Consider the following 267,731-nt stretch of genomic DNA (forward strand, 5'->3'; position numbering starts at 1 on the left):
TGGTGAACGTCTTCTACTTCAAAGGCAGCTGGGAGGAGCCATTTGAAGTGGGGATGACCAAGGAGATGCCGTTTCAACTCAATAAGGTAACCACAGTGCTTAGTTCCACCTTCCTTCTTTCACCCGTCTGTACAAGATGCATTTAAGGTGACGTCCTCCAACAGGTGCACCAGCTTGCGATTGCATTCCAGGTCAGGTTTAGGGCTCTGGTTTTAAACTTTAAGGCCATATGTAGTCTGGGCCCAGTGTACCTACGGGACCACCTCTCCGAATATGTCCCGGAAAGAGCCTTGCCCTCAGCCGGTACAAACAGACTAGTAGTCCCTGACCACAAAGAAATCTGGCTGGCCTTGACCACACCTTCTTGGCCTTCGCTGGTGCTTGGTGGAATGAGCTCCCAGAAGAAGAAGAAGACGAAGAAGACGAAGACGAAGACGAAGAAGTTGGTTCTTATATGCCGCTTTTCCCTATCCGAAGGAGGCTCAAAGCGGCTTACAGTCGCCTTCCCATTCCTCTCCCCACAACAGACACCCTTTCGGGTGGGTGAGGCTGAGAGAGCCCTGATATCACTGCTTGGTCAGAACAGTTTTATCAGTGCCGTGGCGAGCCCAAGGTCACCTAGCTGGCTGCATGTGGGGGAGCGCAGAATCGAACCTGGCATGCCAGATTAGAAGTCCGCACTCCTAACTACTACACCAAACTGGCATCAGGGCCCAGTCAGAGAACAATACATTTTGCAGAGCCTGCAAAACAGAGCTCTTCCAGCAGGCCTGTGGTCGGGGCAAGTAAAACCACCACTAACAACATCTTACTGGCCTTCCTCCTGTACCTGTACACCCAACCTTAGTTCGGGGGTTACATCTCTGGGTGGACTTTGTGCTTTAGAAATTATTTAATAATGCTGAATGGTGATTTCAAGGATACTGTTTTTCTGCATTTTGTTCACTGCTCCGAGTCCACTTCAGCAGAAAGGGCGGTCTAGAAAAGAAATAAATAGAAAAATACATTTGTGAATGGAAACCTCCTTTTCTACACAGGTCTCTTGGGCTGGACTGAGGCCACGATTTCGGTATTTTATGCTACTCACCAAATAAGTACCCCTGCTGCCATTTTCAGTCTGGTTATATTTTAACCAAAATGCACAGTATAATACTTTATATGGCTATAAAAACCATCTAAATGTAACACTGAATATTCCTGCATTAGGTTCTTTGGAGCCAGAGTTCAATTTAAATGCTTTTTGACCCAAAGGATGGATGGATTTTGATGAAGCCAATGAATGTATTCATGCCTTGTCAACCTCCTCACCAAATGGCCAGTGATGGCGTGGAAGGGGTGTCCACAGCTCTGCTTCCCAACCATATTCTGTCCCACTTCTGGGGTTTCTCAAAGCCTGAAGAATGTCTCAGGGTGAAAAAGTTGAGACAGGTTGCTAATCTACTTTCATCCACTGGCCCCCCAGGCTGAAAGAGAAAAATCAGGACTCAAAAGCAGCGCTCCAGGCTTGATGTGAGATTTATACATGATTGTCAGGTTTTAAGTTTAGCTTCATTTGACTCTAGCAGGTTCTCTGAAAGAGCTTAAGAATTGGTTCAACGAGACGCTGTGTCTTCAGGCAGTCACCCCAACCGTTGGTGTTACGGTTGATTCCTGCGTGCTTTTAAAGGCCTGGATCTGGGATTTTTATACTCAGAGTGGTGTGAGAAGGACAAAACTTTGCTTGATGGCTGAAGGCAAGTGGGAACGCGGAACTGGTTAAAATTCTAGATACCCCTATTTGTCCCCCATATCATGAATGCTCCCTAAGGTTTGGAGGTGGCCTACTAGGGGGCTGGACAGGAACCCTGAGTATCCTTGGGCTGTGTCTCGTCTTAGGCTGAAGGAACCTTCTGTAACTTCAGTGGTTCTGCCTCTAGAGGAGTACTTAATGGCCACTGGAAGCTACAACACATAACTTGCTTTAATATATTTTGGGCAATATTTTTCCTGTCTATGTCCACTTATCAATTGTGCACCTACAATCTCTCTGCCCCATTTTTTCATTCCTCCCTCCAGAAAGAAAAGAAGACCGTGAAGATGATGTACATGTCCAAGAAGCTTCCTTTTCGGTACATCCCTGAATGCAACATGAGCGTCCTGGAAGTGCCGTACAAGGGGAAAGAGCTTAGTATGATTGCCCTGCTGCCCGACGACATTGAAGATAACTCCACTGGCATGGAAAAGGTGATCTCCCCCCCAAAAAAAGACATATAAAATATTTTGCCTAAATAGTGATATATCAGATGTATGGAAAAATGCAGAAACAGAGAAGCCGGCAATACAGTATTTTGCTTTTAATTCAGAAATGTAGACAGGAACAAGGGGAGTCTTCAATGGTTCGGAACATTGCTTCATCTGGTCCAGTATTTCATTCCATTCTTCTCATCTTATCAATCAATTCCATTCCATTCCTTCATTCCTTCATTCATTCATCATTCACTGCTCCTCTATGTATCCTGGCTGAGGGTGGTGTATAACATGTTTGCAACAAAGTTGAAATCAGAATACAAAACTTTACAACAAATAATTAAAACTCAGTCCCAATGCTCTGCCTCCATATATCTGGGTGGTGTGGATATTTTTTGGGGGGTGGGATTTGTCTCTGCAACCTACTCTCAGCCAAATGCCTGCTGAGAAGAGCTCAGGCCTGCAGGCCCTGCTGAACTTTGACACAGGGCGTGTGTCTCTGCAGACAACATATTCCACCAGGTTGGGCCCAGGGCCAAAAAGGACCTGGTTGAGTCCAGTTGTACTTTGAGAGGGCAGGGACCACCAGCACGTTCACATATGGAGATCTTAGAGTTGGCCTGGGGATATTTTGGGATAGGAGGTTTCTTAGATATGCGGAGTATTCTAATGGCTTCTGGAGGACTCAGAGAGGACTCTCCAAATTCTTCTACTCAAGACCCCTTTTCACTTACCTGTCCTGTCTGAAGGAATATGGTCGGCCACTGAGCTGTAGCATCTGTGACAGCCACCCCAGTAGGACCCCACAAGCTCTCCTCCATAAGCATTTTTCAGTTGCACATTAGGGTTTATACTTTTTGCTAACTGAGTGTAAATTTTTGTCTCATGACAATATTTTGAAATGATGTCTTGGTTCTCTCTGTGTCTGTCTCTAATTGTAGCTGGAGAAGGAGCTCACTGCAGAAAACCTCCAAGAGTGGATAGACCCAAGAAAGATGTCCGTCAGTGATGTTCACGTGTACTTCCCGATACTTAAGCTCCAAGAGACTTACGATCTGAAGCCATATTTATCAGCATTGGGACTGCTGGATGTCTTTGACAGCTCCAAGGCTGATTTGTCAGGGATGTCGAGATGCCGTAAGCTCAACTTGTCCAAAATTACTCACAAGTCATTTATAGAAGTGAACGAAGGAGGTACAGAAGCTGCAGCATCAACTACTAGAATATCAATGGTTTGCAGTCAGCCTAGGGAAACGGTTTTGATATTTGACCATCCCTTTCTGATTTTAATCAGTGTAAAAGAGGAAAAAAATATACTTTTCCTCGGAAAAGTTGCTTCTCCATGAAACAGGAAACAAAAGGCAGAACCATGGAGGAAAAATCGCCAAATTAGGTATCCTTACCTTGATTGCAAGAGAATTAAGATCTTTTACTCACTGTACAATCCTGTGCAGTTAGGCCAACTTTAAGCCCTACTGCTTTCGGTGGCTTAGGTGGAAGGAAGCCTGCCTTGGCTTGATTTCAATGCAGCTTGGCTTCCCTTGTGCTTGTTTTGCTGATTATGCTTGCATGTTTTAACACTGTGTCCCACCACTTCTGTGCTGAATGTTGCCTGTAAAATGGAGTGAGGCATTAATTGCTTGAATTGAAGGGATGTTGCCCCAAAGGTGGACATGAACAAATTTTGGAGCAGTTGTTCCAATTGTGGTCTTTCCTTAAAGCTGATTGTGATTATTTCTTAGGATCAGCTGCTTTTGCTCCCAAAATTCAGTACCGTTGAACCTGAAAACTGGATTTTTTTTGCTCTTCAGAGAGCCAGCGGTCCTTAATCTGGAGAACTGGTTTTGATTCACAGCTCATATACATGAAGCCTGCTGGTTGACCATGAGACAGTCACATCTCTCTCAGAGCCCTCTAAGCCTCACCTATCTCACAAGATGCTTGTTGTGGGGAGAGGAAGGGAAAGACGATTGGTAGCTGCTATGATAACTCCGTAAGGTAGAGAAACATGAAGTATAGAACTCTTCGGAGTCATTTTGAAAGGCAAGAATGAATAATATAACAATTAGGGCCTAAGAAAATGCCTATGAATGGTAGAAGCACATTTGGAAACAGTTCACCATTCAGTGCTGGGAAGGTGGGAGGTGACCCCCTTTGGATAGGGCAACAGTATTTTCTTTGCTATCAACATGAATATGGTATCTAACTCCTTATTTTCACAATGAACTAATCTAATAAAGCTTTTCCATTTGTCACAGTCACTCTGGTCCAGTCTGATTCAGGTACAAACAGGCATTGGAGAAGCCTTGGGGGTCTATTTATTTATTTAATTATTCAATTTATTTCCCGCCACTCCCTAAGCGGCTCATGGCGGGTCGCAATGTCTTAAAAACCTCATTAAAACTCCCATTAAAAGACTTAAAATCCATCACAACATGGCAGCAGCAAAAAAGATCCCCTTCCTACCCCCATTGCTAAGTGGAGGCGGCGAAGAAGGAGGTCAGTGATGTACAAGAAGCCCAGGGGGGGAGCCATCAGTGTACCTCGCCGACCCCAGCCTCAACCATGGACCTGGCGGAAGAGCTCCTTTTTGCAGGCCCTGCGGAACACCGAAAGATCCCACAGGGCCCGCAGCTCACCAAGGAGCTCATTCCACCAGCTGTGGGCCAGGACCGAAAAGGCCCTGGCCCTGGTAGAGGCTAGGCGTGCTTCCCTAGGGCCAGGAACGACCATCAAGTTTGCGCCTGCAGAGCGCAAGGCCCTGCGGGGTGCATAGGGCGATAGGCGGTCCCTCAGGTATGTGGGTCCCAGCCCACGTGAAGCCTTAAAGGTTAAGACCAAAACCTTGAACCGGATCCGGGCAGCAATAGGCAGCCAATGCAGCTGCCTCAGTACAGGCTGGATATGGGCCCTCCAAGGTCCCTAGCAGCTGCATTTTGCACTAGCTGAAGTTTCCGGATCAAGGGCAAGGGTAGGCCCGCATAGAGCGAGTTACAGAAATCTAGTCTGGAGGTGACCGTCGCATGGATCACACTGGCCAAGTGTTCAGGGGACAGGTAGGGTACTGGTAGTCGGGCTTGGCGAAGATGGAAAAACACCTGGCCAGCTACTTTCTTGACCTGTGCCTCCATAGTCAGGGAGGCATCAATAGTCACACCCAAATTCCTGGCCTGGGACGCGATGGTGAGTTGCACCCCTGCCAGGGTGGGTAAGTGTGTTTCCTGGTCCTGCCCCCTACTACCCAGCCACAGGACCTCCGTCTTGGAGGGGTTGAGTTTCAGACGACTCTGCTTGAACCATTCTGTCACCGCTTCCAAACATCTGGCGAATGGTTCTGGAGGAACCAGCTGGGCCAGAGGACGCGTGAAGATATTGAATAATATATTGAATAAGATATTTTGGGCTGTATCAACAGAGGCATCACATCAAAATCACAAGATGTCATAGTCCCATTGTATACGGCACTGGTCAGACCACACCTGGAGTACTGTGTGCAGTTCTGGAGGCCTCACTTCAAGAAGGACGTCGATAAAATTGAAAGGGTACAGAGGAGAGCGATGAAGATGATCTGGGGCCAAGGGACCAAGCCCTATGAAGATAGGTTGAGGGACTTGGGAATGTTCAGCCTGGAGAAAAGGAGGTTGAGAGGGGACATGATAGCCCTCTTTAAGTATTTGAAAGGTTGTCACTTGGAGGAGGGCAGGATGCTGTTTCTGCTGGCTGCAGAGGAGAGGACACACAGTAATGGGTTTAAACTTCAAGTACAACGATATAGGCTAGATATCAGGAAAAAGTTTTTCACAGTCAGAGTAGTTCAGCAGTGGAATAGGCTGCCTAAGGAGGTGGTGAGCTCCCCCTCACTAGAAGTCTTCAAGCAAAGGTTGGATACACACTTTTCTTGGATGTTTTAGGATGCTTAGGGCTAATCCTGCGTTGAGCAGGGGGTTGGACTAGATGGCCTGTATGGCCCCTTCCAACTCTATGATTCTATGATTCTATGATTCTAATGTGGGGGAAAGAACCGTGCCCTGTGAGACCCCACAAGGGCACGAGAACTCATCCCCCACTGCAACCCTCTGGGTCCGGTTCTGGAGGAAGGAGCATATCCAGCGCAAGGCTATGCCCTGTATCCCGGTGCCGGCGAGGCGGTGGACCAGTAACTCATGGTCCACGATGTCAAAGGCAGCCAACAGATCCAAAAGGACCAGCAGGGCTGACCCGTCTCTATCCAGCTGGCGACTGAGGTTGTCCAGCAGTGTGACCAACACCGTCTCAACACCATGGCCAAGACAGAAGCCAGACTGATATGGGTTGAGTGCCGAAGTTTTTTCCAAGAATGCTAGGAGCTGGTCTGCCACGGCCCTTTCCACCACCTTGCCCAGGAATGCTAAGTGCGACACCGGGCGGTAGTTGGCAGGGTCTCATGGGTCCAGCGCTGTTTTTTTCAGGAGAGAGCGAACCACCGCCTCCTTCAGCCGCTCAGGGAACTCCCCAGAACTCAGGAAGATGTTGATAATGTCACTAAATTGGCCTCCTATTCCTTCTCCGCCCACCTTGAGGAGCCACGAGGGACAGGGATCGAGGGGGCAGGTGGTTGCCCTGACCGAACCCAGCAACTTGTCCACTTCGGAAGAAGAGAGCCGTCTGAAGCCATTGAACCTCGCTACCAAAGGTGGCCAACAGGCCTCCAGTTCATTTACTGTATTAATTGTGGCGGGAAGGTCACGGCGGAGCAACAAGACTTTGTCCGCAAAATAGCTCACTAATGCCTCACAGCCGAGTTCCAATTGGCTAATATTTTGGCATCCCTGAAGGGCGGTGAGGGATCGAACTACCCTAAATAATTGGGCTGGGCGAGAGCTTGCAGACGCGATTTCCATGGTGAAGAACTCCCTCTTTGCCACTTTCACCGCCATCTCATACGCCTTCATAAGCGTGCGATAAGATGTTCTTGCAGCTTCGTCACGAGTCTTCCGCCACACTTGCTCCAGTCGTCTCACCTCCCTTTTCTTCTCCCGGAGCACCCCCGTGTACCAGGGGGCCCGTTTGAGTTGAGGTCAGAGAGGACGCTTAAGAGCGATCTCATTTATAACGGCTGTCAGACTCTAGTTAGTGTTCCTGTATCATTAAGTTCCTGGGAAATGGCAAAACTATTCCTGGTTCTTTTTAGATATGGCCCACAAAGAAAAATTAGACCTCCAATTCATCTTTTTATCAAAATATTTGTTTTCCTCTTTAACCTCAACTGACTTCAATGAATATAGACGATCCTAGTCTCCATAGATAAAATAGAGCAACTACATGAATCCACTTAAATATATGATCCCCAAAGTTAGCAGTTCACATTTGGGAAGCCCCTTGGAAGAAGAAACAGCTCACGGTCAATTCAGACTCTCATATTTAGAGGTCTTCCAAACCTCTTTTCAGCAGCAGCCAGCTGTCCCTCTTGGCAGGGCTCATGATTGGTTTACAGAGTTCAAACCCCAGGCAGAAGTCTCTGTGCACCTGTACCTTCTCATCTGTTCCTCTTCATAATTTGCTAAGGGGTGAGTGGGCAGAGAGTGGGCAAGGCCAGTCCACCACAAGCCAGGGCTCAGGGCCAGCAGCTGGACCGACCACCAAGAGTAGGTGGTAAGCCCGGCTGCTGGCCTTGCCATTGGGGAGGGGGCTGGGGATGGCTTTCCCGGGGCCCTTCAAGCAGGTGCGGTGGGCCTGCTTGGAGGCCCTCCGGGAAGCCGGGGCCTTGGTGGGGATGGGGGCAGGCAGGGGTGGCTTCCTGCTCGGAGGCCTGTGGGGAAGCTCGGGCCTCAGTGGAGAGGGGGGTGGGCGGGGGGAAGCTGGGGCCTTGGCTGGGATGGGGGTGGGGGGTGGCTTTCATTAGGTGGCAGGGGAGCCACCAGGGGTCCCCATGTCGCCGGCCACAGGGTGTGGGTGGCTCTTTGAAGCTTGTCCTTATGGACAGGCATTGATCTAGTCTTATATAAACTCTCTGTCAATGCATTGTGTGGCACCCCTGGAAATCCCACGGAAGGCTCTCCCTATTTCACAGGGCATGAGGCACACCTGGAGGACCGCATCAAGGGGAGTGAATGGCCACATTGGGGCAATCCTTGCCTTTGACCAGGGGAGGGGGGAGAACTAGGAGAGAACTGTATGCCCCAGGGTGGGGTGGGGGGCCCTGAAGCAAATGGGGTCCTGTTCCATTCTTGGGTGCGGTCAGAGGATGCAAATGTAGCAAGGGTGTGTCCAAAGGAGATCTGGGAGGAGTTTAGCCCCTCAAAAAAGATTAAATAAAAGAACAAACACAAAAGGCTACAATTTGAACCAACCTATTAACAATTATATAAGAGATTCAAGATTCAAGGAAGATTCAAGAGATTCAAATTCAAGGAAAAGTGAAAGACAAAGAATAATGAACTTGCATGAAGGTTCTGGAATGAAAAGTAAACCTCCTTTAAAAACCTGTGCAGGCGCCTGAAATCTCTGGTGTGCATCTTGATTTTTATTTCATTTATTCGATTTGTTACCCGCCACTCTCTGCACACTGGCTCATGGTGTGCTACATGACAATCCACATACAATAAAACCCACCATTAAAACCCCATTAAAAAGCCCAACAACCTTCCAGAAAAATACAGTTCAACTTGGTGGTAAAATAGATATAAGGCCTCCCTACAACAGAAAAAATGGAGCAGTGAGAGCATACGACAGCCACGCCAGTGTGGCATCTTATCTTCCTGGGGGGAGCCCCATCTGACCTTCCTCCAGCACTGGCCTCATCTGTTGACTGGCCTCATCCCGCATAAAGCAAATTCCTGCAGCAGACCAGGAAGGCTGAATGAGACCAGGGTGTAAACTGCACGGAGCTTTTATTCCAACCCCAGATTGATTCAGTCCCTGCCCTCTACACAGAATGCGATTTCCGTTTGGATTTGGGGCAATTTAAATTTTCCTTCTGCAGCAAGAAGGATTGATCCAGAGTGACCCTACCTTTATTATGGGATATCTCAGACTGCTGCTAATCCTGAATATATTCAGAAAATCGTGATTGGCTACAGGTGGTCATGTGACAAGCCTGCCTCAAAGGAGAAGCCCCTAATTTCTCTCAACTTCTGTCGGCCTTGGATTTTTTTTTGTGCCTTCTTTGTTCCCCCCCCCCCTTCAAGAAAAGAAAGGATTTTTTCCTCCCTCCTCTGACTTCTTTGATCCTTTCCCCCTTCAAGAAAACAAAGAAAGAGTCTCCATTTGCCCCCCCCCTCTTCTGAGCCTCCCTAACCACGTGCAGAAGACTTTCCTGTTTCAATGGGGAGGGGGGGGGGAGAGGAAGACCCGAGTTCAAAGCGATCTGAATTCAACAGGATTGACAATGGAATAAAAAAAGTAAGTGCAGACTCTGCCCAGGACTCCCTGTGCCAGAGAGCTGTATATAATCCATCCATACACTTTCAGCAACTTTTTTACAGCAATCTTCAATTTTAAAAGGATTTTTAGTCACCAGGCACGTAAAAGTTGTCACAAATATCTTAAATGTCACCCTGACCGTTTATGCACTGGAGGTTTCATGCTGGGCTCCAGACTGGAGTTTTAGTCGTGGCAGGTTGCTCCACCTCTTCCTGCACCCACATGGGGGAGCATTTGGCCTGGTGCACCTCATCCACTCCCTATCTGTGCTCCTGATAAGGGGGTGGGGCAGTGAAGTTCCCAGTGCATAAACGGTCCCTGTGATGCACATGAAGATCTGGTACACTTCTGCTTCTTCACTGGATTCAAGAAACCAAATAAAAACAAGGTCTGAATGGTGCCCAAGGAAAGGACCTCATAATTTAATTGTCCTTGAAGAATCCTTCATATTTTTTAACTGAATATTTGTTTTATTTTTATAAGGAAAAAAGTAGAAGACACAGGAATAGAATGTCCGTTATGGAAAGGGAAGGTAGATTCATGATTTTTTCCATTTCCTCATCCTTAAGTTACAACACGTTGTTCTTTATTAATGTTAGCACTTTAGTAGACATTCCCAGCATTGCTGAAACTCTTCTGATGACTCTTCATTTAACATGTTCATCGGTTTTGCTGTTGATACCAATGTATTCAGTTTGTCTGTCCATTCTCCTGGTCCCGGTAGGGATGGTTGCCTCCATCTGGTCGTAACTATTAGTCTTGCAGCAGCTGATGCATAAAATAATAATAATAAGAAGAAGAGTTGGTTCTTATATGCCGCTTTTCCCTACCCGAAGGAGGCTCAGAGCGGCTTACAGTCGCCTTCCCATTCCTCTCCCCACAACAGACACCCTGTGGGGTGGGTGAGGCTGAGAGAGCACTGATATCACTGCCCGGTCAGAACAGCTTTATCAGAGCCGTGGCGAGCCCAAGGTCACCCAGCTGGTTGCATGTGGGGGAGCGCAGAATCGAACCTGGCATGCCAGATTAGAAGTCCGCACTCCTAACCACTACACCAAACTGGCTCTCTAATGCAGTCCTCTGGAGGCCGCACTTCAAGAAGGACGTAGATAAATTGAAAGGGTACAGAGGAGAGTGACGAGGATGACCTGGGGCCAAGGGACCAAGCCCTATGAAGATAGGTTGAGGGACTTAGGGATGTTCAGCTTGGAGAAAAGGAGGTTGAGAGGGGAAACAATAGCCCTCTTTAAGTATTTGAAAGGTTGTCACTTGGAGGAGGGCAGGATGCTGTTCCCATTGGCTGCAGAGGAAAGGACGTGCAGTAATGAATTTAAACTAGGGTTGTGCAGGAAGGCCCCGATTCGGACCAATTCAGACCTGTCCGAATCGATTCAGGGCCAATACAAATCAGTGGAGGCCATTGACTTGCATTGGAAAGCCTCCCAAATCGTTTCGGATGATTTGGGGCCAATGCAAGTCAAGGGCTCCATTGACTTGCATTGGAAATCCTTCCCCCGCCTTCCCTGGGGGCTGGGGGGGGAGGGGGTGTAAGTTGCACAAGGAAATTGCCAATTTACCTGCTGAAATCATTGTTTTCTCATGATTTTGGGAGCCCCTAGGATGGGACCCCTTGGTCCAATCTTCTTGAAACTTGCAGGGGAGCTCGGGGGGGGGGGGGTCTTCCCTGAGTCCCCTGCAAGTTTCAGGAAGATTTCACCAGGGGATCCCATCCTGGGGGCTCCCAAGGAACATTCCCCATAGAAGTCTATGGATAAACATGTTCAGACTAAAGAACCTGACACTCCATTGTATCCAATGGAGCAGATAGGGGCATCCTCTTTGGGAGCCCCTAGGATTGGACTCCTTGGTCCAATCTTCTTGAAACTTCCAGGGGACTCAGGGAAGACCCTCTCTGAGCTCCCCAAGAAGTTTCATGGGTGCCACTTACACCCCCTCCCACCAGCCCCCGGGGAAGGCGGGGGAAGGATTTCCAATGCAAGTCAGTGGAGCCATTGACTTGCATTGGCTCCAAACAGAGCAGGCCAGGAAGGGACTCTCTCTCCCAGGTGCAGGGGAACCTGTGGCTGGCAGCCTAAGCAGCCTCCAGGTGAGAACTGCAGAACCAATAAGGTCCACTGAGTTCTCACCTGGGTTCCCCTGCAGAGGAGAGGGGGGCCCTGCACTGGCCTGTGGGGGGGGGGATATCCCTGCACCACTAGGAACACTAGTGGCTCAGGGATGTCAACCTCCAGGGGAGACCTGGAGATCCCCCCAGAACCCCCCAGTGAAGCTGTAATGCTTCACGGCACCTACGCACTAACCCAGGAGAGCCTCAGAAAGCAAATGGAGGAGCTCAGAGGCGAATCTGGATGCTCCATCCATGCTGTGGACTCATCACTGGCTCTCCCATCCAGCCTCCCCCCTCTAACAAATACAGAGCAAGAGGAAAACTTGCTTTTCACAACCCAAATGGGTATCAAAGCAGCTTCCAGTCACCTTTCCCTTCCTACGCTTGGGCCACTGTCCTCAAACACCACAAATCCAACTGAAATCCAACTGCTCTACTCAGGCCACATTATGGGAGAACAGCCCTGGCAGCAGCAAAAAGGCATGTTCCCTTCCCCAGATGTCCACACACAGCGCAGTGGACACTGGTGGGGAATCCAACAACCTAACAGCAATAGGCCACCGCCTCAAACCACCTCTAATCCAACCGCTCTACTCAGGCCACATCCTGAGAGAGCCCTGACAGAGCTGTTCTGGGAGAACAGCCCCGGCAGCAGCAAAAAGACAAATCAGCGCACACACAACAACAAACTCCTCCTGGGCACCCACTGAGAAATGCTCAGTTACTTCTTGGGTTTAACATGAGCTCTAAGGCTCACTTTGGGGCTGGGAAAAGTTTTCCAAATGGGTGGCATGACTGAGGGACCCAGATTTAATCTCTGGCCCTCTGGTGATTGCAGAATTTCTGCGTGTGGGGTGGGGGGGCAATTTAGATTGGCCAGGGCACTGGTCCTGTCTGAATTTTTACCTTGGGCGAGCGTTTTTCATCCCCGCCACCCAGAACAGACTCAGAGAAGATGCAGTCACAGCAATTCTGTGCTCACCTCAGTCCTCCTCCAAGAATAGTTCTGGATGGTCAAGAGCCGGCAAGTTGACCTTGATGAAGACCAATTGCTGGACTCTTTCGGGTGCCAGGCGGGAGCGATACTCGCAGACGGTGCTGCTCGCATGAGAAAATGCCCGCTCGCTCTGGACGCTCGTTGGCGGGCGCGAAAGGTAGACACGGGCCAGGCGGGAGAGGGCCGGCCAGACCGCCTCCATCCTGGCCCAGTATCTCAAGGGACAGGCGTTCTCGGACTCCTGGGGCTCACCGAGGTAAGCCCTCACCATCCCAGATGCACTGTCCTCCCTCGGGCACCCGCTGCCCTCAAGAGAAGGAGTGGGCTGGAGGAACCCCAGCAAGAAGTTGCCCTGCTCAGCCTTCTCGCTAGGGTGGCCCGCAGTGGCTGATGTGCCAGCAGAGGCTGGGGGGGGGGGGAGGACGTGCTGGCTCCTTCCTCCCCTGCCTGACCTGACACCTCAGCCTCCCTGGACTTCCACCAGACAAGCCTCTGAATGAGCAGCTCGCACCATTCAGGAAGGCTCCTCTCCCTCTCTGCTAAGCTGCCCTTGATGTGCGGATCACACATGGCGGCAAGCCTGTATGTCACTGACTTGCAGAGGGGCTCAAAGCGGCTGTCAAGCCCTCTCAGAAGCCTCCTTGCAAGCGCGCGCACGGCTGGAACAGTGTCTGCATGTCCTCGAGCCGGGGCCAGGAAGGGGGCCAGCATCACACAGGCCCTGTGGACCATGGGCACGACCAGACCCAAACTTGCCATGTCAGACGAGAGCATCTCCGTGAAAGTCTTGAAGGGCCCAAGAACTTCCACGGTCTGAGAAATGATCTCCCACTCTCGGTGGGTGAGCCACTCCCCAGGCATGAACATCCTCGTCTCCTGGACAAGGGCATCTAAGGCTCTCCTCTGCTCCACCAAGCGCTCAAGCATGGCATGGGTGGAGTTCCAGTGTGTGCTGACGTCTCTGATAAGGCAGTGCTGCGGCACGCCCATCAGGACCTGCTTTCTCTCCAGCCCCGAGACGTCATACGAGCTGTGAGATAAATGCATCATGATCTTCCGGCACTTCTCGATGAGATGCTGGAAGTCAATGGCTTCGGCGGATGAACCGGTTCCCTTGGAGCCGATCCCAAGGGCATCCTTAACCACGAGGTGGAGAAGGTGGGCCGCACAGGAGATGTGCTTCAGACCCATGCCCTTGACCGCCTTGGTCATGTTGAGGGCACCATCTGTCACCAAGAAGCCCTTGGTGACCCCTGTCCCACTACCTACCCACCCATCTACCATTCTACGAATGGTGCCCTCGATGTTGTCTGCCGTGTGCCGCACATCGAAGGGCTCGATGTGCAGCAAGGCATGGTGATAGCCTGCTGGGCAGCCCTCACCCTGCCTAACAAGCTCGACCCCACCCAGCATCTCCCGAACGTCCCACCAATGCGCAGTCAGTGAGATGTACTCATCCTGCGCATGACATGACGTCCATATGTCCGACGTGAAGTGTACGGTGATGCCTGGGGACATGAAGGACAAGCCACTCATGTCCCCAAGGCTCACCCCGAGGGTGAGATCAGGCAACTCCTCCTGACGCCCCAATGCCTCACTAGCAAAAGGAGCGACACAAGGGGCTGCCTGATCAGCAGCCCCCGCAGAAGTGCCAGCAAAGACCCCTGCCTGACGCACCTTAGAAGGGGGCGCCCCGGCAGCCGCCTCAATAAAGAGACCCTTGCGGACACTCTTTATTGCACCACTCCGGCCACAGGTCGGAGTGGTGGAAGGTTGACCCAAGACAGGCCTCTTCTCAGGTGGGGGGAAGGACGCTTCCTTCCCCCTCTCACTCCCCTCCACCCCTCTAGTTTTCTGTTGGGCCTTTCCCCCAGGGCCCCTAGCCTGATCTTCCTTCTTGCCACTCATGTCTGCGTTCCCTTGGACAAACTGTTTCTAATCTAAGAGACAGGGAAATTTGTGGCCCTACCACTAACTGCCCTAACACCTGTTTCTAAAGAAAACTTGAAACTTATAAAACCCTCCCACCAGCTACCCGTTTAGTTTTTCTAGACCCTAAGCTGACCTAACTTCTATGGAATTTTCCTGTTCTCTCTCTCTCTTGTTTTTTTTTTTTTTTAATTAAAGGAACCTGTCTGGGCCTAGCTAAGTTTAACTGGCCCTACCTAACCAACAGCAGGGGGAAATTAGGAACAAAAACCCTTTTTACACTTTTAAAGTGTTTTAAGCTACCTGAGTGTTACTAGCTAGAAGGAAGGCTGGAGCAGATTTGTGCACCAAGCCCCCACCTGATCTGCTAAGAAGAACCCCTAAACCTGTTGGCCTCTTAATCAATTCCTGTCTCTACCAGGAAAGCTGGCCTTCAATAAGGCACAGCCCCTGCTGGTTTAAAGTTTTTTAAACCACTAAGAAAGTCCTTTTAAACAGTCTGGAAGAGATATAAAAACAGGATAGAACCTCATACCCCATTATGGCTCTCTCCAGAAGGAATGTCAAGATTTGGGGATTAAAGCAAACCCCTAATTGGTATACCTATAGGGAATTGATTTATAATGATGGAAACACTGTTAAACTGGAATCAAGAGAAGACCTTTCAGATCATAGGATAGATTGGTTTGTATATTATCAAATGGCAGAATTGTTTAAAATACATAAAGAAAAGGGTTTCAATATACAAAAATCTAGATTTCAGAAAGAAATATTAGAACAGGAGGATAAAGAAATTTCAAAAATCTACAAGCAGCTGTTAGAATGGAATATGGAAGACGAAAAAGTCTTCCATATAATGATTTCTTGGGCTAGGGATTTTGGCAACACGGTGAGTTTGGACACTTGGGGAAGGTTATGGAAGTTTGATATGCGATTCACCCCATGTTACTCTATTATAAAGAATATTTATTAAATGATTTACCGTTGGCATCTTACTCCAGTTAAGTTAGCTAAATGGAATTACAAAATAGGCGACAAATATTGGAAATGTAAACAGGAGAGGGGTGACTTTTTTCACATGTGGTGGGAATGTAAGAAAGCAAGACAGTATTGGGAGAATATAATTGTGGAATTTTAAAAAATGTTAAAATTTAATTTTGAAAAAAAACAGAGTTATTTCTATTGAACCTTTTGGATGGCAGGGTCCACAAAGATCATAGAGTTTTATTTATGTATGCTACTTCTGCAGCCAGAATTGTTTTTGCTTCTAAATGGAAGAGCCCTGATATTCCCTCAACTGAAGAGTGGTTAAGAAAACTGGTGGACTATGCTGAAGTTGCCAAATTGTCTGCCATCTACAAAGATCCCGATCTTGGAAAATATGCAAAGCAATGGACATTGTTTTGGAATTATATGAAAAAAAATTATCCAGACTTTGTGAAGATTTGTAAAATTTAACATAGCAACAGCAGGTTCTAAGCATAGTTATGTCACAGATTTAGGTTTACTATTGCATTTGTTAGGACTAGGAGAGAAGTCTTGAATGTATATTTGTATTTATTTGTGATTGAATGTTAGATTGATGAATTTATGGATTAGTGATGGGTATGGATATTTTGTTTGATATCACAATAAAATATTTGAATTGGGGGGAAAAAGTTCTTTTTAGCCTAGATCCCAAATCACTTTTTTCTTATAAAAATGCAACCCTATCTAGCTACTTAGGAAAGAAACTATCTATTCTAAAAAATTAGTAGCACTTTAAAAATTTTCCTGAAACTATGGATTTTACTGCCTATTTAAAGGGTCACTAATTGGGCACCCCAAGAAGAACGCAGCAATTCCCCCCAGGAAACAATCTCTAAAACACCGACCAGCTGCCAGCCACCCAGGGCACTCCCCCAAAGGTGGCAACTGAGGAAAAGTGGCCCTGCAAGGCCCAAACTGCCAAACAAAGCAAGCCAACTCTACCTAGGCCAACCAAAGAAACAGCTTCTACAAACAAACAACCAGCAGCCATCCAAGGCACTCCCCCAAAGGTGGCTAGCAAGAAAAACTTGCCCTGCAAGACCCTAACAACTAACCAAACAAGCTAACTCTACCTAGGCTAACCAAAGAAACAGCTTCAACAAACAAACAACCTTACCAGCAGCCACCCAGGGCACTCCCCAAAAGGTGGCTGGCAATCAAGATAAACTGGCCCTGCAAGGCCCTAACAGCTAAACCAATCTAAGAACAAACACAACCCCCCCCCCAACTGAAACTAGCCCCCCACCAAAAAACGCCTACAACTGACAAGCAACCAGCTGCAACCCAGGGCACGAAGCCCAAAGGTGGCAACTGAGAAAACCTGGGGAAAAAAACCCAAAACAATCAAACAACCCCCCAAAAAACAACCAGAAAAGGTACAACTTCAAAATACAAGCCCCAACCCCCACCCCCAAAATTGGTTTTAAAGAAAACCAAACAGCAAACAGTTTAAACACAATAAAAACATCAAATACAATTCCCCAACCCCCCAGGCCCCCACCCACAGAAACCCAAAGGCAAAAAACTTTGGAAAAGAGGAGGGAGAGAGAGGGAGAAGAGGGAGGGAAAAAGAGAAAAATAGGAATGAAGAGAGAAAAAAAACCCTAAAACAAACTATTGGATGTCTTCTCCAGCGATGTCCAGTTGTCCACAGGCGAGGTCCAGGAGTCCAGGAGGCAGGCAGGCAGGCCACTCTACCAAGCAGGGAGCTTGGGAGCAGCACAGCAAGCCAGCCAGCCAGAGAGCTCAAGTGAGCTCCAGCAAGCAGACCCTTGATTTAAGTAGCCTCCTCCTGGGCAGGCTACAAGGGGATTTTAAAAATAAAAAGTCTTCTGTGAGTGGCCAGAATGCCTGAGCTGAAAAGTATTCTGGTTGGCCACTCACTCCCCCCTCCCTCCCGCCACCATTTTCAGCGGGAATAAAAAAAAGGGGGGGGCAGCCAGAGGCTACAGGCAATGGCTGCCTGAAGCCTCCGACTCAGCTGAATGGATTCGGGCCCGTTTTTGGCTTGGAAACATCCGAATCGGATCAAATTTGGGCGATTCGGACATTTCTGAACCCGAATCGCACATCCCTAGTTTAAACTACAACGATATAGGCTAGATATCAGGAAAAAAAATTCACAGTCAGAGTAGTTCAGCAGTGGAATAGGCTGACTAAGGAGGTGGTGAGCTCCCCCTCACTTGCAGTCTTCAAGCAAAGGTTGGATACACACTTTTCTTGGATGCTTTGGGCTGATCCTGCATTGAGCAGGGGGTTGGACTAGATGGCCTGTATGGCCCCTTCCAACTCTATGATTCTATGATTCTATGATTCTATGATATTTCTTGTAGCTGCTTCGGTAGGTTGGTAGGGAAGAAACATAGCCACATATATTTAGCATTCAATGGAAACATGTATTTCATATTTTTTTTGCATCGTCTGGTGCACCTTCACCAAAATCTTTGAACAACTTCACATCTCCACCACATATGATAGTACGATCCTACTGTCTTTTTGCACCTCCAGCATCCGCTATCTAAATTTGGCTTCATTTTACCCAGCACTTTAGGGGTAATATACCATCTATAAAACAATTTGAACCATCCCTCCCTTAACAATTGACTCTTTGTTATCTTAATGTTTCTCCTCCAGAGTTGTTCCCATTCCTCTAAAGTTATATTTTGTTCTGCATCCGAATTCTTCATATTTTTTGAAAAACGTTGTAGCCCAAAAGATCATCTCTACTCCTAGATGCTTAGGAATGATCCGTTTCTTAAGAAATTTGCGTGTAATATTTTTAAAAGATATTTTTCTGAGTGTTCCTGGATTGATTAGGCAGGGCTAGGTCTCTAGCACAGGGACTTCTGGTCTATTGTCAAAGGTTCCTGCCTTCTCAGCAGCACAGGTGGCCCTTCCTTGCAGTCCTGGGAGTGCTCTTCTGGCAAGTTCTCCTTTGTTTCCCACTTGTAGGTTGGCGACATGGAGCCCCATGAAGTGCAAATGGGTCTTTCACTCTCGGTCTCTACCAAAACTTCAGGGAAGCCCACCCGACAGGAAACTGCTTTTACTCCCCAGTCAGCATCTCTACCGCCTGGCCATGGTCTTCATAGGGGCCAAAGGGAACACAACCATACAACTCACAAAAGTTAAGCAACCCTCCCCCCCCCTCCCACTCCTGTAGTTTTGGTGGTAACTTCTTCTGCTGGTATCTGCCGATTTTGTTACTGGGCACCTGCTGTCAGCTCTAAATAAAATCTTCCATAGCCTGTGAGGATGGAGTAACACCAAGAAGAGAGTCCAGTAGCATCTTTAAGAAACTGGCTGACAATTTCATTTATCAAATGGTAGATGAACCCACAAGAGGTTCAGCCATACTGGACTTAATACTGACCAACAGGCAAGAGTTGCTGGATGAGATGAAGGAGGTGGGGGCCCTAGGGGGAAATGACCATGTCCTCATAGAATTCCTTTTGAGATGGGGAGCCGAGGAAGCTTGTAGCCAGATGCGGATGTTGGATTTTCGTAGGACAAACTTTAATAAACTCAGAGACATGATGAGTGTCATACCATGGAGGAGAATACTGGAAGGGAAGGGAGCATGTGAAGGGTGGGGCGCTACTCAAACAAGAGCTATTGCATGCTCAATCAATGACTATCCCAGAAAGACGAAAACACTGCAGGAGCTCTAAGAAGCCTATTTGGATGAACAGAGAACTTCAAGAGGAACTAAGAAAGAAAAGGAAAATGTTTAGGAAATGGAGGGAAGGACAGAGCTCTTAAGAAGAGTACCTACAGGTTACTAGGCACTGTAGATCAATCATCAGAGAGGCCAAAGCTGAGAGTGAGCTAAGATTGGCCAGGGAAGCCCATTGTAACAAGAAAAGATTTTTCAGTTATGTGAGGAGCAAATGTAAAGTAAAGGAGGCAATAGGCACATCTAGAGATGGCAGTAGCCAAAGGATAGTGTCTGGGTGGCAGGTTAACATGGATAGAGAGGTTGTCGAGAGGCATTTAGCTGCACTGGATGAGTTCAAATCCCCTCGGCTGGATGAAATGCACCCGAGGGTGCTCAAAGAATTTTCCAAAGAACTTGCAGAACCCTTGTCCATCATCTTCGGGACCTCTTTAAGGACTGCAGATGTCCCAGAGGACTGGAAGAGAGCAAATGTTATTCCTATCTTCAAAAAAGGGAGGAAGGATGACCCGGGAAACTACAGACCAGTGAGTCTGACCTCTGTTATGGGGAAGATAATGGAGCAGATATTAAAGGGAGCAATCTGCAAACATCTGGAGGACAATTTGGTGATCCAAGGAAGTCAGCATGGATTTGTCTCCAACAGGTCCTGTCAGACCAACCTGGTTTCCTTTTTTGACCAAGTAATAGGTTTGCTGGATCATGGAAATTTGGTTGATGTCGTTTACTTGGATTTTAGTAAAGCTTTTGATAAGATTCCCCATGATGTTCTGATAGATAAGTTGAAGGACTGCAATCTGGATTTTCAGATAGTTTAGTGGATAGGGAATTGGTTAGAGAACCGCACTCAAAGAGTTGTTGTCAATGGTGTTTCATCATACTGGAGAGAGTTGAGTAGCAGGGTATCTCAGGGCTCGGTGTTTGGTCCAGTACTTTTTAACATATTTATTAATGATCTAGATGAGGGGGTGGAAGGACTACTCATCAAGTTTGTGGATTACACCAAATTGGGAGGACTGGCAAATACTCCGGAAGATAGAGACAGAGTTCAACGAGATCTGAACACAATGGAAAAATGGGCAAATGAGAACAAGATGCAATTTAATAAAGATAAGTGTAAAGTTCTGCATCTGGGTCAGAAAAATGAAAAGCATACCTACTGGATGGGGGATACACTTCTAGGTAGCACTGTGTGTGAACGGGACCTTGGGGGTACTTGTGGATAAACTAAACATGAGCAGGCAGTGTGATGCAGCGGTTAAAAAGGCGAATGCCATTTTCGGCTGTATCAACAGAGGCATCACATCAAAATCACAAGATGTCATAGTCCCATTGTATATGGCACTGATCAGACCACACCTGGAGTACTGTGTGCAGTTCTGGAGGCTGCACTTCAAGAAGGACGTAGATAAAATTGAAAGGGTACAGAGGAGAGCGACGAAGATGATCTGGGGCCAAGGGACCAAGCCCTATGAAGATAGGTTGAGGGACTTGGGAATGTTCAGCCTGGAAAAAAGGTGGTTGAGAGGGGACATGATAGCCCTCATTAAGTATTTGAAAGGTTGTCACTTGGAGGAGGGCAGGGTGCTGTTTCTGTTGGCTGCAGAGGAAAGGACATGCAGTAATGGGTTTAAACTACAAGTACAACGATATAGGCTAGATATCAGGAAAAAAATTTCACAGTCAGAGTAGTTCAGCAGTGGAATAGGCTGCCTAAGGAGGTGGTGAACTCCCCCTCACTGGCAGTCTTCAAGCAAAGGTTGGATACACACTGTTCTTGGATGCTTTAGGATGCTTAGGGCTGATCCTGCGTTAAGCAGGGGGTTGAACTAGATGGCCTGTATGGCCCCTTCCAACTCTATGATTCTATGATTCTAAGACCAATAAAGATTTATTCAGGGCGTTAGGCTTCAAGTCCAAGCACTCTTCCTCAGGCAACAAGAGTGGCTTTCTTTGGGTTTAGCTGGGAACCTGGATTTTCATGGGAATTCCTTTTCGTACTCTCATTTTAGTATTAACAGACAAGGGCAGTGGAGTTGTTTCTCCCTCAATAGGCTTAGACGTTACACAGAAATGGTCTATGTGCCAGAAGGTATTCATAGTGCTGAAGTTCTGGACCTGGCTTCGGAGGGAGCACCTTGTGTATTCTTGCATCAAAATGGCAATACTCCAGCTAACAGAGTGAGTTCTCCTTGTGTCTGGGTTGAAAGGGCATCTGCCCTTTAAATTAAATTAAATTAAATTAAAAGCAAACCTAGAAGAAACTTCAACCCCGGATCCATTCGAGTCCAGCTTCTGACCTGGCCATGGGGCGCAGATGACACCCAGCTCTATCTGTCAATGAGTGACCGGCTGAATACCCCACGTGAACCCTTGAGCTTCAGGAGCCGTGACGGAATGGCTCCAGCAGTGTTGTCTGGAACTGAATCCCACTGAGAGGGAAGTCCCCTGGAAGAATGTATGACTAGCCACCCTGGACGGGGTACAGATGATAGTTGCACCTGCTGTCAGGAATTTGGGGATGATCCTCAGCTCCTCCGTTACGATGGAGACTCAGCTCACTAGAGTAGCACAGCAGGCAATTTCCCACCTACACCAAGCAAGGCTACTAGCACCCTATGGGGCCCTGGAGCACCTGTCCCCAGTGATCCGCATGACAGTCACCTCCAGGCTGGATGGCTGTACGTGGGTCTTCCCCTGATGCTGCTCTGGAAATTACAGCTGGAGCAGGATGTGGCTCCTCAGGTCCTTACGAGGACCACGTGGAGGGACCATAATCAACCTGCCCTCCAGGAGCTGCAATGGCTCCAGTTTAGTTCTGGGTCAGGTTCTAAAATTTGATAAACAATTCATGAATGATATAACCATATATGTTTATGTCAACCTCCTCCCCCTCCCCAAATGACCAGTCATTGTCCTGGAGGGGGTGGGAAGGGGAGAGGCCCCCTGTAGGCATGTCCACATCTATGTTTCCCAACCATATTCTGCATGGTGGCACTACTTCTGGGGTTTCTCAGCTGAGGTAGGTTGATAACCCATTTTCATCAACTGTCCTCCCAAGGAGCAAGTAAAAAATGGACTCCAAACTTGATGTCGGATGTATTCATGATAGTCAGGTTTTAAGTTTAGCTTCATTTGAATCTAGTAGCACCCTCTGAAAGAGCTAAGAATTGCTTCAACAAGACACTGTGTCATATGGCTGTCACCCCAACCCTTGGTGTTCTGGTTGATACCCATGTGCTTTTTAGTGGCCTGGATCTGGGATTTTTATACTGTACGAGGATAAAACTTAGGTTGCTGACCAAAGGCCTCTGCAAATGAGAAGGCGGAACTGGTTAAGATTCCAGATATGCCCATTTGTCCCCCAAATTATGAATGTTCCATGAGATTTGGAGGTGGCCCAATAGGGGTCTATACAGGAACCCTGAGTATCCCTGGCTGTGTCTCATCTTAGGCTGGAGGAACCTTCTCTCATTTAAGTGGCTCTGCCTCTAGAGCAGGAGTTAATGGCCACTGGAAGCTACAAAACATAACTTGTGTTAACGTAATTCAAACAATATAGTTCCTGTCTGTGGGCACTCATCAATGTTCAGCCAATGGTGGACATACAATCCCCATCCCCCGTTTTTTGTTCCTCCATCCAGAAGGAAAAGAAGACCATGAAGATGATGTGCATGTCCAAGAAGCTTCTTTTTCTGTACATCCCTGAACACAAATGACACATCCTGGAACTGCCATACGAAGGGATAAAGCTCAGTATGATCGTCCTGTTTCTTGATTACATTGAAGATAATTCCACTGGCCTGGAACAGGTGATCTCCCAATCCCCAAATATAAGATATTCTGCCTAAATAGTGATATATCATAGATATGGGGAAATGCAGAAACAGAAAAGTAGTCAATAGTTTTGTTTTTAATTCAGAAATGTAGGCAGAAAGTAGAGACTCTTCCATGAATCAGAAGAATGCTTCATCTGGCCCTATACTCTGTCATTGATTGATTGATTGATTGATTGATTGATTGATTGATTGATTCATTCATTCATTCATTCATTCATTCATTCAGTTTATTGCCCCTCTATGTATCCAAGCTCGGAACAGTTTACAGCACATTCCACAACAAATTTAAAATCAGAATATGAAAACTATACAATAAACAATTAAAACTCAGTCCCGATGCTCTGCCTCAATATATCTGTTATAGGCATTCTTGGGGGGGGGGGGGGGAATGATTTGCCTCTGTGACCTAGTGTCAGCCAAATGCTTGTTCAGAAGATCACTGGTTTGCAGGCCCTCCTAGACTCTGACAGCTGCGTCAGGGTGTGTGTCTCTGCGGGCAACGTAATTCATCATGCTGGGGCCAGGGCCAAAATGGACCTGGTTGAGGCCATTTGCACTTTGAGAGGGCAGGGACCACCAGCATATGCCCATCTGGAGATCTTAGAGTTGGTCTGGGGATATATCGGGACAGGAGGTTTCTTAGATGTGCAGTGTACTCTGATGGCTTGTGGAGGACTCAGAGATGGCTCTCCAAATTCTGCTGCTCGAGGCCCCTATTCACTAAGCTATCCTGTCTGAAGGAATATGGTCAGCCACTGAGCTGTAGTCCCTGTGACAGCAACCCCTTTCTGTAGTAGGAACCCAAAAGCTAACTGAATTTGATGGTTTCCCTCATGACAGTACTGTTACGTACCAGGGTTCTTGCACGAGTGAGACCCTCTCTCAGATGAAAATCCAACACGACTTCATAGAGTAGAAAAGGCCAACAGTCTTTATTGATAAGATCCACTAAGCACAACAAAATATAGAATGATAAGAATAGGAATCATCGGCAGACACAGAATGATGATCTCCCTGACATTTTATAGGTTAGGGGTTTAAGCGGGAATATCAGTTCACATAGAGAGGCCTTTGATCTTTAGGCGCGAAACACAGGAGACATCCCACTTCCTAAGCGCTGAATAGACCACAGCTGGCCTCTAGCCACTCTCTTGTGAACCAAGGACACTAGGAGATAAGGCAGAGTTCTCAGTGGGGGGGGGGGAATGAAACAACCGGATGGCTGGTTGTAACCGCGGGATGAAAGAGAAACCAGGAATTCCAGAGGAAGGACGGCAAGTTAGGCTATTGGCCTAAAAAACAAAACAGATAGGGGGGGCAAGTACTTGGTAATGATTTCCTGGTTCTCTCTCTGTCCCTAATTTTAGCTGGAGAACAGGCTCACTTTAGCAGGGCTCCAAGAATAGACAGAGCCAAAAAAGATTTCTTACTTCATTGATGTTCATGAGCACTTCCCAAAATTGAAGCTGGAAGAGATCTATACTCTACAGTCCAGTTTTTCAGCTTTGGATCTACTGGAAGCCTTTGACAGCTACAAAACCAACTTGTCTGAGAAGTCGGGATCCCATATCATTTCATGCCCAAAATTCCTGGAATAATATCTTGCTGATGGAAGTAGATTTCCATGCTGATCTTCCCTTTCTGTTTTTCACCCATCACAAACCGACAAAAATATATTTTCTTCATAAGAGTTGTTTCTCCATGAAACACAAATCAAAGGTCAGAACCATAGAGCAGACCTCCCCAAACCAGATTTCCTTACCTGGACTGATCATCTCACTGAGTGAGCCTTCAGGTAACAAGTCAAGGAATTTACCTTCAATGAAAAGGTAGAAGAAACACTAGACTAATGTTCTACCCAATTCTAGGCACAGGGAACATTTGTTTGGCCATTTATAATCCACTCTTCCTGCAAAGGAGCAATGATGCCCCAAAGGATTACATCAAAGTAGTTTGGAGCAGTTCTTCCAGTGCTGGTCTTTCCTTAGACTTGATTATTATTGCTCAGGATCAGCTGGTTCTGCCCCTGACATTCAGTAACATCAAACTTGAAAACTCATGCTGGGAGGGCAGGGATTCCCAACCAGGGGTCTGTGGGAGCTGGGGTCTGTGACATTTCCCCTCCTGTCCTAATGGACTTGGCCACGAACTAGGGAGCTGACCATTTTGCTGGTTGGTTTTCTTGTGGTTTCTGTGCCAGGCAGGGGGCAGAGCCTGTACACCTATTCCCACCTTAAACCTGTCCTATGCCCTCCCTGCTCAGACCTCCTTGAGACTGTCTGTTAACACAGGCCATGATGTCAGTTCCAGTGACATGCCATTTGTGGGTGCTTGGCACGGAGATGTGTCCAGCTGACATCCATTCCGAAGTTCCTTGAAACCTCCTAGGTCAAAAGGCTGAAAAAGGCTGGTCTGGGCTCTGCAGAGAGCCAGCAGGCTTTTCTCTGGAGTTCCAGGTTTGATTCCCAACTGCTCCACAGGAAGCATGCTGGATGACCTTTGGATGTTCACAGTTCTCTCAGGGCTCTCTCGGCCTCACCTACCTGACAAGATGCCTGTTGTGGGGAGAGGAAGGGAGAGGGGATAGTAAGCTGCTTGGATGCTGCTCATGGTAGAGAAATATGAAGTATAGAAACCTTCTCTTCAGAGACATTTTGAAAGACAGAAAAGGATCACATGCAGGAGGGAATACCTGTAAAAGAGTTAGAAGCACCTTTGGACACAACAAAGCAAAATCAGAGTCCGGTGGCACTTTTAAGACCAACAAAGATTTATTCCAGGCGTGAGCTTTCGCGCACAATCACTCTTCCTCAGACTAAGTAGTTCTTAGTCTTGAACTTCCCCATTCAGTGCTGGGAAGGTGGGAGGCGACCCTCTTTGATAGGGCAGAAGTTCTCTTTTTTTGTTTATTTGTTTCAACAGAACTTTGGTGTTTAACTCCCAGGTCTTTTCCAAGCCAGAGGGACTAGGAGAGGGGATTCTTCCTGGAGCCAAGCCCCGGAGGCGCCTCCTAGGCACGGCCCCCCCTGGGGACGGGCCCCCCTGGCAGACCCCGAGCGAGGAGGGGACGAGCTTTCCCTGGGGCTTTGCCCGCTCTAATCCCTCCCTCCCTCCTTCCCGCCCGCGGCTGCCCGGCCCCCGAGACGCGCTGTGCGGGGAGGCGCCTCCGCCTTGACCTCGCTGCACCTGCTCGGAGACCCGCACACCGGCGCCGCCGTCCGGACAGGTAAGTCCGTCGCCTGCTGCTGCGCCCTGCAGTCCCGCCGGGGGGCTCCCTGCTTCGCGCCCGCGTGGGCTGGCCTCAGGTGGGGCTCACCTAGGTGGCCGCAGCGAGGGGGGCGCAGGGCCACGTCGGGGGCGCTCTCGACTTGGAGGGGGGATGGAGGACCCGGGAACCAGAGGGCTTTGTGGGGGTGGGGGTGGGGGTGGGGGGTGCAGTCAGTTGTTGGAGAAAACGCAGGAAATCGATTCACAATGGTGGGAGATAGAGAAAAAATAATGCAAAAAGTGTTTGACCATTCAAGGAAAAGTGAGAAAGAAGGAATCATCTTCCTTCCTTCCTTTGGAGGAAGGGCTGTTTTTCCATCTCTTTCATCTGCATCCCATCAAACTTGCTAGCTTTTCCGAGGTGACGGCGTTGCTCTGAGGACAGCCTCACCGGTCCCACCGTCTTCCTTTCTTTCCAGTGTGTCATCCGCAAAATCACCCCCAAAGCAAGAGACGCCATAAGAAGAGCCAGCTGTGCTTGTGGATCCGGTAACTCTGTCCTCCTCCTCCTCCTCCTCCTCCTCCTTTTGCCATTTTCCATTTCCTTTTCTTGGCAGGGTAGGGACTCCACCACAGGTGCGGGGGGAGGGGGGTGCCTGCTTTTTGCCAAGAGCCGCAAAGGGAGAGGTGTCCTCCAACAGGGTCCATTCTTCTTCCAGTGAAAACTGGCCACCCAAGCCAGGCCCTCACTTGGCGGAAGAGAACCTTTGCAATGCTGTGTAGCTAAAGGGGTAACCCATCTCAGCCAAGTCCTTCCCCTCTGACTTCCTCCTACGTGATCCCTTAGAATGGGCAGGGGCATTTCGGATTGTGTGTTGGAGACCCACAGATGGAGCATTCTCTGTTTCCCGCTTGCAGGTTGGCAACATGGAAGAGCTGGCAAAGGAAATTGAGCGTTTTGCCATCGATCTGTTCCGCAGATTTGTGGAAGCCAACCCAACAGGCAACTTCATTTATTGCTCACTCAGCATCTCCATCGCCTTGGCCATACTCCTCTTAGGGGCCAGAGGGAACACAGCCGCAGAACTCGCCAAGGTAAGCAACCCCTCCCCTGCTCTCCCTTCCGTATTTCTGGTGACATCTTCTTCTGCTGCTATCTGGCTGTTTTGTTACTGGGCACCGGCTGCTCGCCCTAAGCAAAACCTTCCATGGCCTGTGGGGATGCTTTGAACTGTCACATCCACAAGAGAGGCTTCCCTTGCACTGGGTCCGGGTGTAGGTAGCACTCAGCTAGGGATGCCAGCCCCGGAATGCCACTTATCAGGAAAGCAGATGCTGACCTTACTATCCTGTCTAGCCCGCATTCTTGCTGCCCCCTAGTGGGGAAGTTACATTTTCACAGGGTTCAGCCAAAGAGGTCCAGCTAAGCAAGCAACTCACCAGTAGAAGCAAGTTCTTCAGTCATTAAGTGCTCATGATCAAGGGATGTCACTATCTCTGCAAAAGTTCCAGATGCAAACGCTGTGGCTTTGTTCTTCCTGGCTCCTTATAGCAAAGGTTGCATCAAAAGACTGCAGTCAACACATAGCCAGTCCAGGCAGGCCTCCTCAAAACTGCACCAGACGGAGCAAATGGAAAAGCAGCCTTAACAGGCTTTTAACATTACTGCTACCTTTTTTATCTCGGTCTACAAGCATCAGGCTGTGATGTTGAAGGAGGGATATGGGTTAACAGTTACTTTTGTTATGATGCAAAAATGCAGACTTCTGGAGACTCCGCTAAAAGTACAAATGGAATGGGCTTTTCAGAGTTTGTTTGTTTTTTGCAGCTGGAGTGTCCTGTGTGAAATAGGGAAATCAGCTTCTAAAGTGCTTTAAAAGTGTGGAATGGGCCTCGGTCCAACATTTCCTTCAGTTCTCTATTTGGCCTTCACAGACATGGCTGCCCTGTGATTTATTCACCTTTCCCCTCTTCACCCCTAAAGAGTTGGCTTCTCTTCTTTTTATTTTCATTTATTTATTGATATATTTATATCCCCCAACACTCCAACAAATGTGTCTCATGGCAGAACAGTTATTGACTGACATTAAAATCCCTCTAAAATAATAATAAAATCTCTGTAAGCCACCCCTTGGTGGCTGAAATTCCCACCTCCCCCTGGTACCACAGACCCTGTGATAACAGTGCCTCAGGGGGTAAATCTAGGGGCGTCTGATGACAAGGCTAGCCAGCAAGAGGCTCAGATTTAGCCCACACTGGCCTCAACCAAAGAACTGGCCGAAGTACTATGTCTTGCAGCCCCTGTGGAACTGAGGAAGTACAATCAGGGCCCTCAGCTCTCTTGGGAGTTCATTCCAGTCGGGGGCAGGACCAAGAGGCCCTGGCCCTGGTCGAGGCCAAGCAAACCTCCCTTGGACCGGGGACCTCCAACAGATTCATACCCGCAGAGCTTAATGCCCTGCGGCAGGCATAAGGAGACACGCGGTCCTGGAGTTATGAGGGACCAGACCAAGGATGGTCTTAAAGGTGAAAATAAAATCATGATCCAGGTCACGACTGGCAACCCCTGCAGCAGCCTCTTCTTCAGCTGGAATGGGCCTTCCAAATGTACCTGTGAAGACCCTAGCGGCTGCATTTTGTATCAGCTACAAATTCCGGGTTGGCCAGCATAGAACAAGTTACAAAAGTCTATTCTGGAGGTGACCGTATACCAGACCTTGCATTCTCTGACACAGGATCACACAGCTGGCTACTGACCTTGCATTCTCTGACACAGGTTCACACAGCTGGCTACTTCCTACTTGAGATTATTCCCATGAGGAAAAGGAAAGGAAGTAGGATGTAAACTGGACACAGTGGCTCTTGCATAATGGCTATTTCTGTGAGGGTTGAAAGTCAAATGTGGAACTGATGGCCTAGCGTTTAATTCATGAACAGTGTGATGCAATCCTAAGAACACTGGAGCAAACCCCATGGAGTAGAACTTCGTAGGGTTGCTCTGTAAAGTATCTTAATAAAATAATACGAATCATATCAAGGTCTAAAATTACCCTATATACTCGCATATAAGCCTGAAAAAGCCCTCCTTGGCTTATACCCGAGTATATACGGTAACTTGAAATAAAAGCCTGCTCATAGCCAGTCAGTCATAGCATCGCCTTCTGCAGAGGTCTTGAAAGCTGAGCTTGCTCTGGCAGCTTGTAGGACACCAGCGGTTTGACTGAGGGACTCTGATCTTTTTTCCCCTTTTGCCTTCACTTCTTCCTCTTCTTAATCACTTCTTCCAAACTATTCTTTTGGTTCCTGTGGGTGAAAAGTGGGGTACAAAAACCAGCTGCTATTCATCCTTTTGACTTTTCTGTATTTGTTGGGGGGGGGGGAGGCTGGATGGGAGAGCCTGTGATGATGGAGCATTTCCCACCCTCGGCTTATATGCAAGTCAATAAATTTGCCCAGATTTTGTGGTAATATTAGATGCCTCGGCTTATATGTATATATGATAAATGCCCTTTATTTCAGAGTCCTATCAGCCCCCGTTCAACTTATTGGCCAGAATGGCGAAATCTAGAGGGAAAACTTCTTACAGAGCAGTTTATAAGGCAATGTATCTTGCACATTTTTGACATTTGGGCACACAGATTCCTCTATCCCCCAGATTGGTGGAAGTAACAGTATGCTGCTTTCTTAATATTCCTGATTCCGGAAAGTGAGACTGAAAAAGTAAAGGTCTTGTGCTACTGCAGAAGACTTCTGGCCTGTTCAGGAATCTCCGTCTTGCCCTTGGTGTGTTTGCAAAGAAAAGGATTAGAGCCTCAATTTTGAAAAAGGAGAATTGACCATTTGGCACTGGGCCAAAACTGCAAACCAATTGTGCCACATCTCTGTACATCTGGAGACCAGAACTTGCCCGAATTTTTGTGCAATGGCCTACTGGCGGATTCTGATCTGGAGAACCAGGTTTTATTCCCCACTCCTCCATAGGCAGCCAGCTGGGTGACCTTGGGCCAACCACAGTCCAGTCAGAGCTGTTCTCACAGAACCAGATCTCTCAGCCCCACCTACCTCACAAGGTGTCTGTTGTGGGAAGAGAAAGGGAAGGCGATGATAAAAACCAACTCCTTTTTTCATATGTGGTGGAAAAGTTTATAAGTTCTGGGCAAAAAATACACACCATTGTGCAGAAAATGAGGGGTCTTAGATTTCCTATGAAAGCTGAATCTATGTTATTAAGTATACCTCCGCAATGCCTCCCAGCCCAAACTCAAAGTCTATTATTCTATGTGACGACGGCAGCAAGACTAGTTCTGGCCAAGAAATGGAAAACACAAGAACTACCTTCGATAGAAGACTGGTTGAACAAACTAGCAAACTTTGCAAAGATGGCCAAACTGACACTGATAGTTAATGGAAAAACAGAAGAGGCGTTCCAGGAACAATGGGGCCTTTATCTGAATTATTTAAGAAAATAAACTAAAAGGGGACACGAAAAGGGTACTTAAGTGTAACAAATGAAGAGCATAATCTATCTTTCTTTGTATTAACAACTTATATTATCTGTTCTGTTTCTATAATTTTATCTTTATGAAAATAAAAATATATATTTAAAAAAACAACTCTTCTTCCTCCCCCCTTGCAGATGCTTCATTTTGATGGAGTCAAGGACCTTCATTCACATCTCCAAAAGCTCAATGCTAAGTTGAAAAGTGACGCCCCCAATACATTGAAGGTTGCCAATCGGCTCTACGGGGAGAAGAGCTGCAGCTTTCTGCAGGTAAGTTGATGCTGAGGGCATAAAAGAACTTTGGCTTTTGACTGGCCTGCAAGCAGCATCTGGGATAGTTTTTTGCAGTGAGAATCTGGGATTGAAAATTGTTTGATCCCCAACCAAGCTCTGCTGTTCGGCCAAAGAAGAATGAACAGACAATGCAGATTGTTAAGAAAGCTTCAGAGGACGTTGGGTTTTTGGTGTTAAGGAGGCAGTGTCTTTTAGGATGTTGGGATTTTGGTGCCAGTTGCCAATCAGAGGATGCCCAAAGGTTTGCAGTAACACAGATCGCAGTGAAAGGATAGGAATTGTCCTTTACGGGGAGACTTGGGGGGGGGGTCACATCCTGTGAAATGCTGATATTGTTTCACTGCTTATTATCCCTGATGAGAACTTCCCTGCAATGTGAGTTATTTTGGCCATTGAGGATGAATGCAAAGGAATGCAATTCCTGCTGGCATCCAGAAATGTGATTAATTCAGTCTGCAGTTCCTAGGGGCGAGGGTCACTGACACTGTTGAAACAGATCCTTCATGATTTCTCCAGGACTTTTTGATGAACATTCAGAATCTATATGGCACTGAGTTATCTGCCGTGGATTTTCAAAATGCTGCATCTGAAACCCGCAAGCACATTAACCAGTGGGTTGAAGAGCAAACTGAAGGTGAGACGGTCATAGACTTCCTGTCCTAACCTCTTGTCTTTCTGAGGGATCTCAGGTGAGTCTGTTCCTGGTTAGCATCATGTGCCATTCTGTCCACTGTCCTTCATCATTCTTAGGGAGAGGCAGAACCCAACCTCTCCCATGACAATTACTTACTATGGCAGAACCATTAGATAAGAACCAAGTTCCCCTTCCCATGAACATGGCGTAATTCTTCAGAGGATTTGTCACTCCGCTAGGCTAGTAGTTGTTGGCCCTTTACCATGCTTCAGGCAAGCTGTCTGCCTTGTTGTTATTGTTATTCAATTTATTCCCTACCACTCCTGTAGACCGGCTTATAGTGGGTGACAATGGTCCTGTGATAAAAACCCCAAATAAAAAACCCATTAAAACAGGACACACAGAGAGAGAGCAGACTGCATGAATATTTGTGGGGCTACTGTTTAGTTTAGTTTATTCTTTTAAAACTTGTTTAGTTTATTGTTTTAAAAGTTTACTTAAAGAATCGCAGAGCAGTTCTTGGGGGAGGAACGAGGTTTCCTGGTGACAACCTGGGAGTTAGCAGCAGTAAGACAAATAACTACGTACCTAGCTGTCTACGTAGCTGTCGTCTGTAGTCATTCTTCTGCTGTCCAACAGTCATTCTGAAGGCAACCAGGAGGGGGCAGTGCACTCAAGAAGCAGGAAGCCTCCTGTTCAGCCAAACAGGGCACTGGAGGAGATAATCTGAAAACCATCAGGAAGTTCCCATCTGATCAATGGTAAATCTGCAATCCTCCAGTGCCCACTGCAGGACACTGGTTTCTGCCTTATCATGCTCACTGCAGATCTTTTATATGGTGACCGATTAGGCTGAACACTGTAAGCCAAGTGGACGGCACAGTGACAATAGCCAGCCCTGCCATTAAGCCACCAGCCCACACTCAATTCTTATGCACTAATTTTCGTTTTACTTGTTTCGTCATTGGTTTCCTTGTAAGCTAACTTGGGCCTCCTTTGCAGGAAACGTGGATTATAAATGGCCAAACAAATCAATGTTCCAGATGCCTTATGTGTTGAGTAGATAATTACTCCATTATTTCTTCTGCCTTTTCATTCCAGGTAAAATCCTTGACTTGTTATCTGAAGTCATGGTCAGCGAGATGACCAGACTCGTTCTGGTGAATGCCGTCTACTTCAAAGGCAGCTGGGAGGAACCATTTGAAGTGGGGATGACCAAGGAGATGCCGTTCCGACTCAATGAGGTAACCACAGTGCTTAGTTCCATCTTCCTTCTTTCACCCGTCTGTACAAGATGCATTTAAGGTGACGTCCTCCAGCAGGTGCACCAGCTTGCGATTGCATTCCAGGTCAGGTTAAGGGTTCTGGTTTTAGCCTTTAAGGCCATATGTAGTCTGTGCCCAGTGTACCTATGGGACCACCTCTCAAAATATGTCCCCGGAAGATCCTTTTGCTCAGTGCGTACAAACAGGCTAGTAGTCTCTCACCACAAAGAAATCTGGCTGACCTTGACCAGACCTTCTTGGCCTTGGCTGGTGCTTGGTGGAATGGGCTCCCAGAAGGCATCAGGGCCCAGTCAGAGCACAGTACATTTTGCAGGGCCTGCAAAACAGAGTACTTCCACCAGGCCTGTGGTTGGGGCAAGTAAAACCACCACTAACAGCATCGTACTGGCCTCCCTCATGTATCTGCACGCCCATCCTCAATTTGGGTATTACATCTCTGGGTGGACTTTGTGCTTTAGAAAACCTTATACATCCATTGTTCCTCTTAATATTTGTGAAACAGCCCTGGGGGTGGAGAGTGTCCTGGCTGTCTGAGTTGGAACAGGGCCCTACATCAACAGCTCCCTCCCTCCCTCCCTAGATGCTAGCTATTTTGCTCTCAGATGCTGCAGGAGCCAATGAGCAAGAAAGAGAGACAGAGACAAAGAGAGCCCTGCCAAACTGCAAACCAGCCCTGATTACCTGCTATGGCTCTTGCTGTCAGAGAGAGAGAGAGACAGAGACAGAGAGAGCCGCCCAAAGGAGCCCTCATTCCCTGCTACAAACAGCCCTGATTATCTCCTATGGCTCCTGTTGTGACAGAGAGAGAGAGAGAGAGAGAGAGAGAGAGAGAGAGAGAGAGAGAGAGAGAGAGAGAGAGAGAGAGATCTGCGTCTGCCGTGTCCCTTGGGTCCTAGTGCCCATTGCATTCCTGGTTGCAATGGGCTTTCTTGCTAGTCTTTTTTTTTTTAATTATCAATTTTTTATTATTATTTGTTCTTATAAAAAGCATTTACAGAAAAAAAAAACAAAAAAGCGACCAGCTGATAAGTATCGTCAATACACGTATATCATACTTAATGTAGTCTGATATTATCTCAAGAGATATATAGTCAGTTCCCATTACATATTGGTCCTAATCTAACAGTTACTGCTGTCTTTCTTAAGAAAGTCCAAATAATCACTCCACTGTTCATCATATTCTTCCGGAGATCTCTTCTTAACCATGTTAGTGAGTCTTGCCATTTTTGCTAAGTCCGCTAATTTATCAAGCCATGTAGAAATAGTTGGAGTCTCAGTCGCCTTCCAGTGCTTCGCCCACACCAACCGTGCCGCCGTAGTTGCATGGAAGAAGAGGATTCTAGAGAAAGTTGGTAAAGCATTTGGGTGGAAGCTTAGCAACATAGATTCAGGCTTCATTGGGTATCGCATTTTAAGTATTTCCTGTAACACCATATGTATTTTAGCCCAATACTTTTTTGCTTTCTCACAATTCCACCACATGTGATAAAAAGAACCTACTGCTTTATGACATTTCCAACATTTATTATCAAACCTATCTGAGATTTTTGCAATGACCTTTGGAGTAATATACCATCTATAAAACATCTTATACCAGTTTTCCCTTAAAATTTGGCTGTTGGTTTGTTTAGGAATTTTGGTCCAAACTCGTTCCCATTCCTCCATATCAATTATGGAGCCCAGGTTTTGCATCCATTTAATCATACAATTCTTTACTTGTTTTGACTCAGTCTCGTATTTCAAAAGAAGTTTATAGATCTGGCCCTGTAGGTGTGGTTTTTTTGAGCAATAACATGTTTTCAAAATCACTAAGAGGCGAGTTTTTGTCCACTCGAATCTCAAAGTCTGTTTTTAGTCTAACTTTCAGTTGGTTATACTCCATCCATCGTAGCTCATATCCTTCTTTGTTTAATTCTTGCAGACTCTTGAGCTCACCTGTTCTCGTTAGCAAGTCCTTGTACATTGGGCATGTTATTCTTTTTTGCTGCTGTCTGGAAAAATACGCCTCTATTGGCGATTTCAGTAAATATGATGAGGAGCAAAGTCTTGTTTTGTATTTATTCCAGATCTTTAGAAGGGATCTTGTCCAAAAGTTGACCTTAGGTTTTTCCTTTCCTTTTGTTTTCAAAGAGGGCCAGAGCATTTCATGGAGGCTTTGCTTACTATCTACCTTTTCCAGCACCAAATCTCTTGTCATTGGATCAATTATCCAGTCTGCCACTGCTGTCAGTGTTGCCGCATGTAGGTATAATTTTAGATTTGGGACGCCCTGTCCCCCTCTCTTCTTGTCATCTTGTAGAATTTTAAAGGCAATTCTTGGCCTCTTATAGTTCCAGATGGACTTATTTATTTCAGACTGCCATTTATTTACCACAGAGTCGTTAATATCTATTGGCAGGGTTTGAAAGAGGAAGTTAAATTTTGGTAATATTGACATTTTTACTGTGGCCATTCTTGCTGACCACGAAAGGTTCAAGCTGTTCCACTTCTTAATGTCCTGTTGGATTTGTGACCAGAGCTCCCCGTAGTTGTTAGCAAACAAGGTATCAGAGCGGTTTCCAATTTGGACTCCTAGATATTTGACCTTTTTAGGGTTAATCTCACACCTTAGTGCCCTTTTGGTTATCTCTATATTCAAGTCTGACATGCCAAATAGCATAACCTTGGTTTTAGAGAGATTTATCTTGTATCCAGAGTGTTTCCCAAAAGTGTTTATCTCTTCAAACAACAATTCTAAGGTGGTGCTTGGATTAGTTAATACACAGACAACATCATCAGCATAGCTTTTAAGTTTAAATTCTTCTCCAGCAATCGTAAGTCCCGAGAGCTTTGTGTTTGCTCGAATTTTACGAGCTAGTGACTCCAATACCAGGTTAAATAGTAGGGGGGATAGCGGACATCCTTGTCTGGTTCCCTTCCCAATTTGGATAGGGTCTTTAGTTAACATTCCATTAACCAAGATTCTTGCCTCTTGCTTTGAGTATACATGCTTAATTAGGTTCCAAAAATTGTCCCCACATTTTAGTTGGGTAAGCGTGGCCAATAGGAACTTCCATTGCACCTTGTCAAAAGCTTTTTCAGCGTCCAAAAACACAAAAGCCGCTTGGATTCCTTTAGTGCGGACCACCTCCATTGCATTAAGGACAAATCTGACGTTGTTTTTCATGTACCTTTTGGGCATGAATCCTGTTTGATCTGGATGGATGATTTCATTAAGGCATTTCTTCAGTCTTTTTGCTAAAGCCTTTGCAAAAATTTTATAATCCACGTTAAGTAGTGATATTGGTCTATAAGCATTTGGCGATAATGAGTCCATGCCTTCTTTGTGTATGAGTGTTATCGACGCTTGCTGCCACGATTTGGGGAGTGATTTTCCAGAATTGTCCACTACCTCATTCACCATCTGTGTCAGGACTGGTAGTAATGTAAGATTTAATTTCTTATAATAAGTTGCGGAGAGGCCATCTGGGCCTGGGGCCTTGTTTAATTTCATAGCTGTTACCGCTTCGGCCAATTCCTGAGCTGAGAATCTCTGATTTAATATCTTTCGTTGCTCGTCTGTAAAGGTTAAGGATGGAGTACCTCCAAGATATTTCATGCTATCAGGTACAGTTTCTTCGTCTGTTTGGTATAAATTTTGGAAAAAGTTTGAGAGACATTGTTGTATTTCCGGATCTGTACGGAAGTGGTTGTCTCCATATTTAAGGCTGGATATAACACTTTTGTTATGATTTCCTTTTAATTTATATGCCAGCCATCTTCCAGGTTTGTCAGCATGTTCAAAATTCTTTTGTTTTATCCAATCCAGTTTTTTCCTCATATCTTCGGTTTCCAATGCATCTCTTTTTAGTCTTAAGAGCGTTATTTGTTTGGCTGTCTTCTTAGACAGATGGGCTTGGTGCTGAATTTCTAATTGTCGAATTGACCAGACAATTTCATTCAGTTCTTTTTCTTTCTTTTTCCTTTTGGCGGTGTTCAGGCTTATCAATCTTCCTCTTATATACGCTTTACTCGCATCCCAGACCGTAGATAATGGAATCTCTTTTGTGCAGTTGAGTTTGAAAAATTCTTTTAAGTCCGCTTTGCACAGATTCAGTTTCTCTTTGTCTTCTAGAATATATTCATTCATTCTCCATCTTCGCATACCAGCTCTGCAGAAGGAAAATTCTGCCCATATTGGGTTGTGATCTGCAAAGGTGTTGGGGAGAATTTCCATATTTGCCACTTTTGGTAATAACAATTTTGAGCACCAGCATTGGTCTATTCTGGAGTATGAGGAGTGTCGAGAAGAATAAAAGGTGTACTGTTTGCTTTTGGGATGGAGTTCTCTCCAGAGATCTATTAATGAATTGAGGTGGATGTTGCGCTTGGCCGATTTCGGAAAATATGCTCCCTGTCGGTTATGTGATTTGTCCAGCGATGGGTTCATTACTGCATTGAAGTCTCCGATTATGATCCACTGTTCGGTAATAGTTTCTGTGTGCTTCTAAAAGAATTCTTCGAAAAACATGTCCTTCGCATTGTTGGGAGCATATATGTTTGTCAATGTATATTTCTGACCATCTGGTAGTTGTATTTCAAGTGTTAAAAATCGGCCATCGTTATCTTGGATTTTCTGCTCAACCTTAATGTTGGGGTTCGCAATGTAAATTGTCACCCCTCTTTTTTTCACTGTGGCAGAAGCTGCAAATTCTCTTCCTAGTTTTCTTGTTGATAATATATTTAGATTTTTTTTCTCACATGTGTTTCCTGTATACAGTAAATATCTGCTCTCAATTTTTTCAGTTGATTGAAAAATTTGGTGCGTTTGGCCGGTGAATTCAGGCCATTAGCGTTTAAGGATAGCACCTTTAGCTTCTCCATTCTTTCGTGTTGGAGCAGTTGCTCCTTGTTCTGCTTGAGGAGGGGTGGCTTGTGTTCCCATTGCTTGTGTTAGGTAGGAAGATCTATTGTCGCAGAGTTGAACTAATCGACGCGTAGTTTCCGCTCTTGTTGGGGAAGTCTTAGGTGATCCTGCCCCTGAGGTGCCTTGAGATAAGTTGTCGGCAAGCTCTTGAGCCTGTTGGAGCGTTCGGATAGTTTTTCTTCCCGATGGTAATATCACTTCCAGGGCGAATGGGATTCTCCAAAAGTATCTTATCTCTTTGGCAATTAGGATCTGTCACAAAAAATGAAATTGTGCTCTTTTCCGTAGTGTGTCTGCTGGCAAATCTTGAAAGATTTGTATTTCTTGGTCTGCCAATTTCAACGGTGTCTCCCGATGCTTTTGGAGCAAGTTATTTCTTACTACTTTGCTATCAAAACTTACAAGAATATCTCTTGGTTGTTTCGGACGGGCTCTGTCCGGGATAAAAACTCGGAGGGCCCAATCTGGAACCGTGATGCGTGAAGCGACTCCTGATTGGGCCCTCTGAGTGTCCATCCAGGGCCAAGCCGCCAATGGGGAGCCGCACGGCTTGGCCCGGCCTCACAAGTCCTCCGGCCCTGCCACTCCTCTAAGCCAGACTTCAATTTAAATGCTTTTTGACCCAAAGGATGAATGAATTTTGATGGAGCCAATGAATGTATCCATGCCGATGCAGGCTGGCAGCCGAAATGTCTCTCTTGTTAAACACCGAGAGTTCCGTTTTTTGATTCTTCAAGCAATAAATCCACAACCCAAATTGCTTTTGTATTAATAATGATGAGCTTATTTATACCCAACACATTTTCTGTTGTATTTAGCTTCGAACTCTGTAGACCATGTTCCTTTTATATTTTTAATCGACCAAACCGATATTTTGGTGGCTGAAAAATATTATGCTGCCCTAGATTTCTGATAGTCCGCACAGGATGCATGCAAGAGAATAAAGTGAAAAGGTTAAATCAGAATTGCTTTTGCTACTCAGATAACAAAATGCAGCTTCACATAAGCTATCAATTATGCCTATATGCTCTAAATCAGTGTTATTTACCTTTTATCCCCGGCTTTCCCAGCCAGGGTTTGTGAACAGCCCTAAAAGGGGGTTCCCAAATGGGTGGGAGTTAATTTTTAAAGGCCTGGATCTGGGATTTTTATACTCAGAGTGGTGCGAGAAGGATAAAACTGTGGTTGTTCACCATAGGCCACTGCAAGTGAGAAGGTGGAACAGGTTAAAATTCCCAATGCCCCCATTTGTCTCCCAAATCATGAGTGCCCCCTGAGGTTTGGAGGTGGCCCACTAGGGAGCTGTGCAGGAACCCTGAGTATCCCTGGGCTGTGTCGCATTTTAGGCAGGAGGAACTTTCTCTAATTTAAGGGGCTCTGCCTCTAGAGGAGGAGTTCGTAGCCACTGAAAGCTACACCAAATAGCTTGTTTTAACATATTTGGGCAATATTGTTCCTGTTTGTGTCCTCTCATGATTGTTCAGCCAATGGTGCACATATGTCCCCCTCATTTTTTCATTTCTCCATCCAGAAGGAAAGGAAGACGGTGAAGATGAAGTATAAAACTTTGCTTGCTGACCAAAGGTCACTGCAAGTGAGAAGGTGGAACTCAGGAACTCTGAATATCCCTGGGCTGTATCTCACCTTACGCTGGTGGAACCTGCTCTAACTTAAGTGGCTCTGCCTCTAGAGCAGGACTTAATGGCCATTGGAAGATCCAAAGCATAACTTGTTTTAGCATAATTCAGACAATATTGTTCCTGTACCTATACAATCATCATTGTTCAGCCAATGATGAACATAATATCCCCCCTCCCATTTTTTCATTCCCTCATCCAGAAGGAAAAGAAGACCGTGAAGATGATGTACATGTTCAAGAAGCTTCCTTTTCGGTACATCCCTGAGCGCAAATTGAGCGTCTTGAAACTGCCATTCAAGAGGAATGAGTTTAGTATGATTGTCCTGCTGCCTGAAGCCTTAGAAGATAGATGCAGTGGCCTGCTCTGCATTGGCCTGCAACAGGTGACCTATCCCCCCACCCCCCAAAAAAAATCTGTAACAGCTTGCGCTGTATAAATAAAAGGGTAAGGGGTAGGGGGGCGGAGAGTGGGCGCACGTCCCGATTGGCCCGAAGTCCAGACAGGCGAAGGGAAAAAAGGTGTTTGTAAACCGCTTTGAGACTCCTTTGTGTAGTAAACAGCAGGGTACAAAAATACCTCTTCTTCTGAGCAACTGTGAAAGAAGCATGTGGGCACATAACATTTTATCAACATCGAAAAAATGGAGACAGAAGGAGCAGGGTGGACACCTGTGTACTGTGACTACCCCATGTGTATTAGGGCAGGGGGACATTTTGGTGTCTGTGCCCTAATTCACACAAGAAGGAAAATGATGTTGAATGCAGAACGGGGAGGATTTGGCTGCCATGTAATCTCCTCCTAAGAAGAGTCTCCAGTCTGATTTTCCCTTCACTTATCTAAAGACATGGCTAGTGAAAGCTCACCTGTAACCACTATGCGACAATTCCCAAAGGTCAGTCCTCTTCCACACTCTACAAACATTCCAAACCAAAGGTTTTTGATACCCATCTCTCTACACCGATGCCCTCATTTATCACCATGCCACCACAACCTGCCGCACAACACACACATTCAACCCCATGCCCTTACAGACTGAACAACTCCTCAGCTTCCTCTTCCCCCCACCAAGCTCTAACGTCCATTGTATTCCTGGATACAACGGGCTTTGCCCCTAGTATAAAATATTCTGCCTACCTAAATAGTGATAGAGATATGGATAAATGTAGAAACAGAGAAGTAGGCAATAAAGTGTTGTGTTTAATTCTGAATTGTAGGCAGGAACAAGGGGAGTCTTCAATGGTTCAGAACATTGCTTCATCTGGCCCAGTATTTCATTCCATTCTATTCATTCATTCATTCATTCATTCATTCATTCATTCATTCATTCATTCATTCATTCATTCATTGCCCCTCTCTGTATCTTAGCTGTATCCAGTATTTCATTCCATTCCATTCTATTCATTCATTCTTTCCATTTCATTCATTCATTCACTGCCCCTCTCTGTATCCTGGCTGAGGGCGGTGTATAACATGTTTACAACAAAGTTAAAATCAGAATACAAAACTATACAATAAATAATTAAGAGACTCTGCCTCACTATGTCTGGGTGGTATGGGTATTCTTGGGGGGGGGGGTTCATCTCTGTGATCCAGCCTCAGCCAAAAGCTTGCTCAGAAGAGCTCTGGCATGCAGATCCTATTGAACTTAGATAGTTACGTCAGGGCCTGTGTCTCTGCAGGCGAGGAATTCCACCAGGCTGGGGCAGGGCCAAAAAGGACCTGGTTGAGTCCAGTTGTACTTTGAGAGGGCAGGGACCACCAGCACATTCGCATCTGGAGATCTTGTCTGGGGGTATATTGCAAGAGACAGTCCCTTAGATACGCTGTGTACTCTGATAGTTTCTGGAGGACTCAGAGAGGACTCTCCAAATTCTTCTGCTCAAGGCCCCTTTTCACTAACCTGTCCTGTCTGAAGCAATATGGTTGGCCACTGAGCTGTAGCATCTGTGACAGCCACCCCAGTAGGACCCCATGAGCTCTTCTCCATAAGCTCTTTTCAGGTGCACATTAGGACTTAGGTTTTTTGCTAACTGAGTGTAAATGTATGTCTCATGGCAATACTTTGGAATGATTTCCTGGTTTTCCCTGTGTCTGTCTCTAATTGTAGCTGGAGAAGGATCTCACTGTAGAAAACCTCCAAGAGTGGACAGATCCAAGAAAGATGTCCGTCAGTGATGTTCACGTGTACTTCCCGAAACTTAAGCTCCAAGGGACTTACGATCTGAAGCCATATTTATCAGCCTTAGGAGTGCTGGATGTCTTTGACAGCTCCAAGGCCGACTTGTCAGGGATGTCAAGATATCCTAAGCTCCACTTGTCCAAAATTGTTCACACATCACTTATAGAAGTGAACGAAGGAGGTACAGAAGCTGCAGGAACAACTGATACCATACCAATGCTTTCCAGTCTGTCTAGGGAAACGGTTTTGATATTTGACCATCCCTTTCTGCTTTTTCTCTGTAATAACGAGACAGAAAATATACTTTTCATCGCAAGAGTTGCTTCTCCATGAAACATGAAACAAAAGGCAGGACCATAGAGCAGAACTCCCCAATTACCCTGTTTGAGAAAGGATGAAGATCTTTTACTCACTGTACAATCCTATGCAGTTAGCCCAAGTTTAATTCCTACTGCTTTCGGTGGCTTAGGTGGAAGGAAGCCTGCCTTGGCTTCATTTCAATGCCGCTTGGCTTCCCTTGTGCTTGTTTTGCTGATTCTGCACGGATGTTTTAACACTGTGTCCCACCACTTCTGCACTGAATGCTTCCTGGAATATGGAGTGAGGCATTCGTTGCTTGAAATGAAGGGATGTTGCCCCAGAGGTGGACATGAACATATTTAGGAGCAGTTGTTCCATTGGTGTTTTCCCTTAAGGCTGATTGTGAGTATTTCTCAGGATCAGCTGCTTTTGCTCCCATAATTCAGTACCATTAAACTGGAAAACTGGTGCTGCTAAGCTCTTCAGTGGCCTCTAACCCAGAGAACTGGGTTTGATTCACGATTTGTCCACGTGAAGGCTGCTGGGTGACCTTGAGCCAGTCACATTTCTCTCAGAGCTCTCTAAGCCCCACATATCCTACAAGATGCCTGTTGCAGGAAGAGGAAAGGAAAGATGATTGGTAGCTGCCATGATACTGCTTAAAGTAGAAAAATGTAAAGTATAGAATATTCTCCAGAGTCATTTTGAAAGACAAGTATGAATAATGTAACCATTTGTGCCTAAGAAAATACCTAGAGCTTTTGGCATTTTAGGACACATGTCACCATTCAGTGCTGGGTAGGCAGGAGGCTACCATCTTTGAATAGGGCAGCAGTACTTCTTTCTTTGATATCAATAGGACTTTGATATTTAACATCATATTTTCACAATGAACTAATCTAATAAAGCTTTTCCATTTGTCACATTGACTTTGGTCTGGTCCCATTCAGGTACAAGCAGGCGTCGGAGAATCCTTGGGGGTCTATTTAGTTATCCTGTATCATTACGTTCCTGGGTAGAGGTACACGGCAAAACTACTCCTGGTTCATTTTAGATATATGGCACACAAAGAAAGAGATTAGAAAGTCCTAACCTCCATATTATCTTTTTATTAAAGATACCTATTTTCATCTTTAAGCTCAACTGACTTAAAAGAATATAGGAAATCCCAATCTCCGTAGGTAAAGGACAGCTATTACAGGAATCCACTTAAATATATTATCCATAAGCAAGTAGGGCACAATCAGGAAGCCCCTTGGAAGAAGCAGCTCAGGCACGGGCGTGGGGTACACCTGGAGGACCACATCAAGGGGAGCAAATGGCCACATCAGGGCCATCCTTGCCTTTGATGGGGGGGGGGGGGGGGACTGGGAGAGAACTGTGGAGTGTATGCCACAGGGTGGGGTGGGGGACCCTAGCAGCAAATGGGGCCCTATTCCATTCCTGGGTGCGGTCAGTGGATGCAGATGTAGCAAGGGTGTGTCCAAAGGGCATTTGGTTAGAGTTTAACCCCTCAAAAAAGATTAAATAAAAGAAAAAACACAAAAGGCTACAATTTGAATCAACCTATGAACAATGATATGAGAGAGAAAAAGAGTTTGAAAATTCAAGGAAAAGTGAAAGACAACGAAGGACGCGCTTTCATTGGGGCTTAAGTCCGCCCTGTTCCCTCCCTCCCTGCCGCCCGCGGCTACCCGGCCCCCGAGACGCGCTGTGCGGGGAGGCGCCTCTGCCTTGACCTCGCTGCACCTGCTCGGAGCCCGCACACCGGCGCCGCCGTCCGGACAGGTAAGTCCGTCGCCTGCTGCTGCGCCCTGCAGTCCCGCCGAGGGGCTCCCTGCTTCGCGCCCGCGTGAGTTGGCCTGGCCTGGCCTGGCGTGGGGCTCACCTGGGTGGCCGCAGCGAGGGGGGCGTAGGGCCACGTCGGGGGCGCTCTCGACTTGGGGGGGGGGAGGACCCGAGAGAGAGGGCTTTGTGGGGCGGGGGTGGGGTAGGGTGCAGTCTGTCGATGGAGACGTAGCAAGGCCGGGCACAAGTTAGGGGCGGTTTGGGGCAGGCTTTAACCGCCCCCCCCCAAAAAAATAGATTAATAAAAGAAGCAATAAAAAAAAGCTGCTCGTTGAATCTCTGGAAACCGATTCACAATGGTGCGAGATAGAAAAAATAATGCAAAAAGCGTTTAAACATTCAAGGAAAAGCGAGAAAGAACGAATGTTCTTTCTTTCTTTCTTTCTTTCTTTCTTTCTTTCTTTCTTTCTTTCTTTCTTTCTTTCTTTCTTTCTTTCTTTCTTTCTTTCTTTCTTTCCTTGCTCCAGCGCCCTGCCTGTCTCAAGGGACTCCGGAGTTTCACAAAGGCTCTGTAATGTACTGTGCTTGTGGATCTGGTGCTTGTGGATCCTCCTCCTCCTCCTCCTTTTGCCATTTTTTGTTTCCTTTTGTTAGCAGGGCACTTCAGAGGATTCTTCAGAGGATTCATCACTTGGCTAGGCTAGTAGTTGTTGGCCCTTCACCATGCTTCAGGCCAGCTGTCTGATTTGGGATAGAGAGAGCAGACTGCATGAATATTTTTAGGGCCATTGCTTGGATAATTGTTTTAAAAGATTCTCTTGAGGAAAACAAGCTCCTGCAACACGCCGGGCGAGCCCATGTTCTGCATGAGAAATGGCCAGCCGATTCTGCAGAAAGCCACAAGGAGAAGGGTGCCGGGTTGGCATATAAATCAACAGAAACATTCATTTAATTGTTATCGAAGAGTTTTCTTAACAAATCACACCAGGTTGTGGCCAAAACCGGTCCCAATACTTAGTTGCCCGCTTTCAAGCCCAGAAAGTTTCATTAGAGGCTCAGTCGTGTACTGGTGGCATAAACATCAGTGGTTACCCTGCAGTCCATAGTTCCAATTGAAACCAAATCTCACTTAATAACCTCTTGATGTGTGATGTTCTTTCACCATTTGTTCACTCAACCTTCCTTGAGCAATTCTGCCGCCTCAGGCATGGGGTGAAGGACACCCCCCCCCCCTTCAGCATTTAGAGGAGAAAGGACAGAAGCCGACGGAGTTGCGTTTCTTCGGCATTGGACAGATGCACACCCACTGACATCACCATCATAGAATCATAGAATCATAGAGTTGGAAGGGGCCATTCAGGCCATCTAGTCCAACCCCCTGCTCAACGCAGGATCAGCCCAAAGCATCCTAAGGCATCCAAGAAAAGTGTGTATCCAACCTTTGCTTGAACACTGCCAGTGAGGGGGCAGTATACAAGCAGTATAAAGTGCTATACTTTGTGAAGAATTCCAAAGACACAGAATAGAGGCAGAAGTTCCAAACCTCAAGAAAATCTAACTCCAGAGGGAAAGTTTCTGCATTTTCAATCTGGGAACATTGGGTGTGAAGGGCTTCAATTCACCTTAGGGCCTTTCATCTTCCCCTTGAACTGCGCCTTTAATGCACCTGTGATCGCGCCGAAAAGTGCTGATTCAGCGTTTTGAGGATCCTGAACGAAGCGCCCGTGCCTTTTGCCTCCTTCATTTCGAGCCTCTTGAGGTATCACAGTTGGCTGATGAGCAATTTCTCAATGCCTCAGGGCTCGTCTAATTATGTTGTTACGGGTAGCTTGACATTTAAGACTTGAATTCTGGAACTCTTGCTCCTGTGCAGATGAGCGTTAGAAACCACTAGGAAGGCTGGTTGAACGAGTGGTGGAAAGAACATCATACATCAAGAGGTGGAGATCAATTTTGGACTGATCATTACATTGATACGTTTTGAAATTGGGAATAGGGAATGCAGGAGATTCATAGGGTTGGGCCACTGACGAAAGACTTTTGTGCTTGAAAGCGGGTAACTATCCAGACCCCGTTTTTGCCATGCCAATATTAGTTAGGAATACTCTTAGGCAATGATTAAATGAATATATCTGTTCATTCCAATGCCCACTCAGCAATTCATCTACTTCTTGTTCTGCATAAAGTCAGATCCTGCAATAAGCCAGGTGTGCACATTTGCTGCATAAAGTCTGTTCCTGCAAGAAGCCTGGCCCTGACCATGGAAGACATTGGAAGACCCATTGAAAATAAGGGGAGGAAAGAATGACCGTTGACTTGTATGGGCTCCATTGCAATACATTACAGTAGGCAAACAGTGGCCAAGAAAACATGGAATGGATTTTCGATTACACTCGGAAAGACTATCCTGAGTCTTTGGATACTCCCAGGGGCTGTCAATCCACTGTGGGGCCTGCCATTCCAGATCAAGAACCCTTGTGGTACTCCCAGGGGGGGTGTCATTCCATCTTGGGACCTGTTATTCCAAGCCCACATCCCTGTGGTTCTCCCAGTGGCTGTCATGCTACTATGTGCCCTGCCATTCCAGGCCCGGAGTAGTTTGAGTGGAATGGATGATTCATTCCATGTTTTCTTTGAAAATGTTTTCCAACTATAATGAATTTCAATGGCACCCATGCAAGTCAATTGGCATTCTTGCATCCCATTATTTCCAATAGGTTTCCAGGTGTCTCTCATAGTTCCCAATGGTTCTGAGGGGTCTGGGGGTAGCCTGGGTGGTTGCGGTTGGGGGGTCCTTGCTCGTACTGGAGGGGTGGGGGCAAAGAGGAGCCTTGCACAAGAGTTGGGGATCTGCACTGAGGACGGCCACTGGCCCTCCTGTGTGCGGGGGAAGCCAGCAACTGGTCCACTCATGGGAGCAGTCTTAGATGTAGCAAGGCCGTGTGCAAGGGGGGATTAGGTGGGGTGCTAACCCCCCCAAATTAAATTAGAGAAATAATACAGAAACCTACTAATTGAATCGATTCATTAACAATGGTATGAGATAGAAAAATCATGGGGGGGGTTAAAGTTTCAAAATTGAAGGAAAATTGACAGAGAATGAACGAATGAAGAGTTTTCACGAAGGTTCTGGAATGTATTGTAACCCCCCTCCCTTAAAAATCCTGCATAAAACAGCTTCCAGGAGTAAACCAGGTGTACAGATGTTCTGCCTAAAGCAAGTGCCTGCAGTAAGCCAGATGTGCACATGTTCTGCATTAAGCAAGTTCCTGCAATAAGCCAGGGGGTTTCATTAGACCAGGAATCACTGTGCTAGAGGGCTCTGTATAATCAATCCATGGGATGTACTAAAAGAAATGACAAGAATGCCCCTTGGAAACCATGGGAGATACTGGAAATGATGGGTGGGAAAATCCCAATTGATTTGCATGGACTCCACTGAATTACATTAAAATAGGAAAACAGCTGCAAAGAAAATGTGGAATGGATTTTCCATTACAGTCAGATCGAGTACTCTGGGCCTGGAATAACAGCCCCCACAGTCCAATGATGGTCCCTGGGAATAGGGGAACATATTTGGGGCTGGAATGACAGGCTCCAGAGTAGAATGATGCCCCATGGGAGTGCCACAGGGTTTCTGGGTGTGCAACGGCAGGCTCTACATTGGAATGTGAGGTCCTGAGAGTATCAGGCTGACATACTGGAGCGAAGTCAATGCTCTACATCTTTCATCATAAACCTGGAAGGCATGTAAAAGGTAAAGGTAAAGGTATCCCCTGTGGAAGCACCGAGTCATGTCTGACCCTTGGGGTCATCTAAAGTCTTGACCAGTAAGCCCAAGTGGGAAGCCTTCAAAGGAAGTGCAATCCCACCCAGGAAAGATTGATTCTGCAGTCCATGAATGGGTGCAGCAGAGGTTCTTTCATCAGGAGTCTTCCAGTTGAAGTGGATAAGAGTGGCGGCCTCTAATCGGGAGTGCCGGGTTTGATTCCCCGCTTCTCCTCCACATTCCCCGCTTCTCCTCCAAGCTGGATGACCTTGGACCAGTCATGATTTTCTCAGCACTCCCTCAGCCCCACCTACCTCACAGGGCGTCTGTTGTGGGGAGAGGAAAGGAAGGTGATTGTAAGCTTCTTTGAGACTCCCTCGGATAGCGAAAAGCACAGTATAAAAACCAACTCTTATTCTTCTAAAATCCAAACTGGAGAACAACCGCCATGGGACGGCCATGGAGAGCAGTGGGTAAAAGGTAAAGGTATGGTCTCATGGCCAGAGCCTCAGACAGCATGTCGGCTGCTTTACCACCCTGTGCCACAAGACGCTATTGCCAAATGAACTTTCCTTCATTAATTATCCTTCCAGATCCTCTTTCTCCTCACAAATCTATGAGGCTGATGTGAGCCACCTCCTCTATTGTGCCCATCATGTGTCACATCAGGCCTGAGTTCCTTGTCAAATTTTACCCCCTCTGTTGAACACTGACCCAGAGCACCCCCTCCATAATGTCTTTGTATACATTCCCATCTCGTAGTTTAGGTTAGGGTTCCCCAGTCTTTTAGAGTTTGTGGCACAGCATGTGGGATGAAGACACAAAATGACCACTGCAGCAGGAAGAGCCAGCCAGGGAAGCATGGCTACAGCATACCTCTAGTCGCATAGTGAAGATCTTTAGAGCATGGGGGCAGCTGCTGCCAGAGGAATGTTTGCAAATGTCTGGACAGCCTATCAGATCTCAAAGGGACAATCGGAAGGCCTGCCAAAATGTATGTATGTATGTATGTATGTATGTATGTATGTATGTATGTATGTATGTATGTATGTATGTATGTATGTATGTATGTATGTATGTATGTATGTTTCTACTTATATACCACCACTCACTACTGGTCACCTCGTGGCGGTTTACAGGAAACGTTAAAATTGCAATATAAAACCCCATATAAAAAGATATGCAAGTAACTCTTGGCTTAATTCCATACATTCCTCAGGGGGTGTCATTCTACCACTGGGAATGTCATTCCAGGCCCAGAACCCTCATGTTATCCCCAGAGGGCTTCATTTCACTGGGTGGGGGACCCGTCATTCCAGGCCCAGATCCCCCCATGGTATTTAGTGGCCGTCATTCTACTCTGTGCTCTACCATTCCAGACCAAGAGTATTCTATCTGACTGTATTGGAAACTCCATTCCACGTTTTCTTTGCAACTCTTTTCCTACCGTAATGTATTTCAAGGGAGCCCATTCAAGTCAATTGGCATTCTTACCTCCCGTTATTTCCGGGGGGGGGGGCTTGCAGTTCCTCCCACAGTTTCCAATGGACATTCTTGTCATTGCTTTCAGTACACCACTCCATCGATATACATTCAGCAAAAATGATTTTACCAAAATATTAGTCCTTTTTTGAAACAATTTTTAGTCTAATACGATACGATAACATTTATTGTATGTAGCCAAAGGCCATTACAAAACACAATTAAAACAATATGGCACAAATATAAATAAATAAAACAATATTTCCTGCATTGTGCCGAGGGTTGGACTAGATGACCCAGGCGATCCCTTCCAGCTCTATGATTCTATTCAACACTTAAGGCATACAGAAGAGTTTTGTTTGGCCATTTATAATCCAGGTTGCCTGCAAAGGAGACCCAAGGCAGCTTACAAGGAAACCACTGTTGAAACAAAATGAAAATCAATGCAAAGGCCTTGAGTGTGGGTTGGTGGTTTAATGAAATGCAGAGCTGGATGTCATCACTGTGCAGTACGGGTGACTTACTGTGTTCAGCCCAAACTGTTAAAATACACAAGATCTGCAGTGTGCCCGAAAGAAAATTAGTTTATTATTTCTTCTGCCTTTTTATTCCAAGTAAAATCCTTGACTTGTTACCTGAAGGCTCCCTCATGAGATGACCAAACTTGTTCTGGTGAATGTCGCCTACTTCAGGGCCCGCTGGGAATAACAGTTTCTGGATGAATTTACAAAGGAGATCCCTTTCCAACTCAATAAGGTAACCAGAGCACGGAGTTCTACCTTACCTTTTTCAACCACGTGTACAAGATGCATTTTGAGGTAGTATAAGTGGAACCAGCTTGGTGTAGTGGTGAGGAGTGCCGACTTCTAATCTGGTGAGCCAGGTTTGCATCCCTGCTCCTCCACATGCAGCCAGCTGGGTGACCTTGGGCTGGCCACAGCACTGATCAAGCTGTCCTGACCGAGCAGTAATATCAGGGCTCTCTCAGCCTCACCCACCCCACAGGGGGTCTGTTGTGGGGAGAGGAATGGGAAGGTGAGTGTAAGCTGCTTTGAGCCTCCTTCGGGTAGGGAAAAGCAGCATATAAGAACCAACTCTTCTTCTTCTTCTCCTTCTCCTCCTCCTCCTCCTCCTCCTTCTATATCTTGGTTGGTAAAATATATCATGCTGCCCTCGATTTCTGAGTCTACTCACACAGTGCATGGAAGAGAATACTTAGGTGAAAAGGTTAAATCAAAATTGATTTAATTATTACCTTTCACCACTCATCTCCACATCTTATCCACGGTTCCTCTTAATATTTGTGAAACCGGCCAGGTGGTGCAGCGAGTCCGGGGTGTCCAAGTTGGAATAGGGCTAATCAGGGTGCGACCTGCGATGACCCACCTGCCCAAGCACCGCTTTCCACGTGGCCGTGCCACCGTCAACATGTCTGGATTCGAATCCGGCCTGCTTTGCCTCGGCGCCTGCTTGCCTCTCTGGCAGCCGGGCTGCAGACGAGCCTGGCTGCCAGGGGCAGCACCTCTCCACTGCACCACACGGCTCCTGGTGCCACAGAGCAGGCAGCCATAGCGTCAAATGTGAGCCGCCACGAGGAGCAGGTGACGAACCCAAGGAGGGCAAGGCACCACCGGCCCTGCCCACCAGAAAGCTCACCTGGCCTTGAGGACATGCTGCTGGCCACCAGCAGGCCATGCCGCTGCCTCCAAATTTGTAGCAGCAGCCATGGAATCTAGGCCAGCTCTTTAATCTTCTGCCTGCTCCGTAAAGCTGCTGCCATCCGTATTAGAGGGCCCACCCACACCAAGACGGCTGTGCCCCACTTTGGGAGCCTGCTGCCCACAAACTGCCTAGCTGCCAACAGATAGCCCTTAGCCCGTGCCAGCTCCTGAGCTGAGACCCAGCCTCCTTGCACCTGCCCCACGGGAGGGCTTCCATGCCCAACAGTGAGTGCTGGGGGGGGGCAGCTGCTCTCCCCCTGGGCTGCTAACCCCTTCATCTGCATCCGCTGCAGTGGCCTGCATGGAAATCAGTCGATCCTTTTGATGAAATTTGCCCTTTTACTTCCTCATCTACCGACAGGTAAAATTTTCTGAAACTGAGATTACTCAGTCTTTGCAATAACACTTACTAGTGTTCAAAGGAGAAGCAAGCAGAGGCTACTCTGATAAGACACCAGTGGTGATATTTATAGGGATTCTATGTTTCCAGGTGAAACTTGGAATAACACAAGAGATTTTGAAGAGTCTTAATTTCAGGCCACCAGCATACAATGCTGCTATATACCTCCTGGTGGCAGCAGAGAGTAGTTTCTAGTTTATACTAATAGCTTGAATATACTAAAGAGGTTAAATCCTCAGGGCTATGAACCCTGGGGCACCTAAATAAATTCCTAGAGGGTCTATTTAGTTGTAGGTACTACATCCACCTAACCAGAAAAGCAGAAATTATGTCAGTATATGACAGTTTACCCCCTCCCTCCCATTGTACGTTATTTAGCCAAGATTGAAATTGTCCAAAGCATCCTTTACTTTAAAAAATGTCAATGAAAAATCAAGATAGATTCAAGTGGGTAGCCGTGTTCGTCTGAAGTAGCACAACAAAATCAGAGTCCAGTAGCACCTTTAAGACCAACAAAGATTTATTCAGACTGGGGAAGAGTGCAAGCACTCAAAAGCTCACACCTTGAATAAATCTTTGTTGGTCTTAAAGGTACTGTTGGACTCTGATTTTTGTAATGAAAAATCAAACTATTTTCAAAGTGAGCCATAAATATGTTGGGCGACAGAAAGGGCAAACAGGACAGCCCGTGGCAGCGTCTTAATTCTGTAAGTAAAACTGATCAGACACACTAATAATTTTTAAATCATTTTTATTTATAAATTCATATCAAAAATAATTTGACGTTTAAATTTTAGTTACACTGGCTTTTTTTTCACCCTTTTTTCTTTCTCAGCCTTTCACAACTTAAAAGTAATTTTTTAAAAAGTGCATGATCCAGAGGAAATAATTACTCTATTTAGGCCCACCTCATTTCAATGAGAGTGCTGTTCACAGTTTTTAATCAGTCTGTTCATACAGATGGAACTTAACAGTGCCTAACTTGAAGCATAAAGGTTTTAACTTTAAATTAAATGACTACTACCTAAACAATATATGCCGGTTTATGATCCCACCATGCCTAGATATTCTTGATTTTAAAATTGCAGGGCAGGTGCAGCCAACACAAATCCATGTAGCCTTCAAAGTTTCCTTTATATATTTTTTCCTGCTAGGACAAATTAGCTCTGCCTCTGCCAAACTGCCTTTTGCCATGTTACCAAATCACCAGTCCTTATATTTTTTAAAGGAGCAAGTTATTATGCGCAAACCGATTCAATACAATCAGCTCAGGAGATGCAGGGAGAACTCAAACGGTAAGAAATTGCAGAATTAGTATTGTCTGAGCATGTGAGTGCAGCGCTGGGGGAAGACAATCAGTGGTAACATTACATTCTTCTCTCCTTAAAAAAATCCACCCCTTTTAGTTCTTTAGGCAGGTATTCCTGATCAACCGGCTCCTTGTACATGGGATTATATTTATAACCTTTGCTGTACCCAAGGTCCTTCATAAGCTTGGTTGGCGCGTTCCTTAAATGCAATGGAACGGGTGGAAGCGGTCCTTCGTGGTTCCTTAGGCATGCCTTGACGTTGTTGTATGCGCTGTACATTTCTATAGACTTTGGCGCTCTGGCAAAGTAGACCACGCATTGGGCAAGGAGGACCTGTAAGACACAATCACCAAAGGTCTGGAGTTGGTCAGAAGGCAGGCGGCTGAGACTCCCAGCTCAGCTGAACCCGGGGAACTGAATCTCGGCCTCAGCCTATTTAAGGTTCTTGCAACTTGCAAGCCATCTGATTTATACACCGCCCCTCCTGGCAAGCTGGCTTGGGGTGGTTTCCATCATTTAAAGAATTCCTATAACACAGAGATAATAAATACAATTTATTGCAGATACAAACATTAAAATCAACCATATCGGGTGGTCATGGGGGGGGGGGGCTGTTCACATAGAGGGGGCCCAATCGATATTTTGTCCAATGTCATCATGTCCCCAATCAAATGCCTGGCGGAAGAGCTCAGTCATACCGGCCTTGTGGAGTTGATTCATTTCTTTCTGCTGTTCCAAGAGCTCATCCTACCAGGTGGGGGCCAGGATTGAAAAGTCCCTGCCCCTGGCTGAGGCCAAACATACCTGTTCTGGGCCAGGGACCACCAGTTTATTTGAGTTGGACAATCTTAATTATTCCACAAAGGATGAAGAGTAGTGTGCCACCAAGTGATGGCAGCATACAATCAGTATCTTTCGTTTACTGTTTCACCCTGGGGCTGTCAGTGAGGTTTTGCGAAAACAGATAAAAGATTAGAAACTCACTGTCCACTCAAAATGGCAGTAAGTACAAGCTCAGATCTAAAACATGGCAGCAGAAAGGCCATATGGGGGAGATGGTCTGCTGCCAATGTATATAAAATACAATCCAGCAATCTGAAGTGGTACAGCTGTACTCTGTGCATACTGGGATCACGCGTTTCTCTTTTCCGTTCCTAATACAAACTACACCAGACCTAGAACGTGGCCCTTGGGTTATTAATAAGGAGGCTGAGATGCCTGATACCAACCCAGTCCTTCACTAGTTCTCGGTTGCTTAAGCCCAATTCAAAGGAACAATTTTGACCTTTCAAGCCATAAATGGCCTTACAGAAAGAGGACCTTCAAGATTACCTTCCGTCAATGCAGCTACACATTGAGGTCAGTCAGCAGGCTTCCTACCCCATGATCCCCTGGTGTCAAATTCATGCACCCCAATTACAAGGACTGAGCACTGTTTGATGGCGACACCAAAGCACAACAGCCTCCTACCCCTATCTGAGTTTGACCTATAAAGCCCTAAATGGTCTGGCCCCAGGTGTGGGACTGCCTCTCCCAGTATGCCCCCCTCCCTTGCCTCCTTAGGGCAACCTTGCAAAGCTTTCTACAAGTGTCTGGCCTACAGGTAGCCTGTTTGTTAACCACCAGGGCAAAGGTGCTCCTTCTCTCATCAATCAGTTCCCAGGGAATGTCTGGGCCCTGCAGGGTCTCCCAGCATTCCACCGGTCATATAAGGCGGCTTTGTTTCTTGCCGCCTTTGGGTAGCATTACGAACCAGGGAGCTGGCCAGCTGTTTTAATTTCTCCAAGCAGTTTGTTATTCAGGTGATGCCTAATTGTGGGGGTTTTTGCTCCATTTATTGCGTTTATTTATTTGTATTATATTTGAGTGTATTGTATTTTACAGGTTGTAAATCACCTCTAGTTCTCTGCAGGGAGAGGATGCAGGGTATAAATTAAATAAATAAGTAACATAAATAATAATAAGACCTTTCCTAACCTTTGGGTAAATCTATCAGGCTATCCCTCTCCAACAGGCTTCTGATACGAATTCACTTTTGCTTTCTTTCTTTGCAGTCCTGAGGACAGTTAAGCCTTTCCAAATCTATTGATTTCAACAGGCGTAGAAGTGTGTAATTCTGCTCATAGTTGTCCAATTGTTGTCCTCTGCTTGTTATCTTTTATACCATATGGGATGCCTTACTCACCTTCTTCACCAGCTCCTGAAACATGCTTGGTGGGTTAAAATTGATGATGATTATAGACTATTACTTTACACCGGGTTTATGCTTTACTGTTGTGAGCTTCTTTGGGGATCAGTAAACAAAAAAAAAATGTGATACCCATTTTTAAAAAGTAAAAAATATAATTACACCAGAAATAAAAGTCTTGCTTGAGGTCAAGAAAAGATGGGAGGATTCAACAGGAAGAACTGACCCTATAAGGCAGCCTTTCTCAACTTTTTAACCATTGAGAGCTCCCTGAAACATTCTTCAGGCTTCGAGAAACCCCAGAAGTGGGGTGATCATGAAGAATATGGTTGGGAAGCATAGCTGTGGACATGCCTACCTGGGGCCCCTCCCCTTCCCACCCCCTCCAAGCCCATCACTGGCCATTTCGGGAGGAGGGGCAGGTTAACATGACCATATAAGGTCATATCACCAAATACATTCAGGAAACCCTTCCAGGGCTTCCAAGAAACCCCAGGGTTTCACGAAACCTTGGTTGAGAATGCCTGCCACAAGGTAAAGTAGAAGGAAGCAAGACCAACAAGGGGAAAGTAAAATGAAGCTGTTAAAATGTAGATAATGACATAAATGGATCTGTAGCTACCTCACATTCTGGCATCCCAATGAAGTGGCAGCCTTGATACGCAGCCACTGCTTGTGTCAATGCCAAGGGATCAGCCAGTCCTACAACAGAAGAGTAAAAGGACACACTGAAATTGGGAATGAATACTCCAAGCATACCTGGAAGTGTACCTGTTTGGGATTGCAATCAAAATCTATCACACTATTCAAGCACAAAGTAAACAGCTTGAATTGGACATGATGATACTGCTAGTTACCAGTGCTCTACTGAAGTGGGGTGTCCAAAATCTTACCCAATTACAGAGGTGTGATTAACATACAACCAGGAGAGGAGCAGCATAATTTTGAGGGCAGTGCTTTGTCAAGCGCAAATCAATAGACAGTGTCTAAGAGAGAAATATCTGAAGAAGCAGATGCGTATATAGTACAGATCTCTTGAGCTACTCACCTATATCTTCACTAGCAAACCTCACCAATCTTCTTGCCACATACAGAGGATCCTCCCCACCTTCAAGCATTCGGGCAAGCCAGTAAAGAGAAGCGTTTTCATCTGAGCCTCGCATGGATTTATGGAGGGCGGAAATACAGTTATAATGCTCTTCACCTATTTAGCAACAGAGGGAAAAGAAACAAAATGTGGAGTGTGTTGCCAGAACTTTAAAAGGGGATTGCATAGTTATAGTGACTGAGAGGAATCTCCACATTAAGAGCCAGAATCTCAGAGGAAACATCAGAGGACGGCCTCAGCCTCTCTGCCATGTTGTTGGCCCTCTAGAGGAACTGGTTGGCCACACACACACACACACACACACATATATAATAAAAATATATTTAAAAATTATAAACTCGCACTCAATCAGTGAGACCCCTCCGGGGCCATTGCGAAACCCTAGTTGCGAAAGCCTGCTCTACAGTGTGGTGGTGGTCACTCTGCATTCAAAGGCAGCACACCTCTAGCACTGTGCAGACTACCCATCCATATGGGTAGACTCACTGCGGGGAAAGGGAGAGTGGGTATGTGCATACTGCCCTGCCACCCATATGACAACCAGGTCATCGACATATGTAAGAACATGGAGTAACTGCTCATATTTATGTCCCCTCCTGTGATTAATGATGCTGTTTTCTGAGGGTGGCTCATCATGGGAAGGGTGAGTATGCACAGTACAGCACAACAATGTACCTCAGCAACAGAAGGGCCTATGAGAACATAGCCCTGAATCCCATAAGCTAGATGATTAATATAACCATTATCCTTAACACGCCTGCGGCGCTGCAGCGCCACAGACTAAATAATTTGCTAAGCCCTTGGTGGGAGGGCTTTGTCCATGATGAGGAAGGGGCCTGATTGGCCCCTTCCTCTGGATAGACCATCGGCCGGGCCAATCGGCAGGTGCGAAGCGCCTGCCGATTGGCCCGGCCGATTCCCACCCTGCTGACAAGGAAGCAACTGCGAGCCGCGCAGAGCGCGGCTCGCAGTTGCTCCCTTGATGGCAGCCTGACGCGTCGGGAGGCGCGAAGAGTTCAGATTGCACAGGAAAGAGGTTTAGCCAGAGACTGGAATTTGGGAGTGAGAAACAAATGCTTTATCACCAAAAGTGTGAAATAAAGTTCTGTAGGGGTATCAGGTGTTTGTTTAAGTTCCCTTGTTTGGGTAACTGTCTATAAAAAGCTAATAAATATTTCAGCAGGGCTCTTTCGATGTGAAACTAAGTGGCAAAAGAGTGTGTATTTTATATTCATTCATTCGATTTATATAATGCCTCTTACTATGATGTCTTGGGGCAGTGTACATAGAACCAATGGGGAGCGGAAAGGGACATTGTAACATTTGGAATGTTGAACAATATCTTTAAACAGCCCGCGGCGCAGCGCACCGCGGACTGAATAATAGAGTAAGGGCTGTCTTGGAGGAGTTAGGGCGGGCCCTGTCCGGGATAAAAACTCCTGATTGGCCCCTCCGAATGTCCATCCCGGCCCAAGCAGCCCATTGGCTGCTTCCCCCGTCCGAAGACTCACCGCCCAGACTGCACTCGCAGCCGACGCCGTGAGTCCTCCGGCCGTGGTACTCCTCCTCCTCCTTCTCCCGGCTGCAGGGGCGGTCTCGCTCCTGCGGCCGGGAGAAGCAACAGCCATCGTCCTGGGTCCGGCGAGAACACTCCAGCGGCCGGGAGAAGCCGCCGATTGCCGCCTCCCTATCCGCCCGCATAGCTCCACCCGCATTCCACCAGGGCGGGGCGGGACGTGCCGGAGGCCGCTGCCCGGCCTGGCCCGCCTCCTCCGTTACCGGCCGCCACTTCTGGCCACTGCGCCGCGCCCGCTCTTCTCCACCCCACCAACTGCACCCCACGCCCATCAATAGCACGGGGGCGGCCACTGCCAGCGCTAGCCCGCCCGCTTTCTCACCATTGCGGACCAGCCGCCCCAGCACCCGCTGCATCGTCGGCGTCGCTGCCTCCAGCGGCAGCCTCTTCCTTCAGCCCTTGGCCCTGGCCTGCACGGCCGCCAACATGCCGCCCCACCACCCGAAGCCGCCAGCAACTCTACCCACACCGTCACCGCTGCCCGACCCAGACGCACCCGCCACACCTTGCCATGAAGGGCCCACCGACCCGGTAAGCCTCCCCACCACACTGAGAGCCCCAGCTAGAGCCCGCTGTATTTATCCCACAGCGGGCTTATTTTCTAGTAACAATAATAACTGTAGTAATGATTGTGTATGTACAACAATTAACGACTAACAACTGGGTGTCAGGAGTTGCCTGGTAAAGGACCAGGTTGAGAGCAGGTCCTCGTTGCTGGCCTTCACCTGAAAGCCCAGCAGAAGAGCTCCACGTGGGATGGACGTTAGTACGTGGGATGGGAGACTACCAAGAGAGTCCCAAGTTACTACAGAGAGGAAGGCAACAGCTGACCTCCTCTCCTCTGCTCACCATGAGAAAGTTGCAACTTGATAGCATGTCCTGTTCTTGCCAAGCCAGGCTTGGGCAGGTCTATCCCAAGGTCCAAATTCTATCACCTCAAACCTTCTAAATTGGCTTCTGGTAACCGCAGTGCAGTGTGGTAGGTGGGAAACGATGACAGGAAGAATCCTGTGGGATGGTATGTCTAATAAGCAATAATGAATGGTCACCACTTTATGCCCTGCTTGTGGTTTTTGGAAGGCATCGGGTTGACTATTCTTAGATACAAAATTCGAGACAAGATAGATTTTCAGTCTGATCCTGCAAGCATCTCACGAGCTGAAGAGCCACAATTCCTTAAAAGGGGATCTGTTGTCCCCGTTTGCTTGCTCAGTCCGAAACGGCTTCCTGTTGTAGAACGCCCCAGCGCATGCAAGGACAGCGCAGCCATCTCTACGGGAAGGAGCCACGTGAATTCGGCTCCTAAGATTAAAAGGTAACGTTTGATCTCGACTCTCAAAAGGTGCAAACCTCTTTCGCTGTGATTTCCTACAGCTGTCCCATCCAAATCTCTCCTCCTGGAAACACACCAGGCCTGTAGACAGCTATTTTTAATAGTCTTCCACACAAAGAACACCCTGGTATGCTGTCGTCATCATCAGGCCAATATAAACAGCGTGTCTGTGGCCTGCCACAACAGCTTTCAACTTGAGCCGGCGGCAATAAACCAAGCAGCTGGGAGTCTCGTCGCACTCTTGGGAATGGCGTCGCCTGGTCTCCGGGAACACTCACACAGCCTTTAAATACGTTAAAAGGCAAGGGTGGCCTAGATCGTTCATTTAGCATCTTCCTTTTTGCGGCATTTAAAAGCACGAGGATTTATTTTTTTAAGCATTAGGGTAAAACGGGAGGGGGGGGATCGAAGATTTACAGCAGGGGTAGTCAAACTGCGGCCCTACAGATGTCCATGGACTCCAATTCCCATGAGCCCCTGCCAGCGAATGCTGGCAGGGGCTCATGGGAATTGTAGTCCATGGACATCTGGAGGGCCGCAGTTTGACTACCCCGGATCTACAGAAATATCAATAAATGTTTCTCAAACAGCCGAGCAGTAAGAAAACATTCTTCTTTTCCGATTTATCCCCCGGTGAGGGGACTGGAATGCTGAGAGCTCTGGGAGTTAATAACCTCAGAAGCCTTTTAAAAATGCTCACCTGTTAACAGTTCCAAATTGTGTAGCCCAGGGGTAGTCAAACTGCGGCCCTCCAGATGTCCATGGACTACAATTCCCAGGAGCCCCCTGCCAGCATTCGCTGGCAGGGGGCTCCTGGGAATTGTAGTCCATGGACATCTGGAGGGCTGCAGTTTGACTACCCCTGGTGTAGCCAATCAAATGGAGAAGTGGATAAAAACAAGCGCTCCCAAAGATCCAGAAGTCTTTGCACCAGACTTAAAGAGCCAGCCTAAGCAGAGTTACCTTCTATGCCCATTAACTTCCACGGACTTTGAAGGATGAAATCCATGCTTTGGATTTCACTCTTCAGGGTCTTTTTTTCTCAGCAAAAAGAGGCAAACGTGATTTTAAAAAATGTTCCTCGTGACGCCCAACAAAATGGCAGAACTTAATTTAGATGAACATCTGAAGAAAGAAATAGTTAAGTTCTCTGGCTGTATGAGAATATAATAAGGTGTGGTGAACTGTTCTTCATCTACATACTTTAGTATCCAGAGAGGCCTGCAAGTTCTGTCTGTCAGTATGGGATATTACACTAATTTTTGCAAGATTCTTCTTAGAATTCTTATTTTCCATCGATGCTGACCTGGCTGGAATAGTTCTGCCTGGCTGGAGAAAGTTTGCCGCCGCTTGTGTTTTGGCTTCTTTTTAGCTATTGTATTTTTAATATGTGGTGAACCTCCCCAAGACTTTTGACCACCACCACTTGTGTCTCCAATATCTTTGGTGTTGGAACTGGAGCACTTCAACAAATGATTTTCAAGTTAATTTTTAATTAGATATTTCCCATTGAAATGTAACTTATTTGGAACACAACACACCCAACTATTTTATTAATACAGTAGATTGCTTGAGATACGATGGATTGAGCTTGCTTGAGATAAGATGGAAGCACTAAGCTTGACCTTTATTTCTACTGGAGGCATAGTTGACATCAAGCTTAGTTAACAGCAGCCTTCAAATTATCACAAACTATCTCTGAACTGTTAAACGATAATCTGACGTATTTTACCTATTAATAACGGGTAGGAAAAAAATCCTGGCAAGAGAATAAAGCTTACTATCATACAAACACAAAAATGCATTTGTTCGGAGGTTATTTGAACACCAGCAGCTAAGAAGTTAAACCCAAGACGACAAATTTAATCCTAAATGTGCAGTCTCCCATTCCAATTGCCACCACAAAGACAGAGACGTCTGGCGTTTGTGACCCAGGAGGGTGCCAAGTCACGAATTGAGCAAGAGCGGGTATCAAATGAAGAAGCTTTATATGCAAGCGGCCCGACATCAGCAAATTTAAGAATTCATTTCCCAAAAAAAGAACACCAAAAATAAAACGATAAACTAAAATACCGGTTCAAACTACAACCTTGGGGGAGGGTTGTGTGGGGTTGGTTGAAAGTAATATCGTTAAATAGATCAAAACAAACGAATCCTGAAAATATATATATTTCAGAATGTTCTGTAAGTATTTAATATCTAGCAGAAATCTGAGTAACAATTGGGCACCAAGCCAAAAATCACTGCCGTATGGTCCTCCAAGAGCCACGTTAGAGATTTGATAATTGCCCTAAGGACTACATAAATGATGGAGGAATGGAAGGTCCATTTTTAACATCAGATTGCCCTGATCTTGTGTCAAGCTCCTTGCTGTTTCTCAAAGAAATAATGGAGTAGAACAAAGTTTAATTCCAGTGGCAGCTTTAAGAGCAATAACGTTTAATAATAATGATGATTATGATGTTTTTAGTTCTTGGCCACCCCTTTCTAACAATAGTCTCGGGGCAGCTTCTGATGACTAGAACAAGCGGGGAAAGTGGGGAAAGTTATAGAATAGAATGCCATCTTTTTATTGTAATAATGGGGTATTTATGGGATTTTATGTGATTTTACTTTGATTTTATATTTTATTGTGAACCGCCGTGAGACCTTTTGGCGAACAGCGGTATATAAATCCAATTATAAATAAACTAGTAATCAAGCCCGCTGCAGGGGAATGCAGTGGGCGCTAGTTCCTTACTGTAGTCGGCTGCGGCGGCGGTGGGCTGGTCGGTGGCGGCGGGCTGTCGGCGGGGGCGAGCTTCTTTTGTTGGCGGGCTGGTCGGCGGCGGGCTGGTCGGCGGCGGCGGCGAGCTTCTTTTGTTGGCGTCAGGCCGGGAGGAACTGCGAGCCGCGCTGTGCGCGGCTCGCAGTTCCTGGAGCTGGGGCTCCCTGGGTCGGCGGCCCAACGCGGCGAGAGGCGCTTCGCGCCTCTCGCCGCGTCAGGCCGAGAGGAACTGCGAGCCGCGCTGCGCACGGCTCGCAGTTCCTGGAGCTGGGAATCGGAGGGACCAATCGGCAGGCGCTTCGCGCCTGCCAATTGGTCCCTCCGATTGTCTGTCATGAGGAAGGGACCAATCTGGACCCTTCCTCATCACGGACTAATCCCACCTCTACCCTGCTTAATGAATTATTTAGTCCGTGGCGCCCGTGGCACCACGGGCGGTTTAAAGATAAATAAATAAATTTAAAATACAGACATAACCACATACAATTTAAACCTATTAATTTTTAAAATGTTAAACAATTCTGAGGATAAGCTTTTGTCTTCAGGAACGCATTGTGTGCAAGTATCTGAAGAAGTACGCTTATATGTAGAATTAAACTTTGCTGGTCTTAAAGGTGACGCTGGACTCAAACTTTGTCTACTGCTTCTGACCCACCTGAATCTAAATAATGGAACAATAACCGTAATGTGATCTCCAGGTCCTACATCTATGTAGTTACCTTGTCATGTGTCATGTCAATTTTTTCTGCTTTCTCCCAGATTGGAAGTGGTAGCCTCCAATTCATCCCTCCCAGTCCCCTGGTGCTGTTCCAGCGAATCCTGTGAAATGCAAATCACTATCTCTCTGTACTTGCTTTCAGGTGTAAACATCTGAGCTAGCTGCTAGAGGCAGCTGGGGCAATCTGGCTTTGCTCGTCTCCAACCTTTACACATTTGTTGACCTGCCTTCAACAATCCCTGGTTCTGTGAGTTTCATCCTCAGAATGCAGAGTGTGGTTCTGGGTGTCCCGAAAAGCTTCCGTGCCCTTCTCAACCTTTTAACCCTTGAGAACCTCCTGAAACATTCTTCAGGCTTTGAGAAACCGGGGAAGAGATGTCAGCAGGCCACACCTTCCTGCCATACCCCCAGAAGTCACATGTCACTAGAACTGACATCACACCAAATGTGACATCAGAACTGACTTCCACAACAGAACTGATTTCCACCAAATGTGACGTCACCAGGCTACTCTCACAGCAGAGGAATATTTTCAGATGATTTGTGAACAGATTCGTACCTGTACTCTGGGCTGGCTACCAGTTTCCTCTTCTTCACCAAAGAAAGCATGCAGAAACAGGGCCGGGGAAGGACTATGCCTCTCCCTCGTCTCCACCCACTTCAATGCCAGAAACAGGGCCAGGGCATGCTGTTGCCTCCACCACCCAACTCTAGAAACAGGGTCAGAGCAGGCCTAGGCCACTCTGTCCGCCACTCCCACAACGTTAAATTAAAATGAGAGTACTTACCTCTTATTCTAATTCTAATCACTGCCTCTTGCAATGAGCCTCGGCCAGCAAGGATTTGTATGGCCAGGGCCCCTCCCTTTCCCACCCCCTTCAGGTCATTTTGGGAGAGGAAGGGCGTGTCAACATGACCATATATGGTCACGTCACCCAATAATTGTTTAATTTAATATATATATATATATATATATTAAAATTAATTAACTCCCACCCAATTGGAGAAACCCTTCTAGGGCCATTGTGAAGCCACAGGGTTTCATGAAACCCTGATCTGAGAGAGCCTGTTCCATGGCCATACAAGATTTGAATCCAGTTCTCCCAGATCTTAGTCCAAGATCTTAACCACTATACCACAGCAGCTCTATACCAGATTGTTAAGATAAGACACCAACAAATTAAGCTTCATCATGCAAGATGAGTTCCAGTAAGATGGCACCCCAAAAGTCACAGTCGTATTCTGGGGTGTGGGTAGGGAGAAAAGACAACAGGGTTTTCTATATTTGAACGTGCGTCCATATATTCGTCCGTAGAAAAACTAGTGCGTCTGGCAAAAGTGTTTGTACAGCCTTCTGATTCACGCACTGTTGCCTTATGTAGAGGTGAAATTTTTACAGGAAACCGTATAACATGCAACTTGTCCCCCTGCCACTTCCTGATGCGGGTCAGCCCAGGAAAAACCCAGTCACTTGCTACTGTTCATCACCATGCAAGCTGAGAAACCAACATGCTATTTTGCATGGAAAATCTCAACCCAAGAACAAATAAAGAGCAAAAATAGAGGAAAATCTCAACAAAACGGCAAATGTGCATAAATGCAGGCACTCTTTGGAAGATTACAACAATGATTTTTAAAAATGGGGCACGCTTGCCACAGCGTATCACTGAACACACCCTAGGGAAACACAAAAACTGTCACCAGCTATAATTAGAGAAGAACAAAGCCATTTCATTCAATTGCCATGCTGTCCATGCTACCCTGCCCGTCTTGAGCTAGTAGTACAGAACTCACAGTCCATTCTGTCTGCCAATCTCCTCTCATCTGGCAGCCCTGCCTCAACTCATTCAACACACTCATTGTTGAGACAGGTGCAGAAAGCGGTTCACTGGGCAGCTGGCCCTGGTGGGTTCTCTCTCAAGCAATGGCTATCTAGGGCACCTGTCTGTCTAATGCAGTCTTTCTTAACTTTCTTACCGTAGAGAAACCCCTGAAACAGTGTCCAGGCTTTGAGAAATCCCGGAAGTGGTACGATTGTGCAGAAAATGATTGGGAAGCCCACCCGAGGCCCCTCCCTTTCCCACCTCCTCCAGACCCATCATTGGCTATTGGGGGGGGCAGGTCAATGTAACCATATATGGCCATATCGCCGATAACATTTCCTCTATATATTTGTGAAACAGCCTTGTGGGAGGAGTGTGTTCCGTGTGTCTGTGAGGGAATACGGGCCACAGCTGGCCACACCCTGATTGGGCCCACCTCCTTCACAGTGCCTATTATGGGGAGAAGAAGGGAAAGCTATTGTAAACTGCTGAGAGACACCTGAGGCCTGCAGGGTGCTTATGGGCCATTCCCATGTCTAACAAAGCTCTCAGCTCCACATCCCTGACAGGGTGACTGTTATGGGGAGAGAAAGGGAAGATTCTTGACACCCATCTCTCCACACCCACACCCTCATTTGTCACCATGCCACCACAACACCCCCCCCCCAACACACATATTCAACCTCATTCCCTTACAGACTAGACAACCCCTCCCCTTACTCTTCCCGATGCCAAGCTCTCTCTATCTTAATCACTCTCTTCCTTTCTACCTCCCTCTCTCTTTGCTATTTCCCCCCTCTCCCCTTGCTAGCACCCATTGTGTCTGCTACAACAGGCTTTAATTCTAGTATATATATAGAGAGAATGAATTAACTCCCATCCATTTGGGAAACCTTATCAGGGTTGTCAAGAAACCCCAGTGTTTTATGAGGCCCTGGTTGAGAAAGCCTATCTATCTGAACCATCATTGGAAAGCAATAATCTGGGAAGTCGTCAGAAGCAATGCCGATCAAATCTCCAGTAGCCAACCAGAAATCTTGCTGAGCAAAAGCCCTTCTTGACCTCACCCACCTCTCTGACACATTTGGTGAACACCAGAAAAGATGTCACCAGGTGACATGGTGCCCATGGAGACCACATTAGGGGCCTCCTGATATAATATTTATACTTGGCCAAAAGTCTAGATTTATTCAAAGAATTGCCTTTAATGGGCTGCTATTTCTGTTACTCACCTGCTCGATCATACAGAATGTGAGACCGCTGGAGTCCTTCCTTGACATGATCTTCTGTTATGACAATTCTATTAGCAGAAGAACTGAGTGCGTTACTCTGATGGGGCGGTTGAGTTAGCTGGGCCTGGACAGCCATCTGGAGCCCATTCAGTCCAGTTCTTGCATCACCATCGCAGAGGTAGGCAAGCGTGCTTACAGCTGTCTTCTCAATACACATGCCCGATCTGGAATGAAAATTATGCCAAACTGCTATTCATTGGTACATGAGCTCCAAGTACTTTACGCATTGTTCACAAGGCTACATTGCTTTTGCACTGACTACACGGAGCCAACTAGATCTCAGCTTCATCCTTATGAAACGCTATAGTGGTCAAATGTTACAAGGATTCTGCAGCTGGCATGTAATCTATGCACCATGCCCTAAGCACTGTTAAAATAGCCGGGCCCATTTTATCATCCCAAACCTGGGCATACTTGCGGCTGCACAATGAACAAAGAGACCAAAGTGAACAGTCGTTTATAGACATGATAAAAAAATACAGTCAGAATGGAGAGAGAAATAAGAACCTGGGCCAGCCAAAGCAAAATGTGATTTTGGGGGGACCTGAAGCATACTTGAACTATTATCTGAAAGCTTCCATTGCATCTTGTCAGACTTCAAAAAATACGGTACCTTCTCCTCTTCTGCTTCAAACCCTACGCCCAACCCTAAGATGGTACCAGTAAGAAATGTACATTACTTTCCCCCTTTGTGAAAGTAATGTACTTTAGAGAGAAAGGTTTAGAGAGAAAGTTCCCAGAGGAAATTAGGTCCCTGTTGGAGCTGGCACAGTTCCACAGTTCCTGTAAGATGGAGCTCTTCCACCAAGCTTTCGGTTGGGACCAATGATCTGGCAAAATCCATGGCCCTCCCTGACAAAAACAAACACCCCTTTAATAATATCAGGCTTGGGATAAACCTAATGGCAATGATAAATTTTTCGGCTGGTAATGATATTGCTGTTTTATTGCTATTTTAATTATTAATCGGTTTTAATTGTTAATGTACTATAAATGTTTAATGTTCTATTGCTTTAACTGGATTTATAATAATGCATGTACGTTGCACCGAGCCAGCCTTAGAAGGGCGGTTTAGAAATGTAAATAATAATAATGATAATAATAAGTAAATAATAATAATATGCACAGAAGCTAACATCTGGGAAATGGCTCTACACGTTCTATATTTCTTTGGGCTTCTGTCCTCTTTGATAACTGCAGCTCAGCTGTCAGGATAAAGGCCTGCTATTTGCAGCACCCTCCTAAGCAAAGTCACACCCTTCTAAGCCTTTTCACTTCAAAGGTCTTCAAAATACCCCTCTGCTCATGATGGCCCTAACCTACTCCATAACCTACTCCAATTAAAGGAAAACCATAACCTACTACAATTAAACGGTACTGCATTGTGGAGAATCTCATGGGATGATCTTGCATCATATATTTTGTTTTATTAGCAAGAAAGGAGAAGCCACAAGCCAGACACCTGTGTAAGAAAAGGGGAGGCATAAAGGTGTGTTTGAAGATACCTGTAGGTCACATATTAAATATCGACATAGTATTTTGTTTGTTTAATAGACATAAAATACAATAAAATCCCCACCAGTATTCATAACTCCCACAGACCAATAGTCCTACCCTCCCCCAACAGACTCAATGGTGCCTTCAACCCAGTGCCTCAGGGAGGGTATTCGGAGGAGGGACCCAGCAGATCTTCCTCGCTCTGGTCTCAACCAAATGCCTGGTGGAAGAGCTCCGTCTTGCAGGTCCTACAGGACTGTGATTGCTCTGACAGGGCCCTAAGCTCTTCTGGGACCTCATCCCACCAGGTAGGGGCCAGGGCCAAAAAAGGCCCTAGCCCCGGTCAAGGCCAGGCGCACTTCCTGTAGGCCAGGGATCACCAACCTATTCAGATTCGCAAAGCGAAGAGCTCTGTGAAGGGGCATAAAGAGGTAGACAGTCCCTCAGATCGAAGCTGTGTTTGACAAATTCTCTGCAAAAGACCCATTAAAAAGGAATACAAGACAGAATAAAAGAGAAAACTAATAATGAGTTGGGTTTCCAAATCCACAAGACTGTGATGGCCCTGAGATTTAATGTAGTCTATTAGGAAATGCTGCTTTTTGTTTTCGAAATTTGCTTCCACTTTGCAAATACACTGGAAAGCACATGCCGGGGCATCTGTCTTTCCATTTTTAGTTATGATGCACTGACTGTGAAGACGTTAAGGAAGCTCGTCAGACAAATCCCCTCAAATTATTTTTACGGGAAGAAGCAACCATGCTTTGGAACACCAAGTTCCCCAACAGGAGCTCTTGACTCACGCCGTTCCTCTAACAGGGATTAGGCCAAGGAGCCTGGGATAAGTAGCCATTCCTTACCAAGTACATTGGCACTGCAATAAACCCCTGGTGGCCAGAAGCTCTTGAACTCTGTTCAATGGAAGATGTATGAAATTGTCTAGAAACAACGAAGGGGTGGGGGGAGCCTAAGTTGATGCCATCTAAACTTTGACTGATCAAGTTTCAACAAGAGTGCATATGGCCCAAGCCTGAAGAAATGTGCTTTGTAACATAATGAAGAAAGTGTGACTTAAGGCATAAGGAAAAGCATTCAAGCAGCCTTTCTATCTATCCAGAGGTCCTTTGCTTCCTCGCAAGACTGCCATGTTTCTATCCCGCTCTTTCTCCAAGGAATTCAGGGCAAAATCCATTAACTTTCCCTTCCCATTTTAACCTCTCAACAATGACACAACTTATGTTAGGATGATAACGAGGCTCACGATCATCCAGTGAGCTTTGTGGCAAACTGGGGATTTGAACTGGGGTCTTCCATATCTAGTCCAGTACCCTAACCACTACAGTTCATTTCCCTCCAAGCTTCTTGATTAAATATGAGCCATCACCTATGACTGGATATTAACTTTTTTTTTTTTTAAGTGTTGACATTAGGCAAGGATTCCCGATCAGGAGTGCGTGAACCCCTGGGGTCTGCAGGAGCTGCAGAGGGGGTCGGTGGTCTTTCCCCTCTTGCCTTAATTGATTTGGGGGGGGTCTGGGCTGTCTTCTTAGCTCCTACTACAGAACCACCGTAGTAGTAGTAAAGGGGAGGGAATGAAAAGAGGACGAAGACTACGGGTGATTATGTAACTTCTGGGGGTGTGGCAGGGAGGTGGGACTAGGTGACATCACTTCCAGGAGTCCTCGAAGCCTCAAAATTTATTGCAGGGGGTCCTCTATGGCCAAAAGGTTGAAGAAGGCTGCCATAAGGTAACAATAACAAGGAAAGAAGGCAGCACAGTATAGTGTGATCTCGGATGCTAAGCATGGTTGGTACTTGGAAGGGAAACCTTCAAGGGAGACTCTGCAGAGGAGGGCAATGGCCAACTACCTCTGCTTCTCACTTGCCCTGAAAGCCCCTTTCTGATGTTTGTTTATTTATTTATTAATTTTCTTAGCTTTTTATACCACCCTTTGCAGATGGTTGCCATAAGTTGGTGGCAACTTGATGGCATTTCACACTCTTGCATGACAGTAACAATGATGACCAGTTGACAGAGGCTAACATGTTTACATCACCATTGGAAATCCCCTTCAGTGACTATCAGAGGAAAATAGAGAGGTACATATAACGAAATATTGGGCTAGTCACACTCTTCCGTGACCCTGAAGGCGTTCTCTGCCTGCCATGTTGTACAAGCCCATAGATCAGGGAAGGGTGTGACCTTCAGGTGACTTGAGAAACCAGGTAAGTTTTAAGTCACCCATACAAACTATGGATTCTAAGCATTCCCCCTGCAACAGTTAACATTTGGCAACAACTCTTCTCTGTCTATCAGCCCAGCATTCACCCAAACCAAGAGACTATTACATCGTAATCACTTACAATTATCTCCTAAGCTTACTGAAGCAGCTGGACTATTTCCAGTTACCTTCCCCCAAATTTGGGAGGAAGTATAGCAAATCCCATATTGCTAACTTCAGTCACACTTCCCGAGAGTGGATATTTACATTTGTGGTTTTGTGGAAGGCCAGGATGTAATACCTTGGCTGATTCTCAAAGATGCTGCAGAGATTGGTTAGACGAGGCTGACCAAAGGGTTGTTTTCAATACCGAAGAGGGCTGCAAAGGTACCACCAGGCCCCAAATATTTGCATGAAATGAAGACGAACTTCAAAAATAAAGTATGATGGCATGAGCTTGCTGGAGAACCGGTGGACTCTCAACTAGATAAATGAGCAATCTGCTGGCTACTTCCAACAGATTAAGCTGCACTTTGCCCTGTTGATCTTAACTCCCCAAACTACCTAGTCTTTTTCTTAATTCAAATTATACAATTAATTCTTAATTATACAACACTGGCCGTTATCCTACTGGCAGCAAGTTGCATAGCTTAGCTATGAGCCATATAAAAACAGAGCACATTTTTTTTCCTTTTAATATCGTGATGCACATTAATGTTGTGCTCAGGTCCCTCCCGAGTAAAAATTACATAAAAGGGCAATCGACTATTCTCTGCTGTCTTATCTCAGCCCCTTGAAAAACAGCAGCAGGGATATTAAACTGTGACTTGAGAATGCCTTTTGGGTGACAACAATCTGTCATGCCCATAAACTTGCCATGCCATAAAAACGCTGTGGCTTTAAGAGGCTACCTTAGCTATTAATCATACTCATTCCCTTCCTTCATTCCCCCATTAGCTCATCCACTTAGGTCCCCCTGACCACAGCGTTTGGCAAGAATGTTCTCATATATGGATTTATAGCCATCACCACCACCCCGCCCCCGGAATACCAGCTCAGGGCACTTCACAACATAATATATTAAAACACACCATAAAATAATAAAACAATACAATGTAAACCTATGTATTGTTAGCAGGGTAAATAAGTCATAGATATGCACACACAGTATTTTAGGATAAAGGAGATAAAAGGATTTATTTATGGAGCGACCTACTGTGATAGTGCAGAGGAGAGATAGGGACAGGCGTCTGCCTACATGGCTACCTAAGGAGGGAGAGACCGAAGAAGCTTCTGAGAAGAAGGAGGATATTGCCCTAAGAGTAGCAATCTAGGGACAGACAAGAAAGCACACTTAATAGGAGGGAAAGGTCCTGAACTCTCTGACCTATCTAACAGTCTTCTTGATGCCCCCTTCAGGGTCTTCTTCTCTTCTCTTTGTACACCAGACATTGTCTATTCCAACATGCATAAGACAACTAGAATTCCAATTCAGGACACCATACCTACTGATATTAGATCCCTCAGATCTTATTTATTCCAGCAGGAGTTCTTCTGGGGTTTTATGGGAGGAAGCCAGTAAGATGTTATACTGCAGATCATTCATTGGCCCCCAACCAAATGCCTTGTTGGTACAGTGAAAAGTATTTTGTGTAACACCTGCCGCAGTGAGAGACTATTAGATTTCTCCCCATGGGCAACTGTAATTTACAACAATGCCCAGGGAGAACCATGGGCTTCAACTGTCAGAGCCTTCTTTGCCTTCTTCTTCCCACCCCTCCACCCCTCCAGTCCTATGCATGATCCAGCCACTTCACAGTGATCGTGAGTGAGCCAGAAATAATGAACTAAGGAGAGTCATTTTCTACAACTACTTCTAGGAAAAGACAAGATGGGCAGCAGCTGGCTGGAGAAAGCATCTCTATTCCCTACATCAGGGGTAGTCAACCTGTGGTCCTCCAGATGTCCATGGACTACAATTCCCATGAGCCCCTGCCAGCGTTTGCTGGCAGGGGCTCATGGGAATTGTAGTCCATGGACATCTGGAGGACCACAGGTTGACTACCCCTGTCCTACATGGTTCTGATAAAAGACAGGTCTGATCCCAACAGCCCTTCCCCCAAGTTACAGAGTAAAATTACACAGTCTTACCAGCACTGAGTTAACGTTAACAAAATTCCTGTGTCCTGCATACATACAATCAGTGGTTCTCAGTGTCTACCGGGTCTCAACCCTAACCTTGTGCATAGTTTACCTTACAACGAAATAAGATTCTTTAAAAAAATGCTTGACATGTTCGGTGTCTTGAACCTTGAGCAGTCTTCATGATCACATTCGCAATACAATTTAGAACTATTCTGGGCAATGAAAAATACAAGTGAAACACCCCCTCCCAGTAATCAAAAGTGCTGTTCTCCATTATTTGGCAAAGTGCTATTCGTACTGATGAACTTTCACTTACCATTGCCTACAAATGCCCCGAATTCCGGGCTGTTGTACGTTGAAGGAAAAGGTTAGTAGTGGTGGACCAGCTAAACATCAGTCCCCTTTGCCAGTATAGCCTTCTCTATCCTGACCTGCAGCAGCTCTCAAAGATCTCAGCAGGGGTCCTTCCTGCCCCATGCTGTCGGCCAGCCTTTGAACCAGAGATGCAAGCATTCAAAACCTGGGATGCTCTTCATGCCAAATGTCAACTCTAGCACTGTGCTAGGCCTCCCTCACCTTACTTGACATTACCAAGGAATCCCTGAGAAGCTTCCAAGTGCTTTCCAGAAAACCACTTGCATGCCAAACAAAAACAGAACAAGACTAAGGCAACGGTTTGATCTGAACAGTCTAATATAGGCTTTCTCAACCAGGGTTTTGTGAAACCTCGGAGTTTCTTGACAACCCTGGAAGCGTTCCCTGAATTGGCGGGAGTTAATTCATCTTTATATATTTTTAAAATGTGTTGAACATTTATCAGGTGATATAATCATTTATAGCAGGGGTAGTCACATTGCAGCCCCCCCGATGTCCATGGACTACAATTCCCAGGAGCCCCTGCCAGCGTTGGCTGGCAGGGGCTCATGGGAATTGTAGTCCATGGATATCTGGAGGGCCGCAGTTTGACTACCCCTGATTTATAGCCATGCTGACCTGCCCCCCCCCCCATGGCCATGGCTCGAAGGGGTGGGAAGGGGAGGGGCCTCGGGTGGGCGTGTACACAGCTCTGCTTCCCAACCATATTCTGCATAATTAGACCACTTCTGGGGCTTCTTCAAGCCTGAAGACTATTTCGGAGGTTTCCCAGTGGTAAAAAAACAGTTGAGAAAGGCTGGCCTAATAAAATCCTTTGCAGAGTTTGCCAAGTGTCACGCTGTCCGTTTGACACAAAGGATAGGGGGACAAAATAATTCCTAAGCAAATTGCTGGAGGCCAGATGGAAGTCAGCAGAACAACAGGCAATCAGTCTGCAGAGATAAGGCAGAACATAAATTTAGAGAACAACAAGAAAAGAGAATGTTCTTTAGCTGAACAGGAAAAAAAAATGTAAATGCTAATTGCATGATAAAGCATTTGAGATCTGGGTACTGAAAACTGAATTACTCAAGAGGACTTTTGTGGACAACAGGATGGCACGGTACAAAATGACTCACAAAGATATTTGGACAAATTTATAGGGATTGGGGCAGCTGGCAGGGGCTCATGGGAATTGTAGTCCATGGACATCTGGAGGACCACAGGTTGACTACCCCTGGTATACAGCAGTCTTTCTCAGCTTCTTTACCATTGAGAAATCTTTGAAATGTTCTTCAGGCTTCGAGAAACCCCAGAAGGGGCATGATCGTGCAGAATATGGTTGGGAAGCAGAGCTGTGTACATGCCCACCTGGGGCTGCTCCCTTCCCACCCCATCCAGGCCCATTCATGTGAGGGTGGCGGAGGCACCTGCGGGCCCGGCCAGCCTGCCTGCCTGCCTGCCTGCCTGGCTGCGCGACGTCGATGTGAGTGGCGCCCGGCCCCAGCTGACAATGGCGGTGGCCGGGCGGCTGTGGCAGGTGGAGGCCCCCCTGGGCTGCGGCTCGTCGGCCGCCGTCTTCCGGGCGCGCTGCCTCGGCCATCCCCCCATTCCCACGAGAGTCGGGGGAGGTCAACATGATCATGGTCATATTACCCAATAGGCTCGAGAAGTGGGCTAAACTGAATAAAATGAAGTTCAATAAAATGAAGTACAAATGTAAAGTTCTGCATTTAGGTAGGAAAAGCCAAATACACCGATATAAGATGGGGGAGACTTGTCTTGGCAGTAGCATGTGCGAAAAGGATCTAGGAGTCTTAGTAGACCATACATTGAGTCAGCAGTGCGATTTGATGGCTAAAAAGGCAAATGGAATTTTGGGCTGGATCAAACGGAGTATTGTGTGCAGATCACAGGAGGAGATGGCACCACTTTACTCTGCTCTGGTTCGGTCTCCCTTGGAGTACTGTATTCAGTTTTGGGCACCCCAGTTGAAGAGGGAAGTAGACAAACTGGAGCGTGTCCAGAGGAGGGCAACAAAGATGGTGAGGGGTTTGGAGACCAAGACGTATGAAGAAAGGTTGGGGGAGCTTGGTCTGTTTAGCCTGGAGAGGAGACGACTGAGAGGGGATTTGTTAACCATCTTCAAGTTTTTAAAAGGGTGCCATATGGAGGATGGAGCAAAATTGCTCTCTCTTGCCCCAGAGGGACAGACCAGAACGACTGGGATGAAATTAATTTAAACGAAATTCTATCTAAACATCCGGAAGAAGTTCCTGACAATTAGAGCGGTTTCTCAGTGGAACAGGCTTCCTCGGGAGGTGGTGGGTTCTCCATCTTTGGAAATTTTTAAACAGAGGCTAGATAGCCATCTGACGGTGAGGCTGATTCTGTGAAGGCAAAGGGGTGGCAGGTTACAGTAGATGAGCGATAGGGATGTGAGTGTCCTGCACAGTGCAGGGGGTTGAACTAGATGACCCATGAGGTCCCTTCCAACTCTATAATTCTATGATTCTAAATGTTTAACTAATTTAAAAAATGTATTAAGAATGAATTAACTCCCACCCATTCCGGAAACCCTTCCAGAGCCAATCAAGAAACCTCAGGGTTTTATATACTTTTACAATTGCCCATATCCTAGTGTCACGAGCACCTGACACCTAGAACAGAAGCAGAATATCAACTAAATTGAACTGCGTGTGATACAGAAGTGTCCATTAAAAAAAGAAAGACAGAAAGCAACTATTCTCCTTTATTCCCTAGTTCTCCACAGGAATTTCCCAATAAGTAAAACATATTTCAGCCTTGTGGATTCACGGGGGAATATTACATTGTTCCCCCTTCCTTTCCTCCTGCTCTGTATTCAAATTCAGCCCTTCCAACCCCGCATCCATGCAGGCAGGCAGCCCTTTATCCCACATGAGGTAACAATTACGAGACAAGACGCAACCTCCTTGTGACCTCTGGAGGGATCTATACTCTCATCTTACACTTGCAGTATTTAGTATTTTTGCCAGTCTCCAAAATTAAACGCAGGACATATCGGACACCGGGCCTTCATGTTCGCATTTTGTAACCAGTGATACTAAGAGACAAAAATATAAACAAACAGGCCAGGAGGACACCCCAGGACTCAGCACTGGCTGACCTCAAGATTGGGTATCATCTCAAAAGGTGAAGGAAAACTACAGGTCGTGTGTGACCCGTGGGGGTCCACGGGGCCAGCAGTAGGATTAACCAAATGGCTGAATCTTTCAGTGACTAGAACAGACGCAAACTAAAAGCCTACCATGAAATCGATGGTTGTTTATTCCTGTCTTCGGGCACAGACCTACTGTTGAGAGGTTCAAGTGATGATCTTCAAACATGTGCCAGATATCCTTATGAGGCATTGAACATGCTGGCTTCGAATCGTGGCGACTTCAGGGGGAAAAGTAACTCCCCCCCACCCCAAAATCGCACCCTTCATTTACTCTGCAGCAATCTTATTACCGCATGGGATTCATATTCTGTCTCCTAGGAGCATTATACCTGAGGTTTGCTTTATTCTCAGCTTATCACGTCATTAGTCAGTGGGTCACATGTGCAAAAAGAAAGAAGAAGGTGCAGAATAAGACCACCCTCTGTCATGAACAGCCTCACACCTTTGTAGCTGCACTGCCATTATTGGTCTCCTACACCGCCCTCCCCACATACAGTCTTGGGGCGGTTCACAATGTATTTCCCCACATAGCACCATAAAAATCACAATTAAAACCACATAATGCTCTGCTTCTCATCTATTTATCAATCCATCCGCTACTTTCCACATTGCGTCTTCATATTCAGTTTTGCGGTGGGAATAGCCTAGAGGTGAACTGGGAGAGGCCTGTTGTTTTTATTGGCTGTATAGTGAAATACAACTAAAGTTTCTTTTAATCATTCAAACAACCGCATGGAAAATGTTTCATTCGTGGCGCTCTTTCACCATTTACGGACCTGGTGTGAACATGTGCAGCTGGTCTTAACAATCCTTTCCATGCAATCATGGCTCAGGAACAATCAAATTGGTAAGGAGGGTTCAGGTTGGTAAGGAACAGGCTGGCGATCGCTGACCCTCGAGGCGTACATTTGACCTTGACAAGGCCCAGGACTGTTTCGGTCCTGGCCCCTACCTGGTGGAACAAGCTCCCAGAAGAGCTGCGGATCCTTCAAGAATTAACTCAATTTCAAACGGCCTGCAAGATGGAGCTCTTCCACCAGGCATTTGTTTGGGACCAATAATTAATAACAATTTGAGTTGGCCCCCTCCTGTGACGGACCCCCCCCCCCCGGTAATGAAGGTAATCACTGGTAAATGTTTGATACTGCTGTGCAATGGAATTTTAAGGAATATATAACTGGTTTTAGCTGATTTTAATTAATATTAATGGCAGTAGTGTTGATGACTGGGGAAGGCACTGGCAAACCACCCCGTATTGAGTCTGCCATGAAAACGCTAGAGGGCGTCACCCCAAGGGTCAGACATGACCCGGTGCTTGCACAGGGGATACCTTTACCTTTAGTGTTGATTTTATGTAACTATTACTTTGTGGTAATCCACCCCGAGCCGGCTTGCCAGGAGGGGCAGCGTATAAATCGAAAAATAGGCAAACATACAAACAAACATGCTGTGCCACCCCTTGAAATGCCAGAAGCTACAGAAAGGTGAATCCTTTTTTCTAAAGGATCCCCGCAAGCAGCCCTGTTATTTTGTGGCTCGCTCATTCCTTGCTTAGTAGGTGACCTTGAGCAATCCCTGTTAAGGATTCTGTGCTGCTGTTTATAACATGTTTACCCAGCTCACAGAGCTGAGAGGATAAAATAGAAATGGAAGCAAAGCATGTTGATTTCCTCAAGACAGGTGACATTACGCAACTAGCAATTTAACTCATGCTTCACAAGAAATACTAGGGCTGCCTCACGTCTTGTGAAAAGCCATTGCAGAAATTCTCATCTGTCGTGTTTCATGTTTGGCATGCACAACTGGGCATGGGCTACCGGCATAGGTACTTACAAAGAAGCAACTGTATTTGTGTTATTATATACAGTCATGCATAGAGACGTTTCCTGTATTGTCTGAACTGCCCCCAAATGGTTTGTGATAGTCAGTATCACAAACTATGTTCTGAGGCAGGCATACCAAACCATGGTTAGCGATAAATATGGTTTGCTGTTATAGCTGAACCGCGTTAGGGCTCATTGCTCTACTTCCTCAGCTGAGCAGCAGGCACAAGAACCATTTTATCAGCTTATGAAGCCGAACCCTGAAGACAGAAAACAAAAGCAGAGAAGCAACTCCAAACCACGGTTTGTTTGCCATTTGGAAGCTCAAACCAATTTTCAGTGACTTAGGAAAGCCCGTGCCCTGCCACAAATTTTCACTAGTCTTTCAGGTGCTCCTGGACTCTTTTCTATGACTTTGGATCAGTTATTGTTTTGTCCACCAACCTCCAAGCAGAAACTGAGACAAACAAGGCTTGGGTTTGAGGAAGGAGCTCATCTCTTGCATCTGTCATTTGATGATGTTTACGAGGTAATAATATTTCCAGCGTGCACTTATGATGAAACATAAAACCCTGCACAAGTGCAGCTGCAAGGGCAATTTCCCTTTGCCTACATTCTCTCTGGAAACGTGAGCTTCCAAACCTCAGCCAGGGAGTCACTGCTGCCCCAGCTGCGCCATTCTTCTAAGCCTGACATGCAGCATCCTTCTGCTCTGCTCCTCCTGCGCACAGCTTTTATCCTGGGGCAATAAAAACCACAAATGGCCACACAATGATAGACAAGACAGTCCCTAAATAAAGATAGCCTTCCTTTGTTCATTTACCCAACTCATGCAATTGAGTTAGGAACTGAAATGTCTCTACTTTATTACACCTGAAAGAATAAAACCATATGCTTCCTTTAAAAAATAACAAGGAAAAATCTACACCAGCATTTCTCAACTTTTTTACCATTGAAAAACTCCTGAAACATTCTTCAGGCTTCAAGAAACCGCAGAAGTGTTGTGGTTGTACAGAGTATGTATAAGCTGTATATACACCCTTCTCTAATCTGTACATTATCCCTGAAGAAGAGCCTAATGCTGGGAGCGATTGAGGGCAAAAGAAGAAGGGGACGACAGAGAATGAGATGGCTGGATGGAGCCACTGATGCAGTCGGTGCAAATTTAAATGGACTCTGGGGAATGGTAGAGGACAGGAAGGCCTGGAGGATCATTGTCCATGGGGTCGCGATGGGTCGGACACGACTTCGCACCTAACAACAACAACACCCTTCTCAGGGCACCTCCCCCTCCCTCCAAGCCCATCATTGGCCATTTTGGGAGTGGGAGAGCGATTAACAGATTAAAAATATATATTAAAATTAATTAACTCTCATGCATTCAGAAAACCCTTCCAGGGCCATCAAGAAAATCTTTATTGAGAAAGCCTGATCTATACATTATGCCATTTCAAATATGATTAATTGCACCCATTCTTTAGAGCTCCCTCCAATCTGTTTTAAAGGCAGCTTTTCCAGGCATTTTACTCTTTTCTGGTCACTGAATGGCAACATTCATACTGTCTTTAAAATCAGGCTGTCACTATCAAAGAGAAGCTCCAGTCCTGAAAAAGAAAATGCTTTAAAGGCCCATGAAATCCATGGGCATCCAATTAATCCAATGCAGCTTTTTCTGGTCTGGCCAGTTTCTAAATCTGGAAATCTCTCTCTCAAATCTTTTATTACATACAGTGATGGTACAATGTTGAATTCTGTCTGAAAAAATATGAAGGAACCTAACAGAGGCAGATTGCAAGACATAATCGTTACAGTGCTGGACTAGGATCTGGGGAACCAGGTTTGAATCCTTACTTTCCCTCAGAAAGGTAATGCTGGACCAACCACTCAGTATTTGAGGCTGACTCATCTGCCTTATAACCCCCCCCCCCCCCCCCAAGTATTAAGTTCAGGCAATCGAATTCTGCTCAGGGTCCCCGCCCCCAGGGAGATAAACTGGCTTCAAGCAGGGCCAGGGCTTTCTATGTATTTATGTGTTTATGTATTTGTATTTCTTCAATTTGTATCCCGCCACTCCCCAATGGGCTCGTGGCGGATAACATAGTCTTAAAACCCCATTAAAACACCCCCATTAAAAGATTTAAAAATCCATAACATGACAGATAATCTCCCAACCTACTTCCCCCATCCCAACTAGGGGCAGCCTATCTCCTCCACTGGTCCCAGCCTCAACCATAGGTCTTGGCCCCGGCCTGATGGAATGCTCTGCCTGAGGAAATCAGGGTCCTTTGGGGTCTCACACAATTCCGGAGGGCCAGCAAAACCAAGCTGTTCTGCCAGGCAATGGCAAGAAATATTGGCCTCCCCACATGAAACATCTGCCAGTGGAGACCCCTTCAAACTCTGAAGGACAATTTGGGAAATTCAAAACCAGGAGGTGGGTTTTGATGGTAAGACTGAATTTTACAGGGTGGAGTGGAATAGAAATAAAATACATATTTATCTACTCTTTTAGGATTGTTGTGCAGCTAAAATGGAAGAGGGAAGAAAAGTGAGTGAGATAAAAATGTACTTTATTAATGAAACATAGTCATGTTTTCCAAAGTCTGTCTTTCCAGACTGAACTAAACTGATCTTTCCTCAGATTTTTAAACTCTCAAACCTTCTGGGTGAGTTTGGAAGCGAACAGGGGAGCCTGGCATCTTAACTGAAAACTCTTTGGGATACTAGTTCTTACTGTCCTGAAATGCTTGGGTCAACATTTAAAAAATGGACCCCCGATCCATTCTCAACTGCCTCTCTATGATGTGGACACGATTGTTCCTTTGCTCGTAGTCCCACAAGGCCCCTAGCACATGCCCCTGTTTTGACTGACAGGATCCAGACAAGTTAACACAACGAAGGCCTGGCTAAAGGTTTGTTGTAATATGAGACGCCTGCCATCCACAACGAGGACTGCAGCATACAGAGAGAGGAACCTGACAATTCTCAACTGCAGAGCAAATTGAAAGATCCTACGGGCAGCTCCAAAGTTACCCTCCAGGCAGCCAAGAAATTTTAAAAAGCAAAACAGCCTTTGCATTATTTTTTTTTACCACTTAGATTCAGCACACGCACACGTTTTGGGGAGAAGGGGTCTCTTTACTAAGATTTAAAGAAAAATTCCCTCCTACTCAAGTGCTGCTCTACAACCTCTTGTTCGCTTCTGCTCTGGCAGGATGTCAAAGGATTCTTTGGGTGGTGTGTATTAACAGAGTGCCGCGCATGAAACATACTCAGAGGTCTTGCTGTCGCTGCCATTCACTGAGCCAGCGCCTCGCTCATCTGGGCTTAAAATCCGGATCCCCAAGGACTTGAGAGCTCTCGTCAGAATCGCCTCCATCGCCTCCACTGAGAGCTTCTGCAGGACAATAACGCGGCAACGGCTCAGAAGGGCAGAATTGACCTGGAAAGACGGATTTTCGGTGGTTGCTCCAATCAAAGTCACCGTCCCGCACTCGACGTGAGGAAGGAAAGTGTCCTGGCCATGGGAGGGAAGCAGAAGAAATTGGTCCCCATCAGTGACAGCATGAGGCATCCAATGTAAGTGCGTTCTTTCGTAACGGCAACTGTATTTCTCTTGGTTTTTGCTGGCTCACAAATTTGACAGATGTACTTTTGACAATTCAGCCTGCTTAGCCGAGTAAGAGCTCGATTCATTCCATCTTACTAACGTATGTTTCAGGAAACTCCTTGGGTATCCCCATCAAGTACCCAAAAACAGTGCTGATATGAAGCAATCATTTTGAGGAAGCACCATTCATTTCTGTCCTTTGTTGTTTCTTTGTTTGGAACACAATCAATCGCCCTATATGCAAAACTACTGAAATGTTAGATTCAAGTGGGTAGCTGTGTGGGTCTGAAGTAGCACAACAAAGTCCAGAGTCCAGTAGCACCTTTAAGACCAACAAAGATTTATTCAAGGCGTGAGCTTTCTTGTTGGTCTTAAAGGGGCTACTGGACTCTGATTTTGTTGTACTGAAATGTTAAACAGAGAAAGGGAACATTGATGGCTCATCTTCTGCCTCCAACCCCCTCCCCCAAAAAAGGATGACTCTATGTTAGGTACTATATAATTCTAATACTGCGTTTGAAACAACAGTTTTTCTTCAGAATTCATGGTCACAAACTTTGGAATATATCTTGTAGATCAATTTGTCATTCCATACCTATTTTATAGTTTCCGACCCTGGCCGTTGCTTTTAGGTTCACTTGCAGTTACCAAATTTCTTAAGGATCCAATTGCAACATATGTAAAATCCTTCAAAGCTTCTCCCCAGAAGATGGGGAAATATGCTTTTGCTGGGTTGACTGGGGAAGGGGGACACGTTAAAAGATTGCAGTGCTTGCCAGATTTCCAAGCTTGTGATTTGTACTACAATGTTGTTAGGATTGCAAACCAAACGATAAGGTGTCAAACTAGAGGAATGCATTTTCAATACCGAGCAAAAAAAAAAAAAAAAGTTTCTAGCTTTAATATTTTGCATTGGGTCCATGCGGTCTTCTAGATCCAAGAATTGGAATTTGATCAGAGGGACCCAGAATTAGGTCCCGCTCTCTCTAAACTTAACCTGCTTCCCCAAGACAGGGATACAATGGAACTGCTGCTGATCACCAATGTATACAATTCTGTCCTTTATCTCAGGGCAGCACGATAGGAGACAAATCTGAATCCCAAGAGACATTGCTAAGCACACCTAATAAGCAACACATACACAGAAGGAAGCATTCCAAGCACATCTTACAGAAGTTGAGCAAATACCTGCTGAGCCTTATTGAAACGGTGTATTTCATCTATGAAAAGGATGGTTTTCCTCTTGAAGAGCCTCTTTTCGTTCTGGGCTTGGGAGATGACTTCACGGACCTCGTTGGTTTTGGCACTTGTGGCTGATAACGTCACAAACCTGGTCCCTTTCTTCTTGCTACCTTTTGCTATAATATGGGCCAGGGTGGTCTGAAAGAAAGGAAGGTCAGCAGATTGATTTTACTTGGGGAACAGATAGCCCTGGGCTCAAGGTTGTCTGGAGGTAGAATGCGCACTGAAGAGAACCCAATCTTTATCCAATGTATAACCCAAGTAATCGTGCTAAGGAGTTCTTCCAGTTGTTATTCGTTTTATTAATGATTGCACACCTCCAGTAGCTGGTGCCTTAGACATACATTCGGGAGGCACCATTTGTTTTCATCTTATTGTGAAACATCAAAGGCCTAACTCAGAGCTTGATATGAAGACTTAAGAACATAAAAGGAGCCATGATGGATCAGACCAGTGGTCTATCCAGTCTAGCCTTCTGTCTTACACAGTGGCCAACCAGTTCCTCTGGAGAGCAAACAACAGGGCAGAGAGGCTGAGGCTTTCCCCTCATAAGAACATCAGAAGAATCTTGCTGGATCAGACCTGTGGTCCATCCAGTCCAGCTTCCTTTCTCACACAGTGGCCAACTAGTTCCACTGTAGTGCCAACAAGTGGTTACATGTCACTTCCTGGTATTGGGATTCAGAAGTTGACTGTTTTTGATTGTGGAAGTTCTCATCAGTCAAGGAGAAAAATTCCTCTTTGTCTACCCTCTTCAACTCAGGCAAAACCCCTTTCATGTTCCCTTGGTAGCCTCTTTTCTAAACTAAAAAATCCCAGATTCTTCAGCCTTCCTCATAGACAAGGTGCTCCAATCCCCTAATCACTTTGGTGACCCTCCTCTCGACTTTTTCCAGCTCTGCAATGTCTTTTTTGCAATTCAGTGACCAGAACTGGATGCAGTATTTCAGATGAGGCTGCACCACAGATCTATACAGGGGTATTATCATATCAGATGATTTATGTTCAACCCGTTTCCTAATAATCCCTAACACAGTTTGCCTTTTTCATTGTTGTATCACACTGGGTTGACCTTTTCACTAAACTGTCCACTATTTCTCTCAGCCTCAGCAAGTTCAGACTTCATTCGTGTATACTTGAATGTTTTTGTCCCAATGTACATCATCTTACAGCTACTTAGCTTGTGTATGTTTGCAACATCTAGCCATCTAAGCATTACACGTATCAGTAGTATATTGTGTAGACATAATTCTAATAGACATGCATCCTAAATGTATATGTACGTTCTGTTAAATGATTTCCTGGTTGCTTAACGCTTGGCCTACACAAATGAAATCTAATGCCTACACTTTATTGGCTGCCGGACAAACTGTTGATTTATCTTAAAGGGTGGTTATTTTGGTTTCCTCTCTTTGCCCTCTTGATTGGACACCTTATTTATATGTCAGATATTATTTATGGACGGTTTGGGGGTAGTTCTTATTGCAGGTCTCAACAGTCCGGGTTTTGTCAAGCCAAACGTAGCCACCAGCCACCAACTGTGGTCCGCCATTACTTTCCACCACCAAATTTTGTGATTTCACCTTCCCAAAGCGTGATAGAGTCCCAGCAGGCCACCACACAAGGATGGTGAGCTGCATCTTAGACAGCTGGCTATATGTTGTGCATACCCTCCCGTGTTATAGGAAACTCATTTTAGGTAAAATACGGTGCTTACGGGAAAATTTAACCTCAGAGTGCTGAAGAAGAATGGATAATATCAAAGGGGTACCTATCAAAGGGAAGTCCTGCCTTAAGAACCTTTGGAATTTCTCAGAGAAAGCAAACAAATATTTAAATAATGCTAACTGGTAAAGGTAAAGGTAAAGGTATCCCCTGTGCAAGCACCGAGTCATGTCTGACCCTTGGGGTGACGCCCTCTAGCGTTTTCATGGCAGACTCAATACGGGGTGGTTTGCCAGTGCCTTCCCCAGTCATTACCGTTTACCCCCCAGCAAGCTGGGTACTCATTTTACCGACCTCGGAAGGATGGAAGGCTGAGTCAACCTTGAGCCGGCTGCTGGGATTGAACTCCCAACCTTATGGGCAGAAAGCTTCAGACAGCATATCGCTGCCTTACCACTCTGCGCCACAAGAGGCTAACTGGTAGATATTGGTATACTCGGGACGTTCAAAAGGCTTGTGACAAGGTTCCTCAACAAAGACTCCTGAGTAAGCCTTGTGGACATGGAATAAAAGGAGAGCTCCCAGAAGAGCTACGGATCCTTCAAGAGTTGGAATCCCTGCCCACCTGCCTATCTACCTATGTAAAAGATTCATTGTTCCATACAGTCACCAACCGACCCTCTAAATCAGGGAGAATGGGAGCTCATACCTTTGGGCACATTACCTTTGGGCTATAAAAGTATCACTGTCAACAAGGAGAAATAAAGAAACAGGCCAACAACACAGACCATATGGCAATCTACCCAATTTGTATCCTGCCCTTCATCAAACCAGCTCAGAACAGCATTCATTCAGGAAGAACACTAGTCAGATTCTGTGGAATAAAATGAGTGGGTGACCAAAGTGGAGGAAAAAGGCAGCTAGAGAATCCCCCCAAAGCCCTTCCATTATCCAGCCAAACTCGTCTCTATTTGTTCAAGGAACTACAGCCAGATAAATGTGAGTGAGGCTATGGGGAGGGGGAGCGGGGAGACATTCTTCAGCCAAGTACGAGAAATTTCCAGAGCAACAGGTGTCGAAGAAACAGCCGTTAGGATAATAAATGCTTCAGCAGTGCTCAAGGAAGTAGCAAGAAGTCTTTTAGAATGTGTGGAGATGGTAGCGAGGGGAGATATGCAATATTTTAGAGTTTGACTCAAACACCATGAGTTGGTCCACCCTGCAGCCTGCAAGACCCAGGTCTACAAACCAGATAATGCTTTCAGGTTTCAGTTTTGTAAAGTACGACTTGGGAGAAATCTGTTCCACTTAATACTTCTGGTAAGGCCTTGGAGGAGGAGCGTGTCTCTTGGCTTAAGTGGCACTTAGCACTTAACACCCATTCAGGTTACTTGTCCCGCCCCTGAGTACCTCCTCCTCCAACTGGCTTGACTGTCCAGCAGCCGGCCAATCGCCTTCCGTCCCCCACCCGACCACCCCCTCCTCCTTCCACATCTCTCTGAGGTTTGGAGGCTGCAGATCTCTGCTGCACGAGAGTTGCACCTGCCGGGTGAGTTCCCTAAAAGCTGCCTGCAGCCTTTCCAGGTCCTGGGGGGAGGCAGTCCACAGAGCTCTTCCACTCCAGCCCCCTACTCTAGCGCCCGTTGTATTCCTGAATGCAATTCCTGAGCTTCCAGGGAGGGCGGCATATAAATAAATAAATAAATAAATAAATAAATAAATAAATAAATAAATAAATAAATAAATAAATAAACAAACAAACAAACAAACAAACAAACAAACAAACAAACATTGGGGCTCACTCAGACATACTGCAGACCTTTGACTACCAAATCGTATAATCCCTGTATATAGAGAAACCAGCTTGCACACATTAAATAACACAGTACAACTATAGTGTAATCCTAAACAGAGACCACTTTCTAAATCCACTGACTTCAGTGGATTTACAAGGGTATAAATCTGTTTAGGAATGCACTGTTAGTCAAACAAAAAAAGTTTCCCCATAAATCAGGGATGACCAAACTGTGAGTCTTTAGATGCCCTTGCTATATAATTACCACTGGCCCCTGCCAATATACCAGCATGCTAGCATGGAGACCCAAAGTTTGGCCACCCCAACCATAAATAAAAGGAGACAGAAGGTGGAGACAGAAGACAATAAAACTATTGCGTTAAGTTACAAGGTGGCTTTACCTGTCAGTACAACCACAATCAGATATTTGACCGTTATGGGTAAAATGACATTGTCCTACATCTGTAATAATAAAGCAAGGCAACTGTGAGAAAAAACCTGAAATAAAGTTCAAGTTTAATCTGGATTTTGCACAAGGCCAAAGAAATTCTGAACCCATGTAGGTTCAAATCTCACTCACTTTGTACACAATCTAAAATGGACATTACAGAAGCTATGAGGTGAGAGAGAGAACAGGGAAGGCAGAGAGAGAACTGACTTCTAGACCAGGGGTAGTCAACCTGTGGTCCTCCAGATGTTCATGGATTACAATTCCCATGAGCCCCTGCCAGCAAATGCTTTGTAATCCTTGGAATTGTAGTTCATGAACATCTGGAGGACCACAGGTTGACTACTCCTGTTCTAGACTGAAGAATATAAAGTTTTCCATTCTGGCTTCTGGTATAAATTCAGCCACCCACAATCAAATAAGAAGGGGGACGCCAGGATTAAACTGAAGACTGGTAGTGTGTAAACTTTATGCTCCTGCATGGTCTTGTATTGGGAAACCTGCTAGACTAGACTTTCTCAACAAGGGTTTCATGAAACCCTGGAGTTCTTGGCAGCCCTGGAAGGGTTTCCTGAATGGGTAGGAGTTATTTATTAATATATATTTTAAAAATGTTAAACTTTTATTGGGTGATATGACCATGCATGGTCATGTTGACCCGCCCATCCCTTCCAAAATGGCCAATGATGGGCCCGGAGGGGGTGGGAAGGGTAGGGGCCCTGGGTGGACATGTACACAGCTAAGCTTCCCAACCATATTCTGCACAAACATGCCACTTCTGGGATTTCTCAAAGCCTGAAGAATGTTTCAGAGGGTTTTCAATGGTAAAAACTTTAATACAGAATATCCTATAGTCCAGGTTCTTTTTATACAAAAAGAAAGAAAAGAAAGAAATCTTCAAAAAAGAAAAAATTCCCTCCACCCCACCAGCAGTTGGTAGCTTTACAGTACAATATGAACAGAATTGCCCCTTTCCAAGTGCATTAAAGTCAATAGGTTTAGAAGGTAGGATTATACCATTTCTTTATTCAATTAGCAAGAGATTCAAAGAAAAGAAATACCAAGATACAGTTGGGGCAACCAAAACACAACGTGGTGGATCAATGAATTAAAATCCAGATGATTAATCAACTAATTTTTTTCTACTAATGGCTAGAACTAGCAAAACAGGAAAGATGATGTTCCAACTTCTAGGACTAGAAAGTAGAAAAGCAATACTATAAAGTTAGTAATGTACTTTTTGTAGGTAGGCCGACAGGCCAATATGGGGTTACTGCAAAACGACTTCTAAAGGCCCATCACACCTAACATGCAGGAGTGGTTTAAGGACTTGTGGGGCCAGTAGCACCAGAGCCAGTTGAAGGATTTGCGGAGTCCTAGCAGAGAACATCTGCACCGGGAGCAACCAGACTGAGGGTGGAGGGGCCCTCCATAGTGGAAAGGGGTGTCACTCCGAGTGTTCTTAAAGAAGGAAAGGGGGAAGGGGAGAGAGGTAACGGCCCTGGTCCATGGGGGGGGGGGGGGGATATGCACTGCACAGGTCCCTTGGAAGTGCAGGGCCAGTAGCATGTGCTACATGGATAAACCAACCCTGACAACACGCGAACATCCACTAACACCACCCCAAATGACATCCAGAGAATGGAAAGAAACTCTTCATGTTGTTCTAAACCCATCAGCAGAGAACCAGAAAGCTGCCTCCTCCAACTTCTCCCTCCCTCTGCTGACCCAAAAGCCAAAGAGATCCTCAGCAGCCAGTGTGGGTAGGTGGTGACAGGCTTAAACACTGCCTGGAAAGATATTCCAAAAGATCAGGATTACCGCAGCAGGTGCTCTGAACATGATCCTCTCCTAGATAGAGATTCTGACTCATTGGGGACTATTCAAAGGAGTAACAGACTCAATATTTTTTTCCTTTGCTGGCAGCTCTTTCCCTTTCATCGGTCTAGAGGAAAATTTGCTCGAAGTAAGAAAGCAGTGGCTAGCAGGAATCTGGAATAAAAGGCCAATAGATGTCCCAGGCCAAATTCTTCTCCTCCTAGGGAAGGAAAGCCAAGCCACCCATATAGATTGCTTTGCTTGATGAGCATGGGATAACTCGCCATGTGAATGAGCTACCACACAGAAGACCAAACATCACAGACCGAACTTCGTAGAACACAGGATGCTTTGGAGCACAGTCAGATTACACATTCAGCTGACAATGATCAAAACTCAAAGTGGATGCAATCTGGGGGCGTAACACTTCCAGGAGAAACGGAATTCTCCCAACACATTTATTTATTGGCTTTATTACCCACTGCTAAGAGCCTCTTGTGGCGCAAAGGGGTAAGGCAGCAGACATGCAGTCTGAAAGCTCTGCCCATGAGGCTGGGAGTTCGATCCCAGCAGCCGGCTCAAGGTTGACTCAGCCTTCCATCCTTCCGAGGTTGGTAAAATGAGTACCCAGCTTGCTGCTGGGGGGTAAACGGTAATGACTGGGGAAGGCACTGGCAAACCACCCCGTATTGAGTCTGCCATGAAAACGCTGGAGGCCGTCACCCCAAGAGTCAGACATGACCCAGTGCTTGCACAGGGGATACCTTTACCTTTTACCACTGCTCTCCATAAACGTCCCATGGCAGTTGTTTTCCAGTTTGGATTTTAGATGCAGGCACAGTTCTCCTTGTTGCTCACATTATCAGCTGACTGTTCCTAGAGAGGCAGGATTTTGCCCACAGCCCTTTGTGCACTGATCACATCCACATTCGATCACTCAGTGCTGCCCTTCATTCAACTGGTGAAGAACACAACACAGGTTACTAGCTGGAGCATCCCACAATGCTGAACCAATGGCATGGGCTTCCCATCCCGGTCCCAAGGGCTGGTTACTATTCTTCAAACCCTAAACTACATGGGATCTGGATACCTGAAGGAATAACATGTTGTTAAATGTAGTTGTTGTCAGTGGAGATCTTCTCTAGTGGTCCTGCTCTGTCTACCCTAGTTTTTGGAGACAAGGGTGGTTGGTATCAGTAACAAGCCCTTCTAAGTCATGGCACCGCAAATGAGGAATGTCTTGCCCTCAGACATCCGCCTGGTACTATGTGTTCTGAGCTTTTGCCCCCAGGTATAGTCCAGGGATGGCCAAACTATGGCGCTCCAATGTCCATGGACTACAATCTCCATAAGCCCCTGTCAGCACATGAGAACTGTAGTCCATGGACATCTGGAGAGCCACAATTTGGCCATCCCTGGTATAGTTATTTGCCTGGGCCTTTGGCTGCATTTTTTTCAAGACTTAGTATTTCTCTCATTTGTAAATTACACGTGGGCTTATATAGCCCACTGGTTTTTAGATCTGTTTTTATTTGGTGCACCATATAGTTAGCTACTAGGCGCTATGTATAGATATAGGCCTGTATGCTGTGTTTTATTTATGATACTGCCTTGCTGTTCATGCTGATCTGAGCTTATGGTGTCTTTGGGGCAGAGGGATGGATGCAGCTGCAGCCTGTCAAATCAGACCTCAAGCCGAATAGTAAGAGACCTCCCTTAACCCGTAGGGTGATGTAATATCTGAACTGAATCTGAACTGAAACTTCTGAATCTTTATCTGTCCAGAATTCAAAGTCAATTTAATTTTAAAACACAAAGTAGAATTATATTATGGAGATAGGCTGACAGCACAAATTAGAAGCTATGACGGATGAGTAGCTACGATGACTAGCTATATTGGGTCAACCTACTTTCTTTTTACATGATGGCCAACTAGATATCTCTCCCATCCAAGAAGACAGGACATGGAAGTATATAATGCTACTAGAACTGACATCTGTCATAAGGTGACCAGATTGTCCCACTTTTGGGGGGACATCTGGGGGTACCTGGCAAATTGTAATTATGTTGAAATTAAAAATATATAGATTACAATACTATTTTTGTGTTCTATGCACTCTATGAAGCTTTTTGTTGCTCCATATAGACCAAATTTTTAATCAAGACCCCCCCCCCCTCCCCGGTCAGTGGTGTCCTGCTTTACCAATGTTAAAATCTGTTCACCTTAATCTGTCTGTATTATAAGGAATATTATTTCTTTTAGATTTATTGTTGGCTGAAGTTTTATTTTTTCATGGTTTGCTTCCCATGCTTCAATGTGCAATCCATTCCTAAAGCATATTTGCACACAAGAGCATTCCACGACAAACACAGGTTCTTACTGTAAGGTATCAATGTAAATAGACTGCTGTCTTAATTACATACAACAGGTGTAAGGCACACTTGAGGCTTTATAAACCAAATGCATAAATAGATTGTAAATGGAGAGGATTTTTTTTTAACCATATGATATACAGCAGTGAGCATTCTCCATTCTGCCACCTTCACTCTTAGAAATAAACTGTTGGACTTTTCCCCCTGGTTATCCAACATGCTTCTCCCTGTCTAGTTTTCTGTCATCTCTAAAGCATTTTATGGAATCCATCTTTCTTCCTTATCCGGCATGTAAGGGTTAAAAGAATCCCAAGTTAAAAAGAAGGCTGTATACTTGGAGTTGTCATCCAGCTGGCTCCTGGGAAGGAACGCTATGGCAAATCTAGACAGCATCCTAAAAAGCAGAGACATCACCCTGCCAACTAAAGTGCATCTAGTCAAGGCTATGGTCTTCCCAGTTGCAATGTATGGCTGCGAAAGTTGGACCATAAAGAAGGCCGAGCATCAAAGAATTGAGGGTTTTGAACTCTGGTGCTGGAGAAGATTCTTGCGAGTCCCTTGGACTTGTGATCCCCAACCTGTGGGGATCTCCCAACCTCATGGACAAACAGCTTCATACAGCATGCCGCTGCCTTACCAGTCTGCGCCACAAGAGGCTCTTAAAAACAATATAGCGAACCCCAAATCTCTGCCCCCTTCCCCCTTGAAAACAGCAACCTTTCAAACCTCTGAAAAGCCTGGGCAAAGGGGCCCACCTTGCAGCATCTCTTGAAGGAGGGGCCCCTCATCTCTTTGGGGAGCCCATTCCACAGAGATAGAGCCACAAGGGGAAAGGCTTGGGTTCTGGTCAATGTCAGAAGGACCACCCCAAGTGGTTGGATAGCCAACAGATGTCTGCCTCATTACTTGGCACCATAGTAATTGGCACACCATCGTGTGCCATAATAATTGGCACACAGGGACATGTGGAACGAGACTCTCCAGAGGTCCGTGGACTACAATTACCATAAGCCACTGCTAGCATGCTTGCCCAGTGCTGGCAGGGACACATGTTAATTGTCAGCCAATGATAGTAATCATGAGACAAATACTCCATGTCCTTTGGGGCTGTAATGGTTCTTGCCACCCACAGACCTTCAGAGCCCTGAAGGAATAGGCTACCATAGGGATTCCCATCCAAGACTCCCTGAAACACTGGGGCTCTGTGAGAGCTCCCCGGGTCTTTCTCCTATATCTTGCTTGAATGGATTTAGCCACAAGTTATTCCTGGCATTGCCACAATAGCAGGGAACTAGTCACTTCCATTGACCTAGAGCTGGTGTTCTTGTGTGGTTATCATGCCTGAGAAAGGGGGAGAAGGCTGGATTCCTACTGCTGCTTCAAACCACATATTTTCTCTTCTCCATTCAGTCCTCCTCGCGCATGACAGGGAGGGGTGGACAGCTGACCACTTCTGGCCCAGGTCTGGGGCTTCTCGAAGACTGAAAAATATTTCCGGGGCTCCTCCATGATCAAAAGGCTGGAAAAGGGTGGGTTAGGAGAACTGCATTTATTACAGTGGGATTTTGCCAGCTGGGAAGGAGTTGGGGTTGCTAAATCACCAAGAAGCTAGCTGCTGCATGCATTTTGCTACCCCTACTCCCAAGGGCAATGTGCATATTTAAAAATATTTGAGTCGGTATGCCATTAGATCAGGAGTAGTCAAACTGCGGCCCTCCAGATGTCCATGGACTACAATTCCCAGGAGCCCCCTGCCAGCGAATTCTGGCAGGGGGCTCCTGGGAATTGTAGTCCATGGACATCTGGAGGGCTGCAGTTTGACTACCCCTGCATTAGATGAATTTGTACAGTGGGTCAGTATCAATACTCCCATATTCCCGTATTTAAATTGGGAGGTGAGGTTGCACAGACTCGAAACTGGAAGATGCTAGCAATCGATCACAATCAGTCAATTGTTGGCTTATAGACATGACCCCACCCTGCACACCATATAAGATGGGATATGGCAAAATTAAAGATGTCATATGAGTATAGGCCTAAATGCCACAATTCTCTTAATTCAAACAAAATAGCAGAAATGTGGAGCATCACCTTGCTCCATTTCTGCACAGTGGGCAAAGTACATAGCTCGCCTGCCTGCATCTCCTTGTACATTTCCATTTTTGAGATTGTGCGAACTGGCCCCAAGAGTCCCTTTCTGAGATGAGATTTCATCTGGGGATTTGCCGGCACATAGTTCATGTTCCGCTATACCAACTGGTGATTGAGATTGCTGCAAAAAAACAAATCCATTAAAGAGTAACCGACACCTTCACATGCTATCCTATTACCAGCGCTCAAGTTGAACTGGCTCAATAACGATGGTACCGATAGCTATGAAAAAGGGGGCATCATCATTTGATTGACAGATGGGCAGAAATTCCACTAGATTAACTTGGGGATAAGGTCACTTAATTTTAAAGGAACCAGAACCTTCAGAGCAGTGTCTTATCACAAAGAACACTTTCCTGGAAGCAAGTTCCACTGAATAAAATGGGACTTGCTTCTGGACTTAATCTACTAAGGATTGCTCCTAAAGGTCTCTGTCATGTGCTAAGGCCCTGGTCAGCAACTATTTTTTTTACTGAGACATGCACTGGAAGTAGGCTGAAGTTCGTTGTTAACCCTGCCCCCCTCCAAAAACGCATGCTATTATTTACATCACTCTTCATCTTCCAGATCCCCCAGAAAGTTTCTCCTCAAGCACAAATTTGAACCTGGGTATGTCTAGGCCAGGCTTTCTCAACCAGGGTTTCGTAAAACCCTGAGGTTTCTTGACAGCCCTGGAAGGGTCTCTGAATGGGCGGGAATTAATTGGTTAATTGGTTATATATTAATTGGTATATATATTGGTATATATTTAAATTTGTTAAATGTTTATCAGGTGATATGAACATATATGGTCATGTCGACCACCCCCAAAAGGCCAATGATGGGCTTGGAGGGGGTGGGAAGGGGAGGGTCCCTGCGTGGATGTGTACACAAGTATGCTTCCCAACTATATTTTGCACGATCGTGCCACTTCTGGGGTTTCTCAAAGCCTGAAGACGGTTTCAGGGGTTTCTCAATGGGAATAAAAGTTGAGAAAGGCTACACTAGGCCTAGATCAACCCTCTCACCACCGTACCACACAGAACCCCCATAAACAATTTATGACTTCTTGAAATGCTGCTTTCCGGTTTGCGGTTCGACTGAGTGACTAATATCATCCTTGCAGGTATTTCGGGAACAAAGGCATACTCTTGTGGTCATGCTGTCACCAAATGGCATTGCCACGGTGCTGCTGCCCAGAGCTGTACGTGTGTGGCAGGAAGTCCCATGAAATTACAGTTATATAAAAAAAGGAATAGCCAAAGTCTCTAAATTTACCTGTGCTAATCTCCGTGACTGAGTGACCTCACCTTATCATCCTGCTACCCCTCTGAACATGCATACAAAGAACAGCTGGACATATGGTATATGCACTCTTTACAAATGCCCACTAGCAGCATGTCCACCCCAAAACTAGCAAAATAAACAGCTCTGCAGGAGCTCACAAATCCATGGGGGGGGGGCTTCATAACCCCATGTGATTGACCCAATACACAAGTTAAAGACCACTGGTATAAAGAGTTGGAACCATGTGCTAACACATAAACATTCGTGTGAACTCTACACAAATCATTCTAGTGTGTTTTCCGTGGTGATATATATTCTGGAGTATTGTCATCATAAAGGAAGCACAATTGGGGGGGGGGGCGGTTTCCATTCTAGGATCAATTGAGTTGGTAGCTGGCCTCAGAGAACGGCTCCTTCTTATATTTTAACCAGCTATATTACACAACTCTTATTGTTGACTGGCACCCAGGAATAGAAGCTGTTCCTTCCAGCGACGCACACGTGGAAGATCAAGTTCCATTCAGTCCCGTGTCAGTATTCCAGAATTAATTCCTTTGATTATCCTCTTCCATTACTCCATGGAACTTTTACCTGATCACACTCTATCCACTTGCTTCCTGTATTGAAAGCAGTGACATCCTGTTTCATTCATGCAGATCAAGAGAAAGATCAGAATGACACACAGTCTGAACTACCGGTACTACACTGAAATACAACCTTCCAGTCAACCTTAGCCTTGGTTCTCGATACATACAGATAGGGCCATCGTCATATTCTTTCATCTCTTATAGATGAAACTGACAACCACAGTGGCAAGCCAGAAGGGTCAATAAATACTACAGTGAAACCGCATCTCCATCTGTGAGAGGCTACGGGCTAGAGCATGCTGGTCCTTTTGTGATGAACAAGCAATCCCAATAAAGCAGGGGTCCCCAATATGGTGCCCACCAAGTGGATGGGGCCAGGTGGGGATTTTACCAACTTACTGAAGATGTGATTGGCAACCATTTTGTGGTTGGCTCCGCCTCTTTCAGCAGCCATTTAGTTGCTGCATCTGTCGTACCATTCCCAAATTATAAATGGACCTGCAGGCTCAAAAAGGGTTGGGAGCCCTGCAATAAGAGATTATTAAGAAAGGAATCCAACCAAATTTAAATTGTTTAAAAAGTTCAAAACAATGGCCTGGTATGTGTGCCCAAGGTCTGAACTTCAAATACCTTTCCCTTTGGCATAAGGAGATTTGGTCTAAAACACAAAGAAAACCAAAACATAAAAATACTCCAAGCGAAATGTAATACAAATAGCAAGGGGATACATATTACTTTGAAAATAACACATTCCCACCAACTCTTATTCATACTAATTTAGCGTAAATAAATGTTTGCTGTCTTCTAGACCAGAGGTAGTCAACCTGTGGTCCTCCAGATGTTCATGGACTACAATTCCCATGAGCCCCTGCCAGCATTTGACCACAGGTTGACTACTCCTATTCTAGCCAATTTCATAAATAATAATAATATATCAGAAATTGATTGATACTGCAATCTAGTTCCTGGAATCTAAGCCCACCAATTTCAGTGAGCTCAGTTCCCTAGCACTTTTTTAAAGTGAATAACTATATATACATTTACAATAATCATCTGTTCCACTTAATATTTCTGGTAGGGCCTTGGAGGAGGAGCCTGTCTCATGCCTTAAGTGCCTCTCAGTGCTTAACACGCACTCAAGGCTGCTGTCCCGCCCCTGAGTGCCTCCTCCTCCAACCGGCTTGCCTGTCTGTCCAGTGGCCAGCCAACAGCCTTCCATCCCCCACCCCTAGCCACTCCCTCCTCTTTCCACTTCCCTCTGAGGCTCGGAGGCTGCAGATCTCTGCTGCATGAGAGCTGCCCCTGCCAATGAGTTCCCTAACAGCTGCCTGCAGCTTTACAGGTCCTGGGGGGAGGGGGAGGCCATCCACAGAGTTCTTCCACCCCACCCCCTAATCTAGCACCCGTTATATTCCTGAATGCAACGGGTGTGACACCTAGTATACTATATATATATAAAACTTATCCATGTGAAAATACCCACCTTGGCTTTGGCAACCCCAAAGTTCAGTCGCAACACTGAAGTTATTCTCTGCTTGGGTTACAGCAGCAGACCTTCCTCGGCTGTCTCGCAACTAAAATTGGGCACCTCGTGGCAGACAAGCAAAAATCTTAATCTCGAACATTAAAGGGTCATAAATCACAGCACCGCTTACTCGGAATGCAAGCTTGTGTTTAAGCAGCTGGGCTATTAGAGACAGCCATGAAAGATTTTTTTTTAAAATTAAGTTGCAGTCAAAGCCAACAAACGACACTCACTAGTTTGTAAGGCATGTCCTTGGATACATCCATAGCACTGGGTTCAGGTGTAAACAGCAAATCAGAACTTTTCTCCAACTCCTAGACCAGCCTTTCTCAACTTCTTTACCACTGAGAAATCCCTGAAGCATTCTCCAGGCTTTGAGAAACCCCAGATCTGATTTCATGCAGAATATGGTTGGGACATATAGCCGTGTACATGCTCACCTGGGATCCCTCCCCCTTCCCACCCCATCTAGGCCCATCATTGGCCATTTTGGGAGGGTGGGGCAGTTGACATGACCATATGTGGTCAAATCACCGGATAAATGTCTAACAAGTTTAAAATAAATAAAAAAATGGATTAACTCCCACCCATTCAGGAAACCCTTCCAGAGCCAATCAAGAAACCCCAGGGTTTTATGAAACCCTGGTTGAGAAAGCCTGCCCTATACTGTTCTCATGTATCATCATCACTTGTAACCTGCAAGGCTGATGATCAGCCCAGGCATTTTTAGCTAACTTCCCAGGCATCCTGGAAGAAACCCTTCTTGGATGCAGCTTTAGGAGTCACAGCACCAAAACACAGGGTGCTGCATCCGGATTTGTCCATTTTGCGATATTGCTTTATATCCTACTTTTCTCTCCACTGGAGACTCAGAATAGCTATCATACCTGATGGGCATTGAGTGGCAATGAGCAGACTGCTTAATTAACCTAGTGTGTGCAGCATGTGTTGGTGGCTACTGAGCACATGTAAGTCAGCAAACAACCACAAAGAAAGCACAGACTCTGGCTGTGCTATTAAACTAATATATCAACTATTTATAACAGAACTGCATTCTAGACAGGAGAGGTAAGGGAGTTAATCCCTAATCTAATGGAGCTAGTTGGATGGGGAGAGATGCAGGAGGCATCTCTCCACCCAGCATACTGCAGGCAGGAAGGAGAACGAGATTTCTGAAGAAGTTCCTGACAGTTAGAGTGGTTTCTCAGTGGAACAGGCTTCCTCGGGAGGTGGTGGGTTCTCCTTCTTTGGAAATTTTTAAACAGAGGCTAGATAGCCATCTGATGGAGAGGCTGGTTCTGTGAAGGCAAAGGGATGGCAGGTTAGAGTGGATGAGCGATTGGGATGTGAGTGTCCTGCATAGTGCAGGGGGTTGGACTAGATGACCCATGAGGCCCCTTCCAACTCTATTATTCTATGAATAACTGAAATAATTAAAACAATAATAAGATTGTTCTGATGATTTTGAAGAGAGTGGGTGCAAATAGAATAAAGAAAATTAATGCAACATTTGGGACAGATGGACATTGCAGCAAAAATTCTACATTTAGCTTGGATTTGGGAGAAGCTTGGTGTAGTGGTTAAGAGCAGCAGACTCTAATCCGGAGAACTGGGTTTAATTTCCTGCTCCTTCTCCACATGCAGCCAGCTGGATAACCTTGGGCCAGTCACAGTTCTCCCAGAACTCACAGGGTATCTGCTGTGGGGTGAAAAGCAGGGTATAAAAAACAGTTCTTTCTTCTTCTCTACTCTGTATCTGTGGGTACCTGGCACTCAAATGTGACAGAAGCATTAGAAATCAGAATCAACCACTTTGATGTCTTCGACCTCAATTCCTCTCTTCATGCATTCTTAATGTGAACCTGGTCTACCTAACTTCTCCCATACAATATAAATGTCATAGCACTTGCGGGCCAAGTTACCCAAAAGCTGTGTGTTATTGAGACCCATTTAGGGGAGCTGAGTGGTTAGAGAATGGAAGCTGGCAACGTTGCAACTTGATACCCCAGACAGATTTCTCCTCATCATGCAGGAGGGTCCCCTTACTCCAGAGGTAGTCAAACTGCGGCCCTCCAGATGTCCGTGGACTACAATTCCCAGGAGCCCCTGCCAGCGAATCTTGGCAGGGGCTCCTGGGAATTGTAGTCCACGGACATCTGGAGGGCCACAATTTGACTACCCCTGCCTTACTCTAATCCGCCAGGAGGCAGCAGCTGGTGACTTTGCATGTGTCTGAAAGTAGAATCAGTGCCTGAGTCAACTTTGGAGCAAGCAGGCCAGCAGTGCAGTTCTTTCCTGGGAGAAAGGCCCACGGAACAGACCTGAGTAGAGTTGGGGGGAAGACTTGTTTAGGATGGTACTTCAAGGAACTGGGAGCTCGTGTTTACTCAGAAGTCCCATTCAATGGGATTTGCTGTTCTGTAAAACCCAATGCCAAGTCATCAACAAAAATCTTTGAGGGAAACGCTGATTTTAATCACTAAGCTGACTGGCCTTAGGTCTACCTCAGAGAAGACAGACAAGATCCAAGATTGATTCAGGCAGGTCTGAAGCAGCAGAACAAAGTCTGAGTCCAGGGGTACCTTTTAAAACCAACCAAGTCCAATTCTGAGTATACGCTTCTATGTGCATGAACACTTCGCCAGATACATGGAAACAGAAGTTACTAACCATTACATATAGGCAGAGGGTGTTGCCAGGAAGGGCTAATTCAAGCCAAGTAACTGAACAATATAGGTAGCTCAGACTGGATGAAGACATTTGGTAAAACCTGTGAATAGTAGCAAATTAGCATACAAATAACAGGCTGAACAAACAGAGGTGAGAACTAAGTTTCAGTCCTATGACCAGTGAGATAAAAATCCTTTATATGCCATTAAAGGGTTTTTTTAAATTTTTGAATAAGAACTCAATATCTCTGTTAAGTCCTGGGGGTTCCTCAGTACTATAATAACCTGTAATTCAGCACTTTCTTGTTCCAGCCTGTTTACATTACATGAACTATGTACATTACAGCAGAAAATATACATGCACTGACTTAGCCCCCACTGAATTCACTAAGTCTAAAAAATGACTAAACGGGCATATAAAACTGCCAAAAGTAAACACTTCATAAAAAGAACTATAGATGATTTTTCCTTTTGTGTTGAAAAGGGCTGAATAACCTCATGTCAAAATACCCTCTCTTGCCCATCAGATATTAGTCAGTCTCTGTCCACCAAAGAAATTCATTCCTGATTGTTAGGTACTGTTTTATAGGATGAGTAATTCTAAATTGGAAATGTTCCGAATGGTAGGCCCCGATCACTCTTCTGCACATTCTCCAGAGATCACCTAACAAATTATTCAACGCTTTCTTCACTCCACAAGCTTAGCACCCTTTATTTAGATTTCTTGCTTGCGTCACTTGGAGAGATGACAACTGTCAGCAAACAAGCCAAACAAGAGCAAGAAGAAAGCCTCGCTGAAATGTAATATATTGTATTCTATGCACTGAAAATGTACCCATTATCAACTTAACCCCAGATATAAAAAGGTGACCCAAAGAAGAAAGATTTACACCACAAGAGAAATATTCAGAGCTGCTTCATACATTCTGGAAGTCAACAGATATATTTGCTAATATTTTCATAGGGTAGCCATGTTGGTCTCCAGTAGAATGGTCAGATTTGAATCCATTAGCACCTTAGAGCAGGGATTCCCAACCAGGGGTCCGTAGACCCCTAGGGGTCCGTAGGAGCTCCAGAGGGGGTCCATAGCCTTGACCCCTCCTACCTTAATGGACTCAGCCACAAGCTAAGGAATTGGCCACTTCCATTGTCCCCCCCCCCCCAGCATGTTTCTCTTGTGGTTTCTGTGGCTGGGAGGGGATGGAGCCTGCATGCCTACTCCAGCCTTAAACCACCTCCTGCTTCTCCCCCCTCAAACCTGCCTGTTAGTGCAGGTGGTGATGTTACTTCCAGGGGTTTAGCAGGGAGTCACAGCTAGCTGATATCACCTCTGGGGCTCCTTGAAGCCTGAAAAATGATCTCAGGGCGTCCACCATGACCAAAAAGTTGGAAAAGGCCGCCATAGCGACTAGCAAGAATTTCAGGGTATGTGCTTTTGAGAGTCAAAGCTCCCTTCATCGGACACAGCAGAGTAGAAGTAGAGATCTGGATTTTTTTTAAATCCTAGTCAGTAGGTGGGAGGGGAGGGGAGGTGTTGGAAAGAATGCTTGCAAAGCATACAGAAGTACAGTGCATGTTGTATTCAACTTGAGGGGAAATCTTAGGGACCGCCTCTTTAATTATACCCCCCAAAAAGCGCTTTGCTCCACTAGCGCCAACTTGATCCCCAGCCCCAGAGAAGTGCCCTTGCCCTGGCTCCAGCCTGGTGAAATGAGTTGCCAGCCAAGATCTGTAAAACAGAACTCTTCCACCAGGCATATGGTTGAGGCCAAAGATAACACTCACTGACATTTGGATGGGCCTCCCTGCCACTCCGTCTCTTCTCCATGTAGGCGTGGGTTGAAATGTTGATCCATCTATCCCCAGGATTTAGTGATGGAACATGTTTTTTCTTTGTTTTAATTGACTGTTTTAAATGTTTATGGTTTTAGCCTCTGTATGAATTTTTAACTGTTGTTAGCTGCCCTGAGACTGTTGCTAAAGAGGGGCAGCCTAGAAATAAAAATATCATAATGCCTGGGGACATCTGTAGTGAGATAAAAATCCCATGCCATGTTCAGATATATGACAGTATACTCTGTGGTCCATTCTGCACGACTTTAATGTAGGAAGAAGGCTTGCAAATTGTAAACGCTAGTAATTTGCAGTTCTGCAAGACGTCGCACACAATCTGCAACACTCCTGAAACGGTCCCGCGAAAAGCGATTCGTTGTAGCGCTTCTAGGGAAATCGGGAAAAGTGGATTCTCTCCGAAAAGCGCTACACTCTTGCGAACAATCTGCAACACTAGCGAAAAAGACCTGTGCATTCCCATTGTTGTGGTTCCAACAAAGTCCCTCCCCCTGGTTCTCTCCTCCGAACTTCCGGCGAAGCGATCGCCATTTTTTTTTCTCGGAGTGAGCGGAAAGCAACGAACCAGCGAGGCTTCATTCACCCAGCGAGGCTTCTCCGGCTACAGTCCCTCCACAGAAGTGCTTTAAAGCTCCCCTAAGTCCCCAAGCACAACACAGCCCCCTGTTTGCCAGTTGCCTTTATTTTTGGCCGAAAATCGCGCCCGTGCAGTGGGGGGGGGGATTTTTTTTCATTTGGGGGAGCGTGGCAATGATGAATCGCCAGCTCACATGACAGCTAGATGGGTCTCTACCTTAGGAAGAATCAAGGCATATTCGTTGCAATGTGTGTTTTTCTTTTTAAAAAAAACCTGTGCTTAAAGGGAAAGGGGCTTTTCGGGAGCGTGGTAACAACCGCCCATTGGCTGTTCATTTGATTGACGGTCAGGGGCGGCACCAAGCACAGAAAAAATTGTTTCCTTTCTAGCGATTTTTGCGAGACCGGAAACCTGTGGGGAACGAATGAGACGCTACTGGATTCCACTACAAAGGCAGGTATGCGTAACGCCGAGTTTGCACTTTTAAAAATAGCATTTCCACTTTGTGGAACCAATTGGCAACATTGGTCCTGTGTGTTCCTAATGTGCTGTTCCACCTGAGAGACAAACAACCACATTTTGGCTACCTGCACACTGTGAGTACAAGCTATAAGAAGCCTTATAGGATCCCTCCAGTCAAAAAAGTGTGACTCCCACACAATAATGCTGAATGCATGATAACATCTTGTCCTCTACACTGATTAGTATTAGTCGCTACTTGGAGGGTTGTTCTTGCCAATTTTAATCTGCTGTTCTATCGTCTCTTTCTTTGATTTATTACTGTTGATTAGAAATGTTCTCGTTTTCATTTGAAAGGTGTCTTGGGCATATTTATTAATGGAAAGGACAGCTTGAACATATCAGCATCTTCTACAAAGAAATAAATAGTGAGGCTGCACCAGAAATGCACACCACGGAAAAGAATAATTCTGTTGTTTTCCCCCCAGTCTGTGTAGCATATAAGCCTAAATGCACAGAAGATTCTCTTAGCAAGTCTCTTCAAGAAATGTACAGTAACAGGACAGCCTCTCAGATCACTTTATATGCTTCTTAACAGATATTTTTCTACCCTTTAACTGCTTATGTTGAACTTTTGATCCATGCAATGATTCATGTCTAGAACTGTATTTACAAGAACACCCGTGAATAGCTTTACCTACTTCCCCAGGTAAGCTTTACCTACTTCGACAAATAGCCATGCATAATGTTTCTCCCCTCCCTCCTCCCCAAAGACATGGAATATCCAAAAATTATTCACACTCATAAGGTGCAAAGAGTAGGCAAACAAAAACTTTCCCTCCTCCCCCAAAATACAAGAACTCGAGGCCATCCAATGACAAACAAAAGGAAAGGCTATTTTACGTAGAGAGCAATTAAAATGTGGAATTTGCAGCAAGATGTAGTGATGGCCACAGGAATAAACAGCTTTAAAAGCGGATTAGATAAATTCATGGAGGATAAATCTGATCAGTGGCTACTAGCCGTGGAGACTGAGGGGAACCTCCACATTTAGAAGCACTTAAACCCTCGAATCCCAGAGGCAGGAGGCAGCATTAGGAGAAGGCTTCAGCCTCTCTGCTCTGTTGTCTGTCATCCAGAGGAATTGGCTGGCAAATGTGTGAGACAGGATGCTGGACCGGATGGACCACAGCAGGGCTCCTCTTTTGTTATCTGCTCCCTACTTTAGAAATAGCATTGTATAGGATCCCTATTTTTGTGATGTTTGGATGAACCAGGATTACAGTTCAGGAACAGCCTTTGCAAAGCGACAGAAAAAGAACCTTCCCTCGCCTTCCTCCTCTCCAATCACAAATATCTCCCTCAGATACCGTGTCATGGAATGGATCAGTTCATACTTATAGGCAAATTCATGGAGTTGTCTCTGAGGAAGGGTGCATGCACGTGAAAGCTCATCCCTTGAATGAAGCTGATTTTTCACCTTAAAAGTGCCACTGGATTTAAAATCTGTTCTACTACAGAGGTGAGCACAGGCGGAGAGTTCTGGAGATCAAATATTAGATCTTATTGGGCCTTGGGAACAGCTCTCCCGTACAAGGCCTGTGGAAATCTTATTGAGATTTCTTTAAGACCATCCCTTGTTTGGACTTAAAGGTGCCGCAGGACTCTAAATTTGTTCTGCTGCTTCGGACCCACATCGCTACCCACTTGAATCACACCTGTACCAGTTAGCAGACTGGCCTGCTAATCTACACCATGCTCTCGCAAACTAATATTTTAAGAGCAACACTAGTATGAACCGTTAAAAGGTGAACTAGGTTTCAAATTTAATTTATATTGTATGGAATTCTAAATATACTGTGACGCGCCCTGAGTCGCTCAAGACAGGGAAGGACAGAAAGAAATAAAAATAAACTCGAGAACTCACAGTGTGTCTGTTTAGAGGACAGCTTTGCACAAAACCAGGAACCCTTTGCTTATCTGGCTCCGCAGCAGGGCAGCTTGACAACTGGTACAACTAGGAGCCAATTTGGTGTCGTGGTTGAAAGTGGGGGGCTTCTAATCTGGAGAGCTGGATTTGGATCCCTACTCCTCCCCCCACATGAGGCCTGCTAAATGATCTTGGGTCAGTCCCGGTAGAGCTGTTCTCAGAGACCAGTTCCAACAGAGCTCTCTCAGCCTCACCTACCTCACAGGATGTCTGTTGTGGGGAGACGAAGGGTCAGAGACCATAGGCCGCTTTGAGACTCCCTCGGGTAGTGCAAAGTGGGGTATAAAAAACCAACTCTTCATCTTCATCATCCTGTGCTCTGGACTGATCCCCGCCCCTAAATGGGACAAGTGCGTATAAGAAGTGGCTACCTCAACAGCCCTGAGAAGGAACTCTGCATACACTCAGAGGCACTCCCATCCAATTATTATTACACCTGAAAAGGTCCTGGCTTGGCAGGTGAACTGAGACTGTGTCAAGAGGCAAGGCAGCAGGGACGGGGGGCAGCAGACGAGGGGGACACTCACCTTGCCACAGCCGGGTGGTCCCCAGAGAATGAGGGAGGGGATCTCGTGGGCTTCCAGCAGGGACCGCAGGAGGGTCTGTTCTCCCACCACCTGCTCCTGACCCACGTAGTCCCCCAGCGTGTCCGGCCGCAGCTTGTCCGCCAGGGGCTTCCCTTCCAACTTGGGCGCCAGACTCTCCCGGCTCACGTCGGGAGCCGAGGCATCCGGGGGGCCGGCGCCAGGTTCCCCCTCCTCTCCATCCTCCTCTCCCCCCTTGCCCCGCACTGCGGAGCACCTTCCCTTCTGGAAAAGGGCGAAGGGGGTCGGGGGGCTCTTGCCCGGCTCCTCTGCACGGCGGCTGCCCTCCGGGGACTCGCAGAGGCGCATCTTCTTGCAGGGCTGCTGCCCCTGCAGACACCTGTCCAGGTGGGCGTTGATGCTGGCGGCGGGGAGCTCCCGGGAGCACACGGGGCAGCTCACCAGCAGGGGCGCCTCCTGCCCGCCGCCCGCCCCGTCCATGCTGATCGGCAGAGCGAGAAGCGCAGGAAGGGAGCGCGAGCAAAACCCGCCCGAGGCTACCTGGAGCGAGGCGCGCAAAGGGATTTGCCCGGGCAGGAAGCGCAGAGGAGGAAGGACCGCCTCGGCCCGGGGCGCCTGCGTCCTGCAGCCTGTTGGGAGTTGTAGTTCTTTGGGACGGGAGGGGGAGGGGCTCTGGGTGTTTTTTTTGGGGGGGGGGACGGGAGAGTGGAATTAAGCGAGGCTGCAGCTGCAAGTCCCCTCGGGTCCCAGCCGCGCTGGCCTTTGAAAGAGGAGCGCGGGAATTCAGGATTCTGCATGATTTGTGAAAGAAACAGGGCTGTGGCTCGGGGTGCCAGCCTCCAGGGTGGCCCTGGGGATCCCCTGGAATTAGGGACCTCCTCCAGGGGACGGAGGCCAGTTCCCCTGGGGGACAGGGATGCTTCGAGGGTGGTTGTGTTGGTGGTTCTGCCGAGGAGGCAGGATCAAAGCGGGCGATGAAATTGACCAATGCACGGCTAGATCTCCACTGCAGGATCCGGTCAGTTCAAACTGAAACTGACCAATAGTGTGCATGGTGGGAAAATCCTATGTTTGCCACTGTATGTAAGTTGGGCTTGTTCCCGGTCTTCTCAGTTCAGTTTTGCCCCTTTTAACATGATGCTGAGATCACGATAAAGAGCTGACCGAAATCTCAGCGTCCCTCATTTCCTTCAAACCCACGGATTTAACCAGGGTGAGCTAGGGATGCCAGCCCCCAGGTGGGACTTGGGATCCCCTGGAATTATAGCTCATCTCCAGACTAATATCTGTTCCCGTGAAGAAGCTGGCTGCTTTGGAGGGTCTTTCAGGAGTTCTGGGATGCTTGCTCTTTTCTACTGCAACAGAACAATGTTTGAGTCCGGAGACATCTTGAAGACCAACAAAGTTTAAGTCTCATGTAAACGTTACTGTGCTTATACCCAGAATTAAATTTGGTTGATCTTAAAGGTGCCACTGGACTAAAACCTTTGTTCTTTTGCTTCAGACCAACACAACTACCCACCTGAATCTATTTTTATAGGAGATAATCAGTTTGTGTAGCTAAAGTCATAATCAGTTCCTGTCATGATCAGATATCAGAATTTTTTTTTTTACAATAGAAGTTCAGTTCCCATGCCAGGAACCTCAGTAGGCTGAATTTCTGACAGAGGAGGTGAATAAACTGGCTGTGCAGTATGCAAGTTACTCAGAAGAACCTGAATATGGTTCTATGAGACTCCTGCCTGGACAGGTTCGTAGACATGGGATCCTTTATGCCAGCTGTCCCCAACCCCCAGTCCGGAGACCGGTACCAGTCAGTGGATCAGTCGGTACCGGGCTGCAACTCCTCCTCGTCCTCCTCTCCAGCTGCTGCCTCGGGGGCTGCTCTGCCACTCTGACGCCAGCTCACCTTTAGTGTTCTCCAGCGGCTGCCATGGCTGGGGCTCCCCCTCGGCATAGCACGGCACAGCTACTGCTGGCAGCGCCCCCCAGTGGGTGGTGAGAAGTCAGGAGCGGCAGCGGCAAAGTAAGCAGAGCAGGGGCTCAGGCGTCGGCGACAACATCCCTCGGCAAAACACTATCCCCCCCCCCTGGGCCTCAGTAAAATTGTCAAGCGCTGACTTGTCCCTAGTGATAAAAAAAGTTGGGGACCACTGCTTTATACTAGTAAAGGTAAAGGTAAAAGTATCCCCTGTGCAAGCACCGAGTCATGTCTGATCCTTGGGGTGACACCCTCTAGCATTTTCATGGCAGACTCAATACGGGGTGGTTTGCCAGTGCCTTCCCCAGTCATTACCGTTTACCCCCCAGCAAGCTGGGTACTCATTTTACTGACCTCGGAAGGATGGAAGGCTGAGTCAACCTTGAGCTGGCTGCTGGGATTGAACTCCCAGCCTCACGGGCAGAGCTTTCAGACTGCATCTCTGCTGCCTTACCACTCTGCGCCACAAGAGGCTCTTTTTTATACTAATAGTGAAGCCCATTTTTAAAATGGTGGCCCCCCAGCTCTCCTGATGTCTAGGAGGCTGGCAAGAGTGGCACAGCGGATATGGAGAACACCCACTTGGCCTTCCGCTTGTTCCCCTGTTAGCCAGGAGGGTGGTGAGAGCAATGGGGTCAGCACAGATCTCACCTGCTCAGCTTTCCTTGTTCTCCCCCAGCAACAAGGAAGCTGGTGAGAGTGGGGTGTTGCAGGAGGGCCTTTCCTGGCCTCTCGGCAGGTAGGAAAGCAAGACTGTGCCAGGGCAGAGGGATCATGGACAGCTACCTACAGCCCTGCAGCTTACCTCCTGCTGGTTCTTCATCCTCATGGGAAGTGCCAGCGGGAGGATGAGGGCAAGGAAGAGCCTCTGATTGGCCCTTTGTGGGGGAGAGTTCTCATCCTAGTGGGCCCAATAATTGGGGGAATGCTCCCCCCGAGAGGGCCAGTTAGAAGCATACATCAAAAGGACCCAATGCTGTTTATGTAGTATGGTATTAATTGTTCTTTGTTCTGTTATATTTTGATTTTGTCAGGTATTTTATACATTATAACCATAATACATTGTGCATGTGTGTGTGTGTGTGCCCACTTCCATCTATTGTTTTTCTGAGGGCTAAAGTCACATTCATACCAGTGTTTTCTGTTTGTTTCCTTTTGTTGCAGACAACAGAAAGTCGAAATCAGGCCTCATTCCTATTCATTGTTCTATGGAGCCAAGATGGAGAAGTGTCAAGACGGCAATGTGATGGGCTGTGCTACAAAGTTCTATAACATCAACCGCCTGGAAGAAATTAGTACACGGTACTATAATAGCAGACAGGACAGAATGGCCTTCTTCCATGGCTTGGAAACAGTGAAAAGTCACACTGAGGATGAAGAGGTATGAGTTACGAGCTGGCTATGCTAATTGTTGTGTTCCTTTTTGAGGCTGTCTTCGTATCACCTGCTTGTTTTGCTATGACGTCAACCGTTTGATTGGCAAGGAGTCCTTCCTAGACCGTTGACTTGGTGTGATGTCATAGAATGTTCACCAACAGCCTGGCCGCTTAAGAAGATGAAAGGTTCCAAAACATGATCTAAAAGTGGCCATTCTCCCTCTTTTTAAAACAACTTCAAAGGGAGAGTGCAGTGTGAAATTGCAAGGTTAATATTGTTTTCCCCTCAGACCATAACAAGGATTTGGTTTCCCACTCACTATAAGGGACAGTATATTGGCATATTCCACCTTTACAGATGTTGATTGATTCAACTCTACCATTATACTTTTCTAACTGGATCTTATCATGTTTCATCTTGCACTTCCCTAGATGGAACCTGTTTTTATGTTAATCCTACTTCACCCATCTGTCCACAGTTGGGTCATCTGAGTGCAGTGATTACTCTTTTGATATATATCTCTTTAAACTGGCCTCTCCTTGTCACATCTCTGACCTCAAGGGCTGCTAGATCCGGATTGGAGAATACCTGGAGATGTGGGGGGTGGAGCCTGGGGTGGGCGGGGCTTGGGGAAGGACTTCAGTGGGGAATAATGCCACAGAGTCCACTTTCCAAAGCAGACATGTTCTCCAGATGAACTGACCTCTGTCACCTGGAGATCAGACATAATCCCCAGTGATCTCCAGCTACCCCCTGGAGGTTGGGAACTTTACCCCTCACATTTGTCTGTCTACAGTTTTCAGTGTAAATGGATCTGCCAGACAGATAAATATATTAACCCTGACTCATGGAAGGTTAAACTGGAATCAATGTGGCCTTTAGGGTGCCACTGGAACTTTGTTTTCACTGCTGAAGCAGAGTTCACGCTACTAGATCTCTGTTGATGGACTGTTATTACTGATTTATTATCTGGGGTAATTTAAAGCTCCCCATAATGTTGCTGCTGCCAGTGGCAGCCCAGATGCTGAGGCTATATTATAAGAATGTTAAAATATTTTAGTATCTTGGCGAGAACGAGAGGCTTAAGCATCAGAATGCTTCATTTTGAAAAGGATCACGTAGAAGATGCTTAATTTTGAAAAGGATCACGCAGAAGAGCGTTGGGGTTCTTGTTTGCTTATGTCTGTGCCGACCCGTTTCTGCTTAAGAATTTTGGGCTGCCGATTAATATGGAACGTGTAATACGGAACACAGAATTGGTATCTAAAGGGCTTTCTTTTTGATTAAATAGACCGCCCTGAGCTGGTCTCAGAAGGGCGGTCTAGAAATCTAGAAATCTAATAAATAATAATAACTGGAACACACAGAAACAATGAAATAGAATGCATGGGATTGATGGGTTTGGCTTAACTTGAGGCATAAGTGTAGAACCTAAATTGGTTTTACAAGAAGGGCGCTCTGAGAGTGTGGCTGAGGGTAAGCTGGGGTCTCACCTGCAGCCTATAAAGTGTACTATCATCAACAAGTGCTGTTGCAATATCTAGGGTAATTTGTATTGGAATCGTTATGAAATCCTGGTGGGTTGGCAGAGAGTACAACTCTGCAGAGTTACAGGGAACTCCATTCTAGATAGAATAGTGGAGAGAGAGAGAGAGAGAGAGAGAGAGAGAGTTCAAATCTAATCTAATTACGACAGATGGAGATGCAGAAAGCCATGTCCTTCTCTCATGATGCATTGTCCCCAGAAGAATGGAGAACAGGCACAGCATGGAGAGAAGGGGTCAGAAGTGGAAGGAAGGATATTTCCCTGAGAATACCAATCCAAGGGATAACCACAGAGCAGAGACTCAAAGTATGTTCTCTGTGTGAGCCTATCTATCTCAACTCTTATAGTCCCCCTCTGAAATCCAAAGCTAAGAGACAGCATAAAGTCCTTCACTCCCAACACTCTTTCCATAATACTTTTTCATTAAGGTTTACAACTGGAGCGACTACTTTACAGCATCAAGTTTACTAGAGCAGGGGTAGTCAACCTGAGGTCCTCCAGATGTTCATGGACTACATTTCCCATGAGCCCCTGCCAGCATTTGCTGGCAGGGGCTCATGGGAAATGTAGTCCATGATCATCTGGAGGACCACAGGTTGACTACCCCTGCACTAGAGGATATATGCTTGGGAGAGGGAACAGGGGGCTGGAGAAGACAGTGAGGTGGCAATGGAGTGGAACGTGGTTCAAAGCATGTGGGTTAATCATGACAGAAAGGACCAAAGTGAGAATAGGGCAAGTGAGGACAGAAGCCAGGGCTCTCCTCAACGTAAGATGCAATTCAGAAGATGAGACAAGAGCTTGGTTACCAACTCTGGGTTGGGAAATTCCTGGAGATTTGAGGAGCAGAGAGTTTTGAGAGGGGGGGATATCAGCAAGGTTATAATGCCATGGTCTACTCTTCAAAGTTTTCATTTTCTCCAGGAGAACTGACCTCTGTCAGTTCTGGGAGATCTCCAAGTTCCACCTGCAGGCTGACAGCCCTACATTGGTATATCATAACGTTTTTTGTACCAAGTTAGCCGTACGATTGCAGTCACTTTAGACCTGCAGGACTACTGGCTTGACAGCCTGTGTGGTGTAGTGTTAAAGAGCATCGGACTCTAATCTGGAGGACTGGGTTGGATTCCCCACTCCTCCTTCACATGCAGTCAGCTGGGTGACCTTGGGCCAATCACAGTTCTCTCAGCCCCACCTACCTCACTGGGTGTCTGTTGTGGGGAGAGGAAGGGAAGGTGATTGTAAGCCGCTTTGGCACTCCTTCCTGTAGATAAAGCAGGGTACAAAAAATCCAGTTCTTCTTTTGCTTGACTGGCTTATACTTAAAGATCTTAAATTGGGAATGGGATCCTACCAAGTTCAGAGTTACAAACTGTAAAGTATCCCCCTTCCTTCCCCAAATATCCCACTTCTCTGCCCCTTGTGTTCCTCCCTTCTGATCACCGCTTAGGGGCTATAACAATGCCTTCCTTGTGTTTGTAGGGTAAAGTTCCCATTCATTTTGGCCCTCGTCAGTATAATAGAAATGCAGTAGAGTGGGTGAACAGATATCTGCTCTTGCTGCTAAACTGGCTGCAGGAAAGTTGCACAATCTGGCAGGGTTATTTTGGAGACATTGCTGCATGTGTACCTTTTACATTTTGGGCAAAAGAATGTTTGAAAGCAGATCTAGTTCAACTGTCAAGAACAGCTGTAAGATTTCAGTGACCTCTAGGTGGCGCTGCCCACTGTGTCAGAATCTTTGAATGCAAGGATTTGTTGTAGAAAGTGGGGAACAAATTACACCTAAAACGCCACTACACTACCATGGTGGGTGGGTGCATTTCCTGTCCTGCTACCCCTCTACCCATCCACAGGACCTCTAGCTTAGAGGGGTTGAGTTCCAAAGGGCTCTGTTCTAACCATCCAGCTACACTGGAGGAGGGGTGTCTAGCTGTTCATCCATGAGGAGATAGAGCTGGGTGTAGGAGGAGATAGAGCTGCAAGAGGAGATAGAGCTGCATATTTTTAAAATAATCTTTATAAATGGGATGATGCTACCTATTCAGTAAGATTCATTTGGCTTTAGAGGATTCAGTGTTGGTAAAAAAAAGTGTCAAGTACCATCATGTTGCTTCTAACTTATGACAACTGTATGAATTGATGATTTCCAAAACGTTCTTTCATTAACAGCCTTGCTCAGGTCTTGCAAACTGATGGCCATGGCTTCTTTGATTGAGTCAGTCCATCTCTGTTCCTTTAATGTATTTGATGCAGTATATTACTGCTTATGAAAGATCCTCCTTGTAACCTTGTGCAAGAGGGGGCTAGTGAGGGGAGAATGGGAGAAAATGGGATTTTCCTTCCCTCAGGAGTCCATATGGGACCCCATAAGCAGGTTATAAAAAAACAGAGTAACGTATTTTACAAAAGATACCTCATAATGCACTGTTTTTACCTATTGTTCATACAAAATTGAAAATGTATGTTATTTCATGCATTGAGAGCCAACTTGCTATAGTCGGTAAGAGCACTGGAGAATCAGGTTTGATTCCTCACTCCTCCACATGCAGCCAGCTTGGTGACCTTGGACCAGTCCCAGTTTTCTCATAATTTTCTACCTCACAGGGTATCTGTTTGGGGGAGAGGAAGGGTAGGCTGCCACCTCTTCTACCCAGCAAACTTCTGAAACCAGCAGGAAGTTGGAGAAAGAGACTCGAGGCACAAAAAAATCTCTTCTTCTCTTCATCAGGCCTCCTATCGATTTCCTGAGTTCTTCCCTTTTGTTCTCCCTATTTTTTCCTTGCCCTCGCTTCACTCTTGACAGAAAATCCCGTTCAGCAGCACTAATGTTTTAGTCGCAAAGATATTCAGCAGACTTCAACACTTAAACCTAATACTTGTCCCAGTCCATTTGTTCAAGTCTGAAATTTAAGGTTTGAAAATGTAACCTTCTTTCTTTGCATAACAGCCGCACCCCTCCCTTATTCCTTTCACCTCTAGCTCTTTGTGACAATTAAAAGGAGCAAGTAGATGAGTTGGCGCAGGAGCTGTTAACGCCCTTAGCTCTGGCCCATTTGAGAAGTGCTAGAGTGTCAAGAGGAATTATCTGCCCGGCAGTGCTCTGCACATCATATCAGGAGTCCACAGCACCTGTTTTGGACTTGTCACTGGCCCATCACATCGCTTCCCTTATAGGTACAAGGGAGAGTGTTGATTGCTGTGATGGGGTCCCTTCAGCCGGCTGCATATCCATGTCTTCTGCAGTTAGGTAGTGCTGGCTGGCCCAGGGAAAAGGCCCAGCAAGGGATTTCTAGTAATGCCAAGATTCCAAAGCTAAAATATCCAAAAATGGATTTCCTTTGGAGTGGAAAAGCTGTCCGGATTGCTGATAGCTTCTGCTTCCTAGCTTTGTTCCTTTGGTACCTGCTGCGGACTGTACTGATACCTGGGAGAAGGAGAAAGCCTGGCTCATCGGAGGATCTCCAGGTAGTAGATATACTATTAAAGCTGCAGGATTCCTTTCCCAAAGTAAGATGGATACAGATCCAAATGTTGATTATGGGGTTAAGACAACATTGTCTTTTTATATCCTATAGCTTTTCTTACATACTTTCTTTGAATCTAGTGCTAATTTGTTTAAAGTGTTTAAAAAGACAGAGAAAAGGATAAAGGTCAACGTGCAACAAGATATCATTAATGTGTTTGAATAGCCTTTGTACCATTCTAGCCCAACCAGCATCATGTTACTTCACTTTTTTTGATGATTGCATCCTTTCATTGGTCTGTCCTATAGCCCTGGGGACAATTACTTTTAAACTTAAATTCTATTTGTTTAAATTTTATATACAACTTTGTACGCCACCCTGAGCCGGCTCACCAGGAGAGCGGTCTAAAAATCTAATAAATAAATGAGAAATGAATAAATTCAGATGTATATTCATTTTTCTTCTGATAGTTTGGAGTATTCTGGGGATGCAAATATTAGACTGAGATGTATTCATTAAGAATACATCTTAAAATTGTATGAATTTTCTTTCCTTCTGAGAAATCTAAGTCAGGAAAGAATTATGGTATGCTGAATAATTGATTTTCCGTAGTGATCCACCACCAGATCAATACTGCTGCAGAAGGTTCGGAAACGAAAGCTAATATTTCAGCACTTACAAGCGGGACCTGAGCATCCTTTGAAACACCACTAACCCTCCCTGTCAAGAAGATGCTTAATGCCAGTAGGATTTCTTAAGGCAAGGGTAGTCAACCTGTGGTCCTCCAGATATCCATGGACTACAATTCCCATGAGCTCCTGCCAGCAAATGCTGGCAGGGGCTTATGGGAATTGTAGTCCATTGACATCTGGATGACCACAGGTTGTCTACCTCTGTCTTAAGGCATACAAGGAAGGCTCCAGTGAATTAATAACGGTGGTTATGTTAGTGTATACTGCTTCATACAAGGCTACAAGGAAATCCCTGAACAAGCTGGCTATCCCACAAGAAAGATTTGAGTTCTGCTATGAGCAGAAGCAGAGTATCCATGTAGCACACGTAGAACATGCTACGGGCGCCACGGTTCCAGAGGTCCCACAATGCTGTATAGTTAGACAGCCTTCACCCTGTGATTGTTAAGAGGGTTTTCATACTTTTGTGACTTGGGAACTGCAAGAACTAAAAAAGGGCGATGTACACGCTCTGTTAGTAAGTGAGCATGCGCATAGCTCATTGAGCATACATGCGGAGCACAAGCCGCAGAAACATGAAGGTCTCCTTAGCTATTGGGGTATTGCGCCTGCGCATTCTTCCAAGGTTCAAGAAATGTTTTCAGCAAAGTGAAGAAGCTGTCAGTTGCTTCCCAAGTTTCACCCATCCTGGGAGGAGGTCCCTGCAGTGACTTGTGCAGCACAAGGAACAGCACCAGTTGTGCTCTGATAAGGCCCCAAGGCAGGGGTAGTCAAACTGCGGTTCTCCAGATGTCCATGGACTACAATTCCCATGAGCCCCTGCCAGCAAATGCTGGCAGGGGCTCATGGGATTTGTAGTCCATGGACATCTGGAGGACCGCAATTTGACTACCCCTGCGCCACGGATTCTTTAACTAGCTCTGGTGGTACAGGCCCCGCAAATCCTTAAAACAGGCCTGGCTATGAGAACAGTGTTTTCATGTATGCACAGACCTACAATGCTGCCCACAACATATCTTTGACCGATTATGCACTGGAGGTTTCATGCTGGGCTGCAGGCTGGAGTTTTAGTTGTGGCAGGTTGCCCCACCTCTTCCTCCACCCACATGGGGGAGCATTTGGCCTGGTGCACCTCACCCGCCCCCGATTTGGCCTCCTGTGCAAGAGCTGGGGCAGTGAAGTTCCCAGTGCATAAACGGTCTTTGTGAAGAAAGCTAGCAATTTGCAGATCCCTCAAATTATGGTTCTCATATCTGCTTCCTTGCCTCCTAGGCCACATCCCTAATGCCTTCCAAACGCACACGTACAAACACATACCTCTTTCCTGGTGTTAGTTCCACTGCAAATTCAAAACACTACATTGCCTACAGTTTTAAGGAGTTTTATACAGTGGCCATAGAATCATAGAGTTGGAACATACCTCCTGGGTCATCTAGTCCACTCCCTGCACTACACAGGACATTCACAACCCCATATTTTAGTCTGGAAAAAATATATATAAGTTCTTTGCAAAAGTCCTTTGTAAAAGCCACTTTGGATCCTCATTGGGGATACAGAGAGACAGCCAGACAGATGGGGGGGGGGGGAGAGAAGAAAGTAATGCAAAATCCCATGGCCAGGAGCAAGTAGAAGGAGGCTTTCCCAGCCTCACAAAGATGAAGACTTTTGGGGAAGGGTTTCTGAGATCTGAGATGGAGATCTGAGATGGAGCCTGGCAAGGGGAAGGAGCTCAGCAGGAATATGATCCCATCCAGCTCACCTTCTGAAGCTGTTGTTTTCTTCAGGAAGCTAAGCAGGGTTGGTCCTGGTCAACACCAGGATGGGAGACCACTAAGGAAGTCCAGAGGCAGGCAATGGCAAGCCACCTGGAAATGTCTCTTGCTAGGAAAAGACAGCTGTATTAGGAAGAGTCAGACTGCTGCCCCTCTACTGCCCTAAAATTCCTCGTCAGCGCCCTACTGCCCCCAGATTTCTCACTACCCCCTGGATCCTTCCAATGCCCCTGGGGGGGGGGAGGTAAGCTGCCCTAGTCTAAAACTTCATCTCTCATCACCTCAATTTGACTCAGTTCCTCAGACTCCCCTCCTGAAAATAATGACTGTGTACATGCTCCACATTTTACATGCCTAACTATTGACTTACATTTCTATTGGCCAGCACCTGTAGTCCTTTCGGGCATAATCTTCTATTTTAAAAACAAGTTTATTTACTTTCTATAACTTCCTTGGCTTGTATCGCTAACCACACGGGTATTCTTTTAGACTTGGCAGTCCCTTTTCCAACCTGTGGCATATGGTCTATCTGGACTTCAATTAATGAGGTTTTAAATAGCTTCCAGGCATCCTCTAGGGTAGGACTGGTCAAACTACAATGAGCTGGCAGGGGTTCTTGGGAATTGTAGTCCACAGACATCTGGAGAGCCACAGTTTGACCACCCTACGGATTTGAGTCTTTTGGGTTTCCCTTTCAGTTTCTTCTTCATTCCTCCCATTTTTGTAAAGTTGCCTCTTTTGAAATCCTGTAACAGTCTTGGACTTTTATGGGTAACTTTCCATAGACATGAATACCGAACTTAATAGCATTGTGGTCACTGTTCACAATTGGCTCAATAATCTCTACATCTCTCATCAGGTCTCTCACCAGCCCCACTCAGAACCAAGTCCCTCCTCTTTGCTCTATGACCAGTTGTTCCTGTTCACAATCATTTATGAAGTCTAGGAATCTTATTTCTACAGCATGACTCAAGTGCATCTTGGCATATAGGCACTGCAATGTGTTTCCCTATCCAGCAACCCTCACCTACCATGGCCCTTAGTTGCCATATATGACCCTCTTTTGCCATTGTACCCTCATTCACAAGTCCTATTATGCTCCTGTCAATGTTTCTTTGTGTGTTTCCACAACTGTCCCTTTAGTCTGCCTTGTTCTGAACTGGAGGCTCCTTAGCTGCTGTTGGCTTTTCCCTGGGATCAGGTTAAAACAGCATTTTCCAACTTTTTGACCCTTCAGAGAATTTGGCATGGAGGTAAGATGGAGGAGCCAGCCAGCCAATCAATCAATCAATCAATCAATCATTTACCATTTCCACTGTGGAGAAAGACTAAATCTGTACCGCAACAGGGAAAGTGGGCTCCAGTGATGTCTAGTGATGTCAGGGGCCATCCAAACTTCTGGGAAAGACCATGTAACCTCTGGGGAGCTCTTGAATGACCCCGGGGCTCACTGGAACCCTAGTTTAAAAGCTTGATTCATAGACCTGACTAATATTGAATTCCTAAAGAGCAGCTTTTCCCAACTTTTTTTTACCATTGAGAGATCCCTGAAACATTCTTCAGGCTTTGAGAAACCCCAGAAGTGGTGCGATCATGCAGAATATGGCTGGGAAGCATTGCTGTGTACATGCCCACTCAGGGCCCCTCCCCTTCCCACCCCCTCTATCATTGGCCATTTTAAGAGTTGTGGGCTGACAGAACTATATACAGTGAATATCACCCAATAGAATACATTAAAGATTAATTCCCACCCAACCGGGAAACCCAGGAACATCAAAGAACCTCAGGGTTCCACAAAACCCTGGTTGAGAAATCCTGCTAATGAGGAACCCATTCCTCTTTTGGCAGTCTTGAGGAGAAGAAAATGGGCATGCTTCTCCTTACTCTTCTCAACTGCAGGCAACAGCAGCTGATGTCAGAGAGAACGGGGAAGGAACAGTCGGCAAGAAGAAATGAGGATGACAGCTGTTCAGCAGCTGTACTCCCTTTTCATTCATTCATTCATTCATTCTCATCAAAAATAATTTATTGTCCCTTAGTTCAAGTCGTCCCTGTGAAATGGTCTACAAAATAAAAGGTCACAGTTGGGCCCGAAACGGGGTGCCCAGTCACAGCTACGAATGGTGCGTGATGCTAGTGCTGGGGTCAGTGGAATGTTCGGAGCGGGAGGAAGGGGGTCAGGTGGGATGAGGGATTATTGCTAATGCAAGAGGCTGGTTATTGCTCGGTGCAGGAGGTGGGGAACCACCGGCTGACTCTCCCGCTGCACGTCTGCCGAACCGACTGGTTCGAGAGGTCACTCCTAACCGGCGCTGTCTCGTCCACTTCCTGACTCCCTTGCGGTAGACACAGGAGTACGGACTGTTTCCCAGATCGAAGTGAGAAGGCAGCTGTGGTGCAGTCCGGAGAATTCATAAGTCGCCTCCTGGTGGGTGACGAGGCTGCTCTGGCTTCTCTGGTCTGTGAGGTTTCCCCTGCCTGTTTGGACTCAAGAAGGACAGCAGGGAGAGGAGAGAGGGACACAGGAGGTGAAAAGATAAGATATTTATTTATTTAATTTATATACCGCCCTCCCCGGGGGCTCAGGGTGGTTTACATGGAACATATGAACAATACATAAAACAATGTATAAAATATGAATAACCATACAATAATATTAATAACTTAATAATAATAATTTATTAATTATTAATAATTTATTAATCATTAGTAACAATAAAACAGTGTAAACAGTGCTGCAGTGCAACAGTGCAAACAGGTCCATAGCACTCTGGTGGAGTTCTGGGGGGGGGGAGCAGGGGCCCTTCATTCGCTGTTGGTTATGCCTGGTCTCAACCAAATGCCTGGCGGAAGAGCTCCCTTTTGCAGACCTTGCGGAACTGTTTAAGCTCCATCAGGGCCCTGATCTCCTCCGGGAGCTCATTCCACCAGGTGAGGGCCAGGACAGAGAATGTTCTGGCCCTGGTCGAGGCCAGGTGGACTTCTTTTGGGCCAGGGACCATTAGCTGGTTGGTGGCGGTGGAACATATGGCTCTTTGGGGGGGGGGCATAGGCAGAGAGGCGGTCCCTCAGGTACACTTGGCCCTGATCCCGTATGGCCTTGAAGGTAATTACCAGCATGCAAAGTGAGGACGAGATGGAGCTTCTTCAGCTATGAGTGCCTGTCATGGCTTTCACATTCTGCAAAGGTTCTATATGCTCAAGGCATCATTAAAGCCTTATGCAGAAGAGTGCTAAAGGAGGTGCCTTTCCAATACTACTGGTTATAGACGTCAAAATTTGTTCAGCGGCTGTTGTTGCAAATCAAATTCTTGCCCACTTTGGTCTTTATTGCATTTTTGCATTCCTGTCCCAAATTCCTAGGAAAGGATCTCCTCCATCAACGACTGGTATGGCTTCTATGCTATACAGAAGGAAAGGGCAGCATAAAAAACGTTTGCGTTGACCCAACTGAATGTAATTGTGTTTTTAAAAAAATCTCTATACCATAATGAAAAATAGAATAATAGAATATTGGTGCCAATGATACTTTAAAAGGAATGGAACTTGCAGAGAAGAAGGGTAAGAATTTTGTATTAGACACTGTTTTCTCAATAGAGGATTATTAGAGGAGATTCTCCATATGTGCTTGTCAATCAGAAGGAAGGTATATTCCTTGCATTGCTCAGAACGTGGCACCGGTTTCCTGTTACATATCATGCTTGCTGTGAGTTAGGCACTTGTCTGCCGAATAAAAATGAGATGTAAGAATTTGTTAATTAGTCCCACCAGATGTGGGTGTTGGCGTACGGTTGCTTGATCACTTCATTACTTTTCATTCTCTTCTCACACCAAAACATTGGCTACTCTTGAATTACAGACCGTGACCCTGAAGCAGACTTGGCTCCATACAGACGGCAGCAACAAATGTACGTCATTCTGATGTATAGAGAGCAGGCTGTTAAGTCTGTGGGTTTGGGAGACACAGATTCAGTAGTTCTTCGAAAACAGCTCTCTTTATTAGAAGTAATAATCACTCTCAACTCCAACAATACTGAATGAAAAACAAGGGAATGCATCCCAATGTATATGTTTTTAGACAGCTCGCCAAGATCCCCACTGAGGGGTTCATACGTTCTCAGGAATTCCTTTTGTCCATTGGGTGGTTTCTCAAGCCCTGTTTTACATATTTTATTTATTTATTTATTTATTTATTTATTTATTTATTTATTTATTTATTTATTTATTTATTTATTTCCGCAATTTATTTCCCGCCACTCCCCGAAGGCTCGTGGCGGGTTACAAGTGTGAGATAAAAACCCAAAAGATCCCCATTGAAACCCCTGACATAAAACCGGACAATACACAATATCAGCTATGCAATAAAAACATCTTTCCCATTCCTAACAATCCTCAGAAATACCTCTAAGGGGGGCAGGAGGGTGAGGAGGGCGCAGATAGAACTTGCAAGCCACCACTCCTATGGGGGGCCATGATCTTCCTTGCGTGCCCAACCTCAACCATAGACCTGGCGGAAGAGCTCCATCTTGCAGGCCCTGTAGAACGCTGAAAGCAATAAGTATTGCAATAAATATACTACAGCAGTGGTCCCCAGCCTTTTTCAGGCCGGGGACTGGGTGGGGGATATGGAGGCCCAGGGACCAGGCGGGGGGAGGGAGGTGCAGGCTCCAGCGCACTGGCAGGTGCAAATGCAAACGGGGGAGGTACAGACGCAAACGTGCAGGTGCGGAGCTGCTGCGCCTGCGCATTTGTGCCTGTGCTTCCCCACTGCAGTGCGGGCCATACCATGGAGGGGAGGGAGGCCATGCCTCCCTCCCCCCCACTACGGCCTGGTATCGGGCCTTGGACCGGGCCTGGTATCGGGCCTTGGACCGGGCGTTGGAGAACACAGGACTACAGTGTCTACATACATTACACAAACCATTTGTAACTATTATTCACATAGTAAGGAGAGTTATAATTATCATACAGATATGAAAATAAATTGCCTTCACATAAGAATGTCAAATACCACATTGAAAACGTTTCACAGCCAATCGGATCAGTGCATTGACGAGAAACAGTTTAATGAATTTGTAGATTTAGTTCTAAAGTGCATACATTACAATAGAAGAAGAAATGGTTTTATGCTCCATTTTTCACTACCCGAAGGAGTCTCAAAGGAGCTTACAATCGCCTTCCCTTCCTCTCCCCAGTCTCCTGTGAGGTAGGCGGGGCTGAGAGAGGCCTGTCAGGACTGCTCTGTGAGAGTAGCACTATCTGGATTGTGAGGAGCCCAAGGTCACCCAGCTGACTGCATCAGGAGGAGCAGGGAATCAAACCTGGCTCCCCAGATTAAAAGCCACAACTCTTCACCACCACACCATGCTGGCTCTTGTAAATTTGCTTTTAAAATAGTTTCCATAAAATGCACCATATTAAAGCCGCATTTTGTGTTGCTTGGAGATTCATGGTCTCCAGAACATTTTGGGCCTGAAAAAGGAGCTACGTTGCTGTAACCCAATAAAGCAAATATGGGGTTCCTCCAACACTCAGCAGGGGAGGGTTAACAATTTTTTTCTCCAGTTGGGTAGCTGTTCTGTAGTAGAAGAGCAATAGGCATGTCCAGCAAAGACCATCAGTATTTCTAGAGAGGTTGAAGCATTGAACCACACATTTTTCTGCATAGACAACAGGGAAATTTTAAAATAATGAAGCCACTTTATCACTGAGTGTATAAGCCTTAAAAACAATTCTGCAAGAAAGCAGAGACTTTGGGCTTATTGTTATGGAGAAATCAGGTATAAATACCTTAAATGAATGTTTAAAAACTCTGTGGGAGACAGAAATCAGCTTGAGGAGGGAAACGCAAGTTTAAAAGTCTTTCATGTGACCCACTGCTAAGGCAGAGGAATGTTTGTCTGTTTCTGAACATTTTAAATGTAGTAAATCTATACAGGGATAAGGCAATATAGAACACTCATTGTTAAGTTTCCCATCTTGGCAAAGGCTACAAGACAAAGGATTTATGGGCTGCCTGAATCCAAGCAGCCGCAAACACAGCCAGGAACCTGGGAAGGAAAACAGTAAATTTAGATTACAGTGTCCTCTAGTGGTGGAAGAAAATGCAAAGAAAAATTCAGAGGGTAGCTATATTATGCAGTACATTTGATTAATGAAGTGGATTCTAATCTGTGGAAGCTTTTCACCTGCCACAAGGCAAAGTAAAATACAGGAAACCATGTTATTTACCCAGGGAATTAGCACAGAGGGGGGAGAAGCAAAGGAGTCAGTACCTTCTCTGTACATTTTTCTCAGGTATTCTCAAAATAAAGTAAATGTTAGAAGATGAAGAGTTGGGTTTTATACCCTGATTTTGCTACCCATGGTAGTCTCAAAGCAGCTTACAATCACCTTCCCTTCCTCTCCCTATAACAGACCCCCTGTAAGGTAGGTGGGGCTGAGAGAGTTCTGACAGAGCTGTTCTTACTTACAGGACTGTGACTAGCCCAAGGTCACCCAGCTGGTTGCAAGTGGAGGAGCAGGGAATCAAACCTGGTTCTCCAGATTACAGCTGCCTTTCTTAACCACCACACCAAGCTGGCTCCCTTCATACTTTCTGATGATTCAGCCTATTTTTACAGTTTCTGAAGTGCAAAGTTTTATTATCATCGGTCTTTCTGAAGGGTTAAATATGGGACAGTGAATACTTGTTTAAGTGATTGCTGTTTCTGAACAAGAAAAGATCTCCATCGGAGAGGCTAGAAAGCCCAGTTTCTCTCCCATTCCGTCACTGGGGCCTTCCCACCTTATCTTGGCAAGTCAGGCTGTGAGTGCGAGTCAACATAGCCCCTTCCTTTTCCTGTCTCCTTCCTTTTCTCATATTGTGATGACGCAGTCTCTGAGATTGTGGGACTGCCCACCCAGAAATAAAAGCACGCACAGGCCCTTGAGGTGGACTCTGAGGGCATCCCTCTCTGAGGTCTGGTTTTCAGCCTCCATAGCCTTAAATGGGCAGCTCAGGCCTTTCCCAGATTTGCTGAGCAGGACTCCAACAGACCTGTTATTGGCATTGGTATTGTTATTAACCACTGCCATCACTTCTACGACGTTATTTGTATAGCCTGCTCTTCCCAGCTGCCTCAGGGTCGGTAACAACAAGGCTCAAATGCTCTAAAAACTGCTACCGCTGTTGCTGTATTCTGGAGGCGACTGTCACATGGATCACCGCGGCCAGGTGTTTGGAGGACAGGTAGGGTGCTAGTAGCCATGCCTGGTGAAGGTGGCTAGCTACCCTCTTGACCTGTGCCTCCAAAGTTAGAGAGGCATCAGCGGTCACCCCCAAGTTTCTGGCCTGGGGTGCAGTCATAAGTTGCATCCCTACCACGGTGGGTAAGCTCGCTTCTTGGTTCACAAAGTGATTTCATGACGCTTGTGGCCAATTGCACACAGGGTTGCCAAACTGCAGTTGGTAGCTGGAGATGTCCTGGAATGACAACTGACTTCCAAGAGACAGGGATCGGTTCCCTTGGAGAAAATAGCTGCTTTGGAAGGTGGTCTCTATGGCCCCATTGAAGTCCCTCCCCTTCCCAAACCCAACCTTCTTCAGGCTCCACCCTGAAAATCTCTAGGTGTTTCCCAGCCCCCAGCTAGCAATATGAATCGTACACCGTGTGAACATTGCATGAGTAATACCTAATGGAAATTACAAGGCATTTGAGATGATACTGTTGTGTGTTATTAATGCTATGCATCCAGATTAGAAAACAACCAGAAGAAGTTCTGTGTGGAACCACTGGAACGACTATCTCATTTCTCCCTGGCCCACACCAAATCCTAGAGGGGACTGCAGTAGCCTAAATTACAGGGAAAATCAACCTGTGGTCCTCCAGATGTTCATGGACTTCAATTCCGATGAGCCCCTGCCAGCAAACGCTGGCAGGGGCTCATGGGAATTGTAGTCCATGAACATCTGGAGGACCACAGGTTGACTATCCGTGGCCAAAAACACCAACCTGGATTAAATGAACAGGAATTGTCAAAACACCGCAGATGCTTCCCAGATTGTGGACTGCATTTGGAGCAGCAAACTATCTAAATAGTACAGATGGTTTTCCCCACATGCGGGGCAGCAAAGAGACGCTAATCGCTTCATGCACTGGTATGCTGATAGTACAAAATAACTCAACAGGGGCGACAAAGGACTTTTTTGCCTGGCGTGAAAAGTATTTCCTCTTGATTGCAGATTTCTGCGGGGTTAGGAGAAACCTGGGATTTGCATTCCCCGGCAAGTTAGGGAGAAAGTGAGATGGAAGAGAGCTAAACTGGAGACAATCCCAGATAATCTAGAGCATTTTGCTCTAAACGGCATCATCTTTACACCTTGGGGATTTGTGGGATTCAAAATTGCTTCTGGCAAGATAAGTGGAGACATCAGTGCTGTTTTGTAAGGTGGTTAAAATACCCCAAGCTCTGATGGGGGGGGGGGGGGTTAACCTATTGAAATCATGCCAATAACTTTCAATGACTGGTCATTGCAAAAGGTATCCCCTGTTCAAGCACGGAGTCATGTCTGACAATTGGGGTGAAGCCCTCTAGCGTTTTCCTGGCAGACTCAACACAGACTGGTTTGCCATTCCCTTCCCAGTCATTACCCTTTTACCCTCCAGCAAGCTGGGTACTCATTTTACTGACCTCGGAAGGATAGAAGGCTGAATCAACCCTCAGCCGGCTGCTGGGATCGAACTCCCAGCCTCATAGTCAGAGCTTCAGACAGCATGTCGGCTGCCTTACCACCCTGCAGCACAAAAGGCTTGTTATTTGTAAGGCTACTGGGCCATAAATAAATGATGTTGTTGCCTCAGTGCTGACTAAAAATTTCCTGGCTAGTCATACAGCATTTTCTTCCTTTCTTAGTAACTTAATATCCGGGAGCTCCTAGACCATGTTTTCGTGCAGAATTGAAGGATGAAGCTTTGGTGCCCACTTAACCGGTTCTAGAAATAACCTGTATTTTACCGGAATGTGAAGCAGAGAAAGATATGACTCATCTGAGTACTAGAATGAAAAGGCAGCCAATGAAACCCAGCCTTCGTTCAATCCCAGATGAAAATTCTGTGCTTCTTGCTCTGTGAGGTTCATACAGCTGTAATGTGGATGTTGGATTCCATGTCCACGTGAGAGATTATGGATCTCTGAAGAGTTGCTGACAGTTTTCGTGCATCATGGAAATTTACAAACCTGGAGCTGTCAACAGGACAGCAGGTGCTGCCGTAGGAAAGGTCCTAACCTGTGACTTAAAGGTGATGTAGCCTTGTAGTTAACTCCCGTACTATGGCATTCCAGTGAAGTAGTTTTCAAACAGCAATGGAACAGAATGGTTTGGGGGTGGTTATTTCCATTCTGGCTCTCACTAGGATTTGCATTCCTGAGTATTGCAGGTGAGCATATGTCACTGCATGTTCTGACTATCTCCATCCAATGCTAATACAGATAACTCCCTGATCTTTGATGGGTTGTTAATCACTCATTAAATGTTTTTCTGGCACCTAATGCTGAAAAATGCTCAGTGACTTAGTGATTAAGAGTGGGGGCCTCTAATCTGGAGAGCTTGGTTTGATTTACCACTCTTCCCCCATATGCAGCCAGCTGAGTGAGCTTGGGCTAGTCACTGTCCTGTTAGAGCAGTTCCCACGGAGCAGTTCTGTCAGAGGTCTGTCAGCTCCACTTTCTTCACAGGGTTTCTGTTGTGGGCAGAGGAAGGGAAGGCAATTGTAAGCCACTTTGATCCTACAGGTAGTAAGCGGGGTATAAAACTTACTCTAATAACAAAGATGCATTCACTGCTCTGTGCATCATTAAGTAAGTTAATTAAATTAATTAATGTAACCTCCTGGAGCTACAAGGGAGGGAGGTATTAAAAAGTAGTTAATTAAATTAATTAATTAAATTAATTACTTTTTATACCGCCCTCCCTTTTGGCTCCACGTGGTTCACAACATAGCAAATATACATACTGCCAAGAATAAAGTTGGGATGCATCAATATTGCATCATTACATCAATATTATTAAACATTTAAATCACTGCAACATTTAAACCGTTACAACCAATACTGCAAAATTACATCAATATTATTAAGCATCTAAACCATTACCGCCATTTAACCATTATTCAACATTTAAACGATATCAACATTTTAATCATTGCAATCAATATTTCAGAATTGCATCCATATTGTTAAACATTGAACGCATTATAAACATTTAAAAGGTAAGAGTCATGGAGCTGTAGCAGTGCATGCAGCTAGCTTAGCTCAGCTCAAGAATCCTCATGGAGCCCACTGAGACCCAGAACTATTACAAAGACTAGAAACTATGGGGGGAAAGGCTGTAATGAACACCATGTTCAAATATCAATTCATTGCAAATTAACTCAGTAAGGAAAGGCTTTAAATGGAGTGAGAGACAGAACAAACAGAAGCTTCATGCTTTCACTTTCTGGTACATTGTGGGAAGGGGCTGTGGCTCAGTGGTAGAGCATCACCTTCCAAAGCAGCCATCTTGTCCAGGGGAACCGAGTCTTGGTTGACTGGAGGTCAACTATAATAGCAAGTGCTCTCCAGATGCCACCTGGAGATTGGCAAGCCAACTGATCACCTTCAGAAATGTATATCCCCATGCATTTTTGTAGATCACGCTATTTCCAAGCTAATGTATTCTGTTTGTATCTCAGTAATAATTGACTTTACTATTTGTTTCTTAACGGATGCTTCATGCTCTTGGAGGTAAAAGTCCAGATCCCTCACACAACTGTTTTTTTAGCCAGACAGGAGACCTGATATTTGAGGCCACATCCAGGACATTCCATTCTTTATCCCTGACAGAATTCTGATCCCTGATACTTGATCTCTGACAGCAGACATCCCGAAATGTGATCTTTTGATGCTTGGTCCTCACCAGTTGATCTTTTTCAGGGAAATCACTTAAATTTGATCCTTAAAAAAAAAACCCAACAACTACTGAATGTGACATGGATAATATTTCCTCATGGGTGCCGTGCTACCAAAAAAAGAGATGCAAATGTATATTCAGTTAAATCTGGAACATATTGCATAAATAGGGGAAGAGCATCCAACAAGTTTAAAGATAAAAATTACAGGAAAAAGCTGTGGGAACAGGGGGGGGAAAGAGCAAACGCCACAAAGAATTGGATCAAGTCAATGATTAAGCCATCCTTTCTTAACCTTTTTTAACATTAAGAACCCCCTGAAACATTCTTCAAGCTTCCAGAAACCCCAGAAGTGACACAATTGTTCAGAATATGGCTGGGAAGTATAGCTGTGTACATGCCTGCCAAGGGGCCTCTCCCCTTCCTACCCACTCAATGCCCATCATTGGTCATTGAGGGGGGGGCAGGTTGCCATGACTATAGATGGGCATCTCACACAATAAATATACAACAGTTTCTTAAAATATATTAATAAACTCCCACCCATTTGGGAAACCCTTCCAGGGCATTCAAGAAACCCCGGGGTTTCACCAAACTCTAGTTGAGAAAGCCTGGGTTAAGCCCAGAAGTCCAAATTTTGTTGTTCAAGTACCAGGATGCTCTGCCAGTTCCATCTATCCTGCCTGTGCCTGTGTCCCTTTTGAATTATGCACATGACTCCCAACTGCTGTCCTACATGGGTCCTCATATGGTTCCTATCTTCTGTGGCAGTTTATGCAATCGGGGGGAGGGGGTTTGCGGTAGGGAAGAGTGACTATCTAAAGGTATAACTGTTCTCTCTCGCTCTCTGGCTGTGCCCAGAATTAGCACAGAATCATGTGTAACAAACAGATGTCACTCAAGTCCTTAGCAAGAGTGAAACCGTAGCCACTGGAGTAAGTGGATACCAGGTCCCACTAAGTGACATGACTACAATCTTTTGTAAGACTGTCCCCCTCCAGAGGTCAAGGAATAAAAATAACTGCTTGGCCACCACTTCCTCATGCTGCGTTTGCACGTGACCCAGGAGACAATAAGGAGCCCAGCAGCTAAATCCCAGATAAAGGCACACCCCTACAAGCCCATTGGACTTCAATGAACTTAGAACGGTCCCTAGGATGGTTCTGTGAAGCACCTGTAATCCTGTTTGGTCTGGAAACCAAACAGAAAGCTGCAGGATGGCTTCCACATTCGTGATATGCAAGCTGTAAAGAAAACAGCAAAATGGAAAATCATCTGGAATATTGATTGAGTGATGAAAAGTACATCAGTATTGTAGTCATTTAGGGTTGCTAAATCTAGGTTGGGAAATTACTGGAGATTTCCCATGAGCAGGTGCCTAGGGAGCACACAGGGAGTCAAGAAGGGGAGGGACTTCATCTGAGTTGGATGCCATAGAGTTCACCTTCCAAAGCAGCAGCATCTCCAGCCGAACTAATCTCTTTGAGCTGGAGATTAGTTGTAATTCCAGGAGATCACCAGGTCCAGCCGGAAGCTGACAATCCTATGGAGTCTGAAAAGGAAATGAAGGAACTGGAGTTGAAGATACTCAGCAGGAGCACCTAGAACAGGGGTAGTCAAACTGCAGCCCTTCAGATGTCCATGGACTACAATAGAATCAAGGAGTCTCTTCATTGGTGAACCATTCAATGACACAATGTGGTGGAAAGAATAGGAACATAGCGGGGTAATCTTGAGAAGCCTGAAATGAAGTTTCAAAGCACACTGATTGGGTGAGGAGAGAAAACTATTGAACATTTTAGTGGCCCTTATTGCCAGTTTGGTGTAGTGGTTAGGAGTGCGGACTTCTAATCTGGCATGCTGGGTTCAATTCTGCCCTCCCCCACATGTAGCCAGCTGGGTGGCCTTGGGCTCACCACAGCACTGAGAAAGCTGTTCTGTTGTGTCCGTTGTGGGGAAAGGAAAGGGAAGGTAACTGTCAGCCACTTTGAGTAGAGAAAAGCGGCATATAAAAACCAACTCTTCTTCTTCTTCTTCTTCTTCTTCTTCTTCTTCTTCTTCTTCTTCTTCTTCTTCTTCTTCTTCTTCTTCTTCTTCTTCTTCTTCTTCTTCTTCTTCTTCTCCATATATGCAGTGCAAACCGGGGCCATTCTGCTGAATTGAGGGTGGTGGGATGTATAGTTTAGCAAGAGAATAGGATCCAGTCATACCGTGACACACAAATACTTCTGTCGTGACATCTCAGATCGTATGGGGCTATGAAACCAAACACTGTTTGCCAGTCTTCCTGTTTCCCAGACTAGAGGAAAGAGTTACAAAAGTCAACTGTGTCTGCAACACCAACAAAAAAAAGTATATTATTCATCCATTTATTACTTAGTCCAGGAGTCAAGTGAAGAAGGGAATGAAAGAGTAAAATTTGAATTTAATCCTCTCGTAATTGTTTCAAGGCCACAAGGGACAATTACGCTAATCCAGGGTGCTCTTCTTCACAGATCACACAAGCCCATGGAATTTTCCCTGTGACTTCTCTGTATCAACAACTTGTGGCTGAAGTAGTTTGAGTGCATCATTTTAATGCTAGAAATAGAATGAGACAGGGAGAGAGAGCAGATGAGGCCAGATTAGGGGAAGGAGAATAGGGCTTCTGAGGTAAGTGGAGAGTCGGTTTCATAACAAGAGTCAGCTTGTCTCAAGTTTCTCCATTCCAAGAGAGGGACCTTTTGACACAGCCACAAACTCATACCCACTCACCAACAAAAAATAGATTTTGAAAATAATGATTCTGGCTTTTTTCTTGCTGCCCGTCAGTTCTTGTGCCTTGTGAGCCAACGAACCTGGTTCTCCTCTTGAGTTGGGGAGAACGCTTTCTTGGGAGTAAGCCTCACAGAACAGGCTAGAATACGATTCTGAGCAGTCACCACTAGAATTGTTCTCTAATGCCTAAAAAATGGATGTCTTTTTCACTGATAGAAAAAAGGCTGCACACCCAAATTCTGTGCTGGACCCCATAACAGCCTTGCCCTGACACAGCTAGGTTTATTCTTCCTCCTTACTTAATGGAAGAAGGCATATGTCATTGAATCTCATCATCTTGTCTATGTATGTGTGTGAACTGCCATCAACTGCCGAATTATGGAGACCCTATGAATGAATGAATGAATGAATGAATGAATGAATGAATGAATGAATGAATGTCCTTCAGAATGCTATCAGCCTTGCTCTGGTCTTGCAATGTTAGGGCCATGGCTTCCTTTATCAAGTCCATCCATCTCTTGTTGGGTCTTCCTCTATCTTTGATGGTTTCAGCTTTTCCTAGCATGATTCTCTTCTTCGGTGACTCTTGTCTTCTCACCATGTGGCCAAAGTACAATAACTTCAGTTTAGTCATTTTAGCTTCTAAGGAGAGTTCAGGTTAGATTTGATCTAGAACCCACTCTTCTCCAACACCACATTTCCAAATAATCGACTTTCTTCCGGTCAGTTTTCTTCATTGTGCAACTTTCACCCCAATACACAGTAATAGGGAATAATGTGACATGAGTTAACTTGATTTTGGGCATGTGAAGATCTAATGCCATGTTATCCTCATCCAATTTGTGTATGTGTTGCTTCCTCATGCTGCCTCATACCATCCATTCATTGTTATTTGTTCCCTTAAATTAGCGAGAACATTCTGTTCTCTCTGAAGATAAGGATGCAGTCTTTCCCCCTATTTAGTTCTGTAGCCACTATATTCCAGCATGGTTTTAGCAGTTCACAAAATGCCTAAATGGGTATAGTTGTCTTACAGACTACGGATAAACTGTGTTGATGTATACATGTATGTCCAAGGAGTATAACAAAGCAGCAGAATGAAATGGGATGTAGAGTTGGTTTCACCAGGTTTCGGGATGCTGGACTTGTATTGCTTGTGCATTACCACAGTCTGTGTGTGTGCTTGCTTTTGCACCCCTATCATAGCTGTTGAAGAAGATGACGAGTTGGTTCTTATATGCCACTTTTCTCTACCAGAAGGAGTCTCAAAAGAGGCTTACAATTGCCTTCCCTTCCTCTCGCCACAACAGACACCCTGTGAGGTAGGTGGGGCTGAGAAAGCCCTGATATTACTGAAGAAGAGTTGGTTCTTATATGCCACTTTTCTCTACCCGAAGGAGTCTCAAAGCGACTTACATTCACCTTCCCTTCCTCTCCCCACAACAGACACCCTGTGAATTGAGGCTGAGAGAGCCCTGCTATTACTGCTCGGTCAGAACAGATTTACTGATCTATTGGTCAATTTACTGTTGATATATTGAATAACGAGGACCATGGTTAATAATAAAACTTTTGAGAAGATACTACAATTTGCCATTTGATTTCACTTCTTGATTAGACTTCATTTACAAGGAATCTATAGTGTTTTTTCTGCAGGTTTTAATATAACCAGGAGATTCTAGGATTGTCTGGCTGCCAGGTCAGAGATGTTTGGAGGCAATTTGCCATTGTCTGCCCCTGCGTCACGACTCCGGTATCCCTTGGAGGTTGCCCTTCTAAGTGCCAGCCAGGGACCCCCTTGCTTAGCTTACAAGATCTGATGGGATGGCTTGCCTGGACTATCCAGGGTTGGGTAGAAACAGGCTAAACTTCCAATTCAAATGGATTCAAAATCAAATTAAAATTCCTGGATTAGACTTCTGCGTGAGGGGTAGAGATTCTGGCCTGCAGGTGGGACCTGGGGATCCCCTGTGATTACAGCTCATCTTCAGATTACAGAGATCAGTCCCTCTGGAGAAAATTGATACTTTGGTGGGTGGACTTTGAGGCATTATTCCTCACCGAGATCCCTGTACTCCCATCCCATATCCCCAGGAGCTTCCTAACCTGCATCTGGAAATCCTAACCACTCCCCCCCCCCCGGTGGCTGTGGGGAGGGACCTGATATCCCTAGTGAGGGGAGAAGACTAAAGCTATAATTGCATAATCTATCAACCCGTCTTTTAAAGAGAAATGATCGGCTGCAGAAGCAAATTTATTTAATTGATATTTCTGGCTTTCCCTTCGCTTGATTCATAATTTTAAAACTTTAGTTTATTTTAAACTCTTTTTATTTTGCCCTAAAATCACTGACGTCCTATTTAAACATCTAAGACACAGACATATCTGAGACCTGCATTCATTCAGCATGGTCTTTCCTTGCTTTTTAAAAGTTAAATCTCTCCCCTTGGTTTAATATGTTCACATTTAAATATGAATGTGAGATATATTTTTCCTATTGAGGGGTCTTTGTTTACCCAGGCATAGAAGCCAGTCTGAAATGTCCCTCCAGGTGCAGTACACAAATATCTTCTAATGTTCCACAGTACTTTAACTATGCTTCCATTGTTTTACAACATGATAGCTCTGTAGCATAGCTGATTAATATGAACTTTGTTATGTATATTTGTTATGCAAACACTGAAAGACGGATGTTTTTCTTATCCCGAATACTTCTATTCCTTTTTTGAGTCCATAATTCATATACATCCTCCTCACCCCATCAACACTTCCCAGATTCACACATGAAGTTGGCATAAGAGAGCCAGCTTGGCATAGTGGTTAGGAGTGGCAGCTTCTAATCTGGCAAGGTGGGTTTGATTCCCTGCTCCTCCACATTGCAGCCAGCTGAGTGACCTTGGGCTTGTCACTGCCCTGATAGTGCTGTTCTCACACAACAGTCCTATCAGAGTTCTCTCAGACTCAACTACCTCACAGGGTGTCTGTTGTAGGGAGAGGAAAGGGAGGCAATTGTAAGCTGTTTTGAGATTCTTTTGGACAGTGAAAAGTGAGGGTATAAAAACCAACTCTTCTTCCTCCTCTTCTTGTTCTGGATTAGACAGTTGGTTTATTAGCTGCTCAGACTGGCAGTGACTTTTCAGAATCTCAGAGGCCGTTCATAGCATCTACCACCTGATAACTTTTTTACCTGGAGATGCTGGGAATTGAACCTGAGACCTTCTGCATGTCAAGCAGATGCTCTACCATGGAAAGATTGAAGGCTATTAATAGGAAAGACTTTGTGGTAAAGTCTTACTATCCTGTAAGCGCAGATGCAGCTGAGTGCATAGGGTCAGAAAACAACAAAGAAAAAACACATTCAGCTTGGTTGTACTTAACTAATATCAGAACTATTTATCAGTAGATTTAATACTACACAAAAAGAGGTAAACAGAAGATTCCTATTCTAGTCTAAATACCTGGATGGTAAGAGATAACCACTAGTTGATGTCCTGTCTGAAAAATCACTTGCCCAATCAGTGTCAGTAAAATCTTAAGTCTGGGATACCAACTAACTGGCAGTTCAAGCTTAAGATCTGCAGTACCTTTCCAATATTTGACAACTTTCTTAAGAGGATTCCAGTCTTTAACAGTGGGTTTCTCTGTCTTTCTGCACAAGTGGACTACTGCAGTGGAAATGCCTGATCTAGACAATGTGGATATGTATAGGAGCTTACCTGAGGCTTGACAATATCTAATGTTGTCTGTTAAGAGTTTACTCACTTCTGATTGCTGTGTATAGTTCACATTCATAGGCATTGGTGCATGAGAAGAATCTCAGAGATTTAGAAGTGTCACTAAGTATCTAATTTTCTGCCCTTGGTGGATGAAGAAACTTCCGTTTTCATTGCTTTGTACATGAATTCCTAAGTAGTGGCTTATTGGTCCAGGATTCTTTATCTCCACTTCTTTTCTTAGATGATGCATAATTTGCTTGCTGTCGTCTGGATTTTTATTAGCCAAAACCAGATCGTAGAATCAGAGAATCAGAGAATAATAGAGTTGGAAGGGTCCTCATGGGATGTAGACATGACCACAGCTTGAGGTACACATAGAATCACCATAGAATCATAAAATCATAGAATCATAGAGTTGGAAGGGACCTTATGGGTCATCTAATCAAACCCCTTGCACTATGCAGGACACCCTATCGCTCATCCACTGTAAACGCACATCCCCTTGACCTTTCAGAGAATCAGCCTCTCCCTCAGATGGCTATCCAGCCTCTGTTTAAAAATTTCCAAAGATGGAGAACCCACCACCTCCCAAGGAAGCCTGTTCCACTGAGAAACCACTCTGACTGTCAGGAACTTCTTCCGGATGTTTAGATGGAATTTCTTTTGAATTAATTTCATCCCGTTCGTTCTGGTCTGTCCCTCTGGGGCAAGAGAGAACAATTCTGCGCCATCCTCTATCTACATAAACCAAGATATAAGTCCATTTGACCTCATTGTACTTGGTGTACAGGCATGCATCAGCTTCGTTTCTTTTAAAGTGAGCTTATAACAACAAGTCATTTAGTTTCATATTCCAGGCTCTGGCAGACTGCTTGAGCTCAGAGATGCTCTTCCACAGTTTACAGACGAGATCTGCTTTGTCTCTATCTATAAAGCCTGGTGACTGCTGAATTTAGATTTCTTCTTTTAAATTACCATGCAAGAAAGCAGTTTTGACATCTAGGCAGTCAACTTGCATGTTCTTGTTAGTTGTCACGATTAAGAGTATCCTTACTATGGTGTGTTTTACAACTGGAGCAAAAGTTTCGTCAAAGTCAACACCATATATTTTTTGAGTATCCCTGCACAACAAGTCCGGCTTTGTAGCACTGAATCTCACCTTCTGCATCATGTTTCAGTTTAAAAACCCATTTACGAACGATAGCTTTCCTCCCTGGAGGTAGCTCCGTAAGTGTCCATGTGTTATTTTTGTGGAGTGAGCATATTTCCTTACGAGCTTCTTCCTTCCATTCCTGTGCTTCTGCCAATGGAGGTAGTGATACTGCATTCCATGATGCTGGTGTAGTCGGTTCTGCCACTTTTGCAAGGTAGGAAGTTCATCTGATGGAACATTCTTGTTGGAGTGTTGGGATGGTCTCAGCTGAGTTTCTGTGCTTGGTTGCATGTCGGTAGGTGTTTCACCCTGGTGTTTCACCCAAGGCCCCCTCTGCTTCTTGCACAACACTGGAATCTCCCTCTGCTGGATTGGGATCCCCCTCTACAACAGGTGCAATGTCTGGAACATCTGCAGGCATCTCTGCTGGATGTGGAGTCCTCTGTGTCTGTCTGTATTTGGGCTAGATTTCCAGTATCTTCCTCTGCACTGTAGCTGTCATCTGGGTATACCATCAGGTCTTCTGCTTCAATGGCTGCCCCCTCTGACACTTGGAGTTGCTGACTTTCCTCTTTAGTGATAGGGTCAAGGATTCTATGAGCCTTAGATTGATCTGCATAGCCCACCATAATGCGCCCTTTGGCCCTAGCATGTAGTTTGTGCCTTTCCTGTACTGGTATGTTTGCAAAGGCTGTGCACCAAAGGTATATAAGTGTTCTACAGACAGCTTGCACCCGTGCCATAGTTCATAAGGTGTTTTCCCAGTGGCTTTTGTGTATGGTCTTTTTTGTGTGTATGCAGCATTCTGATGGTGAAGCATCAGAGCTCTCTAACTCCTGAAAAAAGTCTTTTCATCTCCAACATATGCTGATCAAAAGATTCTGCTTCTAAGCAATGCATGCTATATAGCCTTTTACTTAATTCAGAGGAGTAGGGCCATGCCTTTCTAACAAGGACTGAGTTCGGAAACTGTAACATGTCATGGGCACAGTTTTGCATTAATAGATCAGGAAATTCAATTGTATTCATGCAAGAGACGATGATGGCATCTTTTTCTTTGGCTTTGGCATCTTTTTCTTGCCAATTTTCAAAGTTGTCCTTGAGCTGCTGCAAGGCATCTGCGTTTGGAGCAATGGGAAGGGTTTCTTCCACAATCTTGATTAATTTCTCTGCTCTCAACACCAATTTCAGGCATCTCAACCAGTCTGAGAAACTGTCCTTCTTCAAGCGGATGAGTCCTGCTTTTAACTCTGATCTGCCTGTTTCATTCATGGCTGCACAAAATAGAGATCAATCTGTGTTCTCCAAAAAAAAAGAAACGGAGAAAGCATATTGATTTCTTTCTCTGATGACTTCTGTCAACCATGCTTCTTATTACTAGACTGTTAAGCATTCACCACGTGCCAAAAACTTTACTGTAGCAAATATCCTCACTTTTTGCAAAAAATCATAAATTCATAATATTTTTAAAAGAGCCTGGGCCCATAACCTGAAGGATATTAATAGGATAGACTTTGTAGTAAAGTCTTAATATTCTGAAAGTTAGCAGGATGTCTGGTTTGGCTGGTAACTGCAGATACAGCCGAGTCATATAGTCAGAAAACAACAAAGAAAAAACACTTGTTTGTTCTTAACTCATATAAGAACTATTTATTAGTATACTTAATACTACACAAAAAGAGGTAAATAGAGGAGTCCTATTCTAGTCTAAATACCTGGATGGCAAGAGATGCAGGATGCACTTCTGCACCTTCCATATTGCAAGCTTGGAGGAGAAAAAGAAGTGAAGAGAGAAGACTCAGGAACAGAAAATTACCCTTGAGGAACAGGTCAATGAGATGAGAAAGGTAGGCGAGGTCAGTGTTCCTATCTGTCTCATTAACTCCGTGAGAGTTTCCTGTCAGAGCCTTATCAGGAGACAATGCACAGAGAGCTGTTTCCAACAGTTCTCTGATTACCTAATTGCTTGAAATGCTTGAAATGTTAGACAGAAGCTGTATATTGGGCTGGCAATATTTTTTTTTTACTAAAAACAGATGCAGACCACTGTAGTATCTTCAGTCAACTTGATTATATAGGATACATTTTGGTCAAAGGTACACTTTTTAACTGAAAATGAAACACAAAAACTCAAATACTTTGGCCACCTCATGAGAAGGAAGGACTCCCTGGAGAAGAGCCTAATGCTGGGAGCGATCGAGGGCAAAAGAAGAAGGAGACGACAGAGAATGAGGTGGCTGGATGGAGTCACTGAAGCAGTAGGTGCAAACCTAAATGGACTCCGGGGAATGGTAGAGGACAGGAAGGCCTGGAGGATCATTGTCCATGGGGTCGCGATGGGTCGGACACGACTTCGCACATAACAACAACAACACTTTTTAAAGACCTGTTGAGTACACTTGGAGGATTAACGGTTGTGTAGAATTTCCAACAAAATTATTACTGGATCTTAGCTTGATCGTGCTCATTTTTGGAGATTGCTTTAGACTCTTTCAGCAAGGTCATTATTAAAATTCAACAACTAGGAGTATTAAATCTTTCTAAGTAGTTGGTTATTTCTTGCATCCCATGAAATGATGAAACATCTGTAGTTTTCATGATATTTTCCCCAGTGTGAATGAGAGTTGAATTCAACATAATTAATTTAGGGCTCCCCCAATTCAGTTGGGATACAATTTCATCTTCACAATAATATCTTGATCAAATCTTCCATTTCTACTGCTATACAGTGCATAAATCGAATGAAAATATCTATAGGATTATCCATCAACAATGATTTATTTGTGTACTTAGACTACTTCTATTCCATTACAAAGGTGAAGTGCCGCCATAGAAAATGCCCTGTCATTGGTCTTAACAGAGGCACCCTTCAAGTACTGAACTTTTCGGAATACATTGCCCCCAAGTGATGGGGCTGTTTCAGAGCAAATCAAAATATTTCTACAGAAAGTTTCATCCGCGTAGCTTCCCTTCTCATGGAAATCACATTTGCTGTATTTTTAGTCGATCCCGACAGAGCGAGAAGCCATAACTTGCCTCCAGTTTTCCACATAACGACTTCTGACTGCTCTGCCTTTTAAAGTCTTTTCAGGCTATCCATCCAGAATTAACTTTCTTTTAAGTAAAGGCCTTTGGTGGTTTATAAATTTTTAATACAGGATGCAAGCTGCCAGAATGACTTTGGATGGCAACCAAAGATTTGAAGCCGTCTCCCGAACATGAAATGAGGTACGGCCCTCGGTGCACCTGGACACAGTGCCTCTTTTCATTCCCCTCCCTCAGAATTATGACACCTCTGGCTTTCACCTCAGAACATCAGGAATTTTCCTTCAAACTGGCTTCTTGGAACTAGGGTTGTGCACTATTAGAGGATAATTTATCACATCATTTCTCTACCTTGAGAAATTCAGCCCCCCCCCTTTTTTTTTGCAACTGGATGATTTCTTTAAAAAGGGAAAGAAACATGACTACAGGAACTGCAAGATTCATGGAGACAACGTCAGCTGGGACCAGATATAAGGGGCAACTGGGAGTAAGTTAGAGCTAACTGGCAGCAAAGGAATACGAGTCCTCATCCATTATACTCTTAGACATCTGATTATTTCTGTGCATAAAACTTCTCATTAAAGTTCTGATCCCCCACTTTTGGCCTGTAACTCACAAAAGTGTTTCGTTGGTATTATTTAGATTGGTTTGAGAGGACTTTTGTCCTGAGTGAGTTACCCCTTGAAGGACCATGCTGATTTTCTTTCGTTAACGGTAAGAAACAAGTCAGTGTTCCTACAGAAAAGTGGACAGAATCTTAAACAAAACTTCTCCTCTGCTCAAAATCTCCCTACCTTACTGGCCTTCCTTGCCCTGTTTTTGGTCCTTACGAATTTGTTTCTAAGGCACTTAAAATTCATTGAGTACTTGAGAAGCTTTCTTATAATCAAATTCAATACCCTTAAGCAGGAGTGGCCAAATTGTGGCTCTCCAGATGTCCATGGACTACAATACCCAGCTGGCAGGGGCTCATGGGAACTTGTAGCCCATGGATATCTGGGGAGCCACAGTTTGGCCACCCCTGCTTTAACCTAATTTTTTATTTCTTCCCCTTTCAGCTAGGAAAGCAGATGATTACTATCGAACCTAGACAAAATTTCCAGGACGCTAAATTTTGAAGGTTAACATTCCTTAGTCTTTTTTTGGGGGGTGGGGGGTATTTCCAATGGGACTTCAGGATCTATTATGTAGTTTAATGTCATGTTAGCATTCAAGCTATGCTTCTGTTTCTTTTTGGAGATCCAAACTTCAAATATCCTAATGCATGTGTTACTGAATGTCCTTTTTTGCTGAGTGTCCTATAATCTGGCTTGAATTCCTGTGAGAAAAGAGAACTTTATATAATGTAAATAAAATAAATCACATGTTTAAATGTCCTTACTTAAGTATGTTTGGAGCCCAAAATGCACATACATGTATACCCTGCTTTAGTTCATGTCATTTGCATTTACCACTTATGGTTTTCCCCACTATAAATCTAATGAAGGGACCTTTGCATTTTCAAAGTCTATACCCCAGAAATCTTGTTGGAATCTAGATCTTCCACTATAAATGTCACCTTAATTCATACAGATAGATTCAGGTGGATAGCTGTGTTGTTCTGAAGTAGCAGAACAAAATGTGAGTCCAAAGGCATCTTTAGGACCAACAAAGTTTTATTAAAGGTGTGAGCTTTCGTGTGGAACAAAAATCATAACAGTACAGATACATGGCAAGAGTAAATTAGTAGTAAATTAATAAACAGCATCACAACAAATATGTAGCATGATAATGAAGATTGGATAGTTCCTTGGGTTCATTTGTCGTTTACAAAAACATGGGGGAAATAAAAATGTTAAGGATAGCAATAAATGATAGATGCTTTCCCAGTTGTGGAAAGAAGTAATTAAAAGAGACTTGTTGTTAGTCCCATCCATCTCCATCCAAGCTTGTCCCATCTGTTTCTACCTTAATTTGTACAGCGACTGCAGGAAAAGTCACTCATTCTTCTGCCTAGCATAGATAATATTCCATACTATTATGACTAGCCTTCTGATGCAGTCCCAACAAGGAAAACAACAACCTTCTAGAAGAGTAACACTCCACTTAGAATGCCAGGTGCAGTCTTATGGAGATTCTTCTAGCCATCCCCAGTGCCATGTCATTCAGTGCCCCTGTATTCTGATCTCTGACAAATCTTACACAGCAAGATTATCTATCTATCTATCTATCTATCTATCTATCTATCTATCTATCTATCTATCTATCTATCTATCTATCTATCTATCTATCTATCTATCTATCTATCTATCTATCTATCTATCTATCTATCTATCTATCTATCAGTAATACCATCTTGGGACAGTTTACACAATTTAAGTTCAATAAAACTAATATAAGATTAAGATAATTGTCACTGTTGCATCAGCAGAAGCAATAAGTTGTTCGTGGCCAGCTAGATATTAGAATTGGAGGAATTCGCCGGGGGGGGGGGGGCACAGAGGATGAAAAATGTACTTCAGATAGAACATGCCTGTTTACAGGTGACCCAACACAAACCTAGGAACTTTCACTCTATTACATTAAAAAGGTAAAGGTAAAGGTATCCCCTGTGCAAGCACCGAGTCATGTCTGACCCTTGGGGTGACGCCCTCTAGCATTTTCATGGCAGACTCAATACGGGGTGGTTTGCCAGTGCCTTCCCCATTCATTACCGTTTACCCCCCAGCAAGCTGGGTACTCATTTTACCAACCTCGGAAGGATGGAAGGCTGAGTCAACCTTGAGCCGGCTGCTGGGATCAAACTCCCAGCCTCATGAGCAGAGCTTCAGACTGCATGTCTGCTGCCTTACCACTCTGTGCCACAAGAGGCTCTTTCTATTACATTGCCAATCATTATTTGAAAACCTAACTGCTTACAAGGACATTTCTGTCTTTCACATATGTACTACAACTGAAAAAGAAAGGCCCAAAAGTGTAGTGAAATCTACCTCAGGAATGATTCTTTCAGAGGAGTAGCTGGTTATCAGTGATGATGCCTAATTTTCTTGCCCCAAGAACCTAATAATCCAAACTTTGATAGTGAACAGAGATCACGGGGGAAGAGAAGAGGAAGAGAAGATAAAAGAGGAAGAGGAAGAGGAAGAGGAAGAGGAAGAGGAAGAGGAAGATAAGGACCAGGAGAGGATTTGAGCAGATGCAGTAATTTCATTTGGGGATGGAGGACTATGGAAGCATCATGCTTCTGGATCCCAATACTTGTGATGTTTTCAGTAAATCACCATGTGTTGAAGGACATTTTAAAGAACAGAGAAACTGACCCCTGGAACAACGGAATTGCTTTTACGGAGGAGTTGCCTCACATTTTTAACTGGCGTTGTGTTTGCTGTTGGAAGAAAATCTGAGCTGAAGTAGATCTCAAAGATGTTGGGGAGAAAACACGCTCCTTGTCGTTCACGTCACTGTAGTAGCAAATTCTTTTTTTGCCATCGCCTCACAAAGAAGACTGGAACAAAAGATCCCACAAAATAGTAATTGAACCTTAGATGTCCTACAATGATTGATCACCAGAGGGATTAGAAGAACACCCATATTGCCAGTTAGTGTTTTTGAAGGGAGGTCAGGATTTGTAATTGATTAACAGGTGGTAGAACCATTGTGAACTGAACCCACACCGATGCTGTAAATCCCCTATCTCTGCCTCATTTAACTTTGGGCCTGAACAGCCTCTCTCACCGTGCTGTAAACCTCTGTCATATCCTTTGGGCAGAGAAGGAGGAGGCTAAATGGAGTTCCAGACAACCTTTTGGGATAGCTCTATGGACACTACGGTCATATATCACATCAGACACAGCATGTCACTTACTTTCAGCTATTATGCAATAATTTTAACTGTCACAGTGAGAGATTCCAAAATGCCTTTGCAGTAAACAGATTTAGGCAAAGGTGTTGATGTCTGCTGCAGTTCGGCAGCAGTTCGCTTTTGACTGCAAAGGTGCCTTTCTAATTTTGCCACCCACCACCGGTGTTTTCCCTTGAGTCTCATGGGCTATTTTCAGAGAACATCTTTCCTTTGACACAGTGCGCTTCAAGCCGTGTTCTAGCCAGGGGGACTCTTGAATGTCCTGGAAGCTTATCAAGAGTTTCTTAATTGTAATTGTTAAGTCTGTGGATTCAGTTCTTTTATTCAATCCAACACCAATCCCAAACTTATATACACTTTGGCTTGCCCACCAAAGAACCTGATTGGTCGATTCTTGATTGGCTGCAGTCGTGAAGCCTTCATTTACATAATGCCTTGTAGCATAGAATGGCAACATAACACTAACATCAGTAATAGCCAACCATTGTTCCGGAAAGGCAGGTTGCTCACTGCTTTATCAGCCATACACAGGGACAGAAGAGGAGTTTAATTTTTTTTAAATGTACTCTATTCAGGCCTAATGTACTCTATTCAGCAGTCATCATTGTGGCACATCTGGTTTAGTCTTGTGGACATGCTCCAACATTCCTCCAAGAGTAGAGGATGCCTTCTGGTCATCATCTGTCCACTCCCTTGCTGCCTTGACCAGCCCTTCACAGTGGCCTAAATCAGGGGTAGTCAACCTGTGGTCCTCCAAATATTCATGGACTACATTTCCCATGAGCCCCTGCCAGCAAACGCTGGCAGGGGCTCATGGGAATTGTAGTCCATGAACATCTGGAGGACCATAGGTTGACTACCCCTGGCCTAAATAGTATTTTGGCTGACGTCAGATCTGAACTAGTATTGCTCAACTGAAAGCCAGTTATGAATGAGGGTTGCATAATTTCTTCTCTGTGTGTGTATGTGTGAAGTGCAATCAAGCGGCTTCTGCCTTAAGATGAATTAATGTCCTCCCAAACATGATACCGTTAATAGGTTTTAATGTAATATTATTGTGCAAGGTTGTTTTATTGCTTTTATGAATGAGATGCTGTTCCATTGAAATGTAAATAGTGAATGACAGTGTGTACCAATACAAAGTTTGGGTCCAGAGGCACCCTTAAGACCAACAAAGGTTTATTCAAGGTGTGAGATTTCATGTGCATGTAGACTTCCTCAGACAATGAAATAGAAATCATCCGAGAACATATATAAGAAGAGAGTAAATTAGCAGGAAATTAGTAAACAGCATCATGAAGATCTCTGACAATGAAGATATGTAGCACAATCAGATGCCTTGCTACATAAGAGTTCATCAGTCCCTTGGGTTGAATTCCTGTTGGGGGAATAAAAATGTTAAGGTTAGTGATTAATGGCAGACACTTTCTTAGTTGTGAAACAAAGTTGTTAAAAGAGACCTGTTGCTAGCCCCATCCATCTCCACCCAAGCATGGAAGCATCCCCACAAGTGGCAAACCATGCTGAGTTCGAATTCCTGTCCTAAGACCAGAGAGTTAGAGTTTAAATTACATTGCATACAACTATTCATTGGTGTGTACCAATGTGTGGCTTGTAGCCAGAACAAGCTAGGACTGGATTCTGCTACGCAAATATTTCTCCTTGAATTCCCGTTTGTCATGTTTGATGCCAGTGGCCATAAATAATGAGATGGTTGGTCTAGCCTTCATCAAATAACACTCTGAAGTAACAGGTCAGAAGTGCTGAGTCAACACATACAGGCACGATTGTGTGAGAGGGATCTCCATGCTATGCTTCCTCCAAATACTGACTCTAGGCCACGAACAATGGAATTAATAATCTGGACAATTACAGTGACAAATCTAAAGGTTGTTCAGCATGAGATGTTAGGCACCTGTGAAATTCTTTACAGTGAGATGCTGAGGCAATCAAAAGTTATTACTGTGGTTTCAGGATGTATCATTGAATTCATGATATGTTTTCTAATAAGAAGTAGCTAATAAGCAGTAGTGAGTGCCTCTTGTGGCACAGGGTGGTAAAGCAGCTGACATGCTTTCTGAAGCTCTGACCATGAGGCTGGGAGTTCGATCCCAGCAGCCGGCTCAAGGTTGACTCAGCCTTCCATCCTTCCGAGGTCGGTAAAATGAGTACCCAGCTTGCTGCTGGGGGGTAAACGGTAATGATTGGGGAAGGCACTGGCAAACCACCCCGTATTGAGTCTGCCATGAAAACGCTAGAGGGCATCACCCCAAGGGTCACACATGACCTGGTGCTTGCACGGGGGATACCTTTACCTTTACCTTAGGGTGGTGACTGGCCGTTTCTCATGCTAAACAGGGGCATACCTGGTGAGTTGCAGGAGCTTGCTTTCTGCCAAAAATATGCACCCCGGATATTTGGGGCCTGTGCGAAGGATTTTTTTTAATGGTTTACAGTACCTTCCAAAACCTTTGTGCAACTTCTTCATTAGTTCTCACTTTTCCTTGAATGTTGCAACTCTTTTTTCTATGATTTCTTTCTCATACCATTGTTGATAAGTCGATTCCTGTATTATTTCCTTTCTTTCATCTTTTTAGGGTGGTGAGCCCCCCATCTCCGCTTGCGGCCTCGCTCCAACTGAAATCACTGACCCAAAGAGTGGAGCAGGACCGCATTTTCTGGCTCCCCCACCCTCCTGAAGACCCCCCCCCCCCGCCATCCTCAGAGCAGAGCCCCGACTCTCCTGCACGGCTCCTCTTCAGCCCCAGCCCCCTCATGCGACCCCTAGGCCAGCCCACGCTCGGGGACTGAGGGAGACCCTGCATGGTAATAAGCAGTAGCATCTTCAGCCCATAGCAACTGACCAGCTTTTACAAATTCTTATTCAGGACTTGATGACAGAATCTCAGAACATTAGACTAGAGTATACAAAAGCTCCATGGTGCTACATTTTATTATTGACAGAGATCCCTCTAAAGCCGCCTTTCTCAACTTTTTTACCATCGAGAAACCCCTGAAACATTTTTCAGGATTTGAGCAATGACAGAAGTGGCGTGACCTTGCAGAATATGGTTGGGAAGCAGAGCTGTGTCCACCACCCTACTGAGGCCCCTCCCTACCCCCTTCAAGCCCATCATTGGGCAATGGTCTTATCGCCCAATACATGTTTAGCAAATGTTAAAAATATATTTAAAAACCATTCACTCTCACCCATTCAGGAAACCTGTCCAGGGCCGTCAAGAAAACCCAGGTTTTCAGAAAAACGTGGTTGAGAAAGCCTGCTCTAAAGGATGGCTGGAATTGCAGAAAGAATGGTTAGAATTGCAGAACTGTTGGGATTTCAGGTGAGGGCAGGAGGGTGGGTATCGGAGCTTCATGTATGTCTTGTACAACGCATTTTGCAATTGTCCCAACCTAGAAGCATGGAGCAGGAAAGTTGCCTGCAAACTCCTCATCCTTGAGGGCTCTCCAGTGGGACTTCTCCCCATGCTGAGCAGTCCACCACAGTAGCTGTCTTCCTTCATGGTCGTTGACATAGGACTGACCTTTGGCCTCGAAAAGTGAGGGAGAAAATACGATGTTGGAACTGTACATGACCCTTTGGCCCTGGTGTCATTTGTGAATCACCCAGATCCCTCAGAGATGGATGTTTCTGTGAACTGGGTTGTTTTACAGATGGTGCAAACACCTCTCCTGGAGCTTTGTGGCTGGTGAACGGGGTCTTTTGCAGATGTCCGAGTGTCAGGAGGATTTAGCTATCCTTTTAGCAGACATACTCTGAAAATCCCTAAACATTTTAAACATAACTCTTTTTTGTTGGAATTTGCCTGCTTCTGGCTTTCACGGTCTTCTCAGGGATGCCTTAAGTATTATTCTTTCCATGAAATAGGGATCCCTAAACTCTGGGTTGTTCCCTCGTCCAATTTCCTGCTTTTAAATCAAAACCGTTTAAATCAATGTAGGAAATGCCCTGCTAGCTGTGTTTGCGTGTTAAATCTTACAGCTGTCTGCTCTGAACAAGAGGAGGTCTTAATGCGGGGTCACGGTTGGGCAGAGATGGCCACAGAGAAAGGAGACTTTTCATTCTCGGTTTTCCTGTCAACCCAAGATTCTAATTTGGACAAAAGTGAATGCAGCTGAGGTCCAAGGAATTCGTCTTTGGGACGGCATTAATGGCCTGCTCAATGCATGCTGCGTAATTAAGTTGTTTGGGGGGTGATTATAGCACTTTGGGTTGCCTGCAGAAGGTAACTTTTTGAATATTACTCCCAGCAAGTAAAGAAAATAAAGAAACTAACAAGATTCCAGCACATTAAGGGAGAAGGTTCTAAATCCAAATACTAACAAGCTAGCTAACTAACTAAACTAATATATAACATAACATCTGTAAATCGCTTGGGGAGTGGTATAAATAATTTGCTAAGGAGGGTGGGCCAAGTCCGCGATACACTAACGGGACAATCAGAAGGCGTGATGTGCCTTCCGATTGGCCCCTCACCCGGACTGACAAGAATTCCGGCCAGTCAGATGACCTGATTCCCTGGAGTTTGCCGCGGCCCCGGGGAGTTGGCAGGTAGGCGGCCGGCCAGGGGAGGCTTCCGTGTGGGCCTCAGAGCAGCCCCCCCTGCAAACCCCAGATCATTTTTGAATTGCTGCCCGTGAAGCCCGGTACCCATACAACTACTTATGATGTAGCTAGGAGCAGCAGTTTCAGTAGTTAAAACCACTCAATATCTGATCATTCAAACTTGGTAAAGTTAACACAGAGCTCAACATTTCCTTTGGAACCACCGTTCAAGTTTTACACTTAACAAAAGATGCTGATGAGAAAGAAATTGAAAGCTTTTACACTTCTGTCCAGGAAGAAATTGATCACACACCCAGACAAGACTGATAATCAGAAGGGACCAGACTGCAAAAGGAAACAAAACAGAATAAAATATTGTTGGCAAATTTGGGCTTGGAGCTTGAAACGGAGCAAAAGAACAACTCCTAGAATTCTGTGAAGACAACAATTTACTCATTGCAAACACATGTTTTGGGTAGCCAAACTGACATCACCAGACAGCCAGTCAATAGACTGCAGAATCAGATAGTGGAAAAGCTCTATTCTCTCGTCTAAAACAAGACCAGGAGCCCATTGTGGTGTAGAATATAGACCATGAATCAGTAATATCAAAAATTAGAACAAAGCTGAAGAAGAATACCTAAACACAGATGCACACATGCACATACTCATCTGCTTATTTATTTGGGCTGTCTTATGACCATCATCATTCTATGACCTGTGGTTTTGCAGGTAAAATTCCACCACCTCAACTTCCTGACAATACTATGTTAACTGCACATATGTGTACATGACTACCAGATGAGAAATCTGTAGCCTGTGAGTCTACCACACTGAAATGGTTGATGCTGTGTACAGAGGCATCAGATGGTAACCCAGTTTTTACATGATAGCTGCTAATTATCTGGCACTTTGAAATTATCTGGGAAAATATTTCAATCTGGCTGCATGGCCATCATTTTGCAACTTCAGTCATCAAATGCTTCCTACTTGCCTATTTGAAGGCCCATCTCTCTGAACAGGAACCAATATGGTGCCTTTGATTTTCCAATCAGATTCTTCTTTCTAGCAGGCTTTTTCCATGGGCCACTGCTCATTCTGGATCTTTCTCTGCAGTGATGGGTGTGAATTTTCTTGAATGCGTCAGGAAGCCCCCCCACCCCCAGTCATTTAAGTTTTAGGAAACATTTGGCAGAACTGTTGGAGAGCATTTAGCAAGTACAGCTTTTTTGAGCTCGAGGACACCTTTGGAATTCTAGCACAGGGTGGTGGGAAAAACAAAATGGCTGCCATGGGAGGCAGAGCCAACCACAGTGAGCTTATGCATAACTCTCATGGTCATCCTATAACATGTAAGGCAGAAGCTCTGCTTGAGAGGATGCTTTCAGTATGCACAGCCAATGTGAAGCCCTGCTTGTCACAAATTCCACTTGCCCCTTCTCTTTTTCTAAAAATTCTTGGTGGGTTTCAGGGATATGTCAACAGGCTCTATGTCACTCACAGAAACCATGTTGGGGACCACTGACCTTGTAGAGTTATTGTGTATGTGGATTTGTATTGAGGTTTTTAAGCTCTTGTTCTTGGCTGCTTTGAGACCTTCATGGGGGACAGGTGGGGAAAAAAAAACCACCCAAAAAACAAATTACCCACCCACTTCCTCAGATACCATTCATGTAGCTGAATATGTGTGTGAGAGTGCTCCATTACACATATGGAGCTCCTGATCATGTGGTGGGTTCTCCATTTAATTCAAGGTCAGGAGCATCTACCTGGCTGCCTCTCTTTTCATACTGACATCTCATTCTAAAGTATACAGGGGCTTTCACATTCACCTCCATAGGAGAATTATCTGCATGTCAGAGACAAGACCGAGAGCCAAGCCAAGCCGATTTCTATGTTTTATACATATTCAATGGTTTAAAAGGCAACAAAATATTTTATTATTTTATACATACGAGCTAGAAGCAATCTAGCTTCTTCTTTTTAATCAGCCATCTGCAGCAAACCATATACATGTGTTCCAATGTTCATTTCCAACCGATGCCGTTGCTCCACAAAAGCCATTAATTGTGAGCAGCGGGGAACCAAGCCAGCAGGTTTTAACAGAGGATCATTTTGCGTGATGCAATTCTATGGCTATTCGACTATATCATCCCATTTGGTATTGGTTCGAAACGACTGTTTGGCACAGCTGTTGTTTTGAGCAGGACTCTGGAAAGGAATGACAGACACAAAACGAAACATTTTTTTACTGTGTTCACTGGTGGTGGTAGTTCGTCAGAAAGCAGAAGTTCAGAAAAGGTATTGTGTATTTGTAAGCTATAAGCAACGGGATTTTTAAATGTTGTGAATAACTGACATGGTACACGCCTGGGGGGGGGGGCAGGGCAGCAAGAAGTTTCTTGAAGGACCCAGCACATTAATCTGAACCGTTTCCATGAAGTGAGAAGAATCCCAAGCAGCCAGAATTAGCTTCTCCTTTATGGGTTCTTCATTTATTCAGATGATACCCGAGGCATATTTCTGACAATCAGCAGAGCAGCTGCCAAACTGTCTCTGGCTCCGAGGGGTTCTCAAATGTCCTGTAGCCTTTCTGCTGTCAAATTCCACTTGGGTGCAAATAGTTCTACCCTCCCCCGAGGCCCGACGTCACCAACTGCGAGCGCATTTAGGATGCTCAGCCTATGTCTGCTCGGACCCTCGTTTTGTTTTATATGTGCTTTTTTAGCAAGAAGAAAGTTGGTGGTTTTCTTTCCTAGCGACTTCTCGCTCACATCTCTCTGACTTATGGAATTGGTGCTGCAACACCTGAGGAAGCGGAAATGAGGGGGGAAAAAGAACCTTTTGAAGATGTTCTTTTCCTGTGGCCTCTGTGTATCTAGGTAAACTGGCATCATGACTACCTCCAGCAAAAAGACTTCATCGGTGGTCAACTCTTTGGCCAAAATATTTGACCCGAATGCTTTACAAAACCAGCAGCCTTTGACAGAAGAAGAGAGTTTACTGGCTTCCCATTCTTCAGGCAACAATATTAGCTGTCCCGAACATGTGAGCGGGTCAGATCTGAAGTTTGTTTCCTTGGGTCAGAAAATAGACAAGATTCTGACTGTGCAAGATTGTGTTCTCCAGAAGTTAGACTGTGTCTCTCAGGAAATCTTCTGCATGGAAAAGGAGATGGAGAAGTTGAAAGGGGAAAAAAGAGACTCTGAGGGACCACGCTTTATCACATCCCCCAATCCCAGTCCTTCCGACGTGACAATGTTGTGCATAGAGATCAACAATAAACTGGAAGATATGACCAAGAATGCCGAACAGCAAGCGGAAAAGTTAGACGGGCTGGAACAAGTTGTCCTGGGAGTGCAGCATCTTGTTGGCTGTTTGCTGGAGAAGCTGAAGACCTCGAAATTCAGCAGTCTCATGCGTAGAGACGAAATTCCTCGTAAGCTCCTTAGAGTGGGTGGCTACTTGAGAAAAGATAAATCAAGCAATCTTTTCAGGATGCAGACATTTTCAGACAAGAAAGACATTTTGTTCAGGAAAAAAAATGAAAAGGTAAGCCCAAAGGTGCCTTTAAAAAAAAATCCTGACTTTCCCGCCTCCCGGCGCTGCGCTGAGTTAAATTTATTTTGTTGTTAGCAGCAGCAAATCATGTAGCTTTGCCCTTAAAATTTATTGTACTGAATTAGAAGTAACACAAGCCAAGATTCACCGATATTTAAACATAAACAAAGATGTTTTTTTTAAAGAATAAGAAGCAATGAAGGGAACATTTCGTGAAAAAAAAAACCCTGCAGTCTGCTGATGATAAATGCAGATTCTTTTTAATGCTGAGCTGACATAATAGAAATCATAATGTGTGTGTGTGTGGGGGGGGGGGCTATCTCTATCTGCTTCAGTGTCAAAATACTTCCAAACATTAATGCAATTGGGTCCTTCCAGTTGGTGTCTGCCTGATTTTATTGTTTAAGTCTAGGATATAGGATTGCTGGATCTCATTTGGAAAAGTCCTGGAGATTTAGGGATGGAGTCTGGAGAGGACAGAGACCTCAGTGGGGTACAATGCCATAGAATCTACCCTCCAGGGGAACTGATCCCTGAAGTCTAGACATGAGCTGGAAGTCCAGAAGATCCCCAAATCCCACTCTACAACATATGCTTATAAACATCTCTTTAGGCATTTTATCATAGGAGCTAGCAACCTTCATCTGAATGTCCAGAAGTCTCTTTTTGCCTTAGATTGTTTATCATCTATGGGGGGACCCTTCCTATTTGTCAGTTGCCCCAGATCATCTTCTAACTCTGGAAAAACTGAATATGCTCTATGACTAGGACTGTTGGTTGTAGATATTCTTGCTCAATTTGTTTTAATTGTTTTAAATGTTTGGCTTAATTTCAACTTTAAACCTCAGTTAATCGTTTAAGCTTATTATATGTCACGGAAAACGGACGCGACCCTGAGCTAGCTTGCTGGGAGGGCAGCATGGAGATTAAATTAATAAATAAATAACGAATACCTAAACAAATGAAATAATTTTATTTGTTAAACTAGAGAAGGAACACTGTTCGTTGAAGAAGATATTTCAGGTCGGACACAGGTACAAATTAGTTAGTGGTGGATGGATTCCTTTCCCGATCTACATTAGTGAGGTCATTGGGAATATGCCCAAAGCCTTTTGTATGTTTTTGGACAATTTTGATAGGCACACAGATAAACTGGCATGGGAGGGAGAAAATGGTAACTGACCTATCACTGATATTAACTAAAATGAAATGGGTTGATTGAGAAGCAGTCCTATAATAACACTTATGATCTCCGAAGTTCAAGGTGCTTTCTGTGCCTTCTCTCTGGAATCCTTACAGAAGATGCAAACAAGCACTGTCCTGTCCATTCTCTGTAGGAAAACCAGGGCTTGTTAAAGTTAACTTGTGGCTGACAGGAGGTTTGAATGGGGGGTTTCCTGTCTCCTGCTCTTCTTGTTACCTGACTCCCTCATTGTCCTTTAAAGTGCTCCACATGAATGGAGAGCTTCTCACTTTTGAGTTGAGGTTCTTTTGGAAATCAGTGTCCTTAAAAAGCCTCATTTCCTTGTTAGGAAAGGAAAAAAAAAAGGCACGCTGGAGTAAACATATGTAATTCAATATAGGCCATGGGGATGGGGGTGGGTGGTGGGGGAAGCAGCAGGACAAGATGTGGCATTGCAAAGTGATTCCTTTCAGAAATTCGGGCCATGTAAGCTAGACAATTCTGCAGGGACGACTTTAAAATAGTGATAACCAAGTGGAAAAGCAACATGCTGTGTCAAAGAAGGAAACCATGGAATGTTACAAGCGGTTTGAGGGTCTTCAAGAGGCTTTGCCTCCTTTTGTAAATAATCATTTGTGCTGTGTGTGACTTTTATCAAATGCACGTTAGTATTTCACTGGAAAAGCAGAGGCTTTTGGATGGCCAAAGAGGGTGCTCTCCTCCCTTTTTCTCCACAGAACAGCTGGTTGGGTCCAACCCAATGTTTTGTACCTCGCAAGTTTTAAAATGCATTTTAAAAAACTCAGGCACACTTACACAATAGGTCAGGGGTGGCCAAATTGTGACTCTCCAAAAGATCATGGACCACAATTACCATGAGCCCTTGCCAGCATCAGGCAATGGCTCATGGTAATTGTAGTCCATGGGCATCTGGAGAGTCACAGATTGGCCACCCCTGCAATAGGTTAAAGACCATCTATTAACAGAATCCAGGGTCAGTCTAACTATCCTTAAAAACCCTCTGCCTCCGTTTGGTAAACCACAGCCGGATTTACTAAGCATGCATCTGTATTCTGTTAAGCAAAACCAGGCTGTAACTCAAGTTCTTTTCAACAAGGGCTGAACGGAACTCCCTGTAATACCTTACAGCTGGGCTCTCTGTTTCTTTTGCTGGAACTGCCTGTCATGTTAGGCTTGGTATTTACTGTTGTTCTGAGTACAATTGGGCAATTAGAATCTCATCATCCACTCCATTGGGAGAAAAAAACAGTGGTTTTCGGAGAAAACTACTGGAAAACGACGAGGCCGGTGCCAAACTAAATTGTCGTTAGGATCGTGCAATATGTCACCACTGCTTATTTCTGTGCTTACCATCTATACTCTTTGGAGGCACACAAACACTTCCGTGCTGATCTCAGTGGGACATGAAAATGCAAAGCAGATAATTGATATAAGCTCAGGTATGGTCTGTTCGAATGTCCATGATATAAGGAGACTAGAGATTAATGGATTGTGCCACTTCTGTGCCAGCGAAATGAGCTTCCCCAAGATGTTTTAGTTACTATTTTAAATGGATTCTAGGCCAGCAAATATGGGTTTTTTAAGCTTCAGTCCTTGTTTAGACCACCAAAATTCAGGCAGCTCGTGCCAAGACATCTTCTCTAATATGGTATAGCCATTCTCTTTGGCTTGAATCCTTCCTTCCTTCCTTCCTTCCTTCCTTCCTTCCTTCCTTCCTTCCTTCCTTCCTTCCTTCCTATTTGGGATAGTTTGATACTAGGTCAGAGGAAGGAAGGAAAGAACAATCCTTTTGCTCAACTGTCACCCCTTCTTTTAGTTGTATAATGTCCTTTTCAGTGTCCATATAGATCATATCTAATCACTACATTGTCACCCTCACTTGCTTTAAAGTGAGGACTTCCAGTCCTGGCATAATCGTTTTCTCAATTGAGTTGGATTGCATGATATGGCCAAAGTAAGTGAGCTGGAGTTTCATGAGTTTGCCTGCTAGCACTGGAGTTCAAATGAATTGATTCTGCTCTTGTCCAGTTTTTTCCTCCACAACCACAAGTGTCTATTGGAAATATGGTAGATCGAACTAATTTCCACTTGGTAATCAAGCTTATGTTCTTGTTTTTCCATGTTCAGTTCAAGCTCATTATTGTTGAAAGACCCAAAGCAATACATGCATGCATGCATGCATGGTGACCTCCCAAACATCCTATTCTTAACAGCTTTGTTCAGGTCCTGCAAACTGAAGACCTTGACTTGAGTCAATTTGTCTAATGTTGGGTCTTTCTCTTTTCCTGTAGTCTTCAATTATTCCTAACATTAATGTCTTCTCCACTGACTCTTGCCTTCTCATAATGTGACCAAAGAACCATAGCCTCAGTTTTGTCATTTTTGTGACTATGGAGAGTTTAGGCTTACTTCGATCTAGAACTGCCTTATTGGTCTTTTTGGCAGTCCACATCATCCATAAAACTCTCCTCCAGCACTGCATTTCCAGTGAATCAACTTTCTTCCTGTCAGCTTTCTTCATAGTTCAACTTTCACATCCAGACATAGCAATAAATTAACTTGATCTTGGTCATCAGCAACACATGCTTATACTTAAGGATCTTTTCCCGCTTCCTTATGGCTGCCCCTTCCAATCTCCTTCTGATATTATGGGTATAGACTCCCTTTTGGTTTATGATGGAGCAAAGGAAGAGAAAAATCTGGAACAATGTACACAAATACCCAGTTGTTTCTGTGCATTTTTCCATAGTCATTTGTGCATTAGGACTAAGGAAAGGGACATGAATCTGCATGCCACCTTTCTTCCTCAAGGTGCCAAATATTTCCTTCAGCCCCTTTTATAACTTGGCCTTCTTTTCATGAGATGTCAAATACCTCTCTGTAGTACTGCCTGCCTTCTGGAATGCCAAATAGCTGTCTTTGCCTGCTTTTAAAGTGAGAAACTTAATTTCCTAGAACATTTGTACTCATTCTTCTATTTCTGCGTATGTTAGCAACCATAATCCTTTGCATGAAAGTTGAAATTCCCAGAAAATGTCAGCCATCTGAATAAAGACCTGACCATCTGAAATATATGTTTCCTACTGGAACCAATGAAAAACAAAATCAAATTCATGTAAAAACAAATGAAATCAAAATGAATGAAACTCATACAACAAAAATTGTAAACCCCTCACTTGGAGACCTTCCTGTGAAATTTCCATTTATTCTTGGTGAGATGAAGTTTCCATGTTTTGTGCACTCTGAAAGGGATATCACATATCCTGGAATTAACACCTCAAGCACAAGAAGATAATCGTGATTTGAAGAGTTGCCAACAGGTTTGGAAACAACAAAGAGAAATGGGCAGCTTGTTCTATAGGATTACCTTTCAATACACTATTTGGCTGGTCTCCATTTCCTTCCAAAGATCATTACTTTGGCTTTTCACAGTTTTTCTCACAGTAGTCTAAAAACCAATATAACAGACATTTTATTCCTATTTGTGTACTCGATGACAGTACTGCATCATCCACATACAATAATATAGGAATGTGGACTGGACCAAATTTAGGGCTATGGATGTCCACTAATTAAAAAAAACTGATTAAATCGAAAGGGCATTGATATGCACCCGTTTTGTCCTTTGCTAATTGGTGTTTCTTGGGTTAGATCACCAGACAAGGTACCTTTTACCTGGCAGGTAGTAGAAAGATGAAGCTTCCTAATAAGGTATAGCAATCTCCTATCTACCTCTGTTTTCATAAGTTTTTTTCTACAAAAGCTCCCTTGATATAGAATCAAAAGCTGTTTGCAAATCTAAAAAGGCTACATATAATTTCATCTGTTTGCCATTATAGGTCTTATTAACAAGTTGAGAGAGGATGGAACATTGATCATGTATAGATTTCCCTTTACAAAACCCAGTTTGTTCATGGCCTAAGACCCAGTTTGTTCATGGCCTTGTTCATGTTCTGCCATCCAAGAAGTAAATTAGTTTGTTAAGAATCTGGCACTTATCTTCCCCATTATTGAAAGCAAACTAATGGGACGATGAAATGCACAGCTAAAGCTTCCATGATCTGAAATTCAATAATATCCTATTAAGCCTCTATGAAAGGAACAGAACATTTATTTCTCCAGGTAACTGGCAAGCATATCTCATCTTACTGAATTCTCAAACACCTTAGAAAGCTACAGATCTCATGGTTGCTTGCTCACCTGCACATGCTTGAATCTGACTGAAATTTCAATGCATAAATCTAAATAAATTTTCCATCAGCAAAAATAAACCTCCCCATATTCCCTCCCTCTTGCTGATACCCACTGATCAACACTGCTCACCCTGGGGGATGAGGAATGACATGAGGGAGGTTTGCAGCAGAAGGGGAAATCACTGGGAATTGCCTGTTTCGCCTGGATCCAACTCCTAGTTAACATTTGGAAACTTCCTGGAGGAATTGCGCTTGTTCTGAAATGCATCCAAGCATTATTGGCTGGAGAAATGTATTTTCCAGACCAAGTAATACCAAACTTTGGCCACATCAGTAGTTAGAATCATCTGTACTTCACACATTTTCCTGGACCCACCTCATTTTTTCCATCTTAGGGCCCATAAATCACCTGCCACTGTGTATGCGATTCCATTTAATGTCAGTGGACAAAATCAACAACCAGAAATACTCCAGATGAACAGATAATTTATATAGATTATCCCATGGGTATAATTTTGACATGGGCATAAGAATGGTGTATTCATATTCATGATTTAATTACTTTGCTGCTGTTTAAATATAACTCCACTTTTCTTCTCTTATATATTGTAATGCTGTAGAATGCAAATAAAGGGAATGAATGAATGAATGAATGAATGAATGAAATTAATCTGCCATACACATTGTTTCCATTGAAAGCATTGAATTTTGGTTGAAAATAAAGAACTTGCCATTGTGGTCATAAATGGTAATGGTTTACACACATTCATAAAAGTTGTGTCTTGATGCTACAGTTAATGGATGACTGGGAAATCAGAGGCAGTTTTGAGCTAATGTGTATGTAGAAAGTTTTTGTATTTGATTATTGTTTTTGTACATGCTGTTAGCCACCCTTTGAGGAAAGGCAGGATAGAAATAAACATTTTATTGATTACTAAGTCAACATCAAATTTTATTGACAGTCGTTCAGACCAAAGTTCAAATACACCATTAAAATATCAAATAAATACAAAAATGAATATTTGAATACAAAAGGGGTGTTTAAAATCACAAATATAAAGCGTGTCAGGATAAAAACCTCACCACTGAAACAGCATTCGCTAAGTAACAATCCAGTATGTCATTCAGTTGAATAGGAAACTTTCTGACTTACATAAATACCATGTAATTTAATGGCAGCTGCACAAAATGTTGAAGTGTATAAAGTTATTTGACGGTTTTCTTCAATGAGAAATGTTTAAACTATATCTTTTGAAGGTAAACTTTGATATTAGTCTAAAGTTAGCTGGATTGGGTTGGTTCTTATAACATTATAGATGGGACAATGTAGCAAAATGTGTTTGAATATTTATTACTATTAATAAAAATGTATGAGGATTCTGATGGAAGTTGTGCCTTGCTAAAGCAGCCAAATAAAGATAGGGGATGGAAAAGTGGAGTGTGACTTAGTTGTGGACGTGTCACCCACCTTTGCGTAATGCCCGGTTCAGGAGTATGGCTTCCTTGTGAACAGTTATCTACTCAACTGCCAGCTTTGTGTTGTGGTTAATCTAGTGAACCAGTTTTGATTCCCCTCCACACGCAGCCAGCTGGGTGACCATGGGCTAGTCACAGTCCTGTTATACCTGTTCTCAAACAGCAGTTCTATCAGAGCTCTCTCAGCACTCACCTGCATTGGGTATCTGTTGTGGGGAGAGGAAGGACAGGCAATTGTAAGCCATTCTGAGAATCTTTCAAGTTGTGAAAATTGGGGCATTAAAAAGCTCTTCTTCTTGAGTAGGTAGGGTGGGACTGGGAAGCCTTAGGTAACAGGTAGAGGAAGATAATGGAGAGCTCTGAAAGGAGAATATATGGGGTGCACATAACCCCCTTTTCTATGGTTGAGGGCAAAAGGATCCAATTCCTCACATGTCTCTTAGCATTTAATCAATTATATCCTATGGTATATTTTCAGTAAATATTTCAGATTTTTACTGATAGATCCAAGAAGCTCTGGCAAAAATTAGCTTTGTCTCTGCAAGTTCCCATTTGATGCTAGCTGTGGAAAGTGGTGACTTGGGTGCATGAAGGAGCCACTGTAAAACTCAAGCAAAACTTTCATATCTCCTTAGGTCATCATCTCAATTACAACGGTGTGTTGAATGATCAAATTGCGAAATCAAGCCGTAACTTTGTAGGAGTGGTGTAATCAACCTTTAGGATCATTGTTTTCATCCAGGCAACTCAGTAAATACTGACAATTCATAAATTATGTGCAGAGCTTATAAGACTGCTTAAATATTGGAATCAAGTGTTACTGGAGTTATTCCAAAGTCGGTGTTATATCTATTGTTTTCATGCGATGCCTCGTTTTGCTCTTGCCCATTCTTGAGGCATGGAACTGCAGAAATGATCATTTAAAACTTTATCCAATAGTATAGGAAGGCTGATACAAGCTGCATCATTTCTATCAAATCTTGTCAGACATTCATAACACATTTTCAGGGGGGGGTTGTTTAAAAGGTGGCTATTTTATGACCATTTGTAACGTTTATACATTTTACATGTTCAGAAAATATCCATCTGTTAAGCAGGAAATTGAAAATGGCTTATGAACCCCTACTGTTTTAGTTGGGGTTTACTGATTGATATCCTCAATGCATGCATAGATATAAATGGAATCTTACTGCATGAGGAGAGCGAAATGTCAACCCCCCCTTTTTAAAAAAAGGATCGAACTTGAAAGAGAAGACTGTATTTATGCAGTCCTTAAATTTTTGACTCAAGTTCTTTCTGGTATCAAAAATGATAAAAATCAGTGTTATCGGTGCTTCAGTACAGTTGCCTCTGGCTTGGCTCCAGGAAAGCATGCATGTGCAAAGTCTATGTACACTCTGTGTTGACGCTTATATATCAAAAATCCAAGATGTTGCTTTGGCTGGGAATGACACACTGCAGTTCTTGGTATCATCATCCAGATCAGGTAACTCAACCACAACTATTAATGGGACTGACACAGAAGTGAGATATCTGAGCCTAATAAATCACAGAGAGCATTTTTAGGCAACCTCGGTAGGAAGACTCATGTGCAGGCAATGTGGTATTTACAGATGCAAATTTCTATATATTATGACTTGTTAAGTGCAATTGAATTGAAGCCACAGAACAATTCAATTTGGCACCCGATTCAACCAGATGGGATGATAAAGGGGGCAGAAACCTGGAATCGTTTCATGAAAATGCTCATTCCAGAATTCGAGCAGTCACATGAAAATCAAAAAAGTTTTATTAGGTGATTTTTTAAAAGTGAAAGTTGGATATTGGAGACTTTGCCAGGCTAGTTCTAGTGGGGCATAAAGAAGGAATTCAATGACTCTTCTTTTCTTTTTTTTTCTCAACAAGGAGTCAGATGTTCATAAAATGACTAAGTTAATTTTGGACTCAATTTCAAATTATGACTTAAAATATGATATTTATGTCTAAGGACGCCTTAATGTCTAATTCCTTTTTTTTTCATCACATATTCCTTCAAATAATCTCATCCAAGCATCAGTTCAGAACAAGGCAGTTGGAAAAGGAAATTGTATGGACAGAATTAAAGGCGACTCTTTAGCCTTGGCTGCTCAGAGAACACATTTCCTTAGCAAGAATTTAGGCAAATATTATGCTCTGGAAGGACCAGCCAGAGACCTCAAAGAAAGAAGACCCTGTTCAGTACAGCACAACACTCACTCCCTTTTGAATACCACCTGCTCCAAAGCTGCCAAATTTGGCAGACCTGGATGCTTGAGAGAAAGTGGCAGATAGAAGAAAACATTTAATTCTGTTGGATTGTGGCCAACTTCTCACAACGGCAGAAGAGGTTGTGTCAGGGCTGTACCCCTTCAGACTGCAGGTGACAGCCATATTTATGAATGTTCCTCCATTTTTTAAAAAAAGCCTCAGTTCACAAGGTGTTAGGGCCCTAGTCTAACCCATCCCCTTTAAGTCAGAATGTTTTTTGTTGGGCAGTATCCAATGACTGGGGAAAGAAATGAAGGCTGGATTGTAGAGTGGAGAGGTAGTTAGTTAATTCGCTTTATTAGCTGTTAGGCAGAAAGCTGGTCAAATTTTAGTATAATTTAAATTTATAATTTTTATTTGTAATTAATGAAGCATATTGCCTATCTATTTTAACTATGTTGTAAGCTGCTTCAAACTCATTGGGAGAGAGACAGTCTAGAGCCAGCTTGGTGTAGTGGTTAGGAGTGTGGACTTCTAATCTGGCATGCTGGGTTCGATTCTGCACTCCCTCACATGCAGCCAGCTGGGTGACCGATGGCTCACCATGGCACTGATAAAGCTGTTTTGACCGAACAGTAATATCAGGGCTCTGTTGAGGGGAGAGGAAAGGGAAGGCAAATGTAAGCCTCCTTTGGGTAGAGAAAAGAAGCAAATAAGAACCAACTCTTCTTCTTCTTCTTCTTCTTCTTCTTCTTCTTCTTCTTCTTCTTCTTCTTCTTCTTCTTCTTCTTCTTCTTCTTCTTCTTCTTCTTCTTCTTCTTCTCGAAACTGAATAACAACAGGAGCAACAACACTAATAAATGAGCCCCCCCATCCCTGTCCCCGCCACAGCCTCACGTCTTACCTTTCACCTCCCATGTTTCCAAAATCATGCCTGGGATTTCACTGTCAAATATAGCCTTCCTCAACTTTTTTACTATTGAGAAACTCCGGAAACATTCTTCAGGCTTTGAGAAACCCCAGAACTGATGCGATCGTGCAGCATATGGTTGGGAAGCATAGCAGTCCCTCTGGAACACTGAAAGCACTTTCTTGCCATAGTTAAAGAAATGGCTATTCGTTGGTATAAGAAGTTACTCAAGCTACATTCTTTTGGAGAAGAGTGATCGAAAGCGTCGTTTCAGCTATTCTGACTTAGAGGTAGATCCTACCATCTGAATACAGTTTTTTTCCAGAATGTGAATGCAGCGTGTGTGTGTGTGTTTTTTTTTTCTTTTAATGATGTGTGTACTCACACCCAAAATTGAATGCTGGCTGCTTCTGCCTCGGATTCATGTTTTCACCATTTCCCCTGCAGTCCTGTAGATGTCACTCTAACATTGCAGACTGTGGGAAAAGATGTGCTAGGCTTTGCTTCCTCTAAGCACAGAACCCTGATAAATGTTTCATCAGTCCACGATGGTAAATTATATTGGTTCAGCTTTAAAGCAGTTTCTAATGCAGTTTCTCTGTCAAAAGCATGCATCTGATTGGAATGTGAATGTAGGGCTCAAATACTTAGCCGATTAAAAAGGCTATAATTTCCGAGCTTACTTCACTCCCAGTCATTAATTGAACTAATGACATGTGCAGAATGTTCATAAATATTCCAGTTGCTGAGGAGCGTATGAATACACGTTCATTCTGATTTTGTATCCAGCGATCGGTAAATCCATAGTCTGGATTATATTCATACTGAAAAAATACATGTGTGGTCTTGTATTTGTATTTGTATTTGTATTTTTATTATCGATAGGCTGTCACTTCTGACCTGTTGGCTCATAACAACAGATAAAATATGATACAATAAAATACATTAAAACCTTACAACTCCCAAATCTTTACAATTCCCAAATCCCACAACCCCAGCCTGCCTCCTCCCATCTGCCAAGTCTCCAGGGAAGGTGCTACAGTGGGAGACAGGAGAGTACCTCAGTCATGAGAGTACCTCGGCAGGGATGTGTGTTCGGAGATACCTGAGCTAAACATATATTTGAAAAATGCCTCATTAGTATCTTTTAAATATAATGTAGTCTCCCAAATCCATCCAAGATTTTTCAGGATACATAAAAATGGTCCTTAAAAATAGGTCCTGAAATGTTCGAAAATATTCAGGGCTAACTGGGAATACTGGGAGCCAGCATTTGCAGACTCCTTGGACTGCCCCCTCCCGGCCACCCTTTCTGTGTCTCCTGAGACTTGGTATTGGCTTGCTGGCTGATTTAGGTATGATTCTCTCAGTCTCAAGTGTTTTTGTTGTTTTTTAAGAAGGTCATTCTTTGCTGGAGTTGGTTTTTGTAAGGTTTGCGGAGGTTTTATTTATTTGGAGTAGTAGTTAAGAGTGACGGCCTTTCATCTGGAGAGCCTTGATACCCCATTCCTCCATATGCAGCCAGCTGGGTGACCTTGAGCTAATCACAGTCCTGTTAGAGTTGTTCTGACTGATCAGTTCTGTCAGAGCTCTCTCAGCTCCACTGACCTCACAGGTTGTCTGTTGTGGGAAGAGGAAGGGGATTGTAAGCCACTTTGAGACTCCTTGGGTAGTAAAAAGCGATGTATAAAAACCAGCTCTGTATTTATTTATTCTTTTGGTGAATACTCACATTTAACAACGAGAGTCTTGTGTACCAAAAAAGTAAAATAGATTTATATGTTGTTCATAAGGTCATTTGCCTAAAAGGGGGTAGGGGAGAATCCTATGACAGGGATTGGAAACATTTAAAGATTCCACTTAAAGCTCAATAAAATCAGAGTCCACTGGCAACAAAGATTTATTCCAGGCGTGAGCTTTCAATCGCAAGCATTCTTCCTCAGACTATGAACTGACCATCATGGCAGTCAGTTCATAGTCTAAGAAGGAGTGCTTGCACTTGAAAGCTCACACCTTGAATAAATCTTTGTGGGTCTTAAAGGTGCCACTGGACTCTGATTTTATTGTGCTACTTCAGACCAACACGGCTACTCTTTTGAATCAATCCCGCTTAAAGATGTAAGTGGATTGGAAGAACAAAGGCAAGGACATGTGAAAGAAGAAGAAGAAAAGCAGAGCTGATATTTATATCCCACTTTTCACTACCCAAAGGAGTTGCAAAGCAGCTTACAAACACCTTTCCCTCCCTTTCCCCATGACAGACAGCCTTGTGAGGGAGGTGGTTCTGAGAGAACCTTAAGAGAAATGGTCTTTGAGAACAGCCTTAAGAGAACTGTGACTAGCCCAAGGTCACCCAGCTGGCTGCAAATGGAGGAGTGGGGAATCAAACCTGGTTCTCCAGATTAGGGTCCACCACTCTCCACCACTTCACCACTCAGGTGTATTAAGAGGTCTAACCACACATTTGAAAAAATAAGTGAGATCTGGTTACAGAACCCTAATAAGACCTATTAGAATAGTACAGAGTTTTATTAGCTGTGCATGTAGACAACTCATTCTTTGTATTTTGCGCCACTGAAATGTCATTTTTCAGTGGTGGTGCTTTTACAGAGCTTTATAGCGCTCCTACTCTTACAGGGATGGTGGTCATTAAAGCGTACGTAGAATTCAATTCCATTTCATCTGCATTTGTTTCCTTGCGAGACTTGGCCATCACCAAATGAAACCATACAAAGTATAAAGTTAACACACATGGCAAAGCCTGCAGCCAGTGAGTTAAAATGACTTTTGCAGCAAAACGGTCCCCTTGACAGTAACATTTTAGACGTCTAATTTATTTCTGGTTTGGTGCTGCTTGAACAGAACAGCAATTTAACATGGTGCAATGGCCAAATAAGACTGGAAGAGAATTCAGATTCCCCCCCCCCACCTCCCCACCCCCAGACCTCCCTAACAGACATTCCAGTGGCATTTCAGATTCTGCTTTGGTTTTGGTGAGACACACAGTGGGCAATATATAACAGTGAGTAAGGTCCTCAAACACATTTAGACCACAAAAACATAGACAGCAGTTCGTGAGAGTTCTTGCGTGCCTTTGCTTAAAAAAAAAACTCGAGTCCTTTTTTGGGGGGTTGGTGTTTTGTGAGGGTAGCGTTCAGATAATGGCCGTGAAAGTCAAAATGGACTACAGATGCTGTTAGAGCTGGATTTTGATTGGACAAAACCTGTGATTTTCTCCCAGAAAAATTTGCAAAGCTAACAGGTAATTAAATATGGATTAAGGGTTAAACTTTAGTGTGTTTTCTTGCTTTTCCCATACAGGAGAAGTCCCATTTAACTACAAAAATGATTAAAAAGAAGAAGCCACCCGATTCTTCAGGTTAGAAGTTTTATTCTTTTTTGAGATCTCATGTCAAGACATTGTCAATGCAGATTTCTTAACCTTGGCATTTTGCTCATGGGGATCTGTGCCAGGCTTACACCTCTGCATGGTGGGATTGTCAGCTGGCTCTCTCGCCGGCATTAATGATGTTTCCTCCTGTAATCAGATCACTCATTAATTAAAATATCACCCTAGTGTTTAAATAGATGACGCAGAATTATACTTCAGCCAGCTGGTTATCGGTTGCCTTAGCCTATATGTGATTTCAGTCTTTCAGAGTAAAGTTCAAAGTAACTTTAGATTAACTTTGTCACTGGGATATGACAAAATGAGGCAAAAATGTACTGATGCTGAAATCACCACTATATTCTAGTTCCTGGGAGACTGACATGATAACAGGACTGAAATCCAGAAGGATCTTTTTAAACACCTCTTTTGATGGACCAGAGAACATTGTAGGGGTTGTTAAAATATTAAATTTGACAAAAGTGAATACTACTGGAACAGGCTTGCCAGATTCTGTAATCTTCAGGACCTGAACCTACATACTGTAGCTCATGATCAAGATCTAACTGGAAAGTTGATGAAAGAAGCCCTTCTTTGTAGGTTTAATGGTCTGTTTTCAATAATCACTTAGGGCAAGCTTTTTCAAGTGGTTTTGTGATACCCAGGGGTTTCTCAACAACCCTGGAAGGGTTTTGCTGGTTGGGTGGGAGTTAATTAATTTTAAATTACTTTTTAAATTTAAAAAATGGTGATATGAACATATATGATTATGTCAACCCGCCCCCCCTTCCCGCTGCCCCAAATGGCCAATGATGGGCCTGGAGGGGGTGGAAAGGGGAGGGCCCCTGATCAATCTGAGGCTTGTCATACTTGGTAGCGACTGGAATCCAGAGAGGTAAGTAATTTCATTCTAACTTAACTGCATGGGGGTTGGGGGGGGGGCAAGGAGCAATGGAACGATGAATGCCTGCCCCAGCCCTGATCCCAGTCCAGCAAAGTAGGCTGCTTGGCCCTTTCTGGCATTGGAGGATGGGGATGTCACTTCTGGCCACTTATGACTGTGATGTCACTTCTGGCCACTTATGACTGTGATGTCACTTCTGGTGACTTATGACTTACAGAGGTTTGATAAGGAAGCTGGAGGGGGATGCGGTGAGGGGCAGGACACCTTCCTGATTGACCATTCATTGGATGACCAGCCAATCAGGGATGGGTCAGCTGGGACAGTGTACCTGATTGTTTGGCAATGAGTGCCAACTCCTCCCAGCACCCTCTTACCACTTTATTTATATGGAAAGATATTACCTGTGTTGAGCCTCACGATGGCTTAGAAAAATAACATCTATTATTATTATTACGACTCTCAGGTCCCATAATTAGGAATGCATCTGTCCATTAATCTTTAATTGTGATATTTTAATTTACTATACTATGTTACCCCAGTTTAAACCAAACAAACTTTGTTTTGATGATTTCATATCACTCATCTCATTGACTATGGGAGAAGACGGAGTTGTTGTCATCACACATCTCATCTAGCCAAGTATTCGGCCTTCACAGAATAAAATATTTTATTGACTAGATGATATATCTCAGTGGTTAAAAAGTTGGGGCTTCTGATAAGCATTCCATGCCTTTTTCTTTGTGGGAAATCCAATTGCTTCCAAAAGATACGTGACCTGTAAGCAAGTGAAAGTATACCAGACATGTAACAGTTGGTATTTTCTGTTTGGTTCCAGAAGAATCTGATGAGAAAACTCACACAGAAAAAGTTCATAAACTCAACAAGGAGAATACAACCACCATTTTTGCTCAAAAAAGTTCCTCCATCTCTTATAAACATGGATTAATGCAGACAGAAGAAATCAATAGCAATGGCTGGAAAAGCTCTCTTCAGAAGACAACAGAAAAAAGCCAGGGAAAAGCAATGGGGGACGCTACTCAAAAAACCTGTGGTCGGGATCTTAAGGGGGGCTCACTCAGATTTGTAATGAAGCAGGAAGTGCCTGAAGGAAGTCAGAAGAAAGCAACGGAAGAGGCTGAAGGAAGAGATTCTAAGAGTGCTGACGAAAGGAAAGTCCCAGAAACCACATCCTATAGTGAAGATACAGCAGAAGATCTTGAGGACCCATCAAAACCCCAGGGTCAATGTGTCAAGTATGTTGTAAACATTCATGCAGTAATAACAGAAATTATGTATGCCTTCATAGAATACAGGTGGAAACAACATTCACGGGCAATAGATTCAGAAAGGAAGAAATAATGTATTTCTTTAGTTAATGAGTAATTAAATTATTGGTATTTTGGGTAACATAAAAATTCCAGTTTGTGTCAGCACTCTCTCACAGGTGGACTACAAGGCTCAAACTCTGAGCTGGGAAAGATGGCTATGAGAAATCTATGGAAGCCACAACCCCCACCCCCACCCTTCCATGGCAGACGTGCTTTTCATAATTCAAGGGTACCTTTGAACGTAACCTAGTTTCTGAATCCACATACTGAATGCTTTTAAAAGTCTGGATGATGGTACAGTATATTACATGGTACAGTTTGGATGATGGTACAGTCCAGCACACTGGCTTGCCCCACCCCTCCCATGGGATCTATCCTAATACCCCAAATTGCCAACAGTGACAGAAAAAAACACATATCAATGCTTGGACAAAATCCATAACCCAACCATAACAAATTCATTCCCTAACATGGAAACAGAGGGTGGGCAGCTCTTTGGATGAGACCAGAAGAGGCTACAGAGTGGCATTCAGGTCCTTGCCCTGCTGCCTCCCACACATCATGGCCATGTTGAGACAGCGTGGTGGGAATGCTAAGAGCCCAGCCACACTCGGCTCCTCCCCCTCCATCTCTCATGGCCCTGAATGCCACTATGTTCCCTCCCCCCATCCCAACCCCATCTCCTGACCCACAAACAGCAGCCTTCATTGAGGTTGTGGCTGCACTTATTTTCAGAATGGGCTTGGGACCATTCACAATGGAGAAGTCGTACCTCTCTCCAAGGTCTGCCCCAGACAATATGTGTGGGCTTTTGTAATTAGCTGGTGCTGGACGTAGCAGCATCCCTGGTTGGAATATTCCTGCCACATCACCCAATCATCATCATAATTCCTAACTTTTTTCCATTATAAAGTGCTTTTCATGGAGTATTCATTTTCACTGTCTGTGAGGTTCATAATGCTAGTTAACATCCTCTAGGACAGAAGTCAAGAGCCTCTTGTGGCGCAGAGTGGTAAGGCAGTGACATGCTGTCTGAAGCTATCTGCCCATGAGGTTGGGAGTTCGATCCCAGCAGCCGGCTCAAAGTCGACTCAGCCTTCCATCCTTCCAAGGTTGGTAAAATGAGTACCCAGCTTGCTGGGGGGTGAACGGTAATGACTGGGGAAGGCACTGGCAAACCACCCCGTATTGAGTCTGCCATGAAAACGCTAGAGGGCATCACCCCAAGGGTCAGACATGACCCGGTGCTTGCACAGGGGGTACCTTTACCTTTAGGACAGAAGTCTCCAATGTGATGTCCACGGGAGCCATGGTACCCACCAACACATTTCCTGGTGCCCACCAAGGGTTCTTAGAAAGAGTGTGGCCAAGAGGGGCTTTTGCCCAGCAAGGTTTCTGATTGGCTGCTGGAGATTTGATTGGCTGACATTTTTTTAATGTTGAATCAGCTGCCATCACTACACAAGGCTCTTCACTGTGAGACGGAAGGTAGCAGCAATGTTGTGGCCAGCTCCAGCTCCCACTGCAGCCATGTTATGGATGCACTCACCACAATGTATCAGAACTCTAGAAGTGCCCAAAGCTCAAAAAAGATTGGGGACCCTTGCTGCTGGAAAGCGGTCCAATTGTTTAAAGAAATGTTACTATTCCTATTGTTTATTCGGATCCAGAGATCATAGAATCATAGAATCATAGAATCATAGAGTGGGAAGGGGCCATACAGGCCATCTAGTCCAACCCCCTGCTCAACGCAGGATCAGCCCAGAGCATCCTAAAGCATCCAAGAAAAGTGTGTATCCAACCTTTGCTTGAAGACTTCCAGTGAAGAGGCGCTCACCACCTCCTTAGGCAGCCTATTCCACTGCTGAACTACTCTGACTGTGAAAAACTTTTTCCTAATATCTAGCTAAAACAATTCCCATGAACCTCTGCCAGCATCACCAATTGGCAGGGGCTCATGGGAATAAATATGTGTGGGCTTTTGTAATTAGCTGGTGCTGGACGTAGCAGCATCCCTGGTTGGAATATTCCTGCCACATCACCCAATCATCATCATAATTCCTAACTTTTTTCCATTATAAAGTGCTTTTCATGGAGTATTCATTTTCACTGTCTGTGAGGTTCATAATGCTAGTTAACATTCTCTAGGACAGAAGTCAAGAGCCTCTTGTGGCGCAGAGTGGTAAGGCAGTGACATGCTGTCTGAAGCTATCTGCCCATGAGATGCTATCTGCCCATGAGATGCTAAAACGCCAGATGTTTTGTTGCAGATTTCTCTCCTGCTGCTGCTTCCCCACCCCCATTGTAAAGATATTGAAGCAATCTATACTTTTTCTTATAGGCATAAAGAGCATGAGAAATCGCCATTGTCATCTCCGAAAGATGACCAGAATGCCAGCAGCAAGCGCCGAGTGAACGATGAAGGGCTTACGAAAGATGACAACAAAAAGAGCAGGGTGGATCCAGCCAATGCGGGTGGAGAGCAGCGTTCGGAAGGTTTGGCTAAGCTGGATGACACAGGAAAAGTGGAAGAACCGGACTCTGCTGCGGATGGGAGTGAAAATAACCATGAACCTTCTATAGGAGACCCTGATGCTACCTTTGGTAAAAATGAATAAATAAATACAGTGTTGTAAAAAAAAAAAAACCCAACAACTTGTGAGAATTGGATTGTCGTATAAGATATATTTGAAAATATCAAACATTAAAACTCTGTGGTTTTTGAATTTTTGCTTTTTAAAAAGTTCTGTTTTTTCTGTCCAGTTAAAGATCTGACAAGTCAAAACTGTTGGCTTTTTAAAGTTTTGAAACCATCTAAAAACAATGGAGAATTACACGTGGCCAAGTGGTGGCTCTCCAGATGTTCATGGACTACAATTCCCATGAGCCCCTGCCAATTGGTGATGCTGGCAGAGGCTCATGGGAATTGTAGTCCATGAACCTCTGGAGAGCCACCGTTTGGCCACCTCTACCACACAGAGTGTGGCTTACTAATGAAGTGTGACCTTGTGGCCAGCCTCCTGAATGTTTACAGCTCGTGTCGCCGTGTCCTTTAAATTTTGCCAGTCGGTGATTACTGATGCAATGAATTTTCGTTGCATTTTTCATTACACATCTTAAAAGATTTTTTGATCTTTTCACATTGAAAAAAAATCAACATGCCATCTAAACTAAGTAAACATAATCTTAAGCACGACTGCATTCTTCATTGACAGAAGTGAATAGAGATACTCAAACTTCTTGGGCATGGGGAACTTTGTTAAGCAGTTGAGAACATACAAGTTTAAAGTTTTCTGTAAAAATAAGTTTGAAATCCCCTTGCAGTGCTATGGATAGTGATTTCACGCCTTCGAAAAGATTCTGTCTTTTGCAAAACATGTAAAAGGGAAACTATATCTTACTTTTACCTCTCTGTTAAATAAAAAAGGAAAGCCACAATCCTGAGAAAGCTATTTTTAAGTGTGAGCTTATGCAAGCATTTTCACTGGCAAAATCTCCCCACAGGGTATTTGTATATGTTTGTGTGCACACCGTACCCAGCTATTTGCTCCTACCAGTCATGAAATAGTAATACATTCATGGGAAAAGTGCAAGAGATTTTTCTCAAAATTTTATTTCTATGCACCTGGATTGTTTTTTGCTGCAGAACTTGCTCCAAGTTGGCCCCGTGAGCTGGCTCTTCTTTGAGCAAGCTCAGTGAATTGTGCTCTCTGAAAAAATCTTTCAAAATGATCTCATGGATACTTACTGTTTTGAAGATGCTTCCGGGGCCCTCCCAGGAGTTCACACAGCTTTAAATAACATTTTTTAAAATTAAAAGTAGATCAGAGATGGAATAGATTGGCAAAGATCCAGATGAGAAAATGCAGGTCTACTGAATATCTCTGGAATGAACAAATATTTAAAAGCACTTGGGCCTTTCTCTAGAAAGAATGGTTAATGTGTAATGCTGTATTTTCCTTGGGAACAGTTCATAATTGGCACGCAACATTTTAGTTGTACATCAAGTCAAAGTAACTGCCTCTCTTCTCTGTCATTTGTAGATGATTGCCCACCTCCTCCAGCTCCTTTTGATCATCGGATCGTCTCAACCAAAAGAGCAGGAATTGGTAGCTTTTATCATGTAGACAAGGGTGAACTTTTGGGAGGGTAAGTGCAATTAAACCCACTTGGTAGCAGAAAACGCTATTCCTTTGAGTGACTGGAAAGTAAAACAAACTAGAAGAACAGTTGATTTTTATACTCTGCTTTACACTACCCGAAGGAGTCTCAAAGTGGCATTCTCTTTCCTTCCTCTCCTGACAACATACACCCTGTGAAGTACTTCAACCCCCCTGCTCAATGCAGGATCAGCCTAAATTATCCAGGATAAGTATCTGTTCAGCTGCTGCTTAAAGACCACCAGTGAGGGGGAGCTCACCACCTCCTTAGGTAGCCTATTGCACTGCTGAACTACCTTGTGAATTCCTCTCCACCCTCCTGTTATCTAGCCAGTACCACTGTAAAGGCAAAGGTATCCCCTGTGCAAGCACCGAGTCATGTCTGACCCTTGGGGTGATGCCCTCTAGCGTTTTCATGGCAGACTCAATACAGGGTGGTTTGCCAGTGCCTTCCCCAGTCATTACCGTTTACCCCCCAGCAAGCAAGCTGGGTACTCATTTTACCAACCTTGGAAGGATGGAAGGCTGAGTCAACTTTGAGCCAGCTGCTGGGATTGAACTCCCAGCCTCATGGGCAGACAGCTTCAGACAGCATGTTTTCTGCCTTACCACTCTGCACCACAAGAACATAGTTTAAACCCATTATTACAGGTCCTATCCCCTGTTGCGAACAGGAACCACTCCCTGCCCTCCTCCAAGGGACAACCTTTCAAATTCTCAAAGAGCGCCATCATGTCACCTCTCAGCCTCCTCTTCTCCAGGCTGAACATTCCCAAGTCCCTCAGCCATTCCTCATAGGGCTTGGTTCCCAGGCCCCGGATCACCCTCTTCACCCTCTCCATTTTGTCCACATCCTTTTTTGAAGTGAGGCCTCCAGAACTGCAAATAGTACTCTGAGTGCGGTCTGAGTGAACGCTATGTAACCCTTTCCTCCCAGAACAGGAAATTTTCAATGACCTGAGAACCAAGTAGGGAGAAACCAGCTGATGTTATGACTCTGATGTTGTTGGCTTTAACTTGGCAGCTGCTCTGATAGCATGTTCATCTCTATGTTCTTGTCAGGACAAGAGATCTATTCCCAGTGGCATTAGGTTGGCCACTGTAGGAGAGAGGATACTGGATAAAGGCTTGGGCTGATCCGGCAGGGCTCTTTTGTACATTCTTGTATTTTGATTTGACTCAGAGAATGGCATCCTAATGGAACACCGATTTAGGATTCGCCTGCCCTATAAGAAAGAGAACTTAAAGCCTAACAAATTTTAATCTAGTTCTAGACAAATCACTATCTCCCTCTTCTTTCTCCAGTGGACGGTTCGGCCAGGTGCACAGATGTGAAGAAAAAACGACGGGTCTCAAATTAGCTGCCAAAATTATAAAAGTCAGAGGTATGAAGGAAAAGGTAAGGGTGAACGGCATTTTTCATTACAGAAGAAGATTCTTACACGTGTGCAAGCTCTTAAAATAGGAAGTGCTCTGCTGCTTTAGGTTTTTGTTGGGGGGGAGGGGTTGCCATTGCATGCATGTTTGTGCAGAGAACTGTATCCATACTTGCTTTTATCCCTCTGGCAGTTCTCTGAATCCACAATAGATTATAAATCTTATTTCATTCTTTATTCAATATCCTTCTCTTGTTTTATTTTATTCATTGTCAAAAGGGCTTTTTTTCAAAGATATAGGCCACAGTTTATCTGGCTCTTCTCAAGTGAATCTCCGCATTCCATGCCTTGGTTGTAACATGCCCACCACATGGCCCTCACTTCGACTTCATGTCACCTCAAAGAGCTTGCTCTGCATAACGCATAGAGTCACTCTTACAAGGAGATACACAAGCCCATTATTTTGCATGGAACCGGGAGGGCAGAGCAATGCGACCAATCGGCTTTCTTGCTTGCTTTCTCCACAGGATGAAGTCAAGAATGAAATCAATGTCATGAACCAGTTGAACCACGTGAACCTCATTCAGCTTTATGATGCGTTTGAATCCAAAAACGATATTGTTCTCGTCATGGAATAGTATGCATCCACTTGCTTATAGTTGCTTCCACTTCCGTGTTTTGAAACTATAAAATCTTATGTGTCTGCCCACTTTATGTTAAACCTAGGAATCAGGTCTTGATGATGTTCCCATATCCTTGCTATGTCGGAGTACAATAAATTGATTTTCCTGCTTTCTGACATTGATCTTTATGTGTCTAACAGAATAGCTCTCTATGCACTGGCTGCCAGGAAGACCAGAGCAAAAACAGTAACCAGAAAATCCCTAATCTATGTTTCCGAATGTGGGAAACACAAATCAATTTCTAATGGTTTTAACATTTATGCTTCTTATTTGTGGTACTCCCCCCCTTTTTTGTTTGAATATTTATTTGTTTGTTTGTTGGATTGATTTGTAGACCACTGCTTTTTAGTAGCAATCTTGGGGAGGTTAACATACAAACCCCCGTACAAATGTAGTTAAAATCATAATCAGTTAAAGAATAGCTTCTACTTTAAAAATAATAAAATGCCCCAGTAGGGGTTTATACAGCCCGGATTTAAATCTCATGTCCTAGATTCTGATGGTGGGAAGGTAGAGAGGAGGGAGAGCCCTTCCGATGTTGCTGTGTGTTTATGAGGGCCTTTGGCCAGTGGTAATAAAATTTACTACTACTAAACAAAATACTTTCTATCCACAATAAGGGATTCAGTGTAACCCAACAGAAAACAAGTAGTTTCAGAATTGCAGTCATAACCCTCAAAGCCATGTGAAGTTTCAAAAAAGATACTTAACTTTCCAGAAGTCAATGTATTGACTTAGATCTCTGGATGTTATTTCCTGCTGTTTTCTACCATGAACTTCTGTTCATCCTTCACCTAGCTATGCATATATGCCTCTTCTCCCTCCTTACCCTCTGCTCCTTAGGACAGGGGAACCATAAATCATGTAAAGATCCTGGATCCCGAAATATGAATATATGTTCTCAATTTTGCAGATTTGCACTCATAAATTATTCAGATCAGCCAATACCAGTGGAGTGGATGGGTATTTTCTCTCTTTTTTGTCTGCATGGAAGGCACACACCTTCAACAAAACAAGTATAGGATAAATAAATTTAAATCTCTCTCTTTCTCTCACTCTCTCCCTTTTCTTCAGTGTGGAGGGAGGAGAATTATTTGACCGAATTATTGATGAGACCTACAGCTTGTCAGAAATGGATACCATCTTGTTCATAAAGCAGATTTGTGAAGGGATTCAGTACATGCATCAGATGTATATTCTTCATTTAGATCTGAAGGTAACGTAAAGGGGTTACATCATCCATACAAGTAAAGCAACATGTGGCATCTTTGTTGACATACACTCAACAGGCCAAAGACCCCCGAATTACACCATATTATGAATCACCATTCCAGTTCAGGTTTATCCCATCAGGCATGCATTTCTTATAATATTTGTGCAGCCAACTCTCGCCCCTCCCAAAAAAAAAAAAAAACTGCTTCACCAACTGATTCATTTTTGTCTGGGAACTGTCTGACCCACAAACCTTTTAAGCTAAATCTGATAGCCCAGATGTAGAATAGAAAGCTAAGAGCTTTATAACATCAGACACAAACATGTGTTACAAAAGCTTTGTGGCAGCTTTTCGTACGGGAAAAGCAACTTTGGGAGGGATGAAGAGTTCACACTCCAAATGTAGATCTGGAGCCCGAATGCAGATCCTTGTTCTCTTTGCTGTATCCATGTGCATCAGCCATTGGTTGTAACTACTGTGGGTGACCCATCACCAATCTCAGCATTGGGACCAGAGCTACTAAATATTAAGTACTAAACCCAGCAACAAGAATCCTAGTCTGCTCTACATTGGTGAGGCCAGGGGGTATTGTGAAGGTTCAACGCATGCACCCTTTTAACAAATTCATAACTGCTCTAAATTGAGAATGTGATGTGGATGTTTGTGAGTCAACCATACAAAGTACAGAATCTGAATGATTCCAGCAACCTCCTGATAACCCAGAGTCTCAAAGCTATTTACAATTGCCTACCTTTCCTCTCTCCACAACAGTCACCTTGTGAAGTAGGTGAGGCTGAGAGAGCTCTGACAAAACGGCTCTGAGAGAACAGGTCTATCAGGACCGTGACTAGCCCAAGGTCAACCAGCTGGTTTCCTGTGAAGGGGTTAGGAATCAAGCCTAGCTCTCCAAATTAAAAGCCACCACTCGTAACGACTACACCAAGCTGACACTCCGATTAAGACTGTAAAAGTGTAGAGTTGTCTGACAGCAACAAATCAGTGTGGAGAAGAACAGCGGACTTAAGATGTACCAAACTGGAAGATAAATTTCAAAGAATGATGCAAACCTTTTTAAACGTCCCAATGTCAGCTCATTAAGAGCTGCCAAATCACAACACTGACTTCCTGAAGTCCAGTCACAAAGCGTGCATTCCCTTTCTGGGAGCTCACTAATGCATTTTTTATCTTAAGTTGCTGCATTATGTCAAACTAAAATGCCAGAGCAGGGAAAAGCTGTACTGGCAGAGTATTCCCAGCCTCAAATACCACATGATTATAGTCCAAGATATCCTCAGACCCCAGCTAGCTTCAAGACGCCAGGACTGTGGTGCATATTTTTATATTGTGCAATGTTTTTAAATGTTGATTCCAGTGCAGTTCACTTACATTTCTCATAAATACGTGATTTTTTTTTCTTTCTTTCTGGCAGCCTGAAAATATCCTCTGTGTGAATCGAGAGGCTAATAAAATAAAGATTATTGACTTTGGGCTGGCAAGGAGGTATGTTGTTTTAATCAAATTATCAGCACCTGTAATTTCCTAAATCCAAAGCTCACTTTGATTTGATGAAATATTAAGAGAAGTGGTGAAGCAGTTAGGAAAACAAGCCCGCCGGGCTACTTGGACATATTTGGACATCTAAGCATAAAAACTGGAGAATGTTTGAATCCAGCGGTATTCCTTTCTTTTTTTGCCAAACATTTTTTATTAATAATTTCAATGCAAATAAAAAAGCAAAATGAAAAAGAAGAAACAGCATAATAGGATAGAGAAATAATGTAAAAGCACAGATTTATCAGACCCATTACAGTAAATTTTGAATTTACAACCTTCCATATCTGGGGCCTTCCACCTTTGGCCCCTCCCCTTCTCATCCTCTCCAGGCCCATCATTGGTCATTTTGGGGCGGGTTAATCCTTTGGCCCCTCCACCTCTCATCCCCTCCAGGCCCATCATTGGTCATTTTGGGACGGGTTAGTCGATATGATCATATATGGTCATATCTCAAAATAAATGTTCAACAAATTTAAAATATATATATATAAAGAATTAATTATTCAGGAAACCCTTCCAGCACTGTCAGGAAGCCCCAGGGTTTCATGAAACCCTGCTTGAGAAAGCCTGTGGTAGAGTGACCCACTTAAAAAAAATTCCTAGAGGACAAATTAATAAAGCTGCATTAATTCTGCGACCTCTTTGCATGGCTTCCATGGTTGGTTTTGGTAGGAAAATGCTAATCTGTTGTTATTGTTTCATGTTAGATACAAACCAAGGGAGAAGCTTAAGGTCAACTTTGGCACCCCAGAATTCCTTGCTCCCGAAGTGGTTAACTACGACTTTGTCTCCTTTCCGACTGACATGTGGAGCATAGGAGTCATTGCCTACATGTTGTAAGTAAAGCAAAGGCCTTTGCCATTAATCTGGTCCTTCATTTATAGCGGCCATCAGCTTAATGAAGGCCTGCTAACCGGTTTTCCCTTCAAGCTAAGGTGACAATATTTTTTTACATTGGTAAAGCGGGACACCATTGACCGGGGGGGGGGGGTTCTTGATTAAAAATTTGGTCCATATGGAGCAACAAAAATGTTCATAGAATGCATAGAACGCAAAAATGGTATTGTAATATATATATTTTAAATTTCAACATAAGTACAATTTGCCAGGTGCCCCCAGATGTCCCTCCAAATGTGGGACAATCCGGTCACCTTAACTTCAAGCCCATCAGTAAAATTTCATATTAGCCTATAATTTACTTCTTGTTCATAGAGTTTTGTCTTCCCCGTAGGCTCAGTGGATTATCTCCTTTCCTGGGGGATGATGATAATGAGACACTAAACAACATCCTGGCTTGTAGATTTGACTTTGAAGATGAAGAGTTTCAGAAGGTGTCAGAGGAAGCCAAAGACTTCATCACTAAGCTTCTCATTAAGGAAAAAGGGTAAATGGACTCCAATGAACCCCGTCCTTTAATACACTATTCAACACTGCAGACTTTAATTTTGGGACAAACAAAGCAGATAATGAAGTGCCGTTGGATAAATGCTTTAGATCAGGGGTAGTCAAACTGCGGCCCTCCAGATGTCCATGGACTACAATTCCTAGGAGCCCCTGCCAGCATTTGCTGGCAGGGGCTCCTGGGAATTATAGTCCATGGACATCTGGAGGGCCGCAGTTTGACTACCCCTGCTTTAGATTCATGCAAATTCCTTTGAATTCCCATGGATCAAATGAGAGTATGATATGCATGTACAGGTTTTCACTGAAATCAGCACTCTGACCCTTTTATATCATCATTTTTTAACACCATCACATTTATGCCTGCGCTCTGATGTTGCATTTTTGTTTCTGCATGCGATTATGCATTTGAGAAACTTACAATGGCACATCCTTAAGTGGGGGGAGGCACTTTTTCCATTGTGCTAAATGCTCATTGGCAGGCTGCGGTCAGCTGCAATGTCACCTGACTGCCACTCTGGCACATGCTGCTGGCAGGGCCTTATGGGAACTGTAGTTCATGGACATGGAGACCGCAACAAGAAATTTCCATGGGGGCACACAGCCTTTTTGAATGCCACCACTGCAACCTTTCTCCCTCAGAGATATGCTGTTCTTCATAGAGAGTGGCTTGAAATGCCTCTGAGGAAATGAATAAATTAATTTCTGCCGGTGTAATGTTCTAATAGCAGAGGTGGGAGGGTCTGCGCCGAACAAGGGGTGCCCCAAGCTCCCATCGTTGGACAAGGGATTAGGGGCTGTGCCTTCACCCAATTATTGCATGGTGGCACAGGTGAGGAGACCAAAAACACTCTAATGTTTATGCATGCGAAAACATGCGTCTTCAGCACCATTGTAAAAGAAAAGTCATTGTAAAGCTAGTTTCAAATACTGTTCAGAAACCAGTGGAAAAGACACACTTGCTATGATGAGGGGCAAGGACAATGCATAATAAAAAAATACTATGATGAGTTTTCTGCAGCAAGAACAGCACCATGTGCAAAATCAAAAAAGAAATCATCTTTTTTTCAAGACTTTTTGCGATGATGCCTGCCGTGCATAATCTGCCCAGGTATTACCATAGACAATGATGCCTGGGATGAAAAGTGTGGGAATTATTATATAATCATTATTGTATTGCATCCTACTATTATTTATTGTTAGCTTCCCTCACTGAGTAGTTTAACATTAAATCATTCCATTAATGGATAATTTTCATCTGACTCTGGAGGGGGAGCAGATTAGAAGCTGCCGCTCTTAACACCGTTGTTTTTGATCCACCCTCATCACTGTGATGTGTTATATTGCAGCGGAATATGTTTAGATAAAGGTGGATAAAAGTATAATCCCAGTTACAGAGATTAAGCCTCATCCAATCCTGACCTTCTCAATCCCTGCCCACCAGAAGCTGGAAATAATGAAGTAATTCCAGAGCAACAAGCGAGTCTCACAGAATAGCCCCCCTGGTTGCCCTTGTGAGTCTAACTGGGCATATTACTGGTAGCCTTTCAGGACATTTCCATTCAATACTAACATGAGTGCCATAGAGAGAGTTATTGCTTTTAGCGGTCGTTGATTTGGGGCCAGTTTCTGAAATGTGAACGCCATGCCTGCTAAAATCCCGGCACATTCATCACATTCTATTTTCTGCCTTCCAGCTGGAGGATAAGCGCAACAGCAGCCTTAAAACATCCTTGGCTGTCTGACCAAAGCCTCCATTCCAGACTCCAAGTTCAGGTGTGTAGATTTGTTCTTCCATGAGTCCCTCTCATTCTTTTTTATGCCGTGTTGCTGTAGGTTTATGCCTGGACTAATATTGTACTATTAAAACAATGTTTTCTTCTTAACCAAATGTTGGTTTTTTGGGCTGGCAAGGAGGTATGTTGTTTTAATCAAATTATCAGCACCTGTAAGCCGTATCTTTAACGAACTGAGTCTTTTGAAGATGTTGGCTCTATCTAGGGTTGTCAACTTTTAGGTGGTGTCTGGATACCTCCCACTATTACAACTGATTTCCAGGTGTACTCCTGGTGACAGGGATCAGTTCCTCTGGAGAAAATGGCCACTTGGATGGTTGGCTCTATGGCATTACACCCCACTGAAGTCCCTCCCCCCTAAACCCCTCCCTCATCAGTCTCCACCCCCAAAATCTCCAGGTATTTCTCAACCCAGAGCTGGCAGCCTTGATCTAAGTCCAGTTGTTTTTCATGATAGAAGTTCAAGATTTTTGTGTCTCCCAAATGGTTTGAATGGGAAATTTGTGTTAGTTGTCTTATTTACCCTATGAATGATCTGTACCAGTAGATCTTTCCTCCATTCCATCAAGCAGATAACCACTGTGCCACCTTAAGTAGAATCATAACCTAAGCTTATTGATTTCAGTACACACTGAAGAATGTAACTCTGCTTTGGACAGCACTGAACATAAATGATAAAGGTGATCCATATGGTAGCTCAGTCATGGAAATGTTCCCCAAGGTTTGAGTATTCCCATATCATATCTGCATACACCTTGGAGGAGACACCCCCATCATAGAAAGGATAAGTAAGGACTGGATTAATCCTCATGACCCCATATATTTTGTCATGCTATGTCCCTGCATTTTCACTATCTCAGAATTATTATTATCATTATCATTATTCAACGTATTGGCTGCCACTCCCAAAACTGGCTCGTGGCGGGTTACAGATGTCCACTAAATACCTCAATAAAAACCCATTAAAACAGACAACAGAAACACAATAGAAAACAGCAACAACATGGTGAAATTACCTCCTCAACCTCCCCCCCCCCCAATCCCTACCACAATGGGGAAGAAAAGAGGGTCAAGATTACACTGACCACTTCAGGTGGGGGTGCCATCCTGTACTCATAGAGTGGTGATGCCATAGCAATTTGCTACTTTATTAGATGTCAAAAATGTTGCGATCCTCACCAGTTCTTTTGATACCTTTTGTCTCTCTTGCAGAAGAAAGCTAAAGGTGCCTCTACATCTCAAGAACCTGTGACTCCATAACCTCTCTGAAAAATCAAAGGTTGGTATTTGTTGGCTGGATACTTATGTCCCTGAGCTTGGGAAATAGGGGTAGAGGACAGTACCCACAGTAATGGGTTTAAACTATGTGCAGAAGGGTACTGGCTAGATAACAGGAAAAAATTCATAGAGTAATTCAGCAATGGAATAGGCTGCCTACGGCAGGGGTAGTCAACCTGTGGTCCTCCAGATGTCCATGGACTACAATTCCCATGAGCCCCTGCCAGCAAACGCTGGCAGGGGCTCATGGAAATAGTAGTCCATGGACATCTGGAGGACCACAGGTTGACTGCCCCTGGCCTACGGAGGTAGTGAGCTCCCCCTCACTGGCGGTCTTCCAGCAGTGGCTGGACAGATGTTGTCCTGGGGGCTTTAGGCTGATCCTGCATTGAGCAAGGGACTGGACTAGATGGCCTGTGTGCCCCCTTCTCACGCTATGCTGCAAGAAGAAAGTGACCGATTCCAAAAACACAACAAAGGAAAAAAGAATCTGTCCAATGCCTGAATCAAAATGTAAGAGTCTCTGTTATCTATTATTATAATTTCCACCTGAACTCCACCAAAATGGTCTCTAGATAACTTTTCCGTTTTCAGTCCTTTCGTCAGTGGCAAAAATGAGTCCTCCACAAAGTGGTATAAATATATTCACTCAATGTACTCTGTAGTATTGTTAATCTACTTGAAATATAATTAGGCGAAAAATGCTCTTATAGTTTGGATCAGGGGTAGTCAAACTGCGGCCCTCCAGATGTCCATGGACTACAATTCCCAGGAGCCCTTGCCAGCATTCGCTGGCGAATGCTGGCAAGGGCTCCTGGGAATTGTAGTCCATGGACATCTGGAGGGCCGCAGTTTGACTACCCCTGTGGCTGTAAGCTCTTTTCACTCTATGGCTGAACGAGGGATTAATATATTGTGAATGGAAATGAAGGAGAAAGAAATGGTTAACATGTTTTTTAAATGGTGCAAGCTGCTTTGGACAGTAGAATATAAACCAACAAATGACACATCTTCTCCTATCGGGATTTCCTGCATTTCTTGTCATTAGGGACCAGCTGCTACGATTCTATGGTCCTAGATTCGCAAAGGCTGAAAATTCTTCTGTTACGATATAATCACTTTTTTACAAACTCTGTCAAACATTAAATCTGAGGCCAGCTAGACAGGGTATGCCACTTTTCGTTCCGAGTTCGCGTTCTATCTGGTGGTTCCCACCCTATTGGTCACGTGCCGTCTGCCTGGTGGGGTTACAAATATAATTAGGTGGTTTGTAGTTAAGGCGTTGGTTTTAGGAAGGACTGTCTGCAGAACTGTGAACGTTCCTGGCTCATCATGAGTTCCTGTAAGCTGCATTACAGGTCTAGCTTTCTAAGCCACCAAAACCACATGATTTCCAAGTCCCTCAATATACTGAGTCAAACTCGTGGGAAGAGACTGGCTGTGTCATCTACAGAAGGGCAGGGCAACATTTCTTCCTTTGCCTTACATATTGCCTCTGTGGCATAACTGGGTACACATGCTTATTACTTTCTCCATTATGCTGTCTGCTCATTTTGTAGAGCAGGGGTAGTCCAACTGTGGCCCTCCAGATGTCCCTGGACTACAATTCCCATGAGCCCCTGCCAGCAAATGCTGGCAGGCGCTCATGGGAATTGTAGTCCAGGGACATCTGGAGGGCCGCAGTTTGACTACCCCTGTTGTAGAGTATTTCATTCTTACAGTGTATATCACATTTCAAAAGATCGCATAGCCCTCTCATCCAGCAGACGTTTACTTGAGATAAGTACCGAATGATAAGTACCAAATCATTCTACCCCTGGTTAATCAATTCATTTGTTTTTACATTTATATGTTTCTGTTCTGCCCTTCCCAAAGACTCATGGCAGATCACATCAAGCAGAAATACAAAGCCAGTTAACATAATAAAGTTATTAGGCATTGTAAAATTCTAAATTTGTAACAGTTAAAAATGATTTGCATAGAAGTGTACTAGTGTGCTCTTTCATGGATTTCATTGCCCCTGTTATAAATTAAACTTGGATTGGTTGATCCATTCTCAAAATTTGCTGTTTCCATTTCAATAAATAACGGAATAAATAATTCACTCATAATCCTCATTGTTATTTGCACTGAACACATAAAGCTGCTTTATTGGCCTGTCAAGGACAGTATTTTTTTTATGTTTTATTTACTTTATCTATACCCCACTTTTTACCCCATAGGGGACCCAAAGCAGCTTTCATTATTGTCCTCTCCTCCATTTTATCCTCACAACAACCCTGTGAGGTAGACTATGAGAGTGTATGACTGGCCCAAGGTCTCTCAGCAAGCCTCAAAATGGCTACCCTTCCTCTCCTCTCCTCTCCTCTCCTCTCAACAGACACCAAGTGAGTTACAGTAGGTGGGGCTGAGAGAGCTCTGAGACTGGCCCAAGGTCTCCCAGCAGGCCTTACATGTCTCAAAATGACTTACAATTCCCTATCCTTCCTCATCCCACAACAGACGCCCTGTGCGGTAGGTGGGGCTGAGTGAAAGAACCATGACAGGCCCAGGTTCTCCCAGCAGGCCTCATGTGTCTCAAAAACGTGTCTCCCACAACAGACTCCTGTGAGGTAGGTGGGACTGAGAGAGCTCTGACAGAACTGTGACTGGCCTAAGGTCTCCAGGTTTCATGTGTGTCAAAATTGGTACTCCCCTCTCCCCACAACTGTGAGACAGAAGCGGTTGAGAGAGCTCTAAGAGAACTGTGGATGCTCCCCCAGCTGGTTGCACGGGGAGAAGGAGTAGGGAAATCAAACCCAGTTCTCCACTCTTAACCCCTTAGACACCTCTCTTAACCACTACACCAACCTGGCTCTGTATACAAATCTGGCAGTGGAAATTAGACATTAAAAGAGTAGCAGAGAACCTCGATATAGAAAAAGACCCAGCCAAGATAAAAGGGGCTCCCTCTCTGCAAGCCCCCTGGGGTTTTGGGATCATTTCCCCTCCCCCCCAGCTTTCTCCATACTAAGGTTGTTAAGGGAAAAGAGTTGTTAAAGACTTTCTAAGGCTGTTTGCCCTGTTGTCCAAAGCCTCCTTGGGCAATGGAATGAATTGAATAGCTCCAGCGACTCTGACATCACTCTGACTTCCATGGGAAATCCAACCCAATTGCTTTCCTATAAATTATACTGCCAAACTAGCAAGATTCTTGTTTCTTTTCTAGAAAACCCCTGCATGGAGGCTGCTGCCGTGGTGGTTATAAATTGAAAACCAGCAGCTCCGGTTCTTTGACCGCCCCCCTGCATGGCGACTGGAGGTTTTTGCGAAATGGACCAACACCTCTTTGGCTGCAGGACTCTGTTCCGGCCGTCTCAAGCTCCTTTCCAACCCTGCTTGTTTTTCTGCTTTCAGCAGCTGCTGAAGTTTCCAAGATGGTGCTGCTGCTGGGAGGCGATGTAAATTTGGGGTTCTGATTTTTGCTCATGTTCAGTGTCATGTCTCTGGCTTTCCTGGCTCAGCCGTCTTTCTGTGGACGAACTCTCTTGATATTCAGCCAATGGAGGCTGCGCTTCTTCTGCTTTGAAGAATGTGGCAAATTGAAGTATCGGGTTCGAAGTTCAACTGACCTCTTATGCTGAATGGATATAATATCAATCAGAAAAGGATTTTTGGAGTACCCTGAAATATCATTTTGAATGTCTTTAACATACTATGCTGCTCCAGTTCAGCTGGTGAGCTTGGGCCAGTAGCGATTTGCACGGAAGCCTTCTAATCACAATTTGCTCTCTTTGTGCCTCTGAATCTTTTCATATGACTCTTTACCGCTAAGATTGATTTAAGGCATCCTAGTATAGATATAGAGCCTCTTGTGGCGCAGAGTGGTAAGGCAACAGACATGCAGTCTGAAGCTCTGCCCATGAGGCTGGGAGTTCAATCCCAGCAGCCGGCTCAAGGTTGATTCAGCCTTCCATCCTTCCGAGGTCGGTAAAATGAGTACCCAGCTTGCTGGGGGGTAAACAGTAATGACTGGGGAAGGCACTGGCAAACCACTCCATATTGAGACTGCCATGAAAACGCTAGAGGGCATCACCCCAAGGGTCAGACATGACCCGGTGCTTGCACAGGGGATACCTTTACCTTTACCTTAGTATAGATATGTGTGTTTGCCTAGCTAGAGAGAGAGAGAGAGAGAGAGAGAGAGAGAGAGAGAGAGAGAGAGAGAGAGAGAGAGAATGAAGTAAATAGTGAAAAAGAACTGTTTCTGTTTAAAAATTTAAGAGGTATAATACAATCCGGATGTTTAGAGAATTGAAGCCACATCATAGCTGAGCTTCATGCAGGTGTCATGATTAACCAGGATTTTGGTGAAAACCTCAGTTTATTGAATTAACCATGGTGCAGTTTGCTTGAAGAATCTTTAGGAATGCCAAACCACTGGCCCCATCTTGAGGATTTATCTTGGCAGGGCCTGAGCTGGATATGATGCAAAATCATATCCACCTGGATGTGGTGTAAATGCATTAGAAGACAATCCGGTCAGAGCATCACATTTTTGGACTGATGTGAAATCCAGTATCAACAGGCATCATTGATGGCCTAGACCTTTCCCCCCACTGCTCAGATGTCCAAAAGCAAAAGGAAGGGCCCAACCAACACGAAGTGTCAAATTCAGTTTTGGAGATTTCCCTCATCGCAAAGCAAATCTGGCCAAAAATCAGGCCAGCCTCTGAATAGCCTCAGCAGCACTAAAACTCAAGAGCAACAAGAGGCTGTACAGGGGAAAACTGCTCATGCGGAAACGGTCCCTAAAATTTCAGTATAAATTCTAGTTGCTATTTCTCCATATGGGAAAAATACCTCATGTGCCATCGCAGGATAGTTATGCAATTTTATCTATACCGCAACTTTTCAGCTGTATGTTTCACTGTGAAGAACTCATCCATCTCAACAAATACTATGGAACACCAGTGAAAGGAATTAAAATAAGCTAGATTAGTAAGGTTCTCAATTAATGCAGCAATATATCATCACCTTGAGATACAAGGAAGTCTCCACCGGGGGGGGGGGGGGTTGAAAGCAGAAAGCTTTGTTTTCTAGCATTAAATCTTAAGACGCATTCTTCCTTTTATCCAGCATCTCCAAGTTCCAGTTCCATTGACTTTGGAAATGAGACTGTTTCTGTACTGGGAACTTTGCTGTCCTGGCTCCCATGAGGGAGCACAAATCCGGGGCAGACGAGGTACACCAGGCCAAATGCTCCCCAATGCGGGGACAAACAGGGGTGGGGCAAGCCTCCAGCATGGAAACGGACTTGGGGAATATGTTAATCAACGTAAATTATTGCCAACAAAGCTTTTCTTAATCATCTTTGCCCTACCTCTGGTGATTTCTACTCGCGCTGTAAAGTTAGAAATGATGTGTTACGCTGTTGTTAAGATGACAAGCATTTTGTGTGATATTCAGTCCAGCGATCTAAAGAATACTGCAGGCTGAGCGAATGAAACCGCAGTATGAACTTTAGTGACAGTACTGAAGACTTCTTCATAATATGCATAAATCACACGAAATTTTAGTAAATATCGAAATAGTTGTCAATGTCATCATCTGGCTCGTCCTGGAAAATTAGAATGACGTACACACTCAAATATCAATACTAATTTGCAAATTTCTGCCCTGATTGTGCAGAACCAATTTTAGTATGTTTCTTGACCATGGAAGGTGGTAAGGAACTGTTCTTCAGCTTGGTGTAGTGGTTAAGAGTGGCGGCCTCTGATTTGGACAGCCAGGTTTTATTCGCTGTTCCTCCTCCACATGCAGCCAGCTGGATGACCTTGGGCCAGTCACGGAGGTCTCTCAGCCCCACCTACCTCACAGAGTGACTGTTGTGGGAGGAAAGGAAGGTGACTGTAAGCCGCTTTGAGACTCCTCCAGGAAGTAAAAAGCAGCATACAAAGACACCCCCAGCTCTTCTTCTCTTAATTCTAGCTGAGGTGTTGGGTGCTTTAAAAAAAAAACTTTTTAAAATGATATAACCACAGGATAATGTATTTAACAGAATCACTTCTTTAGTTTTGATTAAATAGGAGATTGGTCCCATAGCGTTTTGGGGACTGAGTGAGTGTATAGGATTTTGGGTGGTTTTGCTTACCGGCATTTTTAATGGTGTTTTGCTTTGAGGGTTTTTTGGAAACTGAACAGCCGTGGCCGAGAGAGCAGGTTGAGTGTGATGGGTACTTTACAAGCCATGGGCAATTGCAGGCAGACTTTATCCTGAAGACATTTGCTGATGTGTCACGTCTCAGATTTCCACAAGTTGTAAACAGCTGTGCTTCGTGTGTGTTTTAATCACTACCCAATCGCCTGTGGCTTCCTTTGCTGTCCCGTTCCCTTCTGCAGCGATCCAATGAGAATGCCGAGTCCTTTCCCAAAGATACAGCTTTCCTATACAGGTTGCCTTTGAGCCACTGCTTCCCTGCGGCTCAGTGCCAGACTCCTCTGGGTTTTGTGCAAATGCTCCTACTTCAAAACAGGAAGCACTGGGACAGATGCATGCAAAGTGCCTGTTTCTCACCCCTAACCACAGCACTTCTGCACACTGCTGGAATGGGAGGGAAGGTTCTTCCAAGCCAAAAGGTTCTATTTCCAGGTAGGCGTGAGATCCAGCACCTCTTATTTTATTAGCCCCAGCCCTTCCCAGCAAAGCAATGAAAGCACACACAGGAAACACTTTGTGCTGTGTACTTTGAGTTTCAATGCTAAATGGGAGGAAGCAAGACCCATGCTGCGTTGTGCCAAATGCCGACCACAATGAGTCCATGTTTACGCCTGCATTTTTGGTGGGTTGCCAGGAATGGAGCTTTGAAAGGTAAGTGCTGTTGTGTAGCCTGTGGCTAGTGGAGATGCTGAATCGCAGCCAAAATACCCATCAGTGTGGCCTCTGATAGACGAGGAAGAACTAATGTACTTGGGAGAGCAATTCATGAGTACTCGTAGTTTTCTATTTATTTATTTAATCTGCTGAATTTAATTAGACTGAGGTAAAATACATGCCATCTGTTCCACATAATATATTTCTGGTAAGGTCTTGGAGGAGGAGCTTGTCTCATGGCTTAAGTGCCACTCAGCACTTAACACCCACTCAGGGCAGCTGTCCCGCCCCTGAGTACCTCCTCCTCCAACCGGCTTGCTTGTCTGTCCAGTGGCCAGCCAATAGCCTTCTATCCCTCACCCCTGACCACCCCCTCCTCCGTCCACTTCACTCCGAGGCCCAGAGGGTGCAGATCCCTGCTGCGTGAGAGTTCCCTTCCCAGGGGCCTCCAGCCTGCAGCCTTTCAAGCTCCTGGGGGAGTTCTTCCACCCACAGAGTTCTTCCACCCAAACCCCCAATCTAGTGCCTGTTGGATTCCTGAATGCAACAGGCTTTGCCCCTAGTAGGAACATGATTTTGCAAACACAGTAGAAATTGCACGCTGCATTTTGAATCCCCTTTCTCCTGATTGATTCTGTATTACAAATGAAAGACTGGTCAGCAAACCGGTACTACCACTAATCACTGGGGGCAGGGGGAGGGAAACATGTCACCGGTCAGTTCGTAGCAACTGTCCAATAGCAATAACGATCAAGATGTTAGTATGCTTCTGGCCCTAAAGACATTTTCAGTAGATTATAGGAACATCTCTGCATTATCTGTTACAATCTACCTTATCTGTTGCAATTACCCTTGGCAATAAGGTCATAACAGCATTGCAAATGCTTCTTACAAGTCTTTGTCCTCCGAAAGGAAGGCTTCTGTATAGTCACGATTCCTTTCCATCAGCAAAGTCCAAACGCCATCTAGCTTAAGTAATGCTTAAAACTGCATGAATTCATAGTAGGGACATTTAAACCAGAGGGTCTCGAAGTGTGTGTTAGTGTGTGTGTGTTTTTGCTAGGACCGGCCTGATAGCAACTCACGTAAGCAACTATTCACACCTCCCCAAAGAGGCCCATTCCCCACTGAGAATCATGGATTTAGGCTGACAATTTCACCTTCCATGAAGGCTTATAGCTAACTAACTCTATAAATATTACTAGAAATACGCATAGAGGTAACTGTAAATATGCTACTCCGGTTTAAAGTCAAAACAGTCACCAAAACGACGTAACAATACTTGCACTTCATAAGGATGTTTTCTTGAAGGCAGAGAATGGCTTGTTTAGACTTAGGACTATAAAGTTACGCAAATGTTTGTGTAATATATGCCTTTTTGGAATACTTTTTTTGTAGATTAAAACTCCCTCTGGTATTCTTAAGCATTGCGACTAAGCACATGAAGTGTAGAATAAATTATTCCTTTGTTTACTCTGGAGCTTTGAAGTGATTGTCTTTATATTCCTATTTTAGCCTTCAAATTTAATTTGTAGAATTTGGGCGAAATGTTATCGAAAAATTCGTGCACTTTATTCTGGCTATCATCTCTTGATTACTTTGGGGAATATCAACTATGAACTCTCCTCAGCTGTTAATTAAGGAATTCAATATTATTAGTATTAGTATTAGTATTAGTATTAGTATTAGTATTAGTATTAGTATTAGTATTAGTATTAGTATTAGTATTAGTATTAGTATTAGTATTAGTATTAGTATTAGTATTAGTATTAGTATTAGTATTATTTGCCCACCACTCTCAGCAGAGCCAGCTCGGGGGGGGGTGTTTACAAGATAAAAATAGATAAATACAATCCCCTAAAAAACTCCATAAAACACAGTAGTTAATAAAATAAAAACTGATAAAAATATGACAGCAAACCAGCCCACCAACTCCATTGGGGACCAGGGGAAAACATCTGGCCACCATAGATAGAACATGGTAGAGTAACCTCCTCCTCCTTATTCCTTCTTTGGGGGGCCCACAGATATTCTCTTCACCCTGGCCTCAACCATAGACCTGGTGGAAGAGCTCCATTTTGCAGGCCCTGCAAAAAGCCAGAAGCTCCCGCATCTCTTAATCACAACTATGAAATACTGAAATCAAATATCAAGATACAACGCTATGGAATGCCAAGTGCTACTGAGGCCCCAATAAGATGTCATCGCTGTTGATACTAATCATAAGCTTGGTGGAAGACCTCTTTTTTGCACACGCTGTGGAACTGCTCAAGTTCCAGCAGGTCCCTGATCTCGCCAAGAAGCTAATTCCACCAAGCAGGAGCCAGGTCCAAGAAGGCCCTGGCTCTTGTTGAAGCCAACCATATTTCAGTATGACCGGGGACAACCAGCCAGTTTGCATTTGCTGATTGTAAGGCCCTCCAAAGGTTGTAATCAGTCTCTTACATATGTAGGGCCCTGACCATGGTTAATGGTTAAGACCAGGACCTTGAACCAGATCCAGAATTCAACTGGGAGCTAGTGCAGCTGCTGGAGGACTGGTCGAATATGGGCCCTCCAGGGTGTGACTAGGACCTGGACAAAGATCTGGATTCAAACTCTCATTGGACTATAAAGCTTGCTGGATTATCTTAGACCAGTTGCTCCCTCTCAGCCTATCATGCCACACATTGCTATTGAAAGGATAAAATGGATGAGGGAGGGCCAACGTATGCCCCTCCGGACTCCTTAAGTGAAGGGCATGATAAAAATGTAAGCTCAGTAAAACAGTTTGATGACAAAGCAACTTACCAGTACTGTTCTTGGCCTGTTTCTCACCCTTTGAACCTCAATTCCTGATTCCACAAGACTTTCCTAAACCCTACGGCCTCATGGCTATACGTTTGTCTTACTTTTCCGCACGTTCTTCTGGGAACTTGCCTTTCCAACTTAAAAGTTTGCCTCACTTTGGGTTAGATCTTTCTTCCTCTGAGAGAGACCCTGCTGAGGCGATGTGGAGGGTTGACCACAGATCACACATGCTCAACCACTGGAAAAATAAAGCATCTGAACAGAAATATACTTGGTTTTAAAAAAAATCTTTAAAACCAGCTGTTATTGCAGGTCTAAATAGATTGCCTAGATCAGAAAAAGTATTCTAAAAAAGAGCATTCACAATCTCACCAGAGTTCACTGTTAAACCTCCTATTTGCCTCCATGCCCCAATTATTTCAAACACCTGTTCCCAGTCCATGTTCTTTGCATTTCTTTGCCCGGCTCTGTTAATATTTTTGAAGTACTGGAAACACACTCAGTATGTCTTTCTTTTTAATTATTTTCAAATTAATTTTAATTTTCTGAATTATTCAAACCTGCCCATTTGTTCAATAAAACTGAACTTTAATTAATACTTTTCAGTTTAAAGACTCCTAAAGTTTCTGCCCGGTGCTTTATGGGCTGTTTTAATGAAATGCTTTGAAATAGTCTAGAGAGTTCCCAATTTCTCAGTTAATGGCACCTTTTCCCACAAGCAAAATAATAATGTTTAAAATGTTCTACTTCCATCTACGGTGACTCACCACGGTATCCCGGTAGTGCAATGGTTCGTTTGGGAGTTATGCCAAATAATGCATGGGGAAGTTAATTGTCATCCGAATTTGGAAGTTTCTGAAAACAACCTGTTCTATATTCAAAGAAAGAGTCTCTCTCCCTCTCAGCCTGAAGTTGGACAGTAGGGAATATCTATTGCCATTTTAAGGTGTTGAGAACCTGGAAGATCTTTAAGATATGAGTCGTTACCTGCTCACCTGTATCACCAAGAAAAGACTCTAGCTTCAGGTGGGTCGCCATGTTGGTCTGAAGCAACAGAACGAAGTTTGAGTCCATTGGTACTGTGAAGACCAACCAAGTTTAATTCTCGGTATAAGCTTTCTTGATCATCATGTGGGAGGTCAAACTGGCCTTTAGGCTTTGACCCTGGCCTGGTGTAATGCTCTGCCAGGGGGGTCCTGAGGGACCAGTTCCACAGAACCACCAAGACAGGCTGATGGTCAAGGCCCCAAGAGATGATCAAGAAATGCTGGCCTCACTACTGGAAACTTAGAGAAGTCCTGCTCCAAGAACTCTGACCTCCCCACCTCAAAATTATCTGGGGGTAATTGGGATCATTAACCATTTTATCATTTTATCTGATTATCGTTGTGTAACCGTGTTGTCCCCGCCCCAAGCTATGCAGGAAGGCCATGTTATAAATATAAATATTTATTTGTATATTCCTCATGGTGTGCATGCACACATGAAAGCTTCTACCCATAATTATACTTTGTTGGTCTTCGTGCCGCCCTTGGACTCAAAGGGAATAGTATCTTTATACTATCTCTGCTGCCACATGCTTTATGAAGCCTTAAACCAGGACTGTATGGAAGGAAAAATAATAGCCTTATTAGCTTATTTTTCTAGGTCTAAATCTTTGCTTATTCTTCATAGACATAGACTAGGAGAGAGCAAAGGGAAAAGACATTTCTCCCCGAACTCCACCCCTCTGGGTATCTGCAGAATAACATGTCCTGATCTCCAACATATTGATTAGCCAATAGTCAATCTTAAACTCTCCTCATTAGGAACAGAATCTCCCCTTCCTGGTAGGAAACCAGCCACTTGTTGCCTAATTGGCCCCATGCTAACTAACAAACTAGGTTTACAAAAACTTCAGTCTATTCTTTTCATAGCTGAAGAGGTGACACTTGCAAAACCGAACAGGTTTCCATTGGACAGAACTTGGGAAGAGGTTTTGGGACGATCACTGCTTCATACCCTCTCCCATGGCAAGTACAACATATGCCGTAAAATGTGCACAGGCGTCTGCCAAAGTTCTTTCATTGGCAAGGTTTTGACATAGAGTGCTTTTAATGGCGCAGGATTGATGGAGCTCCAATGGCAAGTTTTAATATATTTTCATTACACGCTACATGTAATGTAATCTATTGCTACATGAAAACACTCTAGGAGTTCAGTCTGAGACTCTCCACAAAGCCCTCTCCACACATTTCTCACTGCAGAAGAAGGAGAAGAAGAAGAAGAAGAAGAAGAAGAAGAAGAAGAAGAAGAAGAAGAAGAAGAAGAAGAAGAAGAGCTGTTTTTTTGCAACATGAATTTTACTACCTGAAGGAGTCTCAAAGTGGCTTCTATCCTACTACAGACACCCTGTGAGGTAGGCTGAGAGAGCTCTAATGGAACTGGGACTGGCCCATCACCCAGCTGGCTGCATGGGGAGAGTGAGGAATCAAACCCATATAACTTTTGTGTTTGGTGACCTCAAGCAACTATACCAAAATCTGTGTTGGTGACCAAGCTCACTGAAGAAGAAGAAGAAGAAGAAGAAGAAGAAGAAGAAGAGTTGGTTCTTATATGCCGATTTTCCCTACCTGAAGGAGGCTCAAAGCGGCTTACAGTCGCCTTCCCATTCCTCTCCCCACAACAGACACCCTGTGGGGTGGGTGAGGCTGAGAGAGCACTGATATCACTGCCCGGTCAGAACAGTTTTATCAGTACCGTGGCGAGCCCAAGGTCACCCAGCTGGTTGCATGTGGGGGAGTGCAGAATCGAACCTGGCATGCCAGATTACAAGTCCGCACTCCTAACCACTACACCAAACTGACTGCGTACACTACAGGCTTACAGTGCTCTCCGGGGGGCAGGGATATACAAGATGAAGAAGAGTTGGGTTACATACCCTGCTTTTCAGTACCAGAAGGAGTCCCTAACCAGCTTACAATTGCCTCCCTTTCCTCTCTCCCCAGCAGGCACTCTGGGAGGTAGGTGGGCTGAGAGAGCACTGATAGAACTGATCTGTGAGAGCAGTTCTAACAGGACTATGACTGGCCCAAGGTCACCTCTCTGGCTGCCTGTGGAGGACTGGGGAATCAAACCCAGCTCTCCAGATTAACCACTGCTCTTAACCACCACATTATTTTTTTTTGCCAGCTGGTATTCCAGCTAAACTATTGCCAATAGGGCCCTTGAGACGAATTCTACAATCGTCATGTGTAGATATACCACCCACATTAGGGAGTTAGCCCTGGTATTTGAGGGCCACCCATTGGACAAGAGAGAGGGACTCTGTCTCCATCAGGCATCTCTCCCCCCATTCCCCATGGCAAACACTGCAGACCCTGAGCAGAGTATAAAGATTTCCACCGTTTGAGGACCTCCTCCCACTACATTAATGAAAGGTTCACCTGGGCACTGTGAGTGACAGTTTTGGCTTTGACTTCAGTGAGGACTCAGCTTTGCCAAAAGCGATGGAACTAATTAGAGCAGGAGAAGGAGGAGGTGCTTTGCCGTTTATTCAGTGACTCACTGTTTTTCACAGTTTCTGGACGTGACAATCCCACCTTTCTGAATGGTGCTTCTGTTGTGCCGAATTTAGTGATCCTTTTATTGGACAGCATGGCAGGGCTGGATTTGCAGAGAAGATTTTCTGTCTCCTGAATGTTACTAGTAACTTTCTAGAGGGCTTAAAAATGGACTAGTGTGATGCCTACGGACCAAGTTGCAGGCCTACTCAACCCAACACCATTGAAACAGACGTCCCGTTGATTTCAGTCACATGACATCCAACTCAATCTGTTTTACTAGGATTCGATATCCGGTAGGCTATTTCTATCCTGTGAGTGCCTTTGCTTAGCTGTACAAGAAAAATGTCCCTGTCACATCAGTCCAACTACATTTCCAAGACCTTGTTCAATGGGATTCTGTTTTACTTTGCTTTAGGATGCTTTGGGCTGATCTTGTGTTGAGCAGGGGGTTGGACTAGATAGCCTGTATGGCCCCTTCCAACTCTATGATTCTATGATTCTATGAAGAAGAAGAAGAAGAAGAAGAATTGGGTATTTTTTGTACCCTGCTATTTACTATCTGAAATAGAGCCTCTTGTGGCGCAGAGTGGTAAGGCAGCAGACATGCAGTCTGAAAGTTCTGCCCATGAGGCTGGGAGTTCGATCCCAGCAGCCGGCTCAAGGTTGACTCAGCCTTCCATCCTTTCGAGGTTGGTAAAATGAGTACCCAGCTTGCTGGGGGGTAAACGGTAATGACTGGGGAAGGCACTGGCAAACCACTCCATATTGAGTCGGCCATGAAAATGCTAGAGGGGGTCGCCTCATGAGTCAGACATGACCCAGTGCTTGCACAGGGGATACCTTTACCTTTACCTTTATTTACTATCTAATGGAGTCTCAATGCAGCATACAGCCGCCTTCCCATCCTCCCTCCACAACAGACATCCTGTAAGGTAGGTGGGGCTGAGAGAGCTCTGAGAGAACTGGGCTCTTAAGGATGTCAAAAACGACCCAAGTTGAACTGTTGGCCAAGTCAGCTAACGTGGCATGAGTCAGTCGCTTTGCAGGACAATTTCCGACTCTCCATTTCTGGTGCCATCTGCATTCTTCCTTTTCTCAGGCTGGTTTAAAAAATAAAAAACCCGACAAGGTTACATCTGGTCATCGCTCCAGTGGGTTCTGTGGGCAGCATCCAAATGTGACAAATGACCACAGTGCTGAAATACAATAATTTCAAAGGGTAACATGATTCCTATAGGAAATTTGGGTTCGGGGGGGGGGGAAATGCCTTGGATCATTTTCCCATCCTTTTTTTGATGGTTCAGCAAAAAAGGACAGGGGAAAAAAAAAGAGAGCTTAACCGTTTGTGGAGATGCTTAGGTCACAGAGTAGCCAAGGGCATCATCAGAACTGCCTAATCGGTTACTGGGTTTTTGTTTTCTTTTGTTTTTGGCCATCTCGATGCCGTCGCACCATTTTCTCTGTTTTATTTGCTGACGCTCAGCACAGAAACAATTTTGTTTCACTCAACGTGAGCCTGGATGTCCTCACAGCTCATTAAGCATCCGTTCTTGTGTCTAAGTCGTTCCATGCTTTTCCCCCTTCTGGAAGCGCTAACAGTACATTTATCAGCAAGGATCAGGGAGTCGCATGGGTGCCAGCTCTTCTGAATGTATTTGAGTCAGAAACAGTAGCTCACAGTGGGATTTGTGTGTGCCCATCCACTAAAGCCCAAGACAGCCAAAGATAATTCAGTACACGTTGGAAGATGCGCTATCAATGCAGGTTAGAAGTGAATTTTTCAATTCTGCCCAGGAAAACCCAGCCTGTAGCCTCAGGATTCTGCACTAACTGTAGCTCCTACGCATTCTTCAAGGGGAGCCCCAAGTGCATTACGTTAGCCTAGTCCAGGTATAGGAGAGGGCACAGTTGATACACCAGCTGGACTTGGGCAAATGGTCACCGACCCTCATCTTCTAAGGTGACTGCTGGGTCCAGCAGCACATCGAAGCTGCAAACTTGACTTTTCAACAGGAGCATAACCCCATGCAAGCCCAAAGAGATCTCAAGTCCCTCGTCTGCCTTTCTACTAATGCAAAAATGTGAAACTACTGTGCATAGGTTACAAACAAATAATTAATATTGCTTTTTTGCAAACACTATAATCTTTCATATGACAATCATGAAACCAATCCAAAGGGATACAGTGCAATATAATCGATCTGGCTGGAACTGCAGCCCAGTAACGGTTTTAAATTACTAAGCACAAAACTCCAGCTTCATCTCTAGGGCTGGCGTGGAGATATAATGTATCCTCAGTGCTGCAACTTCAGTAGCAATCCTCAGCCTTTCTCAAATTTTTTACCGTTGAAACATTCCTCAGTATTCAAGAGACGCCAGAAGTGGCTCGATCATGCAGAATATGGTTGGGAAGCAGAGCTGTGGACACACCCACCTGGGCCCCCTCGCCTTACCACCCCTACCAGGCCCTTCATTGTCTACTTGGGTGGTGATGGGGGTCAACATAACCACTTATGGTCATATCACCCAATAAATGTTTAACTGTATGTATGTATGTATGTATGTATGTATGTATGTATGTATGTATGTATGTATGTATGTATGTATGTATGTATGTATGTATGCATGCATGCATGCATGCATGCATGCGTGTGTGTGTGTGTATGTTTATGTATATGCATACGTGTGTGTGTGTGTGTGTGTGTGTGTGTGTGTATAAAGGTAAAGATATCCCCTGTGCAAGCACCAGGTCATGTCTGATCCTTGGGGTGACGCCCTCTAGCAATTTCATGGCAGACTCAATACGGGGTGGTTTGCCAGTGCCTTCCCCAGTCATGTATATGTGTGTGTGTGTGTATGTACATGTATATGTTTGTGTGTCTGTCTATCTATCTATCTATCTATCTATCTGTCTGTCTGTCTGTCTGTCTGTCTGTCTGTCTGTCTGTCTATCTATCTATCTATCTATCTATCTATCTATCTATCTATCTATCTATCTATCTATCTATCTATCTATCTATAAATTCCCACCTATTTGGGCAACCCTTCCAGGGTAATCAAGAAACCCCAGGGTTCCATGAAACCCTGGTTGAGAAGGTCTGGATTCATATGTAGTAAGCACAACAGGTAACCTAGATATATATTCCCCTGACAGACCCGTCTTCATCGAGTGCTACATAAAACGAGATATAGTCCCAAAAATCTCAAGGGCTTCTCCCATTGTGATACTCAAAACAGTAGAGATGATGCAGATGATGGATCACTTGTCTTCCCGGCCTATAATGGCTCAAGCCGTATTGCTGGGTGCCAGCCTTTGGACACCAAAGAATCATTCATTTCACTCTGCTGTTTCTCTTCTCTTTACTGCAAAATGACATTCCTCCTTGACTGGGGATTAAGAAAGACACTAATCTTGCTGCCTGCTATTTGTGACTGCCTTCCTACTAACCCAAAGAACCCCTGTCTGGTCAGATTTCAGTTTCAGCTTCTTCATCCTCACCTAGCCCATTATGGACTTCAAGCACCCGTCTAGAATGTCAACAGCATCCTTGGAATTAGGTGGAAAAGAAAGATAGAGTTGGGCATCCTCAGCAGGTTGGTAATGCCTCGGTCCATCACTCCTGATGACCTTCCAGTGGCTCCATGTAGATATTAAATAATGTGGGGGGATTAACTGGAACTCTGTGGCACCCCACAAGCCAATGGCTATTGAACAGGGCAACATGGCCTTCTAAGACTTGTCCCCCCACCCATTGGATTCAAACCTTCGTAACATGGCTCTCTTTTGTCCAGTACTGAGAGGCAGCTAAGAAAGATACTGTGCCTACGTCCTGAAGCCCCTCTTTATGTCACTTGCAGAACTCTTTGCTCTGTGAATCTGAATAGGTTGGTGAGCCCTGGCTCATGGGAAGGGCCTTTTTGGTCCTGGTCCCTACCTGGTGGAAAGGGCCTTGTTGGAGCTATAAGAATTCCACAGGGCCTGCAAGACGGAGCTCTTCTACTAGGCATTTGGTTGAGGCCAGAGCAAGCAAGATCTACTGGGTCCTTCCTCTGAATACACTCCCTGAGGCATTGGGTAGAGGGATCCATCGAGTCTGTTGGGGGGAGACTATGGGTTTGTGGGAATTTTATGGGAACTTGGGGATTTTATTGTATTTCATGCTTACTGTTGTAAACAACTGCAAGCCAGCTAGACCGAGACCGGCAGTCAATAAATCTAATAAATAATAAATAAATATATAAATATATAATAAATAATATCAAAGGCCACTGAGAGATCCTGCAGAAGTAGCAGAGATACATTCCTGCGGTCCAGTTTTTGATAGAGGTCATTGATCAAGGCAGCCAAAGCAGTTTCTCTTCCAAATCCTGGCCTAAAGTCAGATTGAAATTGGACCCAAAAATGAGTCTTTTCCAAGAAAAGCACTGAGAAGCAGCAATCTTGTCCAAGAAAGGAATACTGGATACTAGCAAAAAAACCTCCAACACATTAGGGCTCAGGAGGGTTTTTTTCCTCCCAAAGCTGGCCTAATCGCTGCCTCCTTGAGCCCAAATTGTACATCTCCTACTGTCAAGGAAGGATTTACCACCACCCCTTAGCCAGTCCCTTTCTGGCAGCTTTTATTAGCCAGGAAGAGCAAGTATTGAGGACACAGGTGGTATGTCTCACCTGTCCAAGAACCTTGTTCATATCTTCTGGATCCACAAGATGAAAAGTATCCATATATATCAGACAAAGGTACATCAACTGAACACCAACGGTGACCTCTCTTGGGAAGTGGGATCTAGCCACAGTTAATGCATGCATGAACCAACTGGACTAGGATCAGGGAGCTCAAAGTCTGAATTCCCTCACTGCCACAAAATTGGCTTTAGACACGTTATTCCACCTCATAAAGTGGTTGTGAGCCTAAAATGGAGGAGGGGGGAAGCACGAGGAGGAATGGGAACCCACCAGTTCATGAATGTAAGTCTCCATATATTCAACAAGCCCATCTCTATCCTGCATCACCAGGCCCCACCCACCTACCTACCCCAGGCACCAGATAGGCTAGGTGCACTCCTGCTACTTCTTGCTGACCACTGATCTACTGGGGACTGTGATCTGTTGATGGTGTTTTAGTGTTGAGTTGAGTTGAGTTGACTTTAAGCCATGTGGGTCACACTGTGGAGTGGTAAGACATCAATGAAGCCCAACATTACTCAACTGAGGCTATCATACTTTGGTCAGATAATGAGAAGACAAGAGTTACTGGAAAAGACAATAATGCTAGGATAAATTGGAGGCAGCAGGAAAAGGGGATGATCCAGCAGGAGAGGAACGGTCTCAACCAAGGAAGTCAAAGGTTTCCTTTTGCAAGGCCTGAGCATCATAGAATCACCATAGACTTGATGGCACTTGGTGTGCATGCACAATCGAACACATATACACACACAAGTTGTCAATATTTTAAATAAAATAAAATAAATAATTCATATCTGTCTATTCCCCCAGCTCGAATAGGAGATATCTCCATTTTAAGCCTCAATATCCCCATTTTGTAACTACTGATGTCTTAACAAGTGTGGACTTCCACAAATGATCAAGAGGTCCAAGCACCAACCAGGCTCATGATCTTTGAGACTAGACTGAATTAGTGGAGAAAGAACGGTGACTGATACAACAAGGACCCCTCTGTTTCAAGAGCAGATGTCATTGGTGCCAGAGGAATTATGATCTTGAAGGTTCACAAGCATCTAGGGAAAGCATCATGACAACTTCAATGGGTTTTCATTTTGATCAACCATCACCATGAACTGACAGAGAGCACCTCATAAACACACCAATGATAGAACATGCACTGTTAGTTTTCTTGCATATGAAGAACATCTTCAGATGTTCTTGGTACCTGTGGGAAGAGATAAATTCTATGAGTGGAATGGGACTACTGCATGTGGACCTCTGAAATCTGGACAACGTGGCTATTGATTCAATCCAATATATTGATGATGAAGTTAGCCATTCAGCCATGTCTGACCCTTGGCGATCCTATGGCTCAGTTGTCTCCATGTCTTCTTATCTTGCACCACTTCTTTTAGTTGTATAAGGCTCCTGCCAGTGTCCATTTTGATCGTATCTAACCATCGTGCCCTTTGTCAGCCCATAAAGGATTCTCCAATCATGTCTGTATGTTTTTCAGCCTGATGTAGGTGGTTTGTAATCCACAGGAGTACAGCTTGCACTAAAGGTTAAATATATCTTGCCATTCAGCAGTCATCTGTATGGTAGCTGACTTTGGTGAGAGACTGCTTATTTTTGTTAGGAAGGGATTGCGTATTTGTGTTAGCTACTCAAACTATTTCATTCTTAAATCCTTTGAGTGATGTATCTGAAAGCAAAAAAAGAGAGAGGCTTCGCTCCTTAAAAAGAATGATTCTAAAAGCTTCTCAGAGCCTTGGAATGTTATAAATACTAATAGGGGGAAAGGTCAGAGGTACACACTAAAACAGATTGCTTAGCCAGCCAGAAAACTGTTATTTTTCCACAGGAAAATATCTATTTTAATAGAAATTTCCAACTAAATGCTCCTTCCAAAAGAAAAAAAAAATCAAGACTGCCAAAAATAAAGCATCATGGAGCTGGGCATGCTGTTTTGCCTTGAATTATTCTTCACTGTGGTTTTTCAAACATAGGAGAAACAGATTTTTCCCCCCTGTAATAATCTATTTTATTTATTTATTACAATTGTATAATGCCTTCCCCTGAGGCTCAGGGCGGTTCATATGGAAGGGAAAGAACAATACATTGAACTCTATTTTTGTGTCAAATAGAATACAATCAGGGTAACGATAACTACAACAACAAAAATAACAGTTTAAACAGGATAACAATCAAAGAGGTCCATGGTTCAGTTCAGGTAAATGGATTCCTGGGAGGGAGGTTCAGGGGCCCAGCAGGTGTTGCTGGTTCTGGTCGACCTCAACCAAATGCCTGGTGGAAGAGCTCCTTTTTGCAGGACATGCGGAACTGTTTTAGTTCCATCAGGGCCCTGATCTCCTCCAGGAGCTCATTCCACCAGGTGGGGGCCAAGACAGAGAAGGTTCTGGCCATGGTTGAGGTCAAGCAGGCTTCTTTTAGGGCCAGGAATCACTAGCTGGTTGGAGGTGGCAGAGTGCAAAGCTCTTCGATGGACTTAGGCAGAAAGGTGGCCCCTCATGTCCTGACTGCCTATGGCCTTGAGATGGCCATGGGGCCTCTAGTTCACTGGGTGAACTAAGGTTGGAGGGAGGTCATGGTGGAGTGTTGAGATTATGTCTGCAAAATGACTCTCAGATGCCTATTGTTTTGGTGCCCTTCTGCTAGGGAAGTGAGAGATTTAACTATCCTAAACAATTGTGTCAGGTGTGAGTTTGCAGACACGATGGTAGTTGGGTAAAAATTGCATTTTACTGACTTCACTGCCATCTCACAGGCTCTCAACTGCATGATCTCGAAGCTTCATCATGAGTCTTCCTCCAAACTCGCTCCACTCATCTCAGTTCCCATTTCTTGCCATGAAGCCCCTCGGTGTTCTAAGGGGCTTGCTTGAGATGGGGTGCAAAGTCAAAGAGTTATCTCATCAATGCCGGCCAGCATTCTTTCATGCCAGTTGCTGACCAGACCACTTAGAGAAGTGCCGGGAGGTATTAGTTCCCACAGAGCATTCAGGAATCCAGGTGGATCCATAAGTCTCCGCGGGCAAGCTAAAATTTGCTCAGTTTTTCCTGTTAGTCCCCTTCTATTTTTTACTTCTCCTTCGCATTGGGTTTGTTGGGGTTGGTTTCCTTTGTGTCGTCTGGATTAGCACTTTGTCATTATCCTTTTGCTTCAATTTCCGATCTGTTAGATTTTTTCCTTTCTTTGGAGGGTTTTTTTCATAGTTCAAGTTGGGTCGATATTTAATTTATCATTTTTGATTGATTTTGGCCAGATTTTTATCTTTTTATGGTGGCTTTCCCTGGGCGGGGCCAGTTTAATTTGGGGAGCCGTCTGCTTGTTTGACTGCTCCGGCTGCCATCTTGGAAAGCAATTATGCTTGTGATGCCCGAGTTAGAAATGTGCTAATCCTGGCTGCCTGTAAAACCATTAGCGTCAATAACCTCAACTCTGCATAAGATTCATCCTTATTTTATAATGAGAGGTCAATTGTATGCTATCCAATATCAACTCAGGCAAAGTGCTTCATGGCATTCAACTGGCTAAAATGCTTTGTCTCAAGCAGGCTGAGGATAAGGCTCTTTCTGACCATTTCCTCATTAGGAGACATATCTTGTTTTAGCTTGCTTTGGGTTTCCTTTGGATGCTATAAGTCGACTCTATTGTTTCAGCATTTGGGCTTTCCTCCCCTCATTTCCCAGGCTCAAAGTCGTGACTTGCTTTCTACGCTGAGACTGGTGGAGGCAGCCTCCCATCATGCTTTGCTCCCCCACAAACCTGATTGAGTTGGGTCTAGGACTGAAGCTTCTGCCAGGAATGCTGTCAGTTGGTCTGCAGCAGCTGTTTGCACCACCTACTCTAGAAACGCTAAGTGTGAGACAGGGCGGTAGTTGGCGAGCTCCCGCAGACCCAGAGATGGTTTCTTCAGTAGAGGCTGGACTATTGCCTCTTTCAGACCATCTGGGAATTTTCCAATTGAAAGGGAAGAGTTGATTATCTCCCAGGGGGGGGGGTATCCTTGCGCCCATACTTTTGATGAGCCACGTGGGCCAGGGGTCTAGGGGGCAAGTGGTGCACCCCTTAATCCCACTATTCTGCATTGTTGATCACCGCTCTCCTTTCCCCTAAAGTGTCCTGAATGAACATTGTGTAACATTGTGTAACAAAGAAGATGCAGGAGTCTGTGTTACAAGAATGCATACTGGGGAGTCCCTGTCACACACATTTTAGTCACAGAACAGCAAGCAAGTGTAATTAGCCCCAGCCCCAGCCCAGCTCCAGAAGAACCTTCACAGTATTTCTGTGAGAAAGACTTATGGGAACATAAAATGGAGCCCTGCTCTTGCTATCCAGCACCCGCAGAGGTGTTCTAAGTACCTCACAATGATTAATAGAAATGGGACGTATGTAAACCTATCAGCATAATGCTGTTTGGGGCAACACTGATATCCACTGCTGGTTGGTTAACATCCATCTCTGTCATTTGCATTTTCTAACTAGCACATTTTCTGCCACCAAAGACTTCCATCAGCGACTTGCAGATGTCATTACATTTCCAATCCAACAACTACCTGGAAGAACAGACTATGTATTTAGTTCACTTTTGGATTAGGCACAATCTGACAGCACATCTGGGGAGCCTTTCCTTGAATTTGGTCGGACTGGGCACTAGGGGTCACTATTTTGCTGTTCAGTGAAAGTATCTCAACAATTTAGGAAAGCCGGTCTGTTCCACATTGTCTTTATTTGTTTTGAAGTCACCGGTGATCGAAGACTTCTGTCAGGATCAGAATAAATAAATACTTCTTCCTTTGGAATGTTTTAGCTCCATAATTTCCCTTATCTGTGTGCAGGCATTGTACAAAAACATGTAGGGGGAAAAGACACCTGAATTACTGTAGGCTACTCTTTATAGAATAGAAACAAAAACTAATTTCCAATAATAAAACTCGGGTAGAATTCATTAGGAAGGATTTCAGAAATGGATCTACAGGGCAGGGGGTCAATTTATAGGCTCCTTGGGTGGCCCTGGGCAACCCACCATACATGGAAGTGTCCTACACATACACAAATGCACACACACACACGCACACACACACAGAGTTTTGTTTCAAAAAAAGTCAGAACAGACCTAACCAGAATCTGCCAGCAGGCAACAAAAAGGAGGAGGAAATAATGCAACATTTTAAATATATGACTTAAAAAAAAAATAATTTGGCATCCATGTGACAATGTTCAGCAGAACAGAGAATCCCAGTTTTGTGCAAGTGGGTGGCCAGAGTGGCATCAATGCATTCTTTACCTCGAGTCTTTTTCAGAAAGGGCAAAATAAAAACTGAAACATAAATACAGGGATGAGAAAAACTGTCTCTGCTGTGCAAAGTTAAAAGAAAAGGTCCCGCAATGTACCCACCGAACACAGAAATTGCAACTGTTAATCTTTATCTAAAAGGGAAATTGCAAAACTTAATCGTTGGGGAGAATATTCACTGCATATTCCAGACACTTTCAAGAGCAGTTATGCATTCTCCAAAAGGCAACTCTGTGTATGATACAGACCTTGAAACTGTCGCTAAAGACAATTTTGGCCACCGGCATAGGTCAGAAGCAATTCTAGATAGGTACAGAACAATTTCAATTCTAGATTGGTATACAACAGTTTCAAAGGAACAATTCTATATGTTGAGGGAACATAGGTGAGGGAACATAGGAACATCAACAGTAAAGAGTTGGCAACCAGTGGGGCAGGCTGTGCAAGCAGGATGTCAGTGCATGAGGATGCGCTCATATGCCCTAGCCCCAAATAAAGTGGGGACAGTTGCATGCCACCCAGGAGAAAATTCACAGGTAGAATCAGTGCATGTCAGGCAACATGCCAGAAACTAGTGAATTACCCATCGTCTGAATAAACAGTGTCTCTGTACGTGGTGGAAGGGCGCGCAAAGGTCCCTCTAGCTTTACGTACTCTGTACCCAAAGATGTATCATACCCTCCAGAGAGCTGCCCCTCCAGAAACATAATTCCAGCCCAGGGAAAGACAGAGAGCTTCTGCTTCACAGCAAACTGTTCTGCCACAGCTATGAAAAATGGGTAGAAGATTCAGTACTCTAGATAGTAAGGGGAAACTTGCCCCTCTATACCAGATACTGATGATTCTAATAAAGGGGGATTTTTGAGGAAGGAAATGTGTCACGGTATAGCCCAATCTTGTCAGGTATGGAAGGGAGACCACAAAAGAAGGTTCTGCAGAGGACAGCAATGGCCAACCACCACTGCTTCTCCCTTGCTTTGAAAGCCCCTCGCTGGGGTCACCATAAGTTGGAAGTGGAGACGAACAATGGCTTACGAAATGCAAACATACAAGTGAAATAAAAAGGCATGTTCAGACTGTACAAGACATCCTGTGAGTCATTCATGGCCTCAGGAGTCAAGAGTCCTTTGATTCTCACCCTTTGGCTTGCACCTCTGGGCGCACCAGCCTTAAGAACGTGCAACAGGAAAAGAATAGAAGCCTAGATGTTATGCAGCTGGTGGTGATGTTCCCAAGATTCCTTTCCCCTTCTGGTAGTGATGGAGTTCTTCACCTACAAAGAGATTCTCCATCACCAGGAATTCCAGGTGACCCATTCTTGGTTCAACCACTCCAGGCATGGAGATCCTATTGCTCACTTTTGCCAGGGGAACGGCACCCACATTTCAGCTCTGTCGTTCTCGGCAACACGCACCAGCTGGCCTCCACACTTAAGTGAGACCTCATCGATTCTCCAAAATATGTCATGAACCCCAGATTCCTTTTCTTCACTCAAGGAAAGGCATCTTGCGGGACATGGTGGTTCACGAGAAGAGGCCCTGTGACCCAGGTGTCTGACTCCCCTTGGCATTTTCTCCCCAGCATCTTTTAAACAAGCATTCCGACTGTCTCAGAGCAGAATGAAGCACTTTGATAGCAGAGACGGGAAAGACATTGTGGGATTTAAAGTGACAGATGGAAAAAAAGAAGAAGAAGAAGAGGCATGAAGAGGTGGGAAGGAGGCAGCCAGGCAGGCTGCATTCCTTCCTGGAAGGACGTAGGTGAAGGTTGACTGCCTTTGCTGCCTCCTCTGCAAAGGATTTACCGGTGAGAGGTATTAATGATCTGCCAGCAGATTTCAAGCCCTCCAGGAAACAAAGAGCTGGGGAAAAAAAGAGAGAAAGACAGAAGAGAGAGCTAGTCACAGAGATTTGGACTTGGGTTAATGTGTCAGCCTTTGGAGATGGATAGAGCTCGGGGTTCGTGGGAGAAGGGAGGGAAAAAAGAACTGGCAAGACAATTCATGCTGTTGCAGCATGGAGCACAGGTCATTCAAAGAGACAGTTTCTCCAAGTGCAGGACTTGAGCTAAGGATGCCAGCCTCCAGGTGGGATCCCGTGGAATTACAGCTCATCTCCAGACTACAGAGATGAGTTCTTCTGGGGGAAAATGGCTGCTTGGGAGGGTGGAGTTAGGGATGCCAGCCTCCAGGTGGGACCTGGGGATCCCATGGGATTACAGCTTGTCTCCAGGCTACAGAGATCAGTTCCCCTGGAGAACATGGCTGCTTTGCAGGGTGGGCTCTGTGGCTTTGTACCCCACCAAGGTCCCTGTCCTCCCCAGGCTCCATCCCCAAATCTCCAGGAGTTCCCCATCTCAGAAGTGGCAACTCTACCCTCTCATTCTCTGCCAGCGGCCAAAGGGTATCTGGCAAGTCCAGGCTGAGGCAATAAGATAAGTTTACTTGATGTCTTTAATGTTTTTAAGAACTAGGAAGGCCCCACTCTTGGTTTCCTTGTGCCATTTCAGGTTTGTTTTTCTGTATGGAACATAGGAAGAGATGTAGGTGTGTCTGGCAGCCAGGTGCATGATGCCCTCTTTGTGCAGGCCTCGTTTGTAGAAGGATTCCATTCCATAACCACCAGGAGCAATTGTATTTTAGTACTCCAGGAATCTACTATATACCTGCCATATAGGAGAGGAAGATATCCTACCGTCGACATGTATTAGCATTCTCATTGTTTTCTCAGACGTTGGGAGGACGTTCCTGATGGTGTTTTTACAGGACAATGTTCATACCAGTTCACTAAAATTGGACAGAGGTATTGCATTCATTCCATTGTATCCCTGGTCAAAGAGTTATGGAAGAACCACAGAAATTCCTTTTAACATATTTATTAATGATCTAGATGAGGGAGTGGAGGGACTACTCATTAAGTTTGCAGATGGCACCAAATTGGGAGGACTGGCAAATACTCCAGAAGATAGAGACAGAGTTCAATGAGATCTGAACACAATGGAAAAATGGGCAAATGAGAACAAGATGCAATTTAATAAAGATAAGTGTAAAGTTCTACATCTGGGTCAGAAAAATGAAAAGCATGCCTACTGGATGGGGGATATGCTTCTAGGTAGCACTGTGTGTGAATGAGACCTTGGGGTATTTGTGGATTGTAAGCTAAACATAAGCAGGCAGTGTGATGCAGCGGTAAAAAAGGCAAATGCCATTTTGGGCTGTATCAAAAGGGGCATCACATCAAAATCACAAGATGTCATAATCCCATTGTATACGGCACTGGTCAGACCACACCTGGAGTACTGTGTGCAGTTCTGGTGGCCTCACTTCAAGAAGGATGTGGATAAAATTGAAAGGGTACAGAGAAGAGCGACGAAGATGATCTGGGGCCAAAGGACCAAGCCCTATGAAGATAGGTTGAGGGACTTGAGAATGTTCAGACTGGAGAAAAGGAGGCTGAGAGGGGACATGATAGCCCTCTTTAAGTATTTGAAAGGTTGTCATTTGGAGGAGGGCAGGATGCTGTTCCCATTGGCTGCAGAGGAAAGGACAAACAGTAATGGGTTTAAACTACAAGTACAATGATATAGGCTAGATATCAGGAAAATATTTTCACAGTCAGAGTAGTTCAGCAGTGGAATAGGCTGCCTAAGGAGGTGGTGAGCTCCCCCTCACTGGCAGTCTTCAAGCAAAGGTTGGATAAATACTTTTCTTGGATGCTTTAGGATGCCTTGTGCTGTTTCAGTGTTGAGCAGGTGACTGGACTAGATGGCCTGTGTGGCCCCTTCCAACTCTATTTTTCTATGATTCTATGATTCTATAAATTTGGTTGGGAAAGGCCGTTATCGGACTGGGGGCACATCGCAGGCAAATGTGCAGCTATCATTCCATGGCAGCTGTCTTCAGAACCTAATTCCTATGTCCTGGAGGGTTGTTAGATCTCCCCTGGACACCAGTAGGGGAAGGGGAAAGGGTTGCCAGACCTAGGTTTGGAGTCTACTGGAGAGGTGGGAATGGAGCCTGGGGAGGACAGGGACTTCAGTGGGGCAAGGTGCCGTAGAGTTCACCCTCCAAAGCATCCATTTTCCTTAGGGGAACTGATCTCCATAGTCTAGAGCTGCCTTTCTCAACTTTTTTTTTTACCATTGAGAACCCCCTGAGTGTCTATTGTAGTCTGCAATGAGGAGCTCCTCTGGAATCATATTACTCTGACAAGAAGATAGATGCATTAATGCTTTATTTTCACAGATTACCCTGCCTTTCTCAACTTACTTACCATTGAGAACCCCCTTCAGGCTTCACGAAACCCCAGAAGTGGCACGATTGTGCAGAATATGGTTGGGAAGCATTGCTGTGGACACACCCACCTGGGGCTCCTCCCCTTTCCACCCCTCCATGCCTATCATTGGCCACTTTGGGAGGAGGGGAGGGTCAAAATGAACATATGCGGTCATGTCACCCGATAAATGTTTAATAATTTAAAAAAATATTACAAATTATTAACCCCCCACCCTCCCAGGAAACTTTTCCAGGCCCATCAAGAAACAAAGTCCAGGTTGAGAAAGCCTGCTGTACAACATTTCTCTGTTCACATGGAACAAGGAGAAGTGTTGAGCTGCAATTTCTCTTGAGAAGACCTAGCTCCCAAGGCCTTGCTAACATTGCTTGCACGCTGTTAGCTGGGTCAGTACTAAATATACACCGAAATGACCTACTTCTCTGTCTGTCTTGTTTATTGGTATAACGGGAACAAAATTCACAGCTGAAATCTACACCACGTAAGAATTTCCTGGAAAATTCTCTTTAAGAAGTCTGCATGCAAAAAAGATGGAAAAGCTTCTTATAACATTCCCTTCAGGGGCATTGCTTAATGGTTAAGGGTTCATTAAAGACAGGGTTTTTAAAATAACTATTAGGGATGTGCAACTGGAATTTCACTAATGAATCACCAGTCTGAATAATGCCACATCGTGAATTAACAGTATCAGAAAATAATTATTTATGACATGTATTTATTTATTATTTATTTATTATATTTATATACCGCCCTCCCCGGAGGCTCAGGGCAGTTTACATAAGAACAAAGAACAATACATGAAAAAGTCTATAACATGTGAATAACCTTACAATAATAATAACTAATAGTTGTAACCCTATAACAATATAACAGTATAAACAATATATGGGGGAACGTTCTAAGACAGTTCTGATTTGGTTTCATTTTCCTGAGATATGGGGGGCAGGGGGGGGGGGTTAAGAGAAAAAAATGACTCAGGAAACAAGACTTACCTGATCACTGAAAGATGCAAGAACTGCAATTTGCATGATTGCACAGGGTATGAAGAGTGTCCTGCAGGGGTCATTGGAAGAAACATGTATTTGGCCTGCAGAAGGGCACCTCGGGCTTAAGGAAGATGCGTGCACATTTTTGTTGGCTTAAACAAAGCCACAGTTTTATTATCAACTCCACAAGAGCATTGGTACAGCATGGGAGAGGGAGCCTGACTTGCAGTCAGCCGGCCACAAGAACACGGACCCCAGTGGTGTGCTGGGGCCCACCCGGTTCCCCCTCTGGGAACGCGGGTCCCCTTGCCACTGGATTCCCACTGTAGAGAAGTGTCAACCTTGGGTGCCACGAAGAAGCTCACACTTACTTGGTCCCACCTCAGGCCACCTGGGGTGCCAAGGATAGGCACCCACCTCCCTTGGTCCCACACTGGGGTACCTGGTAGTGCGATCCCCATGCCTCCCCTGCCGAGTTGGCCCTGCTCGCAAACCTGCTGCCTCCTAAGGAGGCTCCTAACCTGGGGAGTCAGATGCACAGGCTGAACTCCCCCCAAACACCGTCCCATGCTAAACCACCAGCTGTGACAAAATCCAGATCAAATACATCTGACAGTGGCCCCTTCAGAACCATAAACAGGATTGGCCAACATAAGATGGATGGGAGGGAAATGTCCTGGTGATGGCTCGGGAATAGAGGCCGGGCCCCTCACATCTGGCACCTTTTAAGGCGCCCCCTGCCTACGCCTCCCCGTCCTGCCCTGGACATGACACTACCACGTTGCATGTGCCGCCCTGCCCCTCCGCTATGTCAATGGGCAGCCAGAAATAAGGTCTCAGCTGCATTTAGGATTGTTTGAATAAGAACTTCCTGATATTTTTAAATAATCCCTTCCAGCGTCCTGATTGGTTCAATTGCAGACTTCCTGCTCCTTTGAGCAGACTTCTTCCCTGCTTGCCTCCCAAACAGATCGAATTAACAACAAGGCAGTTAGCAATCTCTCTCTTTCTACGCAAAGTTCCTTTCTCTTCTTTATAAAACTATTGTATTCTTTTAAGCATCCTGGTATGGCGCCTCTCTTTGCATATCTAAATTCTGCTGAAATGTGTCACATTATCTTAAGAATTAAAGCCCTAGAAATTGTTCAGCCTTGCCCAAGCAAGAGTGAGCCACTGACTGTGAGGAAAGGGTTAATTGTTAACATTTGGTATTGCTAGTGGGACAAGCAGAGTGCATCATATGATTTGTTATGAAGGAAGGACTCCCTGGAGAAGAGCCTAATGCTGGGAGCGATCGAGGGCAAAAGAAGAAGGGGACGACAGAGAATGAGGTGGCTGGATGGAGTCACTGAAGCAGGAGGTGCAAACTTAAATGGACTCCGGGGAATGGTAGAGGACAGGAAGGCCTGGAGGATCATTGTCCATGGGGTCGCGATGGGTGGGACACGGCTTCACACCTAACAACAACAAAAAATAATGTTTCTCCATTGACTACATGTCTAGTCTCACATAAGCAACCATAACTGGAAGAGAAAGTAATTCTCCTTCCTCCTTTTGTTTCAAAACTGCTGTGGGCAAATCCATGTAACATCTAAGATTAGCTGCTTCTGAATGAGCTATAGGGTAGGGAAAAGCGGCATATAAGAACCAATTCTTCTTCTTCTTCTTCTTCTTCTTCTTCTTCTTCTTCTTCTTCTTCTTCTTCTTCTTCTTCTTCTTCTTGTTTTGTACCCCAGTTTCCCTACTCTGGTAGTTCTGGTAAAATACTTGGCTATCCTTTAACACTGCCATGCCTGGTCTCATCATTTATTAACTGTTACTTTTATACACTAAATACCCAACAGAAATACTGCTCATGAAGACTACCTTGTTGGCACTGCAGGTGCTAACTGGTGGCCTCCACAATCCTGTGTTGATGCAATGAGAGTATCTTGCTTTTTCTCTGCTTCACAGCAATCAGACCTGGGATTGCCAGCTCCAGACTGGGAAATGCTGGAGGGTGGGGAGGGACCTCATTGGTATAAATCACCATAGAGTCCACCTCCCAAGGCTGCCATTTTCACCAGGGGAATTTATCTCTGTTGCCTGGAGAACATTTGTAACCAGCAACCCTCATAAGACCTCATCAGCATTACTGGGTCTAGCTCTAAGCATCACTTTCTCAAAAAGATGGAGACAAATTTGGAATGAGTCCAGAGGACAGCAGTGAAGATGGCTATGTTCTGGGAAAATGTCATACAAAGACATGTTGACCTAACAGGGGTTGCTGAGCCTGGGAAAGAGCAGATTGAAGGAAAATAAGCTCACTGTCTTCAGATACCGGAAAGGAAAATAAGGATGCCAGTTCCCAGGTGGGTTGTGGAGATCCCCTGAAATTACAGGTTCTCTCCAGACTAAAGAGATCAATCCCCCTGGAGAACATATGGGTGGACTCCATGGCATTATCCTCCACTGAGGTCCCTCCCTGCCCCCAAATCCCACCCACTCCTGGCTCCACCCCCACGGTCTCCAGGTATTTCCTGACCCAGAGCTGGCAACCTTAAAGGAGAATGGTAAACATTTATTATTTCCTGCTCCAGAAGGCCAGGCTAGATCTGATGTGCTTCAATTACAAGGGTGAAATGTCAGTTGAATGTCTGGAGAAACTTCTTAACTGTGAGGGCAACTTGAGATACACCCTCACAGGCCAATCATGACCAAGCAGAGGTTAGACTGCCATCTTTGGGACATGCCCTAGTTTTGAATTAACTGCACTGAGTGAGGTTTGGGTGATAAGGCCCCTTTCCAAACGACCACAAGTTACAGTATTAATCTCTCTTTCTGCCAGCTGGCTCCATGGCTCCGAGAAGATCATATCTGTAGATGTTACATCAGTCTCCACCTTTGAAAGGGCAATTTCACTCCATTTCTCCTTGATCCTAATAAGGAGAACTGTGTAGGGACCAAGGCGAGACTCCTCCACCCCATGATTTATGCAGGGACAGGGAATTCTGAAAGATTGGATTCCTTAACAGGTTATTAAACATATTTTGTGTGTGACAGCTGGTGGCTTTGGGGTTTCATTCAGGCTGCTGTGGAAACATGACGACGTAAATGAGTCAAGCAAGAACCCAGCATGGGAAGGTTTCCTCTGAGAACCACTTCCTAAGGAAGTCATTCCGTTTCAGAAATGTCTGAGGGCTGTAAAACATCCGCCCACATTTTCATTCCACTCTTACCTAAATTGTGACGTTCCCTCAGGACCAACATACCGTGGTGTACCATAAGGATGGGGGTCAGGGTGGTGAGGGAACTCGCAGCCCTCTAGATCAGCCATGCCCTCTAGGAAACCATTAGTGTTTTGCTAGCAATGAGAAAATCGACAGGCCTACTGGAGGAGCAGCAAAAATAAAATAACTAGGTTTTTGTTTCTAGCAGCTAATCCAATATATCCAAGAATGTATGAAGAAGACCACTCTGTCTCCAGTAATTTAATTATGAGACTTCAGGCTTCCACTGTGGACACTGAGAAGGCATTTTAGGAAGTTCTTCTCTAGGGAGGTGCAATATGATTCGGATAAGCCCCAAAATACTCAGATCATTGCTGTTTGGGGTATTTTTTGGGCTTATCCAAGCCAAATTGCACATCCCATTAGCTTACACGAGCCAAATCAGAGAAGCCAAAATTGATTCAGGCTTGATTCTGATATAGTTGACTGAGGGTCACTTATTTGGCGGGGTCATTTAATGTCTCCTCAGCAGACTCATCTGAAGCAACAGGATCTAGATTAGAGGATTCCACTCTCAACCACGACACCAAGCTGGCTCTCTAGTAATACCCCCAAACTTTCAAAATACGTTGCTCTGTTGTAGCTGAATACCGATTATGTCTAAGAGCAAACCTTTGACACTTGCTGGAATTTTTTCCTCTTGCAGCAAAATCTCTTTGCCCTTTTTTTTTTTTCTGAAATGGCACACCTGACGGTACAGAAAGAGATGTGGCTGCTGCTTCTTTTGCTTATTGTTTTTAATTTGGGAAAAGGCTCTTCCAAAATTCTGCCTCACATGATCAGCTTTGTTACTTTTTCAAGCTGTCTTGAACAGGAAGTCAGACCCAAATATAGAGGGTTTGCTTTGAGGAGAACAGGAAGAAGAACAACAGCAGTTAATTATGTAAGGCAAAGGCCAGGTCTACAGTCGCCTCCGAGAATATTCCATTTGCTGAGAATAAATGCATGCATTTTGGTGCATCCATCTGTCAATCATTTTCTAATTATGTCATCTATACTTTGAATCTTAAATAATGACGCTTCACTCTTGAGCTCTTGGGTTTCGTTACTCATCTGTAGTCCTAATAATGCCTAGCTTGTGTGCAGATGACACACCCCGTAAAACCTGCCCTGATTGGCCCTTAGTGGGGAACATGCATTCAATAGGGAGAGAGCATTCTCCTACTGAGGGCCAATTGTGGGTCTTTCCCACCTCTGTCCTCCACCGTGTCCTCCTTTGTGCCACTACCAGGCATTTGGGAGGAGGAAGAGCTGGCAGAAGGCAAGCCAGGGGGGAGGACACACACACACACACACACACACAGAGAGAGAGAGAGAGAGAGAGAGAACATTGGAATGTGGTAAATCAGGGAAGGTTCTAATTGTATTCTCACAAATAAGTGAGTGGCCACTGGTATCAATACAGGTGGGAAAGGATGTTCCCCTGAACAAATTTTGTCCCAAGACAGTGTATCATATTGTTGACTCTATTTCTTGCCGTGGCTATCACCCATTGGTTTCAGCATCTTTAGTGAGCATTTGAATCGCAATTAGAGGGACTGTCTAACTGTGACCATTTCCACACTAGGGGACATACCTTGTTTTAGCCTTGCTTTGGATTCCCTTTGGATGCTGCGAGTCGACTCTAGCATTTCTACATTTGGACTTTCCTCCCCTGGTTTTCCATGCTCAGATTTGTGACCTGCTTTCTGCACTGAGTCAGATGTTAGCACAATTTCATCAGTTGGCCACCATTAGTGCTAGAATGGGGGAAAGACAGCTTTGCTATGCAGAGGAAGGCAATTCCCTACATTCATCTATGGCCTTGAAAACACATGGGGTCACCATGAATCAGTTGAGACTTGATGGCACTCATTAAATTATGCTTCCCCCCCATGATTTTTTTTAACTTTTGCATTGTTGTTTTTTTACTAGTTTTATTTGTTTTGCTGATTTTAGTGGTCAATAGCGTTCCATTTTTCAGTTGTCTTTTGTAGTTTGGTTTGAAGATGAGCTAGGGAAAGCAGTTGTACCCTGCTTTTTACTACCCGAAGGAGTCGCAAAGCAGCTTCCAATCAGCTTCCCTTCCTTTCCCTACGACAAACACCCTGTCAGGTAGCTGGGGCTGAGCCAGTTCTGAGAGAACTGTTGTGACTGGCCCAAGGTCACCCAGCAGGCCTCATGTGAAGGAGGAGCAGAGAATCGAACTTGGATTTCCAGGTTAGACCTCATAACCACTATACCCAGCTGGTGTTCGAGACTGTTCATGGGCTTGTTATATTGACAGACTGTGTATAGTCAACCAATTCAGGCACAAGTTTGTGCAGGGACAGTGCTCAAATATTAAATAAATGACGCTAACTAAGGTATTTTAAGTCATCTTTTGATTCCCATCTGGAGGCACCCTGAAGCCTCCTAGACGGTAATAGGGAATTATACCAGGGGTAGTCAACCTGTGGTCCTCCAGATGTTCATGGACAAGAATTCCCATGAGCCCCTGCCAGCTTTTGCTGGCAGGGGCTCATGGGAATTGTAGTCCATGAACATCTGGAGGACCACAGGTTGACTACCCTTGAATTATACAACCTGTGAAACACACCTACCGGATACTGTGGAAATAGTCTTTATAAGCTGTTTAGAGTTCCCTGCAGTATTCCTGTCCTCCTAACCCACACAGGCAGGTAGTTTTTAATTGAATGGGAGAGCTGTGCCCAAGTGCTGTTTTTCTGAAATGACAATCACCTGCTTTACTTTCCCCTGTGTAGAATAAGGAACCACCCCCCAAAATGAGTTGGCGTAAGCACATTCTCTCTTCTAGCCACTTTCCCTGTCGGGAGAGCGGTTCCGAAGCTAAGATGTAGAAAGTCGCTCTTTGTAGCTAGAATGTGTGTGTGTGTGTGTTTGTTTTTATTTTAAATCTAACCGTAATATATCTGAAATTGTTGGGATTAGCTCTTTTTTCTCTCTCTCTCCTTTCCCGTGTGCCTTCAATTAGCTGCATAAAAGCAAACCCACGGCTTTGGAGCTGAAAATAGCTGGAGCGAAGTGACGCAGATTTCACCCGAGATGAAAGCCTGGATTCCAGAAGCCTAATTAAAAGCAACTGAGGCACCAGTATTTGATACAGAGTTTACTCACCTGAAAAAATAACCGGAGAACTGTAGCTTGGCTTCAGTGAGAAAGAGGCTGGAGGGTTTTCGCTCAGGTCACAGGAAGGCCTAGGACTGCGAGAACACAAAATCTGTCTGTTCCTTCAGAGTCAGGAGGAGGTCAAGCCAGGAGGCCAAGCTGCAGTTGCTCTGCTCCTGCGCCAATCCGGATTTGGTGGTGTCCTCTTGCTTGAAATATAGGAGGAGAAAGCAGGATGCGGCCCGGTCCAGGACTGGACTGGGCCGAGAGTACTCTTAGAAGAGAGTACGCTTGAGGAAGCTGAGACATACAGAACCTTGAGGGAGTTTAAGAGCTCTGCGGGTAGCAGCTGTTGCCAACGACCTAGAGCGGAAAAAATGTCCTGCTCCCTTAAGGCTATTTCCGCCTAGCGATCTCATTCAGATTTGCATATTTAAAGGGTTGACTTTTTCATCCATTTCCGCACTCAAATTTACTTCTTCAGACACAGTCCTGAGTTGCCCCCACCCTTGCCCAGCAGCAAAGCAATCCCAACCCTCTGGATCTAACTGACCTGGAGTGCTTTTGTAGGCCAATCATTAGAGAAGTTCTGCATGTCGGAGATGATACTGAAATTGAATGCTGTATAACAGTGTTCCCCAACCCCCTGTGCAAGGATCGGTACCGGTTCGTGGATCAGTCGGTACCGGGCCATGGCTCCTCCTCGTCCCCGGCTGCTGCCTTGGGGGCTGCCCCACCACTCTGCTGCCGGCTCACCTTTGGTGCTCTCCAGTGGCCACCATGGCTGGGGCTCCCCCTCACCATGGCACTGCGCAGCTGCTACTGGCAGCACCCCCCAGCAGGCGACAGTAAGTCAAGGGTGCCAGCAGGAAAGCAAGTGGAGCAGGGGCTCAGGCGGCAGCGACATCCCTCAGCAAAAGACTACCCCCCCCCAGGCCTCAGTAAAATTGTCAAGCATTGCCCAGTCCCTGGTGATAAAAAGGTTGGGGACCACTGCTGTATAAGACTTTGGTCCAGAGGAATTTACATATGTATCTGAAGAAGTGGAATGAAACAAGTTCATAGCCAGTGTACTTGTCATGCTATAGGCATTGAGAAATTCAATTGTTAATTCGCAAACTGGATGTGAATGAGAAGATTATTGGAAGATTTACTTCAATCCATTTTGATATTATTCTTTCAAATACTTTATTGTACAGCTTATTCCATACACAGTTTTGTACCTTGTATTTAATTACGATAAGCAGGGAACACGAGATAGGATACTTCTTGTAAAAAAAGGAGAATGAAGACACAAACCTAAGATAAATGGTGAACAGACTCACTTAACAGCAAAAAGTTTTTGCCAGCCCAGATCTTCATGCCTTTCTATATCTACTGCACAGATTTTGTTTAACCCCAGCATGAATAAAAAAGAGAGAGTATTATAATCAAAGAGTATTATGAATGTAGAGATTGACATGCATAAAGTACATTTCGACTACCACACCCATAAGACAGGAAACCTTTCTTTTGCAGTGGTCACAGAAGTCTGGTTTCATTGGGAAAAATCTCTAACCAACAGGCTATATTGATCCGTTTTTGTCATTTGTTATTTTCATGCCCCACTTTTCTTCTCCTATGGCCCTCAAAGCACTTAAATAGGATTACCAGAAGTTCTACCATTCAGTCACTGACTAGTAGGGATGGACACAAACTGGGAAAACACACTTCAGGTTCGTGACATGTGCTGAACCTGAACTCAGTCACTCTGTTGAACCATTTCAAGAAGTTAAGGATTCAGAGGATGGCCCTCCAAGGAACTAGAGACTCCAAAACCACAAAGCATCTCCAGATGGCTCTCCTCTACCTGCCCACCAAGTTTGATGAAGACTGGACTGTGGGGGGAGCATCCTAGTTACAGACACCCAAACAAGGTTCCCCCAGAAAAGTACTTTTGGGAGAGATGTCAGACAAACCTCCACTGTTGTCTAGCATTTTCATACCAGAGATTTTGTGGGTGTGCTATGTTATTCAAGCTGCCCTGAGCTGCACCCAAAAGCCCGGATATTTCCTTGGAGACCGCATGCCCGCTGAACATCGCCTTCTAAGCCCCAAAGCCAGAATTCAGCACAGGTTTTAGCTCATCACACGGTTCTGCCCTTCCTTACTGACTAGGGCTTATCCTGCTTAGTTCTGTTTCTCTTCCCCATGCAACTTTCAACTTGAAAAGTTGTAAGGAAGGCCTAGCTGCAGTGGCAAAAATCTCACTTGTGCTTTCAATAGGCCAATTTGGGATGGCCACCTGGAGCTGAGAAGGTTCGTCTAAAATGTCAGCTAGTGATATGAAGGAACCTCAACCCTATTTTCTTAAGGAAATTGTGTTTGTTCTTAATAATAAACCAAAACAAACATCCCAATCTCTAACCACAGACATGTCTTACTGTGAATTATCTCTCAATATACCCTCTCAAAAATACTAGCAGCATCAGCTATTTCTACTTACGTGTTATAAGATTTCATTAAAAGTAATATAATTATATTCCCACGACTTGTAAAAGTGGGGGAGGCTTTTGCCAGGTTTTCTCTTGAATGTAACTTCTCAAACTTTTTACAGTCACTTTGTTTTTCTTTTTAAAAGCTTGTTTTGATATCACTGTGTGGTACATTATTTCCATGTGTGAAGTACATATTAGAGGGGTTTTGTCTGTGGGAAAGGAAAGGTGTAAAAAGCAACTAGACAATACAAGGGAAATGCAGGGACACTTTGCTACTGTACATTTTCTGAAAGATTAGTAAAACTTAAGTAGATGTGACACATTTTGAAAAGCACATATACAACAGTTAATCCATTTAAAATGTGTGTAACATTTCCGGGGAATGCAAGTTCAATCGGTGTGGTGTTGCGATTAGAGCAGGGATTCCCAACCAGGGTTCCATAGAACGCTGTGGTTATGTGAGATCTCCCCAGGATTTACGTGGTCTTTCCAGAAGTCTGCATGGACACTAACATCACTAGACATCACAGAAGCACACTTTCCCTGTTGCTTTAGAGGCCTAGTCTCTTTCTTCACAATGGAGATGGTAAATGATCGATTGGCTGGCTGGCTGGCTCCTACATCTTACTAATGTGTCCACTTCTCCATAGGGATATGTCCCCACTTCTGGGGGTCCTTGAAGTCTGAAAAATATTCCAGGGGTTCCTCCATGGTCAAAAGGCCAAAAATGCTGGACTGGAGGCCTCACTTCAAGAAGGGCGTAGATAAAATTGAAAGGGTACAGAGGAGAGCGACAAGGATGATCTCGGGCCAAGGGACCAAGCCCTATGAAGGGACTTGGGAATGTTCAGCCTGGAGAAAAGGAGGTTGAGAGGGGACATGATAGCCCTCTTTAAGTATTTGAAAGGTTGTCACTTGGAGGAGGGCAGGATGCTGTTTCTGTTGGCTGCAGAGGAGAGGACACGCAGTAATGGGTTTAAACTTCAAGTACAACGATATAGGCTAGATATCAGGAAAAAGTTTTTGACAGAGTAGTTCAGCAGTGGAATAGGCTGCCTAAGGAGGTGGTGAGCTCCCCCTCACTGGCAGTCTTCAAGCAAAGGTTGGATGCACACTTTTCTTGGATGGTTTAGGATGCTTTGGGCTGATCCTGCGTTGAGCAGGGGGTTGGACTAGATGGCCTGTATGGCCCCTTCCAACTCTATGATTCTATGATTCTATGATTCTAAGGCCAGAAATAGAAAGATCCAGGTTAAAATCTCCACTCATCTGTGAAGCTTACTGCTTATTTAACATCCTTGCTGCATTACCTATTAGCTCACCGGCTTGCTGGGAAAATAAAATGGAGGACAGAAGAGCCATGTGAGTTGCCCCGATCTCCTTAAAGAAAGGGCAGAATTATTACTCGACAAATATTCTGCAACCAAAACATCAGTGAAATTCCCATGAGACAGAGAACTGTGACAAGTTGGGGACAAGTTGGGGAGGGCAGGAAGAAGGGGAAGTTGCTCCCCCCCCCCCCCGAAAAAAATATGCTACCTGCCACAACCCCCAACGTTCAAACCCATCAGCAGCCAGTCCAATGATGCTAAGTAAAGGTAAAGGTAAAGGTATCCCCTGTGCAAGCACCGGGTCATGTCTGACCCTTGAGGAGACGCCCTCCAGCGTTTTCATGGCAGACTCAAAACGGGGTGGTTTGCCAGTGCCTTCCCCAGTCATTACCGTTTACCCCCCAGCAAGCTGGGTACTCATTTTACCTCGGAAAGCTGAGTCAACCTTGAGCCGGCTGCTGGGATCGAACTCCCAGCCTCATGAGCAGTTTTCATACTGCATGTCTGCTGCTTTACCACTCTGCACCACAAGAGGCTCATATGATGCTAAGTAGGGCAATGTAAACACAGATCTTCCTTTCCATATCAAAGCCATTAAATGCAACTCTTTTAATTCCTAAGGCAACAACAGAGTATTAGAGCTGATGGTTGTATTGCATGCTATACTGGGGAACATGATATTAATATTATTTTAAATGATTGTGTCAAATTATCCCACAAGCATTGGGAGTTTTCTGTGATGAGAGGAATTCGAGGGCCAAGGAATGACCCACAGGATGCAGAGTAATAGGAGAAGTCTGGCCCATTGCATACCCATGTCCCTTTGCAATCTTCCAGAAGCCCCTAGTGAGGTGCAGCTTTGTTACACAAAGTAACAGAGAAATATGAATGAATCAAATTATTTGGCTTCATTGCTCTGTGGAAGAGGTATTTTTAGAAACCAAATATCTGTCAGTATAATAATGTATGGAAATGCATGTGCCGTTTTATGTATGGATTCAAAATGGGTATGTTTTGGCGAGTGAAAACAAAACACAACTTTCTTTACTCTGTGTGTATGTGAGACATTACTCCCCCTCGGGTCTTAGCTAGGACCTTCTAGAAAGAAAGAAAAGTAATGCATTCCAAATAGAACCCAGAAAGATGAATTCTGTAATATGAACCTGTCCTAAACCAAGCCGCCTTGAGAAGACCCAATATTTTTGCAGTCCCATAGCTCAGGCAGGGAGCTTATAGCTCTCCATCTGTGGAAACAACATGACTATCTTAGGAATATTTGCCTATCTTTATTCAAGAGAGTCAAAATCTAAAGAGGAATACGAGGAGGAATTTTGAAGATGAGGTAAATGGGCAGTAATATGGCAAATTAGGTTAGATGGGATGCACATTGGTGCAACCCCCCCCCCCCCCCCGTAACCTTAAAGGTAAAGGTATCCCCTGTGCAAGCACCTAGTCATGTCTGACCCTTGGGGTGACGCCCTCTAGCGTTTTCATGGCAGACTCAATATGGGGTGGTTTGCCAGTGCCTTCCCCAGTCATTACCGTTTACCCCCCAGCAAGCTGGATACTCATTTTACCTGGGATCAAACTCCCTGCCTCTTGGGCAGAGCTTTCAGACTGCATGTCTGCTGCTTTACCACTCTGTGCCACAAGAGGCTCTAGTCTGAACTTATTTATTTATTTATTTATTTATTATATTTATATACCGCCCTCCCTGAAGGCTCAGGGTGGTTTACAGGGAACAAGAAAAGATACAGATAACATATGGTAACAGGTGATAACAGTAATAACAGTAATAACATTATTACAAAAATACAATTGAGAAACGGGATGTGAGAGAGATTTTATGGGGTTATATGGGGGTTTTATGGGATTTTATATCTGTAAGCCGCCACAAGGCCCCTGAGAGTGGTGTGATAAAAGTCCAGGAATAAATAACATAAATAAATTTTTTAGAAGATTTACTTCAATCAAGTTTTTAATTATAATTCAATAAACTTTTTTGTACAGCCCAATCCATACACAATTTTGATATTTTATATTTTGTTTTGGCTATGTATTTATACTGGTCTTTCTCAACATTTTTACCAAACTTTGAGAACCCCCAGAAGTGGTGTGATTGTGCGGAATATGGTTGGGAAGCATATCTGTGTACATGCTCATCCGAGGCCCCTCCCCTTACCATCCCCTCCAGGCCAATCATTTACCATTTTGGGAGGAGTAGGTCAACATGACAATATATGGTCATATCACCCAATAAATTAATTTACCCCCACCTATTCAGTAAACCCTTTGGGGGAGTCAATGATTTATACTGTGCATCCTTGTTTGTAATTTAGCCTGAGATAAAATGGTTGGTCTCCAGTCAGCCAACTTACTACTGTGCCATTCTATCAATCTTATTATATTTTATTCATTTCTCAATGTTTTTACTTTACCTTTCTCCCATGGCGACTATAGTACAGTGATATTTGCATATCGTTCTGATTATCACATCAGAAAAAGGATATTGTAGTATGAGGAAATGATGGTTGAAGCATTTTTCCTATAAGAGAAAACTAAAGAATTTGAGGCTCTTCAGTTTACACAAAAGATGACTCATAGAAGACATGATAGGTCTACGGTTGAGGCCAGCATGCTAAGGAAGATCTGTATGACCCCCCTCAGGCCTAATAGATACTGTCATTATGAGATTGGTGGCCTTGGGCTTCATCTACCCCTTTTATTCCTCCCTTGTTGGGTAGAATTGGGATTTATATGGGTTTTTACCGCATCTTCTTGTTTCTATTGTGTATTTTATGTCCGTGGTTTTAAGGGAATTTTATTGGGATTTTATGCAGACGTTTTGTGACCTGCCAAGAGCCTCTTGTGGCGCAGAGTGGTAAGGCAGCTGTCTGAAAGCTTTGCCCATAAGGCTGGGAGTTCAATCCCAGCAGCCGGCTCAAGGTTGACTCAGCCTTCCATCCTTCCGAGGTCGGTAAAATGAGTACCCAGCTTGCTTGGGGGGTAAACGGTCATGACTGGGGAAGGCACTGGCAAACCACCCCGTATTGAGTCTGCCATGAAAACGCTAGAGGGCGTCACCCCAAGGGTCAGACATGACCTGGTGCTTGCACAGGGGATACCATTACCATTACCTTTGTGACCTGCCACGAGCCAGTTGGAAGGGTTTCCTGAATGGGTGGAAATTGATTAATTTAAATATATTTTTAAAAATTTGCTAAACATTTATTAGGTGATATGACCATATATGGTCATGTCAACTGCCCTCTCCCCAAATGGCCAGTGATGGGGAGGGGAGTGGTCCCAGGTCGGTGTGTACACAACTATGCTTCCCAACCCCATACTGCATGATTACTCCACTTCTGCGGTTTTTTGAAGCCTGGAGAATGTTTCAGGGGTTTCTCAACGGTAAAAAAGTTGAGAAAGGCTGTGATATTTATACAATTATTCATGAAATAGTAAAAGAAGATAGTGGCGACTTTTGTTCTCCTTCTTAGTCTCACACTAGACATTTGGGTAAGGTGCCAGGTAAATCTGGCAACCTGTGGGATGGTCTGGTAATTGGACAAAAAACTCTATGGCAGAAGCCATTTTTACCATAGAGTTTTTGCTCAACAGTCAGAGCATTCCTGTGTTGCTTGTGTCATGATGACATCACTTGCAGTGAGTGCCAGAAGTTCTGGTAACCCTCCTCACAGGCCATCTTATAGGAGTGAGGCTTCGAGTAGGATATCCAGGATACCCTACCTTTTGGCCACACAGTTAAACTGGAATCAGAACAAACAAAAGAAAGCACTTTATACAATGCATGATTCATTTATGAAATTCATTGCCAGAACATGTATTGATGGCCTCTAGCTTAGCTGGGTTTGATTCCCTGCTCCTCCACATGCAGCCAGCTGGGTCTTCCTTATATTCTATTCACATAAATGTGTTCCTTTTGGTTTATCGTATGACTAGACTTCATAAGAACAGGCTTTGAAAGGCCCCCCCCACCCCAGCGGCGAGCACACCCAGCAGCCCAGGGAGGGTGCGGGTGTGCTCTGGGGCCATGGGAAAGCCATCTCTGACCCCCTTCCTCCCCGGCCTCCATCCCCCCTCCCCTCTGCGGTGGCCTGACCTTCCTCATCGAGGCTGTGGGTGTGCTTCTAGGGCCAGAGGAAGGCCTCCCTCCCCTCCCCTTCAGCGGTGGCACAGCCTTTCCCCCAGGCCCAGAAGCACTCTGTGCCTCTGGGGCCGGAGGGAAAGCCTCCTTCTTTACCCACAGTGTCTTGACACTTCCCCACCACTTTCTGTCCTGTCCTGGTGAGGGCCCACTTGGAAGGTGCTATGTTACATGCCTTCCGATTGGGCCTTCACCTGACTGGTTAGAACTCTTGTCTGTCCAGGTGAGGGGCCAATCGGAGGGGCCCCTCACCCAGACCGGCCCCGCCCACTCTCCGCCCACTTACCCCTTAACCAAATACGATAGTGGAAAGATTCAATTACGTGTACATCCCTATTCCTGATAGTTGTATTTGAGTCTGAATTTGTCATCTATAGTTTTTAAAACAGTGAAGGTACTTGAAGACTTAATTATTTTAAAGTAGTTGTTTTTTTATTAGTGAAATTACAATTCAATGGCCAAAACCGATTATTTCCTTTTCCTCCTTGATTGCTTTGAAACATCAGTGCTGTCTGTTGCATGGCAGGTTGCTTTACAATACGTTCTAAATTGTTCATGAACTATTACAAAATGCATACCCCTCATTGTCAGGGTCCGCTGGGTCTTTGCCACGCTTCGGGTCCGCCACGTTGTTCGGTGAGGGAGACCCGGGACTAGAAGGCTTTATCTGTAGGAAACAGCGTCTCAGAATGGAGTCGGTATTCTCTCTCCCGCTCCTGGGTTCAGGGTAGTTCCGTCACTACGCCTCCAACCCCATCTCCTCATTGACGCTTCCTTAAGTAGCCTCTCTAGCCCCTGTCTCCACCCTCCGGGCTTCTCAGGCGGACCTCGCCCTTCCGGGACTCCGCGTCTCTCCGCCACCGCCCCGCCCTGGGTTTCTCCCTTGCTCTCCCCGCTTGTACTGACTGCCCCTGTGCTACCGTTTCCCCCACCCCTGGTGAACTGATTCCCCACATCACTTTATGTAAGTTTCGTATCCAAAGAGGGTCTGCCGGGATCTCTTCCTCTGGATCTTCCTTTCTTAGGTTTCCGCTCCTGTCAGCAGGCTCCTTCTCCGGACCCCCCGCGCTGCCCAAACTAGTCGTCCTCGACATCACCCCCCCCTCGGGTAGGGCGTCGTGGTCCTCGAAGACCCTGGAAAGATAATCAGCGTTGGTGTTACGAGCTCCAGCTCGGTGACGGATCGCAAAGTCAAAGGGCAACAATGATAAATACCATCGCAATAGTCGAGGATTCTGATCCTTCGCCCGATATAACCACAACAACGGGGCATGGTCCGTAACAAGTTGGAAGGTGTTACCTGAGAGATAGTATTGGAGAGCTCCCACCGCCCATTTGATAGCTAAAGCTTCCCTTTCGATCGCGGAGTATTTCTGTTCCGCGGGGGATAATTTCCTGCTCAGAAATAAGATAGGTACTTCACCATCCAGGGTCTCTTGGGTGAGAACGGCTCCGAGGCCCGAACCCGACGCGTCCGTCTGCACTATAAATGGCTTCTGGAAGTCGGGGTTATGCAAAGGTGTGGCATCAGCTAACTGTTTACGTAAGTCTTCAAATGCCTGTAGTCTGGTTGATGTCCATTCAATCAGGTTAGGTTGACCTTTACGTAAACAATCGGTTAAGGCACTGGCTCGGGTTGAAAAATGGGGAATAAACTTGCCATAATAACCTATCATGCCTAAAAATCTCTTAAGATGCTTTTTTGTGCTAGGGCGTGGCAGTTGTTGAATCTGTGTTATTTTGTCCGGTACGGGTCTCAGGATTCCCTTCCCTACAATGTAGCCTAAGTACTGCAACTCCTGAAACCCAATACGACTTTTCTTCGGATTTACTCGAAGACCAGCTTGCTGTAAAGCCTCTAGGACTCTCTCTAAATGTTCCAAATGTGTGGTCCAATCTGGGCTGCATATCAAAATGTCATCGATATAAGCGCACGCAAAAGTTCCACAATTGGCCAAAGCCCGATCCACCAGCCGCTGAAAGGTAGCTGCTGCTCCATGGAGCCCGAAAGGCATCATCCGGAACTGAAAGAGTCCTTGCGGAGTGGCGAATGCCGTTTTCTCCTTATCTTCCGGGGCCACAGGGACCTGCCAGTATCCTTTTGTCAGATCCAAAGCGGACAAATATCTGGCCTCCCCTAGTTGTTCAATTAGGATCTCAGCCCTGGGCATCGGATAGGCGTCAAATTGTGCAACTTGGTTTACCTCTCTGAAGTCCACGCAGAATCTTGTACTGCCATCAGGTTTGGGGACGAGCACAATAGGGCTCCTCCAGGGGCTCTGAGAAGGCTCAATCACCCCCATCCGGAGCATGTCTTCAACCTCAGATTGTACTATCGGCCACCGCTTCCGGGGTATAGGTCTCCAGGGGGCCCGTACGGTTACCCCCTCAGGCGTCCGAATTCTGTGTGTAGCTAGGTGCGTTCGTCCTGGCACGTTACTAAACACATCTTTCCATTTCTGGACTACTATCTGAGCTTCCTGAACCTGCCGGGGATCCAGCGTGATATCTATTACGGGTAGTGAATTTGGAGCGGAGTTAGTCCAGGGCCCGGCACCATCTGATAACTCTCCCGGATTCTCTGCGAGATGGACTTGATCTGGTTGTCTCTCATACCAGTGTTTCAAACTATTAACATGTAACGGTCTTCTATTACGGGGGTGTGGGCCACACTGTACCTCACATGTCACAGGACCCAATATCTTCGTGATCGTATACGGTCCTCTCCAATAGTCTCCCGCGGACGTCCCCAAGCTGTCTCTGTGTACTAACACTTCCTCCCCCACTGTAAAAGTTCGCGGCTTCGCCCCCCTGTCATATCTCTGCTTTTGAGCCGTCTGGGCTTTGAGCAGATTGTCTTTGGCTCGTTGCCGTATCTCGTGTAGTCGCTGCCTCAACTGACTGACATAGTCCTTGGGTTCTCGGCCCGGGGACCTCTCTGTGGGAGCCCATTGATCTTCTACCACCTCCAAAATACCTCGGGGGTTGCGGCCGTACAGCAACTCAAATGGTGAGAAGCCCATAGAAGCTTGTGGGGTTTCTCGGATGGCAAACAAAAGCGGATCTAAATACAGATCCCACGTTCCGGCCTTTTGATAGGCGAGCCGCCGTAACATGCCTTTTATCGTCCCATTCATCCGCTCCACCAGCCCGTCGGTTTGAGGATGATGAACTGACGTGAAGATCTGTTGTATCCCAAGGGTCTGGCACACTCTCCGCATAAGTTGGGCTGTGAACGGGGAACCCCGATCTGTCAGGATTTCACGCGGTAATCCTACTTGAGAAAACAAGCGCATTAAAGTGCGAGCCACCCCGGCACTGCGCATAGTCTTCAAAGGCACCGCTTCAGGGTACCGGGTGGCATAGTCTACTATCACTAACAGGTACCGATTACCTCTTGGCGTCCGCGGCAGAGGTCCCACGAAATCCATTGCGATCCGTTCAAACGGAACCTGGATGACTGGCAACGGATGCAGAGGAGCCTTTGGGGGCCCCCGATTTGAAGTTCGTTGGCAGATGTCACATGATCTACAATAATCCCGGACATCACTTGACACTGCTGTCCAGAAAAATCGCTGTAGAACTCTGAGCAGTGTACCCCGAGAGCCTTGATGCCCTGCCCAGTTATGTTCGTGGGCACTCTCCAATACCTCTCTCCGGTATGCTAAGGGAACCAACAACTGTCTTCTCTCCACCCCCCGATCTTTCTGTAACCGATACCATACCCCTTGTTCCACTATCACCCTTGGATACCTTTCTGCTCGTCTACTATCTCTTACCTGGCCGTCTTGTACAGCCATCGCCTGTCTGAGGTCTTCTAAAGCTGGATCGTGATTCTGAGCTTCCACAAAATCCGGATCTCTGGCCCAGATTTGTTGCACGTCCGTCTCCGAATTATCTGACCCGTGCATGCCTCCCTCACCTTCTTCTTCACTGTCCTCTTCCTGAGGGTGGAGGGCAGGTTGAAGCCTCCTTGATCCCTGCCCGGAAGGTCCCTCTCCAGGATCCTCTCCCTCCTGGGCGATGCAGGTCTCCTTGGGACTATGTGCGAGACTTCTCACCAGCAGCCGCTGGAAATCCGGAGCATCCCTCCCGAACAGCAGGTCATAGGGTAATTTAGATACCTGGGCCAATTCTATAGTTTGCTCCTTTCCCAAGTAGTGCAAGGTCATCCACCGAATGGGGCATTTCTCCAGGTGCCCATGGAAACAGGCCACTCTTGTCCATCTATGTATGGGAATCCCTTCTGGTACTAGGTCCTTGCGAATCATAGAAACTGAGCTGCCACTATCCAGTAAGGCTTGGCGCAGCACCCCCTCCAAGGCTACCGGCACTATCAGGGCTGCGGGTTTCACCAGACTCTTTGTTGTCGCTGCCTGCAAGGTTTCACCCCATCCTAGATCACATTCCATGAGGGGGCATTCCTTACGGAAATGCCCCCACTGCCCGCATGTATAACAAGGACCTCTAGAGGGACCCGGGGTTAAGGGAAGAGGAGGCATGGACATTTCTCGTCCCCTCCCACTCTCCAGTCCTGGCTTCCGGGCTCGCCCTTCCATACTGGCACAGCGTCCGTCACTCGAGCCCACACTTCCTCGGCCCGGGGCCCCGGTCTTCACTCTACCCTGAGTGGCAAACTCAACTCCTCTGTTGGGAACCCCATCCCGCAAGTGCCCTCCTGGTCTATTCCCTTCTCGCGGGGTACTCCTTTGATCGGCCGCCACAATATTCTCCAAATACTCCGTGGCCTCCTTTAGAGTAAGAGGCTTCCAGCAAGCTACCCAATGTCTTATTCGGGAAGGAAGTATGGTTAGTAATTGTTCCATTACTACAGCCTCCACAATTCTCCTACCCTCTTCCGTGGTGGGCAACAGCCACCGAGACGCTAGGTCCCGAAGCCTTGTTACTAGCGTTCTGGGTCGTTCAGTGACTTGATAGGTCACAGCCCTGAACTTCTGTCGTTGAGTCTCAGGTGTGATTTGATATCTATCCAATATAGCCGATTTCAAGGCTTCATAGGAGGCAGCATCTTCGCGGCTTAACGCTTTCATTGCGGCCTGAGCCTCTCCAATCAGATAAGGACCCAACACAAAGGGCCATTGTTCTTTCGGCCACTTCGCTGCCTCCGCAGTCCTCTCAAAAGCTTCTAAAAAAGCTTCAATGTCATCCTCTCCCGACATTTTAGTTAAAGAAAAGGTTGGAGGTTTGGGCAATGGGGCCATACCAGCTGCACCTGGGGCGATACTGCCTGCTGGCGGAGCTAAGGTAGTTATAGCTTGATGGAATCTCTGCATTAAAGCCTCCTGTGCTTCTTGGTTTTGTCTAGTTATTCGTTCCATTACCTGAGTCTGGTGCTCGGTCATCCAACGCCCGAAAGCCTCAAAGTCCATTCCAGGGCGAGTACCTTGCGTGCCCTGTTCCATGGCTGCGTCTGTACTTTCTGCCCCTCCCCCAGGAGTTTCTACTGCCTTCGTAAGGTGCCCCCTTCCTGCAGCTTCCCGTGCCGGGGCTTGAAACGTCGCCGGTCGTAATAGGGAGCCAGGAGTTGCAAATGAATGCCTGGGGGGAATGCGGGGAATTACTGGAACAAGCCGAGGCAAACCCCCGGGAATCCCCGTACGGGCCACCAATTTGTCAGGGTCCGCTGGGTCTTTGCCACGCTTCGGGTCCGCCACGTTGTTCGGTGAGGGAGACCCGGGACTAGAAGGCTTTATCTGTAGGAAACAGCGTCTCAGAATGGAGTCGGTATTCTCTCTCCCGCTCCTGGGTTCAGGGTAGTTCCGTCACTACGCCTCCAACCCCATCTCCTCATTGACGCTTCCTTAAGTAGCCTCTCTAGCCCCTGTCTCCACCCTCCGGGCTTCTCAGGCGGACCTCGCCCTTCCGGGACTCCGCGTCTCTCCGCCACCGCCCCGCCCTGGGTTTCTCCCTTGCTCTCCCCGCTTGTACTGACTGCCCCTGTGCTACCGTTTCCCCCACCCCTGGTGAACTGATTCCCCACATCACTTTATGTAAGTTTCGTATCCAAAGAGGGTCTGCCGGGATCTCTTCCTCTGGATCTTCCTTTCTTAGGTTTCCGCTCCTGTCAGCAGGCTCCTTCTCCGGACCCCCCGCGCTGCCCAAACTAGTCGTCCTCGACACTCATTTGAGGCCATACATTTATCGATATTTTTCATGTTCAGTATTAGTATTCATTTTTAACTCATATAGAAGAAGAATTGTTTTTTATAATCCACTTTTCACCACCTGAAGGAGACTCAAACTGGCTTACAATCACCTTCCCTTCCTCTCCCCACAACAGACACCCTATGAGTTAGGAGGGGATGAGAGAGCCTTGAGATAACTGCTCTGTGAGAACAGCTCTAACAGGACTGCGACTGGCCCATAGTCACCCAGCTAGCTGCATGTGTTGGAGTGTGGGATTAAACCCAGCTCTCTAGATTATTGAGATCTGGTGCTCTTAACCACTACACCAAACTAGCTTTCTCTATAAGTTATATTTTTAGCTTTTAATTGATAGTGCCCTGAGGATTATTTGTATTAAAAAATGTTATACATTATAATAACATTAGTGTTGATTATTATTTTGAAGCTTCATTTTCCCCCTCTTGATTTTTCTTGAACTAGTTACTTGTAACTGGCCCTTTCACATGGACGCATGTTCAAATGCCCATGACCGCTTCCTATACACGTGTTTCTGCACACATGTGTTTCCGCCAAAGAGAAACAAACCACTCCCTTCACAAACAGCAACCCAAGAACGGTTTTTAGAAGCCCGAAATCATAGCTAGGTATGCAAAGCCCTGTGAGGACTTTTTAAAGCAGGCATTTTGGCATTCATCTTGCCTCCTAGCAGCAAAAAATGAATATGGAGAATGCAGAAGTGGGGGAGAAGGGGCTAAAATGCATGACCCTAAAGCAGGGGGCTCCCGCTCCAGCACACTGTTGTATGACTTTGGCCCTACAGCAACCAGAAACAAATGCTTTGTGTGTTCCTAAAGATGGAATGTTAATTTCCTCAAACCTTTGGGAAAAAATGCATACTTAAGGCAAAACACGAACAACACTTTGAAACTGAGACTGCCCCCCCCCCCAAATGTTGCACTTGTACTTTACTCATTTTGATTCCGTGCTGGGCTCCCTACGCAGTTGGACCACTCTTTGTTCTTTGAGGGGAGAGATGGTCTGCGGAGAAGGAAAGTATGCTATGCAAAGTTGGGGCCACTTGCGAGGCGAGGCAGGTCTTCCAAAAACCTGCTGCAAGCATTTCCCTTGCTGTTTAGCTGGAATAACTTAAAGCTTCGGCCAGCTGGCAAATGCTGGTGCACATTTTGAAAGCAGTCAAGAACGAAACAAGGAAAGCATTTTTGTAAGACTGCTTTTGAGTGTATATACTACGTGCTAGTCAATCAGTCAATCAATTTATTTAATACCGTCATAGACCAGCAAGTTTCCAACTTATGAATAGTACAAAAACACATTGAGCTCTAGAGCAGTGGGCAAGAGACCTGCCACCTAAGAAAAAATGTCCATCGGACAATGTAGTAAAGAAGAGTATAAAATTTAAAAAACTGGCCATCAAGACTACACTATTGTTGGCCATTGCTCAGTGTTAAAAGTGATCCATGTTTATGGATGACGACACAACAAAACTTTGCTACTGTGCATGAGACTCTATTGTGCCAATTGCCCAAGAGATGTTGCAATAAATGACTCTCTGCATGGTGGAAGAACCTTGCTAAAAGCTGGAAGCATGTGAGGAGGTGCATGATTAGATGTTTCCTCTCTTCAGTATGAGGTGGCTGGGTGGCTGGGTGGCTGGGTGGCTGGGTGGCTGGGTGACTGGGTGGCTGGGTGGCTGGGTGGCTGGCTAGATGGATGGATGGATGGATGGATGGATGGATGGATGGATGGATCGATTGACAGATGGATTGATGGATCGATGGATCGATGGATCGATGGATCGATGGATCGATGGACCGATGGACAGACGGACGGACGGATGGACAGACGGACGGACGGATGCATGGATGGATGGTTGGATGGATAGATGGATAGATGGATAGATGGATAGACAGACAAACAGACAGATGGACAGACAGAGTTTATTCAATATAGCATTTTTGCCTTCTTCTTCCACTACCACTCATTCACTTTTGAACAACAGTTCACTTTTGAATATATAAGTTACCTTTCTAACTAGCTAGAAGGCCTTTGACTTAAAAAAAAAAACTGATATTTGAAAATGAAATCTCATGTTTCTCTCAAAAGTTACTAGTTACCCCCAATTTTAGTCATCTCAGACCCACATTCAACATGTCATCGCTGTTGGCAGAGTTTAAATATGCAGAGAGCAGAGCACCAAGCTGGGTAAAAGAATAAAATGTTTGTTTGTTTTAAATGAGAAACAAACTTTGTATCGAAAGATGAGGAAGAGACCTAACTGACTATCTCATTCAGGCTTTCTCAACCAGGGTTTCATGAAACCCTGGAGTTTCTTGATGGCCCCGGAAGGGTTTCCCAAATAGGTGGGAGTTAATAAATTGTTTACTTTTTTAATTTGTTAAACATTCATCAGGTGATAGGACCATATATGGTCATGTTGATCTGTCTCCTCCCCCCCATAAAAATGGCCAATGATGAGACTGGATGATGGGGAAAGAAGGGGCCCTGAATAGGTGTGTATACAGCTATGTTTTTCAAGTTAATGGTAAACCAGCTTTTGTTTAAGTTTGCATAGAACAGAAAAAAGAGAAAAGAGGAAGAGATACATAAAACATAGATTTCAATCCATGATGCCTTGCCATCTTCTAATACATTCCTTAACTAACTACTTAGATAGTCAATATAACAGCTCCAGAGTCCTTGGAATTCATCGGCAGTGTGATTGTTCATTAGACTTGTAAGCTTTGCTATTCTGGCCAATTCTCTCAATTTGTTGAAAATCATTCTGCACTATCGCACCACTTCTAGGGTTTCTCAAAGCCTGAAAAATGTTTCAGGGGTTTCTCAATGGTATATATATATATATATATATATATATAAAAAGTTGAGAAAGGCTGGTCTAACTGGCATTTCTTCTTTTCATATTGTCTGTTGTGTTCTGGAGGAAAGAAGAGAGAAATTGTGATCGAAGAAGCAGGCATCACGCTCCACCACCGCCAACTTGCTGGTGATCCCTGGCCCCAAACAAGCACGTTGGTCCTCAATGAGGGACAGAGCTTTTTCCGTCCTGGCCCCCACCTGGTGGAACGAGCTCCCTGAAGAGATCAGGGCCTTGCCCAAACTCCCACAGTTCCACAGGGCCTGCAAAAGGGAGCTCCTCCACCAGGCATTTGCCTGAGACTGACCACAGGTCCCACTCAGACATCCCCTCCATGGCCTGAACCAGTCTGACCTCTTGAAGGGTTTTAGCCAAGTTTCTGTTCTTGTTATATTGTTGGTGTTGGGAATCACTGAAGTTGTGTTGTTTAGAACCACTGTTGGATTGTTGTTGTTGGAATTGACTATGTTGTATGTTGATTCATTCCATGTATCCCCCCATGGTGTTGTATGTAAACCACCCTGATCCCTATGGAAGGGCAGTATAGAAATCAAATAAATAAAAATAAATAAATAACGGCATACCTGGGGCATATTGCCAAGGGGTAAATAATACCCAGGGATTGCTTTGGCTTGGGGCAGCAGCTGAGGGGAGGGGGGTTGAAGTCCCTACTCCCCTGTACCACAGTCCCAACCATACTTGTCCTTGTGTGGTGCTTTAGGATTGAGTTCCTGCACAGAACTTGCATTTGGCCTCTTGCTGCCAGTCCCCATTGGGATTTCTTGTAAAATTCAATATATCATTTTGGCTGAGGAAGGAAAAGCATCAACCAAAAGTGGGTTGGATCCAGCCATTGCTTTTTTGGTTGTTGTTTTTTAAAGGTGTATTCATACCTAAGGCTGTATCAGTTGCTAACAATTCCACCAATTCACTTATCAGGTCTTGAGAAAGCTCTCTCCCCTGCCAAAGGCACTGGGACTCAACACAATAAAGGGCTAGATTACTCAGCCATCTTTTTTTCTTTCAAGTCCTCCTAACTACAGCTCCCATCTCACATGGCTTATTGACATGGATCCAGTGTTATCTAGTATAGTCTTTTTCATGGTCAGAGGGACCTTCTCTTCCCTTTTCGCCCACAGAAAAGCCCATTGGATTTGCCCATCTATTATTTATATATTGATATCCTGCCTTTCCTTGTAGCTGAAGGAAGATAAAGGAAAAGGTAGCACAAGGAAGACAGAGAACTTCTCAGCTAGGAAGATAAATAACTTCTCAGCAGACAAATTACTACAACTACATCAACACAATCATATATTGTTCATTGCACTCCTGTGTAACATTAAGCTTGGGACCAAGCCTCATATTGGACTGGAAATCATTCTAATCGAAGAGTTTTTAGCCTACAAAGCAGCAGTCCAGAGGACTGATTTTCTCTGCTTCTCTCAAAGTGGCTTAAAATTGCCTTCCCCTCCCCTCCCCTCCCAGCATCTTTCACCCTAAGACGTAAGTGGAGCTGAGAGAGTTCTAAGAGAACCATGATTGGCCCAAGATCACCCAGCAGGCCTCATGCGGTGGAGCAGGGAAACAAAACTGGTTTTCCAGATTAGAGTCTGCTGTTCTTAAGCACTGTGCCACATTGGCAGGGCCTGGCAGGGTGGAGAACTCTGAATCCCTGGCTGAAACCCAAAATCACACACCTTCCATTTAGTGAGAGTTGGAAGACAGTTGGAAGATCAGACAAGAAAACACAAGGAGCTTATTTGTTACACACACACCCAGGGGATATTTGACTGGGAAAACAATTTCGAGGGAGGAGGAAAATTAAGCTCCTCTTCTGATGCCATGACACTGATTCAACAGGGCAAATAGAAGCTCCACTTATCCATTTCTAGCTGGCACTGGCTTAAGAATCCATGTCCAGTTTACACCAGAGTCCAAGACTGAATCAAGGCCCAGATACTTGTTATATAAAAACATAAAAGTGTCAGGTATGGACTTGATAACTCCCAGCAACACATTTAGAAGTAAGAAACATATAATACTGGATTATATACATCATAGGTTATGAGCAGCAGAAGATGCTAAATACTGGCAGAAATATTTTGCTTTAAGAAGCCTTTTTAAAAGGACATACATGTATTTATATACATGACAGACGTTTATCAAATCATGCATGGGACACAAAAGGTACAGAAAGAAACACATCTTTTCCTTTCTCACAATACAAGAACTCCTGGACACTCCATGAAATTAATGAGCAACATGCTTCAAACAGATGAAAGTACTTCTTCACCCAAAGATTAATCGACACATGGAATTCACAGCCACAGAAAATGGTGGCAGCTACACTCATAAACAACTTCAATAGGGGATTGGATAAACATATGGTCCATCAGAGGCTATTAGTGCAATATATGGAACACTAATGTCTGGGACAGTGATGGGCTGTATTCTTGGTGTTTTGGGGGGGGGGCAGTGGAAAGGCGTCTGGAGTTCTGGCCCCACTGGTGGTTCTCCTGATGGCACCTGGGTTTTGACCACTGTGTGACACAGAGTGTTGGCCTGGATGGGCCATTAATCTGATCTAACATGGCTTCTCTTATGTTCTTATGTCTGGGGTAGCGATGCTCAGTATTCTTGGTTCTTGGGAGGGCCACAGTGGGAGGGCTTCTGGAGTTCTGTCCCCAATAATGAACCTTCTGATGGCCCCTGGGAATGCACCTGTGTGACACAGAGTGTTGGACTGAATGGGCCAATGGCCTGAATCTACTAGGCTTCTCTTATGTTCTTAAAATAACAAATCTTGGAAAACTCTGGTAGCCATATCAAAAAACCCCTAATGTCTTTACTTGCATTCTTTAAAAATTTCAACTGGATAGATTATGTATGTAATGAAACCTGCTACTCTTGGTGAAAACCTGACTACCCATTAACTGACCACATGCCAGATGTTAAAGAGAACTCAAGATTTGAAGGTTTCCAGTCATTCTGATTGGACTTGGAGCACTGTCAAGATTTATGAACGAGCCTTGTTCTGCTTGGGACTTGTTTAGTAAAGTTCAGAGTACACATCCCTGATAGAAATCTGTGCTCACTCTTTGTTCCCATAAGCCTAACTTTAGTATGGAAGTCGATTCCTAAAGAGGGTCCATTAAACAGGAACCATGCATAATTTTTCATGACCATTCCAAAGTAGTGGTGAATTGTTTTAATCTTTTGCTTCAAATGTTTAAGCAAAAAGATAAGAACATAAATTTTTAAAAAGTGAAGCAGATTGGAATAATTAAAACTGCGGGAAAATCTAGCTCTCAGAAAGCAGCACGAAACTAGAAGAAGTAGAGTTGGTTTTTATACCCTGCTTTTCACTACCAGATGGAGTCTTAAAGTGGCTTACAATCACCTTCCTTTTTTCTTCCCACAACAAACACCCTGTGAGGTAGGTGGGGCTGAGATCGCTCTGAGAGAACTGCTACGAGAGAACAGCTCTAACAGGACTGTGACTGGCCCAAGGTCACCCAGCTGGCTGCATGTGGGGGAATAAAGAATCAAACTCAGCTTGCCAGATTAGAAGCCGCTGCTCTTAACCGCTACACCATGCTGGCTCTCCAAACTACTTGACAACAGTTGCACCTAACAAAATACACTGAACTATTTTACAGTTCCCACTGGTGAAATATACTTAATTGTCTTGATCATCATAGCTGGATATCGACAAGGGATTACTAATATAATTAGATCTTTCCATCAGAAGACTATTCCTACCACCATAGAGTTTGTATGCTACTGCTGGTTGACCTAGATATACAATTTATCACTCTTCCCTATTCCATGTTGTCTTTACTTTCAATGATAGCTCAGATTTTCTAGGCTGGGTCACCAGAAAAGAATTCTCAAGCCCATTTCTCTCCTGCCATTGAGCTAGGTGAACCAGCAGCCCCTCTGCAACTCATTTACAGGGACACAGGACGATCCATGACAGCTGGGGTCACAAAGAGTTCAGCCCCTTTTTATATATATTTGAACACATGCAGAGAAATATCTGATTGCACTAATAGCTTTTATTACCTTTAACATGTACTCACTTAGCCAAACAGGTGAAATTGATTTATGCCAGGTTTTTTATGAGCCCAAAGGCCAGGCTAGCAAACCAGATTTTTCGTACATGTGTGACAAGGGCCCCAGCGTCTCCTGGTTCTCATCCCAGTTTGAAATTTGTGAGAAAATTCAATTTGAGCAAGCACCCTCCCCCCCCTCCCGACTCCGAGGCAAGCTCACGGCCACCTGAATCAAAACCAGATGTACTTATCAGGCCTAAAGATAACAAATTGCAGCTTGAGATCTTGTCGACGGCAGACCACCGGAGCATGGGTTACAAAACTCACTCGACGCGTGAAATTCTAGTCCAAATGCATATTAATGCTCAGCAGATTTCAAGCCAGGTCTCTTCTAATTTTGTGTGTGTCAATTCTGCAAAACATTCCTGCATTATAAACTGGTCATTTGAGACTGTTTAAGTCAAAACCAAAAGCTCTGCTGCCCTCTGAGTCCCCCCCCCCAATTCCTTTCTACATCTGAGCTGACAAAGACCGGTCTTTTCAAGTTGGCCTGAAGAAGGAGATGGCTTGTTTTGGCAAGGAAAGCAGGTGCCTTCCCAAGCTCTGAGATCTGGAGTGTCAGCAGTGACCCGAGGTCTTGGGTGGCCAGCTTCACGCTTACATTTCCCCTGTGTCAGCTGATACACCTACCACCCACACACTGAAAGATTCCAGCGAGATCAGAAACGTTCAAAGGAAGCTGACCTTTTACTCCTCCCTCTTCTGCCCTGCCAACCCATTCCTCCAATCCCTTTGGAACAGCGAGGGCATATTAAGAACCTTCGGCTTTTGCTTCATATAAACAGCCGGACAGAGAGAGCGTTTGAACATTCAGTCCATGTAACATTAGCTTTGTGAAGATTATTAAAAATATGGCCATGTCAACAAAGGATGCATCAAATCCTTAGAATTCTCTTCTGCACCCTTGTCTAAAGAGAAGGCCGTGGAGGATTAATTGGATATTTTTGCACGCAAATCTTATTTGGGGCTCTCAGACAGATGGTGTTCATTTCAGTGCTGCAGTGATCCATTATCTTGTTACCTTTTCACCATTGTCTTTTGGGGGCTGATGTTATTGCATCCCAGTCCTGCCAGATTTTCAGGGACACTTTGAGCTCTTGACCCTATTGAGAAAGGGCCCTTTTCACAGGAGAAACGGACTTCCATCCATTCCCGTTGCTGGCTGGTGGAACTTTATGAACAGTGAGGCCAAGAAGATACTTAGAACTCTTACCCTAAGTAGGTCTACTCACAAGAAAACCAACTTTTTCATACAGTTTAAACTGTAGGATTCACAGCCAGGGGAGGTAGTGATGGCCAACAGCATAAATGGCTTTAAAAGGGGATTAGCTAGAATCATAAGGAACCGGTTCATCAATATCTATTAGCCATGGTGAGTAGAGAGGGATCTACACACCCAGAGAAGTGAATCTCTGAGTACCAGAGGAGGCAACATCACTGTTGACCTCTTGCCCATCACTAGGTGAAAAGTTACTCAACTATATGGACTATTGGTCTCATCCAGTAGAGCTCTCATCATAAGTTCAGTATTGTGAGGCTTATTTCTAGCTAAATTTTCTTGGGATCTAAAAATGCTGCACTCCTAAACACGCTTGCTAAAACTAGACATACATCCCATTGATTGACCATGGTGGAACATCTAAATGTATCAAAGCAAATAGTATGAGTTTTGTTACAACATATCATTCCAGCATACAGAACTGAACACATGCAATGGGTTTGTCCTGAATCAATCCCTTGGTCCATCCAAGGCAGTAGTCTACTCAGACTGACTGTGACTCTCCAAGGTCTCAGGCAGAGGTCTTTCACATCACCTACTGCCTTGTCCCTTTAACTGGAAATGCCAGGGATTGAACCTGTGATCTTCTGCATGCTAAGCAGTTACTCTACCATTGAGCCATGGCTAATCCCTTAGAATTAGAGCTATATAGACCACAAATCTAGAATAGAGGTCCTCAGATACCCCTTTAAATTCAGAATGGGTGTACTAGATAGGAGAAAACATAACATAGGATTGCTAAGAACTTGGACAGGAGACCAATTCTTCTCCCTTTAACAAAGGTTTAATATATGGAAAGAGCAGGTCAAGCTTTTCATGGCATAGAGATCAGGCGCATTGCCAGCTGAATAAGATCCCATTAAGCCTCTATTAAAGGGATGGGGCAATTTTTCTTCAGACCCTTGGGCACAGAAGGATTTTAACAAACTCTACTGAAGTAGAGCCTGAGAAACACTCCAGAAGATGCCAGAAGAACTTGGGATAACTAAGCGAAAGACAGCCTGTCAGGCTGTCCTGCACCGTGGCCTGCCAAGAGCTTGTAACTCTGTGGGTTAAGTCATGCACAGGCGTCCAAAATGGGTTTATTGAGGCCCTTGAGGCAGGGGAGCTGTGCATAACTTCATAGGCCTTGGCTAAATTCTAAATGAAAATCTCTCTATTACAGGAGCTCAGGGAATAATGAATGCACATGTGCAGAATGACATGCTACATGCCTAGTTTTGCTTATACACAGTGAATTGAGGGAGGAAATGCTATGGTTGAAATGGCAGAGCTGACCACCTTTGTGGTCAAATGGCTCTCAGGAATTGTCAAAGACTGCCTAATCAAGGTCAGGAACAGAGGCAGTGATGGCTCAGATCTTCTACCTAGTCCAGGCTTTCTCAACCAGGGTTTCTTGATGGCCCTGGAAGGGTTTGCCAAATGGGTGGGAATTAATTAATTTTATATATATATATATATATATATATATATATATATATATATATATATATATATATATATATATATATATATATATATATATATATATATATATATATATATATATATATATATATATATATTCCTTTCTCAATTTTGAACCAGTCAGTGATTCCATGCCCGTTTTTCACTGTTGCTTCTTGACCTGCATATCGGTTTCTCAAGAGACAAATACGATGCTCTGGTATTCCCATCTCTTTAAAAACTTGCCACAGTTTGTTGTGCTCCACACAATCAAAGGCTTTAGCATAGTCAATGAAGCAGAAGTAGATGTTTTTTCTGGAACTCCCTACCTTTCTCCATGATCCAGCGTATATTGGCAATTTGATCTCTAGTTCCTCTGCCTCTTCGAAATCCTGCCTATACTTCTGGAAGTTCTAGGTCCAAATACTGCTGTAGTCTTGCTTGTAGGATTTTGAGCATAACTTTGCTAGCATGAGAAATGAATGCAATGGTGCGGTAGTTTGAACATTCTTTGGCATTGCCCTTCTTTGGGATTGGATTATAAACTGACCTTTTCCAATCCTGTGGCCATTGTTCAGTTTTCCAAATTTGCTGGCATATAGAGTGTAGCACTTTTACTGCATTGTCTTTTAAGATTCTGAATAGTTCAACTGGAATCCTGTCACCACCACTAGCTTTATTGTTGCTCAGACTTCCTAAGCCCCATTTGACTTCACATTCCAGGATGTCTGACTCCAGGTCAGTAACTACCCCATTGTGGTTATCAGGGATGTTAAGCTCGCTCTTATACAGTTCCTCTGTATAATTTTGCCACCTTTTTAAATCTCTTCTGCTTCTGTGAGGTCCCTACCATTTTGGTCCTTTATCATACCCATCTTTGTATGAAACGTTTTCTTCATATCTCCAATTTTCTTGAAAAGATCTCTGGTCCTCCCCATTCTATTGTTTTCTTCTATTTGTTTGCAGAAGGCATTCTTATCTCTTCTAGCTTTTCTCTGGAATTCTGCATTCAATTGGATGTATCTTTTTTTTCTCCCTTGCCTTTCACTTCCCTTGTCTCCTTAGCTATTTGTAAAGCTTCCTCAGACAGCCATTTTGATTTCTTGCATTTCTTTTTCTTTAGGATGGTTTTAGTTGCTACCTCCTGTACAATGTTGCGAAACTCCATCCATAGTTCTTCAGGCACTCTGTCTATCAGATCTAATTCCTTACATCTATTTGTCACCTCTACTGTATATTCGTTAGGGATATGATTTAATTCATACCTGAGTGGCCTAGTGCTTTTCCCTACTTTCTTCAATTTAAGCCTAAATTTTGCAACAAGAAGCTGATGATCTGAACCACAGTCAGCCCATGGTCTTGTTTTTACTGACTGTATAGAAGTTCTCCATCTTTGGCTGCAGAGCACATAGTCAATCTGATTTCTTTGTTGACCGTCTGGTGATGTCCATGTGTAGCGTCGTCCCTTGGGTTGTTGGAAAAGAGTGTTTGCTATGACCATTGTATTCTCTTGACAAAATGCTACCAGCCTGTGCCCTGCTTCATTTTGTACTCCAAGGCCAAACTTGGCTGTTATCCCAGTAATCTTTTGGCTTCCTACTTTAGCATTCCAATCCTCCATGGTGATAAGCACATTATTTTTTGGCATTGCTTCTCGAAAATGTTGTAGGTCTTCATAGAACTGGTCAACTTCAACCTCTTCAGCAGCAGTGGTTGGGGCATAGACCTGGATTGCTGTGATGTTGAATGGTTTGCCTTGGATTCGAACTGAGATCATTCTGTCATTTTGGGGATTGTATCCCAAAACTGCTTTTCCTGCTCTCTTATTGATTATGAAGGCTCATAATCAGTTTATACTTATATGCAAAGTACAAGCTTGTCAATCAATGCAAGCTACCAATCCCATCACAGCTGTTGTTTTGGAGACTCAAACTTCCTTCCTCCCCAAGCCCCGAAATTAATTTTTTAAAAAAGCACTTCTACCTTACTATGGGGAAATGCCACAACACCAAAACATTTTTAAAAATGTACACTTCTGCATTGTCGTGGGATCATGCCACAACAATGAAACATCCCCTTAGATCTCTTTTCAGAATTCTTATAATGGTCTCTGTTTTGGGGTACTTTTGAGATAGGCTAGCCATGGTAATTGGACCCCAATGATTGTGTGTTCACAAGAAAGATTTAAAACACAGAGCACGGATGCCAGAGGGCTGCTTCATCACACGCCCCCCCGCTTTCCCCCGTTAATACCCCACCTCCCAGAAAACACACACAGGAATGTGTTTTGGGTGCCCAATCCCATAATTACCAAGCACAATGAGGAGAACATTTTATGTTTATTGAAGGCACGTAGCTTAGAGGGCCCACAGCAATGCAGACCACAACATTTATTTTTTAATTATCGATCCAGAAATGGAGAGGGAGGGTGGGTGTGCTACCGAGACTGTCACACATTTCTCTCTCCACACAGGTTTGCCCCTATTTACACCCAGATTGCAGCATGGCAAATTGAGGGAAATTGGGATTTGGCGATTTCCCTCATCGTTGAACAAATCTTACGAAAGCTCATACCAGCCACATGAGAGCTCCAGGTTTCTGCCAGCATCATGTGGAAACAGCAGTGAAACCCATGAGCAATGAGAGGCTGTCCAGGGGGCAAATTCCTCATGCAGAATCAGCCAGGATGTCTGTAGTTGGGAAAGGAAAGGAAGGCGATTGCAAGCTACTCTGAGACATCTTCAAATAGTAAAAAGCAAGGTGCAAAAAAAATGGCTCTTCTTCTTTTATGCTGTTTTCACTCAGGACATTTCACACTGCCTTTCAATCTCAGGAGAAGAAGACCAGAACTACATCTGCTACCTCCCCTGTCTCCTGCTGGTTGCAGGAGACCCTAGGTTCACCATCTCACCCACTCTTTGTGGGAGCCTGGCTCCATAGTTAAGCTCATTTGGGCTGAAAGGTGTTACATATAGCAAATACATAAATAGGGTTCATAGAAACATAGGCAAATTCCAATAACAAGGCCACTGGCCATTAATGATTTTTGCCTTTCCCTGGCTCATGCATTTGTTAGCTAATTCTTCCATGTGACAGATCGGGCCAATGGCCCTCACTCTACCACACACCTGACCTAATGCACTCTGGAGCTGTTCCATGACAAATTATCTCTGCAGGATCTTCTTCCCCTGGTTTAAGGAGGAACAAGCATTTGCACAGACCCCTCACACATCTACCGGAAAAGCTCACATGTTCCTCTGTCTGGTGAAAGGACTTGCCCGCTGGGGATTGTCTGAGTCCTGCCTTAGGTTTCCTGACTCACTCCTGACTGGCAGCGAGCTCATTGGTTCTTAATGGTGTTGCAGGTATGTCCTTCTTCCTTTCAGGTTCCGCACTCGAGTGAGATTCTCATGCGTCTGCCAGACCTCTCCATGACATGCCGCTAGGAAAGGCACAGCAACGCCCTTCAAGATCAGACTTTGGCAAGAACCATTTCACATGAAATATCGTTTTTTCCAACACTGGGGTGGAAAAAAGCCGTAATTGCAAATTAAATCTGAAATCCTTTCTAATGATAAATGGGGCATAACAACCGACGTGAAGTATGCTGGCAAAGAGGAAATAATATTTGCCGGGTTGCAAACCAATTTCCTCAGTTTCGTTAATTGACGACAAAAAAAAATCCTCTCATAAAAATCTGAAGAAAATGATACTTGTGCTCTTCATGCTTTTCCCACTAATCACAGCCTCAGACAACCTTTGGAGAAAGTCAACCAAATTTTGGGCCTAGCATTTCACGGGGTCGTTGTCAGAAAACCAAGCCTTGGCCGGCTTGTGAAGAAAAAGGCCCGAGAGAGATGTGAAAATTGACTGAGGGAAAGCACACAGGGGGAAGTGGGACTAAATGGACTACATCAAGCCAAATCTCTGACTGGCTGCCAAGCTGATACAGCCGCTGGGGTTGCTGGAGTCAGAAAAGATCCCTCGGGATTAGGAATGATAGGAAATTCAAGCTACTTCCGCTACCGCCTGCTAAACAATGCCTGCCTTGTGCCATCCAAAGCACAAACAGAGAGAGTTGCCTCAGCTAAGGAAGGAAGCTGAGAAACCAAACCGGCCCTCACACATTTCCAGTTTCCAAATGAAAGCCAGTGCTGTGAAAAGTCTCTCGGGCAGCAGTTTTCTCACAGAGGAAATGTAACCTGAACCAGGGCTTTGCAGGGCTTCAACCTAAATTTGTCTTCAGTAAAAATTCAGATCCGGATCAGGAGAGGTGAGAAGAAAGAAGGGTGTGCTAATCTGAATATATGGAGCATGCCAGTCCTTCACCAGCTTGGTATAGTGGTTAGGAGAAAGGATTTCTAATCTGGTGAGCGGGGTTTGGTTCCCCGCTCCCCCACATGCAGCCAACTGGGTGACCTTGGGCTTGCCATGGCACTGATAAAAACTGTTCTGACTGAGCAGTAATATCAGGGCTCTCTCAGCCTCACCCACTTCACAGGGTGTCTGTTGTGGGGAGAGGAATGGGAAGGCGACTGTAAGCCACTTTGAGACTCCTTCGGGTAGGGAAAAGCGGCATATAAGAACCAACTCTTCTTCTTCTTCTTCTTCTTCTTCTTCTTCTTCTTCTTCTTCTTCTTCTTCTTCTTCTTCTTCTTCTTCTTCTTCTTCTTCTTCAGTAGTATCAGGGCTCTCTCAGCCTCACCCACCTCACAGGGTGTCTGTCATTGGGAGAGGAAAGGGAAGGTGACTGTAAGCCACTTTGAGACGACTTCGGATACAAAAAAGTGGCATATAAGAGCCAACTCTTCATCTTCATCTACCAGTGAAAAGTCAATAGCAGCCCACACATATCTTACATTAAAAGGAAACTTCAATTGATGCCAAATGCTGCAGCATGGATCTCTACATGATGGATGTGATTATGTCAACTTCCTCAACAGAGAAAGCAGCAGGGTGTAGTAGTGAGATCTGTCACATTTCAGAAACTAAGCAGGCCCAATATCTAAGTCTGGGGAAGCTAGCTCCATGTTGCATTTTATTATGCTTGCGTGAGATTCTTGGTAGCCAATCTTAAATTTCGATGCTTTTTGACATTTTGATGAACCTGGTGAATGTATTCATTCTGAAGAAGGCTTGTAGCTGACACAACTATCTTGGTAAATACCTTGAGTTACACTTTGTGATACTTCAAAGAAGAAATGCACAATGCAAACACAATTTGCTTTTGTATTAATCTTTGAAAATGTTTAACCATAAGCCTTTGGAATGCTGACATAGTATGGTGTGTGCAGTCATTCAAAATGGCTGCTGCAGGAGGCGGAGACAGCCACAAAATGTCTGCTGCAGCCCACCTTCAGTCACATGGTCAAGATGCTTGTGACTGTGGTGACAGCTCTTTCCAAAGCAACTTAAAAAAAAATCTGCACAACCAAAACTTCAATAGCCAATCAGAAGCTTTGCTAGGGGAGATTCCCACCTGGCCCCACATACATTCTAAAGACTCTTGGCAGGGACCAGGAAAGGTGATGGAGAGCATCATGAAGCCCGTGGACGCCACAATGTGTACCCTGCTGTAGAGGAAAGCAATGGCAAACAACCTCTGCTTTTCACCTGCTCAATGTAAACCTCCTTGCTGGGCTCACCATAAGTTGGCTGCAAAATGGGCCAGGATTCGACCCATATGAATGCACCTGGAGCTTGATGCTCAACTGGTGGTCCTCTTGTGAGACTTTATGTCCTAAATGGATTTGTTTTATTGTACTCGCTTTTATTTATTTGTTTGTTTTTTGAGATTTCTAACCCTCTCCTCTCCAAAATTAGTCTTGGGGTGAGGAACCAGCACCTTAAACCTGATTATGTTATGTGATATATATATATATGGCAAAAAAGAAATTATGCAAGCCATATTGCGTCTTCAGCAAATGAGTGTGAACATCCATGCCAGAGGGTGTGACTTCCAAGCACAGCTTAGCCCCAGTAGCCTCATTACTGCTTGTCTCGAATCCACTCGGTGACCTCATGCCTGGTCTGTGACTCCCGGGATTAGAGAAGAAGCCGCTGCTGATGGATTATAGTTCCCAAGTTTCAGCCATCTGATAATGTCCAAGTTGCTAACAGTTCCATTGCAAGGGCTCTGTAGGATTACTCAGCGGCAAAGCAACTGGCTAGACTATGAGCAGGGGGAAGGGATAAGAATGATTTCTTTCTTACGACATGTATTCCCCATCATGCCAAGAATTAGTAAGGGGAGGGGGAGGAGATTAGGAAGAGAAGAGTCACACTTACCTAATTTGTAGGAAGACACAAATGAGTAAGCAGCACATAATCAACTGTTCTGGAGGGGGGGAGGAACCGGTCACGGTTTTTATGTGGAATTTGTTGTGGGTGTTTGCTAAATATGATAAATGCATAAAGCACCATGTTCGGAGTGCTTCTTTCATCTCTGATGGAATGCCGTGGCTGCTTTCGCATGCTACATTTTCCTGAATCCTATTGTATTTATTTTGGGATTTCTATTCCACCCTGTCTGTGTAAACTCAGGGGAGCATCCATAAGGAAGACATACATAGAGGGTAACTGGGGGCATTAAGTGCTATCAAGTTGCTTCCAACTTTTTGGGCAACTTTATGAATTTATTACTTCCACGATGGCCTATCATTAACTGGAGGCCCTCAACACAGGTATACAATTTCATTAGTCAAGCTCTCTCTTTTTATCTAATAAACAAAGCATATCCTAACTGCAAAGCAACTGCCAGTCAGGCCTTCCTGAATAATATACAACCATGAAAATAGGAGGGTCACCAGGTCCCCCCTGGCAATCAGCAGGGGATGGGGGGGGGGGCATGGCTGCCAACTCTAGATTCTCCAGGGGAGGGCAACAAAGATGGTGAGGGGTTTGGAGACCAAGACGTATGAGGAAAGGTTGGGGGAGCTTGGTCTGTTTAGCCTAGAGAGGAGACAACTGAGAGGGGATCTGATAACCATCTTCAAGTATTTAAAAGGGAGCCATATAGAGGATGGAGCAGAGTTGTTGTCTCTTGTCCTGGAGGGATGGACCAGAACCAATGAGATTAAATTAATTCAAAATAAATTCCGTCTAAACATCCAGAAGAAGTTCCTGACAGAGTGGTTTCTCAGTGGAACAGGCTTCCTTGGAAGGTGGTGGGTTCTCCATCTTCAGAGATTTTTAAACAGAGGCTGGATAGACATCTGACAGAGAGGCTGATTCTGTGAAGGCTCAAGGGGGTGGCAGGTTACTTTGGATGAGCGATGGGGTTGTGAGTGTCCTGCATAGTGCAGGGGGTTGGACTAGATGGCCAGTGAGGTCCCTTCCAACTGTATGTTTCTATTATTCTATGATTCTAAACTCCTGGAGGTTTGGGGGGTGGAGCTTGGGGAGAACAGGGACCTCAGTGTGGTAGAGTGCCATTGTGTGCACCCTCCCAAGCAGTCATTTCATCCAGGGGAACTGATCTCTGTCGTCTGGAGATGAGCTGTCACTCCTAGGGGCTGGCATGTAGTAACGTATTGTTCACACATTCCTGTGTATAAAATAATGGCTGCCTTTTTTCTAAACTAGTACATATCCTAATAATAACAAATGGCACTCTTCTAGTTAAAAGTGGAACTGCAGAGGGATGAAAAATGAAAGACAAAATCAAATATATTTAATCCACCCTCCGCCCGCTTGTAAGGGAATGAATGAATAGATTTATTTGCGCAAAGCCATGGGACATGGCAAACAATGCCAAAGACCACAAAAAGGTTAAAAGGTGAAATATAAAACAGTGCAGGATCTATAGAACAACAATACAGGAATAGAATTAACTTTGAGTAACTTCTTAGCAGCCTCAACAAGCAGACATTTTATAAGAAATATACTAGCAAGGAAGCCCATTGTGTCCAGGAATGCAGCAGATGCTATCCCACATGGCCTGCCCGCTGGGTCCCCAGTAAGCAGGAGACAAAGGTGAGCCTGGAGAGGTTCAGGCACCCAGCAAGGCCTCCGGGGCTGGCCTTCTACCCACAGAGTCAGCAAGCATGACTATCCTCCCCCCTGCTCACCAGCATGAATGAGATGGTGGCAGGACTGGAGTGACCCAAGTGGTGCTGGGACATGTGTCTATCCCTTCTCCCCCCACTGCCCAGGCTGTGACAGGCAATGGCAGGGCACAAATACTCCAGTGGCTGAGCAGAGCCTCTGGGGCTGGCCCTCCAACTCTGGCATTGCCAAGTGTAGCTTTCCCACCTCCCCCTGCTGCCCAGGGGGCAGGAGGTGGCTTTGGGACTGGACTGGCCCACCCAGTGAGCAAGGCCACTGGGCCAGCCTTTCTCCCACAGTGCCACTGACTGTGGCTGGGCTAGACCAATGTGGGCCATCTATGGAACAGCGCCACTGGAGCTGGTTCTCCCAACTGTGGCACCAGTGAGTGTGGCCAGGAGGCCATGTGGGGACTGGAGATGCCCATGCATTTGAGCTGGCCCACTGGGACCAGCCCTCCACCCAATGTCCCAGCTTCCCTTTATCACAGAGTGGGGCCAGCTCTTCTCTCACCCTGGTAAGTGGCCAGAAGGAAGGGGGCAGGAAGAAGAGGAGAGGACGGAAGACCAGTGTTTGGCCCTGAGTGGGGGAATGCCCTCTCCCTAATGGTTGCATATCCCCCACAAAGGCCCAATGGAAGTTTTGCCCTGTGCTTTGGAATGTTTCGTACATCGTCAGAAGTATGCACACATTTTTATACTTTAAGCCTCAGAGTCTGAGAACAAAAATAACTTCTCTGCAAGTGGGTGTCAGTTTAAACCAGGAAGAAGTAAAACAAGAAATCTGGCCCTAAGCTCTTCTTAAAGCAAGTAATCTAGAAAACAGTGGGGGGAAATCCTCAAGAACTGGAGTTCCGCAAACACGGTAGCATTGATGCTTTGGTTTTTGATAGCAATTGTCTGCTAAAATGGCCATTTGCATCGACTGGAAGCACAACAATGTAAAGGCTGCTCTAGGTTTAGGATTTGAAACATTAACTAAATAGAGCGGAGGTTCTCAACCTGGTTTCAGGGATCAAGCCAAGATCATTGAAATCAGATAGATAATGGGGCTCTGCTGGGAACTTCAGTGGAATGCAGAGGAGGCTAGGAACTAGGGCCCATTCTGCACACACTGGATAATGCACTTTTGAGGTGCTTTTGTAGCTGGACATTCCTATGCAGAACAGGAAAATCTTCTTCTCAAGTGCATTGAAAGTACATTATCTTACATGTGCAGAAAGGGTGTAGGAAAGGATTTATAGTTTTATGATACCTGACCTGAAGGGCCTCGAGATGAACACACCAAGGGAGGGGGGCATGAATCGGGGTTCATGACACCTGGGGATCACAACCCTTTCAAAGGGGGTTGCTGAGGCCACCACCATGGTGTCAGTGGCTGCCTGGCCGACCCAAAGGGGAAGGTTGAGAACCCCTGGTTTACCTGCTTTTGCGGTGGTGGCAGCCTCAGTGACCCAAAGGATGCTGTAGGGTTGTGCGCACGCTAGCATTCATGGAACACCAAGGCAGCCAGTGCCATGGCATGGAGGGGAGGGGCACCGGTGCCCCTCCTCTCTGTGTCGCACTGCTGGCCGACTCAGCCTACCATGGTCACCAGTGCACCGGATCATGCAACCCTAAGACCACCTTTGGGTCGCCACTGCAGCAGGGGCCACAGCAGCACGAAGGTTGAGAACTGCAGAAATAGAGGGATTCTAAATGGTTGGTTGAGCCTCTTGTGGCACAGAGTGGTAAGGCAGCAGAAATGCTGTCTGAAGCCCATGAGGCTAGGAGTTCAATCCCAGCAGCCGGCTCAAGGTTGACTCAGCCTTCCATCCTTCCGAGGTCGGTAAAATGAGTACCCAGCTTGCTGCTGGGGGGTAAATGGTAATGACTGGGGAAGGCACTGGCAAACCACCCCGTATTGAGTCTGCCATGAAAACGCTAGAGGGCATCACCCCAAGGGTCAGACATGACTCGGTGCTTGCACAGGCGATACCTTTACCTTTTTAAATGGTTGGTTATGCCATCGGAAAGTGTGACTGTTGCCTCTGGTGCTGCTACTGTGGAATTGTCTGCTCTGACTTGTCCAGGCCAGTCTTATCCTACCAGTTCTCCGAAGCTAAGCAAGGTTGGCTCTGGCTAGCACTTGGAAGGGTGTCTTCCAGGGAACACGGGGGTCGTGATGGGAGGAGCAGGCAGTGGCAAATCAACTCTGGACGTCTCTTGCCTGGCTGCCGGGCACTCTTGGGCTCTCCTGGCTACGTTACACATACTGCTTACGATAGATATGAATATCTGATGATGTGGGGTGTCAGAGGATTGGCATGTCAGCAATCCGGTGAGCACGCTCCTTCGTTCAGCAAGCCAGCCAGCGAAAGAAATAACAGCTCGTTTTGTGTGTCTAATAGGGTGACACAAAGATGAACAACATGAAAGACAAGCTGTGGAATTACCGTACTGCAGAAGAAAAGGAGAGGGCAGCTCAACAGCATCCCAGTTTTTACTAGATTTAGGATGGATGGCTGTAGAGAGGAAACGGGTTTTGCAAAACGATGTTACTTGTAAGCCAAAAATATTTATTAATGGGAATAGGGGGGGAAACCCTGTGCTAACGATATGTAAGGGCCTGGGGTGACTGGGTAATTTTTCTTATTTTTACAACAGAACGAAGAACAAACTAGTTAAAGAGATCTGATATAAATTCACAGGGTTTTTGAAAAGAGGCACAGTTGTTTTTTATACCCCACTTTTCACTGCCCAATGTAGTCTCAAAGCGGCTTACAATCACTTTCCCTTCCTCTTCCCACAACAGACACCGTGTGGGGTAGCTGGGGCTGAGAGAACTCTGACAGAATGGCTCTGTGAGAACAACACTATTAGGACTGTGATTGGCTCAAGGCCACCCGGCTGGCTGAATGAGGAGCGAGGAATCAAACCCAGTTCTCCACATTAGAGGCTGCCACTCTTAACGACTAAACCAGGTTTATCGATGCTTCACACTAGACCGGTCTATGTGCATATGGGGAAAACAGGCTGGATACAACTGCATAAATTAAGTTCCCAGTCCAGAGCTCCATCTGTACTAGGACACATGCAGTTACAGCATTCCTAGGTGAGCAGGCATTATATTGGACCTCTAAATGCAGACTCACATTTGGCATTCCAGGGCATTCCATGGAAGTTCCCCGTTCTCACTTTGGATAAGGACAAAGAAACTGTTGTAGAAGGACAGTGTCATCGAGCCTGCTGCAGGCTGCTTTAACAAGCCAAGCTGATAAACTAGAATCCCATCAACATGGTTTGACAAAGAGGCAGCTTTGCCCACCTCAAGGGCCTCCCCACAGCATTTTAGAAACATCCCTAATTAGCAAGGAGAACCCTGAAATGGAACGTCAATCAAATGTCTTCTGGCCTTCTTCAAAGTGGGCAGTTACAAAACTTCCATCTGGGTAGTGTCATCGGAGGTTGTTAACCTCCTGTTGTTATCCCCGCCCTATAACATTTTTGGAATTCAGGATCAGTGTCTGTGTGTCCTGCTGAAAATATGTGAATGGGGAAAGGCTGACAGAGTCATGATGGCATGAACTGATGACAGGATGCTGTTTCCGTTGGCTGCAGAGGAGAGGACACGCAGTAATGGGTTTAAACTTCAAGTACAACGATATAGGCTAGATATCAGGGAAAAAAATTTCACAGTCAGAGTAGTTCAGCAGTGGAATAGGCTGCCTAAGGTGGTGGTGAGCTCCCCCTCACTGGCAGTCTTCAAGCAAAGGTTGGATGCACACTTTTCTTGGATGCTTTAGGATGCTTAAGGCTGATCCTGCATTGAGCAGGGGGTTGGACTAGATGACCTGTATGGCCCCTTCCAACTCTATGATTCTATGATTCTATGATCACTGTCAAAATAAGAACATCCAACTTTGTCGGCATTGTTTTGAAAGTCAGAATTAAATCATAAGGATCTAGCTGCATGTCAACAGTGCTGTGATGTGCACATGCTCTTGGGCACAGGGTTGCCTCACTCATTACATTGGGGAGGGGGAGAAACTCCATAGGCACCGCCCTTTGTGTTGACACATGGAAGGAAATAATTTGCAAATAATATGAGTGCATTGGGTATTCAACCCAGCCGGGAAAAAACCAAAGCCTGCTGGTTTAAAATACTAGGTGCAATGAACCATATGTGAAGAATCCCGTACATCAAGAAGACAATAGGGGAGTGGTGATAAATAAGGGATCCATTATTGATCCAGTTTTTAAATGTTTACATTAGCCTTTCTCAACTTTTTTACCATAGGGAAACCCCTGAAACATTCTTCAGGCTTGAACTCCTTTGAGAAACCCTTGAAGTGGAGCAATCAGGCAGAATATGGTTGGGAAGCATAGCTGTGTGCATGCCCACCTAGAGCCCCTCCCCTTCCCACCCCCTCCATTGGTTGTTCTGGGAGAGGGGGAAGAGGGTTGACATGATCATGTATGGTCCTGTCATCCAATAAATATTCAACAAAATTTTAAAGATATATATTAAAATTTACTCCCACCAATTTGGGAAATCCTTTTAGGGCTCTCAAGAAATCCCAGTGTTGCACAAAAACCTGGTTGAGAAAGCCTGATTGAGATATTTGTTCCCTGTTTTTCTCCAAAAGCAGGTTTCAACCTCCTTCTCCTGTTCCTCCTTCACTTTTTCCTCTTATCAACTGCTGACAGAGCTTAAATACGAAAAGAAAACAAAGGCAGACAAGTTACTTGTCATAGGCACCAGGCAGCTTCAATGAATAGAACAGTTTTATTGAGAGGAGGAACAACTTTGGTGAGAGCCAGCTTGGTGTAGTGGTTAAGAGTGCAGACTTCTAATCTGGCATACCGGGTTCGATTCTGCATTCTCCCACATGCAGCCAGCTGGGTGACCTTGGGCTCACCATGGCACTGATAAAGCTGTTCTGACCGAGCTGTAATATCAGGGCTCTCTCAGCCTCACCCACCTCACAGGGTGTCTGTTGTGGGGAGAGAAAAGGGAAGGTGAATGTAAGCAGCTTTGAGACTCCTTCGGGTAGAGAAAAGCAGTATATAAGAACCAATTCTTCTTCTTCTTCTTCTTCTTCTTCTTCTTCTTCTTCTTCTTCTTCTTCTTCTTCTTCTTTGTAAAGAAAGAGAGAGGTGAGAGAGGCTTAACTAACTGTCCAGAACAGTTAAGAACCAACGGTTCTGTTATCTTCATTCAGCCTGTTCCAGGCGCAAGCAGGGAGGAAGTGCGCTTAAAGAAGGAGGAAGTCTTCCGTGAGCCAATCAGGACACTGGAAGAGAAAATGTGAAAAATATCAGGAGGACCCTAATTTCACTACACTAAAAACATGTCTCTTTCGATGCCCCCTGAAGGACACTCTTCAAATGCTTCCAAATCATGCACACTGCAGATTGTGTCTTTTCCAAGTTCAACAGGCTGCACCAGGTCATTGGGCGAATCCCCATTCCATCCCCTCTGGGACAGGTGGCTGTCTGGTTGGGAGATTTGGGGGGGGGGGGGGTCCCACGACCAACTTTTATGATGCTGCATTTTATGTGTGGGGTTTTAATTGGGGGGGGGGGGCTTATATATATTGCTACCTGCAACGAGTCACTTGTGAGAGTGGCAGGCTAAAAATCCAAAAATATATAAAAATAAACAATCCACTGAAGTAAGTCAGTCTGAGACTGAATGGGAATATATTTCAATGAGGAGCACTTTTTGGATGCTGCCTAAAGAGGAGGAGGAGGAGAGGAGGAGAGTTGGTTTTTAATAGTGAAAGACATAACAGTTATAACAGAAGTAACAATTGAGTAGGAACAACAGTTAGGGAAAAAAGAGTTTGTTAGGGACATTACTGGATGTCAGGAGTTGTCTGGTAAGCAGGAATGGTTTAAGGATTTGGGGGCCCGTAGCACCAGAGCTAGTTTAAGGATTTGCGGGACCCTAAGGTAAAAAGGTAAAGGTATCCCCTGTGCAAGCACCGAGACATGTCTGACCCCTGGGGTGACGCCTTCCAGCGTTTTCATGGCAGACCAATTCCCCCCTTTTCACTACCTGAAGGAATAGAATCATAGAATCATAGAATCATAGAGTTGGAAGGGGCCATACAGGCCATCTAGTCCAACCCTTCCAACTCCTTCCTTCCAAGGAGTCTCAAAGTGGTATATAATTCCCTTCCCTTCCTCTCCCCACAACAGACACCCTGTGAGTTAGGTGGGGCTGAGAGAGCTCTGACAGAGACTGCTCTGAGAGAACAGCACCATCAGGGCTGTGAGTAGCCCAAGGTCACCCAGCTTGGCTGCATGTGGAAGAGCAGGGAATCAAACCCGGCTCGCCAGATTAGACTTCAATGGAATTGGATTGGACCCTTCCCAAGTGATGAGTAACCCTATCTGCAAGCAAGCTAAGCCCATGGTCTCTGGTCAAAATGATTTAGTCAGTGGGGCTTAGCTGGCCCAGATTCAGGTATGCATGCTTTTGGATCATGTTGTATGTGGTATTAAGGGCCAATTTAAACAGCAACATATATTTACCTCACAGCCCACTTCTCAGCAAACAGCCTGGCGATTTTTTTTTGTGTGTTAAGTATGAAGTGAGATGATGGTGGTTGGGATTATGGCAATAAATTATTATGAGTTAAAAACTCACATTGCATGCGCCGTGCTTTAAGACGTACATTAAAATCTGCGGTTTTCATCCCAGTAAATAGTTCTTATATTACAAAATAACGATTCTTTGTTCAGGCTCTGAAAGTAGAAATTAAATATATATATATATATGCATGCATAGGCATAAGCATACAATTTAGTTCTTATAACAAGGCCACATTATGCCATAAAACAATTTAATATTAAAACTCAACCCCGTCCCCATTTTTAGACATTAATGTAGAGTACATTGAAGCCAGAGAGGTGCCCCCGCATCACACTGAAAGCAGTAAAACATTATTTTCCTTCCTACCTCTTGCTAATTATTTTCCAGTAAGAGAAATATAGTAATAGGTTCTTGCATTTGCCAAATAAATGAAAGTACAAAGTATGATTTGTGAAAGGCCATCAGACCTGGGAGCACCTGCATATAGCATTACTCAGTGTTCCAGCCAAATCCCTTCCTCAGAATCATTATATTTATTAGGATCGCTTTGGCCTACTTACCTAAAAGGCTGTCTCCCCCTAGGTGCCGTTGTGGTCTTTAAGATCAGGGGCCCCTTTCTTGACGACATGGCATAGAAAGGCATTTCTGATGTCTGTCTGGGTCAAGCCTGGACGACCGGAGCATTCTACTGCTATATTCAGAATTCGTTTTTAACTGGATATCAGGTAACTTGGATTTTAGTTCATTTGTTGGAAATGTGGTGCTGGAGAGTTTCACGGGGACCATGGACAGCCAAAACTACAAATAATTGGGTTCCAGATTGAATCCAACCTGAACTCTCCTTTTGAGTATTGGGTTCAGGAAGGCACGGAGTCGCTTGTGAAGTGAAGCAGCAGCTCTTTATGTAGATCACGCCTAAGAACTGAGCTCAACAGACCACCAGCTGAACATATATATATATATATATAGTCCAGGGTTCCTGCCAAAGCCTGTGATTGGCTCCATGCAAATACCCGTTTAAACCAATTGGACCATTCAAACAATCCAGTGGCAGGAAGGAACCTGCATGTTGACCAATGACATTAAATGTCCTTGCTTCACCACGTACACAACATTCCGTAGATTATGGTCATGTCAACCTGCCCCCCCTCACAAAAGGGCCAATGATGGGCCTGGAGGGGGTGGGAAGGGGAAGGGCCATGGGTGGGCGTGTCCACTGCTCTGCTTCCCAACCATATTCTGCACAATTGCGCCACTTCAGGGGTTTCTCGAAGCCTGAAGAATGTTTCAGGGGTTTCTCAATGGGAAGAAAAAGGAGAAAGGCTGCTGTGTACAGATTTTCTGGGTCAAGCATTAAATCCCTTTTTCACCTCAGGACATAGACTGTGCAGAACAATAGTGTGTACCATTTGTGTTGTTGTCTTTGTGTTGTGGCAACGGTGGGAAGATGTGTGGGTCCTGGTTTCCTTGCTGAAGCAGCCACAGCTTTGAGTATGGAAATTATTTAAGTAGGGAAACGGGAAAGCGGAGGGGAAGGAACAACAAGGTTACTTGTCATAGGCACAAAAGAGGCTGTTAGAGGCTTTGGGCCTACCGAAAACCAGATGCCGTATTTCATCTGTTTACTTCAGTTCTCCGGGCTTCCAAAACTCGGCTCTAAGCAAACTCCCAGAAGACTGGTCAAACCACCCAAAATAATCCGGGTTCACATAACAGACACTTATTTCTCTCCTGGTTTTTAATATGCAGGCTATTTAGAGCAAATGCACTTAAACATAAGATCCTGGCAGAAAAGAAAACCGCATTCCAATAAAAGGCAAATTTCAGGAGCCTTAATGTAGAACTTAATGCTGTAAAGAAACCCTTCCATTAGTACAAGGAGACTAGTTGTACAAACAACATGTTGGCTGAATCGTTTATTTCTAGATCTAGATTGCTACGGGATTTGGCTTTAAAAAATTTCCTTGATAGTGAGATAAGTACATTGGTACTAATGACCAGCCGAAAGCATTCTGATTCTCCATTCATCTCAGTTCTCATTCTACTCTCATTTCTTCCTGTCCAAACCCAAGGTACATTACTCAGAGATATCGCCCTACACGTTGAAGACGAATGCCAGCAGGCCTGGAGTGGCAGCCTATAAGTAATATTAATAAACATCAATCAATAAGTGTGAGACATGTGAAATATGTATAATAGAGCTTAATAAATAGTTCTGACCTGGGAAGCAACCAAGAGAGGGAGCAAAACCCATGTGGATAAAGGAGGGGGAAAAGCCCCATGTAATACAGGAACACAGGAGAGGAAATAACATGTGTGGGAAAAGTCTCAGATCACAACAGGAGCCTGAGAGAATCCATTTGGCCCTATATAAGTAGCCACAGTTTACAAGCACAATGTAATTCCCAGCAGACAAATTTTGATTTGGGTATTTGTGACTGGGTACACATATTGCATCTCAATTCTTGAATATTTCCATCAGGCCTGCAAAATGGAGCTCTTCCACCAGGCTTTCACGTGAAGTCCAGCAACGAGGAGCTGCCTACTACCTGGTCCCTTACCAGGTGGGCCGGTTTATCCATGTAGTACATGTAGCATGTGCTTCCAGGCCACCCCCCATGGAAGAGAGCTGTAGCCTTTCTCTTCCCCCCCCTTTCCCTCTTTAAGGCTATAAGCATGACACCTCTTTCCACTTTGGGGGAGCTCTTTGTACCCAGATTGGTTGCTCATGCTGCAATTGTACTCTGCTAGGGTCCCGCAAATCCTTAAACTGGCTCTGGTGCTGTGGGCCCCGAAATCCTTAAACCATTCCTGTTTACCAGACAACTCCTGACGTCCAGTAATGTCCCTAAGATAAATTGTTGGTTCCCTAACTATTGTTCCTACTCAATTGTTACTTCTGTTATAACCGTTATGTTGTTCACCATTCCAAATGTTGCAATGTACCTTTCTGCTCCCCAGATAACTGCCCTGAGATAATACAGTAAGGGTCAGTATATAAATCAAATAAAGGAAGGAAGGAAGGAAGGAAGGAAGGAAGGAAGGAAGGAAGGAAGGAAGGAAGGAAGGAAGGAAGGAAGGAACCAGTTGGTACACTGCTTTACCCGGATAATTGATCGATCCTTTCAGAGTTATCGTTTAAAAGAATTTTAATCTCTGCCATGGTAATGTCCATTTACAAAACAGGGAGTTATGATAGAAGTCTTAGTTTTTAAAAAACGTGGAATCAAAAAGGTTAAATCATTGTAAACATACAAGATTGTATGATTCAATGGGCTCAGAATTTGGGAGAGAATAGAAATATGAATCAATAGGAAGTGTTATGGGTCAATGAACTGAAATTTACTGAATGTCCATCCTTAAGAGAAAATTGGGGCGAAGTGTTTTTTTAATGGTATATTACTCCTAAAGACATAGCAAAAGCAACTACGAGTTATAATGGGAAACGCTTGGAAATGTCAGGATATATATGCATCATTCCTTCCTTCCTTCCTTCCTTCCTTCCTTCCTTCCTTCCTTCCTTCCTTCCTTCCTTCCTTCCTTCATTCATTCATTCATTCATTCATTCAGGGGATTTCTAGTCCACCCCTCTCCAAAACCTGATCTCAGGATAGGGAACATCAAATATTTTTTCATTAAATAATCAACATTTTTTTTCATATGTAGTGGGCTTGCCAAAAAAAAGGGTAGGAAATATAATGAGATGCAAAAGATACTGAACATTAAATTTGTACTAGATCCAAAATATATGTTACGAATTTAATGAAAAGCTCTCAACTTATACCTGTCAGTATGGCTCTTAGAATGGGTCAAGTATAAATTGTTTTGTAGATGTATCTGTATTAAGGATAAGGAGAAGTTATGAAATCCTCTTGTAAATTTTTTTTTTGGTACATCTTTAAGGCAAAGCCCTACTTTCCTTTCCCTTCATTAGGGTATTGATACAGGACCAAAAGGCCTCTTGTGGCGCAGAGTGGTAAGGCAGCCGTCTGAAAGCTTTGCCCATGAGGCTGGGAGTTCAATCCCAGCAGCCGGCTCAAGGTTGACTCAGCCTTCCATCCTTCCGAGGTCGGTAAAATGAGTACCCAGCTTGCTGGGGGGTAAAGGGTAATGACTGGGGAAGGCACTGGCAAACCACCCCGTATTGAGTCTGCCAAGGAAATGCTAGAGAGGGCGTCACCCCAAGGGTCAGACATGACTCGGTGCTTGCACAGGGGATACCTTTACCTTTTTACAGGGCCAAAACTCATACTGTTCTACAAGAAATGTTTAATGTTAAGCATCTAACTTAAACCTAGAAATATCTGTCAGGATAGCTCTTAGATTGTATCAAGCAGTTAACGTGAGGTCTACGATCCCTCAAGTAAGTTGATTAATAACAACTTTTCTTTTGTATATCTAAATAGGCCTTTTTTTTAATGTAGTGGAAATGTGGATGGCTCTTAGACTCAGTTTTGGGCAAAAGTTTATATCACTGTGTAATTAATGTGGGGTCGTATATTTTCAAACGATGATTATACTATACTTTACTGTTTTTTGTATTAATAACTTGTATTGCATTTTATATTTCTAACTTTATGAAAATAAAAAAACTTGTATAAAAAAACAAAAAACAAAATATATGTTATTAAATAGGGTACCAAATAACATTAGAATGTATTGTGAACTTGTTAATTATCTGGTAGCAGCTGCAAAGATTCTGTATGTATTGAGATGGAAAAAAGAAACTCCACCAGATCTTATGGACTTGGTTAAACAAAATGGAAGAATATACGACAGTGGAAAAGCTTATATATCTGACGCACAACATACTAACATCAGACTTCAGAAGAAAATGGACTACTATATTTGACTATATAGATCAGTAAAATGAGATGGAAAGAAATAACTGTGTTATAAAACATAAATTGTAATAGTAATGGGTGACCAACGATATTAAATGTCCCCTCAGTTTGAATCGCAGTTCCCATTCAGAAGATCTGCTTCATTGCATACACAAAACTCCCTAGATTATGATCATGTTGACCTGCCACCCCCCCTCCCAAAATGGCTGGTGATGGGCCTGGATGGAGTGGGGAGGGGAGGGGCCCAAGGTGGGTATATACACAGCTGTGCTTCCCACCCATATTCTGCATGTTCATGCCACTTCTGGGGTTTCTCAAGGGTAGAAAAGTTAGCTAGGGTAACTGGTTTAGTTTTTGGATCAGCCTGGATCATGACACCAGTGTTTTCTAAGCTCCTGCATGCAAATGCCATGGAGCTTAATTTATTAAATCATCTTAACCTTGCTGGTAGCGAGGAAGACTGGCTACATCCCTGAAGGGCTTGAACACACTGTAGAGCAGGGGTAGTCAACCTGTGGTCCTCCAGATGTTCATGGACTACAATTCCCATGAGCCCCTGCCAGCATTTGCTGGCACGAACATCTGGAGGACCACAGGTTGACTACCCCTGCTGTAGAGTGTGGCTGCACCACAGTATAGCATCTCCAGCATGGGCAACACAAACTGAACTCCCATCTTCTGCTCCTCCAAGAGACCTGTTTCCAGTTACATACAGCAGGGAGTACCACTGTAGGTTTGACATTAAATGAGGGAGAGAGACAGAGAGAGAGAGAGAGAGAGAGAGAGATAGAGAGAGAGAGAGAGAGAGAGAGAGAAATATTTAGTCTCCAATATTCTAATGAACAGTCTAAAGTTTGACATTTCCCAGCCCCTCAAGAAATACCAGTTTGTGACAAAATGAACAAGTGCTATGAAAGCCCACATCTCTTGACCAAAACCTTCCATGGATCAACAGCATTTAGTAGATTCCACATTTTAGGTCATGTTAACTCTAGCCCGCATAGCAAATCAGCATTCTAAATAAGCAATTTTTAGTAACTGAATGTCAATCTGGAAGACTTTTGGCAGGAAAAGCCCAAGGACAAGAAATTGGCTGATATTTCCAGGAAATTACAACATTTTGTTCTGCCATCGGGGGCTTTCCAGTGGATGATGCATCTTTCACCATGGGCACCTCCTTCTTTAGCCTCCCACCCGCTTCTGTCTGACTTTATAAGTGTAGGGACAAGAATGACATTAAGCGCAGATTACGAATGGAAAGAGAAATAGTCTATATAAGAGGGGGGTTATGGGGAGGGGAAAATAATAATTCAGATAGAATATTTTTTTCTCAAATGTGAAACCCTGGGGTTTCTTGACGGCCCTGGAAGGGTTTCCTGAACAGGTGGGAATTAATTTTTAATATTTTTAAAAATTTGTTAAACATTTATCAGATGATATTGACTATATACAGTCTTCGACCTGGCCCCCCTCCCAAAATGTCCAATGATGGGCCCAAAGGTGGTAGGAATGGGAGGGGCCCGGGTAGGTGTGTACACAGCTATGCTTCCTAACCATATTATGCCCAAATGAGCCACTTCTGGGGTTTTTCGAATCCTGAAGATAGGTTGGTATGGACCAGTGGCTCTCAACCTTCCTGATGCCGTGACCCTTTAATACAATTCCACATGTTGTGGTGACCCCCCAGCAAGGGGGTTCTTTCACAGAAATGAAACCGAAACTGACCAATGGCTTGAAGAGCCATTGATTATGATTGTATATAAATTGGGGGATTTTCTGTGGGGAGGCGGCGCTGGAGTGGGACATGCTGCTAACTAATTTTATCTTTTCAGAGGACTTTCTCGATAGCATTGTGGTGTGGTGGTTAAGAGTGGTGGCTTCAAATCTGGAGAACGGGGTTTGATTCCTCACTCCTCCACATGCAGTCAGCTGAGGAACATTGGGCCTGTCACAGTTCTCTCAGAACTCTATTAGCTTCATCTACCTCACAGGGCATCTCTCGTGGGGAGATTGTAGAAACGCCTTTGAGGGTGCAAAAAGCGGGGTACCAAAAACCATCCTTCTTTCTTCTTCCACATACAAATCCATTATGGTCACTAGCAAGAATGGTACAGGAGTGGCATAAAACATCTGAGAGCTATTTCATCTTTATTTGTCTTACAGAAGATGTGGGATTCCACTCGTACACATTGGGTAAATGTTCTGTCTCATAAAATTTTAGCAATGATTTAAATGCTGCAATAAAGTATGAAAGGTGTTTTTTTTCCCCCTCCTGCACTTACAGTGGGGGAGGTCATATATGGACGAAAATTAGAGGCCATTTCATAGCTACAACTATGTCTTGGTGATTTATGTTATCTGCAGGGCTTAACTTTTATTATTTTATGTTTTCCTATATAGTGAATTTACAAGTAAAAGAAATAATGAGCATAGCAGAAAGTCAACAGCCCTGTGATTTAGAAATAAAACAAACTTTTTATGGAATAAAAAATGCTCTACATACAGACTGAAATCCTTAATCATTAAGGCATAATCCTTGTTGTGGCTTGGAACATCGAACACCAGTTGATAGAGACGGAGCATGAAATAAAATTGTATACTTCAACTCCTAGGATCTCTCATCAGACTTTAAAATCTTTGAAGATGTGGTTAAACAGTCCCACTGCCTACTCAACATATCATGAGGGTTTTTTTTGCCACGTTAAGAAGTGTTAACGGGATTTGAGGCATGAGAGTTTCAGAACTGGAAGACATTCATTTTGAGCAATAATATGGGATTAAATTTGATGGCTCCTTCCCCTAAACTGGCTCTTACAAGTCTTCTCCATGAAATCTTTCTTCAACAGAAAAAATTCTTCCAAGGGAGAAAAAATGGCGAAGACTTAGCTGCAGCTGCCATTGACGTGGAAGAGGAGCAGGCGGCGGGAAGATGCGCTGGGGGGAGGTCCTATGGTGGGAGGGGCGGGCGCTGTGCGAGAGCATTGCACATGCACCATTGGTGCCTGTGCATGGGCTCAGGGTGCCTTAAAAGGCACCAGGTGGAAGAGCCCTGCCTCTCACGCCAGGTTTGCCGCCCAAGCAGCTTCCCACCTGCCCACCCTGTTTTGTTGGCTGTTAAGTCTGAATGGCCGCTGGATGATTATATTGCATTTTGTCACAGATGGCAGTATTGACATGGGATGGAGCCACCTTGAGCCCAAAATGCCCTCCTGCAAGTCAATGACTTTTTTTAGATAGAACAAGACATCCTCCAATGGAGAAAAATCTCTGTTGGTAGAGTATACAACCTGTCTTGGTAGACTATACAACCTGTTGGTATATGTACGCTGCAGCATTCTGTGTATTGTCTAGGTAAACACACACATGGCTCAAAGGAGTGAACAAAGTTGTGTTAAGTTAGACCAGGGGTAGTCAAACTGTGGCCCTCCAGATGTCCATAGACTACAATTCCCATGAGAATTGTAGTCCATGGACATCTGGAGGGCCGCAGTTTGCCTACCCCTGAGTTAGACTGTTCTTGAATTATAATTACATAATTAAACTAACTTTTTCCAATTTCCCCTGTTACAGGAACAGATCTAACCCAGCCTTTCTCAACTTTTTTTACCTTTGAGAAACTTGGGCCCATCATTGGCCATTTTGGACATTTGGCAGGGGATGGAAATGAAGGCTTCTGCTAGCCAAGGAAACAACCAATCCTGGGGACCTGTTAATGTCCAGTCAGACTGTCCTGCTTAGATCCAATCAGATTGCCCTGTTTAGAGCCAATCAGCTTTGCTTAGAGCCAATCAGGGACTGTGGCGGGCTGCCTGAAAAGTATAAAAGTACCTGGATATACCTACTTTCCCCTGTTCAGTATTAGGAATTGATGTTGGAGTTGCTAAATAAAAAGAGCTGTTTTGAAGAACTGGTGTCTGTGTTTCCTGAACCCGCAGACTTAACAAAATGTTTAACTAATTTTTAAAAATATATGAAAATTAATTAACTCACACCCATATCGGGAAATCCTTCCATGGCTGACAAGAAACCCTGGGCTTTCATAAAACCCTGGTTGAGAAAGCCTGGTCTAACCCATGGCAATGCATGGCAATGCAGGATTGAATCTAGGAAAGATAGACTTGATGTGGAGATACCTCCATTCAGTTTCTCTTGTTGTGATTTGTCCATAAGGTTTAATCGGCAACTGGCAATAGTGGTGTTAAGAAATAAAATAGCAGAGTGAATGCAACTAGCATTTATGCTGATAGAAAAGGGAGGAAGTGTTTCTTTTGACCCCCTCCAAACAGGTTCTGCTGGGGATCATGAAATATGCATGCCCCCCCCCAAAAAAAACCCACCATGTAAAAAAGGGACTATAGTTAAGAGGGAAGTTGGTTGAGATTGAGTGGGAATGATTGATGTAACCCAATCCCATAAACAAGATGACCAAGTCTTTGAGAACTGAGAAGCTCATCTCTCAGAAAGGATTTCCCTGACCAGAGACTGACAATGCACCCTCAATTCATTCTCTGTCCCTCCCATACCTCTTTCTACATGCCTGTGCTACCTCAAACCCCCGCATTTTAAACAAAGCAGCTGCATATCTTGCAGTGTAGCGTTTCTCACAAAACTTTGAGCAGAGAGTCGCTGAAATGTAAATTTGTTCGCAGAAATGTAAATTTTTCTTTACAAAGTTCAGTCATTTCCATGTCGAAGAGGGAGGGGAGGGAAGATGGTGATGAGAAAAGGGCAGTGCAAAAATGACTCAAAATGTTGGGCTTAGGAAAAAACACAGTCGAGCAGACCCGAATTAGACCCTGTTAGACCCTGTTTGAAAAGTTGAAATGGGTTTTTCTGAGAATTCCTTTGCTGTGGGACAAGAGAGAGGACAATTTGTGACTGCATCCGAAGAAGCAAATTTTAGTGCGGAAACAGACGAAAAAGTTGACCCTTTAAAAATACAAATCCGAATAATATTGCTAGTGTGGAAATAGTTTTTGTCTTCACCTGGGAGCTGCCCTGTGACCCCTCCTCCATCCTCTCAATCTCTTCACATGGCCTTCCTTGGAGATATATATGTCGGCAGGTCTCTCCTGTGGAATTAATGCCCTCATACTCCCACACACATGATGCTGGACAAGCTGGCCATTTGAGACAGGGAAAATCTAATCTTTAGATTAGACTTTTTTCTCTTCTTTTTACTGCAACCTGAACATGAACTGGATCTACTGGAAAAAATATAAGTTCACCTTTTTTGTAATATACGCCTTGGGAGATTTATTTGCTGTTGTCCGTATCATGCTTCTATGACAGGGCAAACTCTACTAGATTAATCAAACATCCCAATAATTCCATCCCACAGAACCTTCACTACAGTACCACACCTCCATGTCAACACAGCTTTTCCTTTACAAATGTGTGTAATGATAAATGTTAAAACAGCCAGCTGGTTATAGTGGTTAAAAACAGCAGCTTCTAATCTGAATTTCAGGATTTGATTCCCCACTCCTCCATACGCATTTGATTACGTCTGGTCTTAACCAAATGCCTGGATTTTAATGTTTTTAAACTATGTAAGGGATGTGTGTATGTGTTTTATTGTAATCCACCGTGAGACAATTTAAGAGTGGCAGGTAAGAAATCGAATCAAATAAATAAATAAATGCTTAGGCATCATGAATTGTTTACAGCAATGCCTAACGGGCTGGAATGGCTAAAATGTAAGGGGGAATGAGTTTTAATATACATTGAGGGAATCAATTCAAACAAGTGCAGTCAACATGGAAATAAATCATGGATGGCTTTAAATATTGCAGTAAAAGATGTACTGTCTCAGGTGTTTTGGTGGATTGTGCGTCATTCGGACGTCCCTGGAGACCCTTTAAACTTATTTGCTGCCCAAATATCCTCTAGAAACCATTAGTCTATATTAAATGTAAAGCCACTAAATTCTTTCCTAATGACAAAGTCATTCAAATGTTTAGTTTCAAAGACTTATAATGAGTTTTCAGCTGGAGATATTTTTTAGAGAAACTTGACTTAAACTACACCATCCTTCAAGCCTCAAAAGCTAGAGAGAGGGGAGAAAGAGGGGACCATAATGCTAAAGCCGGTCTTTAGTTTAAATCAATTGTATTGGTCAAATCCCAGCAAGCATTTTCACTATAAAACTACAAGTGGTTATTTGCAAGTGGCCACACATTTTTCAATTGCTTAGATAAGACGAAGAAACAAAGAGTAAGAAAACAGGATTATTTTATTTTATTTTATTTTATTTTATTTTATTTATATGCTACCTCCTTTGCATCTCAGGGTGGTTTACATTGAAAACTTTCATAAAACAGTATAATAAACATCTTGATTTGAATATATAACATTTTGAAATAATAGGTTAACTATTGACCCCTGGGAAACTCCAGTCTCAAAGATGCTTGCTTTTCTTCCACGAACCCACCTGTGCTCTCCTGTCTATGGACCCTGGTCCCAAACAGCTCAGTGCTTTCACATTCAGTTGCACATAAGTTACCCCTGACCTAGGGAATAGCCTTCATGCCATACAATCATTGAATCATAGAGTTGGAAGGGACCTCCAGGGTCATCTAGTCCAACCCTCTGCACTATGCAGGAAATGCACAGGTACCTGCCCACCAGAGTGACCCCAATTCCATGCCCAGATGATGCCCTCCCCCTCTCAACCATAATCCTTGGCCAGTCTGGCCCAGAAGAAATTTGCCTCCCGATCCAAAAGTAGCATTCAGAATTTCCCTGGGCATGCAAGAAAGGGCCAAAAGAGCCAAGCACCAACTCAGCTCCTTCTGCCCCTCTCCCCCATTCACAATCTGCCTAAGTTCACAGAATCAGCATCTCTGTTAAAGGTAAAGGTATCCCCTGTGCAAGCACCGGGTCATGGCTGACCCTTGGGGTAACGTTTTCATGTCAGACTCAATACGGGGTGGTTTGCCAGTGCCTTCCCCAGTCATTACCGTTTACCTCCCAGCAAGCTGGGTACTCATTTTACCGACCTTGGAAGGATGGAAGGCTGAGTTGACCTCGAGCCAGCTGCTGTGATCGAACTCCCAACCTCATGGGCAGACAGCTTCAGACAGCATTTCTGCTGCCTTACCACTCTGTGCCACAAGAGGCTCTGTTAGCCTGTGCTTAAAAACTTCCAAAGGAGGACCCAGCACCTCGTGAGGAACCCTGGCCCATGAGCCGAGAGATGCTGGTTAAGCAAGTATTGCAGCAAGGTGTTCGGGGTTTTGAAAGAGCATTCTTGTGATCTTAAGGAGGCGGCAGGAATTTCTTTACCATATGCATTGTCAAAACCCACTTTCATCCACACACCTTGCCTTCCCAACCTGAATGTATGTACCCCACGGGTAAATCAGTGAGCAAGCGCAGAGCATGTGGAGCCATGAAGCCACGCAAGGCTAGAAGAATGTAACACTGTCTTAGGCAAATCCAAATTTATTTCTATTGGGAGCTATAACATGACACATATGTCAAACAGAGAAGTAAAACCTTCCCCAAACTGCACTGGACATGATACAAGTGAGACAATCCTCAGAATTCATAGGAGAGAACCCTTGGATGCTGCAAATGTAGATAAAAAATGGCATCCAAGTAATAAAAGATCAGGAAAATGGAGTTCCGGGTAAAAATCCATTTTGATGACTCTTCTTCAGTCTGAAAATTCTGCCAGTTATCCTTCTCTTCTACGTAGGCTGATGCATCTCCTAAGTGTCATAAGCCATATACTATTTTTGTACGTTGTGTTCCCATAGATTGTGCACAGCTGTGCTTTGTGTGAAAACCAATTTAAAAGTATAAGAGTTGATGTTACATCTCTATACTAATAATATCATGAAAGAACTTTTCCCCTTATGGGCTTTTAAAAGATATGCAATCACTGGCCATTAACACAATTCAGATGGTCCAGTTCCAATCTCCTCATATTCCCAAAGTTCCCACCAAATATGGTTCCTGTCTTCAAGCTTCTCATTCTAAATTATAATTCAATCAATGATTTCCCTTCCTGACCATTTAGTCAGCTCTGTTGTTCTCGCCTGAAAACTCCCCAAGTATTCCTTTATCCATTACTACAGTTTTTTGCTTTCTGAAAAGAACCCAAGTTCTCCTAAAACTGTATTAACTTGTTTGGCTTTTGAGCCAGCAATCTGCGTCTGATTTGGGCTACAAATTGGACTGTGACTTCCAACAAGCTGGATCCTGCTTTATTTTATCTGTTTTCTATGCGCACTAGCCCATGTATATCTTTGTTCCCCATTTTGATCAGTCTCCCTTTATTTTCCAAATCACACTGCACCAGACAGAGAGCTGGCTTTTTGCTCCTATCTGTTATTTAGGCCTCACATCTGGAATACAGGATACCTCTGACTCAACAGATTCCACTTCTCCTTTGTCCTTTTCCTCCTTTCCCCCACATTAACACCAGACAGAGAGCTGGCATTTTGCTCGTCTCTGTTATTTAGGGCTCACATCTGGAATACCAAATACCTCTGACTCAACAGATTCCACTTCTCCTCTGTCCTTTTCCTCCTTTTCCGCACATTTACACCTCTAGCTTCAATGTAACTCCTGGTCCCAATTGGGGCAGCTGTGGTTGATTGTTGCAGTTCTCATCTTGGTTGGCTTAAAAACTTTTCTGCAAGCTAATTTCCCATGTGTTTCAAACATGTGTTCAGGTGTCATCTGGTCTGTTATATTTTGCCGAATGTTCTTTTTTCCTTCCTTCTGCAGGTGCTATGCAGCTTGGACATGGCTCTTGACCATTTGGCTCTTGGTCTGTGTCTCATCACTTGGGCCTTTGGATGAGATGCCCACTACCTAGGAATGGCCCAAGGAGCAGGTGATTGTTTGGAACATTTGGCTCTCTTTAGGTCTCTTGAAGGAGGAAAGCGGGATACAAATATTTAAGCAAATAAATCATGTACACATTTCTTCCTCCAGGCACTGTGGGTAAAGTCATGCCCCAGAGTTCATTGTGATAACTCCTGGGGAGAGGGGGGCCACTGTGTCCTCTGCACGATGGATGTGGAGGGCATGCCTGCAGAACAGGGGGTGACCAGGAGTATCCAGAAGCTTGGAAGGGCCAGGATGTGCTGTAGCTTTCACTGCACTCTCTGGGTCCAGTGCTCATAAGTAGTTGTGATCAGCAGGTATTAGACAGGTAGGTAGATGGTGTTGTAGGTGAGCAGATAGATAGTTGGTTAGGTAGGCAGGTACACAGTTGGTTAGGTAGGTAGGTAGGTAGGGAGCTGATTAGGTAGGCAGGTAGAGAGCTGGCTAGGTAAGTAGGTAGGTGTGTTGGTAGATAGTTGGTTAAGTAGGCAGGTAAAAAGTTTGTTAGGTAGGCAGGTAGATAGGAGGTCATAGCACCTGACCCAGGACCCAGGGAGCATGTTGGGAGCTACAGCCCATCCAGGCCCCTCCAAGCTTGTGGTCACACTTGGCCCACATGGGCACTCCCAATGCCCATTTCCGTCTTCATCTATTAAGTTCATAAGAGACCTTGCTCCTCTCTAAAACTATGACATGGGGAGGTAGGTGAGTGGATGACCACCTCCCAGGGCCAAAGGGGAGAAGGCTGGACACTGCACAAGACCCAAAACCATGGCCACAATAAGGCAAAACAGTCAGGACGCTCCACAGTGAATTTCACATGCAGGAAACAGTGAAACAGTTAACGGACTTAAGCGAACTCAAAAGTTCGTGAGCATGGGGGGCATGCAAGTTTTGGGTTTGGGGTTCATGACTTCTCCCTGACCTGTGACCATCCACAAATCCAACAAACTTCCATTTTCCAGGTTTGTGTCCACCTGTAATCAGCAGAGCAACTCAAGTGTCAGTGTATTGCCCACGTCAGCTAGCGTCCTGAAAGCTAATAAAAAGTGCTTTCAGCTGGCATCCTGAAAGCTAAGTAAAGAGTCTATAGCGACGCTTATATGATCTGACAAGATTCAACTAGCCTGGGCCATATGTTGGGGTGGCCAGAGAGGACTATTTCATTTTATAGCCTTGATAGTACCTTCCATTCCTCTGTTGACAAAAGCTCTACAACTGGAGTTCATAAGATGATGATGATGACGACGACAACTACTACTACTACTACTACTACTACTACTACTACTACTACTACTACTACTACTAGCAGCTAAGCCCGTTGCATTCAGGAATACAACGGGTGCTAGATTGGGGGGGTAGAAGAACTCTGTGGATGGCCTCCCCCTAGGACCTGGAAAGGCTGCACGGTGGAGGACCCTGGGAAGGGAACCCACTGGCAGGGCAGTTCTCACACAGCAGGGATCTGCAGCTTCTGAGCCTCAGAAGGAGGAGGGGTGGTCAGGGATGGGGAATGGAAGGCAATTGGCTGGCTGCTGGACAGACAGGCAAGCCAGTTGGAGGAGGAGGAGGCCCTCAGGGGCGGGACAGCTGCCCTGAGTGGGTGTTAAGCTCTGAGTAGCACATAAGCCATGAGACATGCTCCTCCTCCTAGGCGTTACCAGAAATATATTATGTGGAAAAGGTTATTGTTGTTGTTGTTGCTGCTGTTGTTGTTATTATTAACATTTCTATGCCACCCTCCCATATGGCTCAGGGCAGTTTACATATAGCTAAAATTAACAATAAATTAAAACCAATAGAACAATAACAACATTCACCATCTAAACACAGTAAAAACATATCAGCAGCATTTCAGATGGAGCCATATCAGCCTCCAGATTATTCACTGCCTGTAAATCTCCCGGCTAGGTCTCTATGGTGGTATTTTTGTGTAGGGGGGGGGGGCGTAGATGTTAATAAGTGGTTGAATCAATGGCCCCAACCAGAGATTTGGTGGAAGATCTCTCTTGCAGGCTCTGCGGAACTGTGCCAGCTCCAAGTGGGCTCAGATCTACTCCAGGAGTTCATTCCACCAAATAGGGGCCAAGACTGAAAGTGTTCTGGCCTTGGTTGAGGCCAGACGTTCTTCCCTTGGGCCAGGGACCACCAACCAGTTGGAATTCAAAGAGTAAAGTGCTCTTCGGGGGACATAGACAGAGATGCGTTGTTTCGCTTGGATGTGAAAATGACGGCAGTTGGACACCAGCTACTGTTATGAAAATACTGTTTCCCTTATGTTTCTGGCACAAAGGGAACCAAATACAAGCTGTCAGAAGAAAATAGAGCGCCACTATGAGAAAAAGACCACTGAAAGAATATAGACCGCAATCTGCACTGACTTTGTGAAAAGGCAGCAGAATGTGAATAAAGTGAGAGGATTCTGGGGGCATTTCTTGACCTTTGTTACCCAAACTGCCAACCAAAACATTCATTGGGAATCCCAGATGCCACAGAAACCAGCAGCTCTCATGACTGAAACCATCATATGGAAAGAATTTATTTATAGGTCTACTTGGGAGTCAGTGAGAAACACAATGATCTGCTCCTACATACCTAAATTAAAATTATGGGGACCTTTCTGTGACTGAAAATTCATAACATGTCTGGGTTTATTTTTAACCCACCGAAAGAACTGGTTACGTAATGAGCCTCTTGTGGTGCAGAGTGGTAGGGCAGGCATCTGAAAGCTTTGCCCATGAGGCTGGGAGTTCAATCCCAGCAGCCGGCTCAAGGTTGACTCAGCCTTCCATCCTTCCGAGGTCGGTAAAATGAGTACCCAGCTTGCTGCTGGGGGGTAAACGGTAATGACTGGGGAAGGCACTGGCAAACCACCCCGTATTGAGTCTGCCATGAAAACGCTAGAGGGTGTCACCCCAAGGGTCAGACATGACTCGGTGCTTGCACAGGGGATACTTTTACCTTTTTAAAGAACTGGTTATGAAGGGCACCCGTTTTCATCCTTCATTCCATTTCAAAATGTTAGATCCAGGGAAGGATTCTTCCAAATACATGGGGTGCTTTTTTCTCCTCCATCAGTGTAACGCAGGACTGTATGTTTGATTGTGAGGCCATCTGAGGTTCTGCGATGCTTCTACAGTGATGGAATTTGTTTAAGCTATCTTGTTTGCATAAAAATCAATCTAGTCTTGTTCGGAAGCCAAATCAAACACAGTTGGCTAATGGGTTTGCCTCAAACTTAAAATCCTATAACAGCTCCAAGCTTATTAGTGCCCATTTGCTGAACAAACCTTGGCAGTCAGGCTGACTTTCCATTGGCATTAGGAAAGTTAAGAGAGACTATTTGGCACATCCAACTTTCAGCAAATCTGAATCTAATTCGAAGGTTCTGTGTCTGGAGAGATTCAAGAGCTTCACTGAGTGGAGTGCAGGAGGCGTTGAAAGGGACAGAGGGGAAGGAAGGTTTTGCATGACACTTGCTAGATTTGAGGATCTGCACTGGACGCTTGGACTGGGCACACCCCCCACCCCCACCCCCCACCTCTTTTTCATTTCAGAGTGGGAACATTTAAATCAGATTAGCTAGGGCAGCCTTTCTCAATGGGAGCTGCTGGTTTCTGTGGCATCTGGGATTCCCGATGAATGTTTTGGTTGGCAGTTTGGGTAACAAAGGTCAAGAAATGCCTTCAGAATCCTCTCACTTTATTCATATTCTGCTGCCTTTTCACAAAGTCAGTGAGGATTGCGGTCTGTATTCTTTCAGTGGTCCTTTTCTCATAAAGGTAAAGGTAACGGTATCCCCAGTGCAAGCACCAGGTCATGTCTGACCCTTGGGGTGACGCCCTCTAGTTTTTTCATGGCAGACTCAATATGGGGTGGTTTGCCAGTGCCTTCCCCAGTCATTACCGTTTTCTCATAGTTGCTCTCTATTTTCATCTGATAGCTTGTATTCTCAATGGTTTTAGCATTGAGAAAT

General features: G+C 44.8%; 4 protein-coding genes across 6 annotated transcripts; 3 read left to right on the forward strand and 1 right to left on the reverse strand.

Moving 5' to 3' along the window:
• The first annotated feature begins 2,076 nt into the window (after positions 1 to 2,076).
• Positions 2,077 to 4,447, forward strand: LOC143844280 (leukocyte elastase inhibitor-like). The gene is made up of 2 exons (XM_077351213.1): positions 2,077 to 2,223; positions 3,168 to 4,447. The coding sequence occupies exons 1-2, from the start codon at positions 2,077 to 2,079 to the stop codon at positions 3,570 to 3,572; spliced, it is 552 nt and encodes a 183-aa protein (XP_077207328.1). The 3' UTR covers positions 3,573 to 4,447.
• A 22,431-nt stretch (positions 4,448 to 26,878) lies between these two features.
• Positions 26,879 to 43,075, forward strand: LOC143844281 (leukocyte elastase inhibitor-like). The gene is made up of 7 exons (XM_077351214.1): positions 26,879 to 26,981; positions 27,351 to 27,527; positions 31,069 to 31,203; positions 31,744 to 31,861; positions 32,963 to 33,105; positions 39,893 to 40,075; positions 41,801 to 43,075. Exons 2-7 carry the CDS (start codon positions 27,360 to 27,362, stop codon positions 42,203 to 42,205), a joined length of 1,152 nt encoding a protein of 383 aa, XP_077207329.1. The 5' UTR covers positions 26,879 to 26,981; positions 27,351 to 27,359; the 3' UTR covers positions 42,206 to 43,075.
• An 8,991-nt stretch (positions 43,076 to 52,066) lies between these two features.
• LOC143845162 (ATPase WRNIP1-like) lies at positions 52,067 to 103,830 on the reverse strand. Its single transcript, XM_077353304.1, has 7 exons — positions 103,244 to 103,830; positions 81,489 to 81,680; positions 79,963 to 80,207; positions 65,388 to 65,611; positions 55,879 to 56,034; positions 55,453 to 55,532; positions 52,067 to 52,975 (listed from the first exon to the last, which is right to left on the reverse strand). Exons 1-7 carry the CDS (start codon positions 103,739 to 103,741, stop codon positions 52,700 to 52,702), a joined length of 1,671 nt encoding a protein of 556 aa, XP_077209419.1. The 5' UTR covers positions 103,742 to 103,830; the 3' UTR covers positions 52,067 to 52,699.
• LOC143845161 (uncharacterized) lies at positions 80,136 to 185,072 on the forward strand. 3 transcript variants are annotated; one of them, XM_077353301.1, is made up of 15 exons: positions 80,136 to 80,269; positions 106,407 to 106,623; positions 160,995 to 161,052; positions 162,801 to 163,218; positions 165,635 to 165,897; positions 167,337 to 167,442; positions 168,759 to 168,852; positions 169,357 to 169,466; positions 170,587 to 170,728; positions 172,155 to 172,225; positions 172,987 to 173,115; positions 173,511 to 173,663; positions 175,378 to 175,456; positions 176,689 to 176,755; positions 179,963 to 185,072. In XM_077353301.1, exons 1-14 carry the CDS (start codon positions 80,214 to 80,216, stop codon positions 176,734 to 176,736), a joined length of 1,944 nt encoding a protein of 647 aa, XP_077209416.1. In that variant the 5' UTR covers positions 80,136 to 80,213; the 3' UTR covers positions 176,737 to 176,755; positions 179,963 to 185,072. The 3 variants fall into 3 exon arrangements, with proteins under 3 accessions (XP_077209416.1, XP_077209417.1, XP_077209418.1); XM_077353302.1 differs by having other exon boundaries at positions 162,804 to 163,218; XM_077353303.1 differs by lacking the exons at positions 80,136 to 80,269; positions 106,407 to 106,623 and adding an exon at positions 146,788 to 147,655.
• Positions 185,073 to 267,731: the final 82,659 nt, after the last annotated feature.

The sequence above is a fragment of the Paroedura picta genome, chromosome 9 (assembly GCF_049243985.1).
Source record: "Paroedura picta isolate Pp20150507F chromosome 9, Ppicta_v3.0, whole genome shotgun sequence".
Classification (NCBI taxonomy): Eukaryota; Metazoa; Chordata; class Lepidosauria; order Squamata; family Gekkonidae; genus Paroedura; species Paroedura picta.

Coding starts and splice junctions, on each gene's coding strand:
- LOC143845161 (XM_077353303.1), top strand. CDS start 146,999: ATGACTACCTCCAGCAAAAAGACTTCATCGGTGGTCAACTCTTTGGCC. Junction 168,853..169,356: donor TCAGAGGTATGAAGGAAAAG/GTAAGGGTGAAC, acceptor CTTTCTCCACAG/GATGAAGTCAAGAATGAAAT. Junction 172,226..172,986: donor GACTTTGGGCTGGCAAGGAG/GTATGTTGTTTT, acceptor GTTTCATGTTAG/ATACAAACCAAGGGAGAAGC.
- LOC143844281 (XM_077351214.1), top strand. CDS start 27,360: ATGGAAGAGCTGGCAAAGGAAATTGAGCGTTTTGCCATCGATCTGTTC. Junction 31,204..31,743: donor AGAGCTGCAGCTTTCTGCAG/GTAAGTTGATGC, acceptor TGATTTCTCCAG/GACTTTTTGATGAACATTCA. Junction 31,862..32,962: donor GGTTGAAGAGCAAACTGAAG/GTGAGACGGTCA, acceptor TTTTCATTCCAG/GTAAAATCCTTGACTTGTTA.
- LOC143844280 (XM_077351213.1), top strand. CDS start 2,077: ATGATGTACATGTCCAAGAAGCTTCCTTTTCGGTACATCCCTGAATGC. Junction 2,224..3,167: donor ACTCCACTGGCATGGAAAAG/GTGATCTCCCCC, acceptor CTCTAATTGTAG/CTGGAGAAGGAGCTCACTGC.
- LOC143845162 (XM_077353304.1), bottom strand. CDS start 103,741: ATGGACGGGGCGGGCGGCGGGCAGGAGGCGCCCCTGCTGGTGAGCTGC. Junction 65,612..79,962: donor AGCGACAGCAAGACCTCTGA/GTATGTTTCATG, acceptor TTTTCATTCCAG/ATCGGGCATGTGTATTGAGA. Junction 56,035..65,387: donor CATTCTGTATGATCGAGCAG/GTGAGTAACAGA, acceptor GTTGCTAAATAG/GTGAAGAGCATTATAACTGT.